We start from the raw sequence: 288358 nt of genomic DNA, 5'->3' as shown, positions 1-288358 counted from the left end.
TTGTTCCAGAAAGTGAAGTATTTCTCCCAGAAAATTATTGCAATTACACATGTTTTGTTATACATTTGTTATAATATTTATTTCCTTTGTGTGTATTGAAACAGCACAAAAAAATGGGAAAAAAAGGCAAATTGGACATAATTTCACACAAAACTCCAAAAATGGGCCGGACAAAATTGTTGGCACTTTTCCAAAATTGTGGAAAAACAACTTTGCTTCAAGCATGTGATGCTCGTTAAAACTCACCTGTGGCAAGTAACAGTCGTGGGTAATATGAAAGTCATACCTGAGACCAGATAAAAAGTGGAGAAGATAGATAGATATGAGATTGATAGATAGATAGATATGAGATAGATAGATGGATATGTGGCACCCCAGGGGTCTGGTTACCACTGTAATAGAAATATTATGTCTGAGAGCAAGTGGGAGGTTTCCTGGTTCGGAGCCCTTAAACATGCAACACCTCCTGTCCCAGACCAGATAGGGGAGGAACCTGCCCTATATAAACTGGATCTGGGGCGGGGTTAGTGAAGTCAGAGCCTGGAGTTAGTTCCAGACACAGAGAAAGTAACAGCGAGGAGCTCTGTAGGAGCAGGAGCTGAAGACCAGGGACTTGAGCTAAGCGGAGTTCGTCCTGGCAGAAGACTCTGAGAACCGGACACAGGAGTCCGAGGTTGCGGGGACTTATATATACCCAGCAGCAGAAACCCGCCGGCAGGGGATTTCAAGTCCTCTGGCCATAGAAGCCCGGAGGCTCAGTCACGAGCAAGGGACCAGCACTGCAATCGAGGAGCGGGGGCTATCAGAAGGCCCCAAGTCACCAGCCATACAGGTGAGCACCACACGGAACACTCAGGGACGTGGGCTACTTCCACTCGCTTACAGCAAGGTAGCCAGGAAGAGTGCAGATAGTCGGGGAGGCCTACAACTCCACCTGGCCAGGGGAACTCCAGTTTGCTCACAGACTGACCAGGCCTCTTATGCTAGCCAGTACTCCCGGGAGGGTCTGCCTTATCACCATCAGTAAAGACCCTGAACTGCGCTGCAAAGCCTCTGAGTCGTTCCTGCTGCGCTCGTGTACCATCACTCCTATCATCCACACTCACTAGCCTGAGGCTATACTCCTCCCGTGGGGAGTTATACTACACTCTGCTGCCCTCACAACATCAGCCTCAGAGGTCTGCTCAGCAGCGGCCGTTCTTATTGACCGCAATCCACGGGTGGCGTAGTCGGACATTGCATTATACTGATACAGAGACTGCCACAATATTGGTCTGGCCACCCTGAGCCACGGGACCAGGTCGCCACAACTACTCCCAGCATTGCCCTGAAGTCCGGTCCCGGGTGCCCCATGGCCCAGGGGGCGCGTCATATAGATAATAGATAGATGATAGATAGTCCTATGATATGAGATAGAGGTCGTTATAGACAGGTTTATACACTCTCTCCCGAAGTCGGTAAAATCCTGGGTTGCCCAGGGAGATCCCTATAATGCTGATGACTTGGTGGGGTTGGTGGAAAGATACCAGGCGGTTGAGAGTCCGTTGGGAAAACAAGGGGTCGTAGCCTCTCAATACTGGGGTTCCCAAAAGGAGGCGGACACCCAAAAGAAGGGAGCTAGCGCCACACCTGGGGGGCATCCTAGAGTTCAGGAGGGGTCTGAGTTGCTGCCCAAGGTCCCACCCCATAATATAGTGTGTTGGAGATGTCATACCCCTGGCCATATTGCCTCCCGGTGTCCCATAACCTCTGAACCAATGGACTGTAACATGGGCCGGCGTTGCTCTTATTTTGCCTACCCCGCCTGCAGCGCGGTTCGTCAACATGGCGAGGGCCCTCAGGGATGCTCAGTGTCAGTTAACGGGGCACAAGTCTCTGGACTATTGGTCTCAGGAAGTTTGGTGACCCTGATAAGGGCCACACTCCCTCATCGGCTGGTTTCTGGGAAGGTGGTGGGTGTCCGGTGTATCAATGGGGACGCTAAGAACTATCCTGTGGCCCAGGTGGATGTAAACACAGACTGTGGCACCACATCTCATGAAGTGGCGGTCGTTAAGGACCTATTGCATCCCATAATAATTGGACGTTACTTTGCATTATTCTGGGAAATGTGGGGGAAAGCGGGGACACCTGGTTGCTTGGACGACAGCCAGATCGCCCCTAAGGAAACTTACCCGCAGAACATAGTAGATGAGTTTCCCATGTGTGTGCTGGTGGGCAATGAGGCTGAAGTAGCATCCCCTGAGTCCAATATCCCTGAGCTTTAGGTGTCCGAGGGAAACTTTGGAACTGCCCAACTCAGGGATTTAACTCTGAAAGGGGCCTTTGAAAATGTTACTGTGTTAAATGGGGTGCCTCAGGAACCGGGGGCTGACACTCGGTTCCCTCATTTTGCTGTGAATGGGGATTTGCTGTACAGAATAACCAAGCCAAGGGGTGAGGTAATAGAACAGTTGCTGGTGCCAGGGCCCTATAGACGCAGGGTGTTAGACATGGCTCATTCTCATGTGTTGGGTGGTCACCTGGGTGGAGACAAGATTCAAGAACGGATCCTCCAAAGATTCTACTGGCCAGGTTTCTATAGAGAAATATAGAGTTATTGTCGTTCCTGCCCCACATGCCAGATAACCTCCCCAGTGGCCCACTTCCGCAGTCCCCTAGTGCCACTACCAGTCATCGAGGTTCCATTCGAACGCATAGCAATGGATCTAGTGGGGCCTCTGGTCAAGTCCGCCCAAGTGCATCAGTATATCCTGGTGGTATTAGATTATGCTACATGGTATCTGGAGGCCGTACCACTACGAAACTCCTCCACCAGGTGTATAGCCCGGGAGTTAGTTTACATGTTTTCAAGAACTGGGTTGCCTAACGAGATCCTAACAGACCAAGGAACTCCATTTATGTCGAAGGTCATGAGGGAATTGTGCAAGACACTGCAGATTGCACAACTGAGAACCTCCGTGTACTCTCCCCAGACGGACGGACTGGTAGAGAGGTTTAACAAAACCTTGAAAGCAATGTTGAGGAAAGCAGTGGAAAAGGATGGCTGAGACTGGGACTATATGTTGTTCGCCATGAGGGAAGTTCCCAAAGCTTCCACAGGTTTCTCCCCGTTTGAACCACTCTATGGACGACACCCTCAGGACTCCTGGAGGTGGAGAAAGAGTCCTGGGAAGCTGAGACCACTCCCTATAGGAGAGTGGTGGAGCACGTTGCCCAGATGCAAGAGAGGATTGCCCATGTGATGCCCATTGTGAGGGAGCACCTCCTTAAGGCACAAAAGGCACAGTCCAGGGTGTATAATAGGTCGGCCAGGGTGAGATCGTTCAACCCAGGAGATCGAGTGCTTGTGCTAGTCCCACAGTGGAGACAAGTTCATGGCCAAGTGGCAGGGCCCCTATGAGGTGGTAGAGAAAGTGGGGGAAGTCAACTTTAAGATCCACCAACCAGGGAAGAGGAAGCCCTACCAAATTTACCATGTTAACTTGATTAAGCCATGGCAAGATAGAGAGCCTGCGGAAGCTCCCTGTTTAATGGCTGAGGCCGATGTGAAAGAGGTCAAGGTGGCATAGTCACTGTCACATGCCCAAAAGCAACAGTGCAAAGAGTTGTTACAGCGAATTAAAGACATGTTTTCGGAGTTGCCAGGACTCACTCAGGTCATAGAGCATGAGGTTCTCACAGAGCCTCATGTTCGCGTCAATCTAAAACCATACCGGATCCCCGAAGCCCGCAGAGAGGTGATCTCTAAAGAAGTAAGGCGGATGCTAAACCTGGGAGTCATTGAAGAGTCCAAAAGTGGATGGTCCAGTCCTATAGTCTTAGTGCCGAAACCAGATGGGGAATGGCGGTTTTGCAACGACTATAGGAAGCTGAACGAGGTCTCAAAGTTCGACGCCTACCCAATGCCTAGGGTAGATGAGCTTATCGAAAGGCTAGGACCCGCTCGGTACATCACCACTCTGGACCTCACCAAAGGATATTGGCAAATTCCCCTGTCCAAAGAGGCTAAGGAGAAGACAGCCTTCTCAACGCCAATACGTCAGGATGCCGTTTGGGTTGAAGGGAGCTCCGGCCACCTTCCAGAGAGCCATGGACCGGATCTTAGCACCCCACAAACAGTATGCAGCGGCCTACCTAGATGCCATCGTCATATTTAGCCAGGACTGGGAAAGTCATCTGGACAAAGTTCAAGCCATACTTGATGCCCTAAGGAAGGCGGGCTTTACTATCAACCCGAAGAAATGTGCCATGGGGATGGAGGAAGCCAAGTACCTAGGGTACGTGGTTGGTAGAGGGGAAATAAAACCACAAATAAATAAGGTCGAGGCGATCTTGAACTGGCCACAGCCCCTCTCGAAGAAGCAGGTCATGGCGTTTCTAGGCATTGTGGGCTACTATCGAAGATTTGTCCCTAACTTTGCCCTGATAGCAGCCCCACTGATGGATCTTCTGAAAGGGATGAAGTCAGCTATGGCCAAGTGGTCCCCGGAAGCAGAAGCGACCTGCCAGGAATTGAAACTGGTCCTCTGTAAACAACCAGTCTTGGTGGCACCCAGCTTCTCCAAGGAGTTTGTGGTCCAGATGGATGCATCGGATGTCGGGCTGGGAGCAGTCTTGTCCCAGGAGATTAACGGAGAAGAACACCCTGTAAAATACCTCAGTCTGAAGCTCTCCGCTTGTGAGAAGGACTACTCCATTGTAGAAAAAGAATGTTTGGCCATTAAGTGGGCGTTAAACACTCTGAGGTATTACCTATTAGGTAGAAGGTTCAGGTTAGTGTCAGACCATGCCCCATTGAGGTGGATGCGAGAAAAGAAGGGAAACAATGCCAGAGTGACTAGGTGGTTCCTGGCTCTACAAGATTTTAGTTTCCGGGTAGAGCATAGGCCTGGGAAACAACATGGGAATGCCGCTGCCTTGTCAAGGGTTTATTGTATGGTGACAGAAGGTGCCAAGCCCTACGGCTTTGGACAGAGGGGGGGTGTATGTAAGGTTGCTGCCGGACAGATCGTGGACGGGAGGTATGTGTCCTCGAAGTGCCATGCTTCGGTGATGTAGGATCCGGAGAAGCAGGCTCCAGCACACATAGTGCTGAGAGGAATTTAATGGGTCCGGATTACAGGGCCGGGTTTTATGAGCAGCTGAAAGAGCACCTGTGGCACCTAACAGGTGTTGGCAATAACTAAATCACACTTGCAGCCAGTTAACATGGATTAAAGTTGACTCAACTTCTGTCCTGTGTCCTTGTGTGTACCACATTGAGCATGGAGAAAAGAAAGAAGACCAAAGAACTGTTTGCGGACTTGTGAAACCAAATTGTGAGGAAGCATGAGCAATCTGAAGGCTACAAGTCCGTCTCCAAAGACCTGAATGTTCCTGTGTCTTCCGTACGCAGTGTCATCAAGAAGTTTAAAGCCCATGGCACTGTGGCTAACCTCCCTACATGTGGACGGAAAAGAAAAATTGACGAGAGATTTCAACGCAAGATTGTGCGGATGGTGGATAAAGAACCTCGACTAAAATCCAAACAAGTTCAAGCTGCCCTGCAGTCCGAGGCTACAACAGTGTCAACCCGTACTATCCGTCGGCGTCTGAATGAAAAGGGACTGTATGGTAGGATACCCAGGAAGACCCCACTTCTTACCCCGAGACATAAAAAAGCCAGGCTGGAGTTTGCCAAAACTTACCTGATAAAGCCTAAAACTGGAAGTGCATTGAGGTGAAGGTGAAGAGGTATTGGGAATCCTGCAGAAAATACCTGTGTGAATTGCGTGAAGAGGTATTGGGAATCCTGCAGAAAATACCTGTGTGAATTGCGTGAAGAGGTATTGGGAATCCTGCAGAAAATACCTGTGTGAATTGCGTGAAGAGGTATTGGGAATCCTGCAGAAAATACGTGTGTGAATTGCGGTGAGTGCTGCATTGTGATCTGCTGAGTGCTTTTCTACCTGTTTAGATTTATTGGGCTTTTTAAAATCTATTTTCTCACTACAGTTTTAGTTTCTTAGTTTACTACCTGTGTATTTAAGGGTTAACTACATTGCACTAAAATCCTGAGGTGTAGATTTACTCACAAGGGGTTAATTAAGGGGAAGGGGTCATAATTAAGGGTTTATAAGGGGCAGCTGGTTGGGCATAAAGTCCTTTGGAAGTGCATTGAGGTGAAGGGTACATTGCTGGAAAAGGAAAAAAAAAAACAAAAAAACACTTTAAATCTCTTAGTTTGCGAGTGTGAACGAGCTGCGTGTGTCCGGAGCGTAAGTGCGAACGAAAGTAAGTGTGTGACTTGTTTTTCAGTGAAGAGTAGTGTTGAGCGATACCTTCCGATATCAGGAAATATCGTATCGGATTGGATCGGGCCGATACCCAAAAAGTATCGGATATCGCCGATTCCGATACCGGAAACCAATGCAAGTCAATGGGACACAAATATCGGAATGAAAATAAACCCTTTCTTTCCTTGTAGGTTAATTCTACATGAAGTAAAACAACTAAGAATAATGTAGAATGTATTATGCGAAAAGCCGGCAATTCATCAGCGGCATACACCGGTACCCGACAATTTACAACAGAAAGAATAGAGCTTCACACATAGATTAGATAGATAGAAACATGTCAGTCACATATATATGAAGTACAGTGACAGTGTTGCTTACTGTACTTGTCATTTAGTGTAAAGGATTTATTAAAAAAAATATTAGTGTTTTCGTGCACCGTCTCTTTAAAAAAGCCGGCCGGCAATTCAGCATCTGTACCCGACAATTTAGAATAGAAAGAATAGAGAATCACACATAGATTAGATAGATAGAAACATGTCAGTCACATATATATGAAGTACAGTGACAGTGTTGCTTACTGTACTTGTCATTTAGTGTTAAAATAAAGGATTTATTTAAAAAAAAATTGGCGTGGGGTTCCCCTTAATTTTAGGCTCTAGCGGAGGTTAAGCAGACAGCTGGGGCAAATGTTTGAAGCCTGGGAAGTGGGTAATACCCACGGAGCTTCCCAGGCTACTAATATCAGCCCCCAGCTGAATACCTAGCCTTTACTAGCTATTAAAATGGGGGAACCCCCCCAAAAAAATGACGTGGGGTCCCCCCTAATTTAATAGCTAGCAAAGGCTAGGCAGACAGCTGGGGGCTGATATTAATAGCCCAGGAAGGGAGCCATGAATATTGGCCCCCTCCCAGGCTAGAAACACCAGCCGTCAGCCGCCCCAGAAATGGCGCATCCATAGGATGCGCCAATTCTGGCACTTAGCCTCTCTCTTCCCACTGCCCTGTAGCGGTGGCAGTGGAGTAATAGGGTTGGGGTTGATGTCAGCTTATAATGCCAGCTGACATCAAGCCCAGGTTAGTAATGGAGAGGCGTCTATAAGACACCCCCATTACTAACCCCATAGTCAAAGTTAAAAGAAAACACAACACCCAGAATAAAGTCCTTTAATTGAAATAAAGACACAATTCTTTATTGTTCTAAATTAAACCATACTTACCATCACGCCCATTCCAGCTGAAGCCAACGATCTCCTGCAATAAAAGTAAAATAATAAAGCAACCTCATCCTTACCTTTCCATGGTTCCCACGACAGCTTCAGCTCTGCTACATCGAGATGACAGGCTGGACCGCAGCAGAACGCCGCCATCCAGCCTGTCATCCCGCAGACACTGAGAAGCGCAGGCATGCTTGCGCTCCTCAGTGTCTCTCTGTGACGTCATCCAGATGAGCCGAGTTCATGTCCAATGAACTCAGCTCACCTCATGCACGTCACTGACAGCGTGGGAAAATTCTCCTGCACTCAGCGCTTCAGCGTGAGAATTCTCCCACAGTGTCAGTGACATACATGAGGTGAGGTCATGTCCAATGAACTCAGCTCACCTCATGCACGTCACTGACAGCGTGGGAAAATTCTCACGCTGAAGTGCTGAGTGCAGGAGAATTTTCCCACTCTGTCAGTGACGTACATGAGGTGAGCTGAGTTCATTGGACATGACCTCGGCTCATCTGGATGCCGTCACAGCCAGACACTGAGGAGTGGAAGTATGCCTGCGCTTCTCAGTGTCTGCGGGATGACAGGATGGATGGCAGCGTTCTGCTGCGGTCCAGCCTGTCATCTCGATGTAGCAGAGCTGAAGCTGTCGTGGGAGCCATGGAAAGGTAAGGATGAGGTTGCTTTATTATTTTACTTTTATTGCAGTAGATCGTTGGCTTCAGCTGGAATGGGCGTGATGGTAAGTATGGTTTAATTTAGAACAATAAAGAATTGTGTGTTTATTTCAATTAAAGGACTTTTTTCTGGGTGTTGTGCTTTTTTAAATACTTTACTAGAAATTCATGGTGGTCATGTCTAATATTGGCGTGACCCCATGAATTTCGGGCTTAGGGCCAGCTGATAATGCCAAGCTGGCCTTAACCCCTTTATTACCCAGTGAGCCACCGCACCAGGGCCCTGGATGAGTTGGGTACAGCGCCAGAAGATGGCGCTTCTATGAACGCGCCATTTTCTGGGGCGGCTGCGGACTGCAATTTGCAGTGGGGGGGGCCCAGAAAGCTTGGGCCTCCCTGCGCTGCGGATTCCAGCCCCCAGCTGCCTAGTTGTACCTGGCTGGGCACAAAAATAGGGCGAAGCCCCACGCATTTTTTTTTTAAATTATTTCATGAAATTCATGGAATAATTAAGAAAAAAAGGGCTTCCCTATATTGTTGTGTCCGGCCGGGTACAAATAGGCAGCTGGTGGTTGGGGGCAGCCTGTTCCTGCCTGCTGTACCTGGCTGGACACAAATATAGGGCGAAGCCCCACGTCAATTTTTTTTTAAATAAATCCTTTATTTTAACACTAAATGACATTTGAGGAGTTAATAAAGATGCAGTCCCTAAATTATTATTTATTTTTTAATTAATTTTTCCCAAAACTTTTGACGTGGGCTTCGCCATATTTTTGTATGCCAGCCAGGTACAGCATCCAGCTTCTATGAACGCGCCATTTTCCGGGGTGGCTGCGGACTGCAATTTTCAGCGGGGGGGGCAGAAAGCTTGGGCCTCCCTGCGCTGCAGATTCCATCCCCCAGCTGCCTAGTTGTACCTGGCTGGACACAAAAATAGGGAGAAGCTTCACGTATTTTTTTTTTTTAATTATTTCATGAAATTCATGGAATAATTAAGAAAAAAAGGCCTTCCCTATATTGTTGTGTCCAACCAGGTACAAATAGGCAGCTGGTGGTTGGGGGCAGCCCGTTCCTGCCTGCTGTACCTGGCTGGACCCAAATATAGTGCGAAGCCCCACGTCAATTTTTTTTAAATAATTTCAGGAAATTCATGAAATAATTAAAAAAAATTGATGTGGGGCTTCGCCCTATATTTGTGTCCAGTCAGGTACAGCAGGCAGGAACGGGCTGCGCCCAACCACCAGCTGCCTATTTGTACCTAGCCGGACACAACAATATAGGGAAGCCCTTTTTTTCTTAATTATTCCATGAATTTCATGAATTTAAAAAAAAAAAACGTGGAGCTTCGCCCTATTTTTGTGTCCAGCCAGGTACAACTAGGCAGCTGGGGGCTGGAATCTGCAGCGCAGGGAGGCCCAAGCTTTCTGGGCCCCACCCGCTGCAAATTGCAGTCCGCAGCCGCCCCAGAAAATGGCGCGTTCATAGAAGCGCCATCTTCTGGCGCTGTACCCAACTCATCCAGGGCCCTGGTGCGGTGGCTCACTGGGTAATAAAGGGGTTAAGGCCAGCTTGGCATTATCAGCTGGCCCTAAGCCCGAAATTCATGGGGTCACGCCAATATTAGACATGACCACCATGAATTTCTAGTAAAGTATTTAAAAAAAACACAAACACCCAGAAAAAAGTCCTTTAATTGAAATAAACACACAATTCTTTATTGTTCTAAATTAAACCATACTTACCATCACACCCATTCCAGCTGAAGCCAACGATCTCCTGCAATAAAAGAAAAATAATAAAACAACCTCATCCTTACCTTTCCATGGTTCCCACGACAGCTTCAGCTCTGCTACATCGAGATGACAGGCTGGACCGCAGCAGAACGCTGCCATCCATCCTGTCATCCCGCAGACACTGAGAAGCGCAGGCATACTTCCACTCCTCAGTGTCTGCGGGATGACAGGATGGATGGCAGCGTTCTGCTGCGGTCCAGCCTGTCATCTCGATGTAGCAGAGCTGAAGCTGTCGTGGGAACCATGGAAAGGTAAGGATGAGGTTGCTTTATTATTTTACTTTTATTGCAGGAGATCATTGGCTTCAGCTGGAATGGGCGTGACGGTAAGTATGGTTTAATTTAGAACAATAAAGAATTGTGTGTTTATTTCAATTAAAGGACTTTTTTCTGGGTGTTGTGTTTTTTTAAATACTTTACTAGAAATTCATGGTGGTCATGTCTAATATTGGCGTGACCCCATGAATTTTGGGCTTAGGGCCAGCTGATAATGCCAAGCTGGCCCTAACCCCTTTATTACCCAGTGAGCCACCGCATCAGGGCCCTGAATGAGTTGGGTACAGCGCCAGAAGATGGCGCTTCTATGAACGCGCCATTTTCCGGGGCGGCTGCGGACTGCAATTTGCAGCGGGTGGGGCCCAGAAAGCTTGGGCCTCCCTGCGCTGCGGATTCCAGCCCCCAGCTGCCTAGTTGTATCTGGCTGGACACAAAAACAGGGCGAAGCCCCACGTCAATTTTCTTTAAATTATTTCATGAAATAATTAAGAAAAAAAGGGCTTCCCTATATTGCTGTGTCCGGCCAGGTACAAATAGGCAGCTGGTGGTTGGGGGCAGCCCGTTCCTGCCTGCTGTACCTGGCTGGACACAAATATAGTGCGAAGCCCCACGTCAATTTTTTTTTAATTATTTCATGAATTTCATGAAATAATTAAAAAAAATTTAAGTGGGGCTTCGCACTATATTTCTGTCCAGCCAGGTACAGCAGGCAGGAACGGGCTGCCCCCAACCACCAGCTGACTATTTGTACCTGGCCGGACACAACAATATAGGGAAGGCCTTTTTTTCTTAATTATTTCATGAATTTCATGAAATAATTAAAAAAAAAATACGTGGGGCTTCGCCCTATTTTTGTGTCCAGCCAGGTACAACTAGGCAGCTGGGGGCTGGAATCTGCAGCGCAGGGAGGCCCAAGCTTTCTGGGCCCCCCCCGCTGCAAATTGCAGTCCGCAGCCACCCCGGAAAATGGCGCATTCATAGAAGCGCCATCTTCTGGCGCTGTACCCAACTCATCCAGGGCCCTGGTGCGGTGGCTCACTGGGTAATAAAGGGGTTAGGGCCAGCTTGATATTATCAGCTGGCCCCAAGCCCAAAATTCATGGGGTCACGCCAGTATTAGACATGACCGCCATGAATTTCTAGTAAAGTATTTAAAAAAAACACAACACCCAGAAAAAAGTCCTTTAATTGAAATAAACACACAATTCTTTATTGTTCTAAATTAAACTCTACTTACCATCACGCCCATTCCAGCTGAAGCCAACGATCTCCTGCAATAAAAGAAAAATAATAAACCAACATAATCCTTACCTTTCCATGGCTCCCACGACAGCTTCAGCTCTGCTACATCGAGATGACAGGCTGGACCGCAGCAGAACGCTGCCATCCAGCCTGTCATCCCGCAGACACCGAGAAGCGCAGGCTTGCTTGCGCTCCACAGTGTCTCTCTGTGAGGGCATCCAGCTGAGCCGAGGTCATGTACAATGAACTCGGCTCACCTCATGCACGTCACTGACAGCGTGGGAAAATTCTCCTGCACTCAGCGCTTCAGCGTGAGAATTCTCCCACGCTGTAAGTGACGTGCATGAGGTGAGCCGAGTTCATTGGACATGAACTCGGCTCATCTTTATGCCGTCACAGAGAGACACTGTGGAGCGCAAGCAAGCCTGCTCTTCTCAGTGTCTGCGGGATGACAGGCTGGATGGCAGCGTTCTGCTGCGGTCCAGCCTGTCATCTCGATGTAACAGAGCTGAAGCTGTCGTGGGAACCATGGAAAGGTAAGGATGATGTTGCTTTATTATTTTTCTTTTATTGCAGGAGATCGTTGGCTTCAGCTGGAATGGGCGTGATGGTAAGTATGGTTTAATTTAGAACAATAAAGAATTGTGTCTTTATTTCAATTAAAGGACTTTATTCTGGGTGTTTGTGTTTTTTTGTAGCTTTGACTATGGGGTTAGTAATGGGGGTGTCTTATAGACGCCTCTCCATTACTAACCTGGGCTTGATGTCAGCTGGCATTATAAGCTGACATCAACCCCAGCCCTATTACCCCACTGCCACCGCTACAGGGCAGTGGGAAGAGCGAGGCTAAGTGCCAGAATTGGCGCATCCTATGGATGCGCCATTTCTGGGGCGGCTGACGGCTGGTGTTTCTAGCCTGGGAGGGGGCCAATATTCATGGCACCCTTCCTGGGCTATTAATATCAGCCCCCAGCTGTCTGCCTAGCCTTTGCTAGCTATTAAAATAGGGGGGACCCCACGTCAATTTTTTGGGGGGTCCCCCATTTTAATAGCTAGTAAAGGCTAGGCATTCAGCTGGGGGCTGATATTAGTAGCCTGGGAAGCTCCGTGGGTATTACCCCCTTCCCAGGCTTCAAACATCTGCCCCAGCCGTCTGCTTAACCTCCGCTAGAGACTAAAATTATGGGGGATCCCAAGTCAATTTTTTTTTAAATAAATCCTTTATTTTAACACTAAATGACAAGTACAGTAACCAACACTGTCACTGTACTTCATATATATGTGACTGACATGTTTCTATCTATCTAATCTATGTGTGATGCTCTATTCTTTCGGTTCTAAATTGTCGGGTACCGCTGCTGAATTGCCGGCCGGCTTTTTTAAAGAGACGGTGCATGAAAACACTATTATTTTTTTTGATAAATCCTTTACGCTAAATGACAAGTACAGTAAGCAACACTGTCACTGTACTTCATATATATGTGACTGACATGTTTCTATCTATCTAATCTATGTGTGAAGCTCTATTCTTTCGGTTCTAAATTGTCGGGTACCGGTGTATGCCGCTGCTGAATTGCCGGCTTTTCATGTTTCACTGTTGGCACTGTTCCCATCGATTTGGGCAATCACTGTAATGCCACAACCACCATGGCTGTGGCATTACAGTGAGTGACAGACAATCCCTGCATGATTGGTGCTCTAAATAGCGCCAGACATGCAGGACACGCTTTTGGTGCACGAACAGTTATCGAACATAACCTCGAACAGCCGAATTTTTTGCAAATCGTTCGCGTTCTTCGAACAACTCGAACACCGCCCAAAACAGCTCGAATTTGAGATTGGCGAACAGTTCTAGTCGAACACCGCTCATCTCTAGTAAGGACTCTACTTTCTGCACTTCCTCTGTAATCCCTCCTGGAAATGTAAGAACTTTCCTTTATGCACTTCCTCTGTAATCCCTCCTGGAAATGTAAGAACTCTACTTTATGCACTTCCTCTGTAAATCCTCCTGGAAATGTAAGAACTCTACTTTATGTACTTCCTCTGTCATCCCTCCTGGAAATATAAGAATTTTACTTTATGCACTTCCTCTGTAAATTCTCCTGGAATTGTAAGGACTCTACTTTGTGCACATCCCCTGTAATCCCTCCTGGAAATGTAAGAACTCTACTTTGTTCACTTCCTCTGTAATCCCTCCTGGAAATGTAAGGACTCTACTTTCTGCACTTCCTCTGTCATCCCTCCTGGAAATGTAAGGACTCTACTTTCTGCACTTCCTCTTTAATTTCCCCTGGAAATGTACACACTTTACTTTATGCACTTCCTCTGTAAATACTCCTGGAAATGTAAGAACTTTACTTTTTGCACTTCCTTTGTAAATATTCCTGGAAATGTAAGAACTCTACTTTGTGCACTTTCTCTGTAATCCCTCCTGGAAATGTAAGGACTCTACTTTCTGCACTTCCCCTGTAATTCCTCCTGGAAATGTAAGAACTCTACTTTGTGCATTTCCTGTATAATTCCTCCTGGAAATGTAAGAACTTTACTTTATGCACTTCCTCTGTAATCCCTCCTGGAAATGTAAGAATTTTACTTTATGCACATCCTCTGTAATCCCTCCTGGAAATGTAAGAATTTTACTTTAGGCACTTCCTCTGTAAATCCTCCTGGAAATGTAAGGACTCTACTTTGTGCACTACCTCTGTAATCCCTCCTGAAAATGTAAGAACTTTACTTTATGCAAATCCCCTGTAATCCCTCCTGGAAATGTAAGAACTCTACTTTCTGCACTTCCTCTTTAATTCCCCCTGGAAATGTAAGGACTCTACTTTGTGCACTTCCTCTGTAAATCCTCCTGGAAATGTAAGAACTCTACTTTCTGCACTTCCTCTTTAATTCCCCCTGGAAATGTAAGGACTCTACTTTGTGCACTTCCTCTGTCATCCCTCCTGGAAATGTAAGGACTCTACTTTCTGCACTTCCTCTTTAATTCCCCTTGGAAATGTAAGAACTTTACTTTATGCACTTCCGCTGTAATCCCTCCTGGAAATGTAAGGACTCTACTTTCTGCACTTCCTCAGTAATCCCTCCTGGAAATGTAAGGACTCTACTTTATGCACTTCCTCTGTAATCCCTCCGGGAAATGTAAGAACTTTTCTTTATGCACTTCCTCTGTAATCCCTCCTGGAAATGTAAGAACTCTACTTTATGCACTTCCTCTGTAATCCCTCCTGGAAATGTAAGAACTTTACTTTTTGCACTTCCTCTGTAAATCCTCCTGGAAATGTAAGAACTCTACTTTATGCACTTCCTCTGTCATCCCTCCTGGAAATATATGAATTTTACTTTATGCACTTCCTCTGTAATCCCTCCTGGAAATGTAAGGACTCTACTTTCTGCACTTCCTCAGTAATCCCTCCTGGAAATGTAAGGACTCTACTTTATGCACTTCCTCTGTAATCCCTCCTGGAAATGTAAGAACTTTTCTTTATGCACTTCCTCTGTAATCCCTCCTGGAAATGTAAGAACTCTACTTTATGCACTTCCTCTGTAATCCCTCCTGGAAATGTAAGAACTTTACTTTTTGCACTTCCTCTGTAAATCCTCCTGGAAATGTAAGAACTCTACTTTATGCACTTCCTCTGTCATCCCTCCTGGAAATATATGAATTTTACTTTATGCACTTCCTCTGTCATCCCTCCTGGAAATGTAAGAACTCTACTTTATGCACTTCCTCTGTCATCCCTCCTGGAAATATAAGAATTTTACTTTGTGCACTTCCTCTGTAAATCCTCCTGGAAATGTAAGGACTCTACTTTGTGCACTTCCTCTGTAAATACTCCTGGAAATGTAAGAACTTTACTATATGCACTTCCTCTGTAATCCCTCCTGGAAATGTAAGAATTTTACTTTATGCACTTCCTCTGTAATCCCTCCTGGAAATGTAAGAATTTTACTTTATGCACTTCCTCTGTAAATCCTTCTGGAAATGTAAGAACTCTACTTTGTGCACTTCCTCTGTAAATACTCCTGGAAATGTAAGAACTTTACTATATGCACTTCCTCTGTAATCCCTCCTGGAAATATAAGAATTTTACTTTATGCACTTCCTCTGTAAATTCTCCTGGAATTGTAAGGACTCTACTTTGTGCACATCCCCTGTAATCCCTCCTGGAAATGTAAGAACTCTACTTTGTGCACTTCCTCTGTAATCCCTCCTGGAAATGTAAGGACTCTACTTTCTGCACTTCCTCTGTCATCCCTCCTGGAAATGTAGGGACTCTACTTTCTGCACTTCCTCTTTAATTTCCCCTGGAAATGTACACACTTTACTTTATGCACTTCCTCTGTAAATACTCCTGGAAATGTAAGAACTTTACTTTTTGCACTTCCTCTGTAAATATTCCTGGAAATGTAAGAACTCTACTTTGTGCACTTTCTCTGTAATCCCTCCTGGAAATGTAAGGACTCTACTTTCTGCACTTCCCCTGTAATTCCTCCTGGAAATGTAAGAAATCTACTTTGTGCATTTCCTGTATAATTCCTCCTGGAAATGTAAGAACTTTACTTTATGCACTACCTCTGTAATCCCTCCTGAAAATGTAAGAACTTTACTTTATGCACATCCCCTGTAATCCCTCCTGGAAATGTAAGAACTCTACTTTCTGCACTTCCTCTTTAATTCCCCCTGGAAATGTAAGGACTCTACTTTGTGCACTTCCTCTGTAAATCCTCCTGGAAATGTAAGAACTCTACTTTCTGCACTTCCTCTTTAATTCCCCCTGGAAATGTAAGGACTCTACTTTGTGCACTTCCTCTGTCATCCCTCCTGGAAATGTAAGGACTCTACTTTCTGCACTTCCTCTTTAATTCCCCTTGGAAATGTAAGAACTTTACTTTATGCACTTCCGCTGTAATCCCTCCTGGAAATGTAAGGACTCTACTTTATGCACTTCCTCTGTAATCCCTCCTGGAAATGTAAAAACTTTTCTTTATGCACTTCCTCTGTAATCCCTCCTGGAAATGTAAGAACTCTACTTTATGCACTTCCTCTGTAATCCCTCCTGGAAATGTAAGAACTTTACTTTTTGCACTTCCTCTGTAAATCCTCCTGGAAATGTAAGAACTCTACTTTATGCACTTCCTCTGTCATCCCTCCTGGAAATATATGAATTTTACTTTATGCACTTCCTCTTTAATCCCTCCTGGAAATGTAAGGACTCTACTTTCTGCACTTCCTCTGTAATCCCTCCTGGAAATGTAAGGACTCTACTTTATGCACTTCCTCTGTAATCCCTCCTGGAAATGTAAGAACTTTCCTTTATGCACTTCCTCCGTAATCCCTCCTGGAAATGTAAGAATTTTACTTTATGCACTTCCTCTGTAAATCCTCCTGGAATTGTAAGGACTCTACTTTGTGCACATCCCCTGTAATCCCTCCTGGAAATGTAAGAACTCTACTTTGTGCACTTCCTCTGTAATCCCTCCTGGAAATGTAAGGACTCTACTTTCTGCACTTCCTCTGTAATTCCTCCTGGAAATGTAAGAATTTTACTTTATGCACTTCCTCTGTAAATCCTCCTGGAAATGTAAGAACTTTACTTTTTGCACTTCCTCTGTAAATATTCCTGGAAATGTAAGAACTTTACTTTCTGCACTTCCTCTGTAATCCCTCCTGGAAATGTAAGGACTCTACTTTCTGCACTTCCTCTGTAATTCCTCCTGGAAATGTAAGAATTTTACTTTATGCACTTCCTCTGTAATTCCCCCTGGAAATGTAAGGACTCTACTTTCTGCACTTCCTCTGTAATCCCTCCTGGAAATGTAAGAACTTTACTTTCTGCACTTCCTCTGTAATTCCTCCTGGAAATGTAAGAACTTTACTTTTTGCACTTCGTCTGTAATCCCTCCTGGAAATGTAAGGACTCTACTTTCTGCACTTCCTCTGTAATCCCTCCTGGAAATGTAAGAACTTTCCTTTATGCACTTCCTCTGTAATCCCTACTGGAAATGTAAGAACTCTACTTTATGCACTTCCTCTGTAAATCCTCCTGGAAATGTAAGAACTCTACTTTATGCACTTCCTCTGTCATCCCTCCTGGAAATATAAGAATTTTACTTTATGCACTTCCTCTGTAAATCCTCCTGGAATTGTAAGGACTCTACTTTGTGCACATCCCCTGTAATCCCTCCTGAAAATGTAAGAACTCTACTTTCTTCACTTCCTCTGTAAATACTCCTGGAAATGTAAGAACTTTACTTTTTGCACTTCCTCTGTAAATATTCCTGGAAATGTAAGAACTCTACTTTGTGCACTTTCTCTGCAATCCCTCCTGGAAATGTAAGGACTCTACTTTCTGCACTTCCCCTGTAATCCCTCCTGGAAATGTAAGAACTCTACTTTGTGCATTTCCTGTATAATTCCTCCTGGAAATGTAAGAACTTTACTTTATGCACTTCCTCTGTAATCCCTCCTGGAAATGTAAGAATTTTACTTTATGCACATCCTCTGTAATCCCTCCTGGAAATGTAAGAATTTTACTTTAGGCACTTCCTCTGTAAATCCTACTGGAAATGTAAGGACTCTACTTTGTGCACTTCCTCTGTAATCCCTCCTGAAAATGTAAGAACTTTACTTTATGCACTTCCTCTGTAATCCCTCCTGGAAATGTAAGAATTTTACTTTATGCACATCCTCTGTAATCCCTCCTGGAAATGTAAGAATTTTACTTTAGGCACTTCCCCTGTAATCCCTCCTGGAAATGTAAGAACTCTACTTTCTGCACTTCCTCTTTAATTCCCCCTGGAAATGTAAGGACTCTACTTTGTGCACTTCCTCTGTAAATCCTCCTGGAAATGTAAGAACTCTACTTTCTGCACTTCCTCTTTAATTCCCCCTGGAAATGTAAGGACTCTACTTTGTGCACTTCCTCTGTCATCCCTCCTGGAAATGTAAGGACTCTACTTTCTGCACTTCCTCTTTAATTCCCCTTGGAAATGTAAGAACTTTACTTTATGCACTTCCTCTGTAATCCCTCCTGGAAATGTAAGGACTCTACTTTCTGCACTTCCTCTGTAATCCCTCCTGGAAATGTAAGGACTCTACTTTATGCACTTCCTCTGTCATAGCTCCTGGAAATATAAGAATTTTACTTTATGCACTTCCTCTGTAAATCCTCCTGGAATTGTAAGGACTCTACTTTGTGCACATCCCCTGTAATCCCTCCTGGAAATGTAAGAACTCTACTTTGTGCACTTCCTCTGTAATCCCTCCTGGAAATGTAAGGACTCTACTTTCTGCACTTCCTCTGTAATTGCTCCTGGAAATGTAAGAATTTTACTTTATGCACTTCCTCTGTAAATCCTCCTGGAAATGTAAGAACTCTACTTTCTGCACTTCCTCTGTAAATACTCCTGGAAATGTAAGAACTTTACTTTTTGCACTTCCTCTGTAAATATTCCTGGAAATGTAAGAACTCTACTTTGTGCACTTTCTCTGTAATCCCTCCTGGAAATGTAAGGACTCTACTTTCTGCACTTCCCCTGTAATCCCTCCTGGAAATGTAAGAACTCTACTTTGTGCATTTCCTGTATAATTCCTCCTGGAAATGTAAGAACTTTACTTTATGCACTTCCTCTGTAATCCCTCCTGGAAATGTAAGAATTTTACTTTATGCACATCCTCTGTAATCCCTCCTGGAAATGTAAGAATTTTACTTTAGGCACTTCCTCTGTAAATCCTCCTGGAAATGTAAGGACTCTACTTTGTGCACTTCCTCTGTAATCCCTCCTGAAAATGTAAGAACTTTACTTTATGCACATCCCCTGTAATCCCTCCTGGAAATATAAGAACTCTACTTTCTGCACTTCCTCTTTAATTCCCCCTGGAAATGTAAGGACTCTACTTTGTGCACTTCCTCTGTAAATCCTCCTGGAAATGTAAGAACTCTACTTTCTGCACTTCCTCTTTAATTCCCCCTGGAAATGTAAGGACTCTACTTTGTGCACTTCCTCTGTCATCCCTCCTGGAAATGTAAGGACTCTACTTTCTGCACTTCCTCTTTAATTTCCCTTGGAAATGTAAGAACTTTACTTTATGCACTTCCTCTGTAATCCCTCCTGGAAATGTAAGGACTCTACTTTCTGCACTTCCTCTGTAATCCCTCCTGGAAATGTAAGAACTTTACTTTATGCACTTCCTCTGTAATCCCTCCTGGAAATGTAAAAATTTTACTTTATGCACATCCTCTGTAATCCCTCCTGGAAATGTAAGAATATTACTTTAGGCACTTCCTCTGTAAATCCTCCTGGAAATGTAAGGACTCTACTTTGTGCACTTCCTCTGTAATCCCTCCTGAAAATGTAAGAACTTTACTTTATGCACATCCCTTGTAATCCCTCCTGGAAATGTAAGAACTCTACTTTCTGCACTCCCTCTTTAATTCCCCCTGGAAATGTAAGGACTCTACTTTGTGCACTTCCTCTGTAATCCCTCCTGGAAATGTAAGAACTCTACTTTATGCACTTCCTCTGTAATCCCTCCTGGAAATGTAAGAACTTTCCTTTATGCACTTCCTCTGTAATCCCTCCTGGAAATGTAAGAACTCTACTTTATGCACTTCCTCTGTAATCCCTCCTGGAAATGTAAGAACTTTACTTTTTGCACTTCCTCTGTAAATCCTCCTGGAAATGTAAGAACTCTACTTTCTGCACTTCCTCTGTAATCCCTCCTGGAAATGCAAGGACTCTACTTTCTGCACTTCCTCTTTAATTCCCCCTGGAAATGTAAGAACTTAACTTTATGCACTTTCTCTGTAAATCCTCCTGGAACTGTAAGGACTCTGCTTTGTGCACATCCCCTGTAATCCCTCCTGGAAATGTAAGAACTCTACTTTGTGCACTTCCCCTGTAATCCCTCCTGGAAATGTAAGAACTCTACTTTGTGCATTTCCTGTATAATTCCTCCTGGAAATGTAAGAACTTTACTTTATGCACTTCCTCTGTAATCCCTCCTGGAAATGTAAGAATTTTACTTTATGCACATCCTCTGTAATCCCTCCTGGAAATGTAAGAATTTTACTTTAGGCACTTCCTCTGTAAATCCTCCTGGAAATGTAAGGACTCTACTTTGTGCACTTCCTCTGTAATCCCTCCTGAAAATGTAAGAACTTTACTTTATGCACATCCCCTGTAATCCCTCCTGGAAATATAAGAACTCTACTTTCTGCACTTCCTCTTTAATTCCCCCTGGAAATGTAAGGACTCTACTTTGTGCACTTCCTCTGTAAATCCTCCTGGAAATGTAAGAACTCTACTTTCTGCACTTCCTCTTTAATTCCCCCTGGAAATGTAAGGACTCTACTTTGTGCACTTCCTCTGTCATCCCTCCTGGAAATGTAAGGACTCTACTTTCTGCACTTCCTCTTTAATTTCCCTTGGAAATGTAAGAACTTTACTTTATGCACTTCCTCTGTAATCCCTCCTGGAAATGTAAGGACTCTACTTTCTGCACTTCCTCTGTAATCCCTCCTGGAAATGTAAGAACTTTACTTTATGCACTTCCTCTGTAATCCCTCCTGGAAATGTAAGAACTTTACTTTATGCACATCCTCTGTAATCCCTCCTGGAAATGTAAGAATATTACTTTAGGCACTTCCTCTGTAAATCCTCCTGGAAATGTAAGGACTCTACTTTGTGCACTTCCTCTGTAATCCCTCCTGAAAATGTAAGAACTTTACTTTATGCACATCCCTTGTAATCCCTCCTGGAAATGTAAGAACTCTACTTTCTGCACTCCCTCTTTAATTCCCCCTGGAAATGTAAGGACTCTACTTTGTGCACTTCCTCTGTAATCCCTCCTGGAAATGTAAGAACTCTACTTTATGCACTTCCTCTGTAATCCCTCCTGGAAATGTAAGAACTTTCCTTTATGCACTTCCTCTGTAATCCCTCCTGGAAATGTAAGAACTCTACTTTATGCACTTCCTCTGTAATCCCTCCTGGAAATGTAAGAACTTTACTTTTTGCACTTCCTCTGTAAATCCTCCTGGAAATGTAAGAACTCTACTTTCTGCACTTCCTCTGTAATCCCTCCTGGAAATGCAAGGACTCTACTTTCTGCACTTCCTCTTTAATTCCCCCTGGAAATGTAAGAACTTAACTTTATGCACTTTCTCTGTAAATCCTCCTGGAACTGTAAGGACTCTGCTTTGTGCACTTCCTCTGTAATCCCTCCTGGAAATGTAAGAACTCTACTTTGTGCACTTCCTCTGTAATCCCTCCTGGAAATGTAAGAACTCTACTTTGTGCACTTTCTCTGTAATCCCTCCTGGAAATGTAAGGACTCTACTTTCTGCACTTCCTCTTTAATTCCCCCTGGAAATGTAAGGACTCTACTTTCTGCACTTCCTCTTTAATTCCTCCTGGAAATGTAAGGACTCTACTTTGTGCACATCCCCTGTAATCCCTCCTAAAAATGTAAGAACTCTACTTTGTGCACTTCCTCTGTAATCCCTCCTGGAAATGTAAGAACTCTACTTTGTGCACTTTCTCTGTAATCCCTCCTGGAAATGTAAGGACTCTACTTTCTGCACTTCCTCTTTAATTCCCCCTGGAAATGTAAGGACTCTACTTTCTGCACTTCCTCTGTAAATCCTCCTGGAAATGTAAGGACTCTACTTTGTGCACATCCCCTGTAATCCCTCCTAAAAATGTAAGAACTCTACTTTATGCACTTCCTCTGTATATCCTCCTGGAAAAATAAGGACTCTAATTTCTGCACTTCCTCTGTAATCCCTCCTGGAAATGTAAGAACTCTACTTTGTGCATTTCCTGTATAATTCCTCTTGGAAATGTAAGAACTTTACTTTATGCACTTCCTCTGTAATCCCTCCTGGAAATGAAAGAATTTTACTTTATGCACATCCTCTGTAATCCCTCCTGGAAATGTAAGAATTTTACTTTATGCACATCCACTGTAATCCCTCCTGGAAATGTAAGGACTCTACTTTCTGCACTTCCTCTTGGAAATGTTATAACGTTGCAAATACCTGTTAGCCGTTATACCCATTATATTGGCGGCTCCTGCCCATCACTGTGCGCTCACCAGAACTGCGATGTACAATTACTGTAGTTTGCATTAAAGGGTTTTTATGGGTGAAAACAAGTTCTCAGCGATGCACAGGTTGGGAAGGTGATCACTTATTTATTGGTGGAATCCGCACTGTCAGAAGATTGTGGCACTTTGAGTATTTGGTGAGATTTTTACCTCTGTATTTATAAGACAAAACCAGGAGTGGAGCAATCCGAGGTCATGTTTTATGCATTTCTCACCCACTCCTGGTTTTGTCTTATAAATACAGAGGTGAAAATCTCACCAAATGCCAACTTGCTTTCTCTGGTGAACCTCTGTAACTGCATCTCTGCTGCTGTGTAATAGTTACAGGACAGGGAGGGGTTAAACATCCAAGTATTTAATATCTATTGGAAATAAAGAGGTTTCCCCTTATTGATATCAGATAAAACAAATGACCAACCACAATCCACTCTACCAAGACCAATATTACCAGATAGAAGGCAGAAATACCACCACACCGTGACCAGATCACATATTACCACCACATAGTGCCCAAATAATGCCACATACAAGGCACAAATACCGCCACACCATGACCAAAGCACATAATACCACCACATAGTGATCAAATGCTACCAGATACAAGGTATAAATACTGACACACCATGAGACCACATATTACCACCACATAGTGACCGAATAATACCACATACAAGGGACAAATATCGTCATGTCATGACCAAAGAACATAATGCCACCACATAGTGACAAATAATACTAAAATAATAAAAATGTAGAAAAGCTCTGTATATTGGGTCAGTGTACAGTTAATACAGTGATCACCAGTGACATACACAGGAGCTCTGTATATAGTGTACAGGTTATACAGTCATCACCAGTGACATTATGCACAGAAGCTCTGTATATAGTGTCAGTGTACAGGAAATGCAATGATCACCATTGATATTATACACAGGAGCTCTGTATATAGTGTCAGTGTACAGGTAATTCAATGATCACCATTGATATTATACACAGGAGCTCTGTATATAGTGTCAGTGTACAGGTAATGCAATGATCACCATTGATATTATACACAGGAGCTCTGTATATAGTGTACAGGTTATACAGTGATCACCATTGATATTATACACAGGAGCTCTGTATATAGTGTCAGTGTACAGGTAATGCAATGATCACCATTGATATTATACACAGGAGCTCTGTATATAGTGTACAGGTTATACAGTGATCACCACTGATATTATACACAGGAGCTCTGTATATAGTGTCAGTGTACAGGTAATACAGTGATCACCAGTGACATTATACACAGGAGCTCTGTATATAGTGTACAGGTTATACAGTCATCACCATTGATATTATACACAGGAGCTCTGTATATAGTGTCAGTGTACAGGTAATGCAATGATCACCATTGATATTATACACAGGAGCTCTGTATATAGTGTACAGGTTATACAGTGATCACCACTGATATTATACACAGGAGCTCTGTATATAGTGTCAGTGTACAGGTAATACAGTGATCACCAGTGACATTATACACAGGAGCTCTGTATATAGTGTCAGTGTGCATGTATAGGTAATACACATACTCACAAGTTCTTTATCTGCCGCAGACCAATATCACATCTTCTATGCAGGACTTATCTCTGCAGAAAATAACATAGTTAGCTATAACTGATCACTTCCAGAGCACAATCCACACTTTTCCCAAGATTTCTACACTACATGAAATGACAAAAAAGCAACATAGTGCCGCACTACACAGTAACAGTGCTCCAGTGTCATTCTGTGCCTGCTCATCTGTCAGCAGACATATTTGTCTAATGGCAAAGATGTAGCAGAGCTGAAGACAGAAGACCTATGGATTACGTTGGAGTGAGGATTTTTCTTTATTAAAGATGGAGTCCCTAAATGTGTTTTATTTTTAATAAAAAAAAAATTTCTGTCTTCTTTCTTCTGTTTACTAGAAATTCATGGTGGCTATGTCTAATTTGGCGTGACACCATGAATTTCGGGCTTAGTACCAGCTGATAATACAAAGCTGGCCTGGTACTAACCCTATTATTACCCAGGGTGCCACTCACCACCAGGGCAGCTGGAAGAGCCGGGTAAAGCACCTGGAAATGGTGCTATGATGAATGCGCCAATTTCATGGGTGGCTGCGGGCTGCGATTTTCAGCGTGGGGGGCCCAGAATGCTTGGGCCTTACCATGCTGCGAATCCCAGCCCCCAGCTGCCTGGTTTTATCTGGCTGGCGATGAACATATGGCAGGAGCCCACACATTTTTAAAAAAAATATAAATGTTAAATAAGTTTAAAACAAATATTCTGCTTCTCTGTCTTTTGATCGCCAGCCAAGGTAAAGCCAGGCAGCTGGGGGTGGCAGTACGTAGCTGTCTGCTTTATCTGCGGTGAGAATCAAAAATTCTGCGGAGTGCTACATCGTTTTTTAAAAATTTCTTTTCACACTTCTATATGTGACAGACCCAACAGCCAATCGCAGATGCTGTCAAAGAGGATGGGCGTCTGTGATTGGCTGTTTCAGTAATGTACAATCCGCCCATACATTCTAGTATGGTACTATGTATGGGCTGCTTTCAGGTTACTCAAGCAGCCAATCACAGACGCCCATTCTCTGTGTCAGCGTCTGTGATTGGCTGTTGGGACTGTCACACATATAGAAGTGTGAAAATATATAAATAATAAAACAAAATGACATAGCGCTCTGCAGAATTTTTGATTCTCAGCGCAGATAAAGCAGACAGCTACGGGCTGCCACCTCTAGCTGCCTGGCTTTACCGTGGCTGCTGATCAAAAGTCAGGAAAGCCCAATGTTTTTTTAAATTATTTTAAAGAATTATTTAAAAAAAAAAATGCGTGGGCTCCCGCCATATTTTGATCGGGGGGGCTGGGATTCTCAGCATGGTAAGGCCCAAGCGTTCTGGACCCCCCATGCTGAAAACGGCAGCCTGCAGCCACCCCTGGAATTGGCGCATTCATCGTAGCGCCATTTCCAGGCACTTTATCCGGCTCTTCCAACGGACCTGGTGGGGGGTGGCACGCTGGGTAATGATGGGGTTAGTACCAGCTTTGTATTATCAGCTGGTACTAAGCCTGAAATTCATGGAGTCACGCCAAACTAGACATGGCCACCATGAATTTCTAGTAAACAGAAGAAAAAAAAGACACAACACAGAGAAATTTTTTTTTTTAATAAAGATAAAACACAAAACACATGTAGGGACTCCATCTTTAATAAAAAACAAAATGGGCAATGGGCATGCATGATGGTACCACCAGTGGCTGGCAGGACATGCTGGGCATGATTCATGCCTTGTATGTCTTGCCAGCCTCCTTAGTACTATCATGCCCACCCACTATGTCCTGCCAGCCCCTGGTGGTAGTACCTGCTGCTGGGCATAGTACCAGTAACCAGAGGCTGGCAGCAGGACATGCTAGGCAATGGGCATGATGATAATCATGCCCATTGTCCAGTAGTATTTACTGCCAGCCTCGGCCAGGGGTCCTCCCAGTCACCCCTCCCCCCTATCCCTTCCTCCCTCCCCCCTCCCCGTTTCATACTCACGCGTCGAGATGAGCTGCAGCCGCTGCCCGGGGCGACGCCGGGTCCGTACTCCACAGCGCGCACAGGAAGCAGTCCCAGGGCGATGACGTCATCACCCTGAGACTGACCTCCTGCGCACGCGCCGGCAGTGTCGCTGCGCAGAGGAGGCAGAGGGCCCATCACTAATCATATCGGCAGTGCTGCGAACCAGGGGAGGGGGAGGGGGGCATCTGTTCTCCGTACAGGGCCCAGAGGGGGTAGGGGGCGGGGCCCACTGGGGGTTTTCCCGATCCTCCGGTGGGCCAGTCCGCCCCTGCAAGCAATCAGGACCCAGCTCTTCACACTTATGTCCTTACTCACCTCCTCCCTCTTTACCCTACTAAATAAACAGATGGGACCCCAAGCCAACTCTGACACATACAGACATGTGGATGATTTTTTTAGGTGCATTTTCTAATGGTAAAATTTATAGAAAAGGCAAAGAAAGAAAAAAAAATAAGAAAATCACAAAACTTAGACCATGCTGTGATTAGCAATAAAAGAAAAAACGTAAAAATGCACAGATGCAACAAAAGTATCAAAAAGACAAAATAATGCAAAATAACGCAAACAAAAAAATAAATAATCCAAGTAAAAAAACACTATCAATTTCTTAAAAACACTTGTGAATCTTTTTCTTTATTGCTCTTGGACATGATTTCCATAATCGTAGCAGAGCCGGGCTGTGTTGTGAAGACTGCAATAGTTTTGCTGTGATTACAGACATTGCATGAAAAAAGGAAAACAACATGGCACAAGGGCGACTTATGCAAATGCTGTAACAGTCATGGCTATGATCCTAAAAAATAATTATGCTTCTCATAAATGGCTATCTCCTCCGTCTGGACCCTTACCAGGCTTCACTGTGCTTCTTAGGTGCTAGTGGTGACGCTACCATCGTACCGATAAGGTTACGATCAGCGAATTTGCATAATATTTGCCACAATCGGAAATTATATGAGGATATATCATAGAAGGACATATATTTTCTGGTATGCCTCATTGTAAACTAGCATTGTGATGTACGATCCCTCCCCTGTGGATCCCCAGTAGAATAACAATATAGACATTCTTACCTTGCCCTCCTTTATTTTGGCCTTACACTGGAGGAAGTACCAGTACGGCGTGTTTCTTCTTCCCCTGGACCTATTATGAGCGGGTTGTGTGCCCCCAGTAATGTCCTCATCCTTTTCATATCTCAAGTCCTGGACCTCTGGAGACAATTTCTTAAACACAGTTCTTGAGGAGTATGTCTTGGACAATGTCCCAAAGTTGTCCTCCTCTGGTACCGGTGAATTATGACCAGCACCGGCATGGTGGGAGATAGTCCTGAATCGCGGTACTCTCTGCTGGTATAACAGCCGATGCGTTGCTGGAGTCCGATAAAGAGTTAGACAAATCTGTCTGCACATGGGTTGTACTGTTATTAACCATCCTGATGCCAGGGAGTAAGATGGCAACTTAGCGAGGATCTGCAGCATGCCCATGGTAGAGGGCGAGCAATGGTCTTCAGGCAGCTGAAACAATTCCCAAAAATAAAAATACATCAGCTCTAAAGAGCACGGCTGCTCCGTGGTCAGTAATGTCGCCTTACTGCACTGAAGTGGTGCAGACATACACAGTATATAGTGGGTGTACATATCCAGGCACAACCTAGAAGGAGGTAGATACAGTACAGACCAAAAGTTTGGACACACATTCTCATATAAAGATTTTTCTGCATTTTCTCTGCATAGTTTTGATGCACTCAAGGCATCAAAACTATGAATTAACACATGTGGAATTATATACTTAACAAAAAAAAGTGTGAAACAACTGAAAATATGTCTTATAATCTAGGTTCTTCAAAGTAGCCACCTTTTGCTTTGATGACTGCTTTGCACACTCTTGGCATTCTCTTGATGAGCTTCAAGAGGTAGTCACCGGAAATGGTCTTCCAACAATCTTGAAGGAGTTCCCAGAGATGCTTAGCACTTGTTGGCCCTTTTGCCTTCACTCCGCGGTCCAGCTCACCCCAAACCATCTCGATTGGGTTCAGGTCTGGTGACTATGGAGGCCAGGTCATCTGGCGTAGCACCCCATCACTCTCCTTCTTGGTCAAATAGCCCTTACACAGCCTGGAGGTGTGTTTGGGGTCATTGTCCTGTTGAAAAATAAATAATGGTCCAGCTAAACGCAAGCCAGATGGAATAGCATGCCGCTGCAAGATGCTGTGGTAGCCATGCTGGTTCAGTATCCCTTCAATTTTGAATAAATCCCCAACAGTGTCACCAGCAAAGCACCACCACACCATCACACCTCCTCCTCCATGCTTCACGGTGGAAACCAGGCATGTAGAGTCCATCAGTTCACCTTTTCTGCATCGCTCAAAGACACGGTGGTTGGAACCAAAGATCTCAAGTATGGACTCATCAGACCAAAGCACAGATTTCCACTGGTCTAATATCCATTCCTTGTGTTCTTTAGCCCAAACAAGTCTCTTCTGCTTGTTGCCTGTGACGCGCCCCTGGGCCTGTGTCGCGCTGCGTTGCGCACGCGGGAGCTTACCCGGAGCCGGATCTGTTTAGGGTTGTAGTCTCGTGGCGGTGACCCGGTCCGTGCCCAGGGAGTCAAACTGGACGGCAGTCTGTTAGCGGTAGAAAATGGTTGATGACTACGCCACCCGTTGAATGCAGCCAGGGGGCTGCTGCTGCAGGGCAGACCGCTGAGGCCGGTGGAAGGATGGTGCAGCGTGATAGTATAACCCCCAACGGGAGGGGTATGGCCTCAGGGCAGCCGACGTGGATGATGGGGGTAGCAGGAACCACTCAGAGACGGTATGGTAGCGTTCAGGGTCTTTACTGGTAACAACGATAGACCCTCCCGGAGTACTTGCTAGCGAACGGGGCCTGGTCAGTCCTTGAGCAGATGGGATCTCCCCTGGCCAGGCGTAGTTGTAGGCCTCCCAAGCTGACTGTACTCTTCTGGCTACCTTGCTAGAAGCTGATGTAAGTAGCCCACGTCCCTGAGTGTACCGTTTGGTGCTCACCCGTATGGCCGGTGACTCGGGGCCTTCTAATGGCTTCCGCTCCACGATGGCGGTGCTGGTCCCACGCGTGTGACCGGGCCTTCGGGCTTCTGGGCCAGGGGACCTGAAATCCCCTGCCTGACGGATTCTGCTGCTGGGTAGAAGTTAGTCCCCACAGCCTCGGACTCCGGGCCCGGTAAAGAATCTTCTTAGTCAGGGCGAGCTCTTTAGCTGCCAGCCCCTGACTCCTTGTGACTCTGCTGCTTCCTATGCTGCTCTTGTCTCTACTCTTCCTGGACTCACTAACCCTGCCTCAGCTCCGGGTTTATACAGGGGAAGTTCTTCCCCTCCCAAGGCTGGGCAGGAGGTGTGGCATGCACAGGATCCCTGACCAAAGGACCTCCCACCTGCTCTCAGACGTAATATCTCTATCACTGTGACAACCAGACCCCTGGGGTGTCACACTCCCCCCTAGTGAAATTTAGTACTCCGGGACTAAACACTTTTTAGAAAAATATAACAAGGTATATCAAAGAACAATAAAATACAATAAGGAAACACAATAAGATGGTCACGGATGTCCGCAACCGGGTGCAGTCTTTGAAGAAAAGCAAAGGTGTCCATTTCACCAACACAGGGAGACGTAACCAGGTAGGGGTCTGTCCTACCCCGAGTCCTTAACAGTCTCTAGTCCATCCTGGGTTACGCTCCAACTATATACAAAGGATTCCCGGCAAATCCACCGAAGACTCCTAAAAACAACTAGAAACACAAAATTACACACAAGCAACAATAAACAGGTAAACATTGTAAAACAACTTAAACATTTAGATCCTCCAACGTGCGGGTAACTGGCCTCTAGTGGCCCTAGTGGACCTACGGAGCTGACTGTCTGGCCCTGAACTACAGGGTGTAGGAGCTGTCAAGGGTAAACTGGGCAGCTGTCTACCGGCTCTTTGTCTCACTAGGGGTACGGCAGGCTCACTATAAGCAGAGGGTGGATTCTCTTGTTCCGCTTGGGTGGAGTCTTCTGCCTCCTGGACCGGCTGCTCTTCCAGCTCTACCCGTTGCTCCGTAGGTTCTTGGGATGATGGTTGGAGGAAGGTGAGTACGGGTACCACAACTGCACCATTGACTTGAGTCCAAGACCGAGGGAAGTCCCCGAGCACGGTACTAACCATATCTTCCCTTTCTTCCACGGGTCGATGGTCTTCCTGTTCCTCCTCAGGGTTCCTCAGTTGTTCGGGGCACTTCTTCAGGTGGTCCCGGGATACAATGGCTGTGGTTTCCCCTCCGTCTTTACTGATGGTACAGACCTTCGGGTTCTCGTGGCTTGAGGGCAGTACGGTGTACGGGTCCTTCTCCCACTGGTCGTCCAACTTGTGGAGCCGTCTCTTCCTCTTCAAGACCTGCTCTCCGGGTACCAGGGGAACAGCGGGAGCATACTGGTTGTAAGTCTTCTCTTGTCTTTCCCTAGCCTGACAGAGACTTCGCTCCACGCTCTCCTGTACTTTCCGGTACTGCTGCTGCCTCTCTGTGTCCCAGTCTGTTTCTGGTGAAGTGTCCTCGGGCGTCAGGACTCCCATTTCCAGGTCAACAGGTAACTTACCAGGTCTTGCCCTCATTAGGTAAGCCGGGGTACAGTTGGTGGAACCTACCGGGATGTGGTTGTATAGGTCCACCAGATCGGGCAACTTCTCAGGCCACAGACTGCGTTCTTCCAGGGGCAACGTTTTTAGAAGATCCATTACCACCTGGTTCATTTTCTCACAAAGTCCATTAGTTTGCGGATGGTAGGGTGTCGTCCTTATCTTCCGGCAGCCATACAGATTGCAGAATTCCTGGAAGACCTCCGCTTCAAAGGCAGGTCCCTGGTCCGTCAGCACTTGGTCCGGGTACCCGTGTGGACGGCAAAAGTGCTGCTGGAAGGCTCTAGCTGCTGTTCGAGCCGTTAAGTCCTTGACGGGGACGACAACCAGAAACCGGGAGTAATGATCCACGATGGTTAACGCGTAGACGTAGCCACTTCTGCTTGGGGTCAGTTTTACATGATCCAAGGCTACCAGTTCCAACGGTTGCCGGGTGACGATGGACTGCAGGGGAGTCTTCTGGCTGGCCCGGTCCTTCCTTCTCAGATTGCACGGGCCACAGTCTCTGCACCACTTCTCGATGGTTCCCCTCATGCCTACCCAGTGGAACCGCTCGCGCAGCAGGAACTCCAGCTTTTTCCACCCGAAGTGTCCAGCTCCGTCGTGGTATGCCTCCATCACCATGGCTGCGTCTCTTCGTGGCACCACTACTTGCCAGAGTAGTTCATGCGTCCTGGAGTTAACCATTCTGCGGCACAACTTCCCCTTGTAAAGGAACAGTCGACTCTTCTCTGCCCATAGTTGTTTGGCTTCCTCTGGAGCGTCTGATTCCAGGCTAGCCTCCGGGCGAGTCAGCATCTCCTTCACCAGTCGGACGGCAGGGTCGCTGTCTTGCGTTTCCGCCCAGTTGTAGTGAGGTAAGGGGTTCAACGTAGCAGCCTGCTTACTCCTTACCCGGTGGGAATACTGGATAGTCCCATGACGGTGGAACGCAGGGAGTTCAACTTCTTCCAGTCCCTCCGGATCTTCTCCTCCGTCCGGCAGGTTGGGCATCCTGGACAGGGCGTCCGCGTTGGTATTGGAGCGCCCTGCCCGGTATTTAATTGTGAACTCGTAGTTGGACAGACGGGCCATCCACCTCTGCTCCAGGGCACCGAGTCTTGCCGTGTCCAGGTGTGTCAGCGGGTTGTTATCCGTGTATACGGTGAACCGGGAAGAAGCGAGGTAATGCTTAAAGCGCTCGGTGACTGCCCATACCACGGCCAGGAACTCTAGCTTGAATGAGCTATAATTCTCGGGATTCCTTTCGGTGGGTCGCAGTTTTCGGCTGGCATAGGCGATTACTCGCTCTTTCCCCTGCTGAATCTGGGACAGTACGGCTCCTAGCCCGACGTTACTGGCGTCGGTGTAGAGGATGAAGGGCTGGCTATAGTCCGGATACGCCAAGATTTCATCCCCCGTGAGGGCCATCTTCAGCTGGCGGAAGGACTCTTCCTCTAGCTCTTCCCATTTGAAGGGCGGCTTCTGGTTCTTGGCCTTCCGGGACTGGCCTATCAGGAGGTCCTGCATAGGCGCCGCCTTTTTGGTGAAACCGGGAATAAACCTTCGGTAGTAGCCTACCAACCCTAGGAACTGCCGCACTTCTTTTACGCTGGAAGGGCTTGGCCATCCTTTGATTGCGGTGATCTTATCGGGGTCGGGAGCCACTCCGTCAGCGCTCACCACGTGTCCCAGGTATTGCACCTTTGGTTTCAGGAGGTGACACTTGGAGGGTTTCACCTTTAGGCCGTAACTCGCCAGAGCTTCGAACACCTCCGCCAGGTGTTTCAGGTGGTCCTCATAAGTTTTGGAGTATACGATGACATCGTCCAGGTACAACAGGACCGTCTCGAAGTTTCTGTGGCCCAGACAGCACTCCATTAATCGTTGGAAGGTTCCTGGGGCGTTGCAGAGTCCGAACGGCATGCAGGTGAACTCGCTAAGTCCCATCGGGGTGGTGAATGCGGTCTTCTCCCGGTCCGCCTCTGCTACAGGAACCTGCCAGTACCCGCTAGTGAGATCCAAGGTAGAGAAGAAGTTAGCAGATCTTAAAGCAGCCAATGACTCCTCTATCCTTGGTAAGGGGTACGCATCCTTGTGTGTGATACGGTTGATTTTCCGGTAATCTACACACATCCTCATGGTGTTGTCTTTCTTTTTGACTAAAACTAGTGGGGCTGCCCAGGGGCTACAGCTATCCCGGATTACCCCAGCCTCCTTCATGTCTCTAAGCATCCCCTTGGCGTGTTGGTAATGTGCAGGGGGTACGGGTCGATACCTCTCTTTTATGGGAGGATGATCTCCCGTGGGGATGCGGTGTTCTACCCCCTTGACTCGCCCGAAGTCTAACGGGTGTTTACTAAACACTCTCTCATACTCTTGAACCACCCGATAGACTCCTTGTTTCTGGTGTGAGGGAGTGGAGTCAGTACCCAGATGTAGTTGCTGACACCAGTCCTCCATGTCTTTCTTAGAGCCGTTACCTTCCTCCGGGTGAGATGGAGGCAAGGGTTCCACAGATTGTATAGAATTTTGATTAGTGGTATATAATTTGGCTAGCGTGGCATACCGGGGCAGGTACACTTCCCTCTCCCCGATATTTATTATGCGAACGGGCACCCTCCCATGGCGTACATTGACCACCCCCCGTGCTGTCAAAATGGTGGGCCTACTGTCTGAGTAAACTGGTTCTACCATTGCCTGGTAATCTCTACCTCTCAGACCAATAGCTGCCCGGCACCAAATCATCATTTCACTTTTTGGGGGCATGGCAATAGGAAAAGGGTCACACATTCTTACGCTACCAATCTCACCGCCGGAGAGTTCCACTTGTTGCCGTTGCATCAGTGCCCGGATCTCTTTCTGGAGCACCCGCTGCTCGCCGGAGCTGGCATTCTTGGCAACCTGCTGTAAAAGGAAAATCACCTCTGCAAGACAATTTTCAATTACATTAGTTCCTAGAGTTATTTTTGGGTGACTCTCATGTTTGTCAATATCTACAATGATCAGTCCCTGTGCGGCCAGTTCGACTCTACCAATTTTGATGGTCACCTCTTTAAATCCGATCTGTGGCACGGGCTGACCATTGCTGGCGATGATACTCAAGTCGTCGTCAGGGTAGCGGGTAATATCCGAGTCATTCCAGTACTGCTTGAAGAGCACGTACGGGATGGTGGTGACCTGTGACCCGGTGTCCAGTAGGGCACTCATGGGAATGCCATCCAGTACCACAGGCAAGACTGGACGTCCTCCCACATATCTGTCGCGCCAGTTCGATGGGCCTGGTGATCTTTTTCCTGGGGGTTGGCCCTCTACCCCAGGTTGTGCCCGTTTAAAGAACAGTACCTTTCCATATGTCCGGGTTGATTGCAGCGGCGGCAGATGGGTCGTCCGTCCTCGCTGTATCGGTCACTGGGTCTTCCTCTGGCCGGTGGGGTCCTCCTTGGTCGACGCCACGGGATGTCCTCCGGTCCGGATGCCAGCTGGATCTTCCCTGGAGTGGAAACCTGTAAAGACTGCACAGTTCGGGTTAGCGCAGCAACGCTTTTAGCTAGCTCTTGGACCTGATGGTGTAGGTCTGGAGCCGGGTCATTGTCCAAAGCCTGCGCATCAGCTCCCACAGGCCCTGCTGACAAGGGCGCCGCCTCCTGGTAGTAAGTGGTAGTGGGGCGTCTGTGGGTCACAACGCCACCTGGTGCCGGTTCTCGGAGCACCCGGATGGCTCTGTCCTTGAACTGTGCAAATTCTAGATGAGGGTCCTGTAAGGCCATTGCCCGCAACTGGGTGCGGTGGGCATTGCAATATAAACCCTCTATAAATTGTTCGGTCAACAGCCTGTCCTCGTTTCCCACTCCATTAGGGTCGGTCTGCTTAATGGCCCTCAGGGCCTCTTGTAGGTTGAGTGCATAGTCCCTTATACTCTCATGCGCTCGCTGCTTGCACCCGTAGAATCTAAGTTTAATCTCGGCTGAGGTGCGGGTATCAAAGGTGTCCTTCAGCCGGGTTAGTATCCCTGCGACAGTCTTCCTCCCAGGTGGCCAGGATTTTACTTCCCTTTTGGCTGCCCCAGTTAGTTGGGCCACCAGGATGCTCACTTTTTGCTCTTCTGTGAGGGGGTACACCTGGAAGAGGCTATCCAGCTTTTCTCTAAAGTCATGCAGGGTATGTGACTCCCCTGAGTACTGGGGTAGCCAAGCTGCTCCCGGGATATAGGGCATGGTGAAGGGCATAACTGCAACAGCGGTAGCGCTGGCGGGGGTTGAGGCAGTGGAGCTCTCCTCCGTATCCGACATCTTCCTCCCCCCTAGTGGACCGTGGCCTACCTTGCGATGATCCTGTTCCGTAGGCCGCGGCTCCGCAGTGGATCGTCAGGGTTGAGGACCTTCCGTCGCGCTCCTGTGACGTCGGCGTCTGCTGGGCTCCTTCCAGGACCTTACGCAACGTCCGGACGTGAGGCGGGGCTTCAGTTCTCGCGCGCTTTCGGAGTCCACGCCCCTCTTCTTCCCGCGCGGCGTCCTCAAGATGGCGTCCAATGGCGGGAAAACTCCACGGATGGCGGGAAGAAGGTCGAAGATGGCGCCGGATGGCGGGAAAACTTCGCGGATGGCGGGAAGAAGGTAGAAGATGGCGCCGGATGGCGGGAAACCTTCACCACTGGTAAGTTTGAACAGTCTTTGCTTTTCAGGCACGCAGTACCCGGTGGTTGCGGGCACGAAATCCTGCCGACTACGCCAAAGATGACGCGCCCCTGGGCCTGTGTCGCGCTGCGTTGCGCACGCGGGAGCTTACCCGGAGCCGGATCTGTTTAGGGTTGTAGTCTCGTGGCGGTGACCCGGTCCGTGCCCAGTGAGTCAAACTGGACGGCAGTCTGTTAGCGGTAGAAAATGGTTGATGACTACGCCACCCGTTGAATGCAGCCAGGGGGCTGCTGCTGCAGGGCAGACCGCTGAGGCCGGTGGAAGGATGGTGCAGCGTGATAGTATAACCCCCAACGGGAGGGGTATGGCCTCAGGGCAGCCGACGTGGATGATGGGGGTAGCAGGAACCACTCAGAGACGGTATGGTAGCGTTCAGGGTCTTTACTGGTAACAACGATAGACCCTCCCGGAGTACTTGCTAGCGAACGGGGCCTGGTCAGTCCTTGAGCAGATGGGATCTCCCCTGGCCAGGCGTAGTTGTAGGCCTCCCAAGCTGACTGTACTCTTCTGGCTACCTTGCTAGAAGCTGATGTAAGTAGCCCACGTCCCTGAGTGTACCGTTTGGTGCTCACCCGTATGGCCGGTGACTCGGGGCCTTCTAATGGCTTCCGCTCCACGATGGCGGTGCTGGTCCCACGCGTGTGACCGGGCCTTCGGGCTTCTGGGCCAGGGGACCTGAAATCCCCTGCCTGACGGATTCTGCTGCTGGGTAGAAGTTAGTCCCCACAGCCTCGGACTCCGGGCCCGGTAAAGAATCTTCTTAGTCAGGGCGAGCTCTTTAGCTGCCAGCCCCTGACTCCTTGTGACTCTGCTGCTTCCTATGCTGCTCTTGTCTCTACTCTTCCTGGACTCACTAACCCTGCCTCAGCCCCGGGTTTATACAGGGGAAGTTCTTCCCCTCCCAAGGCTGGGCAGGAGGTGTGGCATGCACAGGATCCCTGACCAAAGGACCTCCCACCTGCTCTCAGACGTAATATCTCTATCACTGTGACAACCAGACCCCTGGGGTGTCACACCTGTCCTTAGCAGTGGTTTCCTAGCAGCTATTTTACCATGAAGGCCTGCTGCACAAAGTCTCCTCTTAACAGTTGTTGAAGAGATGTCTGCTGCTAGAACTCTGTGTGGCAGTGACCTGGTCTCTAATCTGAGCTGCTGTTAACCTGTGATTTCTGAGGCTGGTGACTCAGATGAACTTATCCTCAGAAGCAGAGGTGACTCTTGGTCTTCCTTTCCTGGGGCGGTCCTCATGTGAGCCAGTTTCTTTGTAGCGCTTGATGGTTTTTGCAACTGCACTTGGGGACACTTTCAAAGTTTTCCCAATTTTTCAGACCGACAGACCTTCATTTCTTAAAGTAATGATGGCCACTCGTTTTTCTTTACTTAGCTGCTTTTTTTCTTGCCATAATACAAATTCTAACAGTCTATTCAGTAGGACTATGACTTAGGATAAAATCCAAATCAGAATCTCAATTTGCAGACTCGGTGTTTCGGGCTGTTGGCCCTCGTCAGTGCAAAGTATGAGATCTGATTTGGCTAGGTGAGAGGCTATAATTCCACATGTGTTAATTCATAGTTTTGATGCCTTCAGTGTGAATGTACAATTTTCATAGTCATGAAAATACAGAAAAATCTTTAAATGAGAAGATGTGTCCAAACTTTTGGTCTGTACTGTATATATCCATCTAAACTAACAGTCCTACTGAGGACTAATCCAGCTGCATATAATCAGTGCTAGGCAGGAGTTAGGCAGGCAGGCAGGCAGGCATATATATATATATATATATATATATATATATATATATATATATAATACATATTGTAATGCAGCGACTTGCTGGCATTACGGTAATGGTCCAGGATGTGTTTTACCTGACCATGTACCTTCCCCCTCAGCTGTCTGATCACATGACTGTGACATCAGCAAGGTCCTGTCAGTATGTGTGTGTGTGTGTGCACGGGATGCATATATAAACCCTGCTTGATGGGAGACAGGTGTGTTCTGTGAGAGAGGCGTAAGGCCTGTTCCCGTGTGTGTGGGACACCGACCGTGTGAGGCCTAGTGAGGCCGAGTGAAGCCTGGTGCCTGAAAGGTCGAGACTGGATCCTGTGTGGATGCTAGTGGCCTTGGAAGGAAGAGGTTTTGATAAAGAGTCCTGAAAGGCAGAGCCTGGATCCTGTGTGGATGTCAGTGGCCTTTGAGGGAACGACAGCTAGAGACCCCCACCTGGGAAGCCGCAAAGCCACAGTGGTGGCGGATTATTGAGGAAGAGTCCTGAAAGGCAGAGCCTGGATCCTGTGTGGATGTCAGTGGCCTTTGAGGGAACGACGGCTGGAGACCCCTACCTGGGAAGCCGCAAAGCCACAGTGGTGGCGGAGTAATGGACTGAGACAGCTAAACCCGGCAAAGGTAATACACTGTGTTATATGGACATTAATATGGACATTGCTATATGATTACCTTGCTGAAGGCTGTACCTGGAGCAAGTGGGCCTGTGTGTCACTTGGCTCATGAACATTATATATATATATATATATGTGTGTGTGTGTGTGTCGGCGTGCCACTGAGTTGGACCCGGTGAACTGTGGTTTATGAAGTAATAAACTGCAGCGTTGTGAAAAACGGAAAGACATTTCACATGTGCATTGATTGTCGCAGCGAAGCGAGTATCCCCCATTATGATGACTAGTGCTGCCTTACATATGGTTCCAGAGTCCGGGCAGCTGCAGTCTGGTTGCTAGGGGCAACGGCACAGGACGAGTGTGGATTAAAGCATCTGGCTGCAACTCGGTGGGGTTGCGAAGATTAGCGTCGCACTCAAACCTGGTTTGCTGTGGCTCGGCGGGGCTCACGAAGTTTAAAGCATCTGGCTGCAACTCGGCGGGGTTGCGAAGGTTGTCGTCGCACTCAAATCCGGTTTTGCTGTGGATTGGCGGGGCCACGAAGATTTTTCCGGGGAGAGCGGTGTGTGAATAGTGTCCTGAGGAAATGCAGGAGCAGATAAATATGGCTGTGAAAGGAGCAGCAACTGAGTCTGAAGCTATTGAGCGATTAAAGCGATTAAAGTGCCTGTTAAAACCGGAGCAGGAATTTGAGAAACATCTGCTGGACATGGTGCTGGGACCGCTGGAGCTGTGGGCACCATATAGACGGGCGGCAGCGGACCATTCTTTGAACTCTCCGGGGGCGCCCTTGTTGTCCCAGAGTGCCCGGGGAGGTGGTAAGAGCTGTTGTGAACTGAGTCCTAAGACTATTGTTGATTTTTCTGGTAAAAATTCCCCTGCCGGTGTGGTTGTTAAAAAAGGGGCGGTTGTTCAAAACAGCGTGGAGGATAGAAAATCAAAAAAAATTACTGGTGGTCGGTTGGTACCTCCTAAAAATGACAATGTGACCTTTGATAACGGGGTAGCTCCAGTAGAAGGGGGTGACTTCAAAGAGGGAGGTGACCTGTTAGTCCACAACACCATGGAGAGTGACACAGACCCCGCAGCTGACGGTGACACTATGAAAGTAGAGAGAGAGTTCAGTCAGGAGGGGTTAGACGAGGTGAGAGAGTCCCCATCTTGTCGACGGCGCAAGGGCCACAAAATGGTTGCTCCTGTAGACTTGGCTGAAAATGAAAATAAAGAGAATGTAGTACTGTGTGCCTTTGCTTCAAGTGTGGATCCTCCATTAGAGGTAGAAGAGGAGGTGACGTTGCCAGTAGCAACCTCCGGTACGGTACCGAGTCAGAAGGATCTGACAGTCCTGAAAGAGGAGGCGGCCAGTCGTGACCAAGAGCTGGAGCCTATCAGCCAGCAGTGTCAGAGTGACGTGCAGCAACAATGTGGAAACCTGGAGATCGTGTCCTCAGACCAGCCGAACCTGGAGTCTGAAAGGCAGAAATTATACCAGGTTGTGAGGAATTTACAGCAAGACCTGAAGGGAAGCAACGAGGAAATTAACCAGTGGAAGGAAATGTTCTACTCAATTAAGGAGGACCGCCGCAAAATCAAGGAAGAGGTTTTGCAGTTGAAGCTTGAGAAGGAGGCGCGGCAGGATGGTGTTTCTGGACGCGAACAAATCCTAGAACGACTGCGCAAACAGCTCAACCAGGAGCTGTGTGACTCCAAGAAGGAGTGTGGTCAACGCAGTAGGGAACTGCAACAGAGTAAGAGAGATTATGAGGATCTCCTCAAGATGAAGGAAAAACTAGAGGAGGATAAGGCGGGTGCAGAGCAAGTGCGCCAAGTGGTTGAGACCACTCTGTTAGACACCCGTGAGGAGAATGATGATCTCCGGGGAAAGACCCTAGATCTGGAAGCTCAGGTGAAGAAGCTACAGATGTCCTGTGATACTCTCCAGAAGGCGGAGACGTACCGTAAGGAAACAGTCAGCAAGATGGAAGCTGAGCGAGAGAAGATGGAGGAGTCCATCGGAAAAGCCACAGACCAGGGCCAGGAGTTGACCGCTGGTGATGGGAGGTATGAAGCAGATACCTCCTCGAGTGATGTGGGCTCGGAGGATTCGGTGGATGTCGGAGCCGAGATCAAGCGGCTCAAGGAGTTGCTACAAGCCCAGTGGACGCAAGAGAAGCGTGAGAGACTGGCTATTGAGAGCCGAGAGGGCGCATTGGAGACGGAGAGGTCTGAGAGAGCTCTGCTGCTGGAAGAGCAGTTGAAGCAGGAAGAGCTTCAGAGATGGACTGCTGAGAGGCGAGTAACTGAGCTGGAAGGAGAAGTTTTAGAGCTCAAAGGTTGCCTAGCAAAGTGTCACGCGGTGAACGAGGTCTCCTTGGAGAAGGGAAAAGGCAAACAAGTTGCACTTACTCCCTTAGACCATGAGAAGGTGGTCCTGAGGAGAGCTAAGAGTAGGGTGTTGGAAGATAAAGGTGAAGTGGAGGTGGTCAAGACGAAAAGTTGTGAAGTTGTAACTGTGAGTCAGCTCAGGGGAAGCATACAGGGTGAAGATGCTGGAAAGCAGTGGTCCCTGAAACCTGAGCTGGTTGATCGTCTGGGAACCACTGGTGAGACCGAAACGTCTCGGTACAAGTGCCTCGTAGATGTACCCGAGGATTTGAGGGAAGAATGCCCAAGTGAGTACGTGCATGAGGAGTTTAAGAAGGCCGTGGGAGCCTGTAAGGTGTACTTGACCTCAGAAGCTAAACAGCTGGTGGTCCTGTCCACGACCGAAGTCACAGTGAAGAGGGTGGCTATCCTAAGTGACATGCACTGGCGATGTATTCGCACGAAGCGGTTTCTCCGATTGAAGACGGAACAAGCCGTTAGACAACTGGAGTTGTTGAGGAAAGCTCACAGTATGTGTGAAGAAGTCATCCGGGTGCCTCATGTTCTGGTGAGGAAGCTCGTTGGGAGAAATGGTCGAGCCATGCAGATGATGGTCAAAAAGTCTGGTGTGGGGAAAGTAAGCAGTCCACGTGATCGTCAGGACTGGATACCAGACGAAGACGGCATGGTATCATTCTCCGCTGTAGGAACAGAAGAAAGCCTGGGGATATATGTGCATGCTGTTGGAGTACCGAGTGACCTACCTGCGAGAGGTAGAAGAGTTGAATCTCGCTAGACTGCGAGTGGATAGACAGCATCATCTGAGTAGCAGAAGATGGCAACCGTCTAGAAATTATGAGACCAGACAGAGAAAGGGCCCCCTAAATAACAGAACAGCTATAGCTGGAGTTAGGGACCTTTCAAGATGTCCTGAGAGTAGTGGGCGTGGGTTTAGAGGTAGTGAAACCTCCAGTAACTCAGGTTTGAGCAGCCCATACAAATGACCCAATAGAGGACGGGACATTACGGAGTCTAACCGGACCTTAGATACCAGGGCATGTGAGTCACACCGCTGTATGACTGACCGCTGGGAGGGGGGAGACCTGACAAGGCTACGACTGACCGCTGGGAGCAGGGGAGGTCTGACAAGATTATGACTGACCGCTGGGAGCGGGGGAGACCTGACAAGGTTACAATTGACCGCTGGGAGCGGGGGAGCTCTGACAAGGTTACGACCCGGAAAGGTGACCTGATGAAGTCAGTGACAGTGACAAATGGTAGGTCCCTAAGGAATGGGCTAATGTCGTTGACTAATGTTCCAGGGGCTGAGTAGCACAATTGTAAAGTACATGGTCTCTATGTGAACTGGGGGTTATAATGTCATTGTGTATATTATGTGTTCAACCCCACAAGTTTGAACAGAGCTGGGGGTTATAGTGATTGTGTATATTATGTGTTCAACCCCACAAGTTTGACCACAGGGGGGGGATATGTAATGCAGCGACTTGCTGGCATTACGGTAATGGTCCAGGATGTGTTTTACCTGACCATGTACCTTCCCCCTCAGCTGTCTGATCACATGACTGTGACATCAGCAAGGTCCTGTCAGTATGTGTGTGTGTGCACGGGATGCATATATAAACCCTGCTTGATGGGAGATAGGTGTGTTCTGTGAGAGAGGCGTAAGGCCTGTTCCCGTGTGTGTGGGACACCGACCGTGTGAGGCCTAGTGAGGCCGAGTGAAGCCTGGTGCCTGAAAGGTCGAGACTGGATCCTGTGTGGATGCTAGTGGCCTTGGAAGGCAGAGGTTTTGATGAAGAGTCCTGAAAGGCAGAGCCTGGATCCTGTGTGGATGTCAGTGGCCTTTGAGGGAACGACGGCTAGAGACCCCCACCTGGGAAGCCGCAAAGCCACAGTGGTGGCGGATTATTGAGGAAGAGTCCTGAAAGGCAGAGCCTGGATCCTGTGTGGATGTCAGTGGCCTTTGAGGGAACGACGGCTGGAGACCCCTACCTGGGAAGCCGCAAAGCCACAGTGGTGGCAAGCCTAATGGACTGCAGCAGCTAAACCCGGCAAAGGTAATACACTGTGTTATATGGACATTAATATGGACATTGCTATATGATTACCTTGCTGAAGGCTGTACCTGGAGCAAGTGGGCCTGTGTGTCACTTGGCTCATGAACATTATATATATATACATATATATATATATATATATATATATATATATATATATATATGTGTGTCGGCGTGCCACTGAGTTGGACCCGGTGAACTGTGGTTTATGAAGTAATAAACTGCAGCGTTGTGAAAACGGAAAGACATTGCACGTGTGCATTGATTGTCGCAGCGAAGCGAGTATCCCCCATTATGATGACTAGTGCTGCCTTACAATATATATAAAATTATATACACGGTGGGGGAAATAATTATTTGATCCCTTGCTGTCTTTGTTAGTTTGCCCACTGACAAAGACAGGAACAGTCTATAATTTTAAGGGTAGGTTAACTTTAACATTGAGAGATAGAATATCCAAAAAAAAATCAAGAAAATCGCATTGTATAAATTAGATAATTTTTTTTGCATTTTGCAGTGAGAAATAAGTATTTCATTCCCTCTGGAAAACCACACTTAATACTTGGTGGTAAAACACATGTTGGCAAGCACAGTAGTCAGACGGTTTTTGTAGTTGATGATGAGGTTTGCGCACATGTCGGGAGGAATTTTGGTCCACTCCTCTTGAAAAGATCATCTCTAAATCATTAAGATTTTGAGGTTGTTGCTTGGCAAATCAGAGCTTTAACTCCCTCTATAAGTTTTCTATTGGATTAAGGTCTGGAGACTGGCTAGGCCACTCCATGACCTTACTGTGCTGCTTTTTGATCCACTCCTTTGTTGCTTTGGTTGTATGTTTTGGGTCATTGCCTTGCTGGAAGACCTAGCCACGACCCATCTTCAATGCTCTTACTGAGGGAAGGAGGTTGTTGGCCAAAATCTCGCGCTACATGACGCCAGCCATCTTCCCTTCAATACCGTGCAGTCGTCATGTTCCCTTTGCAGAAAAGCACCCCCAAAGTATGTTTACCCCACCATGCTTCATGGTTGGAACGATGTTCTTATTGTTGTACTTCCTTCTTCTTCCTCCAAACACGGCGAGTTGAGTTAATGCCAAAGAGCTCAATTTTTGTCTCATCTGACCACAGCACCTTCTCCCAATAACTCACAGAATTATCCAGGTGTTCATTGGCAAACTTCAGATGGGCCTGCACATGTGCCTTCTTGAGCAGGGGGACCTTGCGGGCACTGCAGGATTTTAAACCTTTAAGGCGTAATGTGTTACCAATGTTTTCCTTGGTGACTGTGGTCCCAGCTGCCTGGAGATCATTAACAAGTTCCCCCCGTGTAGTTTTAGGCTGATCTCTCACCTTCCTCATGATCGAGGATAACCCACCAGGTGAGATTTTGCATGGTGCCCCAGATCGATGTTGATTGACAGTCATTTTGTATTTCTTTCATTTTCTTACAATTGCACCAACTGTTGTCTCCTTCTCACCCAGCGTCTTACTTATGGTTTTGTAGCCCATTCCAGCTTTGTGCAGGTCTATGATCTTGTCCCTGACATTCTTAGAAAGCTCTTTGGTCTTGCCCATGTTGTAGAGGTTAGAGTCTGACTGATTAATGGAGTCTGTGGACAAGAGTCTTTTATACAGGTGACTATGTAAGACAGCTGTCTTTAATGCAGGTAACGAGTTCATTAGGAGCATCTAACTGGTCTGTAGCAGCCAGAACTCATAATAGTTTGTAGGGGATGAAATACTTAATTTTTTTTGCATTTTGCAGTGAGAAATATCTAATTTATACAATGTGATTTCCTTGATTTTTTTTTTGGGGGGGGATATTCTATCTCTCAATGTTAAAATTAACCTACCCTTAAAATTATAGACTGTTCATGTCTTTGTCAGTGGGCAAACTTACAAAAACAGCAAGGGATCGAATACTTTTTTCCCCCACTGTGTATGTGTATATATATATATTGTAATGCAGCGACTTGCTGGCATTACGGTAATGGTCCAGGATGTGTTTTACCTAACCATGTACGTTCCCCCTCAGGTAACTGGTCACATGACTGTGACATAGCACAGGTCCTGCGCGCACAGAATGTCTGTCTGATCACATGACTGGGACATCAGCAAGGTCCTGTCAGTGTGTGTGTGTGTGCAAGGGATGGATATATAAACCCTGCTTGATGGGAGACCGGTGTGTTCGGTGTGTTGGGCGTGAGGCCTGTTCCCCATGTGTGTGGGACACCGTGATACAGAGAAGCCTGGAAGCCTGAAAGGTCGAGGCTGGATCTTGTGTAGATGCCAGTGGCCTTGGAAGGCAGAGGCTTGCGGAAGAGTCCTGAAAGGTGCAGGCTGGATGTGAGTGAAGACATACCAGTAGCCTTCGAGGGACGACGGCTAGAGACCCCCACCTGGGAAGCCGCAAAGCCACAGTGGTGGCGGATTAAAAAGACTGCAGCAGCAACTAAACCCGTCAAAGGTAATACACTTTGTTATATGGACACTTGTATGGACATTGCTAAAGTATTACTTTGCTGAAGGCTGTAACCTGGGCCAAGTGGGCCGGTCTGCCACTTGGGCTCGTGGACATTATATGTGTGAACTGTGGTTTATGAAGTGCAATAAACTGCAGCATTGTGAAATACCGGAAAGACATTGCTGGTGTGCATTAATTGATCCGGTGCAGCGAGTATCCCCCATTATGATGACTAGTGCTGCCTTACATATGGTGGAGGATGCGGGCAACTGCAGCCCGGTTGCTAGCGGCAACGACAACCCGGTTGCTAGGGGCAACTGCAGTCCGGTTGCTAGGGGCAACTGCAGTCTGGTTGCTTGAGGTAACTGCAGCCCGGTTGCTAGGGGCAACGGCACAGGATGACGAGTGTGGTTACAAGCATCTTGCTGTGGCTCGACGGGGCTCACGAAGCTTAAAAGCATCTGGCTGCAACTCGGCGGGGTTGCGAAGATTGTCGTCGCACTCAAACCTGGTTTGCTGTGACTCGGCGGGCCTCACGAAGGTTAAAGCATCTGGCTGCAACTCGGCAGGGTTGCGAAGGTTGTCGTCGCACTCAAATCCGGTTTTGCTGTGGCTCGGCGGGGCCACGAAATTTTTCAGGGGAGAGCTGTGTGTGAATAGTGTCCTGAGGAAATGCAGGAGCAGATAAAAATGGCTGTGAAAGGAGCAGCAACTGAGTCTGAAGCTATTGAGCGATTAGAGCGATTAAAGTGCCTGTTAAAACCAGAGCATGTATTTGAGAAACGTCTACTGGACATGAAACTGGACATGGTGCAGGAACCACAGGAGCTGTGGGCACCATATGGAATGGCGGCAGTGGACCATTCTATTAACTCTCCGGGGACGCCATTGTTGTCTCAGAGTGCCTGGGGAGGTGGTAAGAGCTGTTGTGAACTGAGTCCTAAGACTATTGTTGATTTTTCTTGTAAAAATTCCCCTGTCGGTGTGGTTGTTAAAAAGGCGGTGGAGTCTAAAAAAGGGGCGGTTGTTCAAAACAGCGTGGAGGATAGAAAATCAAAAAAAATTACTGGTGGTGGGTTGGTACCTCCTAAAAATGACAATGTGACCGTTGATAACGGGGTAGCTCCAGTAGAAGGGGGTGACGTCAAAGTGGGAGGTGACCTGTTAGTCCACAACACCATGGGGAGTGACACAGACCCCGTAGCTGACAGTGACACTACGAAAGTAGAAGGAGAGGTCAGTCAGGAGGGGCTAGACGAGGTGAGAAAGTCCCCATCTCGTAGACGGTGCAAGGGCCACAAAAAGGTTGCTCCTGTAGACTTGGCTGAAAATGAAAATAAAGAGAATGTAGTACTGTGTGCCTTTGCTTCAAGTGTGGATCCTCCATTAGAGGTAGAAGAGGAGATGACGTTGCCAGTAGCAACCCCCGGTACTGTACCGAGTCAGAAGGATCTGACAGTCCTGAAAGAGGAGGCGGCCAGTCATGACCAAGAGCTGGAGCCTATCGGCCAGCAGGGTCAGAGTGACGTGCAGCAATTATGTGAAAACCTGGGGAACGTGTCCTCAGATCAGTTGATCCTTGAGTCTGAACAGCAGAAAATACACCAGCTTATGAGGAACTGGCAGCGAGACGTGGAGCAAAGCCACGCGGAAATTAACCAGTGGAAGGAAATGTTCTACGGAATTAAGGAGGACCGCCGCAAAATCAAGGAGGAGGTTTTTCAATTAGAGATTGACAAAGCGGTGTGTGAAGATGAGTTATGCGAGGTGAAAGATCGCTTCTCCCTGGTACAGTTAGAGCTGTCTGCCCTCAAAGAGTCGCTGCAGCATGAAGTTGCTGGGCATGAACAAAACCTAGAACGACTGCGCGAACAGTTCCACCAGGAACTGTGTGACTCCAAGAAGGAGTGCGATGAAAAGTTCGGTAAGGAACTGCAACAACGTAGGAGAAATTATGAGGATCTCCTCAAGGTTAAAGTAAAACTAGAGGAGGATAAGGCAGGTGCAGAGCACGTGCGCCAAGTGGTTGAGACCACCCTGCAGGACACCCGTGATGAAAATGGTGATCTCCGCAGGAAGACCCTAGGTCTGGAAGCTCAGGTGAAGGAGCTACAGATGTTCTGTGATACTCTCCAGAGGGCGGTGACGTGCCTTAAGGAAACAGTCAGCAAGATGGAAGCTGAGCGGAAAAAGGTGATGGAGTCTATTGGAGAAGCCACAGACCAGGGCCAGGAGTTGGACACTGGAGATGGGAGGTATAAAGCAGATACCTCCTCGAGTGATGTGAGCTCGGATGATTCGGTGGATGTAGGAGCCGAGATCAAGGAGCTCAAGGAGTCGCTACAAACCCATTGGAAGCAAGAGGAGCTTCAGAGACGAGCCGCTGAGAGGCGAGTTGCGGAGCTAGAGGAAGAAGTTCCCGGGCTCAAAAGTCACCTGACAAAGTATCACTCAGTGAACGAGGCCTTCTTGGAGAAGGAAAAGGGCGAACACGTTGCACTCACTCCCTTATACCAAGAGAGGGTGGACCTGAGGAGAGCTAAGAGAGTGTTAACCACAGATAAATATGAGATAGAAGTGGTCAAGACGAAAATTGGTGAATTTGTAGCTGTGAGTCAGCTCAGGGGAAGCGTAAAGGGGGAAGAAGCTGAAAGTCAGTTGTCCCTGAACCCTGAGCTGGTTGATCGTATGGAAACCACTGGTGAGACCGAAACGTCTTGGTACAAGTGCCTCGTAGATGTACCCGAGGATTTGAGGGAAGAATGCACCAGTGAGTCCGTGCATGAGGAGTTTAAGAAGGCCGTGGGAGCCTGTAAGGTGTACTTGACCTCAGAAGCTAAACAGCTGGTGGTCCTGTCCACGACCGAAGTCACAGTGAAGAGGGTGGCTATCCTAAGTGACATGCACTGGCGATGTATTTGCACGAAGCAGTTTCTCCGGTTGAAGACTGAACAAGCCGTTAGACAACTGGAGTTGATGAGGAAAGCTCACAGTATGGGTGAAGAGGTCATCCGGGTGCCTCATGTTCTGGTGAGGAAGCTCGTTGGGAGAAATGGTCGAGCCATGCAGATGATGGTCAAGAAGTCTGGTGTGGAGAAAGTAAGCAGTCCACGTGATCGTCAGGACTGGATACCAGACGAAGACGGCATGGTATCATTCTCCGCTGTAGGAACAGAAGAAAGCCTGGGATATATGCGCATGCTGTTGGAGTACCGAGTGACCTACCTGCGAGAGGTAGAACAGTTGAATCTCGCTAGACTGCGAGTGGATAGACAGCATCATCTGAGTAGCAGAAGATGGCAGCCGTCTAGAAATTATGAGACCAGACAGGGAAAGGGCCCCCTAAATAACAGAACAGCTATATCTGGGGACCTTTCAAGATGTCCTGAGAGTAGTGGGCGTGGGTTTAGAGGTAGTGAGACCTCCAGTAACTCAGGTTTGAGCAGCCCATACAAACGACCCAATAGAGGATGGGACATTACGGAGTCGAACCGGACCTTAGATACCAGGGTTTGTGAGTCACACCGCTGTATGACTGACTGCTGGGAGCGGGGGAGATCTGACAAGGTTACGACTGACCGCTGGGAGCGGGGGAGGTCTGACAAGATTATGACTGACCACTGGGAGCGGGGGAGACCTGACAAGGTTACAACTGGGAGTGGTGGAGCTCTGACAAGGTTACGACCCGGAAAGGTGACCTAACGAAGTCAGTGACAGTGACAAATGGTAGGTCCCTAAGGAATGGGCTAATGTCGTTGACTAATGTTCCAGGAGCTGAGTAGCACAATTGTAAAGTACATGGTCTCTATGTGAACTGGGGGTTATAATGTCATTGTGTATATTATGTGTTCAATCCCACAAGTTTGAACAGAGCTGGGGGTTATAGTGATTGTGTATATTATGTGTTCAACCCCACAAGTTTGAACAGAGGGGGGGGATATGTAATGCAGCGACTTGCTGGCATTACGGTAATGGTCCAGGATGTGTTTTACCTGACCATGTACGTTCCCCCTCAGGTGACTGGTCACATGACTGTGACATAGCACAGGTCCTGCGCGCACAGAATGTCTGTCTGATCACATGACTGGGACATCAGCAAGGTCCTGTCAGTGTGTGTGTGTGTGTGTGCACGGGATGGATATATAAACCCTGCTTGATGGGAGACAGGTGTGTTCGGTGTGTTGGGAGTGAGGCCTGTTCCCCATGTGTGTGGGACACCGTGATACAGAGACGCCTGGCAGCCTGAAAGGTCGAGGCTGGATCTTGTGTAGATGCCAGTGGCCTTGGAAGGCAGAGGCTTGCGGAAGAGTCCTGAAAGGCGCAGGCTGGATGTGAGTGAAGACATACCAGTAGCCTTCGAGGGACGACGGCTAGAGACCCCCACCTGGGAAGCCGCAAAGCCACAGTGGTGGCGGATTAAAAGGACTGCAGCAGCAACTAAACCCGTCAAAGGTAATACACTTTGTTATATGGACACTTCATAGAATCATAGAATCATAGAATGGTAGAGTTGGAGGGGACCTCCTGGGTCATCTGGTCCAACCCCCTGCTCAAAGCAGGATTCACTAGATCATCTCAGACAGATGTCTGTCCAGCCTCTGTTTGAAGACGTCCATTGAAGGGGAACTCACCACCTCTCGTGGCAGCCTGTTCCACTCATTAATCACCCTAACTGTCAAAAAGTTTTTTCTAATATCTAATCTGTGTCTCCTCCCATTTAGTTTCATCCCATTGCTTCTAGTCTTTCCTTGTGCAAATGAGAATAAAGATGATCCTTCTACAATGTGACAGCCCTTGACCTATTTGTAGACAGCTATTAAGTCTCCTCTCAGTCTTCTTTTTTGCAAGCTAAACATTCCCAAATCCTGCAACCGTTCCTCATAGGACAGGGTTTGCAGACCAGTCACCATTCTGGTCGCTCTTCTCTGAACTTGCTCCAGTTTGTCTATGTCTTTTTTAAAATGTGGTGCCCAAAACTGTACACAGTATTCCAGATGAGGTCTGACCAAAGAGGAGTAAAGACCGATAATGACTTCACGTGATCTAGACTGTATGCTTCTGTTAATACATCCCAGAATTGTATTTGCCTTTTTTGCTGCTGCATCACACTGTTGACTCATGTTCAGTGTATGATCTATTAGTATACCTAAGTCTTTTTCACATGTACTGTTGCTTAGCTCTATTCCTCCCATTCTGTATATGCTTTTTTCATTTTTATTGCCCAGATGTAGTACTTTGCATTTTTCCCTGTTAAAAATCATTCTGTTGGTTGCTGCCCACTGCTCCAGTTTATTTAGGTCTTTTTGAATCCTCTCTCTCTTCTCTAGTATTAGCTATCCCTCCTAGCTTTGTGTCATCAGCAAATTTAATCAGTTTACCCTCAATTCCTTCATCTAAATCATTGATAAAGATGTTGAACAATACAGGTCCCAGGATGGAGCCCTGTGGTACCCCACTTGAGACATTCATCCAGCTGGATGTGAAGCCATTTACAACCACTCTTTGAGTCCGATCACTAAGCCAGTTATGAATCCACCTAACAGTTGCCTGGTCCATTGCATACTTGGTCATTTTTTTCAATAAGGATGGTGTGAGATACTTTGTCAAATGCTTTGCTGAAGTCAAGATATACTATATCTACAGCATTTCCCTGATCCACCCAGTCAGTGATTCTGTCATAGAAGGAAATTAAGTTAGTCTGACATGACTTGTTAGTTACAAACCCATGCTGACTCTGGTTAATCACTTCATTCTTATCCAGGTACTTACATACATGTTGTTTAATAATTTGTTCAAAGATCTTTCCTGGTATAGAAGTCAGACTCACCGGCCTATAGTTCCCTGGGTCCACCTTCTTCCCCTTTTTGAAGATAGGAACAACATTTGCTCTTGTATGGACCTTGACTGTAACCTGGGCCAAGTGGGCCGGTCTGCCACTTGGGCTCGTGGACATTATATGTGTGAACTGTGGTTTATGAAGTGCAATAAACTGCAGCATTGTGAAATACCGGAAAGACATTGCTGGTGTGCATTAATTGACCCGGTGCAGCGAGTATCCCCCATTATGATGACTAGTGCTGCCTTACAATATATATCTGTAGCTTTGTCGCCATAAAAAGGTGGGGGCTCGGACACATTTCTTGCACTTGGGCCCCAAGCTGTTAATGTCCCCCCCTACTTTTTTCAACCTATGTAACTATGTAGAATGCACATTAGGAAAATGCTTGAAATGCAATTTCCAATAATATTATTTTACAAGTAATTTCCTCTTTTTTTTTTCTTTGTAAAGTGCTAGTTATAAACCCAGACTCTGGATCTAGAAAGTGCAAAACACTCATGACAAACTTGCACATTTAATTTGTAATCTGTATTTCTTATGGTGCCTAAGGGAAGCCATAATGATAAGGCCCCTGCTTGGTAACAAGTGCAGTTATCTGCCTCTGTAACAAAAGCAAATTACCAATGATGAAAGGGTTAATACTTGTGCCCTGCATCAGTAATAGACCCTGTAGTCACCATGACAACTGTTATGAGGTCATAAACAAGTGTCATAAAGAAGATTCCATAAAAGAATGCCGCGCTACCACGATTAGTGCCATTACTGATGCGCCTGAGGACCTTGAGCTTGACCATCCCACGTAATGTGCCGACCTTGGTGTAATTTGGAGGTTCTAGCAGGGAAAGGGGTTGTCTGCTTTAGACACCCCTAGGGCATGGGAAGGTAACAAAGGGGGGTCCCTAGACCAGGATCCCCTTCTGTTACCCTCTATATAGAGCAGCTCTCCTTTGGGAGTTCATGGACTGATCTATGACTTTAATGGGTGATAAATTGGGAGGGATTATTTATCCTATTAGGGATTAGGCATAGCGAACTGTAACCAAATGTCCAATTTTTTGAGAGGTGGACCTGGATGTGTAAGGGAGAAATTATACATCCACCTGGCCAATCAGATCAGCCAAATTCGCTCCATGAATCAATGTGGTGACAGATATCGCCGCCAGATCTCTCCCACATCCGGTTTATCATATTTATAGTCTGTATTCATGTTGTTCTCTATAAATCTGGTAAAATGTACAAATTGTAAAATTCTGCAGTTACATCTGTTATATATTGGCACTAACTCTCTAAGCCCAAGGGATGGGCAGCCCTCCAGCCATGGTTCCCTAGAGATTTCCTCCACAGGGGGTTTTCCTCTCCTGAGTGCTGGGGGTGACTCTTCGTGAGTCGGGGGTTGTGCTATTTTTGGTATCATCTAAATTTAAATAAAATTTTGACCATTTGACACCTAATTACAATGCTTCGTGTATTTATTTTGTGTGCTTCTGTCTGATTAACTTTGTTTGGGGGTCGGGGTCTATCACATACGGCTGGACATCTGCCAGCAGCACAGAACCCAGTAAGCGCATTTTTCCCCAGGGGTCGCCCCTGCTCTGATGATGATGGTGAAGAGGAGACTAACATTACAGCACAACTCCTGGACGCATGCTCTCATCATTGGATAAAAGAATTGTTTTACAGCAGTATAAGCAGATTACTCATCTATTCCTGTAATTTCCGTTGTCTTCAATGGATGGAGGAGGCTGCAAGCAAGATGGTCTATAGGAACAGAGGCTACACAGAGTCTTCTTTATCCTGATAGGTGATGGTTCGGTGTCATGTAAATTTAAATAAAGTTGAGAACGTTTGACACCTAATTGCAATGCTTTGTGTATTTATTTTGTATGCTTCTGTCTGATTCATTTTGTTTGGGAGTCGGGCTCCATCACATATCACTGAGTGATACGTCTGACATCTGCCGACCGCAGTTTAGCCCCAGGGGTTGCCCCTGCTCTGGGGAGTATGATGGAGCAGAGAAGATAAGCATTACAGCACAGCACCTGCAAGTGAGCGCTCATCCTCAGAATAAGGACTTATATTACAGTATTACAAGCAGCTTCCTCGCCTCATTCACACAGTGAGTATTTTGGGCAGTAATTTACATTAGTATTTGTAAGCTAAAAACCAGAGAGGAACAAACACAGAGAAAAATAATAACTGAATCACTCTCACCTCTTCTGTGTTTTGGATCCACTCCTGGCGTCTGTTAACAAATACTGATGCAAAATATCGCCATGTAAAAGGGCCCTAAATCCTTACTGACTGATTTGACAATTCTTTAGAAAAAAACAATATATGCCTGACCATGCATTTAATCCATCCTGCTGCTCATATCTTCTGGGCTCAGACCCACAATGCCGTGACTCTCGGCCAGTGTACATAAGGAGAAAGTGGGAAAAGTCTCCAATAAAAAATAATTCTCACTTTATTGGTGCAAAATATTAAAATATACAAAAGTCCATGATAGCGGAGATGCAATCTCGACGCGTTTCTGGCTTACGCCCTTAGTCAGTGATCCTGTTGTCATGACAATCCGTGCCTCCAGGTATCCCAGTGACTGTGGCCTGCTTAGATCGAGCTAGGAGCATGGTCTCAGAGGCTTCTATCACTGTAACACTGACAGGTAGAATTCATTGCAATGCTTTATAACAGTGACTATACTAATAAAAGCTAGTCCCATAGAGGGACTAAATGAAAAAGTAAAAAAAAGAATGTGAAAAAATATTTAAAAAAAAAACTAATCAAAAAATAAACAGAAAAAAATGAAAATAATGTTATATCAATAAATGGGTATATTCATATGAAAACTAAAATAAACCAGAAAGGTCCACATATTTGTTATGATCACGTCCACGGCCTATAAAATGGTCACACTAGTTAACGCCTTCAGCGGACACTGTAAAAAAAAAAATATTCTTTTTCATCTTACCGCCAAACAAAGAGTGGAACAAAACACGATCAAAAAGTCGAATGGAAATAAAAATGGTTTAGCTAAAAACTAGTGACGAGTGAGCACTAAAATGCTCGGGTGCTCGTTGCTCGAGTCGAGCAAATTGGAATACTCGGGTGCTCGGTCCAAGTAACGAGCCCAATGTAAGTCTATGGGAAACTCGAGCATTTTTCCGGCGCCCCCCCCCCCCCCCCCCCCGTCGGTCTGCAGAGGGCCTAAAAATTGCCCAAATCGATGGGAACAGTACTCAAACGACATGAGAACAGCATGGGGAAGACTCCTGGAAGCATCTCAGGCTCCCAGGTCAATGATGTCAACAATGTTGTCAGAGGTATTACGCTACTTTTACGGACTCACAATAAAACATACAAAAACTAAACCAAAATGGATTTTCCTGGGAAATATGTTAAGGAACATCCTTTCCAGAGTAATGACTTGTATATAAGGCAAAATAAATAACCAAAAATAAAAATGCTCCATCACACCTTGGGCTATGTTCACACATAGCATTTTTGATGCATTTTTGCACTTTTGCATTGCTTTCAACCGTGACAAATACATTCACCAGGAAATGGCATTTTAACATTTTACAACCTTATCTGGCAATGTGGTGTATGAAACATCATCAGACATATCCTGTTTCATTTATGAAGGAGGGTTTGTGAAAGTCACAAACACTATTTTTACTGCCTTACTATTCTTAAAGGGCCAGCAGTCGGCTATGCTTTGTTGTTCCCATTATTAAAGAGTGGGTCTCCTATACTGTTATTGCGTATGCAGTGACTGCAAGGACTGCCAAAAATTTGGACACAACCCAATACCCATTTGAAGAGACATACAGGAGGGTCTCAGTAAAAAAAATGTTCCCATTATAAAGGAGTGGGTCTCCTATAGTGGTAATGCCCATGCTGTGACTGCAAGGGCTGCCAAAATTTGGGAAAAACCCCACTAACAATTTAAAGACACATAGAGCTGGGCCACAGTAATGACATGTTCCCATTAGAAAGGATAAGGATCTGCTATACAGTTATAGGGTATGCAGTGAGTCCAACAGCTGCTAAAATTTAGGAAAAACCGCACTAACAATTTAAAGACACATAGAGCTGGGCACAGTAACGACATGTTCCCATTAGAAAGGAGACGGTCTCCTATCCAGTTATAGGGTATGCAGTGAGTCCAACGGCTGCCAAAATTGAGGAAAAACCCTATTAACAATTTAAAGACATATGGAGCTGGGCTACAGTAATGAGTACGACATGTTCCCATTAAAAAGGAGTGGGTCTCCAATACTATTTGCCTATGCAGTGAATGCAATGGCTGCCAAAAATTACGAGGCACTCCAATGCCCCTTGCAAGAGATGCAGAGGTTGGAGGGCCTCCTGAAAACAATGTTCCCATTATTAGGAAGTGGGTCTCCCATACTGTTTGCCTATGCAGTGAATGCAACGGCTGCCAAAAATTTGGAGGCACTCCAATGCCCCTTGCAAGAGACGTAGATATGGTGATATGGTAGATATGGTAGTGATATGGAGGAGAATGTGAAGGATGAGGAGAAGGAGGAGGACAAGAGCAAATAGACAAAATCAGGAAGCGTATACCCTTGTCTGGGTGTGAAGACAGAGGTGCATGGGAATACAGTTAGACCTCCCAAAAAAACACACTGTATTTGAGTTTATGTTACGCTGCTATCATTCAGTGATGTTGAGAAGTCTGGCCCAAACCAGCCTTTGATCATTTTTAAAAGAGTCAGCCTGTCAGCATTTTCAGTTGACAGCGGCAGGGCAGGCCAGGACCTTCAAGGTGTAGAGAGCCAGTTCATGCCACGTGTCCAGCTTGGATACCCAATAATTATAAGGCACAGAAGAATCAAGGACTACGTTGGCACGGTCGGCAAGGTACTCCCTCACCATCTTCCGAAACTTTTCCCTCTTTGGGAGAGTACCCCGCGCCTCAGGACCTATGAGATGGGAGGGTCTGGGAAAACTGTCCCAGAACTTTGACAGTGTTCCCCTGCCTCTGCTGGATTGAATTTGTGTCTCTCTCGCTTGTACTCCTTGGTTGTCCAACGAACTGTGACCTCTGCCGCCAGCGTTTTCAGATGGGAATTTTTTAAATAATTCCGCAACAAGAGCCTTCTCGTACTGCACCATTTTATTAGGTCTGTCCTGCAAGGGAATAAGAGACAGAAAGTTCTCCTTGTAGCGTGGGTCTAGAAGTGGCACCAACCAGTAAGGACTGTCACTCAAAATTTGGACAACGCAAGGATCACGGGAAAGGCAGCGTAGCATAAACTCAGCCATGTGTGCCAGATTGCTAACAGGCAAGACTTCCGTGTCCTCACCAAGAGGACGACTGACCATGCTCTCCTCCTCATCCTCCTCCTCTGCCCTGTCCTCAGGCCATTCACGCTGAACAGACAGTTTGACAGTTGTGCAGGTAGTACCATCTATAGTGCAGGAAACTAGCTCCTGTTCTTCCTCCTCCTCCTCGTCTTCCTCATTGTCACCTAATCCATGTTGGAATGAGATGAGGTTGGGCTGTATGGAATCACCCTGTATGGTTCCTTGCTCCATCTCATCGTGCTCTGCCTGCAATGCATCCTCTTTAATTGTGAGCAGAGAACGTTTCAGAAGACAGAGAATCGGGATGGTGACGCTAATTATGGAGTCATCGCCGCTCACCATCTTGGTGGAGTCCTCAAAGTTTTGGAGGATGGTACATATGTCTGACATCCATGTCCACTCCTGAGGTCTTATGTGTGGAGTCTGAACTGAAAACCAATGGCCTTGTTGATGCTGGTAGTCAACAACTGCCCTCGTCTGCTCACAAATACTTCCCAACATCTGCAATGTAGACTTCCAACATGTGGGGACATCACAGATCAGTAGGTAAGCTGGAAGCTGCAAACGCTGCTGAAGTACGGCAAGGGCGGCGGAAGCTGTAGCTGACTTTCTAAAACTGGCACATGGGCGACGCATTTTAAAAAGCAGATCCGGCATATTTGGGTAAGTTTTGAGAAACCGCTGAACCACGAGATTAAGCACATAGGCCAAGCATGGTACGTGTGTGAGCTCGCCTCGCCTCAGAGCTGCCACCAGGTTCCGCCCAGTGTCACACACGACCATGCCTGGCTGTAGGGCCAGCGGTGTCAGCCACAGATCTGTCTGCTCTTTCAGAGCTGTCCAAAACTCTTCAGCGTTGTGCGGTTTGTCACCTAAGCATAACAGATTCAGCACAGCCTGTTGCTGCTTGGCCGAGGCAGTACTGCAGTGCTTCCAGCTTGCGACTGATATGGTAATTTCGGAGATGGAGGCTGAAGAGGGGGAGGATGAGGTGGTGCAGGAGCTGTAGAATGTGGGGGCAACCCTGATTGATCCAGGGCCCGCAATCCTCGCGTCGGGAAGATGTGTTCCATCCAAAGGGCCAACTGGGTCCCAGCTTCCAATATATTAACCCAGTGTACTGTCAGCGAGATGTACCATCCCTGCCCACAAGCACTTGTCCAAGTTTTCTTGGTTAGGGGAACTTTCCCAGTAACTGCGTTGCTGAGGGCACAGCTAATGTTGTGGGACACATGCTCATGTAATGCAGGGACGGCACACCAGGAGAAATACCGGCGGCTGGGGACCGAGTACCAAGGGACGGCCGCCACCATCAGGTTGTGGAAAGCTTCCATCTCCATGAGCCTAAAAGGCAACATTTCTAAAGTAAGCATTCATGAAATGTGTGAATTTAGCAGTATGGCCTATGGGGCGTACGCTGCGTATTTGTGCTTGCATTCCATGGACTGGGGTAGGGACAACTGAACGCTGCACTGGGACAAGGAAGTGGACATGCTTGCTGATGGTGCTAGTTGAGAGTGTGTACCTACACGTGCAGGGCGGGAGGCATCATTGCATGCGTCATGGACAGGGGATTGGCGTGCACGCACAACAGCGGAAGAAGCAGTGGTGTCACCCGCAGACACTGTTTCTGGACCCTGGGGTTCGGCCCACTTAGTCGTGTGCTTTGCTGTCATGTGCCTGATCATGCTGGTGGTGGTCAGACTGCTAGTTTTGCTACCCCTGTTGATGCTGGCCTGGCAGGTGGTGCAAATGGCCTTTTTGGAGTTATCTGCAGAGTCTTTAAAAAACAACCAAACTCAGGAAGACCTAACAGTTGTACTGGCAACTTCCGTCATGCTGGCGTTACGAGGAGTTCCCTCCCGCCTTGTGTCTGCGGCCACCACACTACTTCTTTCTGCCTGTTGTGGTGCTACTCCTCCCTCCCCCCTGTGTGCTGCTGTCCTCGCTCTGTATGTCCCCCTGCCAGATTGGGTCAGTTACTATATCATCAACCACCTCGTCTTCCACTTCCGCACCCTGGTCCTCCTCCTGACTTTCTGGCAATTGTGTTTCATCATCATCCACCTCTTGCGACAGTAATTGCACTTTCCCACCATTGCCTGTGTTTGAACGTGGCTGCTCCAATATTTGGGTATCACTACACCCGTTCTCCTCTTGACTCGCTTGAAGCTGGCCAAGCGATAGGCCCCAATCTGCAAATGGAAAAGTGAACAACTCTTCTGAGTGTCCAAGTGTGGGATCCATTTGGCATGGAGGAAGGAAGGAGGATCAGGATGAGGAATATGCATTCCAGACTCACAGCTACTGAGACTTGACTGTGTGGAAGACAGGATGGTGGTGGTGGCAAAGTGACTGGAAGCATTATCTGCTATCCAACCAACAACCTTTTGACACTGCTCTGGGTTCAATAGTGGTGTACTGGGGTCCCTTAGCAATTGGGACAGGAAGGTGGAGCGACAAGATGTGGGTGTTTGTTGTGGCACAATTTCAGCTTCCCACGGCCACGTCCTCGGCCTGTGCATGCACCATCACTATCACGTCCACTTCCCCGTCCCTTGCCACGCACCTTGCCCATTTTAAATGGAGGACAATATTTTCCACGTTCACGAGAAATGGCTGATTTAGAAACGCAGTTATATGTGATACGTCTGATAAAGAACCACGGTTTTAAATAGCAGGCCTGTAATTTACTAATATTATTCTACACAGAGACCTAGTGTGAATAGCTTGACCGACACACTGCAATGAAATGAAAATGGAAGAAATGGCTGATTTTGGAACACTGTTATAGATGATATGTCTGACAGAAAACCACAGTTTTAAATAGTAGGCCTGTAATTTACTAATATTATTCTACACAGAGACCTAGTGTGAATAGCTTGACCGACATACTGCAATGAAATGAAAATGGAAGAAATGGCTGATTTTGGAACACTGTTATAGATGATATGTCTGACAGAAAACCACAGTTTTAAATAGCAGGCCTGTAATTTACTAATACTATTCTTCACAGACACCTACTGTGAATATCTTGACCGAAACACTGCAACAGAATGGAAAAGGAGGCCGATATTTTCCATGTTCAGTTCAAATTTCTGGATTTTTATCGCTGAAATATGGAACAGATCTGGCTGTATTCTGCAGTGCTAATAAGCAAATGGAGCAGAAAAATAGTGTACTCTGGATTGCTTTTTAAGCAAATAACCAGGATTAAGATAAAAAAAAAATTGTCCTGGCCCCTGATATCTGGGGCAATGTCTACAAATATCTGTAATTATTACAGCAGCAGCAGACAGGATGTTCAAGGGACCCTCTTGCGCTATATGCTCTGCAGTCTGCCACATACACTGCCCGCCTGCTTAACTCCTGCCTAGCACTGATTATATGCAGCTGGATTAGTCCTCAGAAGGACTGTTAGTTTAGATGGATATATAGAGCACAGACCAAAAGTTTGGACACCTCTTCTCATTTAAAGATTTTTCTGTATTTTCAGGACCATGAAAACTGTACATTCACAGCGAAGGCATCAAAACTATGAATCAACACATGTGGAATTATATACTTAACAAAAAGTGTGAAACAACTGAAAATATGTCTTATATTCTAGCTTCTTCAAAGTAGCCATCTTTTGCTTTGATGACTGCTCCAGGTAACATCTATCAGCCATCACCATTCATACTTACCTCTTCCTGTTCTGGCGCATATAAAATGGGACACATTTCCCATGTGCATACACCGGCACACTGACTGTTAGTTATGCCACATGGACGCACCCTGGTGATACTCCTGGATTCAAATAAGTAAGTTGCACAGCTATATACTCAGTTTGATACTCTCTGATACGCACTCTGAGGACTCCAGTTTCTTTTTACCTTTGGGGCATATTTATGACTTTTCATATATTTCACTGTTTCTCCAAGTATTCTACCTCCTGCTTTGTTCTGAAATGAATACCTTTGGAATTCTAAGTTTGCCAGTTCCCCTTTTTTTGATTATATGGCATTGGATGATTTCTTACTGATTATTTTTATATTATAGGTACAATTTGCGCTTGAATATGACCGCTAATGCTTAAAATAAGTGACCCACTACTTGGCAACCTTGCATATGAGCTTTATGTATGTTTGGAAAAAAATATATGTATGTAATATGTATGGCTCTATTATTTGTGTGACCATATTAAATGTAGTATTCATATTTTTCATTGACACAGATAACCTTGATAAAGGCAATTAGCCGAAACAAAACGTTCCGGTGGTTATTATCTTGTTACAGTCACTCTTTGGAATTAAAAAAAAAATTCTTGAAATGATATACAGTTGTTTTTTCACTTATTAGTGCCGGAGGTTTAGTTAAGATATTAATGGACTATTTTCCTCCTGAGCACAACATTTTTTTTTTAAACAGTGTGAACCCTTATTGTTCTTCTGATATCCTTTGACTTAAACCAGGGATGCCAAACTCAAACTCAGAGGGCCAAAATGAAAAACTTGGACAAAATCGCGGGTCAACCGGTATACAGTATAATGGGCCCCACATAGTCCTCCATACAGAATAATGGACCCCATATAGTCCTCCATACAGAATAATGGGCCTCACATAGTCCTCCATACATTATTATGGGCACCACATATTCCTCCATACATAATAATGGACCCCATATAGTCCTCCATACAGAATAATGGGCACCACATATTCCTCCATACAGAATTTTTATGGCTTGCTTTCAAAAAACGCTTTATTTTTGCCACTCTTCCATAAAGACCAGATTTCTGGACTAGTAGTTGTCCTGTGGACAGATTCTCCCACCTGAGCTGAGGATTTGCAGCTCCTCCAGAGTGACCATGGGCCTCTTGGCTGCTTCTCTAATTAGTTCTCTCCATACAAGGACTGTCAGTTTAGGTGGACGGCCATGTCTTGATAGGTTTGCAGTTGTACCATACTACTTACGTTTTTCTTTATTATCGATTGAACTGTGCTCCGTGAGTTGTTCAGAGCTTGGGCTATTTTTTTTTATAACCTAACCCTGCTTTACTCTTCTCCATAGCTTTATCTCTGACCTGCCCGGTGTATTCCTTGGTTTTCATGATGCTGTTTGATTCCTAATGTTCTCAAATAAACCTCTGAGATTTTCACAGAACAGCTGTAGTTATACTGACAATAAATTGTACGCAGGTGGACTCAGTTTACTCATTATGTGACTTCATTGGTCATTCAGGATTTTATTTAGGGGTAGTAAACTACAGGGGGCTGAATACAAATGTGGCGACCTGCTGTGCATTGCTGCCACAGATCCTAGAGGGGCGCATGAACAGATTCCTCCATAAGAGGCCCTCATAGCATACACACACCTCCACCTTCCACCTCAGACCACCAGAGGGAGCCCGTTAGGGATATAAAAAGGCAAGGTGGAGCTAGGCAGTCAGTCTGGAGAACAGTTTCCTCTGGGACAGAGCTAGTTCCAGTCTGTGAGGATCCAGTCTGTAGAAGGAAGCCTGTTGAGAGGAGCTCCTGCAGTAGCCATCCTGCAGTGGAGCACAGTCCAGACTCATTGAGCTCAGGTAGTGAGCCCAAGGCGTGCCGACGCCATAAGAGCGGTGAAGAGTAGCGAGGCCTACTGCCAGTGTGAAGCCTAGTGAGGGCCCCGAGCAGGCCGAAGGCAAGTGGAGTAAGCGAGCTACATAGGGGGCAGAGGAGCTTAACCAGCTTACCCCACAAGCATTTACCGGACACCGGGTCCGTGTCTGCAAGGATCTCTAGGACAAGCAGAAACAACCGGGATCCCTGGCGAACTACATGTCCCAGGAATACCAAAAGCTGACCGTAAAACCAGGGTCAGGAGTCACTGAGGCCCAAGAAACCAGGGAGTGTGAACTCCAACAGAAGGCCCTACCACCAGGTCAGCAGGTGCAAGACAGAGACCAAGTTAGGCCTAGCTTCAGGCAGGTCATAAACTTACTAGGAAAAGGCAAGAAACAGGAGGCTCCACACCCGCTCACTGGGGAGAGTCCTGAAATCCACCCTTCACCCTACAGTACCCCGGATCATGCCTGAAAACACCACCAGTAAAGGTACTGAAGTGAACTGTCGTGTGTGTGCCTATTCTTCCTTTCACCCGGCTGGGTCCCCTCTGTCCTGCATCCCTTCTCCTACACTGCCCTGAGGCCCCGCTCCACCTGTTGGGAGCAGAACCAACTAAGCTGCCCGACCACCAGCCTCAGAGGACTGTAACAGCTCTGGTGAGTCTCACCAGACACCACAGGTGGCGTCACGTACTTTCCCCTTTTCCCATACACCTTTCTCCCAATTCCTTGTTTTTTTTTTTAAGAGTGACCCCAGGGTACGGCCCTGGGACTCGGCCACCTCGGCATCCCCCAAAACTAACAGCAAGGCCCGGGCGCCGAGTCCCCATCCCTTGGGCGCGTCATCTCTTCCTGGCGTCACGAACAGGATCCCGTGCCCGCTGCAACGACGGAGTGTTGTGTCCGTTGCCACCGGGTACTGTGCGCCTTTAATCAAAAACTGTATATTTAACTGTGGCGAAGATTGCCGCCATTGTTGGGCCGCCGAGCGGAAAGAAGGGCGTAAACGCGGGAAACTGAGAGGTGTACCTGCTAAAGCGCGCGAAGCCCCGGACTCGCCCCACGCCTCGACGTCAAACCAGGAAGCGGCAGGTCCTGGAAGGAGCGCCGGTGAACGCTCTGACGTAGGACGCAAGGTCCTGAAGAAGAACGTCACCTGTGGAGCTGCGGCCTACCGGAAGAAAAGAAGAGAAGGTAGGCCACGGTTAACTAGGGGGGCGCCAGAATGTCCGAAGAACAGCACAACGCCGAAATACCGGTTAACCGCCCTGATGCTCAACTTGCGCCCGACGCCGAGCAGGCCGAAGCAGCCGCTCCACCAGCAGGGCCTGTAACCCCTGTCATACCCATGGCCCTACCGTACATCCCCGGAACGAAGTGGCTCCCCCAGTACAGCGGCAAACCAGATACCCTGTCTGGATTTAAGTGGAAAATATGCGGTATACTGGATATGTACTCTATGGCAGGCAAGCAAAGAACCGCTGTGGTATTAGGACAATTAACTGGTGCTGCGGAGCAAGAAGTAGAAACCTGGTCGGCCGCAGACCAAGAGTCAGTGTCCGCAATCTTTAAAAAGTTACAGACTGTCTTTGAGAATCGTACTGAGACAGACCTCCGGATGAGGTTCTACAACTGCTCTCAGCAACCGGAGGACTGTGATCCGGACTATGCCTGGCGTTTACAAGGGTCCCTGCGAGCTCTGAAACAGGTTAGTCCAACCAGCATCAATAATGAAAATAAAATGCTGAAGGAACAGTTTATACGGGGACTGAGGTCTCAAGAAGAGAGCAGGACTGTGCTTTGGTGGTCCCTGGATCATCCAGATGCCACCTTTGACATCCTTAAGGACATGGCTACAAAAGGACTGCAGCCCCTGGAAACAACTACTATCCAATGTTACCAGGGTGGGGCCACCCCAGTGCCTGCAGCGTCCACCTTTTCCCCAGTGGCTGCTGAAGCCAAGGTGCAAGCAACGTCCCCTAGTGAGCTGGACAGCCTGCGCTCTGAAGTGCGTCAGTTGAGCAAAACCCTGACCACTGTACTGAGAACCCTGCAGCTGCGGACGGAGCCCGAGGAGGAAAGAAGGATCCTGCTAGCCGACAGCCCTGAAGATGTCCCCTGGATGAGAAGGAGGAAGAGGACAACGCCACCCCCTGGGAGGATCAGCGACCAACGCCGTCCACCGAAGGACCCTGTCTGCCACTGCTGCCACAAGTCAGGTCACACCATCCAGAGCTGTCCTTTAAACGAGAAAACCCTGGGGCCAAGGGCCGACACCCAGGAGTAGACTCCCCAGGCCCAACAGACTGGTACAGCAGGTTCGTGGGAGGAAGACCTTTCCTGTCCGTTGTGCTGGACGGCATTGCGACATCCGCTCTGCTGGACCCACGATCTCAGGTAACCATCATGCCTGACGTCCTCTACAAAAGGTTCTGGTCCATGGATGACCTAAGCCCACCAGCTCCAAACCTTTCCGTTTATGCCTCAAATGGCCTCCCCCTTAACCTAGTCGGGGTTAAGGATGTGGCAATAAAGGTGGGAAGAGTGGAACTGCAGGACCAGGGACTAATTGTAGTAGAGACTAATCCTAATGATACCAACTTGTATATGGTACTTGGCACTAATATTGTTAGGAACTGTATGGGAGAAGTTGTGTTCTTGCTCCAACAGATAGCTGACACTGCCAGACCAGGGCAGAGAAGGGCGCTGCAGAAAGAGATCCGAGCCCTTATGTACCAGCAACAGGTAAAGCTAACAGGCGGTGAAATTGGTAATGTACGGGTGACAGCCCCGGTACCCATTGTGATACCCCCTATGAGTCAAATGCTGATATGGTGTAGAGCAGCAATAGGTCTTAAAGGACGGAGCTACCAGGCGGTAGTAGAGCCGCTTAGCTCGGAACATAGGCCTACACTCTTGACTGCTAGAGGGGTAGTGGATGTACGCAATGGGAGGGTGCCCATACGCCTCCTAAACTATGGGGAGGACTAGGTTAGATTACCACTAGTGTTGAGCGAACATGCTCGACACTGCTCGGTACTCGCCCGAGCATCACGCTACTCGGGATGTTCGGCGAGCACCGAGCATTTCCGGGTTACTCGGGCGGGAGCTCGGGTCTCCGCCCTGCATGTTTGGCGCTCTTTACAGAGCCAATGAACATGCAGGGATTGCCAGCCAGTCACTGTAATGCCGCAGCCATGTTGTTTGTGGGCATTACAGTGATTGGCTGGCCGCATAGCGTCACCTCCCAGACGATCAGCCCGTCATGATTGGTGTGTGTGTGTGTCTGTGCGTGTGTCTGCGAGTGTGTGCGGGGTGTCTGTGCGTGTGTCTGCGCGATGTCTGCGGGTGTGTGCGGTGTCTGCGGGTGTGTGCGATGTCTGTGCGATGTGTGCGGGTGTGCGCGGTGTCTGTGCGATGTCTGCGAGTGTGTGCGGTGTCTGTGCGATGTCTGCGAGTGTGTGCGGTGTCTGTGCGATGCCTGCGGGTGTGTGCGGTGTCTGTGCGATGTCTGAGAGTGTGTGCGGTGTCTCTGCGATGTCTGCGGGTGTGTGCGTGCAGGCAGACATAGGCCGATGTGACACTACTACTCCCATCGGCCTATGTCTGTCCCCCGTCCACTCGTGCCAGCAGGATCAGCTCGATGGGAGCAGTAGTTCCCATCAGCCTGATCCTGCTATTTAAATTGCCCTACTGTGTCCCCAATAAATTTTAAATACATGTCATTGGTGGCCAGTGCTTGCCTACAATAAATTAGTTCATACATTACCTGTCCCCGCCGATCGCCACCTAAAATAAAGTAAAAAAATAAAAAACTACACCTATACTCACCTAGACACCTAATTCCCCGAAGCCATCGATCTCCTGTAATAAAATATAAAATAATAAACCACAACCTTATCCTTACCCCTCCGTAGTAGTCCACGAGTGTCCCACGATGATCTCCAGTTTAGAGCAGCCACATAGAATGTGACCGCTCTGAACCGCCGCCGCCGCTAGAATGACGGGGCCGTAAAGCAGCCCCGTCATTGCATAAGCGGGTTCGCCGGAGTGCAGGCAGCGCTGCTCCGGTTAGCTCCTTTACGGCCCTGCTGTATCGTGAGAAATTCCCACGGTACAGCAGTGCCGTAAAGGAGGTCTCCGGAGCTGCGCTGCCTGAATGCACTCCGGTGACCTCAGTCATTGGCTCCCGCTGCCGGGAGCGGACATGTTCCCGGCAGTGTGAGCTTACAGCAGCCATGCACAGCTGTCACCATCTCCAGATGTGACAGCTGTGCATGGGAGATCAGTGCAGGAACGTGGAAAGGTAACTATTTTTTTTTTGTAAACTAAGAATTAAATAAAATTGTGTGTTTTATTTCAAATAAATTATTTTTTTCTGGGTGTAGTGTGTTTTTTCTTTTTAACACTTTGTAGGTTAGTAATGGGGGTGTCTTATAGACGCCCATCATTACTAACCTGGGCTTCATGGCAGCTGGCGCTGACATGAACCCCAACCCTATTACCCCCTGCCACCGCACCAGGGCAGCGTGGAAGAGCGAGGCTAAGTGCCAGAGTTGGCGCATCCTATGGATGCGCCATTTCTGGGGCGGCTGACGGCTTGTGTTTCTAGCCTGGGAGGGGCCAATATTCATGGCACCCTTCCTGGGCTATTAATATCAGCCCCCAGCTGTCTGCCTTGCCTTTGCTAGCTATTAAATAGGGGGTACCCCACGTCATTTTTTGGGGGGGTCCCCCATTTTAATAGCTAGTAAAGGCTAGGTATTCAGCTGGGGGCTGATATTAGTAGTCTGGGAAGCTCCGTGGGTATTACCCACTTCCCAGGCTTCAAACATCTGCCCCAGCCGTCTGCTTAACCTCCGCTAGAGCCTAAAATTATGGGGGATCCCACGCCAATTTTTTTTTAAATAAATCCTTTATTTTAACACTAAATGACATTTGAGGAGTTAATAAAGATGCAGTCCCTAAATTATTATTTATTTTTTAATTAATTTTTCCCAAAAATTTTGACGTGGGCTTTGCCATATTTTTGTATGCCAGCCAGGTACAGCATCCAGCTTCTATGAACGCGCCATTTTCCGGGGTGGCTGCGGTCTGCAATTTGCACCGGGGGGGGGGGCAGAAAGCTTGGGCCTCCCTGCGCTGCAGATTCCATCCCCCAGCTGCCTAGTTGTACCTGGCTGGACACACAAATAGGGAGAAGCCCCACGTATTTTTTTTTTTAATTATTTCATGAAATTCATGAAATAATAAAGAAAAAAAGGGCTTCCCTATATTGTTGTGTCCGGCCAGGTACAAATAGGCAACTGGTGGTTGGACGCAGCCCGTTCCTGCCTGCTGTACCTGGCTGGACACAAATATAGTGCGAAGCCCCACGTCAATTTTTTTTTAATTATTTCAGGAAATTCATGAAATAATTAAAAAAAAATTGATGTGGGGCTTCGCCCTATATTTGTGTCCAGCCAGGTACAACTAGGCAGCTGGGGGCTGGAATCCGCAGCGCAGGGAGGCCCAAGCTTTCTGGGCCCCACCCGCTGCAAATTGCAGTCCGCAGCCACCCCGGAAAATGGGGCGTTCATAGAAGCGCCATCTTCTGGCGCTGTACCCAACTCATCCAGGGCCCTGGTGTGGTGGCTCACTGGGTAATAAAGGGGTTAAGGCCAGCTTGGCATTATCAGCTGGCCCTAAGCCCGAAATTCATGGGGTCACGCCAATATTAGACATGACCACCATGAATTTCTAGTAAAGTATTTAAAAAAAACACAACACCCAGAAAAAAGTCCTTTAATTGAAATAAACACACAATTCTTTATTGTTCTAAATTAAACTCTACTTACCATCAAGCCCATTCCAGCTGAAGCCAACGATCTCCTGCAATAAAAGAAAAATAATAAAGCAACCTCATCCTTACCTTTCCATGGTTCCCACGACAGCTTCAGCTCTGCTACATCGAGATGACAGGCTGGACCGCAGCAGAACGCTTCCATCCAGCCTGTCATCCCGCAGACACTGAGAAGCGCAGGCTTGCTTGCGCTCCTCAGTGTCTCTCTGTGACGGCATAAAGATGAGCCGAGGTCATGTCCAATGAACTCGGCTCACCTCATGCACGTCACTGACAGCGTGGGAGAATTCTCCTGCACTCAGCGCTTCAGCGTGAGAATTTTCCCACGCTGTCAGTGACGTGCATGAGGTGAGCTGAGTTCATTGGACATGACCTCACCTCATGTATGTCACTGACACCGTGGGAGAATTCTCACGCTGAAGCGCTGAGTGCAGGAGAATTTTCCCACGCTGTCAGTGACGTGCATGAGGTGAGCTGAGTTCATTGGACATGAACTCGGCTCATCTGGATGACGTCACAGAGAGACACTGAGGAGCGCAAGCAAGCCTGCGCTTCTCAGTGTCTGCGGGATGACAGGCTGGATGGCGGCGTTCTGCTGCGGTCCAGCCTGTCATCTCGATGTAGCAGAGCTGAAGCTGTCGTGGGAACCATGGAAAGGTAAGGATGATGTTGCTTTATTATTTTACTTTTATTGCAGGAGATCGTTGGCTTCAGCTGGAATGGGCGTGATGGTAAGTATGGTTTAATTTAGAACAATAAAGAATTGTGTCTTTATTTCAATTAAAGGACTTTATTCTGGGTGTTTGTGTTTTCTTTTAACTTTGACTATGGGGTTAGTAATGGGGGTGTCTTATAGACGCCTCTCCATTACTAACCTGGGCTTGATGTCAGCTGGCATTATAAGCTGACATCAACCCCAACCCTATTACCCCACTGCCACCGCTACAGGGCAGTGGGAAGAGCGAGGCTAAGTGCCAGAATTGGCACATCCTATGGATGCGCCATTTCTGGGGTGGCTGACGGCTGGTGTTTCTAGCCTGGGAGGGGGCCAATATTCATGGCACCCTTCCTGGGCTATTAAAATCAGCCCCCAGCTGTCTGCCTAGCCTTTGCTAGCTATTAAATTAGGGGGGACCCCACGTCATTTTTTTGGGGGGGTTCCCCCATTTTAATAGCTAGTAAAGGCTAGGTATTCAGCTGGGGGCTGATATTAGTAGCCTGGGAAGCTCCGTGGGTATTACCCACTTCCCAGGCTTCAAACATTTGCCCCAGCTGTCTGCTTAACCTCCACTAGAGCCTAAAATTAAGGGGAACCCCACGCCAATTTTTTTTTAAATAAATCCTTTATTTTAACACTAAATGACAAGTACAGTAACCAACACTATCACTGTACTTCATATATATGTGACTGACATGTTTCTATCTATCTAATCTATGTGTGAAGCTCTATTCTTTCTATTCTAAATTGTCGGGTACAGATGCTGAATTGCCGGCCGGCTTTCTTAAAGAGACGGTGCATGAAAACACTATTATTTTTTTAAATAAATCCTTTACACTAAATGACAAGTACAGTAAGCAACACTGTCACTGTACTTCTTATATATGTGGCTGACATGTTTCTATCTATCTAATCTATGTATGATTCTCTATTCTTTCTATTCTAAATTGTCGGGTACAGATGCTGAATTGCCGGCCGGCTTTCTTAAAGAGACGGTGCATGAAAACACTATTATTTTTTTAAATAAATCCTTTACACTAAATGACAAGTACAGTAAGCAACACTGTCACTGTACTTCTTATATATGTGGCTGACATGTTTCTATCTATCTAATCTATGTATGATTCTCTATTCTTTCTATTCTAAATTGTCGGGTACAGATGCTGAATTGCCGGCCGGCTTTCTTAAAGAGACGGTGCATGAAAACACTATTATTTTTTTAAATAAATCCTTTACACTAAATGACAAGTACAGTAAGCAACACTGTCACTGTACTTCTTATATATGTGGCTGACATGTTTCTATCTATCTAATCTATGTGTGAAGCTCTATTCTGTCTGTTATAAATTGTCGGGTACCGCTGCTGAATTGCCGGCCGGCTTTTTTAAAGAGACGGTGCACGAAAACACTAATATTTTTTTTAATAAATCCTTTACACTAAATGACAAGTACAGTAAGCAACACTGTCACTGTACTTCATATATATGTGACTGACATGTTTCTATCTATCTAATCTATGTGTGAAGCTCTATTCTTTCTGTTGTAAATTGTCGGGTACCGGTGTATGCCGCTGCTGAATTGCCGGCTTTTCATGTCATTCTACATTATTCTTAGTTGTTTTACTTCATGTAGAATTAACCTACAAGGAAAGAAAGGGTTTATTTTCATTCCGATATTTCTGTCCCATTGACTTGCATTGGTTTCCGGTATCGGAATCGGCGATATCCGATACTTTTTGGGTATCGGCCCGATCCAATCCGATACGATATTTCCTGATATCGGAAGGTATCGCTCAACACTACTCTTCACTGAAAAACAAGTCACACACTTACTTTCGTTCGCACTTACGCTCCGGACACACGCAGCTCGTTCACACTCGCAAACTAAGAGATTTAAAGTGTTTTTTTTTTTTTTTTTTTTTCCTTTTCCAGCAATGTACCCTTCACCTCAATGCACTTCCAAAGGACTTTATGCCCAACCAGCTGCCCCTTATAAACCCTTAATTATGACCCCTTCCCCTTAATTAACCCCTTGTGAGTAAATCTACACCTCAGGATTTTAGTGCAATGTAGTTAACCCTTAAATACACAGGTAGTAAACTAAGAAACTAAAACTGTAGTGAGAAAATAGATTTTAAAAAGCCCAATAAATCTAAACAGGTAGAAAAGCACTCAGCAGGTCACAATGCAGCACTCACCGCAATTCACACAGGTATTTTCTGCAGGATTCCCAATACCTCTTCACGCAATTCACACAGGTATTTTCTGCAGGATTCCCAATACCTCTTCACGCAATTCACACAGGTATTTTCTGCAGGATTCCCAATACCTCTTCACCTTCACCTCAATGCACTTCCAGTTTTAGGCTTTATCAGGTAAGTTTTGGCAAACTCCAGCCTGGCTTTTTTATGTCTCGGGGTAAGAAGTGGGGTCTTCCTGGGTATCCTACCATACAGTCCCTTTTCATTCAGACGCCGACGGATAGTACGGGTTGACACTGTTGTAGCCTCGGACTGCAGGGCAGCTTGAACTTGTTTGGATGTTAGTCGAGGTTCTTTATCCACCATCCGCACAATCTTGCGTTGAAATCTCTCGTCAATTTTTCTTTTCCGTCCACATGTAGGGAGGTTAGCCACAGTGCCATGGGCTTTAAACTTCTTGATGACACTGCGTACGGAAGACACAGGAACATTCAGGTCTTTGGAGACGGACTTGTAGCCTTCAGATTGCTCATGCTTCCTCACAATTTGGTTTCACAAGTCCGCAAACAGTTCTTTGGTCTTCTTTCTTTTCTCCATGCTCAATGTGGTACACACAAGGACACAGGACAGAAGTTGAGTCAACTTTAATCCATGTTAACTGGCTGCAAGTGTGATTTAGTTATTGCCAACACCTGTTAGGTGCCACAGGTGCTCTTTCAGCTGCTCATAAAACCCGGCCCTGTAATCCGGACCCATTAAATTCCTCTCAGCACTATGTGTGCTGGAGCCTGCTTCTCCGGATCCTACATCACCGAAGCATGGCACTTCGAGGACACATACCTCCCGTCCACGATCTGTCCGGCAGCAACCTTACATACACCCCCCCTCTGTCCAAAGCCGTAGGGCTTGGCACCTTCTGTCACCATACAATAAACCCTTGACAAGGCAGCGGCATTCCCATGTTGTTTCCCAGGCCTATGCTCTACGCGGAAACTAAAATCTTGTAGAGCCAGGAACCACCTAGTCACTCTGGCATTGTTTCCCTTCTTTTCTCGCATCCACCTCAATGGGGCATGGTCTGACACTAACCTGAACCTTCTACCTAATAGGTAATACCTCAGAGTGTTTAACGCCCACTTAATGGCCAAACATTCTTTTTCTACAATGGAGTAGTCCTTCTCACAAGCGGAGAGCTTCAGACTGAGGTATTTTACAGGGTGTTCTTCTCCGTTAATCTCCTGGGACAAGACTGCTCCCAGCCCGACATCCGATGCATCCATCTGGACCACAAACTCCTTGGAGAAGCTGGGTGCCACCAAGACTGGTTGTTTACAGAGGACCAGTTTCAATTCCTGGCAGGTCGCTTCTGCTTCCGGGGACCACTTGGCCATAGCTGACTTCATCCCTTTCAGAAGATCCATCAGTGGGGCTGCTATCAGGGCAAAGTTAGGGACAAATCTTCGATAGTAGCCCACAATGCCTAGAAACGCCATGACCTGCTTTTTCGAGAGGGGCTGTGGCCAGTTCAAGATCGCCTCGACCTTATTTATTTGTGGTTTTATTTCCCCTCTACCAACCACGTACCCTAGGTACTTGGCTTCCTCCATCCCCATGGCACATTTCTTCGGGTTGATAGTAAAGCCCGCCTTCCTTAGGGCATCAAGTATGGCTTGAACTTTGTCCAGATGACTTTCCCAGTCCTGGCTAAATATGACGATGGCATCTAGGTAGGCCGCTGCATACTGTTTGTGGGGTGCTAAGATCCGGTCCATGGCTCTCTGGAAGGTGGCCGGAGCTCCCTTCAACCCAAACGGCATCCTGACGTATTGGCGTTGAGAAGGCTGTCTTCTCCTTAGCCTCTTTGGACAGGGGAATTTGCCAATATCCTTTGGTGAGGTCCAGAGTGGTGATGTACCGAGCGGGTTCTAGCCTTTCGATAAGCTCATCTACCCTAGGCATTGGGTAGGCGTCGAACTTTGAGACCTCGTTCAGCTTCCTATAGTCGTTGAAAAACCGCCATTCCCCATCTGGTTTCGGCACTAAGACTATAGGACTGGACCATCCACTTTTGGACTCTTCAATGACTCCCAGGTTTAGCATCCGCCTTACTTCTTTAGAGATCACCTCTCTGCGGGCTTCGGGGATCCGGTATGGTTTTAGATTGACGCGAACATGAGGCTCTGTGAGAACCTCATGCTCTATGACCTGAGTGAGTCCTGGCAACTCCGAAAACATGTCTTTATTTCGCTGTAACAACTCTTTGCACTGTTGCTTTTGGGCATGTGACAGTGACTCTGCCACCTTGACCTCTTTCACATCGGCCTCAGCCATTAAACAGGGAGCTTCCGCAGGCTCTCTATCTTGCCATGGCTTAATCAAGTTAACATGGTAAATTTGGTAGGGCTTCCTCTTCCCTGGTTGGTGGATCTTAAAGTTGACTTCCCCCACTTTCTCTACCACCTCATAGGGGCCCTGCCACTTGGCCATGAACTTGTCTCCACTGTGGGACTAGCACAAGCACTCGATCTCCTGGGTTGAACGATCTCACCCTGGCCGACCTATTATACACCCTGGACTGTGCCTTTTGTGCCTTAAGGAGGTGCTCCCTCACAATGGGCATCACATGGGCAATCCTCTCTTGCATCTGGGCAACGTGCTCCACCACTCTCCTATAGGGAGTGGTCTCAGCTTCCCAGGACTCTTTCTCCACCTCCAGGAGTGCTGAGGGTGTCGTCCATAGAGTGGTTCAAACTGGGAGAAACCTGTGGAAGCTTTGGGAACTTCCCTCATGGCGAACAACATATAGTCCCAGTCTCGGCCATCCTTTTCCACTGCTTTCCTCAACATTGCTTTCAAGGTTTTGTTAAACCTCTCTACCAGTCCGTCCGTCTGGGGAGAGTACACGGAGGTTCTCAGTTGTGCAATCTGCAGTGTCTTGCACAATTCCCTCATGACCTTCGACATAAATGGAGTTCCTTGGTCTGTTAGGATCTCGTTAGGCAACCCAGTTCTTGAAAACATGTGGACTAACTCCCGGGCTATACACCTGGTGGAGGAGTTTCGTAGTGGTACGGCCTCCAGATACCATGTAGCATAATCTAATACCACCAGGATATACTGATGCACTTGGGCGGACTTGACCAGAGGCCCCACTAGATCCATTGCTATGCGTTCGAATGGAACCTCGATGACTGGTAGTGGCACTAGGGGACTGCGGAAGTGGGCCACTGGGGAGGTTATCTGGCATGTGGGGCAGGAACGACAATAACTCTATATTTCTCTATAGCAACCTGGCCAGTAGAATCTTTGGAGGATCCGTTCTTGAATCTTGTCTGCACCCAGGTGACCACCCAACACATGAGAATGAGCCATGTCTAACACCCTGCGTCTATAGGGCCCTGGCACCAGCAACTGTTCTATTACCTCACCCCTTGGCTTGGTTATTCTGTACAGCAAATCCCCATTCACAGCAAAATGAGGGAACCGAGTGTCAGCCCCCGGTTCCTGAGGCACCCCATTTAACACAGTAACATTTTCAAAGGCCCCTTTCAGAGTTAAATCCCTGAGTTGGGCAGTTCCAAAGTTTCCCTCGGACACCTAAAGCTCAGGGATATTGGACTCAGGGGATGCTACTTCAGCCTCGTTGCCCACCAGCACACACATGGGAAACTCATCTACTATGTTCTGCGGGTAAGTTTCCTTAGGGGCGATCTGGCTGTCGTCCAAGCAACCAGGTGTCCCCGCTTTCCCCCACATTTCCCAGAATAATGCAAAGTAACGTCCAATTATTATGGGATGCAATAGGTCCTTAACGACCGCCACTTCATGAGATGTGGTGCCACAGTCTGTGTTTACATCCAACTGGGCCACAGGATAGTTCTTAGCGTCCCCATTGATACACCGGACACCCACCACCTTCCCAGAAACCAGCCGATGAGGGAGTGTGGCCCTTATCAGGGTCACCAAACTTCCTGAGACCAATAGTCCAGAGACTTGTGCCCCGTTAACTGACACTGAGCATCCCTGAGGGCCCTCGCCATGTTGACGAACCGCGCTGCAGGCGGGGTAGGCAAAATAAGAGCAACGCCGGCCCATGTTACAGTCCATTGGTTCAGAGGTTATGGGACACCGGGAGGCAATATGGCCAGGGGTATGACATCTCCAACACACTATATTATGGGGTGGGACCTTGGGCAGCAACTCAGACCCCTCCTGAACTCTAGGATGCCCCCCAGGTGTGGCGCTAGCTCCCTTCTTTTGGGTGTCCGCCTCCTTTTGGGAACCCCAGTATTGAGAGGCTACGACCCCTTGTTTTCCCAACGGACTCTCAACCGCCTGGTATCTTTCCACCAACCCCACCAAGTCATCAGCATTATAGGGATCTCCCTGGGCAACCCAGGATTTTACCGACTTCGGGAGAGAGTGTATAAACCTGTCTATAACGACCTCTATCTCATATCATAGGACTATCTATCATCTATCTATTATCTATATGACGCGCCCCCTGGGCCATGGGGCACCCGGGACCGGACTTCAGGGCAATGCTGGGAGTAGTTGTGGCGACCTGGTCCCGTGGCTCAGGGTGGCCAGACCAATATTGTGGCAGTCTCTGTATCAGTATAATGCAATGTCCGACTACGCCACCCGTGGATTGCGGTCAATAAGAACGGCCGCTGCTGAGCAGACCTCTGAGGCTGATGTTGTGAGGGCAGCAGAGTGTAGTATAACTCCCCACGGGAGGAGTATAGCCTCAGGCTAGTGAGTGTGGATGATAGGAGTGATGGTACACGAGCGCAGCAGGAACGACTCAGAGGCTTTGCAGTGCAGTTCAGGGTCTTTACTGATGGTGATAAGGCAGACCCTCCCGGGAGTACTGGCTAGCATAAGAGGCCTGGTCAGTCTGTGAGCAAACTGGAGTTCCCCTGGCCAGGTGGAGTTGTAGGCCTTCCCGACTATCTGCACTCTTCCTGGCTACCTTGCTGTAAGCGAGTGGAAGTAGCCCACGTCCCTGAGTGTTCCATGTGGTGCTCACCTGTATCGCTGGTGACTTGGGGCCTTCTGATAGCCCCCGCTCCTCGATTGCAGTGCTGGTCCCTTGCTCGTGACTGAGCCTCCGGGCTTCTATGGCCAGAGGACTTGAAATCCCCTGCCAGCGGGTTTCTGCTGCTGGGTATATATAAGTCCCCGCAACCTCGGACTCCTGTGTCCGGTTCTCAGAGTCTTCTGCCAGGACGAACTCCGCTTAGCTCAAGTCCCTGGTCTTCAGCTCCTGCTCCTACAGAGCTCCTCGCTGTTACTTTCCCTGTGTCTGGAACTAACTCCAGGCTCTGACTTCACTAACCCCGCCCCAGATCCAGTTTATATAGGGCAGGTTCCTCCCCTATCTGGTCTGGGACAGGAGGTGTTGCATGTTTAAGGGCTCCGAACCAGGAAACCTCCCACTTGCTCTCAGACATAATATTTCTATTACAGTGGTAACCAGACCCCTGGGGTGCCACATATCCATCTATCTATCTCATATCTATCTATCTATCAATCTCATATCTATCTATCTTCTCCACTTTTTATCTGGTCTCAGGTATGACTTTCATATTACCCACGACTGTTACTTGCCACAGGTGAGTTTTAACGAGCATCACATGCTTGAAGCAAAGTTGTTTTTCCACAATTTTGGAAAAGTGCCAACAATTTTGTCCGGCCCATTTTTGGAGTTTTGTGTGAAATTATGTCCAATTTGCCTTTTTTTCCCATTTTTTTGTGCTGTTTCAATACACACAAAGGAAATAAATATTATAACAAATGTATAACAAAACATGTGTAATTGTAATAATTTTCTGGGAGAAATACTTCACTTTCTGGAACAATCTCAAGGTTGCTAAACACTTCCGGCCATGACTGTGTGTATATATGGGCCCTCAATAAACCATCCCTCTCAACGAAAAGGCCACAGCAAGGGTCAGGAATCGGTGTCCTTCCCTCTCCGAATCTTAGGGAGAGACGGTTGTGCTTCCAGCATCCACCTAGGCTGCCACCCCAGTGGAACTAATAGCAGGGTAGCCAACTGTCCAGAAATTCTTGGACAGTCCATAAAAATAGGGCACTTTTTTCCCTGTCCGTAAAAAAAAATGTGATGCGTCCATAATCTTTCTGAAGTTGGAGAGACTTGTTCAGATGGAGGGAGATGTAGGGGCATCATATTGTGTATAGGGAGATGTAGGGGCATCATATTGTGTATAGGTATCATATTGTGTATCTGCATGTGTGGGGACATCATACGGTGTATATGGAGCTGTGAGCACATCATACTGTATTTAGGGAACAATGAGGGAATCATACTGTATACAAGGAGCTGTGGAAACATAATGCTGTGTAAAGGGTCTGTGGGGTCATCATCTAATATACAGTACAGACCAAAAGTTTGGACACACCTTCTCATTTAAAGATTTTTCTGTATTTTCATGACTATGAAAATTGTACATTCACACTGAAGGCATCAAAACTATGAATTAACACATGTGAAATTATATACTTAACAAAAAAAGTGTGAAACAACTGAAAATATGTCTTATATTCTAGGTTCTTCAAAGTAGCCACCTTTTGCTTTGATGACTGCTTTGCACACTCTTGGCATTCTCTTGATGAGCTTCAAGAGGTAGTCACCGGAAATGGTTTTCACTTCACAGGTGTGCCCTGTCAGGTTTAATAAGTGGGAGTTCTTGCCTTATAAATGGGGTTCGGATCATCAGCTGTGTTGTGCAGAAGTCTGGTGGATACACAGCTGATAGTCCTACTAAATAGACTGTTAGAATTTGTATTATGGCAAGAAAAAAGCAGCTAAGTAAAGAAAAATGAGTGGCCATCATTACTTTAAGAAATGAAGGTCAGTCAATGCAAAAAATTGGTAAAACTTTGAAAGTGTCCCCAAGTGCAGATGCAAAAACCATCAAGCGCTGCAAGAAACTGGCTCACATGAGGACTGCCCCAGGAAAGGAAGACCAAGAGTCACCTCTGCTTCTGAGGATAAGTTTATCCGAGTCACCAGCCTCAGAAATCGCAGGTTAACAGCAGCTCAGATTAGAGACCAGGTCAATGCCACACAGAGTTCTAGCAGCAGACACATCTCTTCAACAACTGTTAAGAGGAGACTTTGTGCAGCAGGCCTTCATGGTAAAATAGCTGCTAGGAAACCACTGCTAAGGACAGGCAACAAGCAGAAGAGACTTATTTGGGCTAAAGAACACAAGGAATGGACATTAGACCAGTGGAAATCTGTGCTTTGGTCTGATGAGTCTAAATTTGAGATCTTTGGTTCCAACCACCGTGTCTGTGTGCGATGCAGAAAAGGTGAACGGATGGACTCTACATGTCTGGTTCCCACCGAGAAGCATGGAGGAGGAGGTGTGATGGTGTGGGGGTGCTTTGCTGGTGACACTGTTGGGGATTTATTCAAAATTGAAGGCATACTGAACCAGCATGGCTACAACAGCATCTTGCAGCGGCATGCTATTCCATCCGGTTTGCGTTTAGTTGGACCATCATTTATTTTTCAACAGGACAATGACCCCAAACACACCTCCAGGCTGTGTAAGGGCTATTTGACCAAGAAGAAGAATGATGGGGTGCTACGCCAGATGACCTGGCCTCCACAGTCACCAGACCTGAACCCAATCGAGATGATTTGGGGTGAGCTGGACCGCAGAGTGAAGGCAAAAGGGCCAACAAGTGCTAAGCATCTCTGGGAACTCCTTCAAGATTGTTGGAAGACCATTTCCATTGACTACCTCTTGAAGCTCATCAAGAGAATGCCAAGAGTGTGCAAAGCAGTCAACAAAGCAAAAGGTGGCTACTTTGAAGAACCTAGAATATAAGACATATTTTCAGTTGTTTCACACTTTTTTGTTAAGTATATAATTCCACATGTGTTAATTCATAGTTTTGATGCCTTCAGTGTGAATGTACAATTTTCATAGTCATGAAAATACAGAAAAATCTTGAAATGAGAAGGTGTGTCCAAACTTTTGGTCTGTACTGTATATAATCGTCTAATCCCGTCTGTCTGTCTGTCCTTCTGTCCAGGAAATCCTGCGTCGCTGATTGGTCCAGCCGCGGCCAATCAGCGACGCGGGATTTCAGAAAAAGATGGCGGCCGTTAGCAGCTCATCTGCCGCACGGAGGTCAGCGGCGATGCAGCCGGGAGATGACCGGCGCTAGCTGCTCATCTCCCGGCTGCTCGCAGCAGAAGTACCGCGACCGGCGGCGCTGCTGACCTCCATGCGGCTACCGTCGGGAGATCAATGGCTAGGGCCGCTGATCTCCCGACGGCAAGTGTGAAGCGAGGACCGGGGAGCGGCGCCGCCAGTCGGGATACTTCGGCTGTGAGCAGCCGGCCATCTCCCGGTTCCTCGCAGCGGAAGTACCCGCACAGGTAGCGTCGCTGCCCGGTCCTCAGTAATACGATTCGCTGATTGGTCGGAATCAGCGATATTGGCGCCGCGACCAATCAGCGATTTTGGCGCCACATTTAAACACCACTCTGTTGATTGCGCCTGGTCGGCCGCATACAGATTCTAGAATACCCGATGCGTTAGAATCGGGACACCATCTAGTACTGTATATAAAGAGCTGTGGGAGCCATCACACTATATATAGAGACCTGTGAAAAGCTAATGTGTTGATCCAGAGGAAGTGAAAAAACCCCATGAGGCAGATGCTGCTTGCCCAAAATTAGGGGAAAAATTCCTTCCCGACTCCACATATGGCAATCAGACTAGTTGCTTGGATCAACGTCCCATAACAAAATCTAGTATGAATAACCTGTAATGTTATTCAAGAAAGTCACACAGGACCTCCTTGAACTTTTTTTTAGAGAATTAAGTATTACAAGGTCATGTGGTAGAGAGTTCCATACCTCACACAATAAAACATTGCCATCTAACTTCCTTTAGACAAAGCGAATTAGGAGCTTGATGCTAGAGTAGTTGAATTAAAACTGAAAAAAATTATTAACACAGCAAAAAAGAGGAACAGTATTTATTCTCCAGCCCAGGTCTCAAAACGAATGCACTAATCAGGATGAAGCAAACCATATAATAAAGGCAGGGGCAGCACAGGTGCAAAATACTGATGAGACAACCAACTCATAACCTACCAATTCTTGGAGGGGGTCATTGCTTAGTATTAAAACTGCACACAAAAAATGGCTTGTATAGGTCACTGGTCACACACAGATTGTTAGGGGAATGGTTGCAAACAACTTTATTAAATAATGGAAAGCAAACGAACCCGGGGTCCGCGATGCAGCCTGGAGGACTGCGGACGAACACCTTCCGGGTAAGAAGGTAAAACAACCAACTGAAATAACAATCCCCCCCGTGTTACTGCACACCGGAACGGGAATAGGGATTCGCACTATCTCCGTTAACTGCACGAGAGATGTGCGACACATAATGTAGCCGTAGCCCTGTTAACTGCACAGAGGCTACGCAGCAGGCGCTCGGATGCGTGTGTGATTCACGCCGGTTTATACGTGCTCCCAGCCAGCGTGCTACCGGACTGAGGAGTATCTCTCCACGTGGCTAACAGGCGGTGCCGGGAATACGGAGTCCGCAGTCTGCTCGGGGTGTATAGCGACCCTCTTGTTGGAGCCAGAGTGTCAGACGAAGCTACCTGCCTCCCTCCATCTAAGGCTGTCTATCCCCTGCTAAACCTGCCTGTCAGAAGCTATAACAGCAAAAGCACACGTGGAGCCGAAACGACCAAGCGTCCACACAATAACACCAACTCAGCTCAATGATCAGAGCGCGCCGCCATGTTTGTGGGCGTGCTATTTAAATATTAAGCCCTGCCCACCGTCACATTATTGGTGACGTCACCCGCGACCAATCAGGCGGTGCCAGGTCACCGGATCAGCTGACTCCCAAACCACTAATCACGGTCCGCCATGTCACGGGCATGCTCAGTGCAGTGTATCCTGGACTTAGGCTGTAACAGCCCTGTTTCCCTCCGCAACCTATCCTTCATGTTGCTAGGAACAAAGACCCAAGAGACAGCTTGTACATCTCGTGCACCAGCTAGGCGTTGGGACCAATGACAATGCTGAGCAGCATCTGCCCTGGCTGGACTGGAATGGGAGACCACAGAATCCACTGATGATTCTGAACCCATTTCAGATCCAGAAAACACCTGACGCCTAACACAGATAGTGCTCAATATAGGGCTTACAGCCTATTAGTGACCCTCATACTGTTAGATTAGGCAGGCTGCAAAGCACTATCTAAGTGCACCCCATGAGGACAGACCCCCTAGTTTACAAATCCAGCATTGATGGGCTTGTCTGAACCCTGAATAAAAATAACGTGCAAAATCTATATATGAGGTTCTGGTGGATATTTTGGCGCTGGTCACGCACAGTGTCTGGTTTACAGCCTATTAGTGACGCCCATACTATTAGATTAGGCAGGCTATGCTCCCCTCATACACCTTACCACGGTGTGTAGTGTGACATGGAGCTAAACCCCCTGTCTTCTTAAGAATAAGGCTGCGAAAACCCTTCTCTTTATTGATAGTAGAGAAACCTCCATACAGTAGATGCGGAAAACATACGATGAACCCCAGTATTGTACCACATAGATAGGGCTCTTACCGGCTAAGCTTGGAGCAGGCTGTGTGCACAGAGCCCAAGATACAAAACTGTAGGGATGTGGACTGTCTTACCCTGTTCCTGCCCCTGAAGACAACAAACACCTCATGTGAATACTGTCTTGCGGTTTTATATCTAAAAGTGATATGTGTCTTATGTAATGTATAATGGTGATGTAACAGCATGTGAAGTGTTAATGCATAATGTGAGTATAGCATAAGATAAGCTTAGGATACCATAAGACATAAGTATAACATAAACCCTAAAATACAAATTTTATTAAATCTCTTTAAAATCGGGACATGCGGCATAAAGATGATCCGCATCAGTATTGCACTTTATCAAGATAAGTTCCTTTTATTGTTTAGTCTTGTGATCATTTATGTCATTGATACCTCTATGGGTGATTAATTCCAGGGCTGGCTAGGGTTATCCAGGGATAGCCGCCGTGGAGCGGGGCGCCACAGTGTCAACATTAACTAGGGTGTCACCCTCCACTATAAGGCAGGTAATCAGCATCTAGGGTGTTGAACAGGGCTGATTGTAGCCTTTGTTTGGATGCCCGAATGTATCCTTTGGCTTGGAGGTCCAAAGATATTAGGAACGTTCTTGGGTGTTTTTATAAATTTGCACATTGTCACTTTATTCACTGTTGTCACTTTAATCATTTAGTACACACTGAGGATTGATTGTTTGATGTGATATCTGTACCAGTTTCTGGTAGACTGTCAGATCTTTGGTCTATGTAAGTACGAATAAGGGACTTTTAGGGTCTAGGGGCAGCTGCCGTTCAGCAAGGGTGCCATTGTCATCTATATGTAGGATGCCCATCTCCGTTGACATGCAGGTTCAGGCTAGGGTATCTATAGGGTGAGTTTTATTGAAGTACAGTGGGTACGGAAAGCATTCAGACCCCTTTAAATTTTTCACTCTTTGTTTCATTGCAGCCATTTGGTAAATTCTAAAAAGTTCATTTTTTTTCTCATTAAAGTCCACTCTGCACCCCATGTTGACTGAAAAAAACAGAAATGTAGAAATTTTTGCAAATTTATTAAAAAAGGAAAACTGAAATATCACATGGTCATAAGTATTCAGACCCTTTGCTCATATTTAAGTCACATGCTGTCCATTTCCTTGTGATCCTCCTTGAGATGGTTCTACTCTTTCATTGGAGTCCAGCTGTGTTTAATTAAACTGATAGGACTTGATTTGGAAAGGCACACACCTGTCTATATAAGACCTCACAGCTCACAGTGCATGTCAGACCAAATGACCAGTATTGAGTAGAAGCCCCCTTTTGAGCTAGTGCATCCATGAGTCTTCTTGGGAATGATGCAACAAGTTTTTCACACCTGGATTTGGGGTTCCTCTGCCATTCTTCCTTGCAGATCCTCTCCAGTTCTGTCAGGTTGGATGGTGAACGTTGGTGGACAGCCATTTTCAGGTCTCTCCAGAGATGTTCAATTGGGTTTAGGTCAGGGCTCTGGCTGGGCCAGTCTAGAATGGTCACAGAGTTGTTCTGAAGCCACTCCTTTGTTATTTTAACTGTGTGCATAGGGTCATTGTCTTGTTGGAAGGTGAACCTTCGGCCAAGTCTGAGGTCCAGAGCACTCTGGAAGAGGTTTTCATCCAGGATATCTGTGTACTTGGCCGCATTCATGTTTCTTTCAATTCCAACCAGTCGTCCTGTCCCTGCAGCTGAAAAACACCCCCATGATGCTGCCACCACCATGTTTCACTGTTGGGATTGTATTGGGCAGGTGACCCCTTAGAATTATCACCAAAAAGTTCTATCTTAGTCTCATCAGACCAAAGAATCTTATTTCTCATAGACTGGGAGTCCTTCATGTGTTTTTAAGCAAACTCTGTGCAGGCTTTCATATGTCTTGCACTGAGGAGAGGCTTCCGTTGGGCCACTCTGCCATAAAGGCTCGACTTGTGGAGGGCTGCAGTGATAGTTGACTTTATGCAACTTTCTCCCATCTCCCTACTGCATCTTTGGAGCTCAGCCACAGTGATCTTGGGGTTCATCTTTACCTCTCTCACCAAGGCTCTTCTCCCACGATTGCTCAGTTGAGCTGGACGGCCAGGTCTAGGAAGACTTCTGGTGGTCCCAAACTTTTTCCACTTAAGGATTATGGAGGCCACTGTGTTCTTAGGACCCTTGACTAATGCAGAAATTCTTTTGTAAACTTGGCCAGATCTGTGCCTTGCCACAACTCTGTCTCTAAGCTCCTTTGGCAGTGTCAGGATGCCAGGTTTAATTTTACTTTGCCAGTAGTTTTTCCCTTAGCCAAGATGGCTTCCATTGCCTCACTGGGGTCATGTGTTTCCTGCCTGTGGACCTACTTAAACTGCATGTGTTGCAATCATGCCTTGCCTGAGTATTGTGTGCTTTTAGCTTTCTACTCACCTGTGCTAGCCCTCTGAATAGAGTCTTGCAGACTTTGTGTTTACTCCTAGTCATCCGCTGAAAGGATTGCTGCCTGAATCCTCTGCTAAGGGGACTTCTGCTGAAAGGAACCGCTGGCTGTTGTTCACTCACGCTGGGATCTCTGAACTTTTGTCTTCCTGAAGAAAACTTCTCCTGGATCTCTACACCTCTGGTATAGTCACCATCTTGCTCTGTGTTTAAATACCCGGCTCCAGCTCTGCTTAAGACATCGCTGTTTCCTCCGCTGTACCTCCTGCATTCTTCAATATCCAGATCCATATTCCAGTTTGTCTTCTCTTCTGCACTACGTGAGTCCACAATCAACTGAGGAATGCCTACGTCTGCTTACTATCCTTATTTCTGTTTGCATATTACTGTACCTAAGTAAACTTGAACTATGGTTAACTTTTGCATACCCTAATAGTAATGAAGGCCGTGCCTTACAGATTAGGTTCTAAGAAGTATTGTTTGGAATGAACTTACCTTCATAAACTGTTTGCTGTGATCTTTTGCACTTGAGTTTAAAATAGACTTTCACACTACTCTTGTCTCAGTCTCTGCTTTTGGCCCACGCCATTGGACTTCAGGGTATCTACTAACATCGTAACAGGCAGTTCCTTTGAGCTCATGATTCTCATTTGGTCTGACATGCACTGTGAGCTGTGAGGTCTTATATAGACAGGTGTGTGCCTTTCCAAATCAAGTCCTATCAGTTTAATTAAACACAGCTGGACTCCAATGAAAGAGTAGAACCATCTCAAAGAGGATCACAAGGAAATGGACAGCATGTGACTTAAATATGAGCAAAGGGTCTGAATACTTATGACCATGTGATATTTCAGTTTTCCTTTTTTAATAAATTTGCAAAATTTCTACATTTCTGTTTTTTTTCAGTCAAGATGGGGTGCACAGTGTACTTTAATGAGAAAAAAAATGAACTTTTTAGAATTTACCAAATGGCTGCAATGAAACAAAGAGTGAAAGATGTAAAGGGGTCTGAATGCTTTCCGTACCCACTGTATATAGTACTCAATGTTCCAGGCAGTGGGAGGCATTACTGGGATCCAGAGCAGTCGCTCCAGTCAGGTCCAGAGCCTAAGGTCTGGCATAGGAGCTGCTGGACACTTTGTGTGCTCTGAAGTACAAAGGAAGATGGACAGGGACCTGCATAGATGGAAGTTGAAGGCCAGTCCCGGGTGCACTGCAGAGGTGGACGAGAAATACAGGATGAGCTAGCAACAGGGCTGAAGAGGAGTTATGCTAAGAAGGAGGATAATGTGAATTGCTGTGCCTTATCCCATCTGTACCCACCTGATGAACTTGAACTGTCAAGTATATGTTTGACTGTTACAAAGAACTTCGTGTCCCCTAAATTGTGTGCGGCGGCTTCTGAGGACAGAAGCCTGAAGGCAGTGGAGGCCTGCGGCCTACAAGAGAGTGTGCTGCACCCCACACCCTAGAGCACACTGGGACTGGGACACCCATTGTCTGTAAAGTGCCAGAGCGAAATCAGACCGACGTTCAGTCACGACTACCGCTCTGTGCCACTTTACAAGATGAGTGATAAGGGAACTTCTCCATCAGAAGAGACGAGGAAATAATGGTCGCTGCCCAAACTGTGACAAGAACAGGACCACAATGCAACAAGAACTGTCTCACAATGCTCTTGGAACTTTCCCATAATGCATTGCAAATTGAAACTAGAGCAAATACATTAAATCACTAGCAGACAGTGCAGTTATCAAACAATAAAAAAGAGAGAGGATTCAAATGCAAGCAACATAATGTCAGAACTGATATACACATAAAGTGACTAGATTCCCTGGATAGCTAAATTCGCTGCTGAGGCAAGAACACGGGCTGCCCAGCACTATTTAAGTGCACCCCATGAAGATAGACACTCTAATTTACAAGGCCATAACATATAGGTGCATCTCACAAAATTAGAATATCATCAAAAAGTTAATTTATTTCAGTTCTTCAATGCAAAAAGTGAACCTCATATATTATATAGAGTCATTACAAACACAGTGATCTATTTCAAGTGTTTATTTCTGTTAATGTTGATGATTATGGCTTATAGCCAATGAAAACACAAAAGTCATTAACTCAGTAAATTAAAATAATTAACAAAAAACACCTGCAAAGACTTCCTAAGCATTTAAAAAGGTCCCATAGTCTGTTTTAGTAGGCTCCACAATCATGACAATCATGATGAAGACTGCTGGCTTGACAGATGTCCAGAGTTCCAATTTTCATTTGAAATCAAGGTCCCAGAGTCTGGAAGAAGAGTGGAGAGGCCACAATCCAAGCTGCTTGAGGTCTAGTGTGAAGTTTCCACAATCAGTGATGGTTTGGGGAGCCGTGTCATCTGCTGGTATAGGTCCACTGTGTTTTTTCAACACAAAAGTCAGCGCAGCCGTCTACCAGGAAATTTTAGAGCACTTCATGCTTCCCTCTGCCACAGTATCAAGCTACCAGGGGGGCAAAGGGGGCGGTGGCCCCGGGCCCCTCGCTCTTAGGGGGCCCATCCAGGGCTACGCCAGTGTAACTGTATCTAGCATGCCCCTGGTGCCAGCATCGGGCCCCACTGCCCGCCACCGCCGCAAGTTTACTGATGAGAGAGGGAGCGCGGATCTCTCTCCCATTAGTCCCTTCTGTGACTGACGTCTCTGACATCATCACTTGGCGCCCAGCCCGCTGTGCTGAAGATGTGTGCGTGCTGGGTGCTCTGAGCAGCGAGGGAACCAGGAGGAGAGATGAGTACTGTTTATTTATTTTTTGCCGGGTGGGGGGCGGCATTATATTACAGACTCTGCCTATGGGAAGGGGGAGGTGCATTATACTACAGACTCTGCCTATGGGGGAGCATTATCCTAAAGACTCTGCCCACAGAGAGGGGGGGCATTATACTAAAGACTCTGCCTATGGGGAGGGGGGGCATTATACTACAGACTGTCTATGGGGAGGGGGGGAGCATTATACTAAAGCCTCTGTCTATGGGGGGGCATTCTACTACAGACTCTGCCAATGGGGGGCATTATACTACAGACTCTGTTTATGAGCAGGGGAGAGCAGTAGACTACAGACTCTGCCTATGGGGGGACATTGTACTACAGACTCTGCCTATAAGAGGGGGAGCATTATACTACAGACTCTGCCTATGGGGGGTGCATTTTACTACAGACTCTGCCTATAGGTGGGGCATTATACTACAGACGCTGCCTATGAGATGGGGGGGCATTATATCACAGACTCTGCCTATGAGGAGGGGGGGCACATTATACTACAGACTCTGCCTATGGGGGCGCATTATACTATACGAAGGACTATGGGGAGTGCATTATACTATATTGAGGACTATCTGGTGCATTATACTATATGTACTCTATTTATACAGTGTGGGAGATAATGTGGGTTCTTTGAACAGTGTGGGGGCCATCATACAGTGTGGGAGATAATGTGGGATCTTTGTATGGTGTGGAGGCCATCATACAGTGTTGGAGCCATCAGCTTGTGGGCTACTAAGGGGTCAGTATACTGTGTGGGGGTACTATACAGTGAGGGGGAATTATATAGTGAATAGGAGAACATCATACTGGTTAGAGCGGAGCTCTACATGGGGGGAGACTCAGGACATTATTAAATCTTAGGTGGGCACTTATTGTTATAGGGGAACTCAGGTTATCGTGACTGTCGAAGGGGCACTATTACTTTCTATGGGGCACAATGTGGGCACTGTTTTCTAGGACACTTGCACACGGCATTACTTTATTTTAGAGGTTTGTTTTACCATCTAGAGGGCACACAGTAGGTGCAGTAATAGGGACACATTTTGCAGCAGAGGCTCAGTATTGGGGTATCAGCAGGATGAGAAGTTTGTGCAGGTTGGGGATAGATGTGGTCAGTGCCTGAAATGTAAGGAGTCAAATGTGTCTTTGTTGTGATCTCTGCATACCTGAGACTCTGAGTCCTGGCTGGAGAAGTTGTCGTGTCGGTCTGGGCCAGATGGAAAAGACGGGAAAAGTGAACAATTTAATCAGAAAGAACGTCAGCTGTAAGGTACTATATATAACTGAGCTGTGATCTCTTATATGTTCTGCAGGACTGGCATCTATCAATATATGTCACCATATGGCGGTAATATCAGTGCTGGTCTTTGTATAGAGATTATTTTTAGTAACAGCGCGGTCATCTGCTGAGGTTTTGTTATGTTCTGCTACCAAAGCTAAGGAAAGAGAGGAGATCTGTCCCTACTATAGGACTCAGCTGAATCCCTACGATGTAACAGGGAACCTGATCCTGCGATCAGACCTGCTAAAGTCCTAATCTAGTCTGTACGAAGACCTATAGATGTGGGGAGGGAATCCCTACAAGTACTAAGGACTGGGAGGAATATGGGACACCTCCTAACAGAAATAGTAGCAGACAGAAGAACAAACAAAATAGATAGAACATAGAGGTCCGTAGACCAAGCAAACTAACAGAGTAGATACAGAGCACAGGCTAGCTAGAAAGTAGATATACAATGAAGTCCAGCAAAGCCAGAAGGGCGGAGCAGGATTAAATAGGCCAACAAGGTCATATGACCAGCAAAGGAAAAAAAACCTAACAGCAAGGTTCTAACAGTACCCCCCCTTCTAAGAGGATCCTCCGGATCCCCTAGGACCAGGCTTATCAGGAAATCTCCTGTGAAACGCTCTGATAAGTCTGGACGCGGAAACATCATCTGACCTCACCCAAGAGTTATCCTCGGGTCCGAAACCTTTCCAGGCCACAAGATACTGCAAACTACCTCTATACCGTCTAGAGTCAAGGATGCGAGAAATTTCATATTCCCCGTCCTCCACCACCGGAGGAACAGAGGCAGAGGCGTCACCATCCGACACAACAGCTTTTTTTAACAGAGAGACATGAAAGACCGGATTAATTCTCCAGGAGGTAGGAACCTCCAACCTAACAGCAGATTGGTTGACAACCTGAAGCACCTTAAAGGGCCCTACAAACTTGGGACCCAATTTCTTAGAAGGAATCCTTAACCGCAGATTCCTAGAGGACAACCAAACCATGTCACCAACAGCGAACAAAACCTCCTGTCGTTTCCTATCAAAGTAGTCTTTAGATTTTCTGTTGGCCTCCTGAAGATTACCACGCACATCCGTCCAAACTCTTTCCAAATCACCGGAAAAATTCTCCTCCTCAGGCACGGCAGATCCCAACTTGGAGAACGACCCAAACGACGGATGTCTCCCAGAACAACAAAAAAAAAGGCGAACAACCAGCAGAAGAAGATGTATGATTGTTCAGAGCAAATTCGGCAAGTGGCAGAAACTCAGACCACCCCTCTTGATTGTCTGCCACAAAACAACGCAAGAACTGCTCAACATCCTGGTTTTTCCTTTCTGTCTGGCCATTAGATTCAGGATGATATCCGGACGAAAACGACAAATGAATTCCCAACCTGTCACAAAAGGCACGCCAAAAACGAGCCACGAACTGAGGACCCCTATCAGAAACAATGTTAGTCGGAACGCCATGAAGTCTGACAATTTCCTTGACAAAGGCCTTAGCGAGAGTTTTAGCGCAGGGCAGTTTGACGAAGGGAACCAAGTGACACATCTTGCTAAAACGGTCCACGACCACCCAGATGACAGTAAAACCCTCAGAGGGGGGAAGGTCAGTTATAAAGTCCATAGCCAAATGTGTCCAAGGAGCACTGGGGACCTCCAAAGGACAAAGCAACCCCGCAGCAGGAGTATGTGAGGACTTAGATCTAGCACATATAGTACATTGGCGCACCCACTTAATGACTTCCTTCTGCCATCCAGGCCACCAAAAACTGCGACCCACCAGTCTCTTGGTCTCAGAGATTCCGGGATGACCTGCCAACCGAGATTCGTGACACTCAACAAACAAATCTCTCCTAAAGGTCCCAGGCACAAACAACCTCCCATGAGGAGTGTTAGATGGGGCATTATCCTGAGCTTTAAGAATCTCATCTTCCAAAACGGAGTCTAAAGCAGCTATCACAACACCTTCTTGTAAAATGTTTTCCTCTTTCTCAGCACCGACTATGGGAGAAAAACTGCGAGACAAGGCATCCGCCTTAACATTCTTAGTACCAGGGATGTAAGTAACGGAGAAATTAAACCGCGAGAAAAACAGTGCCCACCTAGCCTGACGGGCATTCAGGCGCTTGGCAGCGTCAAGATATATCAGATTTTTATGATCCGTAAGAACCTGAACGGGAAATTCCGCACCTTCCAAGAAGTGGCGCCAGTGTTCAAATGCGAGTTTAATAGCCAATAATTCCCGATTACCAATATCGTAATTCAATTCAGTCTCCGAAAATTTTTTTGAAAAAAAGGCACAGGGATGTAATCCATCCCCGTTATCCTGAGACAATACTGCGCCAACCCCCACAGAGGAAGCATCAACCTCAACCAAAAACGGCCTAGTAACATCAGGCTGCATAAGGATGGGAGCAGAGGTGAACCTCTCCTTGAGATACACAAAAGCTTCAATGGCCTCAGAAGACCACTGAACCGCATCAGCACCTTTCCTGGTGAGATCAGTCAGAGGTTTGACAATACTAGAAAATTTTTTTATGAATTTTCTATAGTAATTGGCGAAACCCAAAAACCTCTGTATCGATTTCAAACCAATAGGCCTAGGCCATTCCTGCACAGCCTGAACCTTAACCGGATCCATCTCAAAACCTTTGCTGGAGATAATGTAGCCCAAAAAACTAATTCTCTGTACAGCGAACTCACATTTCTCCAGCTTAGCAAAAAGCGAATTGTCCATTAATAACTGTAATACCTCACGCACGCTCCGCCAATGAGACTCCAGATCTGGCGAATAAATCAAAATGTCATCCAAATACACAACCACATTTTTACCGATCAAAGGTCTAAGGATGTCATTAATCAGATTCTGAAAAAATGCAGGAGCATTAGTAAGACCAAAAGGCATAACCAGATTCTCAAAATGACCCACAGGAGTGTTAAAAGCAGTCTTCCATTCATCACCCTCCTTCATGCGCAACAGATTGTATGCCCCCTTAAGGTCAATTTTAGAGAACCACTTGGCCCCCAATAACTGGTTAAACAGATCAGGAATCAATGGCAGTGGGTAAGGATTGCGTACCGTAATTTTGTTAATCTCACGAAAATCCAGACAAGGACGTAAACCGCCGTCCTTTTTTTTTTACAAAAAAAAATCCAACCGCCACAGGAGACTTAGAGGGCCTAATGTGACCGGCGGCCAAACTTGTCTGTATGTATTCCTCCAAAGCCTTCCTCTCAGGAATAGTAAGGTTAAATAAACGACTTTTAGGAAGAGTCGCTCCAGGGACAAATTCAATAGAACAATCATAGTCTCTATGGGGAGGCAAAACCTGCGATTCTTTCTCAGAAAAAACTCTCCAAAAATCCTGAATAGGAACAGGCAATTCTCCCCTATCCAAAGCTGCAATACGCCCGTTACAACACTTGTCATAACATTTATGGCTCCAGGATTTAATTTCACTGGTAGACCAATCCAGTACAGGATTGTGAAATTTTAACCAGGGCAAACCCAATATTACTGGAGAAGGCAAGTTATTCAACACTACCAAATCCAATTTCTCATGGTGAACACCATTAATAGTGAGAGGAAATTCACAGACCTTGAGAGTAATATTCTTCAAAGGGGAGCCATCCACAGAAACCACAGCAATGGGGGATGATAAAGGTTCAGGTTTTAAATTGAGTTTTTCCACGAATCCCCCATCAATTACATTCAGTGTAGACCCGCAATCAACAAACACCCGAAATTCCATTAATTTTTCCTGAGCAATCGTGGAAGCAGCTAAAAATATACCCTTGGAATTTAAACAGGCAATACGGGCGTGACTGACCATTTTTTTTTCTTTCTTCATACGAAGCTCACAGCCTTTAATCAAATGACCAGATTTCCCGCAATAGAAACACAAGCCTTCTGAAAAACGACGGTGTTTTTCTTGAGAGCGAGGTGCCACCGATCCAATCTCCATCGGTTCACCACTGTTAGTACACACATTATCATAACCAGAAACTGACATAGCAGAGGATTTGCTCTCATTAACCCTAGCACGCAGTCTTCTATCCACCCGTATAGCTAATTGCATAGCCTGTTGCAAATCCTCAGGTGTAGGATAAGCAATTAGCAGGTCTTTAACCCTTTCACTGAGCCCAGCAAGAAATAGACTTTTCAGAGCAGAATCGTTCCACCCTGTTTGAGTGGACCAACGACGAAAATGTGTACAATATTTTTCCATATTACCTGATCCTTGTTTTAAACGTCTCAACTCAGTCTCAGCTGATGCCACACGGTCAGGATCATCATATAATAGTCCTAAAGCAGAAAAAAAAACTATCCACTGATCTGAGGCATGTATCACTAGGTTGCAAAGAAAAGGCCCACTCCTGAGGCTCTTTGCGCAAAAGTGACATTATGAACCCTACGCGCTGGGATTCATCCCCAGAGGACTTGGGTCTCAAACGAAAATACAATAAGCAAGCATTTTTAAATGAAAAAAATTCTCGATGTTCACCAAAAAATAAATCCGGCAAACATACCTTAGGCTCCAAGAAATATGCTCCAGGACAGTTACTCACGTGCTGACGGAGCTCGGCCACTTCCAGAGAGAGTCCCTGCAGGTGTTTAGCCAAATCCTGAACCGACACCATGATGGAACAAAAAAAATCTTTCCTTAGAGAATTTGCTGGCTGGACTTACTGTTATGTTCTGCTACCAAAGCTAAGGAAAGAGAGGAGATCTGTCCCTACTATAGGACTCAGCTGAATCCCTACGATGTAACAGGGAACCTGATCCTGCGATCAGACCTGCTAAAGTCCTAATCTAGTCTGTACGAAGACCTATAGATGTGGGGAGGGAATCCCTAGAAGTACTAAGGACTGGGAGGAATATGGGACACCTCCTAACAGAAATAGTAGCAGACAGAAGAACAAACAAAATAGATAGAACATAGAGGTCCGTAGACCAAGCAAACTAACAGAGTAGATACAGAGCACAGGCTAGCTAGAAAGTAGATATACAATGAAGTCCAGCAAAGCCAGAAGGGCGGAGCAGGATTAAATAGGCCAACAAGGTCATGTGACCAGCAAAGGAAAAAAAACCTAACAGCAAGGTTCTAACAGGTTTTCCTACATCAACTATCTGGGTGCGCCGCTATAGTTGGAATCAGGGTTACCTGGTTAGAGGCCCACTCAGAAGTTTCGGCCCCCTGAACCAAAACCTTAGCTACGCCAAGCTTTTTGGAGATGGAAATTTCATTCTCCAGCAGGACTTGGCCCCTGTCCACACTGACAAAAGTACTAATACCTGGTTTAAACACAACAGTATCACTGTGCTTGATTGGCAGCAAACTCACCTGACCTTAACCCCATAAAGAATCTATGGGGTATTGTCAAGAGGAAAATGAGAGACACCAGACCCAACAATGCAGACGAGCTGAAGGCTTCTATCAAAGCCACCTGGGCTTCCATAACCCCTCAGCAGTGCCACAGGCTGATCCCTCCATGCCACATTGCCGCATTGATGCAGTAATTGATGTAAAAGGAGCCCCGATCAAGTATTGAGGGCATTTATTGAACATACATTTCAGTAGGATAACATTTTGGATTTTGAAAACATTTTTCAAGCTGTTGTTATAAGGTATTCTAATTAATTGAAATAATGACTTTTGAGTTTTCATTGGCTGTAAGCCATAATCATCAACATTAACAGAAATAAACACGTGAAATAGATCACTCTGTGTGTAATGGCTCTATATAATATATGAGTTTCACGTTTTGTATTGAAGAACTGAAATAAATTAACTTTTCTGGTGATATTCTAATTTTGTGAGATGCACCTGTAGATGGGCTTGGCTGCACCCTGAATAAAAATAGCATGTAAAAAATATATATGATATATATGAGGTATTGGTCGATATTTTGGCCAAAATATACAAGCTCGCAACCTGCTCAAGGGTCCTCATACTTGCGAGTCCCTACACTAACATTAAAAGCAAAGTCACAAAAACAAGGAATTAAAGTTCCCACCAAAATTCAAGAATTAACACCGCAAATACAGCAACAATAATTACAAGGATGCAGCAAACCCATATAATGAAGAAGTCAGCTGTTATGTTCTGCTACCAAAGCTAAGGAAAGAGAGGAGATCTGTCCCTACTATAAGACTCAGCTGAATCCCTACGATGTAACAGGGAACCTGATCCTGCGATCAGACCTGCTAAAGTCCTAATCTAGTCTGTACGGAGACCTATAGATTTGGGGAGGGAATCCCTACAAGTACTAAGGACTGGGAGGAATATGGGACACCTCCTAACAGAAATAGCAGCAGACAGACGAACAAACAAAATAGATAGAACCTAGAGGTCCGTAGACCAAGCAAACTAACAGAGTTAGATACAGAGCACAGGCTAGCTAGAAAGTAGATATACAATGAAGTCCAGCAAAGCCAGAAGGGCGGAGCAGGATTAAATAGGCCAACAAGGTCATGTGACCAGCAAAGGAAAAAAAACCTAACAGCAAGGTTCTAACATCAGCAACACAGGTGCAAAATATTGATGAGACAACCACTCACAACCTACCAATTCATGGAGGGGGTGATTGCTCAGTATTAAAACTGCACACAAATAAGCCTTGTATAGGGCACTGGTCACACATAGGTAGTGCACAATGTCTGGCTTACAGCCTATTAGTGAAGCCCAAACTATTAGATTAGGCGGGCTGCCCAGCACTTTTTAAGTGCACCCCATGAAGACAGACACCCTAGTTTACAAGGCCAACATTGATGGGTCTGGCTGCACCCTGAATAAAAATAACGTGCAAAAAATATATATGATATATATGAGGTATTAGTAAATATTTTGGCCAAAATACACAAGCTCGCAACCCGCGTCAAGGGTCCTCATACTTGCGAGTCCCTACTCTAACATTAAAAGCAAAGACAAATTTAAATTCCCACCAAAATTCAAGAATTAACACAGGAAAAAAGGGCAACAGTGTTTACCTGCCTAGGTCTCAGTACTAATCATACCATATAATAACGATGACAGCAACACAGGTGCAAAATACTGATGTGACAACCACTCACATATTACCAATTAATGGAGGGGGGTGATTACATAGTATTAAAACTGCACACAAAATTATATGGGATTGCTACATCCTAATAGTGCATTAGTTCTGAGATCTGGGCAGGTAAATGCTATATTAATAATTGATTTTTTGGGGAAAGTTAAATTCTCTTTTGTTGGCTTTACTTTTAATCTAACTGAAATACACATAAGCTTTTTTCCTAAACATTAGGATCTGTTTAGAGCCATCAGCTCAAAAAGGCTTCCTTTGACAGACTTGGCATAAGCAGGTCAAAAGGAAGCCTGATCTTTACCATTACACCCCTTTACAGGAATGGAGACTTACCACATGCTCAGGGTTGCATCTACAGAGTAGCTGCTGGCCAGAGGAGCGAGCTTGAGGCTATAACTCTAACTAAAGCTTTTTTATTACTAAATGATGGGTTCTGTCTAAGGCCATTGGCTCAAAAAGACTTCCTCGGACAGACTTGGCGCAAGCTACTCCATTCTGCAGATCCCAAGGGAACCCTGGCCTTTACCATTACAGCCCTGTACAGGGATAGATACTTACCATAGGCCCAGGGTTGCATCTACAGAGTAGCTGCTGGCCGGAGGAGCGAGCTTGAGGCTATAGTGGTTGATTCAACTCTAACTAAAGCTTTTTTTTCCTAAATACTGGGATCTGTTTAAGGCTGTTGGCTCAAACAGACTTCCTCGGACAGACTTGGCGCAAGCTACTCCATTCTGCAGATCCCAAGGGAACCCTGGTTTTTACCATTACACCCCTGTACAGGGATAGATACTTACCATAGGCCCAGGGTTGCATCTACAGAGTAGCTGCTGGCCGGAGGAGTGCGCTTGAGGCTTGAGTAGTTGAGTCAATCCTAACTAAAGAAAAACCTATCTAATGACACTTTCTTGTTAGGACCTGTCTGAGGCCTATGGCTCAAAAAAGCAACTTTGGAAAAACTTGGCAAAAGCCAGTCTATCCTACAGGTTCCAAAGGAACTCTGACCTTCACTCTTACAGCCCTGTACAGTGATAAAGACTTATTACAGGGCCTTGATTGCATCTACATAGTAGATGCTGACTGGAGGGGCAAACTTAAGGTTAGAATGGTTCAGCCAACCCTAACTATTGCTACTTTCTTAAATGTTAGGATATTTCTGAGGCCGTTGGCTCAAACAGGCTTCCTTGGACAGACTTGGCGCAAAACACACCATTTCTGATGTTTCCAAATGAACCCTGGGCTTCACCCTTGAACCTCTATACAGGGACCGTTTCATAGTTTTAAGGTTGAAAGACACAAGTCCATCAAGTTCAACCTAAAAGCTAATGTGTTGATCCAGAGGAAGGCAAAAACCCCATGAGGCAGATGCTAATTGCCCCATATTAGGGGAAAAATTCCTTCCCGACTCCACATATGGCAATCAGACTAGTTCCCTGGATCAACGTCCCATAACAAAATCTAGTACGGATCACCTGCAATTTTATATTATTCAAGAAAGGCACACACATGCCCTCCTTGAATTTTTTTTAGAAAATTAAGTATTTCAATTTCATGTGGTAGAGAGTTTCATAACCTCATTGCTCACACAATAAAAATTTGCCAACTAACTTCCTTTAGACAAAGTGAATTAGGATTTTTATGCTAGAGTAATTGAATTAACTCTAACTGAAATAGATTAATGCTTTTTTCCTAAATGTTGAAATTTGTTTAAATCCATCAGCTCAAAAAGGCTTTCTCGGACAGACTTGGCGCAAGCTACTCCATTCTGCAGATCCCAAGGGAACCCTGGCCTTTACCATTACACCCCTGTACAGGGATAGATACTTACCATAGGCCCAGGGCTGCATCTACAGAGTAGCTGCTGGCCGGAGGAGCGAGCTTGAGGCTATAGTGGTTGATTCAACTCTAACTAAAGCTTTTTTTTCCTAAATACTGGGATTTGTTTAAGGCTGTTGGCTCAAACAGACTTCCTCGGACAGACTTGGCGCAAGCTACTCCATTCTGCAGATCCCAAGGGAACCCTGGTTTTTACCATTACACCCCTGTACAGGGATAGATACTTACCATAGGCCCAGGGTTGCATCTACAGAGTAGCTGCTGGCCGGAGGAGTGCGCTTGAGGCTTGAGTAGTTGAATCAATCCTAACTAAAGAAAAACCTATCTAATGACACTTTCTTGTTAGGACCTGTCTGAGGCCTATGGCTCAAAAAAGCTTCTTTGGAAAGACTTGGCAAAAGCCAGTCTATCCTACAGGTTCCAAAGGAACTCTGGCCTTCACTCTTACAGCCCTGTACAGTGATAAAGACTTATTACAGGGCCTTGATTGCATCTACATAGTAGATGCTGACTGGAGGGGCAAACTTAAAGTTAGAATGGTTCAGCCAACCCTAACTATTGCTACTTTCTTAAATGTTAGGATATTTCTGAGGCCATTGGCTCAAACAGGCTTCCTTGGACAGACTTGGCGCAAAACACACCATTTCTGATGTTTCCAAATGAACCCTGGGCTTCACCCTTGAACCTCTATACAGGGACCGTTTCATAGTTTTAAGGTTGAAAGACACAAGTCTGTCAAGTTCAACCTAAAAGCTAATGTGTTGATCCAGAGGAAGGCAAAAACCCCATGAGGCAGATGCTAATTGCCCCATATTAGGGGAAAAATTCCTTCCCGACTCCACATATGGCAATCAGACTAGTTCCCTGGATCAACGTCCCATAACAAAATCTAGTACGGATAACCTGCAATTTTATATTATTCAAGAAAGGCACACACATGCCCTCCTTGAATTTTTTTTAGAAAATTAAGTATTTCAATTTCATGTGGTAGAGAGTTTCATAACCTCATTGCTCACACAATAAAAATTTGCCAACTAACTTCCTTTAGACAAAGTGAATTAGGATCCTTATGCTAGAGTAATTGAATTAACTCTAACTGAAATAGATTAATGCTTTTTTCCTAAATGTTGAAATTTGTTTAAATCCATCAGCTCAAAAAGGCTTTCTCGGACAGACTTGGCGCAAGCTACTCCATTCTGCAGATCCCAAGGGAACCCTGGCCTTTACCATTACACCCTTGTACAGGGATAGATACTTACCATAGGCCCAGGGTTGCATCTACAGAGTAGCTGCTGGCCGGAGGAGCGAGCTTGAGGCTATAGTGGTTGATTCAACTCTAACTAAAGCTTTTTTTTCCTAAATACTGGGATCTGTTTAAGGCTGTTGGCTCAAACAGACTTCCTCAGAAAGACTTGGCGCAAGCTACTCCATTCTGCAGATCCCAAGGGAAGCCTGGTTTTTACCATTACACCCCTGTACAGGGATAGATACTTACCATAGGCCCAGGGTTGCATCTACAGAGTAGCTGCTGGCCGGAGGAGTGCGCTTGTGGCTTGAGTAGTTGAGTCAATCCTAACTAAAGAAAAACCTATCTAATGACACTTTCTTGTTAGGACCTGTCTGAGGCCTATGGCTCAAAAAAGCTTCTTTGGAAAAACTTGGCAAAAGCCAGTCTATCCTACAGGTTCCAAAGGAACTCTGACCTTCACGCTTACATCCCTGTACAGTGATAAAGACTTATTACAGGGCCTTGATTGCATCTACATAGTAGATGCTGACTGGAGGGGCAAACTTAAGGTTAGAATGGTTCAGCCAACCCTAACTATTGCTACTTTCTTAAATGTTAGGATATTTCTGAGGCCGTTGGCTCAAACAGGCTTCCTTGGACAGACTTGGCGCAAAACACACCATTTCTGATGTTTCCAAATGAACCCTGGGCTTCACCCTTGAACCTCTATACAGGGACCGTTTCATAGTTTTAAGGTTGAAAGACACAAGTCTGTCAAGTTCAACCTAAAAGCTAATGTGTTGATCCAGAGGAAGGCAAAAACCCCATGAGGCAGATGCTAATTGCCCCATATTAGGGGAAAAATTCCTTCCCGACTCCACATATGGCAATCAGACTAGTTCCCTGGATCAACGTCCCATAACAAAATCTAGTACGGATAACCTGCAATTTTATATTATTCAAGAAAGGCACACACATGCCCTCCTTGAATTTTTTTTAGAAAATTAAGTATTTCAATTTCATGTGGTAGAGAGTTTCATAACCTCATTGCTCACACAATAAAAATTTGCCAACTAACTTCCTTTAGACAAAGTGAATTAGGATCCTTATGCTAGAGTAATTGAATTAACTCTAACTGAAATAGATTAATGCTTTTTTCCTAAATGTTGAAATTTGTTTAAATCCATCAGCTCAAAAAGGCTTTCTCGGACAGACTTGGCGCAAGCTACTCCATTCTGCAGATCCCAAGGGAACCCTGGCCTTTACCATTACACCCTTGTACAGGGATAGATACTTACCATAGGCCCAGGGTTGCATCTACAGAGTAGCTGCTGGCCGGAGGAGCGAGCTTGAGGCTATAGTGGTTGATTCAACTCTAACTAAAGCTTTTTTTTCCTAAATACTGGGATCTGTTTAAGGCTGTTGGCTCAAACAGACTTCCTCAGAAAGACTTGGCGCAAGCTACTCCATTCTGCAGATCCCAAGGGAAGCCTGGTTTTTACCATTACACCCCTGTACAGGGATAGATACTTACCATAGGCCCAGGGTTGCATCTACAGAGTAGCTGCTGGCCGGAGGAGTGCGCTTGTGGCTTGAGTAGTTGAGTCAATCCTAACTAAAGAAAAACCTATCTAATGACACTTTCTTGTTAGGACCTGTCTGAGGCCTATGGCTCAAAAAAGCTTCTTTGGAAAAACTTGGCAAAAGCCAGTCTATCCTACAGGTTCCAAAGGAACTCTGACCTTCACGCTTACATCCCTGTACAGTGATAAAGACTTATTACAGGGCCTTGATTGCATCTACATAGTAGATCCTGACTGGAGGGGCAAACTTAAGGTTAGAATGGTTCAGCCAACCCTAACTATTGCTACTTTCTTAAATGTTAGGATATTTCTGAGGCCGTTGGCTCAAACAGGCTTCCTTGGACAGACTTGGCGCAAAACACACCATTTCTGATGTTTCCAAATGAACCCTGGGCTTCACCCTTGAACCTCTATACAGGGACCGTTTCATAGTTTTAAGGTTGAAAGACACAAGTCCATCAAGTTCAACCTAAAAGCTAATGTGTTGATCCAGAGGAAGGCAAAAACCCCATGAGGCAGATGCTAATTGCCCCATATTAGGGGAAAAATTCCTTCCCGACTCCACATATGGCAATCAGACTAGTTCCCTGGATCAACGTCCCATAACAAAATCTAGTACGGATAACCTGCAATTTTATATTATTCAAGAAAGGCACACACATGCCCTCCTTGAATTTTTTTTAGAAAATTAAGTATTTCAATTTCATGTGGTAGAGAGTTTCATAACCTCATTGCTCACACAATAAAAATTTGCCAACTAACTTCCTTTAGACAAAGTGAATTAGGATCTTTATGCTAGAGTAATTGAATTAACTCTAACTGAAATAGATTAATGCTTTTTTCCTAAATGTTGAAATTTGTTTAAATCCATCAGCTCAAAAAGGCTTTCTCGGACAGACTTGGCGCAAGCTACTCCATTCTGCAGATCCCAAGGGAACCCTGGCCTTTACCATTACACCCCTGTACAGGGATAGATACTTACCATAGGCCCAGGGCTGCATCTACAGAGTAGCTGCTGGCCGGAGGAGCGAGCTTGAGGCTATAATGGTTGATTCAACTCTAACTAAAGCTTTTTTTTCATAAATACTGGGATCTGTTTAAGGCTGTTGGCTCAAACAGACTTCCTCGGACAGACTTGGCGCAAGCTACTCCATTCTGCAGATCCCAAGGGAACCCTGGTTTTTACCATTACACACCTGTACTGGGATAGATACTTACCATAGGCCCAGGGTTGCATCTACAGAGTAGCTGCTGCCCGGAGGAGTGCGCTTGAGGCTTGAGTAGTTGAATCAATCCTAACTAAAGAAAAACCTATCTAATGACACTTTCTTGTTAGGACCTGTCTGAGGCCTATGGCTCAAAAAAGCTTCTTTGGAAAGACTTGGCAAAAGCCAGTCTATCCTACAGGTTCCAAAGGAACTCTGGCCTTCACTCTTACAGCCCTGTACAGTGATAAAGACTTATTACAGGGCCTTTATTGCATCTACATAGTAGATGCTGACTGGAGGGGCAAACTTAAAGTTAGAATGGTTCAGCCAACCCTAACTATTGCTACTTTCTTAAATGTTAGGATATTTCTGAGGCCATTGGCTCAAACAGGCTTCCTTGGACAGACGTGGCGCAAAACACACCATTTCTGATGTTTCCAAATGAACCCTGGGCTTCACCCTTGAACCTCTATACAGGGACCGTTTCATAGTTTTAAGGTTGAAAGACACAAGTCTGTCAAGTTCAACCTAAAAGCTAATGTGTTGATCCAGAGGAAGGCAAAAACCCCATGAGGCAGATGCTAATTGCCCCATATTAGGGGAAAAATTCCTTCCCGACTCCACATATGGCAATCAGACTAGTTCCCTGGATCAACGTCCCATAACAAAATCTAGTACGGATAACCTGCAATTTTATATTATTTAAGAAAGGCACACACATGCCCTCCTTGAATTTTTTTTAGAAAATTAAGTATTTCAATTTTATGTGGTAGAGAGTTTCATAACCTCATTGCTCACACAATAAAAATTTGCCAACTAACTTCCTTTAGACAAAGTGAATTAGGATCTTTATGCTAGAGTAATTGAATTAACTCTAACTGAAATAGATTAATGCTTTTTTCCTAAATGTTGAAATTTGTTTAAATCCATCAGCTCAAAAAGGCTTTCTCGGACAGACTTGGCGCAAGCTACTCCATTCTGCAGATCCCAAGGGAACCCTGGCCTTTACCATTACACCCCTGTACAGGGATAGATACTTACCATAGGCCCAGGGCTGCATCTACAGAGTAGCTGCTGGCCGGAGGAGCGAGCTTGAGGCTATAGTGGTTGATTCAACTCTAACTAAAGCTTTTTTTCCTAAATACTGGGATCTGTTTAAGGCTGTTGGCTGAAACAGACTTCCTCGGACAGACTTGGCGCAAGCTACTCCATTCTGCAGATCCCAAGGGAACCCTGGTTTTTACCATTACACCCCTGTACAGGGATAGATACTTACCATAGGCCCAGGGTTGCATCTACAGAGTAGCTGCTGGCCGGAGGAGTGCGCTTGAGGCTTGAGTAGTTGAATCAATCCTAACTAAAGAAAAACCTATCTAATGCCACTTTCTTGTTAGGACCTGTCTGAGGCCTATGGCTCAAAAAAGCTTCTTTGGAAAGACTTGGCAAAAGCCAGTCTATCCTACAGGTTCCAAAGGAACTCTGGCCTTCACTCTTACAGCCCTGTACAGCGATAAAGACTTATTACAGGGCCTTGATTGCATCTACATAGTAGATGCTGACTGGAGGGGCAAACTTAAGGCTAGAATGGTTCAGCCAACCCTAACTATTGCTACTTTCTTAAATGTTAAGATATTTCTGAGGCCGTTGGCTCAAACAGGCTTCCTTGGACAGACTGGGCGCAAAACACACCATTTCTGATGTTTCCAAATGAACCCTGGGCTTCACCCTTGAACCTCTATACAGGGACCGTTTCATAGTTTTAAGGTTGAAAGACACAAGTCCATCAAGTTCAACCTAAAAGCTAATGTGTTGATCCAGAGGAAGGCAAAAACCCCATGAGGCAGATGCTAATTGCCCCATATTAGGGGAAAAATTCCTTCCCGACTCCACATATGGCAATCAGACTGGTTCCCTGGATCAACATCCCATAACAAAATCTAGTACGGATAACCTGCAATTTTATATTATTCAAGAAAGGCACACACATGCCCTCCTTGAATTTTTTTTAGAAAATTAAGTATTTCAATTTCATGTGGTAGAGAGTTTCATAACCTCATTGCTCACATAATAAAAATTTGCCAACTAACTTCCTTTAGACAAAGTGAATTAGGATCTTTATGCTAGAGTAATTGAATTAACTCTAACTGAAATAGATTAATGCTTTTTTCCTAAATGTTGAAATTTGTTTAAATCCATCAGCTCAAAAAGGCTTTCTCGGACAGACTTGGCGCAAGCTACTCCATTCTGCAGATCCCAAGGGAACCCTGGCCTTTACCATTACACCCCTGTACAGGGATAGATACTTACCATAGGCCCAGGGCTGCATCTACAGAGTAGCTGCTGGCCGGAGGAGCGAGCTTGAGGCTATAGTGGTTGATTCAACTCTAACTAAAGCTTTTTTTTCCTAAATACTGGGATCTGTTTAAGGCTGTTGGCTCAAACAGACTTCCTCGGACAGACTTGGCGCAAGCTACTCCATTCTGCAGATCCCAAGGGAACCCTGTTTTTTACCATTACACCCCTGTACAGGGATAGATACTTACCATAGGCCCAGGGTTGCATCTACAGAGTAGCTGCTGGCCGGAGGAGTGCGCTTGAGGCTTGAGTAGTTGAATCAATCCTAACTAAAGAAAAACCTATCTAATGCCACTTTCTTGTTAGGACCTGTCTGAGGCCTATGGCTCAAAAAAGCTTCTTTGGAAAGACTTGGCAAAAGCCAGTCTATCCTACAGGTTCCAAAGGAACTCTGGCCTTCACTCTTTCAGCTCTGTACAGCGATAAAGACTTATTGCAGGGCCTTGATTGCATCTACATAGTAGATACTGACTGGAGGGGCAAACTTAAGGCTAGAATGGTTCAGCCAACCCTAACTATTGCTACTTTCTTAAATGTTAGGATATTTCTGAGGCCGTTGGCTCAAACAGGATTCCTTGGACAGACTGGGCGCAAAACACACCATTTCTGATGTTTCCAAATGAACCCTGGGCTTCACCCTTGAACCTCAATACATGGATAGTTTCATAGTTTTAAGGTTGAAAGACACAAGTCCATCAAGTTCAACCTAAAAGCTAATGTGTTGATCCAGAGGAAGGCAAAAACCCCATGAGGCAGATGCTAATTGCCCCATATTAGAGGAAAAATTCCTTCCCGACTCCACATATGGCAATCAGACTAGTTCCCTGGATCAACATCCCATAACAAAATCTAGTACGGATAACCTGCAATTTTATATTATTCAAGAAAGGCACACATATGCCCTCCTTGAATTTTTTTTAGAAAATTAAGTATTTCAAGTTCATGTGGTAGAGAGTTCCATAACCTCATTGCTCACACAATAAAAATTTGCCAACTAACTTCCTTTAGACAAAGTGAATTAGGATCTTTATGCTAGAGTAATTGAATTAACTCTAACTGAAATAGATTAATGCTTTTTTCCTAAATGTTGAAATTTGTTTAAATCCATCAGCTCAAAAAGGCTTTCTCGGACAGACTTGGCGCAAGCTACTCCATTCTGCAGATCCCAAGGGAACCCTGGCCTTTACCATTACACGCCTGTACATGGATAGATACTTACCATAGGCCCAGGGCTGCATCTACAGAGTAGCTGCTGGCCGGAGGAGCGAGCTTGAGGCTATAGTGGTTGATTCAACTCTAACTTAAGCTTTTTTTTTTCCTAAATACTGGGATCTGTTTAAGGCTGTTGGCTCAAACAGACTTCCTCGGACAGACTTGGCGCAAGCTACTCCATTCTGCAGATCCCAAGGGAACCCAGGTTTTTACCATTACACCCCTGTACAGGGATAGATACTTACCATAGGCCCAGGGTTGCATCTACAGAGTAGCTGCTGGCCGGAGGAGTGCGCTTGAGGCTTGAGTAGTTGAATCAATCCTAACTAAAGAAAAACCTATCTAATGCCACTTTCTTGTTAGGACCTGTCTGAGGCCTATGGCTCAAAAAAGCTTCTTTGGAAAGACTTGGCAAAAGCCAGTCTATCCTACAGGTTCCAAAGGAACTCTGGCCTTCACTCTTACAGCCCTGTACAGCGATAAAGACTTATTACATGGCCTTGATTGCATCTACATAGTAGATGCTGACTGGAGGGGCAAACTTAAGGCTAGAATGGTTCAGCCACCCTAACTATTGCTACTTTCTGAAATGTTAGGATATTTCTGAGGCCGTTGGCTCAAACAGGCTTCCTTGGACAGACTGGGCGCAAAACACACCATTTCTGATGGTTCCAAATGAACCCTGGGCTTCACCCTTGAACCTCAATACAGGGACAGTTTCATAGTTTTAAGGTTGAAAGACACAAGTCCATCAAGTTCAACCTAAAAGCTAATGTGTTGATCCAGAGGAAGGCAAAAACCCCATGAGGCAGATGCTAATTGCCCCATATTAGGGGAAAAATTCCTTCCCGACTCCACATATGGCAATCAGACTAGTTCCCTGGATCAACGTCCCATAACAAAATCTAGTACGGATAACCTGCAATTTTATATTATTCAAGAAAGGCACACACATGCCCTCCTTGAATTTTTTTTACAAAATTAAGTATTTCAATTTCATGTGGTAGAGAGTTTCATAACCTCATTGCTCACACAATAAAAATTTGCCAACTAACTTCCTTTAGACAAAGTGAATTAGGATCTTTATGCTAGAGTAATTGAATTAACTCTAACTGAAATAGATTAATGCTTTTTTCCTAAATGTTGAAATTTGTTTAAATCCATCAGCTCAAAAAGGCTTTCTCGGACAGACTTGGCGCAAGCTACTCCATTCTGCAGATCCCAAGGGAACCCTGGCCTTTACCATTACACCCCTGTACAGGGATAGATACTTACCATAGGCCCAGGGCTGCATCTACAGTGTAGCTGCTGGCCGGAGGAGCGAGCTTGAGGCTATAGTGGTTGATTCAACTCTAACTAAAGCTTTTTTTCCCTAAATACTGGGATCTGTTTAAGGCTGTTGGCTCAAACAGACTTCCTCGGACAGACTTGGCGCAAGCTACTCCATTCTGCAGATCCCAAGGGAACCCTGGTTTTTACCATTACACACCTGTACAGGGATAGATACTTACCATAGGCCCAGGGTTGCATCTACAGAGTAGCTGCTGCCCGGAGGAGTGCGCTTGAGGCTTGAGTAGTTGAATCAATCCTAACTAAAGAAAAACCTATCTAATGCCACTTTCTTGTTAGGACCTGTCTGAGGCCTATGGCTCAAAAAAGCTTCTTTGGAAAGACTTGGCAAAAGCCAGTCTATCCTACAGGTTCCAAAGGAACTCTGGCCTTCACTCTTTCAGCTCTGTACAGCGATAAAGACTTATTACAGGGCCTTTATTGCATCTACATAGTAGATGCTGACTGGAGGGGCAAACTTAAGGCTAGAATGGTTCAGCCAACCCTAACTATTGCTACTTTCTTAAATGTTAGGATAATTCTGAGGCCATTGGCTCAAACAGGCTTCCTTGGACAGACTGGGCGCAAAACACACTATTTCTGATGTTTCCAAATGAACCCTGGGCTTCACCCTTGAACCTCAATACATGGACAGTTTCATAGTTTTAAGGTTGAAAGACTCAAGTCCATCAAGTTCAACCTAAAAGCTAATGTGTTGATCCAGAGGAAGGCAAAAACCCCATGAGGCAGATGCTAATTGCCCCATTTTAGGGGAAAAATTCCTTCCCGACTCCACATATGGCAATCAGACTAGTTCCCTGGATCAACGTCCCATAATAAAATCTATTACCACTAACCTGAAATGTTATATTATTCAAGGAACATTTTTCATCAAGCAGTTTTCACCGGAAATGTGTTGCACAACTGTTTGAATCTCAGTAAATTACTGCGCAACTTACATTTGAATACTCTGACCTTTTTACACCCACTCTTTTAACTTCTTAAATAGTGAACAGAGCTTATCTGGACCGCTTGTGGCTTAGCTTTACCTGAAAACTTATTACAAATTAGGCTGGAAAAGTGGTGTAAATTAGGACTGAAATTGACTCCATCTTTTGACTGGAGTACATTTCTTGAGGTGTAGTACGTCAGCTTTAAGGGGATATTTCAATAAATGAATGACCCTGGCTGCAGGTATAAAGAATCAAACTGTGCTGTCCTGACCCATTCCTGGGATTGTGTATGGCACTGACATCACCTCAATACTGCCGCAGCCAACAAATGTAATCAGACGGACTGCCCAGCTGAGCGCACTGAGCTGCTGCAGCTCTGAGATGGTGGAACCTCTTTTTTTTAATTAAATGACCTGCAGCTAGGGACATTCATTTATTGAAAGGGAACAACCCCTTTAAGGATGAGTCAAGTTCATTAAGAGGTTTAGTCTTTTTAATGAATTTGGTGCACGTTCCTCCAATAGGCGCTTCATGAATGCTGGTATAGAAATCCACCAGCCTTGGTGAATCGGCCACCATAGGTTTACATGGCATGAGCATATACAGAACAGTTGTGTAGTATACGTTACCAGGCCCTCATGATGCTCTTGGTCCTGGATGGCCTTCCACAGTCTGCTTTCTTGCTTCATCATCTTGAAGGGCTCCACTTTCTTTTCTTCTGGCTGGCATGGTGCGGCTCTATCATCCTGCTCCTTTAACACGAAGGGACGACTGTAAAGCTGCCAGGAGCGTTTTTTTATCCCCTTAGATCATTGTGACACCACAAAGTGATGACATAGACAAGTGGGTGAGGCGCCTTTATTCAGTCATCGGGTGTGGTCAGAAGAAATTAGCATATTCCGTGATGTTACTACAATGAGAACAGACATGAACATTCTATTCGGAACCCGACCGCCATTATCAGCGGAACCTTCACTGCTGTCAGATTGGCACTAAAAACAAAAAGAGACCGCGGTGAACCTGGACAGTAACAATCTACAGGGACAGTGACTGCTAAGCGGACTTCATGTCAGATGTTATGCAGTTTTGTCAGAAAAAAAAACAATAAAATATATAAAAGACAGGCTCCAATAAACCTTAAACACTGGGCTGTAGTCACAGATTCTCCTTCCACCTGCAGCACATTGCTCCCCTGCCTTACCCTCCCCGTCCTGCAGCATGTTTCTCACCGCTTAATTCTCCCACTCCTGCAGCACATCACTCCCCTGTCTAAACCTCCCCCTCTTGCGGCACATTGCTCCCGTCTAATCCTCCCCTCCTTGCAGCACATTGTGCCCTTTCTAAATCTCCCCCTTCCTGCACCACATCACCCACTGCCAAATCCCCTCTTGCACCACATCGCCCACTGCCAAATCCTGCACTTCCTGCAGCATATCGCTCCCTGCCTAATCCTCTCCTATTGCATTACATCACTCCCCTGCATAAGCCACCTCTTCCTGCAGCACATCGCTTCCCTGCCTAAGCCTCCCCCTCCTGCATTACATCACTCCCCTGCCTAATCCTCCTCTTCCTGCAGCACAGCGCTCCCTGCCTAATCCTCCTCTTCCTGCAGCACATCGCTTCCCTGCCTAAGCCTCCCCCTCCTTCATTACATCACTCCCCTGCCTAATCCTCCTCTTCCTGCAGCACAGCGCTCCCTGCCTAATCCTCCTCTTCCTGCAGCACATCGCTCCCCTGACCCCCTCTTACGTGACATCTTTTCTATCAGTTACATTTGTGAAGTAACTGCTGTCTCCTGTGAGCAGTGGAGAGCGAAGCTGAGAGCCAGGAGGCTCTGCCCCTCTGCCCCTTCTTGCCACATCATCCTCCATCTACATCAGGGCTGTCAAACTCAAATATATAGAGGGCCAAAAGGAAGAGTTTAACTCAGAAAAATAAGTCAACACTTTATCAGATGTTTCTGTGAAAACTTGAGTACAACAAATAAGATTTTGTTATTTTCCCTCAGTTATAAAAAAAATAGTTATGAGAAAAGTGTGACAAAAAGGAGTCATAAAATGCACCAAAATGAAATATCACAATTTATGGCTCAAATTGAGGTGAAGCAAGGAAGAGGTTGAGCTTAGCTAATGAGATGCATCAAACATACAGGTGCTTCTCACAAAATTAGAATATCATCAAAAAGTTAATTTATTTCAGTTCTTCAATCCAAAAAGTGAAACTCATATATTATTCAGAGTCATTACAGAGTGATCTATTTCAAGTGTTTATTTCTGTTAATGTTGATAATGATGGCTTACAGCCTATGAAAACACAAAAGTCATTATCTCAGTAAATTAGAATAATTAACAAAAAACACCTGCAAAGGCTTCTTACGCATTTAAAAAGGTCCCTTTGTCTGTTTCAATAGGCTCCACAATCATGGGGAAGACTGATGACTTGACAGATGTCCAGAAGGCAGTCATTGACACACTCCACAAGGAGTGTAAACCACAAAAGGTCATTGCTAAAGAAGCTGGCTGTTAACAGAGTGCTGTATCCAAGCATATTTATGGAAAGTTGAGTGGAAAGAAAAAGTGTGGTAGGAAGAGGTGCACAAGCAACCGGGATAACCGCAGCCTTGAAAAGATTATTAAGGAAGGGCCATTCAAACATTTGGGGAAGATTCACAAGGAGTGGACTGCTGCTGGAGTCAGTGCTTCAAGAGCCATCACACACAGACGTATCCAGGACATGGGCTACAAGTGTCACATTCCTTGTGTCGAGCCACTCATCACCAATAGACAACGCCAGAAGCATCTTACCTGGGCCAAGGAGAAAAACACCTGGACTGTTGCTCAGTGGTCCAAGGTGTTGTTTTCCGATGAAAGTAAATGTTGCATTTAATTTGGAAATCAAGGTCCCAGAGTCTGGAGGAAGAGTGGAGAGGCCACAATCCAAGCTGCTTGAGGTCTCGTGTGAAGTTTCCACAATCGGTGATGGTTTGGGGAGCCATGTCATCTGCTGGTGTAGGTCCACTGTGTTTTATCAAGACCAAAGTCAGCGCACCCGTCTACCAGGACATTGTAGAGCCCTTCATGCTTCCCTCTGCCCACAAGCTTTTTGGAGATGGAAATTTCATTCTCCAGCAGGACTTGGCCCCTGTCCACACTGCCAAAAGTACCAATACCTGGTTTACACAACAGTATCACTGTGCTTGATTGGCAGCAAACTGACCTGACCTTAACCCCATAGAGAATCTATTATAGAGAATCTATGGGGTATTGTCAAGAGAAAGATGAGAGACCCCAGACCCAACAATGCAGACGAGCTGAAGGCTTCTATCAAAGCCACCTGGGCTTCCATAACACCTCAGCAGTGTCACAGGCTGATCGCCTCCATGCCACATTGCCGCATTGATGCAGTAATTGATGCAAAAGGAGCCTGGCCAAGTATTGAGGGCATTTACTGAACATACATTTCAGTAGGACAACATTTCAGATTTTAAAAACATTTTTCAAGCTGGTGTTATAAAGTATTCTAATTTACTGAGATAATAACATTAACAGAAATAAACACTTGAAATAGATCACTCTGTCTGTAATGACTCTATATAATATGAGTTTTACTATTTGTATTGAAGAACTGAAATAAATTAACTTTTTGATGATATTCTAATTTTGTGAGAAGCACCTATAGTATGCTATATGCCCAATTTTAACAAATGTACTGCAATTTTTCCTGAATGTGTTCAGAAATGTACTGATGTGTAAGCAGACAAATGCAGAGACTTAGGCTATGTGCCCACGATGCAGAAAAGCTCCGGATTTTTCCTGAGCGTTTCTGCATCTCCCTGGCAGAAAAAACGCATGCGGATTGTACATGCGGATTGTACATGCGGATTGTACATGCGGATTGTACATGCGGATTGTACACGCGGATTGTACACGCGGATTGTACATGCGGATTGTACACACGGATTGTACACGCGGATTGTACACGCGGATTGTACATGCGGATTGTACATGCGGATTGTACATGCGGATTGTACACGCGGATTGTACACGCGGATTGTACATGCGGATTGTACACGCGGATTGTACATGCGGATTGTACATGCGGATTGTACATGCGGATTGTACACGCGGATTGTACACGCGGATTGTACATGCGGATTGTACACGCGGATTGTACATGCGGATTGTATATGCGGATTGTACACGCGGATTGCACATGCGGATTGTATATGCGGATTGTACACGCGGATTGTACATGCGGATTGTATATGCGGATTGTACACGCGGATTGTACACGCGGATTGTACATGCGGATTGTACATGCGGATTGTATATGCGGATTGTACACGCGGATTGTACACGCGGATTGTACATGCGGATTGTACATGCGGATTGTATATGCGGATTGTACACGCGGATTGTACATGCGGATTGTATATGCGGATTGTACATGCGGATTGTATATGCGGATTGTACATGCGTTTTTCCTGCCAGGGACATGCAGAAGTGAAGCGTTCTTCACATGCATTTCCGCATGCGGGTTGACAAGCGCTTTACAAGCGATTTTAGCATCACTTGGAAAGTGCTTGTCAACTTGGTCACACTATAGAAATCCATGAAAACGGCATGGATTTATATAGTGTGACCCCAACGACTGGTTAAAAATAAAAAAATAAATCTATACTTACCTTCCGATGGCCCCCGCAGTCTTGCTTCGCTCCGTCCTGGCTGCCGGCAGATCGCGGTACACTGAAGGACCTGCCGTCACATGACTATGACGTCAGCGCTGGTCCTTCAGTCCATCGCGAGCTGCCGACATGGGAGGACGAGCGCAGCGGGGGCCGTCAGAAGGTAAATATAACATTTATTTTTTATTTTATTCTTTATTTTGACAGGTTCTATGGTACCCGGGTCCGGAGGAGAGTCTCCCATCCTCCACACCCGGGTACCATCCGCACATTGAACGCATGTATTCCGCATGTGCTTATCTAGTGAAGCGGAATCCATTTGTTCCAATGCAAGTCAATGGCCAGGAAAACGCTGCGCTTCCGCAAAATAATTGGTAGTGCTGCGTTTTTTTCCGCAATGATAATCCGCAGCGGAAATTTCCGCAGCATGTGCACAGCACATGCGGACTATCATTGGGGAACATGGCAGACCTTCTAACATGCGTCTTTAAGCGTTTCTGCAGCGTTTTTGCCATGCGGAAACGCTTAAAATACGCGTCGTGGGCACACAGCCTTAGGCTATGTGCGCACGTAGCGTTTTTGTAGCGTTTTTGCGGCGTTTTTACGGCCGCGAAAACGCTTGTAAAACAGTCTGCCATGCAAAGCCATGTGAATTCGGATGTGCTGTGCACATGATGCGCTAATTTGCGCGCCGAATTCGCATTACTTTGCAAAACGCAGCATGACCATTTCTACTGCGATTACGCTGAAGCTTATTCGCGATGCGTGTGGTATCTGGGAGGAAGACGAGACTACAACTCCTCTTCATCCCGGCTACCACGCGGTGAAAAAAAGAAATAAAAAAGTTAAAAATAAACAAAACCTGTATATTCACCTCTCCGGCGGCCCCCGGTCTGCTCTCCGGTCTCCTCCGGTCTGCTGTCTGTACTGTCAGGACCTGCGGTGACGTCATTTAGTCAGGTGATGGTTGCATGACCGCTGACGTCGGCATCAGGTGATGGTCGCGTGGCCATCAGCTGACTAAATGACGTCACCGCAGGTCCTGACCGTACACTGCGGGACGCTGAAGAGAGAAGACGCGGCCGGGAGCAGACCGGAGGAGACCGGAGAGCAGACCGGGGGCCGCCGGAGAGGTGAATATACCGTTGTTTTTTTTTATTTATTAACGTTTTCTTTTTTTTACTATAGATGCTGCATTTAAAGCATCTAAGTTGTTCACACATTATAGATCCATGTCGGTTGCATGGATTTATATTGTGTGATCAACTTGTCAAGCACTTTTCCAAGTGATGCTCAAAATCGCTTGGAAAATTGCTTGAAAAAATGCATGTGAAAACGCTTCTCTCTAGCAGAAAAAACGCATGTAAATCTGCATCAAATCTGCTAGGTGTGCACACAGCCTTATAGCTGGTTTTGCTCTGAGCTGAGATGTCCGGGCTGAATAATGCTCTGGGAGCAGAACCCATCAGCAGAATCTGTCTGTTTCCTGCCTTGTAGCAGTGGATCCCGGCTATTTAGCTCATAGAGCATTGTCTACACAAGATACAATTGTATCCAATTTTCAGCTGGGAACAGGACTATGGACAAGTTTTGCAGCAACTGCATTTGTGATAGGAAATGTTGATCAATCTAGATTTTCTTCAGTGTTCTTATTCATTGCAGAAAATCTTAAAAAAGCCGAGGAATGTGGGCAACATGGTGGGTCAATGATTAACGCTGTAGGGCTGGGTTCATATAATAGCAAGGACAACATCTGCAAGGAGTTTGTATGTTCTCCCCGTGTTTGTGTGGGTTTCCTCCGGGTTCTCCGGTTTCCTCCCACACTCCAAAGACATACTGATAGGGAATTCATATTGTGAGCCCCAATGGGGACAGTGATGATAATGTCTGTAAGGTGCTACGAAATCTAACGGCGCTATATAAGAGAGTAAAATAAATATATAACTAAATAAAATGAATGTATTAAAAGGCTAAGATTGCAAAGAGCTTGTAAAAACAAGAAACTTTGCAATTTCCTTCTTATTCAAAATCTTCTCTGTTCTCAAGAAGGAAAAGATTTTTAATTCTGCAGTGTACAGCTCATTGCTATGGTTACTGACCACCTGAGAAGTGGCCGGTCTCCTTGGCAAGAAGCGCTCACTTGCAGACTGGTGGACTTCAGCGCCCCTGTGCCTGTCCCATTCTGCAGAGGCAAAGCCGCCTCTGCCCGCAGAATGCAAGAGGGCACAATTCAGACAAGCGGCTCAGCCAAGCCACCGGCCAGAACTGTAAATCTTCAGCTTCTGATGAGAGGAACACAAGACCACCCCTTTAATAAAGGAGTAGAGCAGAGCTCATACAGTGATTAGTGGGGGTCTGACACCTGAAATCCCCAGACATCAGCTACTTCTGCAAGATGATGTACACAGTGTTAAGAGCTGGAATAGCACAGCTCCGCACACTGTGCAATGGCTGGTTTCAGGTACTACAGCTCAGATCACAATCATTTCAATAGGAGCTGCAGTACCAAGATCGGCCACTACACAGTGTACAGCGCTGTGCTGTTTGGGCTCTCTACGCTGAGTATTTCCAGCTGCTGTCTTATTGGTGAGGGGGCCGTGTGTTGGAACCTCACTGATCTGATATTGATGACCAGGGTCGGACTGCGGTGTCTGGGGCCCACAGGGGAAATTAACTCTAGGGGCCCACCTACAGCAAGATGCAAATATCTGTTATCCGCTCTCGCTGTTATAGTGGAGCATTGACTGGCGGCTCCTGCACATCTACTGGGCGACACTCTAACTGGGATGGACATGTTTGCATTAAAGGGCTTCTTTGGTTAAAACTAGTGTTGAGCGAGTATGTTCTGTTAACCCTTTCGGCGAGTATGCTCGGGCCGAGCTCCGAGTATTTACAGCTGCTCGGTGATATGGTTGAATCGCTCCCGTGTGCATGATTTGCGACTGTTTGACGGTTTTAATACATGTGAGGAATGTGTAAGAAATAGACATTCCTCACATGTATTAACCCCTTAAGCCGCGGAGCATTTTCCGTTTTTGCATTTTCGCTTTTTGCTCCACTTGTTCCCAGAGCCATAGCGTTTTTATTTTTTGGTCAATATGGCCATGTTAGGGCTTATTTTTTGTGAACCGAGCTGAAGTTTTTATAGATGCTATTTTGGGGTAGATCCGATGTTTTGATCGTCCGTTATTGCATTTTATTGCAATTTTACGGTGACCAAAAAACGTAATTCTGGCGTTTAGAATTTTTTTCTCATTACGCCATTTACCGATCGCATTAATTCTATTTTTATATTGATAGATCAGGCGATTCTGAACGCGGCAATACCAAATATGTGTATGTGGGGTTTATTTTATGATTTTATTTTGAATGGGGCGAAAGGGGGGTGATTTAAACTTTTAAATTTTTTTATTTTTTTTCATATTTTTTAAAACTTTTTTTTTCACTTTTTGCTTGCTTCTGTACTCTACATAGGAGACTTGAAGCAGCAACTGTCCGATCACCTCTGCTACATACAGGGAACCAGCAGATCCCCTGTATGCAGCAGAAATGGTCCTGTCCTATGAGCACCGACCACTAGATGGCGCTCATAGCAATTCCACCCACGCCTGTTGCGGGCACATGTCAGCTGTAAGAATCAGCTGACATGTGCTTGGTTCAGTGCGGGCTCAGCGCCGGAGCCCTCACTGAACCGGAGGATAACGACATGCGCGTACTAATACGTGACATGTCGTTAAGGGGTTAAAGCTGTCAAACAGTTGCAAATCATGCACACGGGAGCGATTCAACCATATCACCGAGCAGCTGTAAATACTCGGCGCTCGGCCCGAGCATACTCGGACAGAACATACTCGCTCAACACTAGTTAAAACAAGTTATCACCGATCCATGGGCTCTACAGGATAGGTGATCACTTATTGAGCATTTGTGTCCGAACATTGGAAAACGCACCTATCGGAAGAATGGGGAAGTTTTATCCCTGACAGAACACTTATCCCTATTTTAAAATGCTGCGGCAGGTGGGACGTCTGACCGCAGCTCTATTCATTCTCTTAGAGACTTGCAAAAAAGAGCAGCGCTCACAGCCACTGAGAGAATGAATGGATCAGTGGTCGCATCTCACATGCCGCTCCAGTCTAATGGGGAGAAAAGCTCCACATTCTGCCGGTGTGTGCAAGCAGTCAGACCCCCACCAATCAATATTATCAATGATCCTGTGGAGAGGTGATTACTTGTTTTCACCGGAGAACCCCTGTAAGTGCATCTCTGCCGCTCTGGTCCAAGTATTTAATCGCTAAGGCCACGGCCCTACTATCAGTATTCGGTCAGTGTCCAGTCAGTATTTTTTCTCAGGAGTGGGAGCCAAAACAGGTGATGAACAATCAGAGAAAAGGTATAATAGAAACAAGTCACCAATTCTGCATTAATCAACCATTCCTGGTTTCGGCAGCCACTCCTGAGAAAAATACTGACCAAATACTGATGGTGGGGCTGTGGCCTAATGGAAAAAAATCTTTTCCTAGTTAAGATCAGCGAGAATAAAATGACCGCCATACACAACACAGTCCACTATATCAACACCAATAATACCACATACAAAAGGGACAAATATCGCCACACCTTGACTAGATCACATATTACCACTACATAGTGACCGAATAATACCACATACAAGGAACAAATATGGCCAAACTATGACCAGACCATATATTACCACCCCAAGGTGACCAAATACTACAATACTGATCATGAATACAAAACCACAATACTAACAACACTGTTATTACCACCAACGACATTATACACAGGAGCTCTGTATATAGTGTCAGTGTACAGGTAACACAGTGATCACCAGTGACATTATAGACAGGAGCTCTGTATATAGTGTATAGGTAATACAGTGATCACCAGTGACATACACAGGAGCTCTGTATATACTATATACACACGTGGTCAAAATTGTTGGTACCCCTCGTTTAATGAAAGAAAAACCCACAATGGTCACAGAAAAAACTTGAATCTGACAAAAGTAATAATAAATTAAAAATCGATGAAAATGAACAAATGAAAGACAGACATTGCTTTTCAACCCTGCTTCCACAGAATTTAAAAAAAAATTAAACTCTTGAAATAGGCCTGGACAGAAATGATGGTACCCCTGAAAATAATGTGACAAAAGGGACATGTTAAATCAAGTTGTGTCCACTAATTAGCATCACAGGTGTCGACAATCTTGTAATCAGTCAGTGGGCCTGTATATAGGGCTACAGATACTCACTGTGCTGTTTGGTGACATGGTGTGTACCACACTCAGCATGGACCAAAGGAAGCAAAGGAAAGAGTTGTCTCAGGAGATTAGAAAGAAAATTATAGACAAGCATGTTAAAGGTAAAGGTTATAAGACCATCTCCAAGCAGCTTGATGTTCCTGTAACTGCAGTTGCACATATTATTCAGAAATTTAAGATCCATGGGACTGTAGCCAACCTCCCTGGACGTGGCCGCAGGAGGAAAATTGATAAATCAAAGAGACGAATAATATGAATGGTAACAAAAGAGCCCAGGAAAACTTCTAAAGAGATTAAAGGTAAACTTCAAGCTCAAGGAACATCAGTGTCAGATCGCACCATCCGTCGTTGTTTGATCTAAAGTGGACTTCATGGGAGACGACCAAGGAGTACACCATTGTTGAAAAAAAATCATAAAAAAGCCAGACTGGAATTTGCCAAACTACATGTTCACAAGTCACAAAGCTTTTAGGAGAATGCCCTATGGACAGATGAGACAAAAATGGAAGTTTTTGGCAAGGCACATCAGATCTATGTTCACAGATGGAAAAATGAAGCATATCAAGATAAGAACACTGTCCCTACTGTGAAACACGGAGGAGTCTCTTTTATGTTTTGGGGCTGGTCTGCCGCATCTGGCACAGGGTGTCTTGAATCTGTGCAGGGTACAATGAAATCTCAAGACTATCAAGGGATTCTAGAGAGAAATGTGCTGCCCAGTGTCAGAAAGCGTGGTCTCAGTCGCAGGTCATGGGTCTTGCAACAGTATTATGACCCAAAACACACAGCTAAAAACACCCAACAATGGCTAAGAGGAAAACATTGGACTATTCTGAAGTGGCTTCTATGAGCCCTGACCTAAATCCTATTGAGCATCTTTGGAAAGAGCTGAAACATGACGTCTGGAAAAGGCAACCTTCAACCATGAGACAACTGGAGCAGTTTGCTCATGAGGAGTGGCCAAAATACCTGTGGAGAGGTGCAGAAGTCTCATTGACAGTTACAGGAGTCGTTTGATTGCAGTGATTGCCTCAAAAGGTTGTTCAGCAAAATATAAAGTTAAGAAGAACCATCATTTCTGTCCAGGCCTGTTTCATCAGTTTATTTTATTTTTTTAATTCTGTGGAAGCAGAAAAGCAATGTCTGACTTTCATTTGTTCATTTTCATAGATTTTTAATTTATTATTACTTTTGTCAGATTCAAGTTATTTCTGTGACCATTGTGGGTTTTTCTTTCATTAAACGAGGGGTACCAACAGTTTTGACCACGTGTGTAGTGTAAGTGTACATGTGTGTCACCCTGGCCTGGATGCCACAAGTGTAATTAAAGCTGTGTCTGAGAGCAGGGGGGAGGTTCTCTAGTCAGGGGAACATTAGCATGCAATGCCTCCTGTCTCAGGCCAGTAGGGGGAGCAGGCTGCCCCTATAAAAGCTGGTGCTGGGGGCAGGGTTAGAGAGAACCCAGATGACCTGTCTCAGGACTGAGACGTGTCTCAGCAGAGCAGGGACAGACAGTTGCACTGCACCTAAGAGGAAGTGTGGCAGGAGGAGAGCCACAAGCCAGAGACAAGAGGCGAAGAGAGCCTGTCTTGGCAGATAACAGACTTAATCTACCAGAGTTTGGTGTCTGAGGCTGGAAGGATTCCACATCCCCCAGCAGAGAACCAGTCCGCAAGGGACTGTATATTCCTTGGCCTAAGAAGCCTGGAGGCCCTGCCACAACAGAAGGGACCAGTAAAGCCATACAAGGCTGGGAGCAGAAAGGAACCCACGTCGCAGGCCATACAGGCGAGAAAACACGGAAAGCTCGGAAACGTGGGCTGTTACCCTATCAGGAGGAGATAGCCAGAAGGAGCGCAGAAAGCACGGTAGGCCTACACCCTCACCCTGACCTGGGCCAATTTCCCCGTTGCTCTCAGACATCCAGGTCCCCTCCTAGCCGGGACTGTGTGTGGGTCAGTTTACCTGTTTAGTAAAGACCCTAGACTGCAACCTGTTGTCTGTGTGCTCCTTGCTCCTCCAGCACTATCAGCACTGGGACTCCCACTACCATCACTCCCAACATCCATTATACTGCCCTGGGGCCGCACTCTTCCCGTGGAGAGTCACACTACCCTAGCTGCACACCTCATCAGCCCCAGCGGTCTGCATGCAGCGGCGGTTCCTAATAACCGCAATCCATGGGTGGCGTAGTCGGACATTATCAGCAGAACATAGCAGACTACCATTGGCCTGACCACCCTGAGCCACGGAACCGGGTCGCCACTACTACCCCCATCGTCTCCCTATTGCCCGGATCCGAGTGCCGCACGGCCCAGGGGGCGAGTCAGCTTTGGCGTAGTCGGCAGGATTTCGTGCCCGCAACCACCAGGTACTGCGTGCCTGAAATAGACTTTTGTAACTTACCTGTGGCAAAGTTTCCCGCCGTCCGGAGTCTTTTCCCGCCATCCGGAGCCGATTCCCGCCATCAGACGCCATCTTGGACCGTTTCCCGCCATCTTCTGCCGCCTTCCCGCCATCCGCAGCTGCTTCCCGCCATCGGACGCCATCTTCAGGATGCCGCGCGGGAAGAAGAGGGGCGTGGACGTCAAAACCGCGCGAGATCCGAAGCTCCGCCCCACGCACCGACGCTGCGCAAGGTCCTGGAAGGGAGAGAGAGCGACGCTGACGTCATCAGGACGCGACGCCAGGTCCTCGTCCATAGCAGCAGCAGCGGAGCCGCGGCCTACAGAAGAGGATCGTCGGAAGGTAGGCCACGCGTAACTAGGGGGGGAGGAAGATGACGGACACAGAGGCGCCCACTACCACCAACGCAACTGCAGCAGCGGTGATGCCCTTTTCCTTGACCAACATCCCTGGAGCGGCCTGGCTGCCCAAATACTCAGGGGAGCCCCATGCCCTAACTGACTTCAAGGAAAGGCTATAGAGTTTGTTCCACGTTTACCCCCTGACAGAGGAACAGAAGGTCAGCATATTAACAGGGCAGTTAACTGGCGCAGCCCAGCGGGAGGTAAAATCATGGCCCACTGAGGAGAAAAGGACTGTGAAGGGTATTCTGGCCCGGCTGCGGGGTACCTTTGACACACGTACCTCCGCTGAGATTAAAATGAGGTTCTATGGATGTAAGCAGCGGGCACAGGACAGCATCAGAGACTATGCCCTAAATCTGCAGGAAGCCTTGAGGGCTATTCAACAAACTGACCCTGGCAGTGTGCAGGAAACGGATAAGCTGCTAACAGAACAATTCATAGAAGGTCTGCTGTCTAGCGCCCACAGGGCCCAACTGCGCCTCATGTTCTTTCAGAACCTCGACCTGACCTTTGCCCAATTTAAGGACAGGGCCATAAGGGTGCTCCGTGAATCTGCAACCAGTGGCGCTATAAACCCCCGGCGCCCTGCTATCACTTACCACCAGGAGGCGGCGCCCTCCTCTATGGACTCCGTGGAGGCTGATGCACAGGCCCTGAACCAAGCCCCTTCGAAAGATCTGCACCAACAAGTCCAGGAGCTGACCAGGAGCGTCGCGGCGTTGACCAGGACCGTCCAGGCGTTGCAAGTGGACCCGTCAAGACCCATCGAGCTGGCTTCAAGTCCGGAGGATGTCCCATGGCGTCGACAGAGGAGGATCCCGTCGTTCCGAGGGAGGCCCACAGACCGCTACGCAGAGGATGGACAGCCCATTTGCCGTCGATGCAACCAGCCCAGACACATTTCCAGGTACTGTAATTTAAACGGGTCCAACCTGGGGCAGAGGGCCAACCCCCAGGCATAAGATCACCAGGCCCTTACAATTGGCGTAATAAGTACGTTGGGGGGCGCCCGGTTTTACCCGTGGTGCTGGACGGTATCCCCATGAGCGCCTTGCTGGATACTGGGTCACAAGTAACCACTATCCCTTATGTACTTTTTAAGCAGTATTGGACTGATGCTGATATCACACGGTATCCAGACGGTAACTTGAGCATCATCGCCAGTAATGGCTTACCCGTGCCGCAGATGGGGTTCAAGGAGATGACCATTAAGATTGGTAAAGTTGAACTACCGGCACAGGGAGTGATTATTGTGGACATTGACCGTCGTGAAAGTCACCCTAAAATAACTGTGGGTACTAATGTAATTGAAAATTGTCTTTCAGAGGTAATTGTAATCTTACAACAGGTGGCGGTGAATGCTAGTTCCAGCCAACAGAGAGTTCTCAACAAGGAGATAAAGGCCCTGATGAGACGGCAGCAGGTAGAACTGTCTGGTGGTGAGATCGGTAGCGTAAGACTGAGTGACCCATTCCCCATTTCCATGCCTCCCAAAAGTGAAATGATGATCTGGTGTCGGACTGCAATCGGGTTGAGAGGTAGAGACTACCAAGCCATGGTAGAACCCGTGTACTCAGACAGCAGGCCCACCATTTTGACAGCCCGGGGGGTGGTTGATGTCCGTCATGGGAGGGTGCCCGTCCGCATCCTCAACATTGGGGAGAGGGAGGTACACTTCCCCAGGTACGCTACACTCGCCAAGCTGTTTGTGGTCGAACACAAAGCTATCAGGGCCGTGGAACCCTTGCCTCCATCTCCTCAGGCGGAGGGTAATGGCTCCCAGAAACAAAAGGAGGACTGGTGCCAGAAACTCCACGTGGGTGCTGACTCCACTCCCCTGCACCAAAAACAAGGAGTCTACCGGGTGGTACAGGAGTACGAGAGAGTCTTTAGTAAGCACCCGCTAGACTTCGGCAGAGTAAAGGGGATAGAACACCACATCCCCACAGGGAGCCACCCACCGATAAAAGAGAGGCACAGACCTGTACCCCCTGCACATTATCAGAACGCAAGGGGCATGCTAAGAGAGATGAAAGAAGCTGGGGTTATTAGAGACAGCTGTAGCCCCTGGGCAGCCCCCTTGGTTCTGGTCAAAAAGAAAGACGGCACCATGAGAATGTGCGTCGACTATAGACAAATCAATCGTATCACTCACAAAGACGCATATCCGCTGCCTAGAATAGAGGAGTCTTTAGCCGCACTAAAATCAGCTAACTTCTTTTCTACTTTGGACCTTACTAGCGGGTACTGGCAGGTTCCTGTGGCAGAGGCTGACAAGGAGAAGACCGCCTTCACCACCCCGATGGGACTGAGCGAATTCAACTGCATGCCTTTCGGGCTCTGCAACGCACCAGGGACCTTCCAGCGGCTGATGGAATGCTGTCTAGGGCACCGAAACTTTGAGACGGTCCTCCTTTACCTGGACGACGTGATCGTCTATTCGAAGACCTACGAGGACCATCTGAAGCACCTGGCCGAGGTGTTCGAAGCCCTGGCAGGCTATGGCCTGAAGGTGAAACCATCGAAGTGTCACCTGCTGAAACCAAAGGTCCAGTACCTAGGGCACGTGGTAAGCGTGGAAGGAGTGGCCCCCGACCCTGACAAGGTCACGGCAATCAAGAGCTGGCCAAGCCCCTCGAACATCAAAGAGGTGAGACAGTTTCTCGGGTTGGTAGGCTACTACCGAAGATTCATCCCCGGGTTCACCAAGATGGCAGCTCCTATGCAGGACCTCCTGATCGGACAGTCTAAGTCCAGGAGGCAAAAGCCGCCCTTCAAGTGGGATAAACCGGAAGAGGAGTCCTTCCGCCAGCTAAAGATGGCCCTCACAGGGGATGAGATCCTGGCCTACCCTGATTATGGCCAGCCTTTCATTCTCCACACAGATGCCAGTAATGTGGGACTGGGAGCCGTATTGTCCCAAAACCAACAGGGCAGAGAACGGGTGATCGCATACGCCAGCCGGAAGCTGAGGCCCACCGAGAGGAACCCGGAGAATTACAGCTCCTTCAAGCTAGAATTCTTGGCGGTGGTGTGGGCCGTGACGGAACGCTTCAAGCATTACCTGGCCTCCGCAAAGTTCACCGTGTACACGGACAACAACCCGTTGACACACCTGGACAATGCAAGACTGGGTGCCCTGGAACAGCGGTGGATGGCCCGTCTCTCCAACTATGACTTCGTGATCAAGTACCGGGCAGGCAAAACCAACTCCAACGCGGACGCCCTATCAAGGATGCCTCACTTACCTGAAGGTGACGAAGACCCAGAAGAGCTGGAGGAGGTAGAACTCCCCGCGTTTCACCGGTATGGAGCCGCTCAACACTCTCACCGCGTGAAGGAGGAGGATCTAACAACTGTGATGATGAATCCCCTACCTCACCACAGCTGGGCCGAGACCCAAGATAGTGACCCTGCAGTCCGCCTGGTGAAAGATCTGCTGACCCGGGAAGACGCCCGCTTAGATCCAGATGCCCCAGAGGAAGCCAAGCAGCTATGGAAGGAGAAGAGCAAGCTGTTCCTCTACGAAGGCAAGTTGTGCAGAAGGATTGTCAACCACCGGACGCACGAGCTGACCTGGCAAGTCGTGGTCCCAAGGAGGGATGCAGCTATGGTCCTGGGGGCTTACCATGACAGAGCGGGACACTTCGGTTGGAAGAAACTGGAGTTCCTACTAAGAGGAAGATTCTTTTGGGTCGGCATGAGAGGAGCTGTAGAAAAATGGTGCAGAGACTGTGGCCCTTGTCACCTAAGGAGGAAGGACCGTGCCAGCCAGAAGACACCCTTGAGGCCCATCATCACCACGCAGCCTCTTGAGCTGGTAGCTCTGGACCATGTCAAATTGGCTCCCAGCCGGTCAGGATACATCTATGCCCTGACAATCGTGGACCACTATTCCCGTTTTCTAATGGTGGTCCCGGTAAAGGACTTGACAGCCCAAACAGCGGCCAGAGCCTTCCAGCAATATTTCTGCCGTCCACACGGGTATCCGGAACAGGTCCTGACAGACCAGGGTCCAGCGTTCGAGGCTGAAATGTTCCAGGAGTTCTGCAACCTCTATGGCTGTAAGAAGATTCGTACAACGCCTTACCACCCCCAAACCAACGGGATGTGTGAGAAGATGAACAATATAGTCATTGATCTCCTGAAGACGTTGCCCCTGGAGGAACGCAGCCTGTGGCCAGAAAAACTGCCGGACCTGATAGACCTATACAACAATATCCCGGTGAATGCTACAAACTGCACCCCGGCTTACCTGATGCGAGCTAGACCAGGAAAGCTGCCCGTAGACCTGGAGATGGGAGTCCTAATACCTGAGGACACCTCCCCGGATGCGGACTGGGATACGGAAAGGCAACTGCAGTACAAGAAGGTACAGGAGAGTGTGGAGAAGAGCCTGGCCCAGGTGAGAGAGAAGCAAGAAAGACTCTTCAATCAACACGCCCCTGCTAGTCCCCTAGAACCTGGTGTGCAAGTCCTAAAGCGAAAAAGAAGGCTACATAAGTTGGACGACCAGTGGGAAAGGGAACCCTACACCGTACTGCAGTCTGACCACGACAACCCAAAGGTGTGCGTAATCACCAAGGACGGAGGAGAAACCACTAGTGTCGTCTCCAGAGACCATCTCAAAAGGTGCCCCGAGCAACTCCGTAGTGCAGAAGAGGATCAGAGTGACCTTGAACCCGCAGAGGACAAGGAAGAAATGATCAGCACCGTTCTCGGAGAGTTTCCTCAGTCCTGGACTCGCATAAATGATGCCATAGTGGTACCTGTCCTGCATTTCCTGCAACCGACACAGCAACAACCAACACCAGAGCCGGAAGGTGAAGAGGAGCAAGCAGTTCCAGAGGCAGAAGAGCCTGTACCAGCAGCCCAGGAGAGTCAACCCTCTGCTGACAGTGAGCCTGCCATGCCTGCGGTAAGCCAAAGGACCCGCAGACAGCTGCCTGCCCTACCTGTACACCCAGCTGGTAGCTGCACCCCTAACGCTAGTGGGGAAAGCCAAGTAGGTCCACCACCAGACAGTGGGCTACGTAGGTCAACCAGGAGCACAAAGGGACAGATACCCGCTCGCTGGAGAATATAGAGTGTACTAAAATTGTAAATAACCCTGTTGCCAAATGTTGAATTGTTTGCAAAGTTACATGCATGTTTGGTAATACTCTGTTTCAGTTTCTTGCAGCTACCGTAAGGACTCACAGGTTATGGACTTTTTATAACCGGGACCTTGTATGGACTGCGTTCAGAGCCTAACCCAGGAATGAACTAAGACTGTGAAGGACTTGGGGTAGGACAGACCCCCACCTGGTTAAGGCTCCCCGTTGTGCTGGTGATATGGACACCCGGTCACAGGCCACACTGTGACCTTAAGAACTCAATTTGTGCGTCGTCTGTCTATTAATGTTTTATTGTTATGCATATTGTCTTTGTTTACTGTTTAGTCCCGGAGTACTAAATTTCACTAGGGGGGAATGTGTCACCCTGGCCTGGATGCCACAAGTGTAATTAAAGCTGTGTCTGAGAGCAGGGGGGAGGTTCTCTAGTCAGGGGAACATTAGCATGCAATGCCTCCTGTCTCAGGCCAGTAGGGGGAGCAGGCTGCCCCTATAAAAGCTGGTGCTGGGGGCAGGGTTAGAGAGAACCCAGATGACCTGTCTCAGGACTGAGACGTGTCTCAGCAGAGCAGGGACAGACAGTTGCACTGCACCTAAGAGGAAGTGTGGCAGGAGGAGAGCCACAAGCCAGAGACAAGAGGCGAAGCAAGCCTGTCTTGGCAGATAACAGACTTAATCTACCAGACTTTGGTGTCTGAGGCTGGAAGGATTCCACATCCCCCAGCAGAGAACCAGTCCGCAAGGGACTGTATATTCCTTGGCCTAAGAAGCCTGGAGGCCCTGCCACAACAGAAGGGACCAGTAAAGCCATACAAGGCTGGGAGCAGAAAGGAACCCACGTCGCAGGCCATACAGGCGAGAAAACACGGAAAGCTCGGAAACGTGGGCTGTTACCCTATCAGGAGGAGATAGCCAGAAGGAGCGCAGAAAGCACGGTAGGCCTACACCCTCACCCTGACCAGGGCCAATTTCCCCGTTGCTCTCAGACATCCAGGTCCCCTCCTAGCCGGGACTGTTTGTGGGTCAGTTTACCTGTTTAGTAAAGACCCTGGACTGCAACCTGTTGTCTGTGTGCTCCTTGCTCCTCCAGCACTATCAGCACTGGGACTCCCACTACCATCACTCCCAACATCCATTATACTGCCCTGGGGCCGCACTCTTCCCGTGGAGAGTCACACTACCCTAGCTGCACACCTCATCAGCCCCAGCGGTCTGCATGCAGCGGCGGTTCCTAATAACCGCAATCCACGGGTGGCGTAGTCGGACATTATCAGCAGAACATAGCAGACTACCATTGGCCTGACCACCCTGAGCCACGGAACCGGGTCGCCACTACTACCCCCATCGTCTCCCTATTGCCCGGATCCGAGTGCCCCACGGCCCAGGGGGCGAGTCACATGTAATACACTGACTCACCAGTGACGTCTCTAGGTGAAGTCCTTCATCTTCGCTTTTCTTCTTCATCTGGCACAGACGGCCATCACTTCTTCCAGCCAGGAATCATCTCTGCAGAAAATAACACACAGTTATCAATAACTGATCTCTTCTAGGGAATATTCCCACTCCACCCCCCGACTTCTACACTACACCAGTTGAAGAAAAAAAGCGATATAGTGCCGCCCTGCACAGTAACAGGAGCCCGCTTTTGTCCTATCCCATGGAAAACAATTTCCTAAAAAGTAAATTATATTACAGAAGTAATAATGTCTCTAATTGGACTCTAAAATAATAATGTTCCTCACTGGCCACCATAAACTAATAAAGTATGTTCCTCAATCTGGCCCCAAACAGTAATTAAGTCCCTTGTTCAGCCTGGCACCCCCATATATCCATCCTGGCCCCCCCTTCCCTGCATATATCCATCCTGACACCCCCCATATATCCCTTCTGGCCCCCATATGTCCAGTGTGACCCCTCCATATATTTATCCTAGCCCACGTGTATCGAGCCTGCCCCCTCCCATATACCCATCCTAGTCCCCCATGTGGCCCTCCTGTTCCCCCCATATATCCATCCTGGCCTCCATGTGTCCAGCCTGCCCCCCCACATATCCATCCTGGCCTCCATGTTTCCAGCCTGCCCCCCCATATATCTGTCCTGGCCTCCATGTGTCCAGCCTGCCCCCTCCCATATATCTGTCCTAAAGCCCCATGTGTCAAGCCTGCCCCCCATATATCCATCCTGGCCTCCATGTGTCCAGCATGCCCCCCCTACATATCCTTCCTGGCCTCCATGTGTCCAGCCTGCCCCCCACAATATATCCATCCTGGCCTCCATGTTTCCAGCCTGCCCCCCATATATCCATCCTGGCCTCCATGTGTCCAGCCTGCCCCCTCATATATCCATCCTGCCCTTCCCCCCTCCATATATCCATCCTGACACCCCCCCATATATCCATACTGGCCCCCATATGTCCAGCGTGGCCCCTCCATATATTTATCCTAGCCCACGTGTATCGAGCCTGCCCCTCCACATATCTATCCTAGCCCCCCATGTGTCCAGCCTGCCCCCCACATATCCATCCTGGCCATCATGTGTCCAGCCTGCCCCGCCCCCCATATATCCGGCCCCCCCATATATCCATCCCCCTCACATATCCATCCTGGCCTCCATGTGTCCAGCCTGCCCCACCATATAGCCATCCTGCCCACCCTTTCCCATGTGTCCAGCCAGGCTCCCCCTTTTGTGCCCAGCCAGGCTCCCCCCCTTGTGTGTCCAGCCAGGGTTCCCCCTTGTGTGTCCAGCCAGGCTCTCACCCTTGTGTGTCCAGCCAGTGTTCCCCCTTGTGTGTCCAGCCAGGGTTCCCCCTTGTGTGTCCAGCCAGGGTTCCCTCTTGTGTGTCCAGTCAGGGCTTCCCCTTGTGTGTCCAGCCAGGGCTCCCCCTTGTGGGTCCAGCCAGGGTTCCCCCTTGTGTGTCCATCCAGCTCCCCCCTTGTGTGTCCAGCCAGGGCTCCCCCTTGTGTGTCCAGCCAGGCTCTCACCCTTGTGTGTCCAGCCAGGGCTCCCCCTTGTGTGTCCAGCCAGGGTTCCCTCTTGTGTGTCCAGTCAGGGCTCCCCCTTGTGTGTCCAGTCAGGGCTCCCCCTTGTGTGTCCAGTCAGGGCTCCTCCTTGTGTGTCCAGCCAGGGCTTCCCCTTGTGTGTCCAGCCAGGGCTCCCCCTTGTGTGTCCAGCCAGGGCTCCCCCTTGTGTGTCCAGCAAGGCCCCCCTTGTGTGTCCATCCGGGCCCCCCCTTGTGTGTCCAGCCAGGGTCCCCCCTTGTGTGTCTATCCGGGCCCCCCCTTGTGTGTCCAGCCAGGGGCCCATCCCATTCTGCATCCACTCATATACACACAGACACACACACAGACACCTCTTACCTTCCTGCTCTCCCGTGCGGTGTCCTCCTTCTCCGGTGACGTCATACGCCGGCCGGGGAAGGGAGACGCGCAGCTTCAGCTGCTTCACTGGGACGTGTGTCGCGGCGGTTCAGGTAATGAATGCCGCGTGCGCGCGTCCCTGCATACACTGTGCCTGCGCTTTTAAAGGGCCCGTGCCCCTTAAAACCGCAGGTTTTTTTATTTTTTCATTCTCTTCTCCCCCTCTCCTCTGCAGAAGGGTACCCCGCCAGCCCAGTCCCACCCTGTTGATGACTTATCATAAAATCGGTCATTAATATATAAGTCCTGGACAGTCCCGTTAAGCTTGTTTTACCTAGTTATAAAAGCCCTTTAAGTCCTCATTATAAGGTAAGGTATGAATGGATCTAATTAAATTCTCCAAAGAGAACTATTTATACATTTTAGTCACTGTGAGCTTTCTACAAGATATTGCGGGCAGTATATAGCGAATATACGGACACAGAGCCATTCGCCGGCTCAGATTGCCAATAAGCACCTTGTAAATATGAGACCTTGACATCATAGGTTACTTGGCTTAATATGAAATTGTCCCTCATGTGTACCGCATTGTGGGCAGGGACTATATGTACATCACTGCAGAATATGTTGGCAATAAAAAGTCAACAGAAATGAATATCATGCAGATCCTCACCAGGACTCCAGCAGTGTCACCATCCTGCCACCATACAGCTATAGAAGGACAATAAACCTGCAGGGTTCTCCCCTCAGTTATTTTTCCTTTAATTTTATTATCTGTTTCTTACTCACAGTGAAAGAACAGTCATCAGGTATTTTATTCTTCACTTTTTATTTTACAGTCTCAGCTCTGAAGAATAGAACGTCTTATGAATAAATGACAGCTCACTTATTACAGTGGTGGCCAAAAGTATTGGCACCCCTGCAATTCTATCAGATAATACTCAGTTTCTTCCTGAAAATGATTGCAATCACAAATTCTTTGGTATTATTATCTTCATTTAATTTGCTTGCAAGGAAAAAACACAAAAGAGAATGAAGCAAAAATCAAATCATTGATCATTTCACACAAAACTCCAAAAATGGGCCAGACAAAAGTATTGGCACCCTCAGCCTAATACTTGGTTGCACAACCTTTAGCCAAAATAACTGCGAACAGCCACTTCCGGTAACCATCAATGAGTTTCTTACAATGCTCTGCTGGAATTGTAGACCATTCTTCTTTGGCAAACTGCTCCAGGTCCCTGATATTTGAAGGGTGCCTTCTCCAAACTGCCATTTTGTGATCTCTCCACAGGTGTTCTATGGGATTCAGGTCTGGACTCATTGCTGGCCACCTTAGAAGTCTCCAGTGCTTTCTCTAAAACCATTTTATAGTGCTTTTGGAAGTGTGTTTTGGGTCATTGTCCTGCTGGAAGACCCATGACCTCTAAGGGCGACCCAGCTTTCTCACACTGGGCCCTACATTATGCTGCAAAATTTGTTGGTAGTCTTCAGACTTCATAATGCCATGCACACTGTCAAGCAGTCCAGTGCCAGAGGCAGCAAAGCAACCCCAAAACATCAGGGAACCTCCGCCATGTTTGACTGTAGGGACCATGTTCTTTTCTTTGAATGCCTCTTTTTTTTTCCTGTACACTCTATGTTGATGGTTTTTCCCAAAAAGCTCGACTTTTGTCTCATCTGACCAGAGAACATTCTTCCAAACATAGTAACATAGTTTGTAAACATAGTTAGTAAAGCCGAATAAAGACTTGCGTCCATCAAGTTCGACCTGTTAGTTCTGTAATTGGTAAAGTTGATCCAGAGGAGGGCAAAAACCCCAAATGATTTGGCCAATCTTCACCTGAGGAAAAATTCCCTACTGACTCTGAAACCAGCAGTCAGAATAAATCCCTGTATCAACTTACTATTTTATTTTATTTTTAAGTATATGCTGAAATCTGCCTGGCATCTAGAAATGCATCCAGTCCCCGCTTGAACTGGTGTAGTGAATCTGACATCACCGTCTCCTCACTCTGTGAATTCCATATTCTCACTGCTCTTACCGTAAAGAACCCCTCTAGTGACGCTTACCCAATCTGAGTATATTCCATTTATAACCACCCTCTGCCTTCTATCCCTTAGCCAGTTAGCTACCCACTTGCAGACATTTTCCCCCAGCCCCATCATTCTCATTTTGTATACCAACCTATTATGTGGCACGCTATCAAAAGCTTTTGAGAAGTCGAGATACACGACATCCACTGGTTCCCCCTGATCTACTCGAGAGCTAATCTCCTCGTAGAAGTCAATCAGGTTTGTTTGGCAGGAGCGATTCCTCATGAATCCATGTTGGTTCGGGATTAAAAGATTATTAGCATCAAGATGCTCCGTAATTGCCTCTTTAATGAAGCTTTCAAAAATTTTGCCCACAACGGACGTCAGACTCACCGGCCGATAGTTTCCGGCGTCACTTTTCGCTCCCTTTTTGAATATTGGCACTACATTCGCCTGTCGCCAATCAAGTGGCACAGACCCAGTCTCAACAGAGTCCTTAAATATAAGATATAACGGTCTGTCTATCACATTACTTAGTTCCCTTAGTACCCGTGGGTGTATGCCATCAGGTTCTGGTGATTTATTTTAATGTTACTGAGGCGTTTCTGTACCCCAGCTTGGGTTAGATTTGTCATACTTAGTGGAGGATTAAGCTTGTCACTTCTCATTTCTCCTGTTAGTTTGATTTCCTTTGTGAAAGTTGTCGAAAAAAAATTATTTAATAGATTAGCTTTATCCTCATCTTTCTCTATGATTTTGCCTTCCTCACTTTTTATTGGTCCAATATTATCCGATTTAATCCTTTTACTATTTATATACGTAAAGAACAGTTTGGGATTTGATCTACTTTCCCTAGCAATACGTCTCTCTGTTTCCTCCTTCGCTATTTTTATTTGTTTTTAACAGGTTCTCGTTTTTTCCTTGTAACACATTAGTGCCTCCTTACTGTTTTCCTGTTTTAATCTCTTGAATGCCTCTTTTTTGCTATTTAACGCCCCTTTTACGTTCTTGTTCAACCATATTGGTTTCCTCTTATTTCTGGCCCTTTTATTCCCATACGGTATATACCTCTCGCACTGAGTATTCAGAATTCTTTTGAAGGTTTCCCATTTACTATTCGTATTCCTTTGATTAAGAACTTTGTCCCAGTCAATAAGTTGAAGGCTTTCTTTCAGCTGATCAAACTTCGCCCTCCTAAAGTTTAATGTTTTTGTTGTTCCCTTATTGATAACCCTACTGAAGGGCATTTTGAAGTCGATAATATTATGGTCGCTATTACCTAGGTGCCCCCCTATCTGTACCTCAGTTATTCTATCAGGCCTATTAGTCAATATTAAGTCCAACACGGCCTTCCCTCTCGTTGGTTTCTGCACTAGTTGGGAGAGATAATTATCCTTAATATTTGTCAAGAACCTTTTTCCTTTCTGAGATCTACAGGTTTCTGTTTCCCAGTCAATATCCGGGTAGTTGAAATCCCCCATTACAATCACTTCATTATGTTTTGCTACTTTGTCTATTTGTCCTAATAGCAGATTCTCATTCTCCTCTGTTATATTGGGTGGCTTATAGCAGACCCCCAGTAATATTTTATTATTATTTTTAGTTCCCTCTATCTCTACCCACATGGACTCGACCCCCTCTTCTCCCTCTCCTATATCTTCCCTTAGTCTGGGTTTTAGACATGACTTTACATATAAGCAGACTCCTCCGCCTTTCCCCTGTTTCCGGTCCCTTCTAAATAAACTATAATCTAATAAATTTACCGCCCAGTCGTAGCTATCGTCTAGCCAAGTCTCTGTTATACCTACGATGTCATACCTCTCCTCCCATATAAGCGCCCGCAGCTCATCCGCCTTATTGGTCAGGCTTCTTGCGTTGGTCAGCATGCAAGATAAAACTTTGGGGTTATTTAGCATCCTATTCTTCTCTAACGATCTAACTGTACTATCCCCACCCCCCTCTCCACCCTCATTATATTCACTTCTCCCCTTCCCCCTTGCTTGCCTCACATCCCACCTATTTCCTTGGTTTCCCCCCCCGTCTCTAGTTTAAAAACTCCTCCAACCTATTAGCTATCTTCTTCCCCAGCACCGCTGCACCCTCCCCATTGAGGTGCAGCCCGTTCCTACGGTAGAGCCTGTATATGACCGCGAAGTCGGCCCAGTTCTCCATGAACCCAAACCCTTCTGCCTTGCACCAACTCTTTAGCCACTTATTCACCTCCCTAACTTCCTGTTGGCGCTCCTGTGTGGCTCGCGGGATTGGTAGTATTTCGGAGAAAACTACCTTGGAGGTCCTTGCCCTAAGCTTCCTACCTAGGTCCCTGAAATCATTTTTAAGGACCCTCCATCTACCACTCACTTTGTCATTGGTGCCGATGTGGACCATGACCGCTGGGTCTTCGCCAGCCCCACCCAGTAACCTGTCAACCCGATCCGCGATGTGCCGGACTCGAGCGCCAGGGAGGCAGCACACCGTTCGGCGATCCCGGTCTTTGTGACAGATTGCCCTGTCTGTCCCCCTAATAATAGAGTCACCCACTACCAGAACCTGTCTTGCCTGCCCTACACTTCCCCCCTCCCCCTCATTACTGGAGCATACACTCCCCCGGCGGTCAGAGGATCTGTCATGCTCCAATAATGCCGGTTCTGAACCAGCCTTCCTATACTTCTTCCCTCTATCCCTCCTTACTGTTATCCAGCTCCCTGCCTGTTCAGCCTGCACTTCCCCTCTATGCTCCACCCCCAGTATTGACCCATTGAGTGTCTGCTCGGTGAGCAGCAAACTCCGTTCTATGTTGTCGATGCTCCTCAGTACCGCTATCTGAGCACTTAGATCCAGAATTTGGGCTTCCAAGTGCACGATATGCTCACATCTCTCGCAGCAGTATGGATCCTCGAGTGGGTGCTCACGGAATGCATACATTGCGCAAGATGTACACTGCACGGCTCCGTCCAACATGGACGTCATTCTAAATATGGGGATACAGTCAGTATATATATACAAGTACAAAACACAATTATTTATATATAGGTGTATGGACGGGGATCAATTAGGGATGTGCAAGTGTATCAATTAGATATTGGCAGGGGATCAGTTAAGTATGGACGGGGGATCAATTAAGCATCAAGTATGGACGGGGGAATCAGCTAAGTAGGTCAGGTGGATTAATTAAGTAAAAAGTAAAGTAAAGAAAGAATGAAATACAGTCAGCAATTCAGTCCTAAGTCCTCCCTTCCAAACTCCCTGAATCCAAAGTCACTGAAAAACAAGTCACACACTTACTTTCGTTCGCACTTACGCTCCGGACACACGCAGCTCGTTCACACTCGCAAACTAAGAGATTTAAAGTGTTTTTTTTTTTTTTTCCTTTTCCAGCAATGTACCCTTCACCTCAATGCACTTCCAAAGGACTTTATGCCCAACCAGCTGCCCCTTATAAACCCTTAATTATGACCCCTTCCCCTTAATTAACCCCTTGTGAGTAAATCTACACCTCAGGATTTTAGTGCAATGTAGTTAACCTTTAAATACACAGGTAGTAAACTAAGAAACTAAAACTGTAGTGAGAAAATAGATTTTAAAAAGCCCAATAAATCTAAACAGGTAGAAAAGCACTCAGCAGATCACAATGCAGCACTCACCGCAATTCACACAGGTATTTTCTGCAGGATTCCCAATACCTCTTCACGCAATTCACACAGGTATTTTCTGCAGGATTCCCAATACCTCTTCACGCAATTCACACAGGTATTTTCTGCAGGATTCCCAATACCTCTTCACGCAATTCACACAGGTATTTTCTGCAGGATTCCCAATACCTCTTCACCTTCACCTCAATGCACTTCCAGTTCTAGGCTTTATCAGGTAAGTTTTGGCAAACTCCAGCCTGGCTTTTTTATGTCTCGGGGTAAGAAGTGGGGTCTTCCTGGGTATCCTACCATACAGTCCCTTTTCATTCAGACGCCGACGGATAGTACGGGTTGACACTGTTGTACCCTCAGACTGCAGGGCAGCTTGAACTTGTTTGGATGTTAGTCGAGGTTCTTTATCCACCATCCGCACAATCTTGCGTTGAAATCTCTCGTCAATTTTTCTTTTCCGTCCACATGTAGGGAGGTTAGCCACAGTGCCATGGGCTTTAAATTTCTTGATGACACTGCGCACGGAAGACACAGGAACATTCAGGTCTTTGGAGACGGACTTGTAGCCTTCAGATTGCTCATGCTTCCTCACAATTTGGTTTCACAAGTCCTCAGACAATTCTTTGGTCTTCTTTCTTTTCTCCATGCTCAATGTGGTATACACAAGGACACAGGACAGAGGTTGAGTCAACTTTAATCCATGTTAACTGGCTGCAAGTGTGATTTAGTTATTGCCAACACCTGTTAGGTGCCACAGGTAAGTTACAGGTGCTGTTAATTACACGAATTAGAGAAGCATCACATGATTTTTCAAACAGTGCCAATACTTTTGTCCATCCCCTTTTTTAGGTTTGATGTGGAATTATATCCAATTTGGCTTTAGGACAATTCTATTTGTGTTTTTTCATTGAAGACAAATTAAATGAAGATAATAATACCAAAGAATTTGTGATTGCAATCATTTTCAGGAAGAAACTGAGTATTATCTGACAGAATTGCCGGGGTGCCAATACTTTTGGCCACCACTGTATTTCATGCGGCAGAAGTTAGTCTCCAGCAATGGAAGAGGGAACCGAGAAAGTGTAGAAAATGCTCTATCATGGCAGCAGTGGTAAGAGACATTGGAAATGCACGATCAAACCTATCATATCATAGGATTATCTATCATCTATCTATCCTTATATACTCTATTTCATATCTATCTATCCATCTATCTATCCATATATGTATCTATCTATCTTTCTATCTATCCATGTATGATGGATGGATAGATAGATGGATAGATGAATAAATAGATGGATAGATAGATGGATAGATAGATAAATAGATAGATAGATAGTGTAAGGATTTGTACTCACTGAGCCGCGTTGGAGGTAGGCACGGGTTCACACAGTGATGCAGTCCACGGGTTCAAACAAACTGGTGGCTTATTTTAGTGTCCATACACCAGTTAAGAAACAAAAGTTACAGCCTTTTCCTGGCACAAAAAGGAATAACAGAACAAAGCTCAAAATAACAAGTCCATGCAGCACGGCTTCAGCCGTTTAAACAAGGTGCTTTTCTCTGCCTCCTGCAGAGTCTAAGAAGCACCTGCAAGGTCTGCTCACCTTGCCCAGCAAACACAGACAGACAGAGACAGGCGCAGCTGTCTTAAATTAGCCTTCCAAGACCTGGACTGGAGGTAAGTGAGCAGCTGTTCCCCCCAGCTCTTTCAGCTGCTCATAAAACCCGGCCCTGTAATCCGGACCCATTAAATTCCTCTCAGCACTATGTGTGCTGGAGCCTGCTTCTCCGGATCCTACATCACCGAAGCATGGCACTTCGAGGACACATACCTCCCGTCCACGATCTGTCCGGCAGCAACCTTACATACACCCCCCCTCTGTCCAAAGCCGTAGGGCTTGGCACCTTCTGTCACCATACAATAAATCCTTGACAAGGCAGCGGCATTCCCATGTTGTTTCCCAGGCCTATGCTCTACCCGGAAACTAAAATCTTGTAGAGCCAGGAACCACCTAGTCACTCTGGCATTGTTTCCCTTCTTTTCTCGCATCCACCTCAATGGGGCATGGTCTGACACTAACCTGAACCTTCTACCTAATAGGTAATACCTCAGAGTGTCTAACGCCCACTTAATGGCCAAACATTCTTTTTCTACAATGGAGTAGTCCTTCTCACAAGCGGAGAGCTTCAGACTGAGGTATTTTACAGGGTGTTCTTCTCCGTTAATCTCCTGGGACAAGACTGCTCCCAGCCCGACATCCGATGCATCCATCTGGACCACAAACTCCTTGGAGAAGCTGGGTGCCACCAAGACTGGTTGTTTACAGAGGACCAGTTTCAATTCCTGGCAGGTCGCTTCTGCTTCCGGGGACCACTTGGCCATAGCTGACTTCATCCCTTTCAGAAGATCCATCAGTGGGGCTGCTATCAGGGCAAAGTTAGGGACAAATCTTCGATAGTAGCCCACAATGCCTAGAAACGCCCTGACCTGCTTCTTCGAGAGGGGCTGTGGCCAGTTCAAGATCGCCTCGACCTTATTTATTTGTGGTTTTATTTCCCCTCTACCAACCACGTACCCTAGGTACTTGGCTTCCTCCATCCCCATGGCACATTTCTTCGGGTTGATAGTAAAGCCCGCCTTCCTTAGGGCATCAAGTATGGCTTGAACTTTGTCCAGATGACTTTCCCAGTCCTAGCTAAATATGACAATAGCATCTAGGTAGGCCGCTGCATACTGTTTGTGGGGTGCTAAGATCCGGTCCATGGCTCTCTGGAAGGTGGCCGGAGCTCCCTTCAACCCAAACGGCATCCTGACGTATTGGCGTCGAGAAGGCTGTCTTCTCCTTAGCCTCTTTGGACAGGGGAATTTGCCAATATCCTTTGGTGAGGTCCAGAGTGGTGATGTACCGAGCGGGTCCTAGCCTTTCGATAAGCTCATCTACCCTAGGCATTGGGTAGGCGTCGAACTTTGAGACCTCGTTCAGCTTCCTATAGTCGTTGCAAAACCGCCATTCCCCATCTGGTTTCGGCACTAAGACTATAGGACTGGACCATCCACTTTTGGACTCTTCAATGACTCCCAGGTTTAGCATCCGCCTTACTTCTTTAGAGATCACCTCTCTGCGGGCTTCGGGGATCCGGTATGGTTTTAGATTGACGCGAACATGAGGCACTGTGAGAACCTCATGCTCTATGACCTGAGTGAGTCCTGGCAACTCCGAAAACATGTCTTTATTTCGCTGTAACAACTCTTTGCACTGTTGCTTTTGGGCATGTGACAGTGACTCTGCCACCTTGACCTCTTTCACATCGGCCTCAGCCTCAGCCACTAAACAGGGAGCTTCCGCAGGCTCTCTATCTTGCCATGGCTTAATCAAGTTAACATGGTAAATTTGGTAGGGCTTCCTCTTCCCTGGTTGGTGGATCTTAAAGTTGACTTCCCCCACTTTCTTTACCACCTCATAGGGGCCCTGCCACTTGGCCATGAACTTGCTCTCCACTGTGGGACTAGCACAAGCACTCGATCTCCTGGGTTGAACGATCTCACCCTGGCCGACCTATTATACACCCTGGACTGTGCCTCTTGTGCCTTGAGGAGGTGCTCCCTCACAATGGGCATCACATGGGCAATCCTCTCTTGCATCTGGGCAACGTGCTCCACCACTCTCCTATAGGGAGTGGTCTCAGCTTCCCAGGACTCTTTCTCCACCTCCAGGAGTCCTGAGGGTGTCGTCCATAGAGTGGTTCAAACGGGGAGAAACCTGTGGAAGCTTTGGGAACTTCCCTCATGGCGAACAACATATAGTCCCAGTCTCGGCCATCCTTTTCCACTGCTTTCCTCAACATTGCTTTCAAGGTTTTGTTAAACCTCTCTACCAGTCCGTCCGTCTGGGGAGAGTACACGGAGGTTCTCAGTTGTGCAATCTGCAGTGTCTTGCACAATTCTCTCATGACCTTCGACATAAATGGAGTTCCTTGGTCTGTTAGGATCTCGTTAGGCAACCCGGTTCTTGAAAACATGTGGACTAACTCCCGGGCTATACACCTGGTGGAGGAGTTTCGTAGTGGTACGGCCTCCAGATACCATGTAGCATAATCTAATACCACCAGGATATACTGATGCCCTTGGGCGGACTTGACCAGAGGCCCCACTAGATCCATTGCTATGCGTTCGAATGGAACCTCGATGACTGGTAGTGGCACTAGGGGACTGCGGAAGTTGGCCACTGGGGAGGTTATCTGGCATGTGGGGCAGGAACGACAATAACTCTATATTTCTCTATAGCAACCTGGCCAGTAGAATCTTTGGAGGATCCGTTCTTGAATCTTGTCTGCACCCAGGTGACCACCCAACACATGAGAATGAGCCATGTCTAACACCCTGCGTCTATAGGGCCCTGGCACCAGCAACTGTTCTATTACCTCACCCCTTGGCTTGGTTATTCTGTACAGCAAATCCCCATTCACAGCAAAATGAGGGAACCGAGTGTCAGCCCCCGGTTCCTGAGGCACCCCATTTAACACAGTAACATTTTCAAAGGCCCCTTTCAGAGTTAAATCCCTGAGTTGGGCAGTTCCAAAGTTTCCCTCGGACACCTCCAGCTCAGGGATATTGGACTCAGGGGATGCTACTTCATCCTCATTGTCCACCAGCACACACATGGGAAACTCATCTACTATGTTCTGCGGGTAAGTTTCCTTAGGGGCGATCTGGCTGTCGTCCAAGCAACCAGGTGTCCCCGCTTTCCCCCACATTTCCCAGAATAATGCAAAGTAACGTCCAATTATTATGGGATGCAATAGGTCCTTAACGACCGCCACTTCATGAGATGTGGTGCCACAGTCTGTGTTTACATCCACCTGGGCCACAGGATAGTTCTTAGCGTCCCCATGGATACACCGGACATCCACCACCTTCCCAGAAACCAGCCGATGAGGCAGTGTGGCCCTTATCAGGGTCACCAAACTTCCTGAGACCAATAGTCCAGAGACTTGTGCCCCGTTAACTGACACTGAGCATGCCTGAGGGCCCTCGCCATGTTGACGAACCGCGCTGCAGGCGGGGTAGGCAAAATAAGAGCAACGCCGGCCCATGTTACAGTCCATTGGTTCAGAGGTTATGGGACACTGGGAGGCAATATGGCCAGGGGTATGACATCTCCAACACACTATATTATGGGGTGGGACCTTGGGCAGCAACTCAGACCCCTCCTGAACTCTAGGATGCCCCCCAGGTGTGGCGCTAGCTCGCTTCTTTTGGGTGTCCGCCACCTTTTGGGAACCCCAGTATTGAGAGGCTACGACCCCTTGTTTTCCCAACGGACTCTCAACCGCCTGGTATCTTTCCACCAACCCCACCAAGTCATCAGCATTATAGGGATCTCCCTGGGCAACCCAGGATTTTACCGACTTCGGGAGAGAGTGTATAAACCTGTCTATAACGACCTCTATCTCATATCATAGGACTATCTATCATCTATCTATTATCTATATGACGCGCCCCCTGGGCCATGGGGCACCCGGGACCGGACTTCAGGGCAATGCTGGGAGTAGTAGTGGCGACCCGGTCCCGTGGCTCAGGGTGGCCAGACCAATATTGTGGCAGTCTCTGTATCAGTATAATGCAATGTCCGACTACGCCACCCGTGGATTGCGGTCAATAAGAACCGCCGCTGCTGAGCAGACCTCTGAGGCTGATGTTGTGAGGGCAGCAGAGTGTAGTATAACTCCCCACGGGAGGAGTATAGCCTCAGGCTAGTGAGTGTGGATGATAGGAGTGATGGTGCACGAGCGCAGCAGGAACGACTCAGAGGCTTTGCAGTGCAGTTCAGGGTCTTTACTGATGGTGATAAGGCAGACCCTCCCGGGAGTACTGGCTAGCATAAGAGGCCTGGTCAGTCTGTGAGCAAACTGGAGTTCCCCTGGCCAGGTGGAGTTGTAGGCCTCCCTGACTATCTGCACTCTTCCTGGCTACCTTGCTGTAAGCGAGTGGAAGTAGCCCACGTCCCTGAGTGTTCCGTGTGGTGCTCACCTGTATGGCTGGTGACTTGGGGCCTTCTGATAGCCCCCGCTCCTCGATTGCAGTGCTGGTCCCTTGCTCGTGACTGAGCCTCCGGGCTTCTATGGCCAGAGGACTTGAAATCCCCTGCCGGCGGGTTTCTGCTGCTGGGTATATATAAGTCCCCGCAACCTCGGACTCCTGTGTCCGGTTCTCAGAGTCTTCTGCCAGGACGAACTCCGCTTAGCTCAAGTCCCTGGTCTTCAGCTCCTGCTCCTACAGAGCTCCTCGCTGTTACTTTCCCTGTGTCTGGAACTAACTCCAGGCTCTGACTTCACTAACCCCGCCCCAGATCCAGTTTATATAGGGCAGGTTCCTCCCTTATCTGGTCTGGGACAGGAGGTGTTGCATGTTTAAGGGCTCCGAACCAGGAAACCTCCCACTTGCTCTCAGACATAATATTTCTATTACAGTGGTAACCAGACCCTGGGGTGCCACATATCCATCTATCTATCTCATATCTATCTATCTATCAATCTCATATCTATCTATCTTCTCCACTTTTTATCTGGTCTCAGGTATGACTTTCATATTACCCACGACTGTTACTTGCCACAGGTGAGTTTTAACGAGCATCACATGCTTGAAGCAAAGTTGTTTTTCCACAATTTTGGAAAAGTGCCAACAATTTTGTCCGGCCCATTTTTGGAGTTTTGTGTGAAATTATGTCCAATTTGCCTTTTTTTCCCATTTTTTTGTGCTGTTTCAATACACACAAACGAAATAAATATTATAACAAATGTATAACAAAACATGTGTAATTGTAATAATTTTCTGGGAGAAATACTTCACTTTCTGGAACAATCTCAAGGTTGCTAAACACTTCCGGCCATGACTGTGTGTATATATGGGCCCTCAATAAACCATCCCTCTCAACGAAAAGGCCACAGCAAGGGTCAGGAATCGGTGGCCTTCCCTCTCCGAATCTTAGGGAGAGACGGTTGTGCTTCCAGCATCCACCTAGGCTGCCACCCCAGTGGAACTAATAGCAGGGTTGCCAACTGTCCAGAAATTCTTGGACAGTCCATAAAAATAGGGCACTTTTTTCCCTGTCCGTAAAAAAAAATGTGATGCGTCCATAATCTTTCTGAAGCTGGAGAGACTTGTTCAGATGGAGGGAGATGTAGGGGCATCATATTGTGTATAGGGAGATGTAGGGGCATCATATTGTGTATAGGTATCATATTGTGTATCTGCATGTGTGGGGACATCATACGGTGTATATGGAGCTGTGAGCACATCATACTGTATTTAGGGAACAATGAGGGAATCATACTGTATACAAGGAGCTGTGGAAACATAATGCTGTGTAAAGGGTCTGTGGGGTCATCATCTAATATACAGTACAGACCAAAAGTTTGGACACACCTTCTCATTTAAAGATTTTTCTGTATTTTCATGACTATGAAAATTGTACATTCACACTGAAGGCATCAAAACTATGAATTAACACATGTGGAATTATATACTTAACAAAAAAAGTGTGAAACAACTGAAAATATGTCTTATATTCTAGGTTCTTCAAAGTAGCCACCTTTTGCTTTGATGACTGCTTTGCACACTCTTGGCATTCTCTTGATGAGCTTCAAGAGGTAGTCACCGGAAATGGTTTTCACTTCACAGGTGTGCCCTGTCAGGTTTAATAAGTGGGAGTTCTTGCCTTATAAATGGGGTTCGGATCATCAGCTGTGTTGTGCAGAAGTCTGGTGGATACACAGCTGATAGTCCTACTAAATAGACTGTTAGAATTTGTATTATGGCAAGAAAAAAGCAGCTAAGTAAAGAAAAATGAGTGGCCATCATTACTTTAAGAAATGAAGGTCAGTCAATGCAAAAAATTGGTAAAACTTTGAAAGTGTCCCCAAGTGCAGATGCAAAAACCATCAAGCGCTGCAAGAAACTGGCTCACATGAGGACTGCCCCAGGAAAGGAAGACCAAGAGTCACCTCTGCTTCTGAGGATAAGTTTATCCGAGTCACCAGCCTCAGAAACCGCAGGTTAACAGCAGCTCAGATTAGAGACCAGGTCAATGCCACACAGAGTTCTAGCAGCAGACACATCTCTTCAACAACTGTTAAGAGGAGACTTTGTGCAGCAGGCCTTCATGGTAAAATAGCTGCTAGGAAACCACTGCTAAGGACAGGCAACAAGCAGAAGAGACTTATTTGGGCTAAAGAACACAAGGAATGGACATTAGACCAGTGGAAATCTGTGCTTTGGTCTGATGAGTCTAAATTTGAGATCTTTGGTTCCAACCACCGTGTCTTTGTGCGATGCAGAAAAGGTGAACGGATGGACTCTACATGTCTGGTTCCCACCGAGAAGCATGGAGGAGGAGGTGTGATGGTGTGGGGGTGCTTTGCTGGTGACACTGTTGGGAATTTATTCAAAATTGAAGGCATACTGAACCAGCATGGCTACAACAGCATCTTGCAGCGGCATGCTATTCCATCCGGTTTGCGTTTAGTTGGACCATCATTTATTTTTCAACAGGACAATGACCCCAAACACACCTCCAGGCTGTGTAAGGGCTATTTGACCAAGAAGGAGAATGATGGGGTGCTACGCCAGATGACCTGGCCTCCACAGTCACCAGACCTGAACCCAATCGAGATGATTTGGGGTGAGCTGGACCGCAGAGTGAAGGCAAAAGGGCCAACAAGTGCTAAGCATCTCTGGGAACTCCTTCAAGATTGTTGGAAGACCATTTCCATTGACTACCTCTTGAAGCTCATCAAGAGAATGCCAAGAGTGTGCAAAGCAGTCATCAAAGCAAAAGGTGGCTACTTTGAAGAACCTAGAATATAAGACATATTTTCAGTTGTTTCACACTTTTTTGTTAAGTATATAATTCCACATGTGTTAATTCATAGTTTTGATGCCTTCAGTGTGAATGTACAATTTTCATAGTCATGAAAATACAGAAAAATCTTGAAATGAGAAGGTGTGTCATAACTTTTGGTCTGTACTGTATATAATCGTCTTATCTCGTCTGTCTGTCTGTCCTTCTGTCCAGGAAATCCTGCGTCGCTGATTGGTCCAGCCGCGGCCAATCAGCGACGCGGGATTTCAGAAAAAGATGGCGGCCGTTAGCAGCTCATCTGCCGCACGGAGGTCAGCGGCGATGCAGCCGGGAGATGACCGGCGCTAGCCGCTCATCTCCCGGCTGCTCGCAGCAGAAGTACCGCGACCGGCGGCGCCGCTGACCTCCATGCGGCTACCGTCGGGAGATCAATGGCTAGGGCCGCTGATCTCCCGACGGCAAGTGTGAAGCGAGGACCGGGGAGCGGCGCCGCCAGTCGGGATACTTCGGCTGTGAGCAGCCGGCCATCTCCCGGTTCCTTGCAGCGGAAATACCCGCACAGGTAGCGTCGCTGCCCGGTCCTCAGTAATACGATTCGCTGATTGGTCGGAATCAGCGATATTGGCGCCGCGACCAATCAGCGATACTGGCGCCAAATTTAAACACCGCTCTGCTGATTGGTCGTGGCCGGCGGCCGCGACCAATCAGCGATTTTGGCGCCACATTTAAACACCACTCTGTTGATTGCGCCTGGTCGGCCGCATACAGATTCTAGAATACCCGATGCGATAGAATCGGGCCACCATCTAGTACTGTATATAAAGAGCTGTGGGAGCCATCACACTATATATAGAGACCTGTGAAAAGCTTATGTGTTGATCCAGAGGAAGTCAAAAAAACCCATGAGGCAGATGCTGCTTGCCCAAAATTAGGGGAAAAATTCCTTCCCGACTCCACATATGGCAATCAGACTAGTTGCTTGGATCAACGTCCCATAACAAAATCTAGTATGAATAACCTGTAATGTTATTCAAGAAAGTCACACAGGACCTCCTTGAACTTTTTTTAGAGAATTAAGTATTACAAGGTCATGTGGTAGAGAGTTCCATACCTCACACAATAAAACATTGCCATCTAACTTCCTTTAGACAAAGCGAATTAGGAGCTTGATGCTAGAGTAGTTGAATTAAAACTGAAAAAAATTATTAACACAGCAAAAAAGAGGAACAGTATTTATTCTCCAGCCCAGGTCTCAAAACGAATGCACTAATCAGGATGAAGCAAACCATATAATAAAGGCAGGGGCAGCACAGGTGCAAAATACTGATGAGACAACCAACTCATAACCTACCAATTCTTGGAGGGGGTCATTGCTTAGTATTAAAACTGCACACAAAAAATGGCTTGTATAGGTCACTGGTCACACACAGATTGTTAGGGGAATGGTTGCAAACAACTTTATTAAATAATGGAAAGCAAACGAACCCGGGGTCCGTGATGCAGCCTGGAGGACTGCGGACGAACACCTTCCGGGTAAGAAGGTAAAACAACCAACTGAAATAACAATCCCCCCCCGTGTTACTGCACACCGGAACGGGAATAGGGATTCGCACTATCTCCGTTAACTGCACGAGAGATGTGCGACAAATAATGGAGCCGTAGCCCTGTTAACTGCACAGAGGCTACGCAGCAGGCGCTCGGATGCATGTGTGATTCACGCCGGCTTATACGTGCTCCCAGCCGGCGTGCTACCGGACTGAGGAGTATCTCTCCACGTGGTTAACAGGCGGTGCCGGGAATACGAAGTCCGCAGTCTGCTCGGGGTGTATAGCGACCCCCTTGTTGGAGCCAGACTGTCAGACGAAGCTACCTGCCTCCCTCCATCTAAGGCTGCCTATCCCCTGCTAAACCTGCCTGTCAGAAGCTATAACAGCAAAAGCACACGTGGAGCCGAAACGACCAAGCGTCCACACAATAACACCAACTCAGCTCAATGATCAGAGTGCGCCGCCATGTTTGTGGGCGTGCTATTTAAATATTAAGCCCTGCCCATCGTCACATTATTGGTGACGTCATCCGCGACCAATCAGGCGGTGCCAGGTCACCGGATCAGCTGACTCCCAAACCACCAATCACGGTCCGCCATGTCACGGGCATGCTCAGTGCAGTGTATCCTGGACTTAGGCTGTAACAGCCCTGTTTCCCTCCGCAACCTATCCTTCATGTTGCTAGGAACAAAGACCCGAGAGACAGCTTGTACATCTCGTGCACCAGCTAGGCGTTGGGACCGATGACGATGCTGAGAAGCATCTGGACCGGAATGGGAGACCACAGAATCCACTGATGATTCTGAACCCATTTCGGATCCAGAAAACACCTGACGCCTAACACAGATAGTGCTCAATATAGGGCTTACAGCCTATTAGTGACCCTCATACTGTTAGATTAGGCAGGCTGCAAAGCACTATCTAAGTGCACCCCATGAGGACAGACCCCCTAGTTTACAAATCCAGCATTGATGGGCTTGTCTGAACCCTGAATAAAAATAACGTGCAAAATCTATATATGAGGTACTGGTAGATATTTTGGCGCTGGTCACGCACAGTGTCTGGTTTACAGCCTATTAGTGACGCCCATACTATTAGATTAGGCGGGCTATGCTCCCCTCATACACCTTACCACGGTGTGTAGTGTGACATGGAGCTAAACCCCCTGTCTTCTTAAGAATAAGGCTGCGAAAACCCTTCTCTTTATTGATAGTAGAGAAACCTCCATACAGTAGATGCGGAAAACATACGATGAACCCCAGTATTGTACCACATAGATAGGGCTCTTACCGGCTAAGCTTGGAGCAGGCTGTGTGCACAGAGCCCAAGATACAAAACTGTAGGAATGTGGACTGTGTTACCCTGTTCCTGCCCCTGAAGACAACAAACGCGTCATGTGAATACTGTCTTGCGGTTTTATATGTAAAAGTGATATGTGTCTTATGTAATGTATAATGGTGATGTAACAGCATGTGAAGTGTTAATGCATAATTTGAGTATAGCATAAGATAAGCTTAGGATACCATAAGACATAAGTATAACATAAACCCTAAAATACAAATTTTATTAAATCTCTTTAAAATCGGGACATGCGGCATAAAGATGATCCGCATCAGTATTGCACTTTATCAAGATAAGTTCCTTTTATTGTTTAGTCTTGTGATCATTTATGTCATTGATACCTCTATGGGTGATTAATTCCAGGGCTGGCTAGGGTTATCCAGGGATAGCCGCCGTGGAGCGGGGCGCCACAGTGTCAACATTAACTAGGGTGTCACCCTCCACTATAAGGCAGGTAATCAGCATCTAGGGTGTTGAACAGGGCTGATTGTAGCCTTTGTTTGGATGCCCGAATGTATCCTTTGGCTTGGAGGTCCAAAGATATTAGGAACGTTCTTGGGTGTTTTTATAAATTTGCACATTGTCACTTTATTCACTGTTGTCACTTTAATCATTTAGTACACACTGAGGATTGATTGTTTGATGTGATATCTGTACCAGTTTCTGGTAGACTGTCAGATCTTTGGTCTATGTAAATACGAATAAGGGACTTTTAGGGTCTAGGGGCAGCTGCCGTTCAGCAAGGGTGCCATTGTCATCTATATGTAGGATGCCCATCTCCGTTGACATTCAGGTTCAGGCTAGGGTATCTATAGGGTGAGTTTTATTGAAGTACAGTGGGTACGGAAAGCATTCAGACCCCTTTAAATTTTTCACTCTTTGTTTCATTGCAGCCATTTGGTAAATTCTAAAAAGTTCATTTTTTTCTCATTAAAGTCCACTCTGCACCCCATCTTGACTGAAAAAAACAGAAATGTAGAAATTTTTGCAAATTTATTAAAAAAGGAAAACTGAAATATCACATGGTCATAAGTATTCAGACCCTTTGCTCATATTTAAGTCACATGCTGTCCATTTCCTTGTGATCCTCCTTGAGATGGTTCTACTCTTTCATTGGAGTCCAGCTGTGTTTAATTAAACTGATAGGACTTGATTTGGAAAGGCACACACCTGTCTATATAAGACCTCACAGCTCACAGTGCATGTCAGACCAAATGACCAGTATTGAGTAGAAGCCCCCTTTTGAGCTAGTGCATCCATGAGTCTTCTTGGGAATGATGCAACAAGTTTTTCACACCTGGATTTGGGGTTCCTCTGCCATTCTTCCTTGCAGATCCTCTCCAGTTCTGTCAGGTTGGATGGTGAACGTTGGTGGACAGCCATTTTCAGGTCTCTCCAGAGATGTTCAATTGGGTTTAGGTCAGGGCTCTGGCTGGGCCAGTCTAGAATGGTCACAGAGTTGTTCTGAAGCCACTCCTTTGTTATTTTAACTGTGTGCTTAGGGTCATTGTCTTGTTGGAAGGTGAACCTTCGGCCAAGTCTGAGGTCCAGAGCACTCTGGAAGAGGTTTTCATCCAGGATATCTGTGTACTTGGCCGCATTCATGTTTCTTTCAATTCCAACCAGTCGTCCTGTCCCTGCAGCTGAAAAACACCCCCATGATGCTGCCACCACCATGTTTCACTGTTGGGATTGTATTGGGCAGGTGATGAGCAGTGCCTGGTTTTTTCCACACATACCCCTTAGAATTATCACCAAAAAGTTCTATCTTAGTCTCATCAGACCAAAGAATCTTATTTCTCATAGACTGGGAGTCCTTCATGTGTTTTTAAGCAAACTCTGTGCAGGCTTTCATATGTCTTGCACTGAGGAGAGGCTTCCGTTGGGCCACTCTGCCATAAAGGCTCGACTTGTGGAGGGCTGCAGTGATAGTTGACTTTATGCAACTTTCTCCCATCTCCCTACTGCATCTTTGGAGCTGAGCCACAGTGATCTTGGGGTTCATCTTTACCTCTCTCACCAAGGCTCTTCTCCCACGATTGCTCAGTTTAGCTGGATGGCCAGGTCTAGGAAGACTCCCAAACTTCTTCCACTTAAGGATTATGGAGGCCACTGTGTTCTTAGGACCCTTGACTAATGCAGAAATTCTTTTGTAAACTTGGCCAGATCTGTGCCTTGCCACAATTCTGTCTCTAAGCTCCTTGGGCAGTGTCAGGATGCCAGGTTTAATTTTACTTTGCCAGTAGTTTTTCCCTTAGCCAAGATGGCTTCCATTGCCTCACTGGGGTCATGTGTTTCCTGCCTGTGGACCTACTTAAACTGCATGTGTTGCAATCATGCCTTGCCTGAGTATTGTGTGCTTTTAGCTTTCTACTCACCTGTGCTAGCCCTCTGAATAGAGTCTTGCTGACCTTGTGTTTACTCCTAGTCATCCGCTGATAGGATTGCTGCCTGAATCCTCTGCTAAGGGGACTTCTGCTGAAAGGAACCGCTGGCTGTTGTTCACTCACGCTGGGATCTCTGAACTTTTGTCTTCCTGAAGAAAACTTCTCCTGGATCTCTACACCTCTGGTATAGTCACCATCTTGCTCTGTGTTTAAATACCCGGCTCCAGCTCTGCTTAAGACATCGCTGTTTCCTCCGCTGCACCTCCTGCATTCTTCAATATCCAGATCCATATTCCAGTTTGTCTTCTCTTCTGCACTACGTGAGTCCACAATCAACTGAGGAATACCTACGTCTGCTTACTATCCTTATTTCTGTTTGCATATTACTGTACCTAAGTAAACTTGGACTATCGTTAACGTTTACATACCCTAATAGTAATGAAGGCCGTGCCTTACAGATTAGGTTCTAAGAAGTATTGTTTGGAATGAACTTACCTTCATAAACTGTTTGCTGTGATCTTTTGCACTTGAGTTTAAAATAGACTTTCACACTACTCTTGTCTCAGTCTCTGCTTTTGGCCCACGCCATTGGACTTCAGGGTATCTACTAACATCGTAACAGGCAGTTCCTTTGAGCTCATGATTCTCATTTGGTCTGACATGCACTGTGAGCTGTGAGGTCTTATATAGACAGGTGTGTGCCTTTCCAAATCAAGTCCTATCAGTTTAATTAAACACAGCTGGACTCCAATGAAAGAGTAGAACCATCTCAAGGAGGATCACAAGAAATGGACAGCATGTGACTTAAATATGAGCAAAGGGTCTGAATACTTATGACCATGTGATATTTCAGTTTTCCTTTTTTAATAAATTTGCAAAAATTTCTACATTTCTGTTTTTTTCAGTCAAGATGGGGTGCACAGTGTACTTTAATGAGAAAAAAAATGAACTTTTTAGAATTTACCAAATGGCTGCAATGAAACAAAGAGTGAAAGATGTAAAGGGGTCTGAATGCTTTCCGTACCCACTGTATATAGTACTCAATGTTCCAGGCAGTGGGAGGCATTACTGGGATCCAGAGCAGTCTCTCCAGTCACGTCCAGAGCCTAAGGTCTGGCATAGGAGCTGCCGGACACTTTGTGTGCTCTGAAGTACAAAGGAAGATGGACAGGGACCTGCATAGATGGAAGTTGAAGGCCAGTCCCGGGTGCACTGCAGAGGTGGACGAGAAATACAGGATGAGCTAGCAACAGGGCTGAAGAGGAGTTATGCTAAGAAGGAGGATAATGTGAATTGCTGTGCCTTATCCCATCTGTACCCACCTGATGAACTTGAACTGTCAAGTATATGTTTGACTGTTACAAAGAACTTCGTGTTCCCTAAATTGTGAGCGGCGGCTTCTGAGGACAGAAGCCTGAAGGCAGTGGAGGCCTGCGGCCTACAAGAGAGTGTGCTGCACCCCACACCCTAGAGCACACTGGGACTGGGACACCCATTGTCTGTAAAGTGCCAGAGCGAAATCAGACCGACGTTCAGTCACGACTACCGCTCTGTGCCACTTTACAAGATGAGTGATAAGGGAACTTCTCCATCAGAAGAGACGAGGAAATAATGGTCGCTGCCCAAACTGTGACAAGAACAGGACCACAATGCAACAAGAACTGTCTCACAATGCTCTTGGAACTTTCCCATAATGCATTGCAAATTGAAACTAGAGCAAATATATTAAATCACTAGCAGACAGTGCAGTTATCAAACAATAAAAAAGAGACAGGATTCAAATGCAAGCAACATAATGTCAGAACTGATATACACATAAAGTGACTAGATTCCCTGGATAGCTAAATTCGCTGCTGAGGCAAGAACACGGGCTGCCCAGCACTATTTAAGTGCACCCCATGAAGATAGACACTCTAATTTACAAGGCCATAACATATAGGTGCATCTCACAAAATTAGAATATCATCAAAAAGTTAATTTATTTCAGTTCTTCAATGCAAAAAGTGAACCTCATATATTATATAGAGTCATTACAAACACAGTGATCTATTTCAAGTGTTTATTTCTGTTAATGTTGATGATTATGGCTTATAGCCAATGAAAACACAAAAGTCATTAACTCAGTAAATTAAAATAATTAACAAAAAACACCTGCAAAGACTTCCTAAGCATTTAAAAAGGTCCCTTAGTCTGTTTTAGTAGGCTCCACAATCATGACAATCATGGTGAAGACTGCTGACTTGACAGATGTCCAGAGTTCCAATTTTCATTTGAAATCAAGGTCCCAGAGTCTGGAAGAAGAGTGGAGAGGCCACAATCCAAGCTGCTTGAGGTCTAGTGTGAAGTTTCCACAATCAGTGATGGTTTGGGGAGCCGTGTCATCTGCTGGTGTAGGTCCACTGTGTTTTTTCAACACCAAAGTCAGCGCAGCCGTCTACCAGGAAATTTTAGAGCACTTCATGCTTCCCTCTGCCACAGTATCAAGCTACCAGGGGGGCAAAGGGGGCGGTGGCCCCGGGCCCCTCGCTCTTAGGGGGCCCATCCAGGGCTACGCCAGTGTAACTGTATCTAGCATGCCCCTGGTGCCAGCATCGGGCCCCACTGCCCGCCACCGCCGCAAGTTTACTGATGAGAGAGGGAGCGCGGATCTCTCTCCCATTAGTCCCTTCTGTGACTGACGTCTCTGACATCATCACTTGGCGCCCAGCCCGCTGTGCTGAAGATGTGTGCGTGCTGGGTGCTCTGAGCAGCGAGGGAACCAGGAGGAGAGATGAGTACTGTTTATTTATTTTTTGCCGGGTGGGGGGCGGCATTATATTACAGACTCTGCCTATGGGAAGGGGGAGGTGCATTATACTACAGACTCTGCCTATGGGGGAGCATTATCCTAAAGACTCTGCCCACAGAGAGGGGGGGCATTATACTACAGACTGTCTATGGGGAGGGGGGGAGCATTATACTAAAGCCTCTGTCTATGGGGGGGCATTCTACTACAGACTCTGCCTATGGGGGGCATTATACTACAGACTCTGTTTATGAGCAGGGGAGAGCAGTAGACTACAGACTCTGCCTATGGGGGGACATTGTACTACAGACTCTGCCTATAAGAGGGGGAGCATTATACTACAGACTCTGCCTATGGGGGGTGCATTTTACTACAGACTCTGCCTATAGGTGGGGCATTATACTACAGACGCTGCCTATGAGATGGGGGGGCATTATATCACAGACTCTGCCTATGAGGAGGGGGGGCACATTATACTACAGACTCTGCCTATGAGATGGGGGGGCATTATACTAAAGATTCTGCCTATGAGGAGGGGGGGGGATTATACTACAGACTCTGACTATGAGGAGGGGGGAGCATTATACTACAGACTCTGCCTATGGGGGGGCATTATACTGCAGACTCTGCCTATGGGGGGGCATTATACTACAGACTCTGCCTATAAGGAGGGGGGGAGCATTATACTACAGACTCTGCCTATGGGGGGGACATTGTACTACAGACTCTGTCTATAAGAGGGGGGGCATTATACTACAGACTCTGCCTATGGGGGGTGCATTTTACTACAGACTCTGCCTATAGGTGGGGCATTATACTACAGGCGCTGCCTATGAGATGGGGGGGCATTATACCACAGACTCTGCCTATGAGGAGGGGGGGCACATTACACTACAGACTCTGCCTATGAGATGGGGGGGGCATTATACTACAGATTCTGCCTATGAGGAGGGGGGGGCATTATACTACAGACTCTGCCTATGAGGAGGGGGGAGCATTATACTACAGACTCTGCCTATGGGGGGGGGCATTATACTGCAGACTCTGCCTATGGGGGGGCATTATACCACAGACTCTGCCTATGAGGAGGGGGGGAGCATTATACTACAGACTCTGCCTATGGGGGGGAGCTTTATACTACAGACTCTGTCAATGGGGGGAGCATTTTACTACAGACTCTGCCTATAGGGGCGCATTATACTATACGAAGGACTATGGGGAGTGCATTATACTATATTGAGGACTATCTGGTGCATTATACTATATATAGGCTATTTATACAGTGTGGGAGATAATGTGGGTTCTTTGAACAGCGTGGGGGCCATCATACAGTGTGGGAGATAATGTGGGGTCTTTGTATAGTGTGGAGGCCATCATACAGTGTTGGAGCCATCAGCTTGGGGGCTACTAAGGGGTCAGTATACTTTGTGGGGGTACTATACAGTGAGGGGGAATTATATCGTGAATAGGAGAACATCATACTGGTTAGAGCGGAGCTCTACATGGGGGGAGACTCAGGACATTATTAAATCTTAGGTGGGCACTTATTGTTATAGGGGAACTCAGGTTATCGTGACTGTCGAAGGGGCACTATTACTTTCTAGGGGGCACAATGTGGGCACTGTTTTCTAGGACACTTGCACACGGCATTACTTTATTTTAGAGGTTTGTTTTACCATCTAGAGGGCACACAGTAGGTGCAGTAATAGGGACACATTTTGCAGCAGAGGCTCAGTATTGGGGTATCAGCAGGATGAGAAGTTTGTGCAGGTTGGGGATAGATGTGGTCAGTGCCTGAAATGTAAGGAGTCAAATGTGTCTTTGTTGTGATCTCTGCATACCTGAGACTCTGAGCCCTGGCTGGAGAAGTTGTCGTGTCTGTCTGGGCCAGATGGAAAAGACGGGTAAAGTGAACAATTTAATCAGAAAGAACGTCAGCTGTAAGGTACTATATATAACTGAGCTGTGATCTCTTATATGTTTTGCAGGACTGGCATCTATCAATATATGTCACCATATGGCGGTAATATCAGTGCTGGTCTTTGTATAGAGATTATTTTTAGTAACAGCGCGGTCATCTGCTGAGGTTTTCCTACATCAACTATCTGGGTGGGCCGCTATAGTTGGAATCAGGGTTACCTGGTTAGAGGCCTACTCAGAAGTTTCGGCCCCCTGAACCAAAACCTTAGCTACGCCAAGCTTTTTGGAGATGGAAATTTCATTCTCCAGCAGGACTTGGCCCCTGTCCACACTGACAAAAGTACTAATACCTGGTTTAAAACAACAGTATCACTGTGCTTGATTGGCAGCAAACTCACCTGACCTTAACCCCATAAAGAATCTATGGGGTATTGTCAAGAGGAAAATGAGAGACACCAGACCCAACAATGCAGACGAGCTGAAGGCTTCTATCAAAGCCACCTGGGCTTCCATAACCCCTCAGCAGTGCCACAGGCTGATCCCTCCATGCCACATTGCCGCATTGATGGAGTAATTGATGTAAAAGGAGCCCCGACCAAGTATTGAGGGCATTTATTGAACATACTTTTCAGTAGGATAACATTTTGGATTTTGAAAACATTTTTCAAGCTGTTGTTATAAGGTATTCTAATTAATTGAAATAATGACTTTTGAGTTTTCATTGGCTGTAAGCCATAATCATCAATATTAACAGAAATAAACACGTGAAATAGATCACTCTGTGTGTAATGGCTCTATATAATATATGAGTTTCACGTTTTGTATTGAAGAACTGAAATAAATTAACTTTTCTGGTGATATTCTAATTTTGTGAGATGCACCTGTAGATGGGCTTGGCTGCACCCTGAATAAACATAGCATGTAAAAAATATATATGATGTATATGAGGTATTGGTCGATATTTTGGCCAAAATATACAAGCTCGCAACCTGCTCAAGGGTCCTCATACTTGCGAGTCCCTACACTAACATTAAAAGCAAAGTCACAAAAACAAGGAATTAAAGTTCCCACCAAAATTCAAGAATTAACACAGCAAATACAGCAACAATAATTACAAGGATGCAGCAAACCCATATAATGAAGAAGTCAGCAACACAGGTGCAAAATATTGATGAGACAACCACTCACAACCTACCAATTCATGGAGGGGGTGATTGCTTAGTATTAAAACTGCACACAAATAAGCCTTGTATAGGGCACTGGTCACACATAGGTAGTGCACAATGTCTGGCTTACAGCCTATTAGTGAATCCCAAACTATTAGATTAGGCGGGCTGCCCAGCACTTTTTAAGTGCACCCCATGAAGAGAGACACCCTAGTTTACAAGGCCAACATTGATGGGTCTGGCTGCACCCTGAATAAAAATAACGTGCAAAAAATATATATGATATATATGAGGTATTAGTAAATATTTTGGCCAAAATACACAAGCTCGCAACCCGCGTCAAGGGTCCTCATACTTGCGAGTCCCTACACTAACATTAAAAGCAAAGACAAATTTAAATTCCCACCAAAATTCAAGAATTAACACAGGAAAAAAGGGCAACAGTGTTTACCTGCCTAGGTCTCAGTACTAATCATACCATATAATAACGATAACAGCAATACAGGTGCAAAATACTGATGCGACAACCACTCACATATTACCAATTAATGGAGGGGGGTGATTACATAGTATTAAAACTGCACACAAAATTATATGGGATTGCTACATCCTAATAGTGCATTAGTTCTGAGATCTGGGCAGGTAAATGCTATATTAATAATTGATTTTTTGAGGAAAGTTAAATTCTCTTTTGTTGGCTTTACTTTTAATCTAACTGAAATACACATAAGCTTTTTTCCTAAACATTAGGATCTGTGTAGAGCCATCAGCTCAAAAAGGCTTCCTTTGACAGACTTGGAATAAGCAGGTCAAAAGGAACCCTGATCTTTACCATTACACCCCTTTACAGGAATGGAGACTTACCACATGCTCAGGGTTGCATCTACAGAGTAGCTGCTGGCCAGAGGAGCGAGCTTGAGGCTATAACTCTAACTAAAGCTTTTTTATTACTAAATGATGGGTTCTGTCTAAGGCCATTGGCTCAAAAAGGCTTCCTCGGACAGACTTGGCGCAAGCTACTCCATTCTGCATATCCCAAGGGAACCCTGGCCTTTACCATTACACCCCTGTACAGGGATAGATACTTACCATAGGCCCAGGGTTGCATCTACAGAGTAGCTGCTGGCCGGAGGAGCGAGCTTGAGGCTATAGTGGTTGATTCAACTCTAACTAAAGCTTTTTTTTCCTAAATACTGGGATCTGTTTAAGGCTGTTGGCTCAAACAGACTTCCTCGGACAGACTTGGCGCAAGCTACTCCATTCTGCAGATCCCAAGGGAACCCTGGTTTTTACCATTACACCCCTGTACAGGGATAGATACTTACCATAGGCCCAGGGTTGCATCTACAGAGTAGCTGCTGGCCGGAGGAGTGCGCTTGAGGCTTGAGTAGTTGAGACAATCCTAACTAAAGAAAAACCTATCTAATGACACTTTCTTGTTAGGACCTGTCTGAGGCCTATGGCTCAAAAAAGCTTCTTTGGAAAAACTTGGCAAAAGCCAGTCTATCCTACAGGTTCCAAAGGAACTCTGACCTTCACTCTTACATCCCTGTACAGTGATAAAGACTTATTACAGGGCCTTGATTGCATCTACATAGTAGATGCTGACTGGAGGGGCAAACTTAAAGTTAGAATGGTTCAGCCAACCCTAACTATTGCTACTTTCTTAAATGTTAGGATATTTCTGAGGCCATTGGCTCAAACAGGCTTCCTTGGACAGACTTGGTGCAAGACACACCATTTCTGATGTTTCCAAATGAACCCTGGGCTTCACCCTTGAACCTCTATACAGGGACCGTTTCATAGTTTTAAGGTTGAAAGACACAAGTCTGTCAAGTTCAACCTAAAAGCTAATGTGTTGATCCAGAGGAAGGCAAAAACCCCATGAGGCAGATGCTAATTGCCCCATATTAGGGGAAAAATTCCTTCCCGACTCCACATATGGCAATCAGACTAGTTCCCTGGATCAACGTCCCATAACAAAATCTAGTACGGATAACCTGCAATTTTATATTATTTAAGAAAGGCACACACATGCCCTCCTTGAATTTTTTTTAGAAAATTAAGTATTTCAATTTCATGTGGTAGAGAGTTTCATAACCTCATTGCTCACACAATAAAAATTTGCCAACTAACTTCCTTTAGACAAAGTGAATTAGGATCTTTATGCTAGAGTAATTGAATTAACTCTAACTGAAATAGATTAATGCTTTTTTCCTAAATGTTGAAATTTGTTTAAATCCATCAGCTCAAAAAGGCTTTCTCGGACAGACTTGGCGCAAGCTACTCCATTCTGCAGATCCCAAGGGAACCCTGGCCTTTACCATTACACCCCTGTACAGGGATAGATACTTACCATAGGCCCAGGGCTGCATCTACAGAGTAGCTGCTGGCCGGAGGAGCGAGCTTGAGGCTATAGTGGTTGATTCAACTCTAACTAAAGCTTTTTTTTCCTAAATACTGGGATCTGTTTAAGGCTGTTGGCTCAAACAGACTTCCTCGGACAGACTTGGCGCAAGCTACTCCATTCTGCAGATCCCAAGGGAACCCTGGTTTTTACCATTACACCCCTGTACAGGGATAGATACTTACCATAGGCCCAGGGTTGCATCTACAGAGTAGCTGCTGGCCGGAGGAGTGCGCTTGAGGCTTGAGTAGTTGAATCAATCCTAACTAAAGGAAAACCTATCTAATGCCACTTTCTTGTTAGGACCTGTCTGAGGCCTATGGCTCAAAAAAGCTTCTTTGGAAAGACTTGGCAAAAGCCAGTCTATCCTACAGGTTCCAAAGGAACTCTGGCCTTCACTCTTACAGCCCTGTACAGCGATAAAGACTTATTACAGGGCCTTGATTGCATCTACATAGTAGATGCTGACTGGAGGGGCAAACTTAAGGCTAGAATGGTTCAGCCAACCCTAACTATTGCTACTTTCCTAAATGTTAAGATATTTCTGAGGCCGTTGGCTCAAACAGGCTTCCTTGGACAGACTGGGCGCAAAACACACCATTTCTGATGTTTCCAAATGAACCCTGGGCTTCACCCTTGAACCTCTATACAGGGACCGTTTCATAGTTTTAAGGTTGAAAGACACAAGTCCATCAAGTTCAACCTAAAAACTAATGTGTTGATCCAGAGGAAGGCAAAAACCCCATGAGGCAGATGCTAATTGCCCCATATTAGGGGAAAAATTCCTTCCCGACTCCACATATGGCAATCAGACTAGTTCCCTGGATCAACGTCCCATAACAAAATCTAGTACGGATAACCTGCAATTTTATATTATTCAAGAAAGGCACACACATGCCCTCCTTGAATTTTTTTTAGAAAATTAAGTATTTCAATTTCATGTGGTAGAGAGTTTCATAACCTCATTGCTCACACAATAAAAATTTGCCAACTAACTTCCTTTAGACAAAGTGAATTAGGATCTTTATGCTAGAGTAATTGAATTAACTCTAACTGAAATAGATTAATGCTTTTTTCCTAAATGTTGAAATTTGTTTAAATCCATCAGCTCAAAAAGGCTTTCTCGGACAGACTTGGCGCAAGCTACTCCATTCTGCAGATCCCAAGGGAACCCTGGCCTTTACCATTACACCCCTGTACAGGGATAGATACTTACCATAGGCCCAGGGCTGCATCTACAGAGTAGCTGCTGGCCGGAGGAGCGAGCTTGAGGCTATAGTGGTTGATTCAACTCTAACTAAAGCTTTTTTTTCCTAAATACTGGGATCTGTTTAAGGCTGTTGGCTCAAACAGACTTCCTCGGACAGACTTGGCACAAGCTACTCCATTCTGCAGATCCCAAGGGAACCCTGTTTTTTACCATTACACCCCTGTACAGGGATAGATACTTACCATAGGCCCAGGGTTGCATCTACAGAGTAGCTTCTGGCCGGAGGAGTGCGCTTGGGGCTTGAGTAGTTGAATCAATCCTAACTAAAGAAAAACCTATCTAATGCCACTTTCTTGTTAGGACCTGTCTGAGGCCTATGGCTCAAAAAAGCTTCTTTGGAAAGACTTGGCAAAAGCCAGTCTATCCTACAGGTTCCAAAGGAACTCTGGCCTTCACTCTTTCAGCTCTGTACAGCGATAAAGACTTATTGCAGGGCCTTGATTGCATCTACATAGTAGATACTGACTGGAGGGGCAAACTTAAGGCTAGAATGGTTCAGCCAACCCTAACTATTGCTACTTTCTTAAATGTTAGGATATTTCTGAGGCCGTTGGCTCAAACAGGCTTCCTTGGACAGACTGGGCGCAAAACACACCATTTCTGATGTTTCCAAATGAACCCTGGGCTTCACCCTTGAACCTCAATACAAGGACAGTTTCATAATTTTAAGGTTGAAAGACACAAGTCCATCAAGTTCAACCTAAAAGCTAATGTGTTGATCCAGAGGAAGGCAAAAACCCCATGAGGCAGATGCTAATTGCCCCATATTAGAGGAAAAATTCCTTCCCGACTCCACATATGGCAATCAGACTAGTTCCCTGGATCAACGTCCCATAACAAAATCTAGTACGGATAACCTGCAATTTTATATTATTCAAGAAAGGCACACATATGCCCTCCTTGAATTTTTTTTAGAAAATTAAGTATTTCAAGTTCATGTGGTAGAGAGTTCCATAACCTCATTGCTCACACAATAAAAATTTGCCAACTAACTTCCTTTAGACAAAGTGAATTAGGATCTTTATGCTAGAGTAATTGAATTAACTCTAACTGAAATAGATTAATGCTTTTTTCCTAAATGTTGAAATTTGTTTAAATCCATCAGCTCAAAAAGGCTTTCTCGGACAGACTTGGCGCAAGCTACTCCATTCTGCAGATCCCAAGAGAACCCTGGCCTTTACCATTACACGCCTGTACATGGATAGATACTTACCATAGGCCCAGGGCTGCATCTACAGAGTAGCTGCTGGCCGGAGGAGCGAGCTTGAGGCTATAGTGGTTGATTCAACTCTAACTGAAGCTTTTTTTTTTCCTAAATACTGGGATCTGTTTAAGGCTGTTGGCTCAAACAGACTTCCTCGGACAGACTTGGCGCAAGCTACTCCATTCTGCAGATCCCAAGGGAACCCAGGTTTTTACCATTACACCCCTGTACAGGGATAGATACTTACCATAGGCCCAGGGTTGCATCTACAGAGTAGCTGCTGGCCGGAGGAGTGCACTTGAGGCTTGAGTAGTTGAATCAATCCTAACTAAAGAAAAACCTATCTAATGCCACTTTCTTGTTAGGACCTGTCTGAGGCCTATGGCTCAAAAAAGCTTCTTTGGAAAGACTTGGCAAAAGCCAGTCTATCCTACAGGTTCCAAAGGAACTCTGGCCTTCACTCTTACAGCCCTGTACAGCGATAAAGACTTATTACATGGCCTTGATTGCATCTACATAGTAGATGCTGACTGGAGGGGCAAGCTTAAGGCTAGAATGGTTCAGCCACCCTAACTATTGCTACTTTCTGAAATGTTAGGATATTTCTGAGGCCGTTGGCTCAAACAGGCTTCCTTGAACAGACTGGGCGCAAAACACACCATTTCTGATGGTTCCAAATGAACCCTGGGCTTCACCCTTGAACCTCAATACAGGGACAGTTTCATAGTTTTAAGGTTGAAAGACACAAGTCCATCAAGTTCAACCTAAAAGCTAATGTGTTGATCCAGAGGAAGGCAAAAACCCCATGAGGCAGATGCTAATTGCCCCATTTTAGGGGAAAAATTCCTTCCCGACTCCACATATGGCAATCAGACTAGTTCCCTGGATCAACGTCCCATAATAAAATCTATTACCACTAACCTGAAATGTTATATTATTCAAGGAACATTTTTCATCAAGCAGTTTTCACCGGAAATGTGTTGCACAACTGTTTGAATCTCAGTAAATTCCTGCGCAACTTACATTTAAATACTCTGACCTTTTTACACCCACTCTTTTAACTTCTTAAATAGTGAACAGAGCTTATCTGGACCGCTTGTGGCTTAGCTTTACCTGAAAACTTATTACAAATTAGGCTGGAAAAGTGGTGTAAAATAGGACTGAAATTGACTCCATCTTTTGACTGGAGTACATTTCTTGAGGTGTAGTACGTTAGCTTTAAGGGGATATTTCAATAAATGAATGACCCTGGCTGCAGGTATAAAGAATCAAACTGTGCTGTCCTGATCCATTCCTGGGATTGTGTATGGCACTGCCATCACCTCAATACTGCCGCAGCCAACAAATGTAATCAGACGGACTGCCCAGCTGAGCGCACTGAGCTGCTGCAGCTCTGAGATGGTGGAACCTCTTTTTTTTAATTAAATGACCTGCAGCTAGGGACATTCATTTATTGAAAGGGAACAACCCCTTTAAGGATGAGTCAAGTTCATTAAGAGGTTTAGTCTTTTTAATGAATTTGGTGCACGTTCCTCCAATAGGCGCTTCATGAATGCTGGTATAGAAATCCACCAGCCTTGATGAATCGGCCACCATAGGTTTACATGGCATGAGCATATACAGAACAGTTGTGTAGTATACGTTACCAGGCCCTCATGATGCTCTTGGTCCTGGATGGCCTTCCACAGTCTGCTTTCTTGCTTCATCATCTTGAAGGGCTCCACTTTCTTTTCTTCTGGCTGGCATGGTGCGGCTCTATCATCCTGCTCCTTTAACACGAAGGGACGAATGACTGTAAAGCTGCCAGGAGCGTTTTTTTATCCCCTTAGATTATTGTGACACCACAAAGTGATGACATAGACAAGTGGGTGAGGCGCCTTTATTCAGTCATCGGGTGTGGTCAGAAGAAATTAGCATATTCCGTGATGTTACTACAATGAGAACAGACATGAACATTCTATTCGGAACCCGACCGCCATTATCAGCGGAACCTTCACTGCTGTCAGATTGGCACTAAAAACAAAAAGAGACAGCGGTGAACCTGGACAGTAACAATCTACAGGGACAGTGACTGCTAAGCGGACTTCATGTCAGATGTTATGCAGTTTTGTCAGAAAAAAAAACAATAAAATATATAAAAGACAGGCTCCAATAAACCTTAAACACTGGGCTGTAGTCACAGATTCTCCTTCCACCTGCAGCACATTGCTCCCCTGCCTAACCCTCCCCGTCCTGCAGCATGTTTCTCACCGCTTAATTCTCCCACTCCTGCAGCACATCACTCCCCTGTCTAAACCTCCCCCTCTTGCGGCACATTGCTCCCGTCTAATCCTCCCCTCCTTGCAGCACATTGTGCCCTTTCTAAATCTCCCCCTTCCTGCACCACATCACCCACTGCCAAATCCCCTCTTGCACCACATCGCCCACTGCCAAATCCTGCACTTCCTGCAGCATATCGCTCCCTGCCTAATCCTCTCCTATTGCATTACATCACTCCCCTGCATAAGCCACCTCTTCCTGCAGCACATCGCTTCCCTGCCTAAGCCTCCCCCTCCTGCATTACATCACTCCCCTGCCTAATCCTCCTCTTCCTGCAGCACAGCGCTCCCTGCCTAATCCTCCTCTTCCTGCAGCACATCGCTCCCCTGACCCCCTCTTACGTGACATCTTTTCTATCAGTTACATTTGTGAAGTAACTGCTGTCTCCTGTGAGCAGTGGAGAGCGAAGCTGAGAGCCAGGAGGCTCTGCCCCTCTGCCCCTTCTTGCCACATCATCATCCATCTACATCAGGGCTGTCAAACTCAAATATATAGAGGGCCAAAAGGAAGAGTTTAACTCAGAAAAATAAGTCAACACTTTATCAGATGTTTCTGTGAAAACTTGAGTACAACAAATAAGATTTTGTTATTTTCCCTCAGTTATAAAAAAAATAGTTATGAGAAAAGTGTGACAAAAAGGAGTCATAAAATGCACCAAAATGAAATATCACAATTTATGGCTCAAATTGAGGTGAAGCAAGGAAGAGGTTGAGCTTAGCTAATGAGATGCATCAAACATACAGGTGCTTCTCACAAAATTAGAATATCATCAAAAAGTTAATTTATTTCAGTTCTTCAATCCAAAAAGTGAAACTCATATATTATACAGAGTCATTACAGAGTGATCTATTTCAAGTGTTTATTTCTGTTAATGTTGATAATGATGGCTTACAGCCAATGAAAACACAAAGTCATTATCTCAGTAAATTAGAATAATTAACAAAAATCACCTGCAAAGGCTTCTTACGCATTTAAAAAGGTCCCTTTGTCTGTTTCAGTAGGCTCCACAATCATGGGGAAGACTGCTGACTTGACAGATGTCCAGAAGGCAGTCATTGACACACTCCACAAGGAGTGTAAACCACAAAAGGTCATTGCTAAAGAAGCTGGCTGTTAACAGAGTGCTGTATCCAAGCATATTTATGGAAAGTTGAGTGGAAAGAAAAAGTGTGGTAGGAAGAGGTGCACAAGCAACCGGGATAACCGCAGCCTTGAAAAGATTGTTAAGGAAAGGCCATTCAAACATTTGGGGAAGATTCACAAGGAGTGGACTGCTGCTGGAGTCATTGCTTCAAGAGCCATCACACACAGACGTATCCAGGACATGGGCTACAAGTGTCACATTCCTTGTGTCGAGCCACTCATCACCAATAGACAACGCCAGAAGCATCTTACCTGGGCCAAGGAGAAAAACACCTGGACTGTTGCTCAGTGGTCCAAGGTGTTGTTTTCCGATGAAAGTAAATTTTGCATTTAATTTGGAAATCAAGGTCCCAGAGTCTGGAGGAAGAGTGGAGAGGCCACAATCCAAGCTGCTTGAGGTCTAGTGTGAAGTTTCCACAATCGGTGATGGTTTGGGGAGCCATGTCATCTGCTGGTGTAGGTCCACTGTGTTTTATCAAGACCAAAGTCAGCGCACCCGTCTACCAGGACATTGTAGAGCACTTCATGCTTCCCTCTGCCGACAAGCTTTATGGAGATGGAAATGTCATTTTCCAGCAGGACTTGGCACCTGTCCACACGGCCAAAAGTACCAATACCTGGTTTACACAACAGTATCACTGTGCTTGATTGGCAGCAAACTCACCTGACCTTAACCCCATAGAGAATCTATTATAGAGAATCTATGGGGTATTGTCAAGAGAAAGATGAGAGACCCCAGACCCAACAATGCAGACGAGCTGAAGGCTTCTATCAAAGCCACCTGGGCTTCCATAACACCTCAGCAGTGTCACAGGCTGATCGCCTCCATGCCACATTGCCGCATTGATGCAGTAATTGATGCAAAAGGAGCCCTGACCAAGTATTGAGGGCATTTACTGAACATATATTTCAGTAGGACAACATTTCAGATTTTAAAAACATTTTTCAAGCTGGTGTTATAAAGTATTCTAATTTACTGAGATAATAGCATTAACAGAAATAAACACTTAAAATAGATCACTCTGTCTGTAATGACTCTATATAATATGAGTTTTACTTTTTGTATTGAAGAACTGAAATAAATTAACTTTTTGATGATATTCTAATTTTGTGAGAAGCACCTATAGTATGCTATATGCCCAATTTTAACAAATGTACTGCAATTTTTCCTGAATGTGTTCAGAAATGTACAGATGTGTAAGCAGACAAATGCAGAGACTTAGGCTATGTGCCCACGATGCACAAAAGCTCCGGATTTTTCCTGAGCGTTTCTGCATCTCCCTGGCAGAAAAAACGCATGCGGATTGTACATGCGGATTGTACATGCGGATTGTACATGCGGATTGTACATGCGGATTGTGGATGCGGATTGTACATGCGGATTGTACATGCGGATTGTACATGCAGATTGTATATGCGGATTGTACATGCGGATTGTACATGCGGATTGTATATGCGGATTGTACATGCGGATTGTACATGCGGATTGTACATGCGGATTGTACATGCGGATTGTACATGCGTTTTTCCTGCCAGGGACATGCAGAAGTGAAGCGTTCTTCACATGCATTTCCACATGCGGGTTGACAAGCGCTTTACAAGCGATTTTAGCATCACTTGGAAAGTGCTTGTCAATTTGGTCACACTATAGAAATCCATGAAAACGGCATGGATTTATATAGTGTGACCCCAAAGACTGGTTAAAAATAAAAAAATCTACTGTATAATTGTCTTATCCCGTCTGTCTGTCTGTCTGTTTGTCCGTCTGTCCTGGAAATCCCGCGTCGCTCATGGGTCCGGCAGCGGCCAATCAGCGCCGCGGGATTTCTGAAAAAAGATGGCGGCCGTTAGCGGCTCATCTGCGGGACGGAGCTCAGCGGCGATGCAGCCGGGAGATGAGCGCCGCGAGGCGCTCATCTCCCGGCCGGTACCAGCAGAAGGACATCGACCGCCGGACCCATCTGCGGGACGGAGATGCAGCCGGGAGCCAAGATCGTGTAGCCAAGATCGGTGATTGGTCGCGGCTGATATTTAAATTTGGCGCCCAAATCGGTGATTGGTCGCGGGCAGCGTCCGCAACCAATCAGTACAGTAGTGTTTAACTTTTGCGGCAAGATCAGTGATTGGTCGCGGGCCAAGACCGCGACCAATCACCGATTTGTGCGGCACATTTAAATAGCGGCCGCGACCAATTGGATGTCAGCGCCGCTCAACGGTCCTCCCTTCACACCCTAGCCGCATGGATGTCAGCGCCGCTCCCCGGTCCTTCCTTCACACCCTAGCCGCATGGATGTCAGCGCCGCTCCCCGGTCCTCCCTTCACACCCTAGCCGCTGATGTCCCCACAGTATCTGCATGGTGTTACAAAGGTCCGGACATTTGTGTTAAAAATCGCTGATTGGTCGCCGACGCTATTTAAATGTGGCGCCAAAATCGGTGATTGGTCGCGCCCAGCGTCGGCGACCAATCAGCGATTTTTAACACAATTGTCCGGACCTTTGTAACACCATGTGGATACTGTGGGGACATCAGCGGCTAGGGTGTGAAGGGAGGACCGGGGAGCGGCGCTGACATCCAATTGGTCGCAGCCGCTATTTAAATGTGCCGCACAAATCGGTGATTGGTCGCGGTCTTGGCCCGCGACCAATCACTGATCTTGCCGCAAAAGTTAAACACTACTGTGCTGATTGGTCGCGGACGCTGCCCGCGACCAATCACCGATTTGGGCGCCAAATTTAAATATCGGCCGCGACCAATCACCGATCTTGGCTCCACATTTAAACACCGCTGTACTGATTGGTCGCGGACGCTATTTAAATGTGGCGCCAAAATCGGTGATTGGTCGCGCCAAGCGTCGGCGACCAATCAGCACAGCGGTGTTTAAATGTGGAGCCAAGATCGGTGATTGGTCGCGGCCGATATTTAAATTTGGCGCCCAAATCGGTGATTGGTCGCGGGCAGCGCCAGCGACCAATCACCGATTTTTAACACAAATGTCCGGACCTTTGTAACACCATGCGGATACTGTGGGGACATCAGCGGCTAGGGTGTCAAGGGAGGACCGGGGAGCGGCGCTGCGGGTCCGGATACTTCTGCTGCGAGCAGTCGCTCATCTCCCGGCTTCTCGCAGCGGAAGTAGCCGCACAGGCAGCGGCGCTCCCCGCTCCTCACTAATACGATTCCGCTCCCCGGTCCTCACCAATACGATTCACTGATTGGTCTCGCTCTCCTCACGCGACCAATCAGTGATCTTGGCGCTAAAGTTAAACACCGCTCTGCTGATTGGTCGCGGCCGCTGCCCGTGACCAATCACCGATTTGGGCGCCACATTTAAATAGCGGCCGCGACCAATCACCGATCTTGCCGCCACATTTAAACACTGCTGTGCTGATTGGTCGCGGACGCCAGACGCGACCAATCAGCGATTTTGGCGCCAAATTTAAACCCGCTCCGCTAGTTGGTCGCGGATGCCGGCCGCGACTAATCAGCATTACTGGCGCCAAATTTAAACACCGCTCTGCTGATTGATCTCGGTCGCTGGCCGAGATCAATCAGCAGTATTGGCGCCAAATTTAAACACCGCTCTGCTGATTAGTCGCGGTCGCCGTCCGCGACCAATCAGCAATATTGGCGCAAAATTTAAACACCGCTCTGCTGATTGGTCGCGGTCGCCGTCCGCGACCAATCAGCAGTATTGGCGCCAAATTTAAACCCCGCTATGCTGATTGGTCGCGGTTGCCGGCCGCGACCAATCAGCAGTATTGGCGCCAAATTTAAACACCGCTCTGCTGATTGTTCGCGGCCGGCGATTGCGACCAATCAGCATTATTGGCGCCAAATTTAAACCCCGCTCTGCTGATTGGTCGAGACAGCCGGCCGCCACCAATCAGCAATTTTGGCGCCAAATTTAAACCCCGCTCTGCTGATTGGTCGCGGTTGCCGGCCGCGGCTAATCAGTATTGTTGGCGCCAAATTGCCGGCCGCGACTAATCAGCATTATTGCCGCCAAATTTAAACACCGCTCTGCTGAATGGTCGTGGCCGTGACCAGTCACCACTATTGGCGCCAAATTTAAACACCGCTTTGCTGATTGGTCGCGACCGGCGGCTGCAACCAATCAGCATTATTGGCGCAAAATTTAAACCCCGCTCTGCTGATTGGTCACGTTCGCTGGCCGCGACCAATCAGCATTATTGGCGCAAAATTTAAACCCCGCCCTGCTGATTAGTCGCGACTGCCGGCCGTGACCAATCAGCGATATAGCCGCTAAATTTCAACACCGCTTTGCTGATTGGTCGCGGTTGTTGGCCGCGACCAATCAGCGATTTTGGCGCCAAATTTAAACACCGCTCTGCTGATTGCGCCCGGTCTGCCGCATACATATTCTAGAATACCCGATGCGTTAGAATCAGGCCACCATCTATAAATCTATACTTAACTTCCGATGGCCCCCGCAGTCTTGCTTCGCTCCGTCCTGGCTGCCGGCAGATCGCGGTACACTGAAGGACCTGCTGTCACATGACTATGACGTCAGCGCAGGTCCTTCAGTCCATCGCGAGCTGCCGGCATGGGAGGACGAGCGCAGCGGGGGCCGTCAGAAGGTAAATATAACATTTATTTTATATTTTATTCTTTTTTTTGACAGGTTCTATGGTACCCGGGTCCGGAGGAGAGTCTCCCATCCTCCACACGCGGGTACCATCCGCACATTGAACGCATGTATTCCGCATGTGCTTATCTAGTAGCGGAATCCATTTGTTCCAATGCAAGTCAATGGCGGCGAAAAAGCAGCGCTTACGCGAAATAATTGGTAGTGCTGCGTTTTTTTCCGCAATGATAATCCGCAGTGGAAATTTCCGCAGCATGTGCACAGCACATGCGGACTATCATTGGGGAACATGGCAGACCTTCTAACATGCGTTTCTAAGCGTTTCTGCAGCGTTTTTGCCATGCCAAAACGCTTAAAAAACGCATTGTGGGCACACAGCCTTAGGCCATGTGCCCACGCAGCGTTTTTGTAGCATTTTTGCGGCATTTTTACGGCCGCGAAAACGTTTGTAGAACAGTCTGCCATGCAAAGCCATGTGAATTCGGATGTGCTGTGCACATGATGCGCTAATTTGCGCGCCGAATTCGCATTACTTTGCAAAACGCAGCATGACCATTTCTACTGCGATTACGCTGAAGCTTATTCGCGATGCGTGTGGTATCTGGGAGGAAGACGAGACTACAACTCCTCTTCATCCCGGCTACCACGCGGTGAAAAAAAGAAATAAAAAAGTTAAAAACAAACAAAACCTGTATATTCACCTCTCCGGCGGCCCCCGGTCTGCTCTCCGGTCTCCTCCGGTCTGCTGTCTGTACTGTCAGGACCTGCGGTGACGTCATTTAGTCAGGTGATGGTTGCATGACCGCTGACGTCGGCATCAGGTGATGGTCGCGTGACCATCAGCTGACTAAATGACGTCACCGCAGGTCCTGACCGTACACTGCAGGACGCTGAAGAGAGAAGACGCGGCCGGGAGCAGACCGGAGGAGACCGGAGAGCAGACCGGGGGCCGCCGGAGAGGTGAATATACCGTTGTTTTTTTTTATTTATTAACGTTTTCTTTTTTTTACTATAGATGCTGCATTTAAAGCATCTAAGTTGTTCACACATTATAGATCCATTTCGGTTGCATGGATTTATATTGTGTGATCAACTTGTCAAGCACTTTTCCAAGTGATGCTCAAAATCGCTTGGAAAATTGCTTGAAAAAATGCATGTGAAAACGCTTCTCTCTAGCAGAAAAAACGCATGTAAATCTGCATCAAATCTGCTAGGTGTGCACACAGCCTTATAGCTGGTTTTGCTCTGAGCTGAGATGTCCGGGCTGAATAATGCTCTGGGAGCAGAACCCATCAGCAGAATCTGTTTCCTGCCTTGTAGCAGTGGATCCCGGCTATTTAGCTCACAGAGCATTGTCTACACAAGATACAATTGTATCCAATTTTCAGCTGGGAACAGGACTATGGACAAGTTTTGCAGCAACTGCATTTGTGATAGGAAATGTTGATCAATCTAGATTTTCTTCAGTGTTCTTATTCATTGCAGAAAATCTTAAAAAAGCCGAGGAATGTGGGCAACATGGTGGGTCAATGATTAACGCTGTAGGGCTGGGTTCATATAATAGCAAGGACAACATCTGCAAGGAGTTTGTATGTTCTCCCCGTGTTTGTGTGGGTTTCCTCCGGGTTCTCCGGTTTCCTCCCACACTCCAAAGACATACTGATAGGGAATTCATATTGTGAGCCCCAATGGGGACAGTGATGATAATGTCTGTAAGGTGCTACGAAATCTAACGGCGCTATATAAGAGAGTAAAATAAATATATAACTAAATAAAATGAATGTATTAAAAGGCTAAGATTGCAAAGAGCTTGTAAAAACAAGAAACTTTGCAATTTCCTTCTTATTCAAAATCTTCTCTGTTCTCAAGAAGGAAAAGATTTTTAATTCTGCAGTGTACAGCTCATTGCTATGGTTACTGACCACCTGAGAAGTGGCCGGTCTCCTTGGCAAGAAGCGCTCACTTGCAGACTGGTGGACTTCAGCGCCCCTGTGCCTGTCCCATTCTGCAGAGGCAAAGCCGCCTCTGCCCGCAGAATGCAAGAGGGCACAATTCAGACAAGCGGCTCAGCCAAGCCACCGACCAGAACTGTAAATCTTCAGCTTCTGATGAGAGGAACACAAGACCACCCCTTTAATAAAGGAGTAGAGCAGAACTCATACAGTGATTAGTGGGGGTCTGACACCTGAAATCCCCAGACATCAGCTACTTCTGCAAGATGATGTACACAGTGTTAAGAGCTGGAATAGCACAGCTCCGCACACTGTGCAATGGCTGGTTTCAGGTACTACAGCTCAGATCACAATCATTTCAATAGGAGCTGCAGTACCAAGATCGGCCACTACACAGTGTACAGCGCTGTGCTGTTTGGGCTCTACGCTGAGTATTTCCAGCTGCTGTCTTATTGGTGAGGGGGCCGTGTGTTGGAACCTCACTGATCTGATATTGATGACCAGGGTCGGACTGCGGTGTCTGGGGCCCACAGGGGAAATTAACTCTAGGGGCCCACCTACAGCAAGATGCAAATATCTGTTATCCGCTCTCGCTGTTATAGTGGAGCATTGACTGGCGGCTCCTGCACATCTACTGGGCGACACTCTAACTGGGATGGACATGTTTGCATTAAAGGGCTTCTTTGGTTAAAACTAGTGTTGAGCGAGTATGTTCTGTTAACCCTTTCGGCGAGTATGCTCGGCCCGAGCTCCGAGTATTTATAGCTGCTCGGTGATATGGTTGAATCGCTCCCGTGTGCATGATTTGCGACTGTTTGACGGTTTTAATACATGTGAGGAATGTGTAAGAAATAGACATTCCTCACATGTATTAACCCCTTAAGCCGCGGAGCATTTTCCGTTTTTGCATTTTCGCTTTTTGCTCCACTTGTTCCCAGAGCCATAGCGTTTTTATTTTTTAGTCAATATGGCCATGTTAGGGCTTATTTTTTGCGGGACGAGTTGTACTTTTTAACGACATTACTAGTTTTACCATGCCGTGTACGGGAAAACGGGAAAAAAATTCCAAGCGCCGTGAAATTGCAAAAAAAGTGCAATACCACTGAGGTTTTTTTTTATTTTTTTTACCACGTTCACTGAATGCTAAAACTGACCTGCCATTATTATTCTCCAGGTCATTACGAGTTCGTAGACACCAAACATGTATAGGTTCTTTTTTATTTAAGTGATGAAAAAAAATTCCAAAGTTTGGTAAAAAAAAAAAAAATGGTGCCATTTTCCGAGACCCGTAGCGTCTCCATTTTTCGGGATCTGGGGCAGGGTGAGGGCTTATTTTTTGTGAACCGAGCTGAAGTTTTTATAGATGCTATTTTGGGGTAGATCCGATGTTTTGATCGCCCGTTATTGCATTTTATTGCAATTTTACGGTGACCAAAAAACGTAATTCTGGCGTTTAGAATTTTTTTCTCATTACGCCATTTACCGATCGCATTAATTCTATTTTTATATTGATAGATCAGGCGATTCTGAACGTGGCAATGCCAAATATGTGTATGTGGGGTTTATTTTATGATTTTAGGGGGTGATTTAAACTTTTACATTTTTTTATTTTTTTTCATATTTTTTAAAACTTTTTTTTTTCACTTTTTGCTTGCTTCTGTAGTCTCCATAGGAGACTTGAAGCAGCAACTGTCCGATCGCCTCTGCTACATACATTGGACCAGCAGTTCCCCTGTATGCAGCAGAAATGGTCCTGTCCTATGAGCGCCGACCACTAGATGGCGCTCATAGCGACAGGATCATTACAACCACTGGTGTCTGCTGCAGACCCAGGGTTGTCATGACCACACATCGCCGACCCGCGATCATGTGACGGGGTCGCCGATGGGCGGGGTAAGTGACGCGCTTCCAGGAAGCGCGCATTAAATGCCGCTGTCGGAGATTGACAGCGGCATTTAATATGTTAACAGCCGCTGGTGGATCGCGATTCCACCCGCGCCTGTTGCGGGCACATGTCAGCTGTAATAATCAGCTGACATGTGCTTGGTTCAGTGCGGGCTCAGCGCCGGAGCCCTCACTGAACCGGAGGATAACGACATGCGCGTACTAATACGTGACATGTCGTTAAGGGGTTAAAGCTGTCAAACAGTTGCAAATCATGCACACGGGAGCGATTCAACCATATCACCGAGCAGCTGTAAATACTCGGAGCTCGGGCCGAGCATACTCGGACAGAACATACTCGCTCAACACTAGTTAAAACAAGTTATCACCGATCCATGGGCTCTACAGGATAGGTGATCACTTATTGAGCATTTGTGTCCGAACATTGGAAAACGCACCTATCGGAAGAATGGGGAAGTTTTATCCCTGACAGAACACTTATCCCTATTTTAAAATGCTGCGGCAGGTGGGACGTCTGACCGCAGCTCTATTCATTCTCTTAGAGACTTGCAAAAAAGAGCAGCGCTCACAGCCACTGAGAGAATGAATGGATCAGTGGTCGCATCTCACATGCCGCTCCAGTCTAATGGGGAGAAAAGCTCCACATTCTGCCGGTGTGTGCAAGCAGTCAGACCCCCACCAATCAATATTATCACTGATCCTGTGGAGAGGTGATTACTTGTTTTCACCGGAGAACCCCTGTAAGTGCATCTCTGCCGCTCTGGTCCAAGTATTTAATCGCTAAGGCCACGGCCCTACTATCAGTATTCGGTCAGTGTCCAGTCAGTATTTTTTCTCAGGAGTGGAAGCCAAAACAGGTGATGAACAATCAGAGAAAAGGTATAATAGAAACAAGTCACCAATTCTGCATTTATCAACCATTCCTGGTTTCGGCAGCCACTCCTGAGAAAAATACTGACCAAATACTGATGGTGGGGCTGTGGCCTAATGGAAAAAAATCTTTTACTAGTTAAGATCAGCGAGAATAAAATGACCGCCATACACAACACAGTCCACTATATCAACACTAATAATACCACATACAAAAGGGACAAATATCGCCACACCTTGACTAGATCACATATTACCACTACATAGTGACCGAATAATACCACATACAAGGAACAAATATGGCCAAACTATGACCAGACCATATATTACCACCCCAAGGTGACCAAATACTACAATACTGATCATGAATACAAAACCACAATACTAACAACACTGTTATTACCACCAGCGACATTATACACAGGAGCTCTGTATATAGTGTCAGTGTACAGGTAACACAGTGATCACCAGTGACATTATAGACAGGAGCTCTGTATATAGTGTATAGGTAATACAGTGATCACCAGTGACATACACAGGAGCTCTGTATATACTATATACACACGTGGTCAAAATTGTTGGTACCCCTCGTTTAATGAAAGAAAAACCCACAATGGTCACAGAAAAAACTTGAATCTGACAAAAGTAATAATAAATTAAAAATCGATGAAAATGAACAAATGAAAGACAGACATTGCTTTTCAACCCTGCTTCCACAGAATTTAAAAAAAATTAAACTCTTGAAATAGGCCTGGACAGAAATGATGGTACCCCTGAAAATAATGTGACAAAAGGGACATGTTAAATCAAGTTGTGTCCACTAATTAGCATCACAGGTGTCGACAATCTTGTAATCAGTCAGTGGGCCTGTATATACGGCTACAGATACTCACTGTGCTGTTTGGTGACATGGTGTGTACCACACTCAACATGGACCAAAGGAAGCAAAGGAAAGAGTTGTCTCAGGAGATTAGAAAGAAAATTATAGACAAGCATGTTAAAGGTAAAGGTTATAAGACCATCTCCAAGCAGCTTGATGTTCCTGTAACTACAGTTGCACATATTATTCAGAAATTTAAGATCCATGGGACTGTAGCCAACCTCCCTGGACGTGGCCGCAGGAGGAAAATTGATAACAAATCAAAGAGACGAATAATATGAATGGTAACAAAAGAGCCCAGGAAAACTTCTAAAGAGATTAAAGGTAAACTTCAAGCTCAAGGAACATCAGTGTCAGATCGCACCATCCGTCGTTGTTTGATCTAAAGTGGACTTCATGGGAGACGACCAAGGAGTACACCATTGTTGAAAAAAAATCATAAAAAAGCCAGACTGGAATTTGCCAAACTACATGTTCACAAGTCACAAAGCTTTTAGGAGAATGCCCTATGGACAGATGAGACAAAAATGGAAGTTTTTGGCAAGGCACATCAGATCTATGTTCACAGATGGAAAAATGAAGCATATCAAGATAAGAACACTGTCCCTACTGTGAAACATGGAGGAGTCTCTATTATGTTTTGGGGCTGGTCTGCCGCATCTGGCACAGGGTGTCTTGAATCTGTGCAGGGTACAATGAAATCTCAAGACTATCAAGGGATTCTAGAGAGAAATGTGCTGCCCAGTGTCAGAAAGCGTGGTCTCAGTCGCAGGTCATGGGTCTTGCAACAGTATTATGACCCAAAACACACAGCTAAAAACACCCAACAATGGCTAAGAGGAAAACATTGGACTATTCTGAAGTGGCTTCTATGAACCCTGACCTAAATCCTATTGAGCATCTTTGGAAAGAGCTGAAACATGCCGTCTGGAAAAGGCAACCTTCAACCATGAGACAACTGGAGCAGTTTGCTCATGAGGAGTGGCCAAAATACCTGTGGAGAGGTGCAGAAGTCTCATTGACAGTTACAGGAGTCGTTTGATTGCAGTGATTGCCTCAAAAGGTTGTTCAGCAAAATATTAAGTTAAGAAGAACCATCATTTCTGTCCAGGCCTGTTTCATCAGTTTATTATTTTTTTTTTATTCTGTGGAAGCAGAAAAGCAATGTCTGACTTTCATTTGTTCATTTTCATAGATTTTTAATTTATTATTACTTTTGTCAGATTCAAGTTATTTCTGTGACCATTGTGGGTTTTTCTTTCATTAAACGAGGGGTACCAACAGTTTTGACCACGTGTGTAGTGTAAGTGTACATGTGTGTCACCCTGGCCTGGATGCCACAAGTGTAATTAAAGCTGTGTCTGAGAGCAGGGGGGAGGTTCTCTAGTCAGGGGAACATTAGCATGCAATGCCTCCTGTCTCAGGCCAGTAGGGGGAGCAGGCTGCCCCTATAAAAGCTGGTGCTGAGGGCAGGGTTAGAGAGAACCCAGATGACCTGTCTCAGGACTGAGACGTGTCTCAGCAGAGCAGGGACAGACAGTTGCACTGCACCTAAGAGGAAGTGTGGCAGGAGGAGAGCCACAAGCCAGAGACAAGAGGCGAAGAGAGCCTGTCTTGGCAGATAACAGACTTAATCTACCAGAGTTTGGTGTCTGAGGCTGGAAGGATTCCACATCCCCCAGCAGAGAACCAGTCCGCAAGGGACTGTATATTCCTTGGCCTAAGAAGCCTGGAGGCCCTGCCACAACAGAAGGGACCAGTAAAGCCATACAAGGCTGGGAGCAGAAAGGAACCCACGTCGCAGGCCATACAGGCGAGAAAACATGGAAAGCTCGGAAACGTGGGCTGTTACCCTATCAGGAGGAGATAGCCAGAAGGAGCGCAGAAAGCACGGTAGGCCTACACCCTCACCCTGACCAGGGCCAATTTCCCCGTTGCTCTCAGACATCCAGGTCCCCTCCTAGCCGGGACTGTTTGTGGGTCAGTTTACCTGTTTAGTAAAGACCCTAGACTGCAACCTGTTGTCTGTGTGCTCCTTGCTCCTCCAGCACTATCAGCACTGGGACTCCAACTACCATCACTCCCAACATCCATTATACTGCCCTGGGGCCACACTCTTCCCGTGGAGAGTCACACTACCCTAGCTGCACACCTCATCAGCCCCAGCGGTCTGCATGCAGCGGCGGTTCCTAATAACCGCAATCCATGGGTGGCGTAGTCGGACATTATCAGCAGAACATAGCAGACTACCATTGGCCTGACCACCCTGAGCCACGGAACCGGGTCGCCACTACTACCCCCATCGTCTCCCTATTGCCCGGATCCGAGTGCCGCACGGCCCAGGGGGCGAGTCAGCTTTGGCGTAGTCGGCAGGATTTCGTGCCCGCAACCACCGGGTACTGCGTGCCTGAAAAAGACTTTTGTAACTTACCTGTGGCAAAGTTTCCCGCCGTCCGGAGTCTTTTCCCGCCATCCGGAGCCGATTCCCGCCATCGGACGCCATCTTGGACCGTTTCCCGCCATCTTCTGCCGCCTTCCCGCCATCCGCAGCTGCTTCCCGCCATCGGACGCCATCTTCAGGACGCCGCGCGGGAAGAAGAGGGGCGTGGACGTCAAAACCGCGCGAGATCCGAAGCTCCGCCCCACGCACCGACGCTGCGCAAGGTCCTGGAAGGGAGACAGAGCGACACTGACGTCATCAGGACGCGACGCCAGGTCCTCGTCCATAGCAGCAGCAGCGGAGCCGCGGCCTACAGAAGAGGATCGTCGGAAGGTAGGCCACGCGTAACTAGGGGGGGAGGAAGATGACGGACACAGAGGCGCCCACTACCACCAACGCAACTGCAGCAGCGGTGATGCCCTTTTCCTTGCCCTACATCCCTGGAGCGGCCTGGCTGCCCAAATACTCAGGGGAGCCCCATGCCCTAACTGACTTCAAGGAAAGGCTATACAGTTTGTTCCACGTTTACCCCCTGACAGAGGAACAGAAGGTCAGCATATTAACAGGGCAGTTAACTGGCGCAGCCCAGCGGGAGGTAAAATCATGGCCCACTGAGGAGAAAAGGACTGTGAAGGGTATTCTGGCCCGGCTGCGGGGTACCTTTGACACACGTACCTCCGCTGAGATTAAAATGAGGTTCTATGGATGTAAGCAGCGGGCACAGGACAGCATCAGAGACTATGCCCTAAATCTGCAGGAAGCCTTGAGGGCTATTCAACAAACTGACCCTGGCAGTGTGCAGGAAACGGATAAGCTGCTAACAGAACAATTCATAGAAGGTCTGCTGTCTAGCGCCCACAGGGCCCAACTGCGCCTCATGTTCTTTCAGAACCTCGACCTGACCTTTGCCCAATTTAAGGACAGGGCCATAAGGGTGCTCCGTGAATCTGCAACCAGTGGCGCTATAAACCCCCGGCGCCCTGCTATCACTTACCACCAGGAGGCGGCGCCCTCCTCTATGGACTCCGTGGAGGCTGATGCACAGGCCCTGAACCAAGCCCCGTCGAAAGATCTGCACCAACAAGTCCAGGAGCTGACCAGGAGCGTCGCGGCGTTGACCAGGACCGTCCAGGCGTTGCAAGTTGACCCGTCAAGACCCATCGAGCTGGCTTCAAGTCCGGAGGATGTCCCATGGCGTCGACAGAGGAGGATCCCGTCGTTCCGAGGGAGGCCCACAGACCGCTACGCAGAGGATGGACAGCCCATTTGCCGTCGATGCAACCAGCCCGGACACATTTCCAGGTACTGTAATTTAAACGGGTTCAACCTGGGGCAGAGGGCCAACCCCCAGGCATAAGATCACCAGGCCCTTACAATTGGCGTAATAAGTACGTTGGGGGGCGCCCGGTTTTACCCGTGGTGCTGGACGGTATCCCCATGAGCGCCTTGCTGGATACTGGGTCACAAGTAACCACTATCCCTTATGTACTTTTTAAGCAGTATTGGACTGATGCTGATATCACACGGTATCCAGACGGTAACTTGAGCATCATCGCCAGTAATGGCTTACCCGTGCCGCAGATGGGGTTCAAGGAGATGACCATTAAGATTGGTAAAGTTGAACTACCGGCACAGGGAGTGATTATTGTGGACATTGACCGTCGTGAAAGTCACCCTAAAATAACTGTGGGTACTAATGTAATTGAAAATTGTCTTTCAGAGGTAATTGTAATCTTACAACAGGTGGCGGTGAATGCTAGTTCCAGCCAACAGAGAGTTCTCAACAAGGAGATAAAGGCCCTGATGAGACGGCAGCAGGTAGAACTGTCTGGTGGTGAGATCGGTAGCGTAAGACTGAGTGACCCATTCCCCATTTCCATGCCTCCCAAAAGTGAAATGATGATCTGGTGTCGGACTGCAATCGGGTTGAGAGGTAGAGACTACCAAGCCATGGTAGAACCCGTGTACTCAGACAGCAGGCCCACCATTTTGACAGCCCGGGGGGTGGTTGATGTCAGTCATGGGAGGGTGCCCGTCCGCATCCTCAACATTGGGGAGAGGGAGGTACACTTACCCAGGTACGCTACACTCACCAAGCTGTTTGTGGTCGAACACAAAGCTATCAGGGCCGTGGAACCCTTGCCTCCATCTCCTCAGGCGGAGGGTAATGGCTCCCAGAAACGAAAGGAGGACTGGTGCCAGAAACTCCACGGGGGTGCTGACTCCACTCCCCTGCACCAAAAACAAGGAGTCTACCGGGTGGTACAGGAGTACGAGAGAGTCTTTAGTAAGCACCCGCTAGACTTCGGCAGAGCAAAGGGGATAGAACACCACATCCCCACAGGGAGCCACCCACCGATAAAAGAGAGGCACAGACCTGTACCCCCTGCACATTATCAGAACGCAAGGGGCATGCTAAGAGAGATGAAAGAAGCTGGGGTTATTAGAGACAGCTGTAGCCCCTGGGCAGCCCCCTTGGTTCTGGTCAAAAAGAAAGACGGCACCATGAGAATGTGCGTCGACTATAGACAAATCAACCGTATCACTCACAAAGACGCATATCCGCTGCCTAAAATAGAGGAGTCTTTAGCCGCACTAAAATCAGCTAACTTCTTTTCTACTTTGGACCTTACTAGCGGGTACTGGCAGGTTCCTGTGGCAGAGGCTGACAAGGAGAAGACCGCCTTCACCACCCCGATGGGACTGAGCGAATTCAACTGCATGCCTTTCGGGCTCTGCAACGCACCAGGGACCTTCCAGCAGCTGATGGAATGCTGTCTAGGGCACCGAAACTTCGAGACGGTCCTCCTTTACCTGGACGACGTGATCGTCTATTCGAAGACCTACGAGGACCATCTGAAGCACCTGGCCGAGGTGTTCGAAGCCCTGGCAGGCTATGGCCTGAAGGTGAAACCATCGAAGTGTCACCTGCTGAAACCAAAGGTCCAGTACCTAGGGCACGTGGTAAGCGCGGAAGGAGTGGCCCCCGACCCTGACAAGGTCACGGCAATCAAGAGCTGGCCAAGCCCCTCGAACATCAAAGAGGTGAGACAGTTTCTCGGGTTGGTAGGCTACTACCGAAGATTCATCCCCGGGTTCACCAAGATGGCAGCTCCTATGCAGGACCTCCTGATCGGACAGTCTAAGTCCAGGAGGCAAAAACCGCCCTTCAAGTGGGATAAACCGGAAGAGGAGTCCTTCCGCCAGCTAAAGATGGCCCTCACAGGGGATGAGATCCTGGCCTACCCTGATTATGGCCAGCCTTTCATTCTCCACACAGATGCCAGTAATGTGGGACTGGGAGCCGTATTGTCCCAAAACCAACAGGGCAGAGAACGGGTGATCGCATACGCCAGCCGGAAGCTGAGGCCCACCGAGAGGAACCCGGAGAATTACAGCTCCTTCAAGCTAGAATTCTTGGCGGTGGTGTGGGCCGTGACGGAACGCTTCAAGCATTACCTGGCCTCCGCAAAGTTCACCGTGTACACGGACAACAACCCGTTGACACACCTGGACAATGCAAGACTGGGTGCCCTGGAACAGCGGTGGATGGCCCGTCTCTCCAACTATGACTTCGTGATCAAGTACCGGGCAGGCAAAACCAACTCCAACGCGGACGCCCTATCAAGGATTCCTCACTTACCTGAAGGTGACGAAGACCCAGAAGAGCTGGAGGAGGTAGAACTCCCCGCGTTTCACCGGTATGGAGCCGCTCAACACTCTCACCGCGTGAAGGAGGAGGATCTAACAACTGTGATGATGAATCCCCTACCTCACCACAGCTGGGCCGAGACCCAAGATAGTGACCCTGCAGTCCGCCTGGTGAAAGATCTGCTGACCCGGGAAGACGCCCGCTTAGATCCAGATGCCCCAGAGGAAGCCAAGCAGCTATGGAAGGAGAAGAGCAAGCTGTTCCTCTACGAAGGCAAGTTGTGCAGAAGGATTGTCAACCACCGGACGCACGAGCTGACCTGGCAAGTCGTGGTCCCAAGGAGGGATGCAGCTATGGTCCTGGGGGCTTACCATGACAGAGCGGGACACTTCGGTTGGAAGAAACTGGAGTTCCTAGTAAGAGGAAGATTCTTTTGGGTCGGCATGAGAGGAGCTGTAGAAAAATGGTGCAGAGACTGTGGCCCTTGTCACCTAAGGAGGAAGGACCGTGCCAGCCAGAAGACACCCTTGAGGCCCATCATCACCACGCAGCCTCTTGAGCTGGTAGCTCTGGACCATGTCAAATTGGCTCCCAGCCGGTCAGGATACATCTATGCCCTGACAATCGTGGACCACTATTCCCGTTTTCTAGTGGTGGTCCCGGTAAAGGACTTGACAGCCCAAACAGCGGCCAGAGCCTTCCAGCAATATTTCTGCTGTCCACACGGGTATCCGGAACAGGTCCTGACAGACCAGGGTCCAGCGTTCGAGGCTGAAATCTTCCAGGAGTTCTGCAACCTCTATGGCTGTAAGAAGATTCGTACAACGCCTTACCACCCCCAAACCAACGGGATGTGTGAGAAGATGAACAATATAGTCATTGATCTCCTGAAGACGTTGCCCCTGGAGGAACGCAGCCTGTGGCCAGAAAAACTGCCGGACCTGATAGACCTATACAACAATATCCCGGTGAATGCTACAAACTGCACCCCGGCTTACCTGATGCGAGCTAGACCAGGAAAGCTGCCCGTAGACCTGGAGATGGGAGTCCTAATACCTGAGGACACCTCCCCGGATGCGGACTGGGATACGGAAAGGCAACTGCAGTACAAGAAGGTACAGGAGAGTGTGGAGAAGAGCCTGGCCCAGGTGAGAGAGAAGCAAGAAAGACTCTTCAATCAACACGCCCCTGCTAGTCCCCTAGAACCTGGTGAGCAAGTCCTAAAGCGAAAAAGAAGGCTACATAAGTTGGACGACCAGTGGGAAAGGGAACCCTACACCATACTGCAGTCTGACCACGACAACCCAAAGGTGTGCGTAATTACCAAGGACGGAGGAGAAACCACTAGTGTCGTCTCCAGAGACCATCTCAAAAGGTGCCCCCGAGCAACTCCGTAGTGCAGAAGAGGATCAGAGTGACCTTGAATGCAGAAGAGGATCAGAGTGACCTTGAACCCGCAGAGGACAAGGAAGAAATGATCAGCACCGTTCTCGGAGAGTTTCCTCAGTCCTGGACTCGCATAAATGATGCCATAGTGGTACCTGTCCTGCATTTCCTGCAACCGGCACAGCAACAACCAACACCAGAGCCGGAAGGTGAAGAGGAGCAAGCAGTTCCAGAGGCAGAAGAGCCTGTACCAGCAGCCCAGGAGAGTCAACCCTCTGCTGACAGTGAGCCTGCCATGCCTGCGGTAAGCCAAAGGACCCGCAGACAGCTGCCTGCCCTACCTGTACACCCAGCTGGTAGCTGCACCCCTAACGCTAGTGGGGAAAGCCAAGTCAGTCCACCACCAGACAGTGGGCTACGTAGGTCAACCAGGAGCACAAAGGGACAGATACCCGCTCGCTGGAGAATATAGAGTGTACTAAAATTGTAAATAACCCTGTTGCCAAATGTTGAATTGTTTGCAAAGTTACATGCATGTTTGGTAATACTCTGTTTCAGTTTCTTGCAGCTACCGTAAGGACTCACAGGTTATGGACTTTTTATAACCGGGACCTTGTATGGACTGCGTTCAGAGCCTAACCCAGGAATGAACTAAGACTGTGAAGGACTTGGGGTAGGACAGACCCCCACCTGGTTAAGGCTCCCCGTTGTGCTGGTGATATGGACACCCGGTTACAGGCCACACTGTGACCTTAAGAACTCAATTTGTGCGTCGTCTGTCTATTAATGTTTTATTGTTATGCATATTGTCTTTGTTTACTGTTTAGTCCCGGAGTACTAAATTTCACTAGGGGGGAATGTGTCACCCTGGCCTGGATGCCACAAGTGTAATTAAAGCTGTGTCTGAGAGCAGGGGGGAGGTTCTCTAGTCAGGGGAACATTAGCATGCAATGCCTCCTGTCTCAGGCCAGTAGGGGGAGCAGGCTGCCCCTATAAAAGCTGGTGCTGGGGGCAGGGTTAGAGAGAACCCAGATGACCTGTCTCAGGACTGAGACGTGTCTCAGCAGAGCAGGGACAGACAGTTGCACTGCATCTAAGAGGAAGTGTGGCAGGAGGAGAGCCACAAGCCAGAGACAAGAGGTGAAGCAAGCCTGTCTTGGCAGATAACAGACTTAATCTACCAGACTTTGGTGTCTGAGGCTGGAAGGATTCCACATCCCCCAGCAGAGAACCAGTCCGCAAGGGACTGTATATTCCTTGGCCTAAGAAGCCTGGAGGCCCTGCCACAACAGAAGGGACCAGTAAAGCCATACAAGGCTGGGAGCAGAAAGGAACCCACGTCGCAGGCCATACAGGCGAGAAAACACGGAAAGCTCGGAAACGTGGGCTGTTACCCTATCAGGAGGAGATAGCCAGAAGGAGCGCAGAAAGCACGGTAGGCCTACACCCTCACCCTGACCAGGGCCAATTTCCCCGTTGCTCTCAGACATCCAGGTCCCCTCCTAGCCGGGACTGTTTGTGGGTCAGTTTACCTGTTTAGTAAAGACCCTGGACTGCAACCTGTTGTCTGTGTGCTCCTTGCTCCTCCAGCACTATCAGCACTGGGACTCCCACTACCATCACTCCCAACATCCATTATACTGCCCTGGGGCCGCACTCTTCCCGTGGAGAGTCACACTACCCTAGCTGCACACCTCATCAGCCCCAGCGGTCTGCATGCAGCGGCGGTTCCTAATAACCGCAATCCACGGGTGGCGTAGTCGGACATTATCAGCAGAACATAGCAGACTACCATTGGCCTGACCACCCTGAGCCACGGAACCGGGTCGCCACTACTACCCCCATCGTCTCCCTATTGCCCGGATCCGAGTGCCCCACGGCCCAGGGGGCGAGTCACATGTAATACACTGACTCACCAGTGACGTCTCTAGGTGAAGTCCTTCATCTTCGCTTTTCTTCTTCATCTGGCACAGACGGCCATCACTTCTTCCAGCCAGGAATCATCTCTGCAGAAAATAACACACAGTTATCAATAACTGATCTCTTCTAGGGAATATTCCCACTCCACCCCCCGACTTCTACACTACACCAGTTGAAGAAAAAAAGCGATATAGTGCCGCCCTGCACAGTAACAGGAGCCCGCTTTTGTCCTATCCCATGGAAAACAATTTCCTAAAAAGTAAATTATATTACAGAAGTAATAATGTCTCTAATTGGACTCTAAAATAATAATGTTCCTCACTGGCCACCATAAACTAATAAAGTATGTTCCTCAATCTGGCCCCAAACAGTAATTAAGTCCCTTGTTCAGCCTGGCACCCCCATATATCCACCCTGGCCCCCCCTTCCCTGCATATATCCATCCTGACACCCCCCATATATCCCTTCTGGCCCCCATATGTCCAGTGTGACCCCTCCATATATTTATCCTAGCCCACGTGTATCGAGCCTGCCCCCTCCCATATACCCATCCTAGTCCCCCATGTGGCCCTCCTGTTCCCCCCATATATCCATCCTGGCCTCCATGTGTCCAGCCTGCCCCCCCACATATCCATCCTGGCCTCCATGTTTCCAGCCTGCCCCCCCATATATCTGTCCTGGCCTCCATGTGTCCAGCCTGCCCCCTCCCATATATCTGTCCTAAAGCCCCATGTGTCAAGCCTGCCCCCCATATATCCATCCTGGCCTCCATGTGTCCAGCATGCCCCCCCTACATATCCTTCCTGGCCTCCATGTGTCCAGCCTGCCCCCCACAATATATCCATCCTGGCCTCCATGTTTCCAGCCTGCCCCCCATATATCCATCCTGGCCTCCATGTGTCCAGCCTGCCCCCTCATATATCCATCCTGCCCTTCCCCCCTGCATATATCCATCCTGACACCCCCCCATATATCCATACTGGCCCCTATATGTCCAGCGTGGCCCCTCCATATATTTATCCTAGCCCAAGTGTATCGAGCCTGCCCCTCCACATATCTATCCTAGCCCCCCATGTGTCCAGCCTGCCCCCCACATATCCATCCTGGCCATCATGTGTCCAGCCTGCCCCGCCCCCCATATATCCGGCCCCCCCCATATATCCATCCCCCTCACATATCCATCCTGGCCTCCATGTGTCCAGCCTGCCCCACCATATAGCCATCCTGCCCACCCTTTCCCATGTGTCCAGCCAGGCTCCCCCTTATGTGTCCAGCCAGGCTCCCCCCCTTGTGTGTCCAGCCAGGGTTCCCCCTTGTGTGTCCAGCCAGGCTCTCACCCTTGTGTGTCCAGCCAGTGTCCCCCCTTGTGTGTCCATCCAGGGTTCCCCCTTGTGTGTCCAGCCAGGGTTCCCTCTTGTGTGTCCAGTCAGGGCTTCCCCTTGTGTGTCCAGCCAGGGCTCCCCCTTGTGGGTCCAGCCAGGGTTCCCCCTTGTGTGTCCATCCAGCTCCCCCCTTGTGTGTCCAGCCAGGGCTCCCCCTTGTGTGTCCAGTCAGGGCTCCCCCTTGTGTGTCCAGCCAGGGCTCCCCCTTGTGTGTCCAGCCAGGGTTCCCTCTTGTGTGTCCAGTCAGGGCTCCCCCTTGTGTGTCCAGTCAGGGCTCCCCCTTGTGTGTCCAGTCAGGGCTCCCCCTCGTGTGTCCAGCCAGGGCTTCCCCTTGTGTGTCCAGCCAGGGCTCCCCCTTGTGTGTCCAGCCAGGGTTCCCTCTTGTGTGTCCAGTCAGGGCTCCCCCTTGTGTGTCCAGTCAGGGCTCCCCCTTGTGTGTCCAGTCAGGGCTCCCCCTCGTGTGTCCAGCCAGGGCTTCCCCTTGTGTGTCCAGCCAGGGCTCCCCCTTGTGTGTCCAGCCAGGGCTCCCCCTTGTGTGTCCAGCAAGGCCCCCCTTGTGTGTCCATCTGGGCTCCCCCTTGTGGGTCCAGCCAGGGTTCCCCCTTGTGTGTCCATCCAGCTCCCCCCTTGTGTGTCCAGCCAGGGCTCCCCCTTGTGTGTCCAGTCAGGGCTCCCCCTTGTGTGTCCAGCCAGGGCTCCCCCTTGTGTGTCCAGCCAGGGTTCCCTCTTGTGTGTCCAGTCAGGGCTCCCCCTTGTGTGTCCAGTCAGGGCTCCCCCTTGTGTGTCCAGTCAGGGCTCCCCCTCGTGTGTCCAGCCAGGGCTTCCCCTTGTTTGTCCAGCCAGGGCTCCCCCTTGTGTGTCCAGCCAGGGCTCCCCCTTGTGTGTCCAGCAAGGCCCCCCTTGTGTGTCCATCCGGGCCCCCCCTTGTGTGTCCAGCCAGGGTCCCCCCTTGTGTGTCTAGCCGGGCCCCCCCTTGTGTGTCCAGCCAGGGGCCCATCCCATTCTGCATCCACTCATATACACACAGACACACACACAGACACCTCTTACCTTCCTGCTCTCCCGTGCGGTGTCCTCCTTCTCCGGTGACGTCATACGCCGGCCGGGGAAGGGAGACGCGCAGCTTCAGCTGCTTCACTGGGACGTGTGTCGCGGCGGTTCAGGTAATGAACGCCGCGTGCGCGCGTCCCTGCATACACTGTGCCTGCGCTTTTAAAGGGCCCGTGCCCCTTAAAACCGCAGGTTTTTTTATTTTTTCATTCTCTTCTCCCCCTCTCCTCTGCAGAAGGGTACCCCGCCAGCCCAGTCCCACCCTGTTGATGACTTATCCTAAAATCGGTCATTAATATATAAGTCCTGGACAGTCCCGTTAAGCTTGTTTTACCTAGTTATAAAAGCCCTTTAAGTCCTCATTATAAGGTAAGGTATGAATGGATCTAATTAAATTCTCCAAAGAGAACTATTTATACATTTTAGTCACTGTGAGCTTTCTACAGGATATTGCGGGCAGTATATAGAGAATATACGGACACAGAGCCATTCGCCGGCTCAGATTGCCAATAAGCACCTTGTAAATATGAGACCTTGACATCATAGGTTACTTGGCTTAATATGAAATTGTCCCTCATGTGTTCCGCATTGTGGGCAGGGACTATATGTACATCACTGCAGAATATGTTGGCAATAAAAAGTCAACAGAAATGAATATCATGCAGATCCTCACCAGGACTCCAGCAGTGTCACCATCCTGCCACCATACAGCTATAGAAGGACAATAAACCTGCAGGGTTCTCCCCTCAGTTATTTTTCCTTTAATTTTATTATCTGTTTCTTACTCACAGTGAAAGAACAGTCATCAGATATTTTATTGTTCACTTTTTATTTTACAGTCTCAGCTCTGAAGAATAGAACGTCTTATGAATAAATGACAGCTCACTTATTACAGTGGTGGCCAAAAGTATTGGCACCCCTGCAATTCTATCAGATAATACTCAGTTTCTTCCTGAAAATGATTGCAATCACAAATTCTTTGGTATTATTATCTTCATTTAATTTGCTTGCAAGGAAAAAACAAAAGAGAATGAAGCAAAAATCAAATCATTGATCATTTCACACAAAACTCCAAAAATGGGCCAGACAAAAGTATTGGCACCCTCAGCCTAATACTTGGTTGCACAACCTTTAGCCAAAATAACTGCGAACAGCCACTTCCGGTAACCATCAATGAGTTTCTTACAATGCTCTGCTGGAATTGTAGACCATTCTTCTTTGGCAAACTGCTCCAGGTCCCTGATATTTGAAGGGTGCCTTCTCCAAACTGCCATTTTGTGATCTCTCCACAGGTGTTCTATGGGATTCAGGTCTGGACTCATTGCTGGCCACCTTAGAAGTCTCCAGTGCTTTCTCTAAAACCATTTTATAGTGCTTTTGGAAGTGTGTTTTGGGTCATTGTCCTGCTGGAAGACCCATGACCTCTAAGGGCGACCCAGCTTTCTCACACTGGGCCCTACATTATGCTGCAAAATTTGTTGGTAGTCTTCAGACTTCATAATGCCATGCACACTGTCAAGCAGTCCAGTGCCAGAGGCAGCAAAGCAACCCCAAAACATCAGGGAACCTCCGCCATGTTTGACTGTAGGGACCATGTTCTTTTCTTTGAATGCCTCTTTTTTTTTCCTGTACACTCTATGTTGATGGTTTTTCCCAAAAAGCTCGACTTTTGTCTCATCTGACCAGAGAACATTCTTCCAAAACATAGTAACATAGTTTGTAAACATAGTTAGTAAAGCCGAATAAAGACTTGCGTCCATCAAGTTCGACCTGTTAGTTCTGTAATTGGTAAAGTTGATCCAGAGGAGGGCAAAAACCCCAAATGATTTGGCCAATCTTCACCTGAGGAAAAATTCCCTCCTGACTCTGAAACCAGCAGTCAGAATAAATCCCTGTATCAACTTACTATTTTATTTTATTTTTAAGTATATGCTGAAATCTGCCTGGTATCTAGAAATGCATCCAGTCCCCGCTTGAACTGGTGTAGTGAATCTGACATCACCGTCTCCTCACTCTGTGAATTCCATATTCTCACTGCTCTTACCGTAAAGAACCCCTCTAGTGACGCTTACCCAATCTGAGTATATTCCATTTATAACCACCCTCTGCCTTCTATCCCTTAGCCAGTTAGCTACCCACTTGCAGACATTTTCCCCCAGCCCCATCATTCTCATTTTGTATACCAACCTATTATGTGGCACGCTATCGAAAGCTTTTGAGAAGTCGAGATACACGACATCCACTGGTTCCCCCTGATCTACTCGAGAGCTAATCTCCTCGTAGAAGTCAATCAGGTTTGTTTGGCAGGAGCGATTCCTCATGAATCCATGTTGGTTCGGGATTAAAAGATTATTAGCATCAAGATGCTCCGTAATTGCCTCTTTAATGAAGCTTTCAAAAATTTTGCCCACAACGGACGTCAGACTCACCGGCCGATAGTTTCCGGCGTCACTTTTCGCTCCCTTTTTGAATATTGGCACTACATTCGCCTGTCGCCAATCAAGTGGCACAGACCCAGTCTCAACAGAGTCCTTAAATATAAGATATAACGGTCTGTCTATCACATTACTTAGTTCCCTTAGTACCCGTGGGTGTATGCCATCAGGTTCTGGTGATTTGTTTATTTTAATGTTACTGAGGCGTTTCTGTACCCCAGCTTGGGTTAGATTTGTCATACTTAGTGGAGGATTAAGCTTGTCACTTCTCATTTCTCCTGTTAGTTTGATTTCCTTTGTGAAAGTTGTCAAAAAAAAATTATTTAATAGATTAGCTTTATCCTCATCTTTCTCTATGATTTTGCCTTCCTCACTTTTTATTGGTCCAATATTATCCGATTTAATCCTTTTACTATTTATATACGTAAAGAACAGTTTGGGATTTGATCTACTTTCCCTAGCAATACGTCTCTCTGTTTCCTCCTTCGCTATTTTTATTTGTTTTTTGCAGGTTCTCGTTTTTTCCTTGTAACACATTAGTGCCTCCTTACTGTTTTCCTGTTTTAATCTCTTGAATGCCTCTTTTTTGCTATTTAACGCCCCTTTTACGTTCTTGTTCAACCATATTGGTTTCCTCTTATTTCTGGCCCTTTTATTCCCATACGGTATATACCTCTCGCACTGAGTATTCAGAATTCTTTTGAAGGTTTCCCATTTACTATTCGTATTCCTTTGATTAAGAACTTTGTCCCAGTCAATAAGTTGAAGGCTTTCTTTCAGCTGATCAAACTTCGCCCTCCTAAAGTTTAATGTTTTTGTTGTTCCCTTATTGATAACCCTACTGAAGGGCATTTTGAAGTCGATAATATTATGGTCGCTATTACCTAGGTGCCCCCCTATCTGTACCTCAGTTATTCTATCAGGCCTATTAGTCAATATTAAGTCTAACACGGCCTTCCCTCTCGTTGGTTCCTGCACTAGTTGGGAGAGATAATTATCCTTAATATTTGTCAAGAACCTTTTTCCTTTCTGAGATCTACAGGTTTCTGTTTCCCAGTCAATATCCGGGTAGTTGAAATCCCCCATTACAATCACTTCATTATGTTTTGCTACTTTGTCTATTTGTCCTAATAGCAGATTCTCATTCTCCTCTGTTATATTGGGTGGCTTATAGCAGACCCCCAGTAATATTTTATTATTATTTTTAGTTCCCTCTATCTCTACCCACATGGACTCGACCCCCTCTTCTCCCTCTCCTATATCTTCCCTTAGTCTGGGTTTTAGACATGACTTTACATATAAGCAGACTCCTCCGCCTTTCCCCTGTTTCCGGTCCCTTCTAATAAACTATAATCTAATAAATTTACCGCCCAGTCGTAGCTATCGTCTAGCCAAGTCTCTGTTATACCTACGATGTCATACCTCTCCTCCCATATAAGCGCCCGCAGCTCATCCGCCTTATTGGTCAGGCTTCTTGCGTTGGTCAGCATGCAAGATAAAACTTTGGGGTTATTTAGCATCCTATTCTTCTCTAACGATCTAACTGTACTATCCCCACCCCCCTCTCCACCCTCATTATATTCACTTCTCCCCTTCCCCCTTGCTTGCCTCACATCCCACCTATTTCCTTGGTTTCCCCCCCGTCTCTAGTTTAAAAACTCCTCCAACCTATTAGCTATCTTCTTCCCCAGCACCGCTGCACCCTCCCCATTGAGGTGCAGCCCGTCCCTACGGTAGAGCCTGTATATGACCGCGAAGTCGGCCCAGTTCTCCATGAACCCAAACCCTTCTGCCTTGCACCAACTCTTTAGCCACTTATTCACCTCCCTAACTTCCTGTTGGCGCTCCTGTGTGGCTCGCGGGATTGGTAGTATTTCTGAGAAAACTACCTTGGAGGTCCTTGCCCTAAGCTTCCTACCTAGGTCCCTGAAATCATTTTTAAGGACCCTCCATCTACCACTCACTTTGTCATTGGTGCCGATGTGGACCATGACCGCTGGGTCTTCGCCAGCCCCACCCAGTAACCTGTCAACCCGATCCGCGATGTGCCGGACTCGAGCGCCAGGGAGGCAGCACACCGTTCGGCGATCCCGGTCTTTGTGACAGATTGCCCTGTCTGTCCCCCTAATAATAGAGTCACCCACTACCAGAACCTGTCTTGCCTGCCCTACACTTCCCCCCTCCCCCTCATTACTGGAGCATACACTCCCCCGGCGGTCAGAGGATCTGTCATGCTCCAATAATGCCGGTTCTGAACCAGCCTTCCTATACTTCTTCCCTCTATCCCTCCTTACTGTTATCCAGCTCCCTGCCTGTTCAGCCTGCACTTCCCCTCTATGCTCCACCCCCAGTATTGACCCATTGAGTGTCTGCTCGGTGAGCAGCAAACTCCGTTCTATGTTGTCGATGCTCCTCAGTACCGCTATCTGAGCACTTAGATCCAGAATTTGGGCTTCCAAGTGCACGATATGCTCACATCTCTCGCAGCAGTATGGATCCTCGAGTGGGTGCTCACGGAATGCATACATTGCGCAAGATGTACACTGCACGGCTCCGTCCAACATGGACGTCATTCTAAATATGGGGATACAGTCAGTATATATATACAAGTACAAAACACAATTATTTATATATAGGTGTATGGACGGGGATCAATTAGGGATGTGCAAGTGTATCAATTAGATATTGGCAGGGGATCAGTTAAGTATGGACGGGGGATCAATTAAGTATCAAGTATGGACGGGGGAATCAGCTAAGTAGGTCAGGTGGATTAATTAAGTAAAAAGTAAAGTAAAGAAAGAATGAAATACAGTCAGCAATTCAGTCCTAAGTCCTCCCTTCCAAACTCCCTGAATCCAAAGTCACTGAAAAACAAGTCACACACTTACTTTCGTTCGCACTTACGCTCCGGACACACGCAGCTCGTTCACACTCGCAAACTAAGAGATTTAAAGTGGTTTTTTTTTTTTTTTTTTTTTCCTTTTCCAGCAATGTACCCTTCACCTCAATGCACTTCCAAAGGACTTTATGCCCAACCAGCTGCCCCTTATAAACCCTTAATTATGACCCCTTCCCCTTAATTAACCCCTTGTGAGTAAATCTACACCTCAGGATTTTAGTGCAATGTAGTTAACCTTTAAATACACAGGTAGTAAACTAAGAAACTAAAACTGTAGTGAGAAAATAGATTTTAAAAAGCCCAATAAATCTAAACAGGTAGAAAAGCACTCAGCAGATCACAATGCAGCACTCACCGCAATTCACACAGGTATTTTCTGCAGGATTCCCAATACCTCTTCACGCAATTCACACAGGTATTTTCTGCAGGATTCCCAATACCTCTTCACGCAATTCACACAGGTATTTTCTGCAGGATTCCCAATACCTCTTCACGCAATTCACACAGGTATTTTCTGCAGGATTCCCAATACCTCTTAACCTTCACCTCAATGCACTTCCAGTTCTAGGCTTTATCAGGTAAGTTTTGGCAAACTCCAGCCTGGCTTTTTTATGTCTCGGGGTAAGAAGTGGGGTCTTCCTGGGTATCCTACCATACAGTCCCTTTTCATTCAGACGCCGACGGATAGTACGGGTTGACACTGTTGTACCCTCAGACTGCAGGGCAGCTTGAACTTGTTTGGATGTTAGTCGAGGTTCTTTATCCACCATCCGCACAATCTTGCGTTGAAATCTCTCGTCAATTTTTCTTTTCCGTCCACATGTAGGGAGGTTATCCACAGTGCCATGGGCTTTAAACTTCTTGATGACACTGCGCACGGAAGACACAGGAACATTCAGGTCTTTGGAGACGGACTTGTAGCCTTCAGATTGCTCATGCTTCCTCACAATTTGGTTTCACAAGTCCTCAGACAATTCTTTGGTCTTCTTTCTTTTCTCCATGCTCAATGTGGTATACACAAGGACACAGGACAGAGGTTGAGTCAACTTTAATCCATGTTAACTGGCTGCAAGTGTGATTTAGTTATTGCCAACACCTGTTAGGTGCCACAGGTAAGTTACAGGTGCTGTTAATTACACGAATTAGAGAAGCATCACATGATTTTTCAAACAGTGCCAATACTTTTGTCCATCCCCTTTTTTAGGTTTGATGTGGAATTGTATCCAATTTGGCTTTAGGACAATTCTATTTGTGTTTTTTCATTGAAGACAAATTAAATGAAGATAATAATACCAAAGAATTTGTGATTGCAATCATTTTCAGGAAGAAACTGAGTATTATCTGACAGAATTGCAGGGGTGCCAATACTTTTGGCCACCACTGTATTTCATGCGGCAGAAGTTAGCCTCCAGCAATGGAAGAGGGAACCGAGAAAGTGTAGAAAATGCTCTATCATGGCAGCAGTGGTAAGAGACATTGGAAATGCACGATCAAACCTATCATATCATAGGATTATCTATCATCTATCTATCCTTATATACTCTATTTCATATCTATCTATCCATCTATCTATCCATATATGTATCTATCTATCTTTCTATCTATCCATGTATGATGGATGGATAGATAGATGGATAGATGAATAAATAGATGGATAGATAGATGGATAGATAGATAAATAGATAGATAGATAGTGTAGGGATTTGTACTCACTGAGCCGCGTTGGAGGTAGGCACGGGTTCACACAGTGATGCAGTCCACGGGTTCAAACAAACTGGTGGCTTATTTTAGTGTCCATACACCAGTTAAGAAACAAAAGTTACAGCCTTTTCCTGGCACAAAAAGGAATAACAGAACAAAGCTCAAAATAACAAGTCCATGCAGCACGGCTTCAGCCGTTTAAACAAGGTGCTTTTCTCTGCCTCCTGCAGAGTCTAAGAAGCACCTGCAAGGTCTGCTCACCTTGCCCAGCAAACACAGACAGACAGAGACAGGCGCAGCTGTCTTAAATTAGCCTTCCAAGACCTGGACTGGAGGTAAGTGAGCAGCTGTTCCCCCCAGCTCTTTCAGCTGCTCATAAAACCCGGCCCTGTAATCCGGACCCATTAAATTCCTCTCAGCACTATGTGTGCTGGAGCCTGCTTCTCCGGATCCTACATCACCGAAGCATGGCACTTCAAGGACACATACCTCCCGTCCACGATCTGTCCGGCAGCAACCTTACATACACCCCCCCTCTGTCCAAAGCCGTAGGGCTTGGCACCTTCTGTCACCATACAATAAATCCTTGACAAGGCAGCGGCATTCCCATGTTGTTTCCCAGGCCTATGCTCTACCCGGAAACTAAAATCTTGTAGAGCCAGGAACCACCTAGTCACTCTGGCATTGTTTCCCTTCTTTTCTTGCATCCACCTCAATGGGGCATGGTCTGACACTAACCTGAACCTTCTACCTAATAGGTAATACCTCAGAGTGTCTAACGCCCACTTAATGGCCAAACATTCTTTTTCTACAATGGAGTAGTCCTTCTCACAAGCGGAGAGCTTCAGACTGAGGTATTTTACAGGGTGTTCTTCTCCGTTAATCTCCTGGGACAAGACTGCTCCCAGCCCGACATCCGATGCATCCATCTGGGCCACAAACTCCTTGGAGAAGCTGGGTGCCACCAAGACTGGTTGTTTACAGAGGACCAGTTTCAATTCCTGTCAGGTCGCTTCTGCTTCCGGGGACCACTTGGCCATAGCTGACTTCATCCCTTTCAGAAGATCCATCAGTGGGGCTGCTATCAGGGCAAAGTTAGGGACAAATCTTCGATAGTAGCCCACAATGCCTAGAAACGCCCTGACCTGCTTCTTCGAGAGGGGCTGTGGCCAGTTCAAGATCGCCTCGACCTTATTTATTTGTGGTTTTATTTCCCCTCTACCAACCACGTACCCTAGGTACTTGGCTTCCTCCATCCCCATGGCACATTTCTTCGGGTTGATAGTAAAGCCCGCCTTCCTTAGGGCATCAAGTATGGCTTGAACTTTGTCCAGATGACTTTCCCAGTCCTGGCTAAATATGACGATAGCATCTAGGTAGGCCGCTGCATACTGTTTGTGGGGTGCTAAGATCCGGTCCATGGCTCTCTGGAAGGTGGCCGGAGCTCCCTTCAACCCAAACGGCATCCTGACGTATTGGCGTCGAGAAGGCTGTCTTCTCCTTAGCCTCTTTGGACAGGGGAATTTGCCAATATCCTTTGGTGAGGTCCAGAGTGGTGATGTACCGAGCGGGTCCTAGCCTTTCGATAAGCTCATCTACCCTAGGCATTGGGTAGGCGTCGAACTTTGAGACCTCCTTCAGCTTCCTATAGTCGTTGCAAAACCGCCATTCCCCATCTGGTTTCGGCACTAAGACTATAGGACTGGACCATCCACTTTTGGACTCTTCAATGACTCCCAGGTTTAGCATCCGCCTTACTTCTTTAGAGATCACCTCTCTGCGGGCTTCGGGGATCCGGTATGGTTTTAGATTGACGCGAACATGAGGCTCTGTGAGAACCTCATGCTCTATGACCTGAGTGAGTCCTGGCAACTCCGAAAACATGTCTTTATTTCGCTGTAACAACTCTTTGCACTGTTGCTTTTGGGCATGTGACAGTGACTCTGCCACCTTGACCTCTTTCACATCGGCCTCAGCCTCAGCCACTAAACAGGGAGCTTCCGCAGGCTCTCTATCTTGCCATGGCTTAATCAAGTTAACATGGTAAATTTGGTAGGGCTTCCTCTTCCCTGGTTGGTGGATCTTAAAGTTGACTTCCCCCACTTTCTCTACCACCTCATAGGGGCCCTGCCACTTGGCCATGAACTTGCTCTCCACTGTGGGACTAGCACAAGCACTCGATCTCCTGGGTTGAACGATCTCACCCTGGCCGACCTATTATACACCCTGGACTGTGCCTCTTGTGCCTTGAGGAGGTGCTCCCTCACAATGGGCATCACATGGGCAATCCTCTCTTGCATCTGGGCAACGTGCTCCACCACTCTCCTATAGGGAGTGGTCTCAGCTTCCCAGGACTCTTTCTCCACCTCCAGGAGTCCTGAGGGTGTCGTCCATAGAGTGGTTCAAACGGGGAGAAACCTGTGGAAGCTTTGGGAACTTCCCTCATGGCGAACAACATATAGTCCCAGTCTCGGCCATCCTTTTCCACTGCTTTCCTCAACATTGCTTTCAAGGTTTTGTTAAACCTCTCTACCAGTCCGTCCGTCTGGGGAGAGTACACGGAGGTTCTGAGTTGTGCAATCTGCAGTGTCTTGCACAATTCCCTCATGACCTTCGACATAAATGGAGTTCCTTGGTCTGTTAGGATCTCGTTAGGCAACCCGGTTCTTGAAAACATGTGGACTAACTAGCGGGCTATACACCTGGTGGAGGAGTTTCGTAGTGGTACGGCCTCCAGATACCATGTAGCATAATCTAATACCACCAGGATATACTGATGCCCTTGGGCGGACTTGACCAGAGGCCCCACTAGATCCATTGCTATGCGTTCGAATGGAACCTCGATGACTGGTAGTGGCACTAGGGGACTGCGGAAGTGGGCCACTGGGGAGGTTATCTGGCATGTGGGGCAGGAACGACAATAACTCTATATTTCTCTATAGCAACCTGGCCAGTAGAATCTTTGGAGGATCCGTTCTTGAATCTTGTCTGCACCCAGGTGACCACCCAACACATGAGAATGAGCCATGTCTAACACCCTGCGTCTATAGGGCCCTGGCACCAGCAACTGTTCTATTACCTCACCCCTTGGCTTGGTTATTCTGTACAGCAAATCCCCATTCACAGCAAAATGAGGGAACCGAGTGTCAGCCCCCGGTTCCTGAGGCACCCCATTTAACACAGTAACATTTTCAAAGGCCCCTTTCAGAGTTAAATCCCTGAATTGGGCAGTTCCAAAGTTTCCCTCGGACACCTCCAGCTCAGGGATATTGGACTCAGGGGATGCTACTTCATCCTCATTGCCCACCAGCACACACATGGGAAACTCATCTACTATGTTCTGCGGGTAAGTTTCCTTAGGGGCGATCTGGCTGTCGTCCAAGCAACCAGGTGTCCCCGCTTTCCCCCACATTTCCCAGAATAATGCAAAGTAACGTCCAATTGTTATGGGATGCAATAGGTCCTTAACGACCGCCACTTCATGAGATGTGGTGCCACAGTCTGTGTTTACATCCACCTGGGCCACAGGATAGTTCTTAGCGTCCCCATGGATACACCGGACATCCACCACCTTCCCAGAAACCAGCCGATGAGGGAGTGTGGCCCTTATCAGGGTCACCAAACTTCCTGAGACCAATAGTCCAGAGACTTGTGCCCCGTTAACTGACACTGAGCATGCCTGAGGGCCCTCGCCATGTTGACGAACCGCGCTGCAGGCGGGGTAGGCAAAATAAGAGCAACGCCGGCCCATGTTACAGTCCATTGGTTCAGAGGTTATGGGACACCGGGAGGCAATATGGCCAGGGGTATGACATCTCCAACACACTATATTATGGGGTGGGACCTTGGGCAGCAACTCAGACCCCTCCTGAACTCTAGGATGCCCCCCAGGTGTGGCGCTAGCTCGCTTCTTTTGGGTGTCCGCCACCTTTTGGGAACCCCAGTATTGAGAGGCTACGACCCCTTGTTTTCCCAACGGACTCTCAACCGCCTGGTATCTTTCCACCAACCCCACCAAGTCATCAGCATTATAGGGATCTCCCTGGGCAACCCAGGATTTTACTGACTTCGGGAGAGAGTGTATAAACCTGTCTATAACGACCTCTATCTCATATCATAGGACTATCTATCATCTATCTATTATCTATATGACGCGCCCCCTGGGCCATGGGGCACCCGGGACCGGACTTCAGGGCAATGCTGGGAGTAGTAGTGGCGACCCGGTCCCGTGGCTCAGGGTGGCCAGACCAATATTGTGACAGTCTCTGTATCAGTATAATGCAATGTCCGACTACGCCACCCGTGGATTGCGGTCAATAAGAACCGCCGCTGCTGAGCAGACCTCTGAGGCTGATGTTGTGAGGGCAGCAGAGTGTAGTATAACTCCCCACGGGAGGAGTATAGCCTCAGGCTAGTGAGTGTGGATGATAGGAGTGATGGTGCACGAGCGCAGCAGGAACGACTCAGAGGCTTTGCAGTGCAGTTCAGGGTCTTTACTGATGGTGATAAGGCAGACCCTCCCGGGAGTACTGGCTAGCATAAGAGGCCTGGTCAGTCTGTGAGCAAACTGGAGTTCCCCTGGCCAGGTGGAGTTGTAGGCCTCCCCGACTATCTGCACTCTTCCTGGCTACCTTGCTGTAAGCGAGTGGAAGTAGCCCACGTCCCTGAGTGTTCCGTGTGGTGCTCACCTGTATGGCTGGTGACTTGGGGCCTTCTGATAGCCCCCGCTCCTCGATTGCAGTGCTGGTCCCTTGCTCGTGACTGAGCCTCCGGGCTTCTATGGCCAGAGGACTTGAAATCCCCTGCCGGCGGGTTTCTGCTGCTGGGTATATATAAGTCCCCGCAACCTCGGACTCCTGTGTCCGGTTCTCAGAGTCTTCTGCCAGGACGAACTCCGCTTAGCTCAAGTCCCTGGTCTTCAGCTCCTGCTCCTACAGAGCTCCTCGCTGTTACTTTCCCTGTGTCTGGAACTAACTCCAGGCTCTGACTTCACTAACCCCGCCCCAGATCCAGTTTATATAGGGCAGGTTCCTCCCCTATCTGGTCTGGGACAGGAGGTGTTGCATGTTTAAGGGCTCCGAACCAGGAAACCTCCCACTTGCTCTCAGACATAATATTTCTATTACAGTGGTAACCAGACCCTGGGGTGCCACATATCCATCTATCTATCTCATATCTATCTATCTATCAATCTCATATCTATCTATCTTCTCCACTTTTTATCTGGTCTCAGGTATGACTTTCATATTACCCACGACTGTTACTTGCCACAGGTGAGTTTTAACGAGCATCACATGCTTGAAGCAAAGTTGTTTTTCCACAATTTTGGAAAAGTGCCAACAATTTTGTCCGGCCCATTTTTGGAGTTTTGTGTGAAATTATGTCCAATTTGCCTTTTTTTCCCATTTTTTTGTGCTGTTTCAATACACACAAAGGAAATAAATATTATAACAAATGTATAACAAAACATGTGTAATTGTAATAATTTTCTGGGAGAAATACTTCACTTTCTGGAACAATCTCAAGGTTGCTAAACACTTCCGGCCATGACTGTGTGTATATATGGGCCCTCAATAAACCATCCCTCTCAACGAAAAGGCCACAGCAAGGGTCAGGAATCGGTGGCCTTCCCTCTCCAAATCTTAGGGAGAGACAGTTGTGCTTCCAGCATCCACCTAGGCTGCCACCCCAGTGGAACTAATAGCAGGGTTGCCAACTGTCCAGAAATTCTTGGACAGTCCATAAAAATAGGGCACTTTTTTCCCTGTCCGTAAAAAAAAATGTGATGCGTCCATAATCTTTCTGAAGCTGGAGAGACTTTCAGATGGAGGGAGATGTAGGGGCATCATATTGTGTATAGGGAGATGTAGGGGCATCATATTGTGTATAGGTATCATATTGTGTATCTGCATGTGTGGGGACATCATACGGTGTATATGGAGCTGTGAGCACATCATACTGTATTTAGGGAACAATGAGGGAATCATACTGTATACAAGGAGCTGTGGAAACATAATGCTGTGTAAAGGGTCTGTGGGGTCATCATCTAATATACAGTACAGACCAAAAGTTTGGACACACCTTCTCATTTAAAGATTTTTCTGTATTTTCATGACTATGAAAATTGTACATTCACACTGAAGGCATCAAAACTATGAATTAACACATGTGGAATTATATACTTAACAAAAAAAGTGTGAAACAACTGAAAATATGTCTTATATTCTAGGTTCTTCAAAGTAGCCACCTTTTGCTTTGATGACTGCTTTGCACACTCTTGGCATTCTCTTGATGAGCTTCAAGAGGTAGTCACCGGAAATGGTTTTCACTTCACAGGTGTGCCCTGTCAGGTTTAATAAGTGGGAGTTCTTGCCTTATAAATGGGGTTCGGATCATCAGCTGTGTTGTGCAGAAGTCTGGTGGATACACAGCTGATAGTCCTACTAAATAGACTGTTAGAATTTGTATTATGGCAAGAAAAAAGCAGCTAAGTAAAGAAAAATGAGTGGCCATCATTACTTTAAGAAATGAAGGTCAGTCAATGCAAAAGATTGGTAAAACTTTGAAAGTGTCCCCAAGTGCAGATGCAAAAACCATCAAGCGCTGCAAGAAACTGGCTCACATGAGGACTGCCCCAGGAAAGGAAGACCAAGAGTCACCTCTGCTTCTGAGGATAAGTTTATCCGAGTCACCAGCCTCAGAAATCGCAGGTTAACAGCAGCTCAGATTAGAGACCAGGTCAATGCCACACAGAGTTCTAGCAGCAGACACATCTCTTCAACAACTGTTAAGAGGAGACTTTGTGCAGCAGGCCTTCATGGTAAAATAGCTGCTAGGAAACCACTGCTAAGGACAGGCAACAAGCAGAAGAGACTTATTTGGGCTAAAGAACACAAGGAATGGACATTAGACCAGTGGAAATCTGTGCTTTGGTCTGATGAGTCTAAATTTGAGATCTTTGGTTCCAACCACCGTGTCTTTGTGCGATGCAGAAAAGGTGAACGGATGGACTCTACATGTCTGGTTCCCACCGAGAAGCATGGAGGAGGAGGTGTGATGGTGTGGGGGTGCTTTGCTGGTGACACTGTTGGGGATTTATTCAAAATTGAAGGCATACTGAACCAGCATGGCTACAACAGCATCTTGCAGCGGCATGCTATTCCATCCGGTTTGCGTTTAGTTGGACCAGCATTTATTTTTCAACAGGACAATGACCCCAAACACACCTCCAGGCTGTGTAAGGGCTATTTGACCAAGAAGGAGAATGATGGGGTGCTACGCCAGATGACCTGGCCTCCACAGTCACCAGACCTGAACCCAATCGAGATGATTTGGGGTGAGCTGGACCGCAGAGTGAAGGCAAAAGGGCCAACAAGTGCTAAGCATCTCTGGGAACTCCTTCAAGATTGTTGGAAGACCATTTCCATTGACTACCTCTTGAAGCTCATCAAGAGAATGCCAAGAGTGTGCAAAGCAGTCATCAAAGCAAAAGGTGGCTACTTTGAAGAACCTAGAATATAAGACATATTTTCAGTTGTTTCACACTTTTTTGTTAAGTATATAATTCCACATGTGTTAATTCATAGTTTTGATGCCTTCAGTGTGAATGTACAATTTTCATAGTCATGAAAATACAGAAAAATCTTGAAATGAGAAGGTGTGTCCAAACTTTTGGTCTGTACTGTATATAATCGTCTAATCCCGTCTGTCTGTCTGTCCTTCTGTCCAGGAAATCCTGCGTCGCTGATTGGTCCAGCCGCGGCCAATCAGCGACGCGGGATTTCAGAAAAAGATGGCGGCCGTTAGCAGCTCATCTGCCGCACGGAGGTCAGCGGCGATGCAGCCGGGAGATGACCGGCGCTAGCCGCTCATCTCCCGGCTGCTCGCAGCAGAAGTACCGCGACCGGCGGCGCTGCTGACCTCCATGCGGCTACCGTCGGGAGATCAATGGCTAGGGCCGCTGATCTCCCAACGGCAAGTGTGAAGCGAGGACCGGGGAGCGGCGCCGCCAGTCGGGATACTTCGGCTGTGAGCAGCCGGCCATCTCCCGGTTCCTTGCAGCGGAAGTACCCGCACAGGTAGCGTCGCTGCCCGGTCCTCAGTAATACGATTCGCTGATTGGTCGGAATCAGCGATATTGGCGCCGCGACCAATCAGCGATACTGGCGCCAAATTTAAACACCGCTCTGCTGATTGGTCGTGGCCGGCGGCCGCGACCAATCAGCGATTTTGGCGCCACATTTAAACACCACTCTGTTGATTGCGCCTGGTCGGCCGCATACAGATTCTAGAATACCCGATGCGTTAGAATCGGGCCACCATCTAGTACTGTATATAAAGAGCTGTGGGAGCCATCACACTATATATAGAGACCTGTGAAAAGCTTATGTGTTGATCCAGAGGAAGTCAAAAAAACCCATGAAGCAGATGCTGCTTGCCCAAAATTAGGGGAAAAATTCCTTCCCGACTCCACATATGGCAATCAGACTAGTTCCCTGGATCAACGTCCCATAACAAAATCTAGTATGAATAACCTGTAATGTTATTCAAGAAAGTCACACAGGATCTTCTTGAACTTTTTTTAGAGAATTAAGTATTACAAGGTCATGTGGTAGAGAGTTCCATACCTCACACAATAAAACATTGCCATCTAACTTCCTTTAGACAAAGCGAATTAGGAGCTTGATGCTAGAGTAGTTGAATTAAAACTGAAAAAAATTATTAACACAGCAAAAAAAGAGGAACAGTATTTATTCTCCAGCCCAGGTCTCAAAACGAATGCACTAATCAGGATGAAGCAAACCATATAATAAAGGCAGGGGCAGCACAGGTGCAAAATACTGATGAGACAACCAACTCATTAACCTACCAATTCTTGGAGGGGGTCATTGCTTAGTATTAAAACTGCACACAAAAAATGGCTTGTATAGGTCACTGGTCACACACAGATTGTTAGGGGAATGGTTGCAAACAACTTTATTAAATAATGGAAAGCAAACGAACCCGGGGTCCGTGATGCAGCCTGGAGGACTGCGGACGAACACCTTCCGGGTAAGAAGGTAAAACAACCAACTGAAATAACAATCCCCCCCGTGTTACTGCACACCGGAACGGGAATAGGGATTCGCACTATCTCCGTTAACTGCACGAGAGATGTGCGACACATAATGGAGCCGTAGCCCTGTTAACTGCACAGAGGCTACGCAGCAGGCGCTAGGATGCATGTGTGATTCACGCCGGCTTATACGTGCTCCCAGCCGGCTTGCTACCGGACTGAGGAGTATCTCTCCACGTGGCTAACAGGCGGTGCCGGGAATACGGAGTCCGCAGTCTGCTCGGGGTGTATAGCGACCCCCTTGTTGGAGCCAGACTGTCAGACGAAGCTACCTGCCTCCCTCCATCTAAGGCTGTCTATCCCCTGCTAAACCTGCCTGTCAGAAGCTATAACAGCAAAAGCACACGTGGAGCCGAAACGACCAAGCATCCACACAATAACACCAACTCAGCTCAATGATCAGAGCGCGCCGCCATGTTTGTGGGCGTGCTATTTAAATATTAAGCCCTGCCCACCGTCACATTATTGGTGACGTCACCCGCGACCAATCAGGCGGTGCCAGGTCACCGGATCAGCTGACTCCCAAACCACTAATCACGGTCCGCCATGTCACGGGCATGCTCAGTGCAGTGTATCCTGGACTTAGGCTGTAACAGCCCTGTTTCCCTCCGCAACCTATCCTTCATGTTGCTAGGAACAAAGACCCGAGAGACAGCTTGTACATCTCGTGCACCAGCTAGGCGTTGGGACCGATGACGATGCTGAGAAGCATCTGGACCGGAATGGGAGACCACAAAATCCACTGATGATTCTGAACCCATTTCGGATCCAGAAAACACCTGACGCCTAACACAGATAGTGCTCAATATAGGGCTTACAGCCTATTAGTGACCCTCATACTGTTAGATTAGGCAGGCTGCAAAGCACTATCTAAGTGTACCCCATGAGGACAGACCCCCTAGTTTACAAATCCAGCATTGATGGGCTTGTCTGAACCCTGAATAAAAATAACGTGCAAAATCTATATATGAGGTACTGGTAGATATTTTGGCGCTGGTCACGCACAGTGTCTGGTTTACAGCCTATTAGTGACGCCCATACTATTAGATTAGGCAGGCTATGCTCCCCTCATACAACTTACCACGGTGTGTAGTGTGACGTGGAGCTAAACCCCCTGTCTTCTTAAGAATAAGGCTGCGAAAACCCTTCTCTTTATTGATAGTAGAGAAACCTCCATACAGTAGATGCGGAAAACATACGATGAACCCAGTATTGTACCACATAGATAGGACTCTTACCGGCTAAGCTTGGAGCAGGCTGTGTGCACAGAGCCCAAGATACAAAACTGTAGGGATGTGGACTGTCTTACCCTGTTCCTGCCCCTGAAGACAACAAACGCGTCATGTGAATACTGTCTTGCGGTTTTATATCTAAAAGTGATATGTGTCTTATGTAATGTATAATGGTGATGTAACAGCATGTGAAGTGTTAATGCATATTGTGAGTATAGCATAAGATAAGCTTAGGATACCATAAGACATAAGTATAACATAAACCCTAAAATACAAATTTTATTAAATCTCTTTAAAATCGGGACATGCGGCATAAAGATGATCCGCATCAGTATTGCACTTTATCAAGATAAGTTCCTTTTATTGTTTAGTCTTGTGATCATTTATGTCATTGATACCTCTATGGGTGATTAATTCCAGGGCTGGCTAGGGTTATCCAGGGATAGCCGCCGTGGAGCGGGGCGCCACAGTGTCAACATTAACTAGGGTGTCACCCTCCACTATAAGGCAGGTAATCAGCATCTAGGGTGTTGAACAGGGCTGATTGTAGCCTTTGTTTGGATGCCCGAATGTATCCTTTGGCTTGGAGGTCCAAAGATATTAGGAACGTTCTTGGGTGTTTTTATAAATTTGCACATTGTCACTTTATTCACTGTTGTCACTTTAATCATTTAGTACACACTGAGGATTGATTGTTTGATGTGATATCTGTACCAGTTTCTGGTAGACTGTCAGATCTTTGGTCTATGTAAATACGAATAAGGGACTTTTAGGGTCTAGGGGCAGCTGCCGTTCAGCAAGGGTGCCATTGTCATCTATATGTAGGATGCCCATCTCCGTTGACATGCAGGTTCAGGCTAGGGTATCTATAGGGTGAGTTTTATTGAAGTACAGTGGGTACGGAAAGCATTCAGACCCCTTTAAATTTTTCACTCTTTGTTTCATTGCAGCCATTTGGTAAATTCTAAAAAGTTCATTTTTTTTCTCATTAAAGTACACTCTGCACCCCATGTTGACTGAAAAAAACAGAAATGTAGAAATTTTTGCAAATTTATTAAAAAAGGAAAACTGAAATATCACATGGTCATAAGTATTCAGACCCTTTGCTCATATTTAAGTCACATGCTGTCCATTTCCTTGTGATCCTCCTTGAGATGGTTCTACTCTTTCATTGGAGTCCAGCTGTGTTTAATTAAACTGATAGGACTTGATTTGGAAAGGCACACACCTGTCTATATAAGACCTCACAGCTCACAGTGCATGTCAGACCAAATGACCAGTATTGAGTAGAAGCCCCCTTTTGAGCTAGTGCATCCATGAGTCTTCTTGGGAATGATGCAACAAGTTTTTCACACCTGGATTTGGGGTTCCTCTGCCATTCTTCCTTGCAGATCCTCTCCAGTTCTGTCAGGTTGGATGGTGAACGTTGGTGGACAGCCATTTTCAGGTCTCTCCAGAGATGTTCAATTGGGTTTAGGTCAGGGCTCTGGCTGGGCCAGTCTAGAATGGTCACAGAGTTGTTCTGAAGCCACTCCTTTGTTATTTTAACTGTGTGCTTAGGGTCATTGTCTTGTTGGAAGGTGAACCTTCGGCCAAGTCTGAGGTCCAGAGCACTCTGGAAGAGGTTTTCATCCAGGATATCTGTGTACTTGGCCGCATTCATGTTTCTTTCAATTCCAACCAGTCGTCCTGTCCCTGCAGCTGAAAAACACCCCCATGATGCTGCCACCACCATGTTTCACTGTTGGGATTGTATTGGGTAGGTGATGAGCAGTGCCTGGTTTTTTCCACACATACCCCTTAGAATTATCACCAAAAAGTTCTATCTTAGTCTCATCAGACCAAAGAATCTTATTTCTCATAGACTGGGAGTCCTTCATGTGTTTTTAAGCAAACTCTGTGCAGGCTTTCATATGTCTTGCACTGAGGAGAGGCTTCCGTTGGGCCACTCTGCCATAAAGGCTCGACTTGTGGAGGGCTTCAGTGATAGTTGACTTTATGCAACTTTCTCCCATCTCCCTACTGCATCTTTGGAGCTGAGCCACAGTGATCTTGGGGTTCATCTTTACCTCTCTCACCAAGGCTCTTCTCCCACGATTGCTCAGTTTAGCTGGACGGCCAGGTCTAGGAAGACTTCTGGTGGTCCCAAACTTCTTCCACTTAAGGATTATGGAGGCCACTGTGTTCTTAGGACCCTTGACTAATGCAGAAATTCTTTTGTAAACTTGGCCAGATCTGTGCCTTGCCACAATTCTGTCTCTAAGCTCCTTGGGCAGTGTCAGGATGCCAGGTTTAATTTTACTTTGCCAGTAGTTTTTCCCTTAGCCAAGATGGCTTCCATTGCCTCACTGGGGTCATGTGTTTCCTGCCTGTGGACCTACTTAAACTGCATGTGTTGCAATCATGCCTTGCCTGAGTATTGTGTGCTTTTAGCTTTCTACTCACCTTTGCTAGCCCTCTGAATAGAGTCTTGCTGACCTTGTGTTTACTCCTAGTCATCCGCTGAAAGGATTGCTGCCTGAATCCTCTGCTAAGGGGACTTCTGCTGAAAGGAACCACTGGCTGTTGTTCACTCACGCTGGGATCTCTGAACTTTTGTCTTCCTGAAGAAAACTTCTCCTGGATCTCTACACCTCTGGTATAGTCACCATCTTGCTCTGTGTTTAAATACCCGGCTCCAGCTCTGCTTAAGACATCGCTGTTTCCTCCGCTGCACCTCCTGCATTCTTCAATATCCAGATCCATATTCCAGTTTGTCTTCTCTTCTGCACTACGTGAGTCCACAATCAACTGAGGAATACCTACGTCTGCTTACTATCCTTATTTCTGTTTGCATATTACTGTACCTAAGTAAACTTGGACTATCGTTAACGTTTACATACCCTAGTAGTAATGAAGGCCGTGCCTTACAGATTAGGTTCTAAGAAGTATTGTTTGGAATGAACTTACCTTCATAAACTGTTTGCTGTGATCTTTTGCACTTGAGTTTAAAATAGACTTTCACACTACTCTTGTCTCAGTCTCTGCTTTTGGCCCACGCCATTGGACTTCAGGGTATCTACTAACATCGTAACAGGCAGTTCCTTTGAGCTCATGATTCTCATTTGGTCTGACATGCACTGTGAGCTGTGAGGTCTTATATAGACAGGTGTGTGCCTTTCCAAATCAAGTCCTATCAGTTTAATTAAACACAGCTGGACTCCAATGAAAGAGTAGAACCATCTCAAAGAGGATCACAAGGAAATGGACAGCATGTGACTTAAATATGAGCAAAGGGTCTGAATACTTATGACTATGTGATATTTCAGTTTTCCTTTTTTAATAAATTTGCAAAAATTTCTACATTTCTGTTTTTTTTTCAGTCAAGATGGGGTGCACAGTGTACTTTAATGAGAAAAAAAAAAGAACTTTTTAGAATTTACCAAATGGCTGCAATGAAACAAAGAGTGAAAGATGTAAAGGGGTCTGAATGCTTTCCGTACCCACTGTATATAGTACTCAATGTTCCAGGCAGTGGGAGGCATTACTGGGATCCAGAGCAGTCGCTCCAGTCACGTCCAGAGCCTAAGGTCTGGCATAGGAGCTGCCGGACACTTTGTGTGCTCTGAAGTACAAAGGAAGATGGACAGGGACCTGCATAGATGGAAGTTGAAGGCCAGTCCCGGGTGCACTGCAGAGGTGGACGAGAAATACAGGATGAGCTAGCAACAGGGCTGAAGAGGAGTTATGCTAAGAAGGAGGATAATGTGAATTGCTGTGCCTTATCCCATCTGTACCCACCTGATGAACTTGAACTGTCAAGTATATGTTTGACTGTTACAAAGAACTTCGTGTTCCCTAAATTGTGAGCGGCGGCTTCTGAGGACAGAAGCCTGAAGGCAGTGGAGGCCTGCGGCCTACAAGAGAGTGTGCTGCACCCCACACCCTAGAGCACACTGGGACTGGGACACCCATTGTCTGTAAAGTGCCAGAGCGAAATCAGACCGACGTTCAGTCACGACTACCGCTCTGTGCCACTTTACAAGATGAGTGATAAGGGAACTTCTCCATCAGAAGAGAAGAGGAAATAATGGTCGCTGCCCAAACTGTGACAAGAACAGGAACACAATGCAACAAGAACTGTCTCACAATGCTCTTGGAACTTTCCCATAATGCATTGCAAATTGAAACTAGAGCAAATACATTAAATCACTAGCAGACAGTGCAGTTATCAAACAATAAAAAAGAGACAGGATTCAAATGCAAGCAACATAATGTCAGAACTGATATACACATAAAGTGACTAGATTCCCTGGATAGCTAAATTCGCTGCTGAGGCAAGAACACGGGCTGCCCAGCACTATTTAAGTGCACCCCATGAAGATAGACACTCTAATTTACAAGGCCATAACATATAGGTGCATCTCACAAAATTAGAATATCATCAAAAAGTTAATTTATTTCAGTTCTTCAATGCAAAAAGTGAACCTCATATATTATATAGAGTCATTACAAACACAGTGATCTATTTAAAGTGTTTATTTCTGTTAATGTTGATGATTATGGCTTATAGCCAATGAAAACACAAAAGTCATTAACTCAGTAAATTAAAATAATTAACAAAAAACACCTGCAAAGACTTTTTTTAAAAAGGTCCCTTAGTCTGTTTTAGTAGGCTCCACAATCATGACAATCATGATGAAGACTGCTGGCTTGACAGATGTCCAGAGTTCCAATTTTCATTTGAAATCAAGGTCCCAGAGTCTGGAAGAAGAGTGGAGAGGCCACAATCCAAGCTGCTTGAGGTCTAGTGTGAAGTTTCCACAATCAGTGATGGTTTGGGGAGCCGTGTCATCTGCTGGTGTAGGTCCACTGTGTTTTTTCAACACAAAAGTCAGCGCAGCCGTCTACCAGGAAATTTTAGAGCACTTCATGCTTCCCTCTGCCACAGTATCAAGCTACCAGGGGGGCAAAGGGGGCGGTGGCCCCGGGCCCCTCGCTCTTAGGGGGCCCATCCAGGGCTACGCCAGTGTAACTGTATCTAGCATGCCCCTGGTGCCAGCATCGGGCCCCACTGCCCGCCACCGCCGCAAGTTTACTGATGAGAGAGGGAGCGCGGATCTCTCTCCCATTAGTCCCTTCTGTGACTGACGTCTCTGACATCATCACTTGGCGCCCAGCCCGCTGTGCTGAAGATGTGTGCGTGCTGGGTGCTCTGAGCAGCGAGGGAACCAGGAGGAGAGATGAGTACTGTTTATTTATTTTTTGCCGGGTGGGGGGCGGCATTATATTACAGACTCTGCTTATGGGAAGGGGGAGGTGCATTATACTACAGACTCTGCCTATGGGGGAGCATTATCCTAAAGACTCTGCCCACAGAGAGGGGGGGGCATTATACTAAAGACTCTGCCTATGGGGAGGGGGGGCATTATACTACAGACTGTCTATGGGGAGGGGGGGAGCATTATACTAAAGCCTCTGTCTATGGGGGGGCATTCTACTACAGACTCTGCCTATGGGGGGCATTATACTACAGACTCTGTTTATGAGCAGGGGAGAGCAGTAGACTACAGACTCTGCCTATGGGGGGACATTGTACTACAGACTCTGCCTATAAGAGGGGGAGCATTATACTACAGACTCTGCCTATGGGGGGTGCATTTTACTACAGACTCTGCCTATAGGTGGGGCATTATACTACAGACGCTGCCTATGAGATGGGGGGGGCATTATATCACAGACTCTGCCTATGAGGAGGGGGGGCACATTATACTACAGACTCTGCCTATGGGGGCGCATTATACTATACGAAGGACTATGGGGAGTGCATTATACTATATTGAGGACTATCTGGTGCATTATACTATATGTACTCTATTTATACAGTGTGGGAGATAATGTGGGTTCTTTGAACAGTGTGGGGGCCATCATACAGTGTGGGAGATAATGTGGGATCTTTGTATGGTGTGGAGGCCATCATACAGTGTTGGAGCCATCAGTTTGTGGGCTACTAAGGGGTCAGTATACTGTGTGGGGGTACTATACATTGAGGGGGAATTATATAGTGAATAGGAGAACATCATACTGGTTAGAGCGGAGCTCTACATGGGGGGAGACTCAGGACATTATTAAATCTTAGGTGGGCACTTATTGTTATAGGGGAACTCAGGTTATCGTGACTGTCGAAGGGGCACTATTACTTTCTAGGGGGCACAATGTGGGCACTGTTTTCTAGGACACTTGCACACGGCATTACTTTATTTTAGAGGTTTGTTTTACCATCTAGAGGGCACACAGTAGGTGCAGTAATAGGGACACATTTTGCAGCAGAGGCTCAGTATTGGGGTATCAGCAGGATGAGAAGTTTGTGCAGGTTGGGGATAGATGTGGTCAGTGCCTGAAATGTAAGGAGTCAAATGTGTCTTTGTTGTGATTTCTGCATACCTGAGACTCTGAGCCCTGGCTGGAGAAGTTGTCGTGTTGGTCTGGGCCAGAAGGAAAAGACGGGAAAAGTGAACAATTTAATCAGAAAGAACGTCAGCTGTAAGGTACTATATAAAACTGAGCTGTGATCTCTTATATGTTCTGCAGGACTGGCATCTATCAATATATGTCACCATATGGCGGTAATATCAGTGCTGGTCTTTGTATAGAGATTATTTTTAGTAACAGCGCGGTCATCTGCTGAGGTTTTCCTACATCAACTATCTGGGTGCGCCGCTATAGTTGGAATCAGGGTTACCTGGTTAGAGGCCCACTCAGAAGTTTCGGCCCCCTGAACCAAAACCTTAGCTACGCCAAGCTTTTTGGAGATGGAAATTTCATTCTCCAGCAGGACTTGGCCCCTGTCCACACTGACAAAAGTACTAATACCTGGTTTAAAACAACAGTATCACTGTGCTTGATTGGCAGCAAACTCACCTGACCTTAACCCCATAAAGAATCTATGGGGTATTGTCAAGAGGAAAATGAGAGACACCAGACCCAACAATGCAGACGACCTGAAGGCTTCTATCAAAGCCACCTGGGCTTCCATAACCCCTCAGCAGTGCCACAGGCTGATCCCTCCATGCCACATTGCCGCATTGATGCAGTAATTGATGTAAAAGGAGCCCCGACCAAGTATTGAGGGCATTTATTGAACATACATTTCAGTAGGATAACATTTTGGATTTTGAAAACATTTTTCAAGCTGTTGTTATAAGGTATTCTAATTAATTGAAATAATGACTTTTGAGTTTTCATTGGCTGTAAGCCATAATCATCAACATTAACAGAAATAAACACGTGAAATAGATCACTCTGTGTGTAATGGCTCTATATAATATATGAGTTTCACGTTTTGTATTGAAGAACTGAAATAAATTAACTTTTATGGTGATATTCTAATTTTGTGAGATGCACCTGTAGATGGGCTTGGCTGCACCCTGAATAAAAATAGCATGTAAAAAATATATATGATATATATGAGGTATTGGTCGATATTTTGGCCAAAATATACAAGCTCGCAACCTGCTCAAGGGTCCTCATACTTGCGAGTCCCTACACTAACATTAAAAGCAAAGTCACAAAAACAAGGAATTAAAGTTCCCACCAAAATTCAAGAATTAACACCGCAAATACAGCAACAATAATTACAAGGATGCAGCAAACCCATATAATGAAGAAGTCAGCAACACAGGTGCAAAATATTGATGAGACAACCACTCACAACCTACCAATTCATGGAGGGGGTGATAGCTTAGTATTAAAACTGCACACAAATAAAGCCTTGTATAGGGCACTGGTCACACACAGGTAGTGCACAATGTCTGGCTTACAGCCTATTAGTGAAGCCCAAACTATTAGATTAGGCGGGCTGCCCAGCACTTTTTAAGTACACCCCATGAAGACAGACACCCTAGTTTACAAGGCCAACATTGATGGGTCTGGCTGCACCCTGAATAAAAATAACGTGCAAAAAATATATATGATATATATGAGGTATTAGTAAATATTTTGGCCAAAATACACAAGCTCGCAACCCGCGTCAAGGGTCCTCATACTTGCGAGTCCCTACACTAACATTAAAAGCAAAGACAAATTTAAATTCCCACCAAAATTCAAGAATTAACACAGGAAAAAAGGGCAACAGTGTTTACCTGCCTAGGTCTCAGTACTAATCATACCATATAATAACGATGACAGCAATACAGGTGCAAAATACTGATGTGACAACCACTCACATATTACCAATTAATGGAGGGGGGTGATTACATAGTATTAAAACTGCACACAAAATTATATGGGATTGCTACATCCTAATAGTGCATTAGTTCTGAGATCTGGGCAGGTAAATGCTATATTAATAATTGATTTTTTGGGGAAAGTTAAATTCTCTTTTGTTGGCTTTACTTTTAATCTAACTGAAATACACATAAGCTTTTTTCCTAAACATTAGGATCTGTTTAGAGCCATCAGCTCAAAAAGGCTTCCTTTGACAGACTTGGCATAAGCAGGTCAAAAGGAAGCCTGATCTTTACCATTACACCCCTTTACAGGAATGGAGACTTACCACATGCTCAGGGTTGCATCTACAGAGTAGCTGCTGGCCAGAGGAGCGAGCTTGAGGCTATAACTCTAACTAAAGCTTTTTTATTACTAAATGATGGGTTCTGTCTAAGGCCATTGGCTCAAAAAAGACTTCCTCGGACAGACTTGGCGCAAGCTACTCCATTCTGCAGATCCCAAGGGAACCCTGGCCTTTACCATTACACCCCTGTACAGGGATAGATACTTACCATATGCCCAGGGTTGCATCTACAGAGTAGCTGCTGGCCGGAGGAGCGAGCTTGAGGCTATAGTGGTTGATTCAACTCTAACTAAAGCTTTTTTTTCCTAAATACTGGGATCTGTTTAAGGCTGTTGGCTCAAACAGACTTCCTCGGACAGACTTGGCGCAAGCTACTCCATTCTGCAGATCCCAAGGGAACCCTGGTTTTTACCATTACACCCCTGTACAGGGATAGATACTTACCATAGGCCCAGGGTTGCATCTACAGAGTAGCTGCTGGCCGGAGGAGTGCGCTTGAGGCTTGAGTAGTTGAGTCAATACTAACTAAAGAAAAACCTATCTAATGCCACTTTCTTGTTAGGACCTGTCTGAGGCCTATGGCTCAAAAAAGCAACTTTGGAAAAACTTGGCAAAAGCCAGTCTATCCTACAGGTTCCAAAGGAACTCTGACCTTCACTCTTACAGCCCTGTACAGTGATAAAGACTTATTACAGGGCCTTGATTGCATCTACATAGTAGATGCTGACTGGAGGGGCAAACTTAAGGTTAGAATGGTTCAGCCAACCCTAACTATTGCTACTTTCTTAAATGTTAGGATATTTCTGAGGCCGTTGGCTCAAACAGGCTTCCTTGGACAGACTTGGCGCAAAACACACCATTTCTGATGTTTCCAAATGAACCCTGGGCTTCACCCTTGAACCTCTATACAGGGACCGTTTCATAGTTTTAAGGTTGAAAGACACAAGTCCATCAAGTTCAACCTAAAAGCTAATGTGTTGATCCAGAGGAAGGCAAAAACCCCATGAGGCAGATGCTAATTGCCCCATATTAGGGGAAAAATTCCTTCCCGACTCCACATATGGCAATCAGACTAGTTCCCTGGATCAACGTCCCATAACAAAATCTAGTACGGATCACCTGCAATTTTATATTATTCAAGAAAGGCACACACATGCCCTCCTTGAATTTTTTTTAGAAAATTAAGTATTTCAATTTCATGTGGTAGAGAGTTTCATAACCTCATTGCTCACACAATAAAAATTTGCCAACTAACTTCCTTTAGACAAAGTGAATTAGGATCTTTATGCTAGAGTAAATGAATTAACTCTAACTGAAATAGATTAATGCTTTTTTCCTAAATGTTGAAATTTGTTTAAATCCATCAGCTCAAAAAGGCTTTCTCGGACAGACTTGGCGCAAGCTACTCCATTCTGCAGATCCCAAGGGAACCCTGGCCTTTACCATTACACCCCTGTACAGGGATAGATAGTTACCATAGGCCCAGGGCTGCATCTACAGAGTAGCTGCTGGCCGGAGGAGCGAGCTTGAGGCTATAGTGGTTGATTCAACTCTAACTAAAGCTTTTTTTTCCTAAATACTGGGATCTGTTTAAGGCTGTTGGCTCAAACAGACTTCCTTGGACAGACTTGGCGCAAGCTACTCCATTCTGCAGATCCCAAGGGAACCCTGGTTTTTACCATTACACACCTGTACAGGGATAGATACCTACGATAGGCCCAGGGTTGCATCTACAGAGTAGCTGCTGGCCGGAGGAGTGCGCTTGAGGCTTGAGTAGTTGAATCAATCCTAACTAAAGAAAAACCTATCTAATGACACTTTCTTGTTAGGACCTGTCTGAGGCCTATGGCTCAAAAAAGCTTCTTTGGAAAGACTTGGCAAAAGCCAGTCTATCCTACAGGTTCCAAAGGAACTCTGACCTTCACTCTTACAGCCCTGTACAGTGATAAAGACTTATTACAGGGCCTTGATTGCATCTACATAGTAGATGCTGACTGGAGGGGCAAACTTAAAGTTAGAATGGTTCAGCCAACCCTAACTATTGCTACTTTCTTAAATGTTAGGATATTTCTGAGGCCATTGGCTCAAACAGGCTTCCTTGGACAGACTTGGCGCAAAACACACCATTTCTGATGTTTCCAAATGAACCCTGGGCTTCACCCTTGAACCTCTATACAGGGACCGTTTCATAGTTTTAAGGTTGAAAGACACAAGTCTGTCAAGTTCAACCTAAAAGCTAATGTGTTGATCCAGAGGAAGGCAAAAACCCCATGAGGCAGATGCTAATTGCCCCATATTAGGGGAAAAATTCCTTCCCGACTCCACATATGGCAATCAGACTAGTTCCCTGGATCAACGTCCCATAACAAAATCTAGTACGGATAACCTGCAATTTTATATTATTTAAGAAAGGAACACACATGCCCTCCTTGAATTTTTTTTAGAAAATTAAGTATTTCAATTTCATGTGGTAGAGAGTTTCATAACCTCATTGCTCACACAATAAAAATTTGCCAACTAACTTCCTTTAGACAAAGTGAATTAGGATCTTTATGCTAGAGTAATTGAATTAACTCTAACTGAAATAGATTAATGCTTTTTTCCTAAATGTTGAAATTTGTTTAAATCCATCAGCTCAAAAAAGGCTTTCTCGGACAGACTTGGCGCAAGCTACTCCATTCTGCAGATCCCAAGGGAACCCTGGTTTTTACCATTACACCCCTGTACAGGGATAGATACTTACCAGAGGCCCAGGGTTGCATCTATAGAGTAGCTGCTGGCCGGAGGAGTGCGCTTGAGGCTTGAGTAGTTGAATCAATCCTAACTAAAGAAAAAACTATCTAATGCCACTTTCTTCTTAGGACCTGTCTGAGGCCTATGGCTCAAAAAAGCTTCTTTGGAAAGACTTGGCAAAAGCCAGTCTATCCTACAGGTTCCAAAGGAACTCTGGCCTTCACTCTTACAGCCCTGTACAGCGATAAAGACTTATTACAGGGCCTTGATTGCATCTACATAGTAGATGCTGACTGGAGGGGCAAACTTAAGGCTAGAATGGTTCAGCCAACCCTAACTATTGCTACTTTCTTAAATGTTAGGATATTTCTGAGGCCGTTGGCTCAAACAGGCTTCCTTGGACAGACTGGGCGCAAAACACACCATTTCTGATGTTTCCAAATGAACCCTGGGCTTCACCCTTGAACCTCTATACAGGGACCGTTTCATAGTTTTTAGGTTGAAAGACACAAGTCCATCAAGTTCAACCTAAAAGCTAATGTGTTGATCCAGAGGAAGGCAAAAACCCCATGAGGCAGATGCTAATTGCCCCATATTAGGGGAAAAATTCCTTCCCGACTCCACATATGGCAATCAAACTAGTTCCCTGGATCAACGTCCCATAACAAAATCTAGTACGGATAACCTGCAATTTTATATTATTCAAGAAAGGCACACACATGCCCTCCTTGAATTTTTTTTAGAAAATTAAGTATTTCAATTTCATGTGGTAGAGAGTTTCATAACCTCATTGCTCACACAATAAAAATTTGCCAACTAACTTCCTTTAGACAAAGTGAATTAGGATCTTTATGCTAGAGTAATTGAATTAACTCTAACTGAAATAGATTAATGCTTTTTTCCTAAATGTTGAAATTTGTTTAAATCCATCAGCTCAAAAAGGCTTTCTCGGACAGACTTGGCGCAAGCTACTCCATTCTGCAGATCCCAAGGGAACCCTGGCCTTTACCATTACACCCCTGTACAGGGATAGATACTTACCATAGGCCCAGGGTTGCATCTACAGAGTAGCTGCTGGCCGGAGGAGCGAGCTTGAGGCTATAGTGGTTGATTCAACTCTAACTAAAGCTTTTTTTTCCTAAATACTGGGATCTGTTTAAGGCTGTTGGCTCAAACAGACTTCCTCGGAAAGACTTGGCGCAAGCTACTCCATTCTGCAGATCCCAAGGGAACCCTGGTTTTTACCATTACACCCCTGTACAGGGATAGATTCTTACCATAGGCCCAGGGTTGCATCTACAGAGTAGCTGCTGGCCGGAGGAGTGCGCTTGAGGCTTGAGTAGTTGAGTCAATCCTAACTAAAGAAAAACCTATCTAATGACACTTTCTTGTTAGGACCTGTCTGAGGCCTATGGCTCAAAAAAGCTTCTTTGGAAAAACTTGGCAAAAGCCAGTCTATTCTACAGGTTCCAAAGGAACTCTGACCTTCACTCTTACATCCCTGTACAGTGATAAAGACTTATTACAGGGCCTTGATTGCATCTACATAGTAGATGCTGACTGGAGGGGCAAACTTAAGGTTAGAATGGTTCAGCCAACCCTAACTATTGCTACTTTCTTAAATGTTAGGATATTTCTGAGGCCGTTGGCTCAAACAGGCTTCCTTGGACAGACTTGGCGCAAAACACACCATTTCTGATGTTTCCAAATGAACCCTGGGCTTCACCCTTGAACCTCTATACAGGGACCGTTTCATAGTTTTAAGGTTGAAAGACACAAGTCCATCAAGTTCAACCTAAAAGCTAATGTGTTGATCCAGAGGAAGGCAAAAACCCCATGAGGCAGATGCTAATTGCCCCATATTAGGGGAAAAATTCCTTCCCGACTCCACATATGGCAATCAGACTAGTTCCCTGGATCAACGTCCCATAACAAAATCTAGTACGGATAACCTGCAATTTTATATTATTCAAGAAAGGCACACACATGCCCTCCTTGAATTTTTTTTAGAAAATTAAGTATTTCAATTTCATGTGGTAGAGAGTTTCATAACCTCATTGCTCACACAATAAAAATTTGCCAACTAACTTCCTTTAGACAAAGTGAATTAGGATCTTTATGCTAGAGTAATTGAATTAACTCTAACTGAAATAGATTAATGCTTTTTTCCTAAATGTTGAAATTTGTTTAAATCCATCAGCTCAAAAAGGCTTTCTCGGACAGACTTGGCGCAAGCTACTCCATTCTGCAGATCCCAAGGGAACCCTGGCCTTTACCATTACACCCCTGTACAGGGATAGATACTTACCATAGGCCCAGGGCTGCATCTACAGAGTAGCTGCTGGCCGGAGGAGCGAGCTTGAGGCTATAATGGTTGATTCAACTCTAACTAAAGCTTTTTTTTCATAAATACTGGGATCTGTTTAAGGCTGTTGGCTCAAACAGACTTCCTCGGACAGACTTGGCGCAAGCTACTCCATTCTGCAGATCCCAAGGGAACCCTGGTTTTTACCATTACACACCTGTACAGGGATAGATACTTACCATAGGCCCAGGGTTGCATCTACAGAGTAGCTGCTGCCCGGAGGAGTGCGCTTGAGGCTTGAGTAGTTGAATCAATCCTAACTAAAGAAAAACCTATCTAATGCCACTTTCTTGTTAGGACCTGTCTGAGGCCTATGGCTCAAAAAAGCTTCTTTGGAAAGACTTGGCAAAAGCCAGTCTATCCTACAGGTTCCAAAGGAACTCTGGCCTTCACTCTTACAGCCCTGTACAGTGATAAAGACTTATTACAGGGCCTTTATTGCATCTACATAGTAGATGCTGACTGGAGGGGCAAACTTAAAGTTAGAATGGTTCAGCCAACCCTAACTATTGCTACTTTCTTAAATGTTAGGATAATTCTGAGGCCATTGGCTCAAACAGGCTTCCTTGGACAGACTTGGTGCAAAACACACCATTTCTGATGTTTCCAAATGAACCCTGGGCTTTACCCTTGAACCTCTATACAGGGACCGTTTCATAGTTTTAAGGTTGAAAGACACAAGTCTGTCAAGTTCAACCTAAAAGCTAATGTGTTGATCCAGAGGAAGGCAAAAACCCCATGAGGCAGATGCTAATTGCCCCATATTAGGGGAAAAATTCCTTCCCGACTCCACATATGGCAATCAGACTAGTTCCCTGGATCAACGTCCCATAACAAAATCTAGTACGGATAACCTGCAATTTTATATTATTTAAGAAAGGCACACACATGCCCTCCTTGAATTTTTTTTAGAAAATTAAGTATTTCAATTTCATGTGGTAGAGAGTTTCATAACCTCATTGCTCACACAATAAAAATTTGCCAACTAACTTCCTTTAGACAAAGTGAATTAGGATCTTTATGCTAGAGTAATTGAATTAACTCTAACTGAAATAGATTAATGCTTTTTTCCTAAATGTTGAAATTTGTTTAAATCCATCAGCTCAAAAAGGCTTTCTCGGACAGACTTGGCGCAAGCTACTCCATTCTGCAGATCCCAAGAGAACCCTGGCCTTTACCATTACACGCCTGTACATGGATAGATACTTACCATAGGCCCAGGGCTGCATCTACAGAGTAGCTGCTGGCCGGAGGAGCGAGCTTGAGGCTATAGTGGTTGATTCAACTCTAACTGAAGCTTTTTTTTTTCCTAAATACTGGGATCTGTTTAAGGCTGTTGGCTCAAACAGACTTCCTCGGACAGACTTGGCGCAAGCTACTCCATTCTGCAGATCCCAAGGGAACCCTGGTTTTTACCATTACACCCCTGTACAGGGATAGATACTTACCATAGGCCCAGGGTTGCATCTACAGAGTAGCTGCTGGCCGGAGGAGTGCGCTTGAGGCTTGAGTAGTTGAATCAATCCTAACTAAAGAAAAACCTATCTAATGCCACTTTCTTGTTAGGACCTGTCTGAGGCCTATGGCTCAAAAAAGCTTCTTTGGAAAAACTTGGCAAAAGCCAGTCTATCCTACAGGTTCCAAAGGAACTCTGACCTTCACTCTTACATCCCTGTACAGTGATAAAGACTTATTACAGGGCCTTGATTGCATCTACATAGTAGATGCTGACTGGAGGGGCAAACTTAAGGTTAGAATGGTTCAGCCAACCCTAACTATTGCTACTTTCTTAAATGTTAGGATATTTCTGAGGCCGTTGGCTCAAACAGGCTTCCTTGGACAGACTTGGCGCAAAACACACCATTTCTGATGTTTCCAAATGAACCCTGGGCTTCACCCTTGAACCTCTATACAGGGACCGTTTCATAGTTTTAAGGTTGAAAGACACAAGTCCATCAAGTTCAACCTAAAAGCTAATGTGTTGATCCAGAGGAAGGCAAAAACCCCATGAGGCAGATGCTAATTGCCCCATATTAGGGGAAAAATTCCTTCCCGACTCCACATATGGCAATCAGACTAGTTCCCTGGATCAACGTCCCATAACAAAATCTAGTACGGATAACCTGCAATTTTATATTATTCAAGAAAGGCACACACATGCCCTCCTTGAATTTTTTTTAGAAAATTAAGTATTTCAATTTCATGTGGTAGAGAGTTTCATAACCTCATTGCTCACACAATAAAAATTTGCCAACTAACTTCCTTTAGACAAAGTGAATTAGGATCTTTATGCTAGAGTAATTGAATTAACTCTAACTGAAATAGATTAATGCTTTTTTCCTAAATGTTGAAATTTGTTTAAATCCATCAGCTCAAAAAGGCTTTCTCGGACAGACTTGGCGCAAGCTACTCCATTCTGCAGATCCCAAGGGAACCCTGGCCTTTACCATTACACCCCTGTACAGGGATAGATACTTACCATAGGCCCAGGGCTGCATCTACAGAGTAGCTGCTGGCCGGAGGAGCGAGCTTGAGGCTATAATGGTTGATTCAACTCTAACTAAAGCTTTTTTTTCATAAATACTGGGATCTGTTTAAGGCTGTTGGCTCAAACAGACTTCCTCGGACAGACTTGGCGCAAGCTACTCCATTCTGCAGATCCCAAGGGAACCCTGGTTTTTACCATTACACACCTGTACAGGGATAGATACTTACCATAGGCCCAGGGTTGCATCTACAGAGTAGCTGCTGCCCGGAGGAGTGCGCTTGAGGCTTGAGTAGTTGAATCAATCCTAACTAAAGAAAAACCTATCTAATGCCACTTTCTTGTTAGGACCTGTCTGAGGCCTATGGCTCAAAAAAGCTTCTTTGGAAAGACTTGGCAAAAGCCAGTCTATCCTACAGGTTCCAAAGGAACTCTGGCCTTCACTCTTACAGCCCTGTACAGTGATAAAGACTTATTACAGGGCCTTTATTGCATCTACATAGTAGATGCTGACTGGAGGGGCAAACTTAAAGTTAGAATGGTTCAGCCAACCCTAACTATTGCTACTTTCTTAAATGTTAGGATATTTCTGAGGCCATTGGCTCAAACAGGCTTCCTTGGACAGACTTGGTGCAAAACACACCATTTCTGATGTTTCCAAATGAACCCTGGGCTTCACCCTTGAACCTCTATACAGGGACCGTTTCATAGTTTTAAGGTTGAAAGACACAAGTCTGTCAAGTTCAACCTAAAAGCTAATGTGTTGATCCAGAGGAAGGCAAAAACCCCATGAGGCAGATGCTAATTGCCCCATATTAGGGGAAAAATTCCTTCCCGACTCCACATATGGCAATCAGACTAGTTCCCTGGATCAACGTCCCATAACAAAATCTAGTACGGATAACCTGCAATTTTATATTATTTAAGAAAGGCACACACATGCCCTCCTTGAATTTTTTTTAGAAAATTAAGTATTTCAATTTCATGTGGTAGAGAGTTTCATAACCTCATTGCTCACACAATAAAAATTTGCCAACTAACTTCCTTTAGACAAAGTGAATTAGGATCTTTATGCTAGAGTAATTGAATTAACTCTAACTGAAATAGATTAATGCTTTTTTCCTAAATGTTGAAATTTGTTTAAATCCATCAGCTCAAAAAGGCTTTCTCGGACAGACTTGGCGCAAGCTACTCCATTCTGCAGATCCCAAGAGAACCCTGGCCTTTACCATTACACGCCTGTACATGGATAGATACTTACCATAGGCCCAGGGCTGCATCTACAGAGTAGCTGCTGGCCGGAGGAGCGAGCTTGAGGCTATAGTGGTTGATTCAACTCTAACTGAAGCTTTTTTTTTTCCTAAATACTGGGATCTGTTTAAGGCTGTTGGCTCAAACAGACTTCCTCGGACAGACTTGGCGCAAGCTACTCCATTCTGCAGATCCCAAGGGAACCCTGGTTTTTACCATTACACCCCTGTACAGGGATAGATACTTACCATAGGCCCAGGGTTGCATCTACAGAGTAGCTGCTGGCCGGAGGAGTGCGCTTGAGGCTTGAGTAGTTGAATCAATCCTAACTAAAGAAAAACCTATCTAATGCCACTTTCTTGTTAGGACCTGTCTGAGGCCTATGGCTCAAAAAAGCTTCTTTGGAAAGACTTGGCAAAAGCCAGTCTATCCTACAGGTTCCAAAGGAACTCTGGCCTTCACTCTTACAGCCCTGTACAGCGATAAAGACTTATTACAGGGCCTTGATTGCATCTACATAGTAGATGCTGACTGGAGGGGCAAACTTAAGGCTAGAATGGTTCAGCCAACCCTAACTATTGCTACTTTCTTAAATGTTAAGATATTTCTGAGGCCGTTGGCTCAAACAGGCTTCCTTGGACAGACTGGGCGCAAAACACACCATTTCTGATGTTTCCAAATGAACCCTGGGCTTCACCCTTGAACCTCTATACAGGGACCGTTTCATAGTTTTAAGGTTGAAAGAAACAAGTCCATCAAGTTCAACCTAAAAGCTAATGTGTTGATCCAGAGGAAGGCAAAAACCCCATGAGGCAGATGCTAATTGCCCCATATTAGGGGAAAAATTCCTTCCCGACTCCACATATGGCAATCAGACTAGTTCCCTGGATCAACATCCCATAACAAAATCTAGTACGGATAACCTGCAATTTTATATTATTCAAGAAAGGCACACACATGCCCTCCTTGATTTTTTTTTAGAAAATTAAGTATTTCAATTTCATGTGGTAGAGAGTTTCATAACCTCATTGCTCACACAATAAAAATTTGCCAACTAACTTCCTTTAGACAAAGTGAATTAGGATCTTTATGCTAGAGTATTGAATTAACTCTAACTGAAATAGATTAATGCTTTTTTCCTAAATGTTGAAATTTGTTTAAATCCATCAGCTCAAAAAGGCTTTCTCGGACAGACTTGGCGCAAGCTACTCCATTCTGCAGATCCCAAGGGAACTCTGGCCTTTACCATTACACCCCTGTACAGGGATAGATACTTACCATAGGCCTAGGGCTGCATCTACAGAGTAGCTGCTGGCCGGAGGAGCGAGCTTGAGGCTATAGTGGTTGATTCAACTCTAACTAAAGCTTTTTTTTCCTAAATACTGGGATCTGTTTAAGGCTGTTGGCTCAAACAGACTTCCTCGGACAGACTTGGCGCAAGCTACTCCATTCTGCAGATCCCAAGGGAACCCTGTTTTTTACCATTACACCCCTGTACAGGGATAGATACTTACCATAGGCCCAGGGTTGCATCTACAGAGTAGCTGCTGGCCGGAGGAGTGCGCTTGAGGCTTGAGTAGTTGAATCAATCCTAACTAAAGAAAAACCTATCTAATGCCACTTTCTTGTTAGGACCTGTCTGAGGCCTATGGCTCAAAAAAGCTTCTTTGGAAAGACTTGGCAAAAGCCAGTCTATCCTACAGGTTCCAAAGGAACTCTGGCCTGCACTCTTTCAGCTCTGTACAGCGATAAAGACTTATTGCAGGGCCTTGATTGCATCTACATAGTAGATACTGACTGGAGGGGCAAACTTAAGGCTAGAATGGTTCAGCCAACCCTAACTATTGCTACTTTCTTAAATGTTAGGATATTTCTGAGGCCGTTGGCTCAAGCAGGCTTCCTTGGACAGACTGGGCGCAAAACACACCATTTCTGATGTTTCCAAATGAACCCTGGGCTTCACCCTTGAACCTCAATACATGGACAGTTTCATAGTTTTAAGGTTGAAAGACACAAGTCCATCAAGTTCAACCTAAAAGCTAATGTGTTGATCCAGAGGAAGGCAAAAACCCCATGAGGCAGATGCTAATTGCCCCATATTAGAGGAAAAATTCCTTCCCGACTCCACATATGGCAATCAGACTAGTTCCCTGGATCAACGTCCCATAACAAAATCTAGTACGGATAACCTGCAATTTTATATTATTCAAGAAAGGCACACATATGCCCTCCTTGAATTTTTTTTAGAAAATTAAGTATTTCAAGTTCATGTGGTAGAGAGTTCCATAACCTCATTGCTCACACAATAAAAATTTGCCAACTAACTTCCTTTAGACAAAGTGAATTAGGATCTTTATGCTAGAGTAATTGAATTAACTCTAACTAAAATAGATTAATGCTTTTTTCCTAAATGTTGAAATTTGTTTAAATCCATCAGCTCAAAAAGGCTTTCTCAGACAGACTTGGCGCAAGCTACTCCATTCTGCAGATCCCAAGGGAACGCTGGCGTTTACCATTACACGCCTGTACATGGATAGATACTTACCATAGGCCCAGGGCTGCATCTACAGAGTAGCTGCTGGCCGGAGGAGCGAGCTTGAGGCTATAGTGGTTGATTCAACTCTAACTGAAGCTTTTTTTTTCCTAAATACTGGGATCTGTTTAAGGCTGTTGGCTCAAACAGACTTCCTCGGACAGACTTGGCGCAAGCTACTCCATTCTGCAGATCCCAAGGGAACCCAGGTTTTTACCATTACACCCCTGTACAGGGATAGATACTTACCATAGGCCCAGGGTTGCATCTACAGAGTAGCTGCTGGCCGGAGGAGTGCGCTTGAGGCTTGAGTAGTTGAATCAATCCTAACTAAAAACCTATCTAATGCCACTTTCTTGTTAGGACCTGTCTGAGGCCTATGGCTCAAAAAAGCTTCTTTGGAAAGACTTGGCAAAAGCCAGTCTATCCTACAGGTTCCAAAGGAACTCTGGCCTTCACTCTTACAGCCCTGTACAGCGATAAAGACTTAATACATGGCCTTGATTGCATCTACATAGTAGATGCTGACTGGAGGGGCAAACTTAAGGCTAGAATGGTTCAGCCACCCTAACTATTGCTACTTTCTGAAATGTTAGGATATTTCTGAGGCCGTTGGCTCAAACAGGCTTCCTTGGACAGACTGGGCGCAAAACACACCATTTCTGATGGTTCCAAATGAACCCTGGGCTTCACCCTTGAACCTCAATACAGGGACAGTTTCATAGTTTTAAGGTTGAAAGACACAAGTCCATCAAGTTCAACCTAAAAGCTAATGTGTTGATCCAGAGGAAGGCAAAAACCCCATGAGGCAGATGCTAATTGCCCCATTTTAGGGGAAAAATTCCTTCCCGACTCCACATATGGCAATCAGACTAGTTCCCTGGATCAACGTCCCATAATAAAATCTATTACCACTAACCTGAAATGTTATATTATTCAAGGAACATTTTTCATCAAGCAGTTTTCACCGGAAATGTGTTGCACAACTGTTTGAATCTCAGTAAATTCCTGCGCAACTTACATTTAAATACTCTGACCTTTTTACACCCACTCTTTTAACTTCTTAAATAGTGAACAGAGCTTATCTGGACCGCTTGTGGCTTAGCTTTACCTGAAAACTTATTACAAATTAGGCTGGAAAAGTGGTGTAAAATAGGACTGAAATTGACTCCATCTTTTGACTGGAGTACATTTCTTGAGGTGTAGTACGTCAGCTTTAAGGGGATATTTCAATAAATGAATGACCCTAGCTGCAGGTATAAAGAATCAAACTGTGCTGTCCTGACCCATTCCTGGGATTGTGTATGGCACTGCCATCACCTCAATACTGCCGCAGCCAACAAATGTAATCAGACGGACTGCCCAGCTGAGCGCACTGAGCTGCTGCAGCTCTGAGATGGTGGAACCTCTTTTTTTTAATTAAATGACCTGCAGCTAGGGACATTCATTTATTGAAAGGGAACAACCCCTTTAAGGATGAGTCAAGTTCATTAAGAGGTTTAGTCTTTTTAATGAATTTGGTGCACGTTCCTCCAATAGGCGCTTCATGAATGCTGGTATAGAAATCCACCAGCCTTGATGAATCGGCCACCATAGGTTTACATGGCATGAGCATATACAGAACAGTTGTGTAGTATACGTTACCAGGCCCTCATGATGCTCTTGGTCCTGGATGGCCTTCCACAGTCTGCTTTCTTGCTTCATCATCTTGAAGGGCTCCACTTTCTTTTCTTCTGGCTGGCATGGTGCGGCTCTATCATCCTGCTCCTTTAACACGAAGGGACGACTGTAAAGCTGCCAGGAGCGTTTTTTTATCCCCTTAGATCATTGTGACACCACAAAGTGATGACATAGACAAGTGGGTGAGGCGCCTTTATTCAGTCATCGGGTGAGGTCAGAAGAAATTAGCATATTCCGTGATGTTACTACAATGAGAACAGACATGAACATTCTATTCGGAACCCGACCGCCATTATCAGCGGAACCTTCACTGCTGTCAGATTGGCACTAAAAACAAAAAGAGACCGCGGTGAACCTGGACAGTAACAATCTACAGGGACAGTGACTGCTAAGCGGACTTCATGTCAGATGTTATGCAGTTTTGTCAGAAAAAAAACAATAAAATATATAAAAGACAGGCTCCAATAAACCTTAAACACTGGGCTGTAGTCACAGATTCTCCTTCCACCTGCAGCACATTGCTCCCCTGCCTAACCCTCCCCGTCCTGCAGCATATTTCTCACCGCTTAATTCTCCCACTCCTGCAGCACATCACTCCCCTGTCTAAACCTCCCCCTCTTGCGGCACATTGCTCCCGTCTAATCCTCCCCTCCTTGCAGCACATTGTGCCCTTTCTAAATCTCCCCCTTCCTGCACCACATCACCCACTGCCAAATCCCCTCTTGCACCACATCGCCCACTGCCAAATCCTGCACTTCCTGCAGCATATCGCTCCCTGCCTAATCCTCTCCTATTGCATTACATCACTCCCCTGCATAAGCCACCTCTTCCTGCAGCACATCGCTTCCCTGCCTAAGCCTCCCCCTCCTGCATTACATCACTCCCCTGCCTAATCCTCCTCTTCCTGCAGCACAGCGCTCCCTGCCTAATCCTCCTCTTCCTGCAGCACATCGCTCCCCTGACCCCCTCTTACGTGACATCTTTTCTATCAGTTACATTTGTGAAGTAACTGCTGTCTCCTGTGAGCAGTGGAGAGCGAAGCTGAGAGCCAGGAGGCTCTGCCCCTCTGCCCCTTCTTGCCACATCATCATCCATCTACATCAGGGCTGTCAAACTCAAATATATAGAGGGCCAAAAGGAAGAGTTTAACTCAGAAAAATAAGTCAACACTTTATCAGATGTTTCTGTGAAAACTTGAGTACAACAAATAAGATTTTGTTATTTTCCCTCAGTTATAAAAAAAATAGTTATGAGAAAAGTGTGACAAAAAGGAGTCATAAAATGCACCAAAATGAAATATCACAATTTATGGCTCAAATTGAGGTGAAGCAAGGAAGAGGTTGAGCTTAGCTAATGAGATGCATCAAACATACAGGTGCTTCTCACAAAATTAGAATATCATCAAAAAGTTTATTTATTTCAGTTCTTCAATCCAAAAAGTGAAACTCATATATTATACAGAGTCATTACAGAGTGATCTATTTCAAGTGTTTATTTCTGTTAATGTTGATAATGATGGCTTACAGCCAATGAAAACACAAAGTCATTATCTCAGTAAATTAGAATAATTAACAAAAATCACCTGCAAAGGCTTCTTACGCATTTAAAAAGGTCCCTTTGTCTGTTTCAGTAGGCTCCACAATCATGGGGAAGACTGATGACTTGACAGATGTCCAGAAGGCAGTCATTGACACACTCCACAAGGAGTGTAAACCACAAAAGGTCATTGCTAAAGAAGCTGGCTGTTAACAGAGTGCTGTATCCAAGCATATTTATGGAAAGTTGAGTGGAAAGAAAAAGTGTGGTAGGAAGAGGTGCACAAGCAACCGGAATAACCGCAGCCTTGAAAAGATTGTTAAGGAAAGGGCATTCAAACATTTGGGGAAGATTCACAAGGAGTGGACTGCTGCTGGAGTCATTGCTTCAAGAGCCACCACACACAGACGTATCCAAGACATGGGCTACAAGTGTCACATTCCTTGTGTCGAGCCACTCATCACCAATAGACAACGCCAGAAGCATCTTACCTGGGCCAAGGAGAAAAACACCTGGACTGTTGCTCAGTGGTCCAAGGTGTTGTTTTCCGATGAAAGTAAATTTTGCATTTAATTTGGAAATCAAGGTCCCAGAGTCTGGAGGAAGAGTGGAGAGGCCACAATCCAAGCTGCTGGAGGTCTCGTGTGAAGTTTCCACAATCGGTGATGGTTTGGGGAGCCATGTCATCTGCTGGTGTAGGTCCACTGTGTTTTATCAAGACCAAAGTCAGCGCACCCGTCTACCAGGACATTGTAGAGCCCTTCATGCTTCCCTCTGCCCACAAGCTTTTTGGAGATGGAAATGTCATTTTCCAGCAGGACTTGGCCCCTGTCCACACTGCCAAAAGTACCAATACCTGGTTTACACAACAGTATCACTGTGCTTGATTGGCAGCAAACTCACCTGACCTTAACCCCATAGAGAATCTATTATAGAGAATCTATGGGGTATTGTCAAGAGAAAGATGAGAGACACCAGACCCAACAATGCAGACGAGCTGAAGGCTTCTATCAAAGCCACCTGGGCTTCCATAACACCTCAGCAGTGTCACAGGCTGATCCCTCCATGCCACATTGCCGCATTGATGCAGTAATTGATGCAAAAGGAGCCTGGCCAAGTATTGAGGGCATTTACTGAACATACATTTCAGTAGGACAACATTTCAGATTTTAAAAACATTTTTCAAGCTGGTGTTATAAAGTATTCTAATTTACTGAGATAATAACATTAACAGAAATAAACACTTGAAATAGATCACTCTGTCTGTAATGACTCTATATAATATGAGTTTTACTATTTGTATTGAAGAACTGAAATAAATTAACTTTTTGATGATATTCTAATTTTGTGAGAAGCACCTATAGTATGCTATATGCCCAATTTTAACAAATGTACTGCAATTTTTGCTGAATGTGTTCAGAAATGTACAGATGTGTAAGCAGACAAATGCAGAGACTTAGGCTATGTGCCCACGATGCAGAAATGCTCCGGATTTTTCCTGAGCGTTTCTGCATCTCCCTGGCAGAAAAAACGCATGCGGATTGTACATGCGGATTGTACATGCGGATTGTACATGCGGATTGTACATGCGGATTGTACATGCGGATTGTACACGCGGATTGTACACGCGGATTGTACACGCGGATTGTACATGCGGATTGTACATGCGGATTGTACACGCGGATTGTACATGCGGATTGTATATGCGGATTGTACATGCGGATTGTACATGCGGATTGTATATGCGGATTGTACATGCGGATTGTACACGCGGATTGTACATGCGGATTGTATATGCGGATTGTACACGCGGATTGTACACGCGGATTGTACATGCGGATTGTATATGCGGATTGTACACGCGGATTGTACATGCGGATTGTATATGCGGATTGTACATGCGGATTGTATATGCGGATTGTACATGCGGATTGTACACGCGGATTGTACATGCGGATTGTACATGCGGATTGTATATGCGGATTGTACACGCGGATTGTACATGCGGATTGTATATGCGGATTGTACATGCGTTTTTCCTGCCAGGGACATGCAGAAGTGAAGCGTTCTTCACATGCATTTCCGCATGCGGGTTGACAAGCGCTTTACAAGCGATTTTAGCATCACTTGGAAAGTGCTTGTCAACTTGGTCACACTATAGAAATCCATGAAAACGGCATGGATTTATATAGTGTGACCCCAACGACTGGTTAAAAAAAAAAAAAAAAATCTATACTTACCTTCCGATGGCCCCCGCAGTCTCGCTTCGCTCCGTCCTGGCTGCCGGCAGATCGCGGTACACTGAAGGACCTGCCGTCACATGACTATGACGTCAGCGCTGGTCCTTCAGTCCATCGCGAGCTGCCGACATGGGAGGACGAGCGCAGCGGGGGCCGTCAGAAGGTAAATATAGCATTTATTTTTTATTTTATTCTTTATTTTGACAGGTTCTATGGTACCCGGGTCCGGAGGAGAGTCTCCCATCCTCCACACCCGGGTACCATCCGCACATTGAACGCATGTATTCCGCATGTGCTTATCTAGTGAGCGGAATCCATTTGTTCCAATGCAAGTCAATGGCCAGGAAAACGCTGCGCTTCCGCAAAATAATTGGTAGTGCTGCGTTTTTTTCCGCAATGATAATCCGCAGCGGAAATTTCTGCAGCATGTGCACAGCACATGCGGACTATCATTGGGGAACATGGCAGACCTTCTAACATGCGTCTTTAAGCGTTTCTGCAGCGTTTTTGCCATGCGGAAACGCTTAAAATACGCGTCGTGGGCACACAGCCTTAGGCTATGTGCCCACGTAGCGTTTTTGTAGCGTTTTTGCGGCGTTTTTACGGCCGCGAAAACGCTTGTAAAACAGTCTGCCATGCAAAGCCATGTGAATTCGGATGTGCTGTGCACATGATGCGCTAATTTGCGCGCCGAATTCGCATTACTTTGCAAAACGCAGCATGACCATTTCTACTGCGATTACGCTGAAGCTTATTCGTGATGCGTGTGGTACCTGGGAGGAAGACGAGACTACAACTCCTCTTCATCCCGGCTACCACGCGGTGAAAAAAAGAAATAAAAAAGTTAAAAACAAACAAAACCTGTATATTCACCTCTCCGGCGGCCCCCGGTCTGCTCTCCGGTCTCCTCCGGTCTGCTGTCTGTACTGTCAGGACCTGCGGTGACGTCATTTAATCAGGTGATGGTTGCATGACCGCTGACGTCGGCATCAGGTGATGGTCGCGTGGCCATCAGCTGACTAAATGACGTCACCGCAGGTCCTGACCGTACACTGCAGGACGCTGAAGAGAGAAGACGCGGCCGGGAGCAGACCGGAAGAGACCGGAGAGCAGACCGGGGGCCGCCGGAGAGGTGAATATACCGTTGTTTTTTTTTATTTATTAACGTTTTCTTTTTTTTACTATAGATGCTGCATTTAAAGCATCTAAGTTGTTCACACATTATAGATCCATGTCGGTTGCATGGATTTATATTGTGTGATCAACTTGTCAAGCACTTTTCCAAGTGATGCTCAAAATCGCTTGGAAAATTGCTTGAAAAAATGCATGTGAAAACGCTTCTCTCTAGCAGAAAAAACGCATGTAAATCTGCATCAAATCTGCTAGGTGTGCACACAGCCTTATAGCTGGTTTTGCTCTGAGCTGAGATGTCCGGGCTGAATAATGCTCTGGGAGCAGAACCCATCAGCAGAATCTGTCTGTTTCCTGCCTTGTAGCAGTGGATCCCGGCTATTTAGCTCACAGAGCATTGTCTACACAAGATACAATTGTATCCAATTTTCAGCTGGGAACAGGACTATGGACAAGTTTTGCAGCAACTGCATTTGTGATAGGAAATGTTGATCAATCTAGATTTTCTTCAGTGTTCTTATTCATTGCAGAAAATCGTAAAAAAGCCGAGGAATGTGGGCAACATGGTGGGTCAATGATTAACGCTGTGGGGCTGGGTTCATATAATAGCAAGGACAACATCTGCAAGGAGTTTGTATGTTCTCCCCGTGTTTGTGTGGGTTTCCTCCGGGTTCTCCGGTTTCCTCCCACACTCCAAAGACATACTGATAGGGAATTCATATTGTGAGCCCCAATGGGGACAGTGATGATAATGTCTGTAAGGTGCTACAAAATCTAACGGCGCTATATAAGAGAGTAAAATAAATATATAACTAAATAAAATGAATGTATTAAAAGGCTAAGATTGCAAAGAGCTTGTAAAAACAAGAAACTTTGCAATTTCCTTCTTATTCAAAATCTTCTCTGTTCTCAAGAAGGAAAAGATTTTTAATTCTGCAGTGTACAGCTCATTGCTATGGTTACTGACCACCTGAGAAGTGGCCGGTCTCCTTGGCAAGAAGCGCTCACTTGCAGACTGGTGGACTTCAGTGCCCCTGTGCCTGTCCCATTCTGCAGAGGCAAAGCCGCCTCTGCCCGCAGAATGCAAGAGGGCACAATTCAGACAAGCGGCTCAGCCAAGCCACCGACCAGAACTGTAAATCTTCAGCTTCTGATGAGAGGAACACAAGACCACCCCTTTAATAAAGGAGTAGAGCAGAACTCATACAGTGATTAGTGGGGGTCTGACACCTGAAATCCCCAGACATCAGCTACTTCTGCAAGATGATGTACACAGTGTTAAGAGCTGGAATAGCACAGCTCCGCACACTGTGCAATGGCTGGTTTCAGGTACTACAGCTCAGATCACAATCATTTCAATAGGAGCTGCAGTACCAAGATCGGCCACTACACAGTGTACAGCGCTGTGCTGTTTGGTCTCTACGCTGAGTATTTCCAGCTGCTGTCTTATTGGTGAGGGGGCCGTGTGTTGGAACCTCACTGATCTGATATTGATGACCAGGGTCGGACTGCGGTGTCTGGGGCCCACAGGGGAAATTAACTCTAGGGGCCCACCTACAGCAAGATGCAAATATCTGTTATCCGCTCTCGCTGTTATAGTGGAGCATTGACTGGCGGCTCCTGCACATCTACTGGGCGACACTCTAACTGGGATGGACATGTTTGCATTAAAGGGCTTCTTTGGTTAAAACTAGTGTTGAGCGAGTATGTTCTGTTAACCCTTTCGGCGAGTATGCTCGGGCCGAGCTCCGAGTATTTATAGCTGCTCGGTGATATGGTTGAATCGCTCCCGTGTGCATGATTTGCGACTGTTTGACGGTTTTAATACATGTGAGGAATGTGTAAGAAATAGACATTCCTCACATGTATTAACCCCTTAAGCCGCGGAGCATTTTCCGTTTTTGCATTTTCGCTTTTTGCTCCCCTTGTTCCCAGAGCCATAGCGTTTTTATTTTTTAGTCAATATGGCCATGTTAGGGCTTATTTTTTGCAGGACGAGTTGTACTTTTTAACGCCATTACTAGTTTTACCATGCCGTGTACGGGAAAACGGGAAAAAAATTCAAAGCGCCGTGAAATTGCAAAAAAAGTGCAATACCACTGAGGTTTTTTTTTTTTTTTTTTTACCACGTTCACTGAATGCTAAAACTGACCTGCCATTATTATTCTCCATGTCATTAAGAGCTCGTAGACACCAAACATGTATAGGTTCTTTTTTATTTAAGTGATGAAAAAAAAATCCAAAGTTTGGTAAAAAAAAAATGGTGCCATTTTCCGAGACCCGTAGCGTCTCCATTTTTCGGGATCTGGGGCAGGGTGAGGGCTTATTTTTTGTGAACCGAGCTGAAGTTTTTATAGATGATATTTTGGGGTAGATCCGATGTTTTGATCGTCCGTTATTGCATTTTATTGCAATTTTACGGTGACCAAAAAACGTAATTCTGGCGTTTAGAATTTTTTTCTCATTACGCCATTTACCGATCGCATTAATTCTATTTTTATATTGATAGATCAGGCGATTCTGAACGCGGCAATACCAAATATGTGTATGTGGGGTTTATTTTATGATTTTATTTTGAATGGGGCGAAAGGGGGGTGATTTAAACTTTTAAATTTTTTTATTTTTTTTCATATTTTTTAAAACTTTTTTTTTCACTTTTTGCTTGCTTCTGTACTCTACATAGGAGACTTGAAGCAGCAACTGTCCGATCACCTCTGCTACATACAGGGAACCAGCAGATCCCCTGTATGCAGCAGAAATGGTCCTGTCCTATGAGCACCGACCACTAGATGGCGCTCATAGCAATTCCACCCGCGCCTGTTGCGGGCACATGTCAGCTGTAAGAATCAGCTGACATGTGCTTGGTTCAGTGCGGGCTCAGCGCCGGAGCCCTCACTGAACCGGAGGATAACGACATGCGCGTACTAATACGTGACATGTCGTTAAGGGGTTAAAGCTGTCAAACAGTTGCAAATCATGCACACGGGAGCGATTCAACCATATCACCGAGCAGCTGTAAATACTCGGAGCTCGGGCCGAGCATACTCGGACAGAACATACTCGCTCAACACTAGTTAAAACAAGTTATCACCGATCCATGGGCTCTACAGGATAGGTGATCACTTATTGAGCATTTGTGTCCGAACATTGGAAAACGCACCTATCGGAAGAATGGGGAAGTTTTATCCCTGACAGAACACTTATCCCTATTTTAAAATGCTGCGGCAGGTGGGACGTCTGACCGCAGCTCTATTCATTCTCTTAGAGACTTGCAAAAAAGAGCAGCGCTCACAGCCACTGAGAGAATGAATGGATCAGTGGTCGCATCTCACATGCCGCTCCAGTCTAATGGGGAGAAAAGCTCCACATTCTGCCGGTGTGTGCAAGCAGTCAGACCCCCACCAATCAATATTATCAATGATCCTGTGAAGAGGTGATTACTTGTTTTCACCGGAGAACCCCTGTAAGTGCATCTCTGCCGCTCTGGTCCAAGTATTTAATCGCTAAGGCCACGGCCCTACTATCAGTATTCGGTCAGTGTCCAGTCAGTATTTTTTCTCAGGAGTGGGAGCCAAAACAGGTGATGAACAATCAGAGAAAAGGTATAATAGAAACAAGTCACCAATTCTGCATTTATCAACCATTCCTGGTTTCGGCAGCCACTCCTGAGAAAAATACTGACCAAATACTGATGGTGGGGCTGTGGCCTAATGGAAAAAAATCTTTTCCTAGTTAAGATCAGCGAGAACAAAATGACCGCCATACACAGCACAGTCCACTATATCAACACCAATAATACCACATACAAAAGGGACAAATATCGCCACACCTTGACTAGATCACATATTACCACTACATAGTGACTGAATAATACCACATACAAGGAACAAATATGGCCAAACTATGACCAGACCATATATTATCACCCCAAGGTGACCAAATACTACAGTACTGATCATGAATACAAAACCACAAAACTAACAACACTGTTATTACCACCAGCGACATTATACACAGGACCTCTGTATATAGTGTCAGTGTACAGGTAACACAGTGATCACCAGTGACATTATAGACAGGAGCTCTGTATATAGTGTATAGGTAATACAGTGATCACCAGTGACATACACAGGAGCTCTGTATATACTATATACACACGTGGTCAAAATTGTTGGTACCCCTCGTTTAATGAAAGAAAAACCCACAATGGTCACAGAAAAAACTTGAATCTGACAAAAGTAATAATAAATTAAAAATCGATGAAAATGAACAAATGAAAGACAGACATTGCTTTTCAACCCTGCTTCCACAGAATTTAAAAAAAATTAAACTCTTGAAATAGGCCTGGACAGAAATGATGGTACCCCTGAAAATAATGTGACAAAAGGGACATGTTAAATCAAGTTGTGTCCACTAATTAGCATCACAGGTGTCTACAATCTTGTAATCAGTCAGTGGGCCTGTATATAGGGCTACAGATACTCACTGTGCTGTTTGGTGACATGGTGTGTACCACACTCAACATGGACCAAAGGAAGCAAAGGAAAGAGTTGTCTCAGGAGATTAGAAAGAAAATTATAGACAAGCATGTTAAAGGTAAAGGTTATAAGACCATCTCCAAGCAGCTTGATGTTCCTGTAACTACAGTTGCACATATTATTCAGAAATTTAAGATCCATGGGACTGTAGCCAACCTCCCTGGACGTGGCCGCAGGAGGAAAATTGATAACAAATCAAAGAGACGAATAATATGAATGGTAACAAAAGAGCCCAGGAAAACTTCTAAAGAGATTAAAGGTGAACTTCAAGCTCAAGGAACATCAGTGTCAGATCGCACCATCCGTCGTTGTTTGATCTAAAGTGGACTTCATGGGAGACGACCAAGGAGTACACCATTGTTGAAAAAAAATCATAAAAAAGCCAGACTGGAATTTGCCAAACTACATGTTCACAAGTCACAAAGCTTTTAGGAGAATGCCCTATGGACAGATGAGACAAAAATGGAAGTTTTTGGCAAGGCACATCAGATCTATGTTCACAGATGGAAAAATGAAGCATATCAAGATAAGAACACTGTCCCTACTGTGAAACATGGAGGAGTCTCTTTTATGTTTTGGGGCTGGTCTGCCGCATCTGGCACAGGGTGTCTTGAATCTGTGCAGGGTACAATGAAATCTCAAGACTATCAAGGGATTCTAGAGAGAAATGTGCTGCCCAATGTCAGAAAGCGTGGTCTCAGTCGCAGGTCATGGGTCTTGCAACAGTATTATGACCCAAAACACACAGCTAAAAACACCCAACAATGGCTAAGAGGAAAACATTGGACTATTCTGAAGTGACCTTCTATGAGCCCTGACCTAAATCCTATTGAGCATCTTTGGAAAGAGCTGAAACATGACGTCTGGAAAAGGCAACCTTCAACCATGAGACAACTGGAGCAGTTTGCTCATGAGGAGTGGCCAAAATACCTGTGGAGAGGTGCAGAAGTCTCATTGACAGTTACAGGAGTCGTTTGATTGCAGTGATTGCGTCAAAAGGTTGTTCAGCAAAATATTAAGTTAAGAAGAACCATCATTTCTGTCCAGGCCTGTTTCATCAGTTTATTTTATTTTTTTTATTCTGTGGAAGCAGAAAAGCAATGTCTGACTTTCATTTGTTCATTTTCATAGATTTTTAATTTATTATTACTTTTGTCAGATTCAAGTTATTTCTGTGACCATTGTGGGTTTTTCTTTCATTAAACGAGGGGTACCAACAGTTTTGACCACGTGTGTAGTGTAAGTGTACATGTGTGTCACCCTGGCCTGGATGCCACAAGTGTAATTAAAGCTGTGTCTGAGAGCAGGGGGGAGGTTCTCTAGTCAGGGGAACATTAGCATGCAATGCCTCCTGTCTCAGGCCAGTAGGGGGAGCAGGCTGCCCCTATAAAAGCTGGTGCTGAGGTCAGGGTTAGAGAGAACCCAGATGACCTGTCTCAGGACTGAGACGTGTCTCAGCAGAGCAGGGACAGACAGTTGCACTGCACCTAAGAGGAAGTGTGGCAGGAGGAGAGCCACAAGCCAGAGACAAGAGGCGAAGAGAGCCTGTCTTGGCAGATAACAGACTTAATCTACCAGACTTTGGTGTCTGAGGCTGGAAGGATTCCACATCCCCCAGCAGAGAACCAGTCCGCAAGGGACTGTATATTCCTTGGCCTAAGAAGCCTGGAGGCTCTGCAACAACAGAAGGGACCAGTAAAGCCATACAAGGCTGGGAGCAGAAAGGAACCCACGTCGCAGGCCATACAGGCGAGAAAACACGGAAAGCTCGGAAACGTGGGCTGTTACCCTATCAGGAGGAGATAGCCAGAAGGAGCGCAGAAAGCACGGTAGGCCTACACCCTCACCCTGACCAGGGCCAATTTCCCCGTTGCTCTCAGACATCCAGGTCCCCTCCTAGCCGGGACTGTTTGTGGGGCAGTTTACCTGTTTAGTAAAGACCCTGGACTGCAACCTGTTGTCTGTGTGCTCCTTGCTCCTCCAGCACTATCAGCACTGGGACTCCCACTACCATCACTCCCAACATCCATTATACTGCCCTGGGGCCGCACTCTTCCCGTGGAGAGTCACACTACCCTAGATGCACACCTCATCAGCCCCAGCGGTCTGCATGCAGCGGCGGTTCCTAATAACCGCAATCCACGGGTGGCGTAGTCGGACATTATCAGCAGAACATAGCAGACTACCATTGGCCTGACCACCCTGAGCCACGGAACCGGGTCGCCACTACTACCCCCATCGTCTCCCTATTGCCCGGATCCGAGTGCCCCACGGCCCAGGGGGCGAGTCAGCTTTGGCGTAGTCGGCAGGATTTCGTGCCCGCAACCACCGGGTACTGCGTGCCTGAAAAAGACTTTTGTAACTTACCTGTGGCAAAGTTTCCCGCCGTCCGGAGTCGTTTCCCGCCATCCGGAGCCGATTCCCGCCATCGGACGCCATCTTGGACCGTTTCCCGCCGTCTTCTGCCGCCTTCCCACCATCCGCAGCTGCTTCACGCCATCGGACGCCATCTTCAGGACGCCGCGCGGGAAGAAGATGGGCGTGGACGTCAAAACCGCGCGAGATCCGAAGCTCCGCCCCACGCACCGACGCTGCGAAGGTCCTGGAAGGGAGAGAGAGAGCGACGCTGACGTCATCAGGACGCGACGCCAGGTCCTTGTCCATAGCAGCAGCAGCGGAGCCGCGGCCTACAGAAGAGGATCGTCGGAAGGTAGGCCACGCGTAACTAGGGGGGGAGGAAGATGACGGACACAGAGGCGCCCACTACCACCAACGCAGCTGCAGCAGCGGTGATGCCCTTTTCCTTGCCCTACATCCCTGGAGCAGCCTGGCTGCCCAAATACTCAGGGGAGCCCCATGCCCTAACTGACTTCAAGGAAAGGCTATACAGTTTGTTCCACGTTTACCCCCTGACAGAGGAACAGAAGGTCAGCATATTAACAGGGCAGTTAACTGGCGCAGCCCGGCGGGAGGTAAAATCATGGCCCACTGAGGAGAAAAGGACTGTGAAGGGTATTCTGGCCCAGCTGCGGGGTACCTTTGACACACGTACCTCCGCTGAGATTAAAATGAGGTTCTATGGATGTAAGCAGCGGGCACAGGACAGCATCAGAGACTATGCCCTAAATCTGCAGGAAGCCTTGAGGGCTATTCAACAAACTGACCCTGGCAGTGTGCAGGAAACGGATAAGCTGCTAACAGAACAATTCATAGAAGGTCTGCTGTCTAGCGCCCACAGGGCCCAACTGCGCCTCATGTTCTTTCAGAACCCCGACCTGACCTTTGCCCAATTTAAGGACAGGGCCATAAGGGTGCTCCGTGAATCTGCAACCAGTAGCGCTATAAACCCCCGGCGCCCTGCTATCACTTACCACCAGTAGGCGGCGCCCTCCTCTATGGACTCCGTGGAGGCTGATGCACAGGCCCTGAACCAAGCCCCGTCGAAAGATCTGCACCACCAAGTCCAGGAGCTGACCAGGAGCGTCGCGGCGTTGACCAGGACCGTCCAGGCGTTGCAAGTGGACCCGTCAAGACCCATCGAGCTGGCTTCAAGTCCGGAGAATGTCCCATGGCGTCGACAGAGGAGGATCCCGTCGTTCCGAGGGAGGCCCACAGACCGCTACGCAGAGGATGGACAGCCCATTTGCCGTCGATGCAACCAGCCCGGACACATTTCCAGGTACTGTAATTTAAACGGGTCCAACCTGGGGCAGAGGGCCAACCCCCAGGCATAAGATCACCAGGCCCTTACAATTGGCGTAATAAGTACGTTGGGGGGCGCCCGGTTTTACCCGTGGTGCTGGACGGTATCCCCATGAGCGCCTTGCTGGATACTGGGTCACAAGTAACCACTATCCCTTATGTACTTTTTAAGCAGTATTGGACTGATGCTGATATCACACGGTATCCAGACGGTAACTTGAGCATCATCGCCAGTAATGGCTTACCCGTGCCGCAGATGGGGTTCAAGGAGATGACCATTAAGATTGGTAAAGTTGAACTACCGGCACAGGGAGTGATTATTGTGGACATTGACCGTCATGAAAGTCACCCTAAAATAACTGTGGGTACTAACGTGATTGAAAATTGTCTTTCAGAGGTAATTGCAATCTTACAACAGGTGGCGGTGAATGCTAGTTCCAGCCAACAGAGAATCCTCAACAAGGAGATAAAGGCCCTGATGAGACGGCAGCAGGTAGAACTGTCTGGTGGTGAGATCGGTAGCGTAAGACTGAGTGACCCATTCCCCATTTCCATGCCTCCCAAAAGTGAAATGATGATCTGGTGTCGGACTGCAATCGGGTTGAGAGGTAGAGACTACCAAGACATGGTAGAACCCGTGTACTCAGACAGCAGGCCCACCATTTTGACAGCCCGGGGGGTGGTTGATGTCCGTCATGGGAGGGTGCCCGTCCGCATCCTCAACATTGGGGAGAGGGAGGTACACTTACCCAGGTACGCTACACTTGCCAAGCTGTTTGTGGTCGAACACAAAGCTATCAGGGCCGTGGAACCTTTGCCTCCATCTCCACAGGCGGAGAGTAATGGCTCCCAGAAACAAAAGGAGGACTGGTGCCAGAAACTCCACGTGGGTGCTGACTCCACTCCCCTGCACCAAAAACAAGGAGTCTACTGGGTGGTACAGGAGTACGAGAGAGTCTTTAGTAAGCACCCGCTAGACTTCGGCAGAGTAAAGGGGATAGAACACCACATCCCCACAGGGAGCCACCCACCGATAAAAGAGAGGCACAGACCTGTACCCCCTGCACATTATCAGAACGCAAGGGGCATGCTAAGAGAGATGAAAGAAGCTGGGGTTATTAGAGACAGCTGTAGCCCCTGGGCAGCCCCCTTGGTTCTGGTCAAAAAGAAAGACGGCACCATGAGAATGTGCGTCGACTATAGACAAATCAACCGTATCACTCACAAAGACGCATATCCGCTGCCTAGAATAGAGGAGTCTTTAGCCGCACTAAAATCAGCTAACTTCTTTTCTACTTTGGACCTTACTAGCGGGTACTGGCAGGTTCCTGTGGCAGAGGCTGACAAGGAGAAGACCGCCTTCACCACCCCGATGGGACTGAGCGAATTCAACTGCATGCCTTTCGGGCTCTGCAACGCACCAGGGACCTTCCAGCGGCTGATGGAATGCTGTCTAGGGCACCGAAACTTCGAGACGGTCCTCCTTTACCTGGACGACGTGATCGTCTATTCGAAGACCTACGAGGACCATCTGAAGCACCTGGCCGAGGTGTTCGAAGCCGTGGCAGGCTATGGCCTGAAGGTGAAACCATCGAAGTGTCACCTGCTGAAACCAATGGTCCAGTACCTAGGGCACGTGGTAAGCGCGGAAGGAGTGGCCCCCGACCCTGACAAGGTCACGGCAATCAAGAGCTGGCCAAGCCCCTCGAACATCAAAGAGGTGAGACAGTTTCTCGGGTTGGTAGGCTACTACCGAAGATTCATCCCCGGGTTCACCAAGATGGCAGCTCCTATGCAGGACCTCCTGATCGGACAGTCTAAGTCCAGGAACCAAAAGCCGCCCTTCAAGTGGGATAAACCGGAAGAGGAGTCCTTCCGCCAGCTAAAGATGGCCCTCACAGGGGATGAGATCCTGGCCTACCCTGATTATGGCCAGCCTTTCATTCTCCACACAGATGCCAGTAATGTGGGACTGGGAGCCGTATTGTCCCAAAACCAACAGGGCAGATAACAGGTGATCGCATACGCCAGCCGGAAGCTGAGGCCCACCGAAAGGAACCCGGAGAATTACAGCTCCTTCAAGCTAGAATTCTTGGCGGTGGTGTGGGCCGTGACGGAACGCTTCAAGCATTACCTGGCCTCCGCAAAGTTCACCGTGTACACGGACAACAACCCGTTGACACACCTGGACAATGCAAGACTGGGTGCCCTGGAACAGCGGTGGATGGCCCGTCTCTCCAACTATGACTTCGTGATCAAGTACCGGGCAGGCAAAACCAACGCCAACGCGGACGCCCTATCAAGGATGCCTCACTTACCTGAAGGTGACGAAGACCCAGAAGAGCTGGAGGAGGTAGAACTCCCCGCGTTTCACCGGTATGGAGCCGCTCAACACTCTCACCGCGTGAAGGAGGAGGATCTAACAACTGTGATGATGAATCCCCTACCTCACCACAGCTGGGCCGAGACCCAAGATAGTGACCCTGCAGTCCGCCTGGTGAAAGATCTGCTGACCCGGGAAGACGCCCGCTTAGATCCAGATGCCCCAGAGGAAGCCAAGCAGCTATGGAAGGAGAAGAGCAAGCTGTTCCTCTACGAAGGCAAGTTGTGCAGAAGGATTGTCAACCACCGGACGCACGAGCTGACCTGGCAAGTCGTGGTCCCAAGGAGGGATGCAGCTATGGTCCTGGGGGCTTACCATGACAGAGCGGGACACTTCGGTTGGAAGAAACTGGAGTTCCTACTAAGAGGAAGATTCTTTTGGGTCGGCATGAGAGGAGCTGTAGAAAAATGGTGCAGAGACTGTGGCCCTTGTCACCTAAGGAGGAAGGACCGTGCCAGCCAGAAGACACCCTTGAGGCCCATCGTCACCACGCAGCCTCTTGAGCTGGTAGCTCTGGACCACGTCAAATTGGCTCCCAGCCGGTCAGGATACATCTATGCCCTGACAATCGTGGACCACTATTCCCGTTTTCTAGTGGTGGTCCCGGTAAAGGACTTGACAGCCCAAACAGCGGCCAGAGCCTTCCAGCAATATTTCTGCCGTCCACACGGGTATCCGGAACAGGTCCTGACAGACCAGGGTCCAGCGTTCGAGGCTGAAATCTTCCAGGAGTTCTGCAACCTCTATGGCTGTAAGAAGATTCGTACAACGCCTTACCACCCCCAAACCAACGGGATGTGTGAGAAGATGAACAATATAGTCATTGATCTCCTGAAGAAGTTGCCCCTGGAGGAACGCAGCCTGTGGCCAGAAAAACTGCCGGACCTGATAGACCTATACAACAATATCCCGGTGAATGCTACAAACTGCACCCCGGCTTACCTGATGCGAGCTAGACCAGGAAAGCTGCCCGTAGACCTGGAGATGGGAGTCCTAATACCTGAGGACACCTCCCCGGATGCGGACTGGGATACGGAAAGGCAACTGCAGTACAAGAAGGTACAGGAGAGTGTGGAGAAGAGCCTGGCCCAGGTGAGAGAGAAGCAAGAAAGACTCTTCAATCAACACGCCCCTGCTAGTCCCCTAGAACCTGGTGAGCAAGTCCTAAAGCAAAAAAGAAGGCTACATAAGTTGGACGACCAGTGGGAAAGGGAACCCTACACCGTACTGCAGTCTGACCACGACAACCCAAAGGTGTGCGTAATCACCAAGGACGGAGGAGAAACCACTAGTGTCGTCTCCAGAGACCATCTCAAAAGGTGCCCTGAGCAACTCCGTAGTGCAGAAGAGGATCAGAGTGACCTTGAACCCGCAGAGGACAAAGAAGAAATGATCAGCACCGTTCTCGGAGAGTTCCCTCAGTCCTGGACTCGCATAAATGATGCCATAGTGGTACCTGTCCTGCATTTCCTGCAACCGACACAGCAACAACCAACACCAGAGCCGGAAGGTGAAGAGGAGCAAGCAGTTCCAGAGGCAGAAGAGCCTGTACCAGCAGCCCAGGAGAGTCAACCCTTTGCTGACAGTGAGCCTGCCATGCCTGCGGTAAGCCAAAGGACCCGCAGACAGCTGCCTGCCCTACCTGTACACCCAGCTGGTAGCTGCACCCCTAACGCTAGTGGGGAAAGCCAAGTCAGTCCACCACCAGACAGTGGGCTACGTAGGTCAACCAGGAGCACAAAGGGACAGATACCCGCTCGCTGGAAAATATAGAGTGTACTAAAATTGTAAATAACCCTGTTGCCAAATGTTGAATTGTTTGCAAAGTTACATGCATGTTTGGTAATACTCTGTTTCAGTTTCTTGCAGCTACCGTAAGGACTCACAGGTTATGGACTTTTTATAACCGGGACCTTGTATGGACTGCGTTCAGAGCCTAACCGAGGAATGAACTAAGACTGTGAAGGACTTGGGGTAGGACAGACCCCCACCTGGTTAAGGCTCCCCGTTGTGCTGGTGATATGGACACCCGGTCACAGGCCACACTGTGACCTTAAGAACTCAATTTGTGCGTCGTCTGTCTATTAATGTTTTATTGTTATGCATATTGTCTTTGTTTACTGTTTAGTCCCGGAGTACTAAATTTCAGTAGGGGGGAATGTGTCACCCTGGCCTGGATGCCACAAGTGTAATTAAAGCTGTGTCTGAGAGCAGGGGGGAGGTTCTCTAGTCAGGGGAACATTAGAATGCAATGCCTCCTGTCTCAGGCCAGTAGGGGGAGCAGGCTGCCCCTATAAAAGCTGGTGCTGGGGGCAGGGTTAGAGAGAACCCAGATGACCTGTCTCAGGACTGAGACGTGTCTCAGCAGAGCAGGGACAGACAGTTGCACTGCACCTAAGAGGAAGTGTGGCAGGAGGAGAGCCACAAGCCAGAGACAAGAGGCGAAGCAAGCCTGTCTTGGCAGATAACAGACTTAATCTACCAGACTTTGGTGTCTGAGGCTGGAAGGATTCCACATCCCCCAGCAGAGAACCAGTCCGCAAGGGACTGTATATTCCTTGGCCTAAGAAGCCTGGAGGCCCTGCCACAACAGAAGGGACCAGTAAAGCCATACAAGGCTGGGAGCAGAAAGGAACCCACGTCGCAGGCCATACAGGCGAGAAAACACGGAAAGCTCGGAAACGTGGGCTGTTACCCTATCAGGAGGAGATAGCCAGAAGGAGTGCAGAAAGCACGGTAGGCCTACACCCTCACCCTGACCAGGGCCAATTTCCCCGTTGCTCTCAGACATCCAGGTCCCCTCCTAGCCGGGACTGTTTGTGGGTCAGTTTACCTGTTTAGTAAAGACCCTGGACTGCAACCTGTTGTCTGTGTGCTCCTTGCTCCTCCAGCACAATCAGCACTGGGACTCCCACTACCATCACTCCCAACATCCATTATACTGCCCTGGGGCCGCACTCTTCCCGTGGAGAGTCACACTACCCTAGCTGCACACCTCATCAGCCCCAGCGGTCTGCATGCAGCGGCGGTTCCTAATAACCGCAATCCACGGGTGGCGTAGTCGGACATTATCAGCAGAACATAGCAGACTACCATTGGCCTGACCACCCTGAGCCACAGAACCGGGTCGCCACTAATACCCCCATCGTCTCCCTATTGCACGGATCCGAGTGCCCCACGGCCCAGGGGGCGAGTCACATGTAATACACTGACTCACCAGTGACGTCTCTAGGTGAAGTCCTTCATCTTCGCTTTTCTTCTTCATCTGGCACAGACGGCCATCACTTCTTCCAGCCAGGAATCATCTCTGCAGAAAATAACACACAGTTATCAATAACTGATCTCTTCTAGGGAATATTCCCACTCCACCCCTCGACTTCTACACTACACCAGTTGAAGAAAAAAAGCGATATAGTGCCGCCCTGCACAGTAACAGGAGCCTGCTTTTGTCCTATCCCATGGAAAACAATTTCCTAAAATGTAAATTATATTACAGAAGTAATAATGTCTCTAATTGGACTCTAAAATAATAATGTTCCTCACTGGCCACCATAAACTAATAAAGTATGTTCCTCAATCTGGCACCAAACAGTAATTAAGTCCCTTGTTCAGCCTGGCACCCCCATATATCCATCCTGGCCCCCCCTTCCCTGCATATATCCATCCTGACACCCCCCATATATCCCTTCTGGCCCCCATATGTCCAGTGTGACCCCTCCATATATTTATCCTAGCCCACGTGTATCGAGCCTGCCCCCTCCCATATACCCATCCTAGTCCCCCATGTGGCCCTCCTGTTCCCCCCATATATCCATCCTGGCCTCCATGTGTCCAGCCTGCCCCCCCACATATCCATCCTGGCCTCCATGTTTCCAGCCTGCCCCCCCATATATCTGTCCTGGCCTCCATGTGTCCAGCCTGCCCCCTCCCATATATCTGTCCTAAAGCCCCATGTGTCAAGCCTGCCCCCCCATATATCCATCCTGGCCTCCATGTGTCCAGCATGCCCCCCCTACATATCCATCCTGGCCTCCATGTGTCCAGCCTGCCCCCCCCAATATATCCATCCTGGCCTCCATGTTTCCAGCCTGCCCCCCATATATCCATCCTGGCCTCCATGTGTCCAGCCTGCCCCCTCATATATCCATCCTGCCCTTCCCCCCTGCATATATCCATCCTGACACCCCCCCATATATCCATACTGGCCCCCATATGTCCAGCATGGCCCCTCCATATATTTATCCTAGCCCACGTGTATCGAGCCTGCCCCCCCGCATACCTATCCTAGCCCCCCATGTGTCCAGCCTGCCCCCCACATATCCATCCTGGCCATCATGTGTCCAGCCTGCCCCGCCCCCCATATATCCGGCCCCCCATATATCCATCCCCCTCACATATCCATCCTGGCCTCCATGTGTCCAGCCTGCCCCACCATATAGCCATCCTGCCCACCCTTTCCCATGTGTCCAGCCAGGCTCCCCCTTATGTGTCCAGCCAGGCTCCCCCCCTTGTGTGTCCAGCCAGGGTTCCCCCTTGTGTGTCCAGCCAGGCTCTAACCCTTGTGTGTCCAGCCAGTGTTCCCCCTTGTGTGTCCATCCAGGGTTCCCCCTTGTGTGTCCAGCCAGGGTTCCCTCTTGTGTGTCCAGTCAGGGCTTCCCCTTGTGTGTCCAGCCAGGGCTCCCCCTTGTGGGTCCAGCCAGGGTTCCCCCTTGTGTGTCCATCCAGCTCCCCCCTTGTGTGTCCAGCCAGGGCTCCCCCTTGTGTGTCCAGTCAGGGCTCCCCCTTGTGTGTCCAGCCAGGGCTTCTCCTTGTGTGTCCAGCCAGGGCTCCCTCTTGTGTGTCCAGCCAGGGTTCCCCCTTGTGTGTCCAGCCAGGGCTCCCCCTTGTGTGTCCAGCAAGGCCCCCCTTGTGTGTCCATCCGGTCCCCCCCTTGTGTGTCCAGCCAGGGTCCCCCCTTGTGTGTCTAGCCGGGCCCCCCCTTGTGTGTCCAGCCAGGGGCCCATCCCATTCTGCATCCACTCATATACACACAGACACACACACAGACACCTCTTACCTTCCTGCTCTCCCGTGCGGTGTCCTCCTTCTCCGGCGGCTGAGTTATTATTATTATTATTATTATTTATTATTATAGCGCCATTTATTCCATGGCGCTTTACATGTGATAGGGATATACATAACAAAAGCATTTACATAATCTTAACAAAACGAGTCAGCGACTGGTACAGGAGGAGCGAGGACCCTGCCCGCGAGGGCTCACAGTCTACGAGGGATGGGTGAGGATACAGTAGGTGAGGGTAGAGCTGGTCGTGCAGTGGTGTTTACTGCAGGTTGTAGGCTTGTCGGAAGAGGTGGGTCTTCAGGTTCCTTTTGAAGGTTTCCACGGTCGGCGAGAGTCTGATATGTTGGGGTAGAGAGTTCCAGAGTAGGGGGGAAGCACGGGAGAAATCTTGTATACGAGTGTGGGAGGAGGAGATAAGAGGAGAGTAGAGCAGGAGATCTTGTGAGGATCGGAGGTTGCGTGCAGGTAAGTACCGGGAGACTAGGTCACAGATGTATGGGGGAGACAGGTTGTGGATGGCTTTGTATGCCATGGTTAGAGTTTTGAACTGAATTCTCTGGGCAATAGGGAGCCAGTGAAGGGATTGACAGAGAGGAGAGGCCGGGGAATAGCGGGGGGACAGGTGGATTAGTCGAGCAGCAGAGTTTAGGATAGATTGGAGAGGTGCAAGAGTGTTGGAAGGGATGCCACGGAGCAGGAGGTTGCAGTAGTCGAGGCGGGATATGATGAGGGCATGCACTAGTGTTTTTGCAGAGTCTTTGCTGAGGAATGCACGGATCCGGGAGATGTTTTTGAGTTGGAGTCGGCAGGAGGTGGAAAGGGCTTGAATATGTGGTTTGAAGGAGAGATCAGAGTCCAGGGTTACCCCAAGGCAGCGAGCTTGTGGGACTGGGGAGAGTGAACAGCCATTGATGTTGATGGATAGGTCAGATGGGGGATGTGAATGAGAGGGTGGAAAGATGATGAACTCTGTTTTATCCATGTTGAGTTTTAGAAACCTGTCGGAGAAGAAGGATGAGATGGCGGACAGACATTGTGGGATTCTGGTTAGTAGGGAGGAGATATCGGGTCCAGAGAGGTAGATCTGTGTGTCGTCAGCATAGAGGTGATACTGAAAGCCGTGAGACTCTATGAGCTGTCCCAGGCCGAAGGTGTAGATGGAGAAGAGCAGGGGTCCTAGAACTGAACCTTGGGGGACACCGACAGATAGGGGGCGAGATGAGGAGGTGGTGCGTGAGTGGGAGACGCTGAATGTCCTGTCTGTTAAGTATGAGGAGATCCAAGATAGAGCCAAGTCCGTGATGCCAAGAGATGAGAGAATCTGGAGTAAGAGGGAATGGTCCACTGTGTCAAAGGCAGATGACAGGTCCAGAAGGAGGAGGATGGAGTAGTGTCGCTTGGATTTGGCATTTAGTAGGTCGTTTGTGACTTTGGTCAGGGCAGTTTCAGTCGAGTGATGCGGTCGGAAGCCAGATTGTAGACGGTCGAAGAGGGAGCAGGAGGAGAGGTGGGAGGACAGTTCAAGGTGGACATGTTGTTCTAGAAGTTTTGAGGCAAAGGGGAGAAGTGATATGGGGCGGTAGCTGGTCAGAGAGGAAGGGTCAAGGGAGGGCTTTTTGAGGATGGGTGTGATTGCGGCATGTTTGAAACATGAGGGGAAGACTCCGGTTGTTAGTGATAGATTGAAGAGGTGGGTTAGGGTTGGGATGAAGACTGAGGTGAGGTTAGTGATGAGGTGGGATGGGATTGGGTCAAGTTCGCAGGTGGTGAGGTGTGATTTGGAGAGTAAAGAGGAGACTTGACCTTCTGTAATGGTGGAGAAGTGGGGTTTGGAGGAGGATGGTTGAGTAGATATGAGGAGGGGTTGTGTGGACTTTAGGCCAAAGTTTTGTCTGATGGTGTCAATCTTCTGTTTGAAGAATGAGGCAAAGTCGTCGGCTGAGATGAGAGAAGAGGGAGGAGGTGCTGGGGGACGAAGGAGAGAGTTGAAAGTGTTAAATAGCTGTTTAGGGTTGTGAGATAGGGAGGATATGAGAGATGAGAAGTAGGTTTGTTTTGCTGTAGTGAGTGCGGACTTGAAATTAGTGAGGGATTGCTTGAATGCCATGAAGTGCTCGATGGAGTGAGACCTTTTCCATCTCCGCTCCGCAACCCTGGAGGCCCGGCGCAGTTCTTTGGTAAGTTTAGTGTGCCAGGGTTGCCTGTTGAATGTGCGAGGTGTGGTGTGTGTGAGAGGGGCGATCGAGTCTAGAGCTGCAGCTATTGTGGTGTTATATGAAGCAGCAGCAACGTCTGCATCGTGCAAGGAATTTATGTCTGTGAGAGGAAGGAGGGATTCAGAGAGAGAGTGTAGGTCAAGGTGTTTGAGATTTCTGCGAGGGTGTGTGAGTTTGTGGAGTGGGGATTGTGCACCCGGAGAGGAGAGGGTAGAGAATGTGAGGAGGTTATGGTCAGAGAGAGGGAGTGGTGAGTTAGAGAGGTTAGATAGGGAACAGAGGCGGGTGAAGATGAGGTCCAGTGTGTGGCCATCTTTGTGGGTGGGTGTGGAAGACCATTGAGTGAGTCCAAAGGAGGAGGTGAGGGATAGGAGCTTAGAGACAGACGAGTGGGGAGTGTCAATGGGGATGTTGAAGTCACCCATTATGATAGTGGGGATGTCAGTGGAAAGGAAGTGAAGCAGCCAGGTAGTGAAATGGTCTAAGAAGGTGGTGGCTTGCCCTGGGGGTCGGTAAACGACGGCCAGTTGGAGGTTGGAGGGGGAATAGATGCGCACACAGTGCACCTCAAAAGAGGGGAGTGTAACGGAGGGTGGCAGTGGGATTTTGGTGAAAGCGCAGAGTTCCGATAGGAGGAAACCTACGCCTCCACCATGTTTGCCATTGGGGCGGGGGGTGTGGGAAAGGTGGAATCCGCCATATGAAAGGGCAGCTGGGGAGGCTGTGTCAGAGGGGGTGAGCCAGGTTTCAGTGATGGCGAGGAAGGAGAGTTTGTTTGTAATGAAAAGATCGTGGATGAAGGAAAGTTTGTTGCAGACAGAGCGAGCGTTCCATAGAGCTCCTGTTAGTATAGCTGAGGAGGTGGGTATTAGTTGGATGGGTATGAGGTTAGAAGGGTTGCGACAGTTTGAGGAAGGTCGTGGATAGGAGGTAGAAGTGACTGTGGGGATATGGCGAGGAGGACCAGGATTTGGAGAGATATCTCCAGCAGTGAGGAGGAGCAGAGAAAGTGTTAGCAGGTGGGAGCAAGAGAGAGCATGAGGTGGTTGTCTGTGTTTGGAGATCCAGGATTGAATGCTGAGGAATAATTTGGAGGAGGAGGTGAGATGAATGGGGAGAATAGAGGGAGAGATGAAGAGTTTCTTACTTGGTGTAGGGATTTGAGGGGTTATTAGAAAGTGGAGGACTATAGAGGAAAAAGTGAGAGCTAACAGAAACATAGTTAATGGAGAGTAAGTGGTCAAAGTGTTTGTTACCTGACTCCTGCCCCGACTAACTGCCTCTGAAATAACTGCCACTTCTCTCCGAAGCCACTTTGCACACCCCAGCACGCGTGCACCCCTTACAGAGAGTCTAAATATATAGGCCACATTAAACTATATCAGGTGTAGGGCATTGTGGGACCGGCTTGTGGATAAATTAACAGCTGGTCATTTGAACAGGAGATGGCTGGGTGATCAAAGACAGAGCCAGGACACAAGTCTCTGCAGTTTAACACCTCTAAAAATCAGATAAGGTATATAGTGGGGAAAGAAAAAACATATGTGAATATTGATTGGAGTGGGACAGATGAAGCAGGGGAATTATGCAGAGCATATACCAGAGAGATGGGTCAGCAGAGCATTAGCAGACAGCATACATAGGAGCAGGGGAATTATGCAGAGCATATACCAGAGAGATGGGTCAGCAGAGCATTAGCAGACAGCATACATAGGAGCAGGGGAATTATGCAGAGCATATACCAGAGAGATGGGTCAGCAGAGCATTAGCAGACAGCATACATAGGAGCAGGGGAATTATGCAGAGCATATACCAGAGAGATGGGTCAGCAGAGCATTAGCAGACAGCATACATAGGAGCAGGGGAATTATGCAGAGCATATACCAGAGAGATGGGTCAGCAGAGCAGTAGCAGACAGCATACATAGGAGCAGGGGAATTATGCAGAGCATATACCTGTGGGAAGAGAAGAAGAAGACGAATGTTAGTCATGGCCTCTGAAATAACTGCCACTTCTCTCCGAAGCCACTTTGCACAAGAAGACGCGTGCACACCCCAGCACGCGTGCACCCCTTACAGAGAGTTGCGCGCCTCCTTCACTGCAGGCGCATGACGATGACGTCATACGCCGGCCGGGGAAGGGAGACGCGCAGCTTCAGCTGCTTCACTGGGACGTGTGTCACGGCGGTTCAGGTAATGAACGCCGTGTGCGCGCGTCCCTGCATACACTGTGCCTGCGCTTTTAAAGGGCCTGTGCCCCTTAAAACCGCAGGTTTTTTTATTTTTTCATTCTCTTCTCCCCCTCTCCTCTGCAGAAGGGTACCCCGCCAGCCCAGTCCCTCCCTGTTGATGACTTATCCTAAAATCGGTCATTAATATATAAGTCCTGGACAGTCCCGTTAAGCTTGTTTTACCTAGTTATAAAAGCCCTTTAAGTCCTCATTATAAGGTAAGGTATGAATGGATCTAATTAAATTCTCCAAAGAGAACTATTTATACATTTTAGTCACTGTGAGCTTTCTACAAGATATTGCGGGCAGTATATAGCGAATATACGGACACAGAGCCATTCGCCGGCTCAGATTGCCAATAAGCACCTTGTAAATATGAGACCTTGACATCATAGGTTACTTGGCTTAATATGAAATTGTCCCTCATGTGTACCGCATTGTGGGCAGGGACTATATGTACATCACTGCAGAATATGTTGGCAATAAAAAGTCAACAGAAATGAATATCATGCAGATCCTCACCAGGACTCCAGCAGTGTCACCATCCTGCCACCATACAGCTATAGAAGGACAATAAACCTGCAGGGTTCTCCCCTCAGTTATTTTTTCCTTTAATTTTATTATCTGTTTCTTACTCACAGTGAAAGAACAGTCATCAGATATTTTATTGTTCACTTTTTATTTTACAGTCTCAGCTCTGAAGAATAGAACGTCTTATGAATAAATGACAGCTCACTTATTACAGTGGTGGCCAAAATTATTGGCACCCCTGCAATTCTGACAGATAATACTCAGTTTCTTCCTGAAAATGATTGCAATCACAAATTCTTTGGTATTATTATCTTCATTTAATTTGCTTGGAAGGAAAAAACACAAAAGAGAATGAAGCAAAAATCAAAACCTTGATCATTTCACACAAAACTCCAAAAATGGGCCAGACAAAAGTATTGGCACCCTCAGCCTAATACTTGGTTGCACAACCTTTAGCCAAAATAACTGCGAACAACCGCTTCCGGTAACCATCAATGAGTTTCTTACAATGCTCTGCTGGAATCGTAGACCATTCTTCTTTGGCAAACTGCTCCAGGTCCCTGATATTTGAAGGGTGCCTTCTCCAAACTGCCATTTTGTGATCTCTCCACAGGTGTTCTATGGGACTCAGGTCTGGACTCATTGCTGGCCACCTTAGAAGTCTCCAGTGCTTTCTCTAAAACCATTTTATAGTGCTTTTGGAAGTGTGTTTTGGGTCATTGTCCTGCTGGAAGACCCATGACCTCTAAGGGCGACCCAGCTTTCTCACACTGGGCCCTACATTATGCTGCAAAATTTGTTGGTAGTCTTCAGACTTCATAATGCCATGCACACGGTCAAGCAGTCCAGTGCCAGAGGCAGCAAAGCAACCCCAAAACATCAGGGAACCTCCGCCATGTTTGACTGTAGGGACCATGTTCTTTTCTTTGAATGCCTCTTTTTTTTTCCTGTACACTCTATGTTGATGGTTTTTCCCAAAAAGCTCGACTTTTGTCTCATCTGACCAGAGAACATTCTTCCAAAACATAGTAACATAGTTTGTAAACATAGTTAGTAAAAGCCGAATAAAGACTTGCGTCCATCAAGTTCGACCTGTTAGTTCTGTAATTGCTAAAGTTGATCCAGAGGAGGGCAAAAACCCCAAATGATTTGGCCAATCTTCACCTGAGGAAAAATTCCCTCCTGACTCTGAAACCAGCAGTCAGAATAAATCCCTGTATCAACTTACTATTTTATTTTATTTTTAAGTATATGCTGAAATCTGCCTGGTATCTAGAAATGCATCCAGTCCCCGCTTGAACTGGTTTAGTGAATCCGACATTACCGTCTCCTCACTCTGTGAATTCCATATTCTCACTGCTCTTACCGTAAAGAACCCCTTCCTATGCTGGTGCTGAAACCTTTTCTCTTCCAGTCTTAGTGAATGCCCTCTTGTTACCGTAATATCCCTCCTTTTGAACAAATCCCTGGCAAGGTCTCTATACTGTCCCCTAACATATTTGTACACATTTATTATGTCCCCCCTCAACCTTCTCTTTTCCAGGCTGAATAGTCCTAGTTTTGCCAACCTCTCTGGGTATTGCAGTCCCTCCATTCCCTTTATTAATTTTGTTGCCCTCCTTTGTACCTTTTCAAGCTCATTTATATCCTTTCTATATATTGGGGCCCATAACAGAGCACAGTATTCCAAGTGTGGTCTGACCAGTGCTTTGTACAGTGGAAGAACAATGTTCTCATCCTTTGCAGCTATACCTCTTCTGATACATCCCATTACCCTGTTTGCTCTTACAGCAGCGGCCTGACTTTGGGCACTCCAATTTAGTTTGCCATCAATCAAGATGCCCAAGTCCTTCTCCATCTCTGAATTCCCCAATGATTTCCCATTCAGTGAGTACTGGTGACTTCCATTTTTCCTTCCCATATGTATGACCTTACATTTCTCCTCGTTAAACCTCATTTGCCATTTAATGCTCCACCTACCCAGCTTATCCAAATCCCTCTGTAGGTCTGCACTGTCCTCTTTTGTATTAATTGTTTTACATAACTTTGTGTCATCTGCAAATATTGATATTTTACTATTTATCCCGTTGACTATGTCATTAATAAAGATATTAAATAACATTGGGCCTAGTACAGACCCCTGTGGTACCCCACTAGTGACGCTTACCCATTCTGAGTATATTCCATTTATAACCACCCTCTGCCTTCTATCCCTTAGCCAGTTAGCTACCCACTTGCAGACATTTTCCCCCAGCCCCATCATTCTCATTTTGTATACCAACCTATTATGTGGCACGCTATCGAACGCTTTTGAGAAGTCGAGATACACGACATCCACTGGTTCCCCCTGATCTACTCGAGAGCTAACCTCCTCGTAGAAGTCAATCAGGTTTGTTTGGCAGGAGCGATTCCTCATGAATCCATGTTGGTTCGGGATTAAAAGATTATTAGCATCAAGATGCTCCATAATTGCCTCTTTAATGAAGCTTTCAAAAATTTTGCCCACAACGGACGTCAGACTCACCGGCCGATAGTTTCCGGCGTCACTTTTCGCTCCCTTTTTGAATATTGGCACTACATTCGCCTGTCGCCAATCAAGTGGCACAGACCCAGTCTCAACAGAGTCCTTAAATATAAGATATAACGGTCTGTCTATCACATTACTTAGTTCCCTTAGTACCCGTGGGTGTATGCCATCAGGTCCTGGTGATTTGTTTATTTTAATGTTACTGAGGCGTTTCTGTACCTCAGCTTGGGTTAGATTTGTCATACTTAGTGGAGGATTAAGTTTGTCACTTCTCATTTCTCCTGTTAGTTCGATTTCCTTTGTGAAAGTTGTCGAAAAAAAATTATTTAATAGACTAGCTTTATCCTCATCTTTCTCTATGATTTTGCCTTCCTCACTTTTTATCGGTCCAATATTATCCGATTTAATCCTTTTACTATTTATATACGTAAAGAACAGTTTGGGATTTGATCTACTTTCCCTAGCAATACGTCTCTCTGTTTCCTCCTTCGCTATTTTTATTTGTTTTTTGCAGGTTCTCGTTTTTTCCTTGTAACACATTAGTGCCTCCTTACTGTTTTCCTGTTTTAATCTCTTGAATGCCTCTTTTTTGCTATTTAACGCCCCTTTTACGTTCTTGTTCAACCATATTGGTTTCCTCTTATTTCTGGCCCTTTTATTCCCATACGGTATATACCTCTCGCACTGAGTATTCAGAATTCTTTTGAAGGTTTCCCATTTACTATTCGTATTCCTTTGATTAAGAACTTTGTCCCAGTCAATAAGTTGAAGGCTTTCTTTCAGCTGATCAAACTTCGCCCTCCTAAAGTTTAATGTTTTTGTTGTCCCCTTATTGATAACCCTACTGAAGGGCATTTTGAAGTCGATAATATTATGGTCGCTATTACCTAGGTGCCCCCCTATCTGTACCTCAGTTATTCTATCAGGCCTATTAGTCAATATTAAGTCTAACACGGCCTTCCCTCTCGTTGGTTCCTGCACTAGTTGGGAGAGATAATTATCCTTAATATTTGTCAAGAACCTTTTTCCTTTCTGAGATCTACAGGTTTCTGTTTCCCAGTCAATATCCGGGTAGTTGAAATCCCCCATTACAATCACTTCATTATGTTTTGCTACTTTGTCTATTTGTCCTAATAGCAGTTTCTCATTCTCCTCTGTTATATTGGGTGGCTTATAGCAGACCCCCAGTAATATTTTATTATTATTTTTAGTTCCCTCTATCTCTACCCACATGGACTCGACCCCCTCTTCTCCCTCTCCTATATCTTCCCTTAGTCTGGGTTTTAGACATGACTTTACATATAAGCAGACTCCTCCGCCTTTCCCCTGTTTCCGGTCCCTTCTAAATAAACTATAATCTAATAAATTTACCGCCCAGTCGTAGCTATCGTCTAGCCAAGTCTCTGTTATACCTACGATGTCATACCTCTCCTCCCATATAAGCGCCCGCAGCTCATCCGCCTTATTGGTCAGGCTTCTTGCGTTGGTCAGCATGCAAGATAAAACTTTGTGGTTATTTAGCATCCTATTCTTCTCTAACGATCTAACTGTACTATCCCCACCCCCCTCTCCACCCTCATTATATTCACTTCTCCCCTTCCCCCTTGCTTGCCTCACATCCCACCTATTTCCTTGGTTTCCCCCCCCCGTCTCTAGTTTAAAAACTCCTCCAACCTATTAGCCATCTTCTTCCCCAGCACCGCTGCACCCTCCCCATTGAGGTGCAGCCCGTCCCTACGGTAGAGCCTGTAGCCGACCGCGAAGTCGGCCCAGTTCTCCATGAACCCAAACCCTTCTGCCTTGCACCAACTCTTTAGCCACTTATTCACCTCCCTAACCTCCTGTTGGCGCTCCTGTGTGGCTCGCGGGATTGGTAGTATTTCTGAGAAAACTACCTTGGAGGTCCTTGCCCTAAGCTTCCTACCTAGGTCCCTGAAATAATTTTTAAGGACCCTCCATCTACCACTCACTTTGTCATTGGTGCCGATGTGGACCATGACCGCTGGGTCTTCGCCAGCCCCACCCAGTAACCTGTCAACCCGATCCGCGATGTGCCGGACTCGAGCGCCAGGGAGGCAGCACACCGTTCGGCGATCCCGGTCTTTGTGACAGATTGCCCTGTCTGTCCCCCTAATAATAGAGTCACCCACTACCAGAACCTGTCTTGCCTGCCCTACACTTCCCCCCTCCCCCTCATTACTGGAGCATACACTCCCCCGGCGGTCAGAGGATCTGTCGTGCTCCAATAATGCCGGTTCTGAACCAGCCTTCCTATACTTCTTCCCTCTATCCCTCCTTACTGTTATCCAGCTCCCTGCCTGTTCAGCCTGCACTTCCCCTCTATGCTCCACCCCCAGTATTGACCCATTGAGTGTCTGCTCGGTGAGCAGCAAACTCCGTTCTATGTTGTCGATGCTCCTCAGTACCGCTATCTGAGCACTTAGATCCAGAATTTGGGCTTCCAAGTGCACGATATGCTCACATCTCTCGCAGCAGTATGGATCCTCGAGCGGGTGCTCACGGAATGCATACATTGCGCAAGATGTACACTGCACGGCTCCGTCCAACATGGACGTCATTCTAAATATGGGGATACAGTCAGTATATATATACAAGTACAAAACACAATTATTTATATATAGGTGTATGGACGGGGATCAATTAGGGATGTGCAAGTGTATCAATTAGATATCGGCGGGGGGATCAGTTAAGTATGGACGGGGGATCAATTAAGTATCAAGTATGGACGGGGGAATCAGCTAAGTAGGTCAGGTGGATTAATTAAGTAAAAAGTAAAGTAAAGAAAGAATGAAATACAGTCAGCAATTCAGTCCTAAGTCCTCCCTTCCAAACTCCCTGAATCCAAAGTCACTGAAAAACAAGTCACACACTTACTTTCGTTCGCACTTACGCTCCGGACACACGCAGCTCGTTCACACTCGCAAACTAAGAGATTTAAAGTGGTTTTTTTTTTTTGTTTTTTTTTTTTCCTTTTCCAGCAATGTACCCTTCACCTCAATGCACTTCCAAAGGACTTGATGCCCAACCAGCTGCCCCTTATAAACCCTTAATTATGACCCCTTCCCCTTAATTAACCCCTTGTGAGTAAATCTACACCTCAGGATTTTAGTGCAATGTAGTTAACCCTTAAATACACAGGTAGTAAACTAAGAAACTAAAACTGTAGTGAGAAAATAGATTTTTAATAGCCCAATAAATCTAAACAGGTAGAAAAGCACTCAGCAGATCACAATGCAGCACTCACCGCAATTCACACAGGTATTTTCTGCAGGATTCCCAATACCTCTTCACTGAAAAACAAGTCACACACTTACTTTCGTTCGCACTTACGCTCCGGACACACGCAGCTCGTTCACACTCGCAAACTAAGAGATTTAAAGTGTTTTTTTTTTTTTTTTTTTTCCTTTTCCAGCAATGTACCCTTCACCTCAATGCACTTCCAAAGGACTTTATGCCCAACCAGCTGCCCCTTATAAACCCTTAATTATGACCCCTTCCCCTTAATTAACCCCTTGTGAGTAAATCTACACCTCAGGATTTTAGTGCAATGTAGTTAACCCTTAAATACACAGGTAGTAAACTAAGAAACTAAAACTGTAGTGAGAAAATAGATTTTAAAAAGCCCAATAAATCTAAACAGGTAGAAAAGCACTCAGCAGATCACAATGCAGCACTCACCGCAATTCACACAGGTATTTTCTGCAGGATTCCCAATACCTCTTCACGCAATTCACACAGGTATTTTCTGCAGGATTCCCAATACCTCTTCACGCAATTCACACAGGTATTTTCTGCAGGATTCCCAATACCTCTTCACCTTCACCTCAATGCACTTCCAGTTTTAGGCTTTATCAGGTAAGTTTTGGCAAACTCCAGCCTGGCTTTTTTATGTCTCGGGGTAAGAAGTGGGGTCTTCCTGGGTATCCTACCATACAGTCCCTTTTCATTCAGACGCCGACGGATAGTACGGGTTGACACTGTTGTAGCCTCGGACTGCAGGGCAGCTTGAACTTGTTTGGATGTTAGTCGAGGTTCTTTATCCACCATCCGCACAATCTTGCGTTGAAATCTCTCGTCAATTTTTCTTTTCCGTCCACATGTAGGGAGGTTAGCCACAGTGCCATGGGCTTTAAACTTCTTGATGACACTGCGCACGGAAGACACAGGAACATTCAGGTCTTTGGAGACGGACTTGTAGCCTTCAGATTGCTCATGCTTCCTCACAATTTGGTTTCACAAGTCCGCAAACAGTTCTTTGGTCTTCTTTCTTTTCTCCATGCTCAATGTGGTACACACAAGGACACAGGACAGAAGTTGAGTCAACTTTAATCCATGTTAACTGGCTGCAAGTGTGATTTAGTTATTGCCAACACCTGTTAGGTGCCACAGGTGCTCTTTCAGCTGCTCATAAAACCCGGCCCTGTAATCCGGACCCATTAAATTCCTCTCAGCACTATGTGTGCTGGAGCCTGCTTCTCCGGATCCTACATCACCGAAGCATGGCACTTCGAGGACACATACCTCCCGTCCACGATCTGTCCGGCAGCAACCTTACATACACCCCCCCTCTGTCCAAAGCCGTAGGGCTTGGCACCTTCTGTCACCATACAATAAACCCTTGACAAGGCAGCGGCATTCCCATGTTGTTTCCCAGGCCTATGCTCTACCCGGAAACTAAAATCTTGTAGAGCCAGGAACCACCTAGTCACTCTGGCATTGTTTCCCTTCTTTTCTCGCATCCACCTCAATGGGGCATGGTCTGACACTAACCTGAACCTTCTACCTAATAGGTAATACCTCAGAGTGTTTAACGCCCACTTAATGGCCAAACATTCTTTTTCTACAATGGAGTAGTCCTTCTCACAAGCGGAGAGCTTCAGACTGAGGTATTTTACAGGGTGTTCTTCTCCGTTAATCTCCTGGGACAAGACTGCTCCCAGCCCGACATCCGATGCATCCATCTGGACCACAAACTCCTTGGAGAAGCTGGGTGCCACCAAGACTGGTTGTTTACAGAGGACCAGTTTCAATTCCTGGCAGGTCGCTTCTGCTTCCGGGGACCACTTGGCCATAGCTGACTTCATCCCTTTCAGAAGATCCATCAGTGGGGCTGCTATCAGGACAAAGTTAGGGACAAATCTTCGATAGTAGCCCACAATGCCTAGAAACGCCATGACCTGCTTCTTCGAGAGGGGCTGTGGCCAGTTCAAGATCGCCTCGACCTTATTTATTTGTGGTTTTATTTCCCCTCTACCAACCACGTACCCTAGGTACTTGGCTTCCTCCATCCCCATGGCACATTTCTTCGGGTTGATAGTAAAGCCCGCCTTCCTTAGGGCATCAAGTATGGCTTGAACTTTGTCCAGATGACTTTCCCAGTCCTGGCTAAATATGACGATGGCATCTAGGTAGGCCGCTGCATACTGTTTGTGGGGTGCTAAGATCCGGTCCATGGCTCTCTGGAAGGTGGCCGGAGCTCCCTTCAACCCAAACGGCATCCTGACGTATTGGCGTTGAGAAGGCTGTCTTCTCCTTAGCCTCTTTGGACAGGGGAATTTGCCAATATCCTTTGGTGAGGTCCAGAGTGGTGATGTACCGAGCGGGTCCTAGCCTTTCGATAAGCTCATCTACCCTAGGCATTGGGTAGGCGTCGAACTTTGAGACCTCGTTCAGCTTCCTATAGTCGTTGCAAAACCGCCATTCCCCATCTGGTTTCGGCACTAAGACTATAGGACTGGACCATCCACTTTTGGACTCTTCAATGACTCCCAGGTTTAGCATCCGCCTTACTTCTTTAGAGATCACCTCTCTGCGGGCTTCGGGGATCCGGTATGGTTTTAGATTGACGCGAACATGAGGCTCTGTGAGAACCTCATGCTCTATGACCTGAGTGAGTCCTGGCAACTCCGAAAACATGTCTTTATTTCGCTGTAACAACTCTTTGCACTGTTGCTTTTGGGCATGTGACAGTGACTCTGCCACCTTGACCTCTTTCACATCGGCCTCAGCCTCAGCCATTAAACAGGGAGCTTCCGCAGGCTCTCTATCTTGCCATGGCTTAATCAAGTTAACATGGTAAATTTGGTAGGGCTTCCTCTTCCCTGGTTGGTGGATCTTAAAGTTGACTTCCCCCACTTTCTCTACCACCTCATAGGGGCCCTGCCACTTGGCCATGAACTTGTCTCCACTGTGGGACTAGCACAAGCACTCGATCACCTGGGTTGAACGATCTCACCCTGGCCGACCTATTATACACCCTGGACTGTGCCTCTTGTGCCTTAAGGAGGTGCTCCCTCACAATGGGCATCACATGGGCAATCCTCTCTTGCATCTGGGCAACGTGCTCCACCACTCTCCTATAGGGAGTGGTCTCAGCTTCCCAGGACTCTTTCTCCACCTCCAGGAGTCCTGAGGGTGTCGTCCATAGAGTGGTTCAAACGGGGAGAAACCTGTGGAAGCTTTGGGAACTTCCCTCATGGCGAACAACATATAGTCCCAGTCTCGGCCATCCTTTTCCACTGCTTTCCTCAACATTGCTTTCAAGGTTTTGTTAAACCTCTCTACCAGTCCGTCCGTCTGGGGAGAGTACACGGAGGTTCTCAGTTGTGCAATCTGCAGTGTCTTGCACAATTCCCTCATGACCTTCGACATAAATGGAGTTCCTTGGTCTGTTAGGATCTCGTTAGGCAACCCAGTTCTTGAAAACATGTGGACTAACTCCCGGGCTATACACCTGGTGGAGGAGTTTCGTAGTGGTACGGCCTCCAGATACCATGTAGCATAATCTAATACCACCAGGATATACTGATGCACTTGGGCGGACTTGACCAGAGGCCCCACTAGATCCATTGCTATGCGTTCGAATGGAACCTCGATGACTGGTAGTGGCACTAGGGGACTGCGGAAGTGGGCCACTGGGGAGGTTATCTGGCATGTGGGGCAGGAACGACAATAACTCTATATTTCTCTATAGCAACCTGGCCAGTAGAATCTTTGGAGGATCCGTTCTTGAATCTTGTCTGCACCCAGGTGACCACCCAACACATGAGAATGAGCCATGTCTAACACCCTGCGTCTATAGGGCCCTGGCACCAGCAACTGTTCTATTACCTCACCCCTTGGCTTGGTTATTCTGTACAGCAAATCCCCATTCACAGCAAAATGAGGGAACCGAGTGTCAGCTCCCGGTTCCTGAGGCACCCCATTTAACACAGTAACATTTTCAAAGGCCCCTTTCAGAGTTAAATCCCTGAGTTGGGCAGTTCCAAAGTTTCCCTCGGACACCTAAAGCTCAGGGATATTGGACTCAGGGGATGCTACTTCAGCCTCATTGCCCACCAGCACACACATGGGAAACTCATCTACTATGTTCTGCGGGTAAGTTTCCTTAGGGGCGATCTGGCTGTCGTCCAAGCAACCAGGTGTCCCCGCTTTCCCCCACATTTCCCAGAATAATGCAAAGTAACGTCCAATTATTATGGGATGCAATAGGTCCTTAACGACCGCCACTTCATGAGATGTGGTGCCACAGTCTGTGCTTACATCCACCTGGGCCACAGGATAGTTCTTAGCGTCCCCATTGATACACCGGACACCCACCACCTTCCCAGAAACCAGCCGATGAGGGAGTGTGGCCCTTATCAGGGTCACCAAACTTCCTGAGACCAATAGTCCAGAGACTTGTGCCCCGTTAACTGACACTGAGCATCCCTGAGGGCCCTCGCCATGTTGACGAACCGCGCTGCAGGCGGGGTAGGCAAAATAAGAGCAACGCCGGCCCATGTTACAGTCCATTGGTTCAGAGGTTATGGGACACCGGGAGGCAATATGGCCAGGGGTATGACATCTCCAACACACTATATTATGGGGTGGGACCTTGGGCAGCAACTCAGACCCCTCCTGAACTCTAGGATGCCCCCCAGGTGTGGCGCTAGCTCCCTTCTTTTGGGTGTCCGCCACCTTTTGGGAACCCCAGTATTGAGAGGCTACGACCCCTTGTTTTCCCAACGGACTCTCAACCGCCTGGTATCTTTCCACCAACCCCACCAAGTCATCAGCATTATAGGGATCTCCCTGGGCAACCCAGGATTTTACCGACTTCGGGAGAGAGTGTATAAACCTGTCTATAACGACCTCTATCTCATATCATAGGACTATCTATCATCTATCTATTATCTATATGACGCGCCCCCTGGGCCATGGGGCACCCGGGACCGGACTTCAGGGCAATGCTGGGAGTAGTTGTGGCGACCTGGTCCCGTGGCTCAGGGTGGCCAGACCAATATTGTGGCAGTTTCTGTATCAGTATAATGCAATGTCCGACTACGCCACCCGTGGATTGCGGTCAATAAGAACCGCCGCTGCTGAGCAGACCTCTGAGGCTGATGTTGTGAGGGCAGCAGAGTGTAGTATAACTCCCCACGGGAGGAGTATAGCCTCAGGCTAGTGAGTGTGGATGATAGGAGTGATGGTACACGAGCGCAGCAGGAACGACTCAGAGGCTTTGCAGTGCAGTTCAGGGTCTTTACTGATGGTGATAAGGCAGACCCTCCCGGGAGTACTGGCTAGCATAAGAGGCCTGGTCAGTCTGTGAGCAAACTGGAGTTCCCCTGGCCAGGTGGAGTTGTAGGCCTCCCCGACTATCTGCACTCTTCCTGGCTACCTTGCTGTAAGCGAGTGGAAGTAGCCCACGTCCCTGAGTGTTCCGTGTGGTGCTCACCTGTATGGCTGGTGACTTGGGGCCTTCTGATAGCCCCCGCTCCTCGATTGCAGTGCTGGTCCCTTGCTCGTGACTGAGCCTCCGGGCTTCTATGGCCAGAGGACTTGAAATCCCCTGCCGGCGGGTTTCTGCTGCTGGGTATATATAAGTCCCCGCAACCTCGGACTCCTGTGTCCGGTTCTCAGAGTCTTCTGCCAGGACGAACTCCGCTTAGCTCAAGTCCCTGGTCTTCAGCTCCTGCTCCTACAGAGCTCCTCGCTGTTACTTTCCCTGTGTCTGGAACTAACTCCAGGCTCTGACTTCACTAACCCCGCCCCAGATCCAGTTTATATAGGGCAGGTTCCTCCCCTATCTGGTCTGGGACAGGAGGTGTTGCATGTTTAAGGGCTCCGAACCAGGAAACCTCCCACTTGCTCTCAGACATAATATTTCTATTACAGTGGTAACCAGACCCCTGGGGTGCCACATATACATCTATCTATCTCATATCTATCTATCTATCAATCTCATATCTATCTATCTTCTCCACTTTTTATCTGGTCTCAGGTATGACTTTCATATTACCCACGACTGTTACTTGCCACAGGTGAGTTTTAACGAGCATCACATGCTTGAAGCAAAGTTGTTTTTCCACAATTTTGGAAAAGTGCCAATGTAGCACCCTGAGGATTCGGCTGCTACAGGGGTATTGCACCTCAACCCAGAGGTGTGATATTCCACTCCCGGGTAAGGATGGAGTGTGGATCTGAGCTCGGTAGGCTGCATGCACTACACACATCCCATTTCCGAGGAGCAGACCGACGGTACTCCCACTTAGAAATGTGCAGGTACGACCGAGTCTGTTCCTGGCTGGAGTGGGAGGGGGGTGGTACATCCCAAGTAGTGTAGGGGCAGATAGGGGGAGCAGCCTGGGTAAAGATAGGAGCTCATTGGGTGCTGGTCACCTGAGCTCACACATAGAGGGTGTATATAAGGTGGGCACCATCAAAGAACAGGGTCAGTCAGTCTTTGCAGAGGAGTCAGTCTGCCACAATCGGTCAGTCTGTCAGAGTCAGGAAGAGGAGCAGAGAAGCCCCAGAGAGAGAGAGAGGAGAAAGCAAGAAAGACCCAGAGGGGGAAACAGAAAAGGAACTCTGAGAACCCAAAGTCCATCAGCGGGTGAAGAGTTGGCAAAAGGGTACCGGATCCCAAGCTGGTGGGGGCCAAAGCACACCCTAGCCAGAGACCGGAGGCCGTGGGCAGCGTCTGCCACGGCCACCCACCACATCCACCCCGAAGGCATACCACGTGGAGGGTCAGGGAACCCAAGGCCAAGGGCGTCCCAACAGAAGGCCCGAGGGAGCTGGACCTGGGTGGATCACTAGTGGGGACGGCCAGAGGAAAGGACAGAAGGAGAGCTCAGGGTCACGCTCCGGACTTGTTTGGGGGTTGGCTGGATCCAGGACCTGGTGGACGCAGCACGGCTCGGGTGGTCACTTGAAGCTGGAGTGACTGGAACATCAGCAGTGAGTAAATACCCTAAACTGCACAACCCGACTCTGTCTTCCTTTAACATCTATGCTGCACCACCACAACCCCCATCCTCTGCACCTGACCCCCTGAGGCTATACCCCACCCGTTGGGGGTTATACCACCAAAAGCTGCACCTACACCATCAGCCTCAGCGGACCCTGCTGCAGCGGCGGCCATAGTGACCGCAATACAACGGGTGGCGTAGTCGACAATAAAGAACTTAATAACATCTGTAGGACTGCCACATACAACTGAGTTTGACACCCTGGGCACGGACCGGGTCACAGCCACTCGGAAGACTACAACTCCCATCTGATCCGGCTCCGGATATTCCCCCTAAAGAATATGGCCCAGGGGGCGCGTCACCAACAATTTTGTCCGGCCCATTTTTGGAGTTTTGTGTGAAATTATGTCCAATTTGCCTTTTTTTCCCATTTTTTTGTGCTGTTTCAATACACACAAAGGAAATAAATATTATAACAAATGTATAACAAAACATGTGTAATTGTAATAATTTTCTGGGAGAAATACTTCACTTACTGGAACAATCTCAAGGTTGCTAAACACTTCCGGCCATGACTGTGTGTATATATGGGCCCTCAATAAACCATCCCTCTCAACGAAAAGGCCACAGCAAGGCCTTCCCTCTCCGAATCTTAGGGAGAGACGGTTGTGCTTCCAGCATCCACCTAGGCTGCCACCCCAGTGGAACTAATAGCAGGGTTGCCAACTGTCCAGAAATTCTTGGACAGTCCATAAAAATAGGGCACTTTTTTCCCTGTCCGTAAAAAAAATGTGATGCGTCCATAATCTTTCTGAAGTTGGAGAGACTTGTTCAGATGGAGGGAGATGTAGGGGCATCATATTGTGTATAGGTATCATATTGTGTATCTGCATGTGTGGGGACATCATACGGTGTATATGGAGCTGTGAGCACATCATACTGTATTTAGGGAACAGTGAGGGAATCATACTGTATACAAGGAGCTGTGGAAACATAATGCTGTGTAAAGGGTCTGTGGGGTCATCATCTAATATACAGTACAGACCAAAAGTTTGGACACACCTTCTCATTTAAAGATTTTTCTGTATTTTCATGACTATGAAAATTGTACATTCACACTGAAGGCATCAAAACTATGAATTAACACATGTGAAATTATATACTTAACAAAAAAAGTGTGAAACAACTGAAAATATGTCTTATATTCTAGGTTCTTCAAAGTAGCCACCTTTTGCTTTGATGACTGCTTTGCACACTCTTGGCATTCTCTTGATGAGCTTCAAGAGGTAGTCACCGGAAATGGTTTTCACTTCACAGGTGTGCCCTGTCAGGTTTAATAAGTGGGAGTTCTTGCCTTATAAATGGGGTTCGGATCATCAGCTGTGTTGTGCAGAAGTCTGGTGGATACACAGCTGATAGTCCTACTAAATAGACTGTTAGAATTTGTATTATGGCAAGAAAAAAGCAGCTAAGTAAAGAAAAATGAGTGGCCATCATTACTTTAAGAAATGAAGGTCAGTCAATGCAAAAAATTGGTAAAACTTTGAAAGTGTCCCCAAGTGCAGATGCAAAAACCATCAAGCGCTGCAAGAAACTGGCTCACATGAGGACTGTCCCAGGAAAGGAAGACCAAGAGTCACCTCTGCTTCTGAGGATAAGTTTATCCGAGTCACCAGCCTCAGAAATCGCAGGTTAACAGCAGCTCAGATTAGAGACCAGGTCAATGCCACACAGAGTTCTAGCAGCAGACACATCTCTTCAACAACTGTTAAGAGGAGACTTTGTGCAGCAGGCCTTCATGGTAAAATAGCTGCTAGGAAACCACTGCTAAGGACAGACAACAAGCAGAAGAGACTTATTTGGGCTAAAGAACACAAGGAATGGACATTAGACCAGTGGAAATCTGTGCTTTGGTCTGATGAGTCTAAATTTGAGATCTTTGGTTCCAACCACCGTGTCTTTGTGCGATGCAGAAAAGGTGAACGGATGGACTCTACATGTCTGGTTCCCACCGAGAAGCATGGAAGAGGAGGTGTGATGGTGTGGGGGTGCTTTGCTGGTGACACTGTTGGGGATTTATTCAAAATTGAAGGCATACTGAACCAGCATGGCTACAACAGCATCTTGCAGCGGCATGCTATTCCATCCGGTTTGCGTTTAGTTGGACCATCATTTATTTTTCAACAGGACAATGACCCCAAACACACCTCCAGGCTGTGTAAGGGCTATTTGACCAAGAAGGAGAATGATGGGGTGCTACGCCAGATGACCTGGCCTCCACAGTCACCAGACCTGAACCCAATCGAGATGATTTGGGGTGAGCTGGACCGCAGAGTGAAGGCAAAAGGGCCAACAAGTGCTAAGCATCCCTGGGAACTCCTTCAAGATTGTTGGAAGACCATTTCCATTGACTACCTCTTGAAGCTCATCAAGAGAATGCCAAGAGTGTGCAAAGCAGTCATCAAAGCAAAAGGTGGCTACTTTGAAGAACCTAGAATATAAGACATATTTTCAGTTGTTTCACACTTTTTTGTTAAGTATATAATTCCACATGTGTTAATTCATAGTTTTGATGCCTTCAGTGTGAATATACAATTTTCATAGTCATGAAAATACAGAAAAATCTTGAAATGAGAAGGTGTGTCCAAACTTTTGGTCTGTACTGTATATAATCGTCTAATCCCGTCTGTCTGTCTGTCCTTCTGTCCAGGAAATCCTGCGTCGCTGATTGGTCCAGCCGCGGCCAATCAGCGACGCGGGATTTCAGAAAAAGATGGCGGCCGTTAGCAGCTCATCTGCCGCACGGAGGTCAGCGGCGATGCAGCCGGGAGATGACCGGCGCTAGCCGCTCATCTCCCAGCTGCTCGCAGCAGAAGTACCGCGACCGGCGGCGCTGCTGACCTCCATGCGGCTACCGTCGGGAGATCAATGGCTAGGGCCGCTGATCTCCCAACGGCAAGTGTGAAGCGAGGACCGGGGAGCGGCGCCGCCAGTCGGGATACTTTGGCTGTGACCAGCCGGCCATCTCCCGGTTCCTCGCAGCGGAAGTACCCGCACAGGTAACGTCGCTGCCCGGTCCTCAGTAATACGATTCGCTGATTGGTCGGAATCAGCGATATTGGCGCCGCGACCAATCAGCGATACTGGCGCCAAATTTAAACACCGCTCTGCTGATTGGTCGTGGCCGGCGGCCGCGACCAATCAGCGATTTTGGCGCCACATTTAAACACCACTCTGTTGATTGCGTCTGGTCGGCCGCATACAGATTCTAGAATACCCGATGCGTTAGAATCGGGACACCATCTAGTACTGTATATAAAGAGCTGTGGGAGCCATCACACTATATATAGAGACCTGTGAAAAGCTAATGTGTTGATCCAGAGGAAGTCAAAAAACCCCATGAGGCAGATGCTGCTTGCCCAAAATTAGGGGAAAAATTCCTTCCCGACTCCACATATGGCAATCAGACTAGTTGCTTGGATCAACGTCCCATAACAAAATCTAGTATGAATAACCTGTAATGTTATTCAAGAAAGTCACACAGGACCTCCTTGAACTTTTTTTTAGAGAATTAAGTATTACAAGGTCATGTGGTAGAGAGTTCCATACCTCACACAATAAAACATTGCCATCTAACTTCCTTTAGACAAAGCGAATTAGGAGCTTGATGCTAGAGTAGTTGAATTAAAACTGAAAAAAATTATTAACACAGCAAAAAAGAGGAACAGTATTTATTCACCTGCCCAGGTCTCAAAACGAATGCACTAATCAGGATGAAGCAAACCATATAATAAAGGCAGGGGCAGCACAGGTGCAAAATACTGATGAGACAACCAACTCATAACCTACCAATTCTTGGAGGGGGTCATTGCTTAGTATTAAAACTGCACACAAAAAATGGCTCGTATAGGTCACTGGTCACACACAGATTGTTAGGGGAATGGTTGCAAACAACTTTATTAAATAATGGAAAGCAAACGAACCCGGGGTCCGCGATGCAGCCTGGAGGACTGCGGACGAACACCTTCCGGGTAAGAAGGTAAAACAACCAACTGAAATAACAATCCCCCCCGTGTTACTGCACACCGGAACGGGAATAGGGATTCGCACTATCTCCGTTAACTGCACGAGAGATGTGCGACACATAATGTAGCCGTAGCCCTGTTAACTGCACAGAGGCTACGCAGCAGGCGCTAGGATGCGTGTGTGATTCACGCAGGCGTATACATGCTCCCAGCCGGCGTGCTACCGGACTGAGGAGTATCTCTCCACGTGGCTAACAGGCGGTGCCAGGAATACGGAGTCCGCAGTCTGCTCGGGGTGTATAGCGACCCCCTTGTTGGAGCCAGACTGTCAGACGAAGCTACCTGCCTCCCTCCATCTAAGGCTGTCTATCCCCTGCTAAACCTGCCTGTCAGAAGCTATAACAGCAAAAGCACACGTGGAGCCGAAACGACCAAGCGTCCACACAATAACACCAACTCAGCTCAATGATCAGAGCGCGCCGCCATGTTTGTGGGCGTGCTATTTAAATATTAAGCCCTGCCCACCGTCACATTATTGGTGACGTCACCCGCGACCAATCAGGCGGTGCCAGGTCACCGGATCAGCTGACTCCCAAACCACTAATCACGGTCCGCCATGTCACGGGCATGCTCAGTGCAGTGTATCCTGGACTTAGGCTGTAACTGCCCTGTTTCCCTCCGCAACCTATCCTTCATGTTGCTAGGAACAAAGACCCAAGAGACAGCTTGTACATCTCGTGCACCAGCTAGGCGTTGGGACCGATGACGATGCTGAGAAGCATCTGGACCGGAATGGGAGACCACAGAATCCACTGATGATTCTGAACCCATTTCAGATCCAGAAAACACCTGACACCTAACACAGATAGTGCTCAATATAGGGCTTACAGCCTATTAGTGACCCTCATACTGTTAGATTAGGCAGGCTGCAAAGCACTATCTAAGTGCACCCCATGAGGACAGACCCCCTAGTTTACAAATCCAGCATTGATGGGCTTGTCTGAACCCTGAATAAAAATAACATGCAAAATCTATATATGAGGTTCTGGTAGATATTTTGGCGCTGGTCACGCACAGTGTCTGGTTTACAGCCTATTAGTGACGCCCATACTATTAGATTAGGCAGGCTATGCTCCCCTCATACACCTTACCACGGTGTGTAGTGTGACATGGAGCTAAACCCCCTGTCTTCTTAAGAATAAGGCAGCGAAAACCCTTCTCTTTATTGATAGTAGAGAAACCTCCATACAGTAGATGCGGAAAACATACGATGAACCCCAGTATTTTACCACATAGATAGGGCTCTTACCGGCTAAGCTTGGAGCAGGCTGTGTGCACAGAGCCCAAGATACAAAACTGTAGGAATGTGGACTGTCTTACCCTGTTCCTGCCCCTGAAGACAACAAACGCGTCATGTGAATACTGTCTTGCGGTTTTATATCTAAAAGTGATATGTGTCTTATGTAATGTATAATGGTGATGTAACAGCATGTGAAGTGTTAATGCATAATGTGAGTATAGCATAAGATAAGCTTAGGATACCATAAGACATAAGTATAACATAAACCCTAAAATACAAATTTTATTAAATCTCTTTAAAATCGGGACATGCGGCATAAAGATGATCCGCATCAGTATTGCACTTTATCAAGATAAGTTCCTTTTATTGTTTAGTCTTGTGATCATTTATGTCATTGATACCTCTATGGGTGATTAATTCCAGGGCTGGCTAGGGTTATCCAGGGATAGCCGCCGTGGAGCGGGGCGCCACAGTGTCAACATTAACTAGGGTGTCACCCTCCACTATAAGGCAGGTAATCAGCATCTAGGGTGTTGAACAGGGCTGATTGTAGCCTTTGTTTGGATGCCCGAATGTATCCTTTGGCTTGGAGGTCCAAAGATATTAGGAACGTTCTTGGGTGTTTTTATAAATTTGCACATTGTCACTTTATTCACTGTTGTCACTTTAATCATTTAGTACACACTGAGGATTGATTGTTTGATGTGATATCTGTACCAGTTTCTGGTAGACTGTCAGATCTTTGGTCTATGTAAGTACGAATAAGGGACTTTTAGGGTCTAGGGGCAGCTGCCGTTCAGCAAGGGTGCCATTGTCATCTATATGTAGGATGCCCATCTCCGTTGACATGCAGGTTCAGGCTAGGGTATCTATAGGGTGAGTTTTATTGAAGTACAGTGGGTACGGAAAGTTTTTAGACCCCTTTAAATTTTTCACTCTTTGTTTCATTGCAGCCATTTGGTAAATTCTAAAAAGTTCATTTTTTTTCTCATTAAAGTACACTGTGCACCCCATGTTGACTGAAAAAAACAGAAATGTAGAAATTTTTGCAAATTTATTAAAAAAGGAAAACTGAAATATCACATGGTCATAAGTATTCAGACCCTTTGCTCATATTTAAGTCACATGCTGTCCATTTCCTTGTGATCCTCCTTGAGATGGTTCTACTCTTTCATTGGAGTCCAGCTGTGTTTAATTAAACTGATAGGACTTGATTTGGAAAGGCACACACCTGTCTATATAAGACCTCACAGCTCACAGTGCATGTCAGACCAAATGACCAGTATTGAGTAGAAGCCCCCTTTTGAGCTAGTGCATCCATGAGTCTTCTTGGGAATGATGCAACAAGTTTTTCACACCTGGATTTGGGGTTCCTCTGCCATTCTTCCTTGCAGATCCTCTCCAGTTCTGTCAGGTTGGATGGTGAACGTTGGTGGACAGCCATTTTCAGGTCTCTCCAGAGATGTTCAATTGGGTTTAGGTCAGGGCTCTAGCTGGGCCAGTCTAGAATGGTCACAGAGTTGTTCTGAAGCCACTCCTTTGTTATTTTAACTGTGTGCATAGGGTCATTGTCTTGTTGGAAGGTGAACCTTCGGCCAAGTCTGAGGTCCAGAGCACTCTGGAAGAGGTTTTCATCCAGGATATCTGTGTACTTGGCCGCATTCATGTTTCTTTCAATTCCAACCAGTCGTCCTGTCCCTGCAGCTGAAAAACACCCCCATGATGCTGCCCACCACCATGTTTCACTGTTGGGATTGTATTGGGCAGGTGATGAGCAGTGCCTGGTTTTCTCCACACATACCCCTTAGAATTATCACCAAAAAGTTCTATCTTAGTCTCATCAGACCAAAGAATCTTATTTCTCATAGACTGGGAGTGCTTCATGTGTTTTTAAGCAAACTCTGTGCAGGCTTTCATATGTCTTGCACTGAGGAGAGGCTTCCGTTGGGCCACTCTGCCATAAAGGCTCGACTTGTGGAGGGCTGCAGTGATAGTTGACTTTATGCAACTTTCTCCCATCTCCCTACTGCATCTTTGGAGCTCAGCCACAGTGATCTTGGGGTTCATCTTTACCTCTCTCACCAAGGCTCTTCTCCCACGATTGCTCAGTTGAGCTGGACGGCCAGGTCTAGGAAGACTTCTGGTGGTCCCAAACTTTTTCCACTTAAGGATTATTGAGGCCACTGTGTTCTTAGGACCCTTGACTAATGCAGAAATTCTTTTGTAAACTTGGCCAGATCTGTGCCTTGCCACAATTCTGTCTCTAAGCTCCTTTGGCAGTGTCAGGATGCCAGGTTTAATTTTACTTTGCCAGTAGTTTTTCCCTTAGCCAAGATGGCTTCCATTGCCTCACTGGGGTCATGTGTTTCCTGCCTGTGGACCTACTTAAACTGCATGTGTTGCAATCATGCCTTGCCTGAGTATTGTGTGCTTTTAGCTTTCTACTCACCTGTGCTAGCCCTCTGAATAGAGTCTTGCTGACTTTGTGTTTACTCCTAGTCATCCGCTGAAAGGATTGCTGCCTGAATCCTCTGCTAAGGGGACTTCTGCTGAAAGGAACTGCTGGCTGTTGTTCACTCACGCTGGGATCTCTGAACTTTTGTCTTCCTGAAGAAAACTTCTCCTGGATCTCTACACCTCTGGTATAGTCACCATCTTGCTCTGTGTTTAAATACCCGGCTCCAGCTCTGCTTAAGACATCGCTGTTTCCTCCGCTGCACCTCCTGCATTCTTCAATATCCAGATCCATATTCCAGTTTGTCTTCTCTTCTGCACTACGTGAGTCCACAATCAACTGAGGAATACCTACGTCTGCTTACTATCCTTATTTCTGTTTGCATATTACTGTACCTAAGTAAACTTGGACTATCGTTAACGTTTACATACCCTAATAGTAATGAAGGCCGTGCCTTACAGATTAGGTTCTAAGAAGTGTTGTTTGGAATGAACTTACCTTCATAAACTGTTTGCTGTGATCTTTTGCACTTGAGTTTAAAATAGACTTTCACACTACTCTTGTCTCAGTCTCTGCTTTTGGCCCACGCCATTGGACTTCAGGGTATCTACTAACATCGTAACAGGCAGTTCCTTTGAGCTCATGATTCTCATTTGGTCTGACATGCACTGTGAGCTGTGAGGTCTTATATAGACAGGTGTGTGCCTTTCCAAATCAAGTCCTATCAGTTTAATTAAACACAGCTGGACTCCAATGAAAGAGTAGAACCATCTCAAAGAGGATCACAAAGAAATGGACAGCATGTGACTTAAATATGAGCAAAGGGTCTGAATACTTATGACCATGTGATATTTCAGTTTTCCTTTTTTAATAAATTTGCAAAAATTTCTACATTTCTGTTTTTTTTCAGTCAAGATGGGGTGCACAGTGTACTTTAATGAGAAAAAAAAAAGAACTTTTTAGAATTTACCGAATGGCTGCAATGAAACAAAGAGTGAAAGATGTAAAGGGGTCTGAATGCTTTCCGTACCCACTGTATATAGTACTCAATGTTCCAGGCAGTGGGAGGCATTACTGGGATCCAGAGCAGTCGCTCCAGTCACGTCCAGAGCCTAAGGTCTGGCATAGGAGCTGCCGGACACTTTGTGTGCTCTGAAGTACAAAGGAAGATGGACAGGGACCTGCATAGATGGAAGTTGAAGGCCAGTCCCGGGTGCACTGCAGAGGTGGACGAGAAATACAGGATGAGCTAGCAACAGGGCTGAAGAGGAGTTATGCTAAGAAGGAGGATAATGTGAATTGCTGTGCCTTATCCCATCTGTACCCACCTGATGAACTTGAACTGTCAAGTATATGTTTGACTGTTACAAAGAACTTCGTGTTCCCTAAATTGTGAGCGGCGGCTTCTGAGGACAGAAGCCTGAAGGCAGTGGAGGCCTGCGGCCTACAAGAGAGTGTGCTGCACCCCACACCCTAGAGCACACTGGGACTGGGACACCCATTGTCTGTAAAGTGCCAGAGCGAAATCAGACCGACGTTCAGTCACGACTACCGCTCTGTGCCACTTTACAAGATGAGTGATAAGGGAACTTCTCCATCAGAAGAGAAGAGGAAATAATGGTCGCTGCCCAAACTGTGACAAGAACAGGACCACAATGCAACAAGAACTGTCTCACAATGCTCTTGGAACTTTCCCATAATGCATTGCAAATTGAAACTAGAGCAAATACATTAAATCACTAGCAGACAGTGCAGTTATCAAACAATAAAAAAGAGACAGGATTCAAATGCAAGCAACATAATGTCAGAACTGATATACACATAAAGTGACTAGATTCCCTGGATAGCTAAATTCGCTGCTGAGGCAAGAACACGGGCTGCCCAGCACTATTTAAGTGCACCCCATGAAGATAGACACTCTAATTTACAAGGCCATAACATATAGGTGCATCTCACAAAATTAGAATATCATCAAAAAGTTAATTTATTTCTGTTCTTCAATGCAAAAAGTGAACCTCATATATTATATAGAGTCATTACAAACACAGTGATCTATTTCAAGTGTTTATTTCTGTTAATGTTGATGATTATGGCTTATAGCCAATGAAAACACAAAAGTCATTAACTCAGTAAATTAAAATAATTAACAAAAAACACCTGCAAAGACTTCCTAAGCATTTAAAAAGGTCCCTTAGTCTGTTTTAGTAGGCTCCACAATCATGACAATCATGGTGAAGACTGCTGACTTGACAGATGTCCAGAGTTCCAATTTTCATTTGAAATCAAGGTCCCAGAGTCTGGAAGAAGAGTGGAGAGGCCACAATCCAAGCTGCTTGAGGTCTAGTGTGAAGTTTCCACAATCAGTGATGGTTTGGGGAGCCGTGTCATCTGCTGGTGTAGGTCCACTGTGTTTTTTCAACACCAAAGTCAGCGCAGCCGTCTACCAGGAAATTTTAGAGCACTTCATGCTTCCCTCTGCCACAGTATCAAGCTACCAGGGGGGCAAAGGGGGCGGTGGCCCCGGGCCCCTCGCTCTTAGGGGGCCCATCCAGGGCTACGCCAGTGTAACTGTATCTAGCATGCCCCTGGTGCCAGCATCGGGCCCCACTGCCCGCCACCACCGCAAGTTTACTGATGAGAGAGGGAGCGCGGATCTCTCTCCCATTAGTCCCTTCTGTGACTGACGTCTCTGACATCATCACTTGGCGCCCAGCCCGCTGTGCTGAAGATGTGTGCGTGCTGGGTGCTCTGAGCAGCGAGGGAACCAGGAGGAGAGATGAGTACTGTTTATTTATATTTTGCCGGGTGGGGGGCGGCATTATATTACAGACTCTGCCTATGGGAAGGGGGAGGTGCATTATACTACAGACTCTGCCTATGGGGGAGCATTATCCTAAAGACTCTGCCCACAGAGAGGGGGGGCATTATACTAAAGACTCTGCCTATGGGGAGGGGGGCATTATACTACAGACTGTCTATGGGGAGGGGGGGAGCATTATACTAAAGCCTCTGTCTATGGGGGGGCATTCTACTACAGACTCTGCCTATGGGGGGCATTATACTACAGACTCTGTTTATGAGCAGGGGAGAGCAGTAGACTACAGACTCTGCCTATGGGGGGACATTGTACTACAGACTCTGCCTATAAGAGGGGGAGCATTATACTACAGACTCTGCCTATGGGGGGTGCATTTTACTACAGACTCTGCCTATAGGTGGGGCATTATACTACAGACGCTGCCTATGAGATGGGGGGGGCATTATATCACAGACTCTGCCTATGAGGAGGGGGGGCACATTATGCTACAGACTCTGCCTATGAGATGGGGGGGCATTATACTAAAGATTCTGCCTATGAGGAGGGGGGGGATTATACTACAGACTCTGACTATGAGGAGGGGGGAGCATTATACTACAGACTCTGCCTATGGGGGGGCATTATACTGCAGACTCTGCCTATGGGGGGGGCATTATACTACAGACTCTGCCTATAAGGAGGGGGGGAGCATTATACTACAGACTCTGCCTATGGGGGGGACATTGTACTACAGACTCTGCCTATAAGAGGGGGAGCATTATACTACAGACTCTGCCTATGGGGGGTGCATTTTACTACAGACTCTGCCTATAGGTGGGGCATTATACTACAGGCGCTGCCTATGAGATGGGGGGGCATTATACCACAGACTCTGCCTATGAGGAGGGGGGGCACTTTACACTACAGACTCTGCCTATGAGATGGGGGGGGGGCATTATACTACAGATTCTGCCTATGAGGAGGGGGGGGCATTATACTACAGACTCTGCCTATGAGGAGGGGGGAGCATTATACTACAGACTCTGCCTATGGGGGGGGCATTATACTGCAGACTCTGCCTATGGGGGGGCATTATACCACAGACTCTGCCTATGAGGAGGGGGGGGAGCATTATACTACAGACTCTGCCTATGGGGGGGAGCTTTATACTACAGACTCTGTCAATGGGGGGAGCATTTTACTACAGACTCTGCCTATAGGGGCGCATTATACTATACGAAGGACTATGGGGAGTGCATTATACTATATTGAGGACTATCTGGTGCATTATACTATATGTAGGCTATTTATACAGTGTGGGAGATAATGTGGGTTCTTTGAACAGCGTGGGGGCCATCATACAGTGTGGGAGATAATGTGGGGTCTTTGTATAGTGTGGAGGCCATCATACAGTGTTGGAGCCATCAGCTTGGGGGCTACTAAGGGGTCAGTATACTTTGTGGGGGTACTATACAGTGAGGGGGAATTATATCGTGAATAGGAGAACATCATACTGGTTAGAGCGGAGCTCTACATGGGGGGAGACTCAGGACATTATTAAATCTTAGGTGGGCACTTATTGTTATAGGGGAACTCAGGTTATCGTGACTGTCGAAGGGGCACTATTACTTTCTAGGGGGCACAATGTGGGCACTGTTTTCTAGGACACTTGCACACGGCATTACTTTATTTTAGAGGTTTGTTTTACCATCTAGAGGGCACACAGTAGGTGCAGTAATAGGGACACATTTTGCAGCAGAGGCTCAGTATTGGGGTATCAGCAGGATGAGAAGTTTGTGCAGGTTGGGGATAGATGTGGTCAGTGCCTGAAATGTAAGGAGTCAAATGTGTCTTTGTTGTGATCTCTGCATACCTGAGACTCTGAGTCCTGGCTGGAGAAGTTGTCGTGTTGGTCTGGGCCAGATGGAAAAGACGGGAAAAGTGAACAATTTAATCAGAAAGAACGTCAGCTGTAAGGTACTATATATAACTGAGCTGTGATCTCTTATATGTTTTGCAGGACTGGCATCTATCAATATATGTCACCATATGGCGGTAATATCAGTGCTGGTCTTTGTATAGAGATTATTTTTAGTAACAGCGCGGTCATCTGCTGAGGTTTTCCTACATCAACTATCTGGGTGCGCCGCTATAGTTGGAATCAGGGTTACCTGGTTAGAGGCCTACTCAGAAGTTTCGGCCCCCTGAACCAAAACCTTAGCTACGCCAAGCTTTTTGGAGATGGAAATTTCATTCTCCAGCAGGACTTGGCCCCTGTCCACACTGACAAAAGTACTAATACCTGGTTTAAAACAACAGTATCACTGTGCTTGATTGGCAGCAAACTCACCTGACCTTAACCCCATAAAGAATCTATGGGGTATTGTCAAGAGGAAAATGAGAGACACCAGACCCAACAATGCAGACGAGCTGAAGGCTTCTATCAAAGCCACCTGGGCTTCCATAACCCCTCAGCAGTGCCACAGGCTGATCCCTCCATGCCACATTGCCGCATTGATGCAGTAATTGATGTAAAAGGATCCCCGACCAAGTATTGAGGGCATTTATTGAACATACATTTCAGTAGGATAACATTTTGGATTTTGAAAACATTTTTCAAGCTGTTGTTATAAGGTATTCTAATTAATTGAAATAATGACTTTTGAGTTTTCATTGGCTGTAAGCCATAATCATCAACATTAACAGAAATAAACACGTGAAATAGATCACTCTGTGTGTAATGGCTCTATATAATATATGAGTTTCACGTTTTGTATTGAAGAACTGAAATAAATTAACTTTTCTGGTGATATTCTAATTTTGTGAGATGCACCTGTAGATGGGCTTGGCTGCACCCTGAATAAAAATAGCATGTAAAAAATATATATGATATATATGAGGTATTGGTCGATATTTTGGCCAAAATATACAAGCTCGCAACCTGCTCAAGGGTCCTCATACTTGCGAGTCCCTACACTAACATTAAAAGCAAAGTCACAAAAACAAGGAATTAAAGTTCCCACCAAAATTCAAGAATTAACACAGCAAATACAGCAACAATAATTACAAGGATGCAGCAAACCCATATAATGAAGAAGTCAGCAACACAGGTGCAAAATATTGATGAGACAACCACTCACAACCTACCAATTCATGGAGGGGGTGATTGCTTAGTATTAAAACTGCACACAAATAAGCCTTGTATAGGGCACTGGTCACACATAGGTAGTGCACAATGTCTGGCTTACAGCCTATTAGTGAAGCCCAAACTATTAGATTAGGCGGGCTGCCCAGCACTTTTTAAGTGCACCCCATGAAGACAGACACCCTAGTGTACAAGGCTAACATTGATGGGTCTGGCTGCACCCTGAATAATAATAACGTGCAAAAAATATATATGATATATATGAGGTATTAGTAAATATTTTGGCCAAAATACACAAGCTCGCAACCCGCGTCAAGGGTCCTCATACTTGCGAGTCCCTACACTAACATTAAAAGCAAAGACAAATTTAAATTCCCACCAAAATTCAAGAATTAACACAGGAAAAAAGGGCAACAGTGTTTACCTGCCTAGGTCTCAGTACTAATCATACCATATAATAACGATGACAGCAATACAGGTGCAAAATACTGATGCGACAACCACTCACATATTACCAATTAATGGAGGGGGGTGATTACATAGTATTAAAACTGCACACAAAATTATATGGGATTGCTACATCCTAATAGTGCATTAGTTCTGAGATCTGGGCAGGTAAATGCTATATTAATAATTGATTTTTTGAGGAAAGTTAAATTCTCTTTTGTTGGCTTTACTTTTAATCTAACTGAAATACACATAAGCTTTTTTCCTAAACATTAGGATCTGTGTAGAGCCATCAGCTCAAAAAGGCTTCCTTTGACAGACTTGGCATAAGCAGGTCAAAAGGAACCCTGATCTTTACCATTACACCACTTTACAGGAATGGAGACTTACCACATGCTCAGGGTTGCATCTACAGAGTAGCTGCTGGCCAGAGGAGCGAGCTTGAGGCTATAACTCTAACTAAAGCTTTTTTATTACTAAATGATGGGTTCTGTCTAAGGCCATTGGCTCAAAAAAGCTTCCTCGGACAGACTTGGCGCAAGCTACTCCATTCTGCAGATCCCAAGGGAACCCTGGCCTTTACCATTACACCCCTGTACAGGGATAGATACTTACCATAGGCCCAGGGTTGCATCTACAGAGTAGCTGCTGGCCGGAGGAGCGAGCTTGAGGCTATAGTGGTTGATTCAACTCTAACTAAAGCTTTTTTTTCCTAAATACTGGGATCTGTTTAAGGCTGTTGGCTCAAACAGACTTCCTCGGACAGACTTGGCGCAAGCTACTCCATTCTGCAGATCCCAAGGGAACCCTGGTTTTTACCATTACACCCCTGTACAGGGATAGATACTTACCATAGGCCCAGGGTTGCATCTACAGAGTAGCTGCTGGCCGGAGGAGTGCACTTGAGGCTTGAGTAGTTGAGTCAATCCTAACTAAAGAAAAACCTATCTAATGACACTTTCTTGTTAGGACCTGTCTGAGGCCTATGGCTCAAAAAAGCTTCTTTGGAAAAACTTGGCAAAAGCCAGTCTATCCTACAGGTTCCAAAGGAACTCTGACCTTCACTCTTACATCCCTGTACAGTGATAAAGACTTATTACAGGGCCTTGATTGCATCTACATAGTAGATGCTGACTGGAGGGGCAAACTTAAGGTTAGAATGGTTCAGCCAACCCTAACTATTGCTACTTTCTTAAATGTTAGGATATTTCTGAGGCCGTTGGCTCAAACAGGCTTCCTTGGACAGACTTGGCGCAAAACACACCATTTCTGATGTTTCCAAATGAACCCTGGGCTTCACCCTTGAACCTCTATACAGGGACCGTTTCATAGTTTTAAGGTTGAAAGACACAAGTCCATCAAGTTCAACCTAAAAGCTAATGTGTTGATCCAGAGGAAGGCAAAAACCCCATGAGGCAGATGCTAATTGCCCCATATTAGGGGAAAAATTCCTTCCCGACTCCACATATGGCAATCAGACTAGTTCCCTGGATCAACGTCCCATAACAAAATCTAGTACGGATAACCTGCAATTTTATATTATTCAAGAAAGGCACACACATGCCCTCCTTGAATTTTTTTTAGAAAATTAAGTATTTCAATTTCATGTGGTAGAGAGTTTCATAACCTCATTGCTCACACAATAAAAATTTGCCAACTAACTTCCTTTAGACAAAGTGAATTAGGATCTTTATGCTAGAGTAATTGAATTAACTCTAACTGAAATAGATTAATGCTTTTTTCCTAAATGTTGAAATTTGTTTAAATCCATCAGCTCAAAAAGGCTTTCTCGGACAGACTTGGCGCAAGCTACTCCATTCTGCAGATCCTAAGGGAACCCTGGCCTTTACCATTACACCCCTGTACAGGGATAGATACTTACCATAGGCCCAGGGCTGCATCTACAGAGTAGCTGCTGGCCGGAGGAGCGAGCTTGAGGCTATAGTGGTTGATTCAACTCTAACTAAAGCTTTTTTTTCCTAAATACTGGGATCTGTTTAAGGCTGTTGGCTCAAACAGACTTCCTCGGACAGACTTGGCGCAAGCTACTCCATTCTGCAGATCCCAAGGGAACCCTGGTTTTTACCATTACACACCTGTACAGGGATAGATACTTACCATAGGCCCAGGGTTGCATCTACAGAGTAGCTGCTGGCCGGAGGAGTGCGCTTGAGGCTTGAGTAGTTGAATCAATCCTAACTAAAGAAAAACCTATCTAATGCCACTTTCTTGTTAGGACCTGTCTGAGGCCTATGGCTCAAAAAAGCTTCTTTGGAAAGACTTGGCAAAAGCCAGTCTATCCTACAGGTTCCAAAAGAACTCTGGCCTTCACTCTTACAGCCATGTACAGTGATAAAGACTTATTACAGGGCCTTGATTGCATCTACATAGTAGATGCTGACTGGAGGGGCAAACTTAAAGTTAGAATGGTTCAGCCAACCCTAACTATTGCTACTTTCTTAAATGTTAGGATATTTCTGAGGCCATTGGCTCAAACAGGCTTCCTTGGACAGACTTGGCGCAAGACACACCATTTCTGATGTTTCCAAATGAACCCTGGGCTTCACCCTTGAACCTCTATACAGGGACCGTTTCATAGTTTTAAGGTTGAAAGACACAAGTCTGTCAAGTTCAACCTAAAAGCTAATGTGTTGATCCAGAGGAAGGCAAAAACCCCATGAGGCAGATGCTAATTGCCCCATATTAGGGGAAAAATTCCTTCCCGACTCCACATATGGCAATCAGACTAGTTCCCTGGATAAACGTCCCATAACAAAATCTAGTACGGATAACCTGCAATTTTATATTATTTAAGAAAGGCACACACATGCCCTCCTTGAATTTTTTTTAGAAAATTAAGTATTTCAATTTCATGTGGTAGAGAGTTTCATAACCTCATTGCTCACACAATAAAAATTTGCCAACTAACTTCCTTTAGACAAAGTGAATTAGGATCTTTATGCTAGAGTAATTGAATTAACTCTAACTGAAATAGATTAATGCTTTTTTCCTAAATGTTGAAATTTGTTTAAATCCATCAGCTCAAAAAGGCTTTCTCGGACAGACTTGGCGCAAGCTACTCCATTCTGCAGATCCCAAGGGAACCCTGGCCTTTACCATTACACCCCTGTACAGGGATAGATACTTACCATAGGCCCAGGGTTGCATCTACAGAGTAGCTGCTGGCCGGAGGAGCGAGCTTGAGGCTATAGTGGTTGATTCAACTCTAACTAAAGCTTTTTTTTCCTAAATACTGGGATCTGTTTAAGGCTGTTGGCTCAAACAGACTTCCTCGGACAGACTTGGCGCAAGCTACTCCATTCTGCAGATCCCAAGGGAACCCTGGTTTTTACCATTACACCCCTGTACAGGGATAGATACTTACCATAGGCCCAGGGTTGCATCTACAGAGTAGCTGCTGGCCGGAGGAGTGCACTTGAGGCTTGAGTAGTTGAGTCAATCCTAACTAAAGAAAAACCTATCTAATGCCACTTTCTTGTTAGGACCTGTCTGAGGCCTATGGCTCAAAAAAGCTTCTTTGGAAAGACTTGGCAAAAGCTAGTCTATCCTACAGGTTCCAAAAGAACTCTGGCCTTCACTCTTACAGCCATGTACAGTGATAAAGACTTATTACAGGGCCTTGATTGCATCTACATAGTAGATGCTGACTGGAGGGGCAAACTTAAAGTTAGAATGGTTCAGCCAACCCTAACTATTGCTACTTTCTTAAATGTTAGGATATTTCTGAGGCCATTGGCTCAAACAGGCTTCCTTGGACAGACTTGGCGCAAGACACACCATTTCTGATGTTTCCAAATGAACCCTGGGCTTCACCCTTGAACCTCTATACAGGGACCGTTTCATAGTTTTAAGGTTGAAAGACACAAGTCTGTCAAGTTCAACCTAAAAGCTAATGTGTTGATCCAGAGGAAGGCAAAAACCCCATGAGGCAGATGCTAATTGCCCCATATTAGGGGAAAAATTCCTTCCCGACTCCACATATGGCAATCAGACTAGTTCCCTGGATCAACGTCCCATAACAAAATCTAGTACGGATAACCTGCAATTTTATATTATTTAAGAAAGGCACACACATGCCCTCCTTGAATTTTTTTTAGAAAATTAAGTATTTCAATTTCATGTGGTAGAGAGTTTCATAACCTCATTGCTCACACAATAAAAATTTGCCAACTAACTTCCTTTAGACAAAGTGAATTAGGATCTTTATGCTAGAGTAATTGAATTAACTCTAACTGAAATAGATTAATGCTTTTTTCCTAAATGTTGAAATTTGTTTAAATCCATCAGCTCAAAAAGGCTTTCTCGGACAGACTTGGCGCAAGCTACTCCATTCTGCAGATCCCAAGGGAACCCTGGCCTTTACCATTACACCCCTGTACAGGGATAGATACTTACCATAGGCCCAGGGTTGCATCTACAGAGTAGCTGCTGGCCGGAGGAGCGAGCTTGAGGCTATAGTGGTTGATTCAACTCTAACTAAAGCTTTTTTTTCCTAAATACTGGGATCTGTTTAAGGCTGTTGGCTCAAACAGACTTCCTCGGACAGACTTGGCGCAAGCTACTCCATTCTGCAGATCCCAAGGGAACCCTGGTTTTTACCATTACACCCCTGTACAGGGATAGATACTTACCATAGGCCCAGGGTTGCATCTACAGAGTAGCTGCTGGCCGGAGGAGTGCACTTGAGGCTTGAGTAGTTGAGTCAATCCTAACTAAAGAAAAACCTATCTAACGACACTTTCTTGTTAGGACCTGTCTGAGGCCTATGGCTCAAAAAAGCTTCTTTGGAAAAACTTGGCAAAAGCCAGTCTATCCTACAGGTTCCAAAGGAACTCTGACCTTCACTCTTACATCCCTGTACAGTGATAAAGACTTATTACAGGGCCTTGATTGCATCTACATAGTAGATGCTGACTGGAGGGGCAAACTTAAGGTTAGAATGGTTCAGCCAACCCTAACTATTGCTACTTTCTTAAATGTTAGGATATTTCTGAGGCCGTTGGCTCAAACAGGCTTCCTTGGACAGACTTGGCGCAAAACACACCATTTCTGATGTTTCCAAATGAACCCTGGGCTTCACCCTTGAACCTCTATACAGGGACCGTTTCATAGTTTTAAGGTTGAAAGACACAAGTCCATCAAGTTCAACCTAAAAGCTAATGTGTTGATCCAGAGGAAGGCAAAAACCCCATGAGGCAGATGCTAATTGCCCCATATTAGGGGAAAAATTCCTTCCCGACTCCACATATGGCAATCAGACTAGTTCCCTGGATCAACGTCCCATAACAAAATCTAGTACGGATAACCTGCAATTTTATATTATTCAAGAAAGGCACACACATGCCCTCCTTGAATTTTTTTTAGAAAATTAAGTATTTCAATTTCATGTGGTAGAGAGTTTCATAACCTCATTGCTCACACAATAAAAATTTGCCAACTAACTTCCTTTAGACAAAGTGAATTAGGATCTTTATGCTAGAGTAATTGAATTAACTCTAACTGAAATAGATTAATGCTTTTTTCCTAAATGTTGAAATTTGTTTAAATCCATCAGCTCAAAAAGGCTTTCTCGGACAGACTTGGCGCAAGCTACTCCATTCTGCAGATCCCAAGGGAACCCTGGCCTTTACCATTACACCCCTGTACAGGGATAGATACTTACCATAGGCCCAGGGCTGCATCTACAGAGTAGCTGCTGGCCGGAGGAGCGAGCTTGAGGCTATAGTGGTTGATTCAACTCTAACTAAAGCTTTTTTTTCCTAAATACTGGGATCTGTTTAAGGCTGTTGGCTCAAACAGACTTCCTCGGACAGACTTGGCGCAAGCTACTCCATTCTGCAGATCCCAAGGGAACCCTGGTTTTTACCATTACACACCTGTACAGGGATAGATACTTACCATAGGCCCAGGGTTGCATCTACAGAGTAGCTGCTGGCCGGAGGAGTGCGCTTGAGGCTTGAGTAGTTGAATCAATCCTAACTAAAGAAAAACCTATCTAATGCCACTTTCTTGTTAGGACCTGTCTGAGGCCTATGGCTCAAAAAAGCTTCTTTGGAAAGACTTGGCAAAAGCCAGTCTATCCTACAGGTTCCAAAAGAACTCTGGCCTTCACTCTTACAGCCATGTACAGTGATAAAGACTTATTACAGGGCCTTGATTGCATCTACATAGTAGATGCTGACTGGAGGGGCAAACTTAAAGTTAGAATGGTTCAGCCAACCCTAACTATTGCTACTTTCTTAAATGTTAGGATATTTCTGAGGCCATTGGCTCAAACAGGCTTCCTTGGACAGACTTGGCGCAAGACACACCATTTCTGATGTTTCCAAATGAACCCTGGGCTTCACCCTTGAACCTCTATACAGGGACCGTTTCATAGTTTTAAGGTTGAAAGACACAAGTCTGTCAAGTTCAACCTAAAAGCTAATGTGTTGATCCAGAGGAAGGCAAAAACCCCATGAGGCAGATGCTAATTGCCCCATATTAGGGGAAAAATTCCTTCCCGACTCCACATATGGCAATCAGACTAGTTCCCTGGATCAACGTCCCATAACAAAATCTAGTACGGATAACCTGCAATTTTATATTATTTAAGAAAGGCACACACATGCCCTCCTTGAATTTTTTTTAGAAAATTAAGTATTTCAATTTCATGTGGTAGAGAGTTTCATAACCTCATTGCTCACACAATAAAAATTTGCCAACTAACTTCCTTTAGACAAAGTGAATTAGGATCTTTATGCTAGAGTAATTGAATTAACTCTAACTGAAATAGATTAATGCTTTTTTCCTAAATGTTGAAATTTGTTTAAATCCATCAGCTCAAAAAGGCTTTCTCGGACAGACTTGGCGCAAGCTACTCCATTCTGCAGATCCCAAGGGAACCCTGGCCTTTACCATTACACCCCTGTACAGGGATAGATACTTACCATAGGCCCAGGGCTGCATCTACAGAGTAGCTGCTGGCCGGAGGAGCGAGCTTGAGGCTATAGTGGTTGATTCAACTCTAACTAAAGCTTTTTTTTCCTAAATACTGGGATCTGTTTAAGGCTGTTGGCTCAAACAGACTTCCTCGGACAGACTTGGCGCAAGCTACTCCATTCTGCAGATCCCAAGGGAACCCTGGTTTTTACCATTACACCCCTGTACAGGGATAGATACTTACCATAGGCCCAGGGTTGCATCTACAGAGTAGCTGCTGGCCGGAGGAGTGCGCTTGAGGCTTGAGTAGTTGAATCAATCCTAACTAAAGGAAAACCTATCTAATGCCACTTTCTTGTTAGGACCTGTCTGAGGCCTATGGCTCAAAAAAGCTTCTTTGGAAAGACTTGGCAAAAGCCAGTCTATCCTACAGGTTCCAAAGGAACTCTGGCCTTCACTCTTACAGCCCTGTACAGCGATAAAGACTTATTACAGGGCCTTGATTGCATCTACATAGTAGATGCTGACTGGAGGGGCAAACTTAAGGCTAGAATGGTTCAGCCAACCCTAACTATTGCTACTTTCTTAAATGTTAAGATATTTCTGAGGCCGTTGGCTCAAACAGGCTTCCTTGGACAGACTGGGCGCAAAACACACCATTTCTGATGTTTCCAAATGAACCCTGGGCTTCACCCTTGAACCTCTATACAGGGACCGTTTCATAGTTTTAAGGTTGAAAGACACAAGTCCATCAAGTTCAACCTAAAAGCTAATGTGTTGATCCAGAGGAAGGCAAAAACCCCATGAGGCAGATGCTAATTGCCCCATATTAGGGGAAAAATTCCTTCCCGACTCCACATATGGCAATCAGACTAGTTCCCTGGATCAACGTCCCATAACAAAATCTAGTACGGATAACCTGCAATTTTATATTATTCAAGAAAGGCACACACATGCCCTCCTTGAATTTTTTTTAGAAAATTAAGTATTTCAATTTCATGTGGTAGAGAGTTTCATAACCTCATTGCTCACACAATAAAAATTTGCCAACTAACTTCCTTTAGACAAAGTGAATTAGGATCTTTATGCTAGAGTAATTGAATTAACTCTAACTGAAATAGATTAATGCTTTTTTCCTAAATGTTGAAATTTGTTTAAATCCATCAGCTCAAAAAGGCTTTCTTGGACAGACTTGGCGCAAGCTACTCCATTCTGCAGATCCCAAGGGAACCCTGGCCTTTACCATTACACCCCTGTACAGGGATAGATACTTACCATAGGCCCAGGGCTGCATCTACAGAGTAGCTGCTGGCCGGAGGAGCGAGCTTGAGGCTATAGTGGTTGATTCAACTCTAACTAAAGCTTTTTTTTCCTAAATACTGGGATCTGTTTAAGGCTGTTGGCTCAAACAGACTTCCTCGGACAGACTTGGCGCAAGCTACTCCATTCTGCAGATCCCAAGGGAACCCTGGTTTTTACCATTACACCCCTGTACAGGGATAGATACTTACCATAGGCCCAGGGTTGCATCTACAGAGTAGCTGCTGGCCGGAGGAGTGCGCTTGAGGCTTGAGTAGTTGAATCAATCCTAACTAAAGGAAAACCTATCTAATGCCACTTTCTTGTTAGGACCTGTCTGAGGCCTATGGCTCAAAAAAGCTTCTTTGGAAAGACTTGGCAAAAGCCAGTCTATCCTACAGGTTCCAAAGGAACTCTGGCCTTCACTCTTACAGCCCTGTACAGCGATAAAGACTTATTACAGGGCCTTGATTGCATCTACATAGTAGATGCTGACTGGAGGGGCAAACTTAAGGCTAGAATGGTTCAGCCAACCCTAACTATTGCTACTTTCTTAAATGTTAAGATATTTCTGAGGCCGTTGGCTCAAACAGGCTTCCTTGGACAGACTGGGCGCAAAACACACCATTTCTGATGTTTCCAAATGAACCCTGGGCTTCACCCTTGAACCTCAATACAAGGACAGTTTCATAGTTTTAAGGTTGAAAGACACAAGTCCATCAAGTTCAACCTAAAAGCTAATGTGTTGATCCAGAGGAAGGCAAAAACCCCATGAGGCAGATGCTAATTGCCCCATATTAGAGGAAAAATTCCTTCCCGACTCCACATATGGCAATCAGACTAGTTCCCTGGATCAACGTCCCATAACAAAATCTAGTACGGATAACCTGCAATTTTATATTATTCAAGAAAGGCACACACATGCCCTCCTTGAATTTTTTTTAGAAAATTAAGTATTTCAATTTCATGTGGTAGAGAGTTTCATAACCTCATTGCTCACACAATAAAAATTTGCCAACTAACTTCCTTTAGACAAAGTGAATTAGGATCTTTATGCTAGAGTAATTGAATTAACTCTAACTGAAATAGATTAATGCTTTTTTCCTAAATGTTGAAATTTGTTTAAATCCATCAGCTCAAAAAGGCTTTCTCGGACAGACTTGGCGCAAGCTACTCCATTCTGCAGATCCCAAGGGAACCCTGGCCTTTACCATTACACCCCTGTACAGGGATAGATACTTACCATAGGCCCAGGGCTGCATCTACAGAGTAGCTGCTGGCCGGAGGAGCGAGCTTGAGGCTATAGTGGTTGATTCAACTCTAACTAAAGCTTTTTTTTCCTAAATACTGGGATCTGTTTAAGGCTGTTGGCTCAAACAGACTTCCTCGGACAGACTTGGCGCAAGCTACTCCATTCTGCAGATCCCAAGGGAACCCTGGTTTTTACCATTACACACCTGTACAGGGATAGATACTTACCATAGGCCCAGGGTTGCATCTACAGAGTAGCTGCTGGCCGGAGGAGTGCGCTTGAGGCTTGAGTAGTTGAATCAATCCTAACTAAAGAAAAACCTATCTAATGCCACTTTCTTGTTAGGACCTGTCTGAGGCCTATGGCTCAAAAAAGCTTCTTTGGAAAGACTTGGCAAAAGCCAGTCTATCCTACAGGTTCCAAAAGAACTCTGGCCTTCACTCTTACAGCCATGTACAGTGATAAAGACTTATTACAGGGCCTTGATTGCATCTACATAGTAGATGCTGACTGGAGGGGCAAACTTAAAGTTATAATGGTTCAGCCAACCCTAACTATTGCTACTTTCTTAAATGTTAGGATATTTCTGAGGCCATTGGCTCAAACAGGCTTCCTTGGACAGACTTGGCGCAAGACACACCATTTCTGATGTTTCCAAATGAACCCTGGGCTTCACCCTTGAACCTCTATACAGGGACCGTTTCATAGTTTTAAGGTTGAAAGACACAAGTCTGTCAAGTTCAACCTAAAAGCTAATGTGTTGATCCAGAGGAAGGCAAAAACCCCATGAGGCAGATGCTAATTGCCCCATATTAGGGGAAAAATTCCTTCCCGACTCCACATATGGCAATCAGACTAGTTCCCTGGATCAACGTCCCATAACAAAATCTAGTACGGATAACCTGCAATTTTATATTATTTAAGAAAGGCACACACATGCCCTCCTTGAATTTTTTTTAGAAAATTAAGTATTTCAATTTCATGTGGTAGAGAGTTTCATAACCTCATTGCTCACACAATAAAAATTTGCCAACTAACTTCCTTTAGACAAAGTGAATTAGGATCTTTATGCTAGAGTAATTGAATTAACTCTAACTGAAATAGATTAATGCTTTTTTCCTAAATGTTGAAATTTGTTTAAATCCATCAGCTCAAAAAGGCTTTCTCGGACAGACTTGGCGCAAGCTACTCCATTCTGCAGATCCCAAGGGAACCCTGGCCTTTACCATTACACCCCTGTACAGGGATAGATACTTACCATAGGCCCAGGGCTGCATCTACAGAGTAGCTGCTGGCCGGAGGAGCGAGCTTGAGGCTATAGTGGTTGATTCAACTCTAACTAAAGCTTTTTTTTCCTAAATACTGGGATCTGTTTAAGGCTGTTGGCTCAAACAGACTTCCTCGGACAGACTTGGCGCAAGCTACTCCATTCTGCAGATCCCAAGGGAACCCTGGTTTTTACCATTACACCCCTGTACAGGGATAGATACTTACCATAGGCCCAGGGTTGCATCTACAGAGTAGCTGCTGGCCGGAGGAGTGCGCTTGAGGCTTGAGTAGTTGAATCAATCCTAACTAAAGGAAAACCTATCTAATGCCACTTTCTTGTTAGGACCTGTCTGAGGCCTATGGCTCAAAAAAGCTTCTTTGGAAAGACTTGGCAAAAGCCAGTCTATCCTACAGGTTCCAAAGGAACTCTGGCCTTCACTCTTACAGCCCTGTACAGCGATAAAGACTTATTACAGGGCCTTGATTGCATCTACATAGTAGATGCTGACTGGAGGGGCAAACTTAAGGCTAGAATGGTTCAGCCAACCCTAACTATTGCTACTTTCTTAAATGTTAAGATATTTCTGAGGCCGTTGGCTCAAACAGGCTTCCTTGGACAGACTGGGCGCAAAACACACCATTTCTGATGTTTCCAAATGAACCCTGGGCTTCACCCTTGAACCTCAATACAAGGACAGTTTCATAGTTTTAAGGTTGAAAGACACAAGTCCATCAAGTTCAACCTAAAAGCTAATGTGTTGATCCAGAGGAAGGCAAAAACCCCATGAGGCAGATGCTAATTGCCCCATATTAGAGGAAAAATTCCTTCCCGACTCCACATATGGCAATCAGACTAGTTCCCTGGATCAACGTCCCATAACAAAATCTAGTACGGATAACCTGCAATTTTATATTATTCAAGAAAGGCACACACATGCCCTCCTTGAATTTTTTTTAGAAAATTAAGTATTTCAATTTCATGTGGTAGAGAGTTTCATAACCTCATTGCTCACACAATAAAAATTTGCCAACTAACTTCCTTTAGACAAAGTGAATTAGGATCTTTATGCTAGAGTAATTGAATTAACTCTAACTGAAATAGATTAATGCTTTTTTCCTAAATGTTGAAATTTGTTTAAATCCATCAGCTCAAAAAGGCTTTCTCGGACAGACTTGGCGCAAGCTACTCCATTCTGCAGATCCCAAGGGAACCCTGGCCTTTACCATTACACCCCTGTACAGGGATAGATACTTACCATAGGCCCAGGGCTGCATCTACAGAGTAGCTGCTGGCCGGAGGAGCGAGCTTGAGGCTATAGTGGTTGATTCAACTCTAACTAAAGCTTTTTTTTCCTAAATACTGGGATCTGTTTAAGGCTGTTGGCTCAAACAGACTTCCTCGGACAGACTTGGCGCAAGCTACTCCATTCTGCAGATCCCAAGGGAACCCTGGTTTTTACCATTACACACCTGTACAGGGATAGATACTTACCATAGGCCCAGGGTTGCATCTACAGAGTAGCTGCTGGCCGGAGGAGTGCGCTTGAGGCTTGAGTAGTTGAATCAATCCTAACTAAAGAAAAACCTATCTAATGCCACTTTCTTGTTAGGACCTGTCTGAGGCCTATGGCTCAAAAAAGCTTCTTTGGAAAGACTTGGCAAAAGCCAGTCTATCCTACAGGTTCCAAAAGAACTCTGGCCTTCACTCTTACAGCCATGTACAGTGATAAAGACTTATTACAGGGCCTTGATTGCATCTACATAGTAGATGCTGACTGGAGGGGCAAACTTAAAGTTATAATGGTTCAGCCAACCCTAACTATTGCTACTTTCTTAAATGTTAGGATATTTCTGAGGCCATTGGCTCAAACAGGCTTCCTTGGACAGACTTGGCGCAAGACACACCATTTCTGATGTTTCCAAATGAACCCTGGGCTTCACCCTTGAACCTCTATACAGGGACCGTTTCATAGTTTTAAGGTTGAAAGACACAAGTCTGTCAAGTTCAACCTAAAAGCTAATGTGTTGATCCAGAGGAAGGCAAAAACCCCATGAGGCAGATGCTAATTGCCCCATATTAGGGGAAAAATTCCTTCCCGACTCCACATATGGCAATCAGACTAGTTCCCTGGATCAACGTCCCATAACAAAATCTAGTACGGATAACCTGCAATTTTATATTATTTAAGAAAGGCACACACATGCCCTCCTTGAATTTTTTTTAGAAAATTAAGTATTTCAATTTCATGTGGTAGAGAGTTTCATAACCTCATTGCTCACACAATAAAAATTTGCCAACTAACTTCCTTTAGACAAAGTGAATTAGGATCTTTATGCTAGAGTAATTGAATTAACTCTAACTGAAATAGATTAATGCTTTTTTCCTAAATGTTGAAATTTGTTTAAATCCATCAGCTCAAAAAGGCTTTCTCGGACAGACTTGGCGCAAGCTACTCCATTCTGCAGATCCCAAGGGAACCCTGGCCTTTACCATTACACCCCTGTACAGGG

Source organism: Phyllobates terribilis, unplaced genomic scaffold (assembly GCF_046119375.1).
Source record: "Phyllobates terribilis strain yellow unplaced genomic scaffold, ASM4611937v1 Scaffold_254__1_contigs__length_2825407, whole genome shotgun sequence".
Taxonomy (NCBI): Eukaryota; Metazoa; Chordata; class Amphibia; order Anura; family Dendrobatidae; genus Phyllobates; species Phyllobates terribilis.
Note: the sequence above shows the minus strand (reverse complement) of the source record.